This window comes from Moschus berezovskii, chromosome 6, assembly GCF_049115385.1.
Source record: "Moschus berezovskii isolate FMDL1 chromosome 6, NW_MosBer_1.0, whole genome shotgun sequence".
NCBI classification, from domain to species: domain Eukaryota; kingdom Metazoa; phylum Chordata; class Mammalia; order Artiodactyla; family Moschidae; genus Moschus; species Moschus berezovskii.
This window is the reverse complement of record NC_142465.1, coordinates 111,048,153-111,336,510: the sequence shown is the minus strand read 5'-3', so window position 1 is coordinate 111,336,510 and position 288,358 is coordinate 111,048,153. Positions and strand designations below refer to the sequence as shown.

The 288,358-nt window shown below is 48.0% G+C and overlaps 3 protein-coding genes, 2 long non-coding RNA genes and 1 other non-coding gene across 13 annotated transcripts; 3 read left to right on the top strand and 3 right to left on the bottom strand.

Moving 5' to 3' along the window:
- Nucleotides 1–1,842: 1,842 nt before the first annotated feature.
- On the bottom strand, nt 1,843–33,134 carry LOC129536892 (uncharacterized). The gene is made up of 7 exons (XR_008681885.2): nt 29,038–33,134; nt 26,951–27,047; nt 26,327–26,756; nt 22,793–22,880; nt 21,921–22,183; nt 6,928–7,031; nt 1,843–2,098 (listed from the first exon to the last, which is right to left on the bottom strand). It is a non-coding gene; the product is annotated as an uncharacterized LOC129536892 (long non-coding RNA).
- On the top strand, nt 30,439–30,545 carry LOC129537353 (U6 spliceosomal RNA). Its single transcript, XR_008682008.1, has one exon. It is a non-coding gene; the product is annotated as a U6 spliceosomal RNA (small nuclear RNA).
- Nucleotides 33,135–65,408: 32,274 nt separating the features above from the next.
- On the top strand, nt 65,409–140,892 carry NINJ2 (ninjurin 2). The gene is made up of 4 exons (XM_055396162.2): nt 65,409–65,911; nt 139,240–139,471; nt 139,935–140,110; nt 140,526–140,892. The coding sequence occupies exons 1-3, from the start codon at nt 65,735–65,737 to the stop codon at nt 140,090–140,092; spliced, it is 567 nt and encodes a 188-aa protein (XP_055252137.2). The 5' UTR covers nt 65,409–65,734; the 3' UTR covers nt 140,093–140,110; nt 140,526–140,892.
- On the top strand, nt 80,495–84,677 carry LOC129536949 (uncharacterized). 2 transcript variants are annotated; one of them, XR_008681894.2, is made up of 4 exons: nt 80,495–80,635; nt 81,031–81,157; nt 81,331–81,458; nt 82,281–84,677. It is a non-coding gene; the product is annotated as an uncharacterized LOC129536949 (long non-coding RNA). The 2 variants fall into 2 exon arrangements; XR_016037531.1 differs by having other exon boundaries at nt 82,250–84,677.
- A 982-nt stretch (nt 140,893–141,874) lies between the features above and the next one.
- B4GALNT3 (beta-1,4-N-acetyl-galactosaminyltransferase 3) lies at nt 141,875–245,178 on the bottom strand. Of its 2 annotated transcripts, none has more exons than XM_055396001.2 (20): nt 244,917–245,178; nt 166,780–166,883; nt 165,743–165,820; nt 158,431–158,526; nt 157,940–158,030; nt 157,471–157,571; nt 157,063–157,130; nt 155,370–155,448; nt 155,190–155,256; nt 153,289–153,432; nt 152,290–152,399; nt 151,482–151,582; nt 151,220–151,281; nt 149,871–150,675; nt 147,909–148,228; nt 147,071–147,224; nt 146,787–146,859; nt 146,271–146,424; nt 145,549–145,675; nt 141,875–143,891 (listed from the first exon to the last, which is right to left on the bottom strand). In XM_055396001.2, exons 1-20 carry the CDS (start codon nt 245,083–245,085, stop codon nt 143,783–143,785), a joined length of 3,012 nt encoding a protein of 1,003 aa, XP_055251976.2. In that variant the 5' UTR covers nt 245,086–245,178; the 3' UTR covers nt 141,875–143,782. The 2 variants fall into 2 exon arrangements, with proteins under 2 accessions (XP_055251976.2, XP_055251977.2); XM_055396002.2 differs by having other exon boundaries at nt 149,871–150,672.
- Nucleotides 245,179–260,832: 15,654 nt separating this feature from the next.
- On the bottom strand, nt 260,833–287,329 carry CCDC77 (coiled-coil domain containing 77). Of its 6 annotated transcripts, none has more exons than XM_088837422.1 (13): nt 287,238–287,298; nt 285,286–285,404; nt 283,250–283,302; nt 280,986–281,229; nt 276,928–277,070; nt 271,169–271,265; nt 270,196–270,268; nt 268,694–268,785; nt 267,600–267,748; nt 264,144–264,360; nt 262,792–262,917; nt 262,553–262,705; nt 260,833–261,689 (listed from the first exon to the last, which is right to left on the bottom strand). In XM_088837422.1, exons 3-13 carry the CDS (start codon nt 283,285–283,287, stop codon nt 261,543–261,545), a joined length of 1,479 nt encoding a protein of 492 aa, XP_088693548.1. In that variant the 5' UTR covers nt 283,288–283,302; nt 285,286–285,404; nt 287,238–287,298; the 3' UTR covers nt 260,833–261,542. The 6 variants fall into 6 exon arrangements, with proteins under 6 accessions (XP_088693548.1, XP_055251941.1, XP_055251940.1 ...); XM_055395966.2 differs by having other exon boundaries at nt 285,286–285,459; nt 287,238–287,278; XM_055395965.2 differs by lacking the exon at nt 285,286–285,404 and having other exon boundaries at nt 287,238–287,329.
- Between the last annotated feature and the right edge of the window lie 1,029 nt (nt 287,330–288,358).

Below are 288,358 nucleotides of genomic sequence, written 5' to 3'. Positions count from 1 at the left end.
GTCTTGCCTATGGTAATTCTTATTTCACCTTTTTGTCACTTGCAATCCAAGGAAGAAGGGAGAATCAGGCAGTTAAACAATGAAGAACAGATTTTGAAGCCTTTTTTTATTATAAAGGAAATAAAGGGGGGGTGGGACTTGTCCCATATCAGAGCATATTGGAAAACCATAAGATTAAATCTGCTTATTGTGATAAGCACAGATAATGGAGAGAATACAAAAATGTGTGCATGGGAGGTCCATAAATGAGGAAGATGGCAATTCAGGTCAGTGGGAAAAGGTTAATAAACAGTGCTTGAACAATTAGTTATTCCTTTGAAAAAGAAATTAGATGTCTGCCTCACACCATTTACAAATTGATATCCACACAGTTTAAGGAGCTAATTTTTTTTAAAGAACTCTTAAGAATTTTTCAAACATAGGGAAACATGGGATAGGAAAGGACTTCAGAGAACAAGCCAAGAGCCATAAAGAAAAACATTTGACTATGTTAGAATTGACAATGCTGATCGATAAAGCACAAGGATGAGCTAGCAGAAAAACTTGGAATCTGTATACCAGAAGCCTAATAGCCAAAATACATAAATAACACCTTAAATATAAAGAAAAAGATAGCTGTTTAGAAAAGGGGGAGAAATTAGGAAAAGAAAACTGAGGCAGGAAGAAATGCATATGGGAAAAAAAAACACAAATCCAGTAACTAGGGAAGTGCAAGTTAAAATATGTATTTTTCCCTCAAAAAAATTCACAAAATTTTTATGGATTTATAATATCAAGGGTTGACAGAGTTGTGGAGAAACTCATGCGCTGCTAATGATAACATAAATTAGTACAACTTTTTTTGAGGGTCGTTTGTTAGTACTTATTAAAATGTGTAGTGTGCAAAGCCACTGACCCAGTAGTTTCCCTTCTTGGTACCCATCTTAGAGAAATGCTTGCACTTATGCACTAAAAATAACTCTAAGAAGGTCCACTACAGCTTTGTCTATAACCAAGAAGTGAAACAATCTGCATGTATGTTGACAAGAAAATAAAGTATGGTATAAATTTTGATACCATTACAGCCGTAGAAGAGCGCAAAGTAAATAGATATGTAGTCACATAACAATAGTAAGTTAAAAACTCAGGTTGCAGAACAATAGGTATTGGATCATATATTTTAAAATTATGTTTCTGTATGTATTAATATTAAAGTCTGAGCAATACCTGAATAGGAAAGATTCAGCTGACTAATATCAGGACCACGAGAGGCCATCATATTAAATCCTGCAGAAATTAAAAGGATAATTGGAGAACATGCTGAACTACTTTATGTCAATATATTGACAAATAAGATGAACAAGTGTGTTGAAGCACAAGCTATCAAAGTTCACTTAAGGAAAAAAAAAGAAAACTTAGTGACCCTATCTCAAAGAAACTGAATTTATAGTTGATCTTCTCACAAAGAAAACTCCAGACCTGATGACTTAATTGGTGAATTATACCAAGCACATAAGGAAATATAGCCATATAATACAAATTCTACACAAACTTTTCCAAAAACAGAAGAGTAGAAGCAATTCCCAACTCATACAATAAGGCTAGCATTACCTAGTTAGCAAAACCAGACAAAGATATTACACAAAAAGAAAACTACAGTTCAATACCTACCATGAACATGATGCAAAAATCCTAAACAAAATTTTAGTAAATAAAATCTAGAGATATTTTTTTAAAAAGGGTAATATATCATGTCCAAGTTGGGTCTATCTCAAGATTTAACAGTAAACATAAAACAAAAGTAATCAGTGTGATTTGCCATTTTTTGTTTTTTTTTATTGTGGTTGGAAGAAGTTTCACCCATCTTGTAGCATATAACAGGATCTCCTTCTTTAAGGATGAAAATACTTAACTTTTTTGTTTAGTCACTAAGTCATGTCTGACTCATTGGCGACCCCATGGATTGTAGCTTGCCAGGCTCCTCTGTCCATGGGATTCTCCAGGCAAGAATACTGGAATGGACTGCCATTTCCTTCAGGGGATCTTCCCAACCCAGGAATCAAACCGGTGTCTCCTGCATTGCGGGCGTATTCTTTATCACTGAGCCACCAGGGAAGCCCTATCAACAAACAAAAAAAGAGAACAATCATATGGTCACCTCAAGAGATGCATAAAAATCACTTGACAAAATTCAACTACTAGGAGTTCCTGGCGGTGCAGTGGTTACAACTCAGGTTTTCACTGCCATGGCTTGAGGGTTTAAACCCTAATTGGGGAACTAAGAGCCCTGCAAGCCACATGGCTTAGCCGAAACAAAACAAAGAAACAGAAAACTCAACAACTGTTCATTTTATATATCTATATGTATAAAATCCTTCAGCTGACTGTAAATAAAAGGGAACTTTTTCAACATGATAAAGTACATTTACAAAGAAACCTAGAGCTAACATCATGTTTAATAGTGGAAGAACAAATGCTTTCTAGGATGGCAAATAAGGTAAGAACATTCATTCCCACCACTTTATATAACATGGTACTAGCAGTCCTACCCAAGGCACTAGGAGAGGAAAAAAGATGAGGTACATGCAGACTGTAAAGAAACAACCCAAGGAATGCAAAAGACAAAAAGCCCTACTAGAGCTAAGTGATTTAACATGGGTAGTGGATACAAGGTCAATATACAAAAACCAATTGCATTTCTATATACAAGCAATGGACAATTGAAAATTAAAAACATATGGTTTGGCTTTCAGACTTCAGCAAGTTTCCAATGACTGCTCCCTCACAGAAGTATCAATTTGAATGAATATCCACATGCCAAAATACCTTCACAAGAGCTAAGGATTTTAAGTGGCAATTAGAGCACCCAGGTAAAGCAGAGAAATAAGATGCACTGAAGAGGGAAGGAAAGACAGTTTTACCTCATCCCGAGCACCCCTTCCTCAATCCCAGGCAGCCCAATGTGAAGAGAGATACCCTCCCCGTTGAAGAAAGAGAATGAAATGAACACTTGACTTTACTGAAGTCCCAGGACCAGGCCTACCCCAATGCCAGAGAAGGAGCCTTAATCCTTTCCTCATACAATACTGAAAATTAACTCGAGATAGATCAGGCACTTAAATATAAGTTAAAACTATAAAACTTCCAAAAGAAAACATAGGAGAAAATCAATGTGACCTTGGGTTAGGCAAAGAATTCTTAAGACACAAAATGCACATAAAGGATAAATTGTTAACTGGACTTTATAAAAATTTAAACAATTTGTCATTTAAAAGAAGTGTTACAAAAATGAAAAGGCCACAGACTTAGAGTAAATACTGCAAAACAAATATCAGGAAAAATATTTGTAAACAGAATATGTAGGGAACTCTTTAAACTCAGCATTAAGATAAACAGTGAATGCAATAAAAGAATGCAAAAGATTTGACCAGATACTTTACCGAAAAAGATAAATGGATGATCGATAAGCACATGAGAAGATATATATAGCATCATAGTCACTGATGAAGTGAAAATTAAAATCACAATGTAATAGTATCACATACTTACTAGAATAGCTAAAATTAAAAAGACAGAGAATACCAGGTGGAGGCGAGAATGCAAAGCATCTGTTTCTATCACACATACAATGGTACAGCCAGTATGGAAAGTACTGTGACTTTGTAATAAAATTGAACATACATTTAACCATATAATCCAACAAATCCACTGCTAGGTACTCACCCAAGAGAAATGGAAATGTGTGTCTACACAAAGACATTTCAGAGCAATTTTATTCACGATAGCCCAAAACTGGAAATACACCAAGGAAATGGCAACCCACTCCAGTGTTCTTGCCGGGAGAATCCCAGGGACGGGAGAGCCTGGTGGGCTTCTGTCTATGGGGTCACACAGAGTCGGACACGACTGAAGTGACTTAGCAGCAGCAGCAGTAGCAGCAGCAGCCCAAAACTGGAAATACACCAAATATCTATTGACAGGTAATTGAATGGATAAGTAAACTGTGGTATTTCCATGTACTGGAATGCTATATAAACAAACTACTGATGTGTACCGTAATACGGATGAATCTCAAGAGCATGATGCTAGCTGAAGGAAGTCAGATGTGAAAGGCGACTGATTTCACTTACATCTCAATCTAGAAAAGGTAAAATTATAGAAACTGATCTATTCCTGGGTCAGGGGTGAGAAGGGGCAAAGGGGACTGACTGCAAAGGAACACGGGACTTTTAAAGTAAAGGAAATATTTCCTATCTTGATTTTGGTGGTAGGTACGGGCTGTATTCATTCAAAACTCATTACACAGTGCACTTTAAATAGGTGAATTTTAACTGTACATAAATTATACCTCAAAAAGCAGAAAATAAATAACAAAGTGGAAAATTCTTAAAGAGAGGAATACCAGACCACCTTACCTGTCTCCTAAGAAACCTGTATGCAGGTGAAGAAGCAACAGTGAGAACTGGATGTGGAATAACTTACGGGTTCAAAATTGAGAAAGGAACACGTCAAGGCTGTATACTGAAATCCTGCTTATTTAACTTACATGCAGAGTACATCGTGCGAAATGCTAGGCTGGATGAACGAATCACAAGCTGGAATCAAGACTGCTGGGAGAAATATCAACAACCTCAGATATGCAGATGATACCACTCTACTGGCAGAAAGTAAAGAGGAACTAAAGAGCCTCTTTAAGGTGAAAGAGAGTAAAAAAAAATGGCTTAAAACTCAACATTCCAAAAATAAAGATCATGGCATCTGGTCCCATAACTTCATGGCAAAAAGATGGGGAAAAAGTGGAAGCAGTGACAGATTTTGCTTTACTGGGCTCCAAAATCACTTTGAACAGGGACTGTAGCCATGAAATTAAAAGACACTAGCTCTTTGGAAGGAAAGTTATGACACACCTAGAAAGCGTATTAAAAAGCAGAGACACCATTTTGCCACCAAAGTTGTGTATAGTCAAAGCTATGGTTTTTCCTATAGTCATGTATGGATGTAAGAGTTGAACCATAAAGAAGGCTGAGCACTGAAGAATTGATGCCTTCAAATTATGCTGGAGAAGACCTTTGAGTGTCCCTTGGACTGCAAAGAGATCAAACCAGTCACTCCTAAAGGAAATCAATCCTGAATATTCATTGGAAGGACTGATGCTGAAGCTGAAGCTCCAATCCTTTGGCCACCTGATGCAAAGAGCTGACTCACTGGAAAAGACCCTGATGCTGGGAAAGACTGAAGTCAGGAGGAGAAGGGGACGACAGAGGATGAGATGGTTAGATAGTATCACCAACTCAATGGACATGATCCTGAATAAACTCTGGGAGATAGTGAAGGACAGGAAAGCCTAGAGTGCTGCATTCCATGGGGTCACAAAGAATGGGACATGACTTAGTGACTGAACAACAAAAACTACACAAAGAAGTTTTTTCAGTGGCATATAATTCTGTCAAACCAGTCATTTAAGATCAAGGAAAAGTATATGAGCTACTGTAACATTCATAATGTAATAACATTTCTCTTAAGATGATGATTTTACTGAACATAATTTGCTTATTAATCTCCACAGCCAGATTAACTCTGTAACTAGAAAGAATATTTAGCAAGTTCAGTAACAACAGCAATAATAGTTCATCTTCCAAATGTCTGTATGCGTTTAGACCAATTGAAGACATTGTAAATTTGCTCTTAGGATGGCTGAGAATTAGGAAAAGGGCTCCAAGTTCTACACTGAGTAATGATTTACAGTAGACAGAAGTATACATTATTTTGAGACAATATTAGTAGTCCTTAAGTGGTAGTCTCACCTTTCTCCAGTTTAATCACAAAGCTCCTAAAATTATACACAGTACAAGGATCCCCAGGTGGTGCTAGTGGTAGAGAAGATATCTGCCAAAGTAAGAGATGCAGGTTCAACCCCTCGGTCAGGAAGATCCCCTGGAGGAGAGCATGGCAACTCACTCCAATATTACTGCATAGAGAATTCCATGGACAGAAAAGCCTGGTGGGCTATAGTCCATAGGGTCGCACAGAATCAGATGCAACTGAAGTGACTTAGCACATACGCACACACAAGGCAACAATAGGGAAAGATGAAGAGGAACCTGGACCACCTAGGGCTATAGTGAATGAGACTCCAGCAGAGCCGGACTCTTCACTGATCTGAATTCATAACAAGTTGGTTTTCCTTTGTCAGAGTGGTAAGTTACTTCAGCCTATTCCCTTTGGGACTTCAAGTGAAGTTTCTTTACAGTTTCTCTAAGAAAATCCTAAAATGGTTATTTCTTTCCTTCTCCCAAGACTCCCCCTCCATCACACTCCCCTAAAGCACTTCTCAGTTTCTTTTATGTGCATCTCCTGATTAGGTTCCCACTGGAGAGACAGTATGTCTGATTTCATACTTTATATGCAATATGGTTTTAATTCTTGAATAAGGGTGCTAAACAGTAACAAAAATCATGATGCTACTAAGGGCTGGGTTAGGGATGTGCATGTGGTATCTAAATTTGGATGTAGGAGTTTCCTAGAAAAAGACAAGACAGTATTGCTATTGCTTCATATCTTAGCACATGTTGGGAGCAGCTTGTCAAAGCAGACATTTTCAACTGCTAGGCTGATTTTAGCTGTCTATCTGCGCATCTCTGCAGCCCTGATCACCAAGCTTCAACAGAGGTATTAAGTTATGACAGAACAGGATTGGGCAATCTTATCACTTGTCTCTGTCTATAACAAACCAGGACAGATTAAAGTGCTGGATTAGCTACCCAAGAATCAGGACATAAGTGCTAGGCCCTGGTTAGAAAAAAATTGTCACAGGTAGTAATTAGAAGGAGGCCCAAAGGCTGAACCTGGCCTGAAGAGAAATTTAAAACACTTGTAAAGACTTAGCCCCTATCTTATTGCCAAATCAATTTTATTTCAACTTTTTATAAATGGGGGAAAATGTCTTACCTCAGCAGATTCCTGTGACACATGGTTATTACCTAAAGACAGATAACATCCCAAAAAAACACTAAGATGTTTTCAAGTGGACAGGTCCTCTCAAGAAGCATCTTCTAAAAAGAAAAAGAAAGAGTCTTCTGATCATCAAATTACATGAATAGAACATCATGTAACAACTGGCAGAAAAACCCATCAGCTTGCTATGGGGATTGTTACTGACTTTTCCACATATTTAAGCCTTTTTTCCACATCAGATGTAGGCCTTCTATAAACAAGGTGTGTGCTTCATAACAACTATATCCTGTACAATACCTGGGAATGGGCCCTGGTCATAGCAGATGTCAACAATGTAATTAATTTGAAAGGTTAAATTTAACTCTGTGTATCCAAGATCTCCCCCACAACACACACACATTTATACACACTCACACACAACAAACCAGGTTTATAATAAATTCTATTCATCGGAACAGCAAAGGACATATTTTTTTTAATTACATTATTTTATCTCTTCAAAGAATAGAAAACCATTTATCTGTTAACACTCTTTAAAAACAAACCTTCACTGTTTTATTATTCTAGGAGTATACATGTTATTTTTAGAAAATTTACAAAATAGATATAAAGGGGGAAAAGTAAAAACCATTCATAATTCTACCATAGAGAAATAACCACATTAATATTTTGATATATTCCCTTCTTTTATCTGTGCTTTCATTTGTGGGTATATTTCTTACTTTCTTTCTTTTTTTTAAATGTATGTGTTGTTTTATTTTTAACCTAACACTAATCATATTTTCATCAAAATTATCACTAATTTTTAAATATATAATATTATTTTAACTGTCAGAATAATCTTTCATCACATGGTTGAACTTCAGTTTTGGACTTTGAAGTTATTACCAACATTTCACCCCATATACAAGCATATACAAGATGCCTTTGGAGGGTCTGTCACTATCCCCAGGCCCATAGGGGAAGCTATCTGTGGTGGGGAATAGAAAGACGGTAAAATGTAAGCTGACCCCACTGTGACAGAGACCTCCTTCCTCTCTTCAGGACTAGCACATCAACAGACTTCCCTTAAGACAGCTTTTAAAATTATTATTATTTAAGTACTACCTATAGGACATAAAGCTTCAACTTATTTACCTCTCTAACCTCACTTGTCCACTTTGCCCTGCATCTTAATTCATTCCTCCTTCCCCAAAACTGGTTTCTCTCTCCACTACTACTAATGCCAATTTCCTTCATGAAAAGAACACTTCAAACTTAATGCAATCTGATAGTCCTATTGCGTTGTAATTACACATAGAAAATACATAATATTTTCACTGGATATTATCACTAGCACATTCTCTTGAGGAGTTGGGGAGAGAACCAAAGTGAACTTCTTCCTGAGATTATGATTGTCAGTACAACCTTGTGTCAGAGCCTTTGATTCTTACTGTTAGAAGCTCTGTAATGAGTCTGATTAGAAATAGCTCTCTTAAAAGATGTTAGCTAGACTTACTGTCCTGATCATTTTGAAATATATACAGATACCAAATCATTATGTTGGACACCTGAAGCTGATATAATGTTGTATGTCAATTATATCTTAAAAGAAAGAAAGAAAATAGTTCAGTAAAGGAACAGAAAGAACCTGCCAACCTGTGTTGTTTTCATCACTCAAACTAATATATTTCTTTTTCCATGACTACTGAGAATAACAATAGTTGACAATGGGGAAAAAGGGGGGAAGGAAATAAGTAGGAAATTGTGACAAACAGACATGTGGGCCAAGCTCCATTTAAATGTCAATAAATTCATTTAGATATTATGATATCTTGTCAGCTTCTAACACTGTAATCTTTCGGTATTTAGTATTAACTGGAGTTTTTTTTTTTTAAAGAACTTTTTTTTTCAGGTAAAAATACAGGCACCAGGAACAGTCAATGTTGTTTCCAGTAAAGTCTGACCTGCCTAATCCTGACAAGAGTCCACTGCACAGTTAAAATTGACAGTAGTCGCCGAACTTGCAGAGGCAATCCATGTGACTCAACCTGAATACAGTCCTAATCCTCACATTTAATTTAGGATGAGATGGTTTTCCAGCTGGGTTTGCATGTCTGTGTGTTTGAAAGGTGATGCAATGACATACAGTTATTTTACTGTAATTTTAATTCTTAAGTGTGTTCATTGGCCTTTAGTTGTTATTTTTCAGGACAGATCCACACTAATAGCATCCTGTATTTTCCTAGAATCTTCCAAACTCAAAGCTTTTAACACAGTCATACTATTATTTTCATTTTCCTGAGCTCCCTCTGAGGACGGGTGAGAGGTGCAGATGAGAAAATGAATACACAGAAAGGGAAGTGTGATGCCCTGGTCACCCAGCCAGTGACCAGTGCGTTTTCTTAGTCCAAATTATAATATCTAGCTAGACCAAGGCATTGGATCTTAGTGTATCTTATGGATTTTTTTTCCCCCCTGTATTTGCTAGTGAGAAACACACGCACCTATCTGAAAACAAACTTTTCTGGGCAAATAGCAAGTGCCAAGTTTGCTCTTTCATTCTCTTTGACTGATATGCAATCTGGAACCAAAGCTGAAATCCTGAGAGAGGAAACTACATGTGCAGATGATGATCCAAGACTTCCTTAACACTGAATTTGGGATTTTTCTCTTGCATGCCACGTGGTGCAGCCAAATACATAAACAACAACAACAAAAGCCCCACAAGGTTGTTTAAGCACATGCATTCTCCAGGCAAACGAACTGGGTGTCTCCAAAGGCCAGACTGGTAGGCGGTACAAGGAGACATATTTCAGCTTAACATAAGCAAGAATTTGCTAATAGTTAAAACTGCCCTAAATTGGGATCAACTGTCCTGTGAGCCAGTGAACTACCGACTATAGGAAACATTCCGGCAGAAGCTAGATGACAGCAGTACATGATACTGAAGGGAATTCCCACAATGAATGTTAGATTGATTTGGGTGATCATTAAGGACTCTCAACTCTTAACATTTTTTTTCATTCCCTGATCCTTGACAATGTCAGGCAGATTTCCTTAGCACCCCTTTCCACCACCCCCAAATAAGAATGAGAAGTGTTATCTACCTGGTGATTTTTGGTTACAATTAATGGAGCATATAAAGTAGTAGCTTCCAAGAAAGAAAGATGACTTAAATAGAATCATAAAATAGGATCTTAGACGAAAATTGAAAAACCCTTAGAGATAATCTGGTCCTATTCCCCACCGTGTGTGTGTATGGTAAGTCACTTCAGTCGTGTTCGACTCTTCGTGACCCTATGGACTGTAGCCCACCAGGCTCCTCTGTCCATGGGATTCTCCATGGGATCCCCACCCAGGAGTTGAACCCACATCTCTTGTGGCTCCTGCATTGGCAGGCGGGTTCTTTACCACTAGTGCCACTTGGGAAGCCCATCCCCCACCACACCACACCCTACCCTACCCCACCCTACTTTAAAAAATAGATTTAGAAACTATGGCCTAAGGAAACTATCATCCCAAGAATCTTACATTCGTCTACTAGCCAGGTGTGTTGAATCTAGAATATTACTTTTTAAACTGCCAAATATTTGTTGAGTGCCAATAGGGAATTAATTTTCCTGATGATAAGGATTTGTTTTAAGATCACAGAATTGTGTACAAACCCCATTGCATAACTCAGATTCAAACTGGAGTGTCTGTGGATTAATCAGAACTTTCTCCTCTCTTCTCAGAGTGTCTGTTTTCTAGGCTACTTATACATTCGATAAAGGGCACAAAAGGATATAGAAGTTTAGAGGGGAAATTGGAGAGCGATCTTGGGATAAAAATTAGTGGCTAAAATTTGAATGTTGGATTATCTTTGGGTTTTACTTTTCGATGTTATCCCTTCTCCTATGATCAGTTAACTCCCAACAATATATCAATATTTATTAAGAACGTATTGTGCACAGAGCATTGTGATCATCCACAAGGCCATTAAAGGGATTATAAAAATTAACTATTAACTCCATGAAATTAGCATCAGGCTTAAGACAGCCTTGAGGAATGTTAATATAAGGTCAAATATCTTTTTTCTTTGGTTACTGCCAGCACCAAATAGAAACAAATTTGCAGCAGGGCTCATGTGTTTGTAAGTCACATTCAGAAGATAAAACTAGCTCTACTCATTCTCATTAGGTAATTGAGAGATTAGTAAATTTCAAAACTATGTGTAAAATATTGGATGAATTTACCAAAGTGCTTAATTAAAAGTAAACATAATTCGAATCCACAGTGAACACTATACTCAATGGTGAGAGACAATGCTTTCCTCTAAGATCTGGAACAAGACAAAAATGTCTGCTCTTGTCAGTTCTGTTCAACATTGTACTGAAGGTTCAAGCTACGGCAATTAAATTAGAACAGATTAGAAAAGAAGTAAAACTATGCTTATTTGCAAGTGAGATGATATAGATAATCCTAAGGAATCTACTAAAAAATGATAAGAATTAATATCGAATTCAGCAAGTTTATGGGATACACAACATACAAAAATCAATTGTATTTCTTTATCCTAGCAATGAACAAACTGAATTCAGAAAACAACTCCATTTACAATAGCATCAAAAAGTATAAAATAATTAGAATTTAGCAAAAGAAGTGTAAAACTTGTACTCATATTGCAAAAAGAAATTAAGGAAGACCTCAATACCCAGGGGCGGGGGAGCCTGGTGGGCTTCCATCTATGGGGTCACACAGAGTCGGACACGACTGAAGTGACTTAGCAGCAGCAGCAATAAACAGAAAAATGTCTGTGTTCATTGGAAGAATTAATATTGTTAAGCTGGCAATACTCTCCAATTAAGCTACAGATTATCACAGTCCTTATTAAATCCCAACTTGCTTCTTTGCAAACACTGACAAGCTGATCCTAAAACATGTATAGAATTTCAAGGGAATAGCAAACACTATCTTGAAAAACAAGTGTAAAATTAAAACATTTTCTGATTTCAAAAACATACTACCAAACTACAGTAATCAAGATAGGGTGGAACTGACAGACAGATAGACATACAGCTCAATGGAACTGAGAGACTAGAAATAATCCCTCCCATTTGTGATCAGTTGATTTTCAACAAGAATGCCAAGACCACTTAATGGGGAAGAATGGTTTTTCAACAAATGGTGCTGGGACAACAAGCTCGCCACAGGCAAATAAACAAAAAAGAAAGTGAATACCTACTTCATACCGCACACAAAGATTAACTCAGAATGGATCATAGATCCATTCGTAAAAGAAAACAGAAGAAAACCTAGGAGTGAATCTTTATGAGCTGTAGCTTGGCACTGGTTTCTTAGATGTGACACCAAAAGCACAAGCAGCAACAGCAAAAAATAGATTCACTGGACTTCACTGCTGTTAGGAATGTAAAGTGGTGCAGCTGCTCCCTCAAAACGTTAAATACAGGGTTACCGTGTAATTCCAGCAATTCCAGCCGGAATTGGACTATTTATGTACTTGATAAATGGGGGTAAGAGGATAAAGAAGCTTAGGAAAATTCCACTCCAAGGTATATCCCCAAGAGAAATAAAACATGCCTACACAAAAACTTGTACATGAGTTCTCATAGCAGTGTTGTTCATAATAGCCAAGAGGTAGAAACATGTCCATCAACTAATGAATCGATAAATTGTGGTATATCCATACAATGGAATATTATTCGGGCATAAAAATTAATGAAGTACTAATACATGCTACAACATGGACAAACTTTGAAAACATTATGAAGAATCTGCCATTAATCCCACCCAGTATACCCATTATCTCAGACACTATTGTTTGTACTTCTGTAAGTTGAATTTGGGTCTTTTAAAAATATCATCCATGTTTCTACTTAACATATTCATCCTTTCCTCTAGTCTTTTGAACCTATGGAACAGAGTTATAATAACTATTTTAACATCCTTGCCTGCTAATTTTAACATCTGCATCAGTTCTGGGTCAGTTTGATTATTTACTTTTCTTATTACGGGTCATATTCCCCACTTATCTGTGTGTATGCCCAGTAATTTTTCATTAATGCCATTCATCATGAACTTACCTTGTTGAGTACTAGATATTTTTGTAGTTTCAATTTTTGAGTATGTTCTGGAGCACAGTTACTTGGAAACAATTTGATCCTTTCGTCTTATTTTTAAAAATCTGTTAGGCAGGACATGACCTGCATTTAATCGAGAGCCAACTTTGCCCTACAACTGAGGCAAAATCCTTCTGAGTACTTTGCTTAATGATCTGTGAGTTACAAGATTTCCAGCATGGCTGGCGGCAACAGGCACTCTGCAGGCCCTGGGTGAGTTCTTGTTCCTGCAATACCTTCAGGTGGTTCTTTCCCTAGTCTTGAACAGTTCCTTCGCATTCGTGTGTTGGTGACAATTTTGCTGAACAGCTGAGGGGGACCCTCTGCAGATCTCTAGGCTTTGGTTGTTGTCATTTTTCTGTGTGTGTGTGTAGTGCTCTCCTCTCTGATATTCTGCCCTGCAAACTCTGGCTGTCTTGGTCTCCCTGGACTCTGGCTCAGCTTCTCAACTCAGAGAATCTTCCAGGCTCTACCCAGATTCCACCTTTCCGTGTCACCATCTGGAAAATCTCTCAAGGCAGTAGGCTGGGCGTGCACAGGGCTTACCTCATTCTTTTCCCCTTTCATCAGGTCTGATGTCCAATATCTTTTTTTTTTCAAACTTTAAACTTTCTATTTCATATTGGGGTATAGCCAATTAACAATGTTGTGGTAGTTTCAGGTGAACAGTGAAGGGACTCAGCCATACATATACATGTACTCATTCTCCCTTAAACCTGACTCCCATCCAGTCTGCCACATAACATTGAGCAGAGCTCCATGTGTTAAACAACAGGTCCTTGTTGGTTTTCCATTTTGTATATAGTATTGTGTTGATACCCAATATCTTGAAAATGGCTACTTAAAAAAATACTTTCTCTAGATTTTTTTGTTGCTTCTGGTGGGAGGGTAATTTTGATCCCTTTGACTGCCATCTTGATAGGAAGTGGAAGTCCAAACTCATGCTAAATTTAGCAAAAAAAAAGTAGAATTAACTGGTTCACAAAACCACAGAAAGGAAGAAAGTACACTAGCCTTAAAGCTGACTGCATATATCGACTCAAGACTCACCAGAGCACTTTCTCTTTCTCTCTCCCTCTGTCTTTCCATCTCATTTCTACTTCTGTATTTTGGCCACATTCAAGTGGGGGTTACAGCCACTGTTGGCTCGAGAGCTCACCCTGAAGCCAGCATACCAAAGACAAAGATAGACCTCCTTTTCCTTCTCCAACTAGGACAATTCGGTGTGAGAAAGGGCTTGATGTGGATGCATCCCATGTCTATGTATTGCTTCCCAGGTGGCGCTAGTGGGAAAGAACACACTCACCAAGGCAGGAGACCCAGGAGATGTGGGTTCAATGCCTGGGTCAGGAAGATCCCCTAGAGGAGGAAATGGCAACCCACTCCAGTATTTCTTGCATGGAGAATCCCATGGACAGAGGAGCCTGGTGGGCTACAGTCCATGGTGTTACAGAATCGGACACAACTGTGTGACTGAGCATGCATGCACATGTCTAGGTACCAACCACTAAGCCCTGGAGGCTACATTAAAAGACTGACCCAACAAGCAACAACCAATGATATTTAACTGTTATTTTAATTTGCAGTTTTTTATTTTTCCTGTGTTTTTCGTGGACATTCATTCATCCAGTGGGTATTTACTGAGTGTCCACTGTGTGTCACTATCCTAGACACCAAAGGCTTATTAGACTTTTGTATTTATTTTGTGACTTTCCAATCATTTGGTCATTTTTCTACTGAGGTATTTGTCTTCTGCTTATTGATCTATGAGAATTTCTCGTATATAGATGGCATCAACTCTGTCACACATGTAGCAATATTTAACTTAAGTCATTTGTCTTTAATTTTGTTTTTTATAATATTTTGGTGTACACCGTTGACTATGTAAAATCCTTTAGATTCCTGACCTTTATGTTGATATAGTCTTCTCACTTTTAAGTTGGTCACATTGGGCATGTTAGCCAGTTTCTACTTGAGATCCACCGAGTCATATGTAAAAAATCAACTTTTGTCAAGTGTCTCTTCTGAAGTTTAATTGACTCCTGCTCCTTGTAAGACTCCCAGCCCTGCAGGCAGCGATGCAAAACAGGTTTTCTCCCAGAAGGCTAATTAAGGGAGGGAAGACTTCTGCTGTATTTTCCAAGCTCATCTCAGACTTGGGTTATAAACAGATAATCTAGGTGATGATGTCATCTGATTATCAATTTAAGAAAAATCTGTGAGTGAAGAGACTGATAAGTTAAATAACAACACATTCATTTTTCATTTAGGACACTTTAAATTTTGATCTGCTCTGATCTGAGAGCTGACTTAGTTCCTGGTAGTCCCAGGAGAAAAGCAGGATGCCTGCCTCCACAAAAGTCAGTGTGCAGGAACTGCTTCTGTCATAGAGACCCACTTGTTGGGAATAAATAAACACCCTGCATGTTCAGTAAAAGTAACAAATGGAGACTGAGGCTTCTTGGCTATGTTACAAGGGGTCCTCTAAGCTCCAAATACAACTTTTTTTAAGTGTGTGAAAAGAAACCTTTCCTGTGATCTTTAGCTTGGCAGATTACGGTCCAATAAAACCTTCTGCAATGACAGAAATGTCTTATATCTGTGCTGTTCAAGATGGCTACTGAGTTCTTGAAATATAGTGAGCAAGGCTGAGAAAATAAATTTAAAAATTTTTATGCACTTCAATTAATTTAAGTTTAGCTAGCCACGTGTGTAGGGTTACCAGACTCAAGTTCAGTCTCTCAGTCATGTCCGACTCTTTGTGATCCCATGGACTGCAGCATGCCAGGCTTCCCTGTCTATCACCATTTCCCGGAGTTTACTCAAACTCATGTCCATTGAGTCGGTGATGCCATCCAACCCTCTTGTCCTCTGCATCCCCTTCTCCTCCTGCCTTCAATCTTTCCCATCATCAGGGTCTTTTCCAATGAGTCAGTTCTTCACATCAGGTGGCCAAAGAATTGGAGATTAAGCTTCAGCATCAGTCCTTCCAATGAATATTCAGGACTGATTTCCTTTAGGATGGACTGGTTGGATCTCCTTGCTCTGCAAGGGACTCTCAAGAGTCTTCTTCAACACCACAGTTCAATGCCAAAGCATCAATTCTTCTATACTCAGCTTTCTTAATAGTCCAACTCTCACATCCATACATGACTACTGGAAAAACCATAGCTTTGACTAGACGGACCTTTGTTGGCAAAGTAATGTCTCTGCTTTTTAATATGCTGTCTGCTGCTGCTGCTGCTGCTAACTCACTTCAGTCGTGTCCGACTCTGTGTGACCCCATAGATGGAAGCCCACCAGGCTCCCCCGTCCCTGGGATTCTCCAGGCAAGAACACTGAAGTGGGTTGCCATCTCCTTCTCCAATGTGTGAAACTTAAAAGTGAAAGTGAAGTCGTTCAGTAGTGTCCGACCCTTAGCGACCCCACGGACTGCAGCCTACCAGGCTCCTCCATCCATGGGATTTTCTAGGCAAGAGTACTGGAGTGGCTTGCCATTGCCTTCTCTGAATATGCTGTCTAGGTTGCTCATAACTTTTCTTCCAAGGAGCAAGCGTCTTTTAATTTCATGACTGCAGTCACCATCTCCAGTGATTTTGGAGCCTCCCAAAATAGTCTCTCACTGTTTCCATTGTTTCTTATCTATTTGTCATGAAGTGATGGAACCAGATGCCATGATCTTAGTTTTCTGAATGTTGAGTTTTAAGCCAACATTTTCCACTAACCTCTTTCTCTTTCATCAGGAGGTTCTTTAGTTCTTCTTCGCTTTCTGCCATAAGGGTGGTGTCATCTGCATATCTGAGGTTATTGATATTTCTCCCAGCAATCTTGATTCTAGCTTGTGCTTCATCCAGTCCAGCATTTCTCATGACGTATTCTGCATGTAAGTTAAATAAGCAGGGTGGACAATATAGAGCCTTGATGTACTCTTTTCCCTATTTGGAACCAGTCTGCTGTTCCATGTCCAGTTCTCACTGTTGCTTCTTGACCACAGTTCAGTTCAGTTCAGTCGCTCAGTTGTGTCCGACTCTTTGCAACCCCATGAATCACAGCACACCAGGCCTCCCTGTCCATCACCAAATCCCGGAGTTCACTCAAACTCATGTCCATCAAGTCGGTGATGCCATCCAGCCATCTCATTCTCTGTCGTCCCCTTCTCCTCCCACTCCCAATCCCTCCCAGCATCAGAGTCTTTTCCAGTGAGTCAACTCGTCACATGAGGTGGACAAAGTATTGGAGTTTCAGCTTTAGCATCAGTCCTTCCAATGAACACCCAGGATTGATCTCCTTTAGAATGGACTGGTTCGATCTCCGTGCAGTCCTTGGGACTCTCAAGAGTCTTCTCCATCACCACAGTTCAAAAGCATCAATTCTTCAGCGATCAGCTTTCTTCACAGTCCAACTCTCACATCCATACATGACCACTGGAAAAACCATAGCCTTGACTAGACAGACCTTTGTTGGCAAAGTAATGTCTCTGCTTTTTAATATACTATCTAGGTTGGTCATAACTTTCCTTCCAAGGAGTAAGCGTCTTTTAATTTCATGGCTGCAATCAGTATCTGCAGTGATTTTGGAGCCCAAAAAAATAAAGTCTGACACTGTTTCCACTGTTACCCCATCTATTTCCCATGAAGTGATGGGACCAGATGCCATGATCTTTGTTTTCTGAATGTTGAGTTCCAAGCCAACCTTTTCACTCTCCTCTTTCACTTTCATCAAGAGGCTTTTCAGTTCCTCTTCACTTTCTGCCATAAGGGTGGTGTCATCTGCATATCTGAGGTTATTGACATTTCTCCCAGCAATCTTGACCTACATAAAGATTTCTCAGGAGCCAGGTCAGGTGGTCTGGTATTCCCATCTCTTTAAGAATTTTCCACAGTTTGTTGTGATCCACACAGTCAAAGACTTTGGCATAGTCAATAAAGCAGAAACAGATGTTTTTCTGGAACTCTCTCACTTTGTTGAAGATCCAATGGATGTTGGCAATTTGATCTCTGGTTCCTCTGCCTTTTCTAAAACCAGCTTGAACATCTGGAAATTCACAGTTCAGGTATTGCTAAAGCCTGGCTTGGAGAATTTTGAGCATTGCTTTGCTAGCGTGTGAGATGAGGGCAATTGTGCAGTAGTTTGAGCATTCTTTGGCATTACCTTTTTTTGGCATTGGAATGAAAAAGCAAATCAAAATATAGGATGAAGAGTTGATTATTAATTTCAAGTAGGCAACCGATAATTTTGTAGTATAACCCAAGTATAATCCAAATATTGCATGGGGCACATATACACTACAAATTTAGTCTCTAATTATCTGAAATTCAAATGTAACTGGTGTCCTGTTTTTTATCCAGCAACCTTAAATGTGTGGCTAGTGATACTGGACAATGCAGGTAAGAATGGACTTCCCTGAATTTCTTCAAAATTACTCGACAACTCCTACTGGATTATTTTAAGGAGGAAAAATGGTCATGGTCATATTTTGGCAAGAAAAAGTAAACTGACTTCTGAAAGAAAGCCATCAGATGCCAAGGCCAGGACTACCAAAGCAGTGAAATTCAATCCAACAATCATTTACTGGAAGCCTTCCATGTGCAGAAGAGATACTCAGCCATATGCACCAATATAGCTGTACAATTGCCAAGACGTGTGTCCATTGGATTTGGTTGGTGCCTGTTTTGGGGAATGGAAAGGGTCAGCCTCAGAGGGAGCCAGATGGATAATGTTTGTTCAGTTGTGGATAATGTTTTTTGTTTTCCTTTGTCAAGATCTAACAAACTCTCATCATCTTACTTTTTCTTCCTAGGGCTTGACATGTGTTAAATAGGCCTTTTAAACCCCTATACAGTTAAATCAAGGTGAGCATACTGGTGCATGTACACTCTGGGAAAAACCCCCACACTTTCCACAAAGAGCACCAATGGATCCCTCAGACAGAAACTCCAAACCAGTGAAACACTATTCAATTCAAAAAGACATCTGTTGAGTGACTGCTCTGATTCCGGGCTACTGGGTAAGTTCCCCTGTAGCCGTCCATTGATTCTACTTCCTTAATCGACAAGGAACATACAGATTTCCCCATCACACCCTAGACCTCGCTGGCCTGTACTCAGGCCACCTGGGCCAGGCTCTAGCCCGTCAACACTCTGGAAAGCTGCCAATTGCACAATGGCCCTTCCCAAATCTCCGCTCCTAAGTGGGTTTCTCTTCATTTTTCCTTCATGACTACTCTCTAAAATCACGACAGCCTGACAGTTTCCCTAGATTTTGAACTTTGAACATGGCTCACAACCTCGTGGTGGGTTAGAGAAGGTTCCAGCTGCTGAGGTGTTAGCTGCTGGTGGTTCACTAAGGTGCCGAGGACCCAGTGAGAGGCGTAGATGCTAAACACCCCTGACCTAATCCTGTCCTGGCTAACAAACCAGTCACCTGCTACAGGGAAGACATCCCAGGAACCGATTTCACCCTCTGCTGGGAGAAAACTGCCTCCACTTTCCTCCAGCAGACCTCTCCGTCACCCCTCTCCTGACAGACCTTTCTGACAAGAATAAAAGCTGCTCTCTGGGGTCTTGGCAGTGGACCTCACCACCTCTGATTCACATCCACTGATTCCTGTGGAGCTGGACCAGCATCTCTCGTATCCCCAGCTGTCCACATCTGTTTTATCACCGGCACTCATCTCTCCCCTGGCTGTGTGCCTTCCTGCGGCTTAGCTGGGAAATGAGGGTGGAGCGGAGGGCAGGGCTCATGGGTGTGCAGTTCCTCTGTGTACCACACTCTGCTGGGCCCTTCACATGCTCTCATTAAACCTCACTATATGTGTGTGTGTGTGCGCGCATGTGTGTGTATAGTGTGTGCTCAGTCGTGTCTGACTCTTTGCAATCCCATGGACTGTAGCCTTCCAGGCTCCTCTGTCCATGAGACTCTCAAGGCAAGAATATTTTCTACTCCAGTATGTGTATATAACATTGTACAATATATACACCCTTCCCCCACCCCCAACACACTGTCAACACCAAGGTTCAAAGAGCGACATAATTTTGTTCTCTGAGATGTGTAACCTCTCCAATTTAGGAAGTTGCTGGCTTAGCTAGGTTTCCCTGTGATTGTGAAGCAGTGTCCTAGGTTAATGCAACTCATGTCCGCATTGGTCAGACTTGGTCTGATGGTGGTCTAGAGGCCGATCTAGCCCTTTAGTATCCCCTGACCTTACTCTGAAATCCTTTACTGTCTAAATTGTCCTAATGCTGTCCATCAGAGGAGGTGTGGGAAATTGGGAAGGTCTCCCACCAGCTGCCCAGCCTTCTTGTTGTATCACGGATTAATGAACTTATTTGATGAGTATCTACTGCACTGTTGCTGCCTGTGGTGTGCAGGGAGCATGGTTGGGGGATGCTGAGGCCCAGGAAGGAAGGGCACAGACTCAGGTCAGACAACCTATGTGAATCCAGCCTCCATCACTCATCAGAGAACCTACTATGTGCGTGCTGTGTATGCCAGTTGTGTCTAACTCTTGCAATCCCATGGACCACAGCCCACCAGGCTCCCCTGTCATGGGATTCTCCAGGCAAGAATGTGGGAGTGGGTTGCCATGCCCTTTTCCAGGGGCTCTTCCTGACCCAGGGATCAAACTCGTGTCTCTTGTATTTCCTGCATCAGTAGATGGATTCTTTACCACTGTGCCACCTGGGAAGCCCAAAGACCTACTATACTAGATACCAGATACTAATCTACTGTAATAGATGTTGTTAACCTTCTGGGTCCTCATGTTTGTCACTTGTAAAGTGGGGATTACACACCTACCTCATAGGGTGATGTCCTTATAAAGAGAAGGATGGATCCTGATTCAGGAAACCATCATTTGGGAGAGGAGATAAGATGTGTGTGTACACGACTTGACACAAATTTAGAAGGTGATAGATGCTGTGGTGGTAGGAATCACATGTGATGAAACTTAAGAGGAAGGAACGATTACTTCTCGGTGAGGAAATCAGAGAAGACATCTTGCATAAAATAGCATTCAGGTTGATGGATGATATTCACACCAACCAATGTTAAACCTGTGAGTGGCAACCTTCTAATGGACCAGGAAGTACCACCCAAAGTTTAAAACAGCACCAGACTTCCCTGGTAGCTCACTGGTAATGAATCCACCTGTCAATGCAGGGGACACAGGTTTGATCCTTGGTCCAGGAAGATTCCACATGTTGCAGGGAAACTAACCCTGTGCACCACAATTGCTGAGTCCACATGGTGCTACTAAGGCCGTGCTCTAACACCCTCCAGCCACAACTACTGAGCCCACACTCAGCAACAAGAGCAGCCACTGCAATCAGAAGCCCGTGCATCCCAACAAAGAGTAGCCCCCACTTCCGCTTGTCACAACTAGAGAAAGTCCGCGCATAGCAATGAAGACCCAGCACAGACAAAAGTAAATAAAACAAAAAACAACACCAAGTAACGGAGCCCTGGAACACTGCACCGTGAGGCACACTGGGGACAATGACATGCCTCTGAGATCAGATGCAGATGACACACACCCAGTCCCCCGATCCTGCTGCCCAGACGGCCCATGGGTCATTCTGACCCCAAGCAAAGCATCTTCTGCCCAAGTGACTTCAGTCTAGGAAACACTCAAGACTTTACGAGTTTATATGGTCTAGTTAAGGTAAGATTCACATACAAAATGATTTTTATAACATTTATTGTTCTTTCTCGTGTTTAGAAAAGCTATCCAATTTTACCCTAGAAAATACAGAAAATTAAAAAGAAAATAAAAATCATTCCAAGTTTCCCTGCCTGAGATTAACCATAGTTCACAGTGTGAAGTGTGCATTTTTACCCACTCATCCTCCCTGCCCCCCACAGAAAGCACACTGCCCCTCCCCTCACCTGTTTGCTCAGGGGAGGGGGTTCCTGGGGATCACAAATTCTCCTGTTTCCTCTTTCCCTTCTGGAGACTTCTGCTTGGGAGTGTGATTTGGCCGAAAGCACAGAGAAGGGGGTTTTTTAGAGTCTCTTCTGGCTCTTTCTGCAGCCATCCATCAACCACAGCTCCACGAAGGCTGCTTCCCAGGCAGGTGGGCCTCTCGTAGGTGAGAGCAAAGGAAGTGGCTGACTCGGCTCTGCTCCGCGACTTGAGGTCTGCTCCCACCCTGGTCAGTAAGCATCACAGTGCTTATAAGGAAATAGTTTCTTCAGTATAAGGCTGCGCCAAAGAGCACTGTATTGGAGAGTTAATATTCGTGGTGTGTGTGTGGGTGTGCACTCATGTATGTATGATTCTGGGTGTCTGGGAAGAAACCCCAATTCTCCATCTCTCAATGGCACGAGAACTTAAAAGGATGTAGGTCACGGATCTGCTGAAGGTCCACCACCCTGTGGTGGGTGTCTAGACTACAGGTTCTAAACTAGGAGTCCCACACCGTGTCAGGTTGTATGGGGTGCTTACAACTGAAATTAGGATTCAACGGGAAACCATCAGGAAGGAAGGAAAGAAGAAAACGAAAGAAAGGAAGGAAGATGTGGCAATCAAGGGCTCTTTTTTTTAATAAAAGAAACTAGCCCTTGGGGTGTCATATATTTTTTCTGGTGTATTGTCTTTTTAATTTGGGGAGGCTTTTCATTGTTGTCATAGGTTTCATTGTTGTCATTGGTTTTTTATTTCTGTGTGCAGAAAATTTAAATTGTTAAGTAGTCAAATTTATCAAGCATTTCTTCTACAGCTTCTGAATATCATACACTACTTAGAATATTTTAGTCACCTGTATGAGCTTGCAAGGCTGCCGTAACAAAGTACCGTGGACAAGGTGGCTTAAACAACAGAAATTTATCTCCTCGCAGTTCTGGAGGCTGGAGGTCAAAGAACAAGGTATTATCAGGGTTGGTTTCTTCTAAGGCCTCTCTCCTTGGCTGTAAACAGCTAGCTGCCTTCTTCCCGTGTCTTGTCTCTGTGAGTGTCTATGTCCTAATCTCTTCTTATATGGACACCAGTTACATCAGATTGGGCTTCCCTGGTGGCTCAGTGGTAAAGACTCTACCTGCAATGCAGGAGACCAGGGTTAGATCCCTGGGTTGGGAAGATCCCCTGGAGGAGGGCATGGCAACCTACTCCAGTACTCTTGCCTGGGGACTCCCCACGGACAGAGGAGCATGGTGGGCTACAGTCCACAGGGTCGCACACAGTCCGACATTACTAAGCAACTGAGTAGGAGCAGCAGCAACATATCGGATTAGAGCCCACTGCCTCGACCTTATTTTAAATTTAATTACCTTCCCTATCTCCCCAAACAGTCACATTCTGAGATCCTGGGGGTTAGGACTTCAAGATAAGAATACTGAGGAAATACAGTTCAGCCCATGATATCACCCAAGATTATTTTCTTAAATTCTCCCAATGTTTTACTTTTACGGTTTTATTCTTAACATCTAAGTATTTGATACTTTAGCATCTAAGTATTTGAAGGAGGAAATGGCAACCCACTCCAGTATTCTTGCCTGGAGAATCCCATGGATAGAGGAACCTGGCAGGTCCATAGCGTTGCTAAGAGTCGGACACGACTGAAGCAATTTAACACTAACACATTTGATACATCTAGAATTTGTTTTGATATACGAGGAATGAGGTAGGGATCCAGTTTTGTTTTGCTTTTCTAGATAGTATGCTAAATGTTTCAACTCCATCTACTAGTAATCTCCCCACCCCCCAAATCCTGAAATTCTATCTTTAGATATAAATATCTACCTTTATCTTACACATATACAGCCCACATGTATGTTTGGATCTATTTCTGAATAGCTAGTTTATACCACTAATCTGTCTATACCTGTGTCACTGGCAAACTTTTAATAATGGTAATTTTATAATATATTTCAATCTTCTAGGGCTAATTTTATCCTATTATTGTTTTTCAGAATTTTATCACAATTTTTGCACTTTTACCTTTCAGCATTTACTTTGGTATCACCTTGTCTAGCTGTAAAAAGTTCTGAAGGCATTTTCATTGGAATAGCGTTCAGTGGCTCAGCAGTAAAGAATCTACCTATAACACAGGAGACATGGGTTTGATCCCTGGTTCGGGAAGATCCCTGGGAGAAGGAAATGGCAACCCACTCCAGTATTTTTGCCTGGGAAATCCCATGGACAGAGGAGCCTGGTGGGCTATTAAACTAAATAGCCAGACGTGACTTAGCTATTAAACTAAACACCAAATATATAGATGAATGAGCAAGACTGTACATGTTTGTATAATGGAGACTCTCTGTGTCCATATCATTGCTTAGCATTGCTTACCCTTCTGTACTGCTTGAATTTTAAACCTTGTACATCTTATTTTTTTAATGACCAGGAAAATGTGTATTTCCACTCAAATGAAAAAAGTAAAAAATGCAGTGGAGTAAACAATGACTAGCAAAGATAAATTTATCTGGAGGAGCCATTCTGGAACTCCTTAAGTTCTCAACCTCAAAATTACATCTTCTGTTCATGGCTGAGCTGAGCCTTGCTTTCTCAAGGTTGGAGCAACATAGATGCAGCAACACGTTTTGACACAGTCTGCACGTTGCAGCCATGAGAAATGTTGGTTCTCCCCTCTGCTGCAGCTCATTTCTGCAAATTCAAGAGAGACACGCCTCTCTCAAAGGTTGTCCAGGCTGAGGGAGGCCGACTGTGAACTTGGCCGGTTTCCGTGCATCCCCAGCCAAGGCCATCCTCGTGTGACTGCTCCCAAGAGGCTTGGGTTCCCAGCAACAAAGGAGTTGCTCCAGGCCTTGCTCCAGCCTCACCAGCAACCAGCTGTCCTTCTCCCTCGAGCTCCAGTGTCCTGCCCGCCCCTGCCAAAGCCCAGCACGGGCCTGGCACACAGAGCCTCCTGTCTCTAACACAGTGAGAAGGTCAATAAGGAGCCACATTTCTCTTGAGAGGGTGGTTTCCGAGATGGTGGCTTGGTTGCCAAGTAAAGGCCTGCTGGTTCTGCTCGTTTCTTTCCTGCTCCCTCTTCCTTTCATTCATTCACTCCCGTTCCCCTCTCGGGTGGGTGGTGGGACGAGGACTGTGAGTTCCATGGGCTCCTCTGACCAGCCGAGCTCCTGGTCGCTGCCTCGCTTCCCAGGATTTATGTCAAAGACACAGTGAGCAGCAGAGGGAGCTTCTGGGGGGGGGGGGGTGACGTGCTGCCACGGAAAGAATCTTTCTGAGAATAAAGTCAAGACAGAAGAAAACAGAGCCCACAGACTCAGGGGGACAGTGGACATGAGCAATCCGTCCGACGACGGTGGACCCAGCTTCACTAAAGATGGTAACTCTGAGACCTACAGCCAAGAAACTGCTCCTCTGCTTTCTCATGAGGAAGTTGAAGTTGGTTTTTTTGTCACATGGCTCTGAGACTGCGTGAATGGAGGGCTGAGATGAGCTGATGGCACAGGGAAGACACTGCCAAACGTGAGCACAGTAGAGACTGTACACATCACTTTGGTTTTTGCTGTTCGTTTTGTTGCTGGGTTTCTGTTTTTGTTTTTACTGTTCCATGTCCTTTTATTATAATCCTGTCCTTGTGTTTCAAAATGAATGGCTATTTAACACACAACCCAAAGCACTCCTAGAATGGATCTGACCTTCCCATTTCTTTCTCAATATATTGAATCAAAAGAAAAAAAAAAATCTTCCAAAAAAAAAAAAATCGCCAGGTTTGGTCCATCCCAGAAAAAGCACTTTTACTAAACAACAGGAAACAAAAATGTGCCAGGAATCTGACCAAACAGACAAAGCAGCAGGTGAGATTCCTGACAGGAAAGGATGACTCCCGATGGAACATAAATAGATCCCCTCAAAGTACACATATTTCACATGAGTGGACACATCGCTTTGAGTGAGAACTGATCAACATTCTCCGGGCTCTGAACAAGCCCGTGAAATGAAGAAGCCACTCCTTCTAACCCCACTCCCTCTAAAGTAAGTAAGTGTTAGTCTCTCAGTCGTGCCTGATTCTTTGCGACCCCATGCACTGCAGCCCACCAGGCTTCTCTGTCCATGGGACTTTCCAGGCGAGGATACTGGAGTGGGCTGCCATTTACTTTTCCAGGGGATCTTCCCAACCCAGGATCAAACCCGGGTCTCCTGCACTGCAGGCAGATTCTTTACTGACTGAGCTACAAAGGAAGCCCACTCCCTCTTAGCCACCACCCAAATACCATCACCACACTCTGATTGTTTCTATAACACACACACACACCAACCGTTGCCTGCATTCCTCCAGCATGGAGAGCAAGGAAGCAAAGAAGCCGTGTATATGTCCACCAACCTGCTGATAGTAAGACTGGTGTTGTTCCTGAATCTGAGCAAGCTCCGGGAGATGCTGAAGGACAGGCGAGCCTGGCGCGCTGCAGTCCCGGGGGTCGCAAAGAGTCGGACACAACCGAGCGAGCACACAACCACCAAGGCAGAGGGCACACCGTCCTAGTAAAACGGTCACACACAAATACCGAGGCGCGAACACTGCGGTGGCTTCGGGAGAGTGGAAAACACTGGTCCTTCTTTCAAAACGTTTATAAGGTTCATGGGGAGATAAAGCCTGAAGAGTGTGTGCTCAGTCGCTTCAGTCGCGTCAGACTCTTGTGGCTCGTAGCCCATTGGCTCCTCTGTCCATGGGATTTCCCAGACAAGAAAACTGCAGTGGGTTGTTATTTCCTTCTCCAGAAGATCTTCCCGACCCTGGATGGAACCCGCATCTCCTGCATTGCAGACAGATTCTTTACTGCTAAGCCACTAGGAAAAGCCCAAAATAACGTATATAGAGAGTTATTATTAAAAAAAAAATACAAGTGTTTGGGAAACTGCTTGGCAGTTCCTGGAAAAGTTAAACATGGGAGTTACCATTCTATTCCTAGGTATTTACCCAAGAGAAAATAAAAAACATAAAACTTACATATAAATGTTCTGTTCTGCTGCTGCTGCTAAGTTGCTTCAGTCATGTCCGACTCTGTGTGACCCCATAGATGGCAGCCCACGAGGCTCCGCTGTCCCTATTTGCAATAGCCAAAAGGTAGGAATAAACCAAATGTCCCTCAACTGAGCAATGGATAAACAAAGAGAATACTCTTCAGCCATAACAAGGAAGAATGTGTTATGGGACAATAGTAAATATATGTCTAGTCTCTGTCCCTGGTTCCTGGCACGGAGCTCCTAAAGTCCTTGGGATTTCCCAAGTGATAGGAGAATCTTCTGTTATTGATAACCATCCCCTTTCAACCACATCTGAGTCTATGCTAATAAGCTGACTCTCGGCGGCTCTTAGATGGCTTCAGGTTGGGAGCTGGCAGCAAGAAAGACCAACCTATGGTGACAGGTTGGAGCTTTCAGGTCCACGCCCAACATCAGGGAGGGAAGAGGGGCAGGAGATTGAGTTCAGTGACCAACGGCTAATGATTGAATCAATCGCATCATCAACTCCTCCAAACCCTCTAAATAACGGGGATCAGAGAGCTTCTGGGTTGATGGACACATCAAAGTGCTGGCAGAGGGTGTGGCCTGAGAGGCCTCACCACACTTCACTGCCTGTCCCTCTTCCATGTCTGTGCAGAGCTGTGATCTCTACAACAAACTAGTAAGTCAAGCACTCTCCTGATTTGTGAGCTGGAGTCAGCCCAGTGAGGTATCAAACTTAAGTGGGGGAGGGGATCACAGGAACCTCTGAATTTGTAGCTGCCTGGGCAAAAATGTGGGTAAGCTGGGCACCCCATGTGCAGCCGGTTTCTCATGTGGGGGCAGTCTTGTGGGACTGAGAACTTCATCTGTGGTGTCTGAGCTAACTCCAGGAGTTAGTGCGATAACTGAATAAAATTGCTAGGCAACCAGCTGGTGGCAAACAATTGGCTGGTGGCAAAGAATTGGCTGGTGTCAGGAAGTAAGAACTCAGGAGTACTGACCCAGGCTATGACGTAGATGAACCCTGAAGCCATTATGCTCAGTGAAAGAATCCAGACACAAAAGGTCATGTACAATTCCATTAATTTTAGGCATCCAGGATGGGCCAATTTATAATACAGAGTGGACTAGTGGTTGGTGGGGATCTGAGAGTGATGGGTTATGGACACAGGTTTCTGTTCAGAGGGATGAGAAGATTTGGGAGTTAGATGGTAGAGACGATTGTATAACTTTGTGAATATACTGAAAACCACTAAATTGTACATTTTAAAAACAAATCAAGGAATGGGACTGCCTTTTCAGTCCAGTGGTTAGGACTCCAAACTTCCACTGCAGGATCCTTGGTTCGATCCTTGGTCAGGGAACTAAGATCCTGCATGCCATATGGTGCGGCCACCAAGTAAGAAATAAATAAGGAAATAAACCTTTGATTAGAAAACCAAAAGGCTGGCATGTAACCCAGTTACACAGGAGAAGTTATCACACCGGCAACCTCTGCACAGAACGATGCCCTGGGTGGAGGAGCTGTAAGGACAGACCAGGGAAATGACAGCTTCCAGTCAACTGACAGTGACTTCAGAACAGCTGATTCCATAAGAGTGGCTATTTTCAGGCGATTGCCTTTGCTGAGCCTGATACAGAAACCAAGTATTTCTATCTTGATCCAGAGCCATACCCTTCCTTGCTGACTCTTAACATTTGCTTTCCTTTTGTCTTGTATCACTGCTTACAAAAATCATTTGTTTCTGACTGAAAAAAAAAAGCAGAGCTATCAGAAGACGAGGACTACTGTGTTAGCCTGTGTTCTTCCTGGAAAGCAAGGACTGAGACCAAAACTTGAGTAAAAGCGTTGGCAGGAGGGGGTGGGGGCAGGTGGGCAGGAATTAGGGAGGGTGAGACGGGAAAGGAAGAAAACCAATACAAAGGTGTGCTTTTGGGAAGACTGTTGTAGGGAACTGAGGCTGTGTGTCCTTAGCACTTTCTGAGGAGCCATGCTGAAGGGCCTCAGAATCATCCACCCCCTTTGCTCAGGAAGGACTGGTTCCTGATCCCACGGGTCAAGGTTCACCCCACGGGGCACCAACTCACCTGCACTCCCAGGCAGTGTGTGCCTGAGCGCCGAGGGGATTCTGTGGGTATCCCCCAACTCAGTCCCCGAGAACTGGGCCCAAGAAGAGCCAGTGGCTTCTCCACAGGACTCACACCATTGGTCCCCCTGGTTCTTGGGACTTCAGATTTGGATGGAGCTGTTGCACCAGCTGTCCGGGTCCTCCATCTTGCAGACATCAGACGGTGAGACTTCTCGGCCTGATCTCGCATTAGAGGACATTGGATGCATGTAAAGTCGTGCCTTAACGTGGATCCTTAGCCTGGCATTCAGTGAGTCATAATGAGCTGTCCAAGAGATCCTGGGAGCCTCTTCCTTGGTCTCCTAGATCGCTCCTCTGGGGACAGCTGGGTACCACATCATGCGGACATTTGAGAATCCTTACAGAGAAAACTGAAGAGGAGCTAAGGTTTCCTGCCAGCATCAGTCTGCCAGCTACAGAGAAGGTATAGTCTAGGAAGTGAGTCCTCATCAAACACTGTGAAAAATAAACTTTTATACTTTGTGAGAAAAATAACTGGGGCCCTGGAGTAAAAAGTAGCCAATTAATAAGTTTTTAAAAATTAAAACATCTTAACTTTACACAGTGCTAATGTCAAATACATTTCAATTTAAAAATCCACACAAGGGATTTCCCCAGGGGTCCAGTGGCTAAGACTGCACACTCCCAATGCAGGGGGCCCAGGTTCAACCCCTGGTTGGGGAACTAGATACAACATGCTGCAACTAAAAAAAAAAAAAAGATCTCACAAACTGCACTAAAGACCTGGTGCAGCCAAATAAGTAACTAGATAAAACATTAAAATAATAATAATAATGATTACTTTTTAAAAAATAAAAATTCATGCAAAAAAATATAGGCCATGAAAGCTAAGAGTCTGATACAGGACAGAATTGTTTCAGGCTGAAGAAGTAGGGCATCATGGAAGAGGTGAGACTTAGATCTGTAATATTAACACAGATCCACGGAAGAGTTATCTGGTTTCAATATTGTATTTACCTAAATGTAATATATTTTGCTCATTGACTGCTTACAGTTTAAGTAATCCCCACTTTCCTTACCTTAGCAGGGAACTTAAAAATATGTAAACATAAAAGAAAATAAGAAATGGGAAGGTTAATCTTTTCAACAATTGGTGCTGGGAAGTCTAGATATTCACATGCCTGAAGTTGGCTCCTTTCCTTACTCCATACACAAAAACTAACTCAAAACAGATGAAAGACTTAAACATAAGTGCTGAAACTGTAAACCTCTTAGAAGAAAACATAGGGGGAGTTCTCATGACATTGGATCTGACAGTGACTTGGCACCTGACAACAAAAGCACAGGCCACAAAAGAAGTTAATAAATTGGACTTGATCAAAATTAAGAACATTCGTGCGTGCTCGCTTCGGCAGCACATATGCTAAAATTGGAAGGATACAGAGAAGATTAGCATGACCCCTGCGCAAGGATGACGGGCAAATTCGTGAAGCGGTCCGTATTTTTTGCAGAAAAAATGGCTCAGTGTTTCAAAGGAGAGATGTCAATATAACTGTGACTTGAAATAGTGGCAGATGAATATGTAGCTTATCACTGACTCAGAATAAAAGTTATTTTTCAGAAACAAACAACAAAAAGAACATCTGTGCATCCAAGAATACTATCAAGAGAACGAAAAGACAGACTACAGAATGGGGGGAAGGACTTCCCTGGGGGTCCAGTAGCTCAGACTCTGAGCTCCCAGTGCAGGGGCCCCGGCTTTGAACCCTGGTCAGGGAACTATATTCAACATGCTGCAACTAAGAGTCTCATGCCCCTACTAAAGATTTCACTTACCGCAACTAAGACCCAGTGCAGTCAAACAAATAAACATTAAAAAAAAAATAGAATGGGGGGAGATATTTTGACATCATATATCAGGTAAGGAATCAGTATCCAGAAGATATAAAGAAGGCCTACAATTCAATAACCAAAAAAAAAAAAAAACACTCAATATAAAAATGGGCAGAAGGCTTGAATAGATATTTCTTCAAAGCATATACTCAGATGACTAGTAAGCACATAAAAAGATCAGATCACCAGTCATTAGGGAAAAACAAATCAAGACCACAATCAGATATCACTTCACAGCCACTGGAATGGTTATTATACGTAACGTATTCTTTTAAAAAACGAAAGTAACAAATGTTGGTAAGGACGTGGAGAAATTCAAACACTTGCACATTGCTGATGGGAATGTAAAATAGTGCAGCCATCATGGAAAACAGTTTGACAGTTCCTCAAAAGCTAAACATAGTACGACCATATGATCCAGTAAATCCACTTCTGGGTATACACCCAAAGGAATTGAAAGCAGGAACTCAAACAGACATTTTGCACCCATGTTCATGGCAGCATCACTCACCATAGTCAAAAGGAGCTCCACAGATGGATGGATAAGCAAAATGTGGTCCATCCATACACAGGAATATTATTCAGTCTTAAACCGACTCTGTGGACATGAGTTTGGGTGAACTCCGGGAGTTGGTGATGGACAGGGAGGCCTGGTGTGCTGTGATTCATGGGGTCGCAGAGAGTCGGACACGACTGAGCGACTGAACTGAACTGAACTGAACTGAACTGAAATAGGAAGGAGATCCTGGTGCTGGCAACAACAGGGACGAACCTTGAAGAAGTTAACTATGGAAACTAAGCCAGACGCAAAAGAACGAACGTGCTTATATGAGTGACCTGAAGTAGACACAGTCCTAGAGATGGAAAGCAGACCAGAGGTTATACCAAGGTCTGGGGAGGGAGGGAGGTGGTTACTGCTTAGTGGGAACACAGTGTCCATGCTGGGTCACAAAAAAGTTTTGGAAATAGATATTGGCGACGGTTGTAGAACATGCTGAATGTAATTAATGTCACTGAATTACATACTTAAAAATGGTTAAAACAGGGACTTCCCTGGTGGTCCAGTGGCTAAGACTCTGTGCTCCCAATGCAGGGTCCCCAGGTTCAATTCCTGGTCTGGAAATTAGATTCTACATGCTGCAGGTAAGATTCTGCATGGTTTAATTAAGATACAGTGCAACCAAATAAATAAATATTTTTTTAAATGACTAAAATGGCAAATTTTATGTTTTATGTATTTTGTCAAAATCAAAAAAAATAAAAGAAAAAAGTGCCAAAAGAAAGAAAGGAAGGAAGAGAATAATGTTAAAAGCCCTTCAAAGGAACCCCTTCAGTAACATCCAGGGAACCCAGATAACATCTTTAATAAAGCAATTTTTTACAGGCCTCTGGAATAGATGATAAGGCAAAGTGATGAGTAGGACAGGTGTGTGATGAGCACACACCTGTGTGTCAAGTGGGGGCATCTGCAGCTGCCGTCCGTGCCTGGTGGTGACGATGCTTTGAGAAAAGCAGCTTCAGGCTGGGTGGTTGGCTCTGGATACTCTGAAATCCAACTCCTTCAAGGCTGAGTTCCCCTCTTGGCCTCCCTGTTTGGCTGCTCTTTTGTTGTAATGAGCCAAGGCCAAGGCCAGCTTACCACCTGATTCAGGAGACACTCAGAAATACCATCCAGGTGTTTCTTCAGCGTCTACCGCAGGCGGCTAGAATCCTCAATCTGACACTTGACTATCCATCCTGCTCTGTCATCTCTGCTTTTATTTGTATATTTTTGTATTATTTTATTTGTATCGCTTTGTTTGCTTTTACTAATTTTATTGGCATATGGTTGCTTTACAAGGTTATTTTCTGCTGTGCAGCAAAGTGAATCAGCTATACATATTTCCCTTCTTTTTTGGATTTTCCTCCCATTTAGGTCAGGCTTCCCTGGCTCAGATGGTAAATAATCTGCCTGCAATGAAGGAGCCACAGGAGACCTGGTTCAATCCCTGGGTTGGGAAGAGCCCCTGGAGAAGGAACTGGCAACCCACTCCAGTATTCTTGCCTGGAGAACTCCATGGACAGAGGACCCGGAGGGCTACAGTCCACGGGGTCGCCAAGAGTCAGACACGACTGAGCAACTAACACTAAGTCCATTTAGGTCACCACAGAGCGCTGAGCAGGCTCCCTGTGCTGAATAGCAGGTCCTCGCACAGTCGCGCAGTCGCGTCCGACTCTCCGCGACCCCATGAGCCGCAGCACGCCAGGCCTCCCTGCCCATCACCAACTCCCGGAGCCTACCCAAACTCATGCCCATTGAGTCGGTGATGCCATCCAGCCATCTCATCCTCTGTCGTCCCCTTCTCCTCCTGCCCTCAGTCTTTCCCAACATCAAGGTCTTTTCAAATGAATCAGCTCTTTGCATCAGGTGGCCAAAGTACTGGAGTTTCAGCTTCAGCATCAGTCCTTCCAATGAACACCCAGGACTGATCTCCTTTAGGATGGACTGGTTGGATCTCCTTGCAGTCCAAGAGACTCTCAATGTGTCTTCCCCAATACCACAGTTCAAAAGCATCAATTCTTCAGTGCTCAGCTTTCTTTATAGTCCAACTCTCACATCCATACATTACCACTGGAAAAGCCATAGCCTTGACTAGACGGACCTTTGTTGGCAAAGTAATGTCTCTGCTTTTTAATATGCTATCTAGGTTGGTCATAACTTTCCTTCCAAGGAGTAAGTGTCTTTTAATTTCATGGCTGCAATCACCATCTGCAGTGATTTTGGAGCCCCCCAAAATAAAGTCTGACACTGTTTCCCCATCTATTTCTCATGACGTGATGAGACCGGATGCCATGATCTTAGTTTTCTGAATGTTGAGCTTTAAGACAACTTTTTCATTCTCCTCTTTCACTTTCATCAAGAGGCTCTTTAGTTCTTCTTCACTTTCTGCCATAAGGGTGGTGTCATCTGCATATCTGAGGTTATTGATATTCCTCCCAGCAATCTTGACTCCAGCCTGTGCTTCTTCCAGCCCAGAGTTTCTCATGATGTACTCTGAATATAAGTTAAATGAGCAGGGTGCAATGTACAGCCTTGATGTACTCCTTTTCCTATTTGGAATCAGTCTGTTATTCTACGTCCAGTTCTAACTACTGCTTCCTGACCTGCATACAGGTTTCTCAAGAGGCAGGTTGGGTGGTCGGTTATTCCCGTCTCTTTAAGAATTTTCACAGCTTTATTGTGATCCACACAGTCAAAGGCTTTGGCATAGTCAATAAAGCAGAAATAGATGTTTTTCTGGAACTCTCTTGCTTTTTCGATGATCCAGCGGATATTGGCAATTTGATCTCTGGTTCCTCTGCCTTTTCAAAAACCAGTTTGAACATCTGGAAGTTCACGGTTCACATATTGCTGAAGCTTGGCTTGGAGAATTTTGAGTCACTCAGTCAGGTCCAACTCTGTGACCCCATGGACTGCAGCACGCCAGGCTTCCCTGTCCATCACTAACTCCTGTTAATTAATAAGGTTCTTGTTAGTTATCTGTTTTACACATAGTAGTCAATCCCAACCTCTCCATTCATCCCACACCCAACCCCCGTCACCTCTGCCTTTAAAACCTCAGTCTTTGAGCCCTTCTAGGTGCTGAATGGACTTCAAAATCGTTGTTCTGCTTCTTCCTGTTTAGCACCTGCTGTTGTGACTGCCCCCCTCCAAGAGGCACGGAAAATGACTCTTCCTGGCCATTTCCTTTGACCATGGTTCATCCCCTGCTCCAGTGGGAGTGCAGCCAGGAACCCAGACATTCTCCCCGCTCTATTCCTGCCTTCAGATCATCTTTGCTGGACATAAGAACCGCCTGTCCCTGCAGCCACTGCACAGCCAACCCTGTGGCGGGCCCTCCTGCACTTGGCACTGTTTCCCCTGAGAACTTCCTGCTTGTTCTTTTCCATGATTCTTCAGGGCTTTGTCTTTCTCCGGCCATATCCTGTGGGGGGATTCACCTCTCTTCTTCAAAGGCTTACGCCAGGCAGGATCTCAGATTGTGACCATTTTCAGAGAACTGTGTACACAGGAAAAAGTCTGAGACATGCTCTCTAAAATGCTCCCTTGCTGAAATTTAATTTTGACATCTTGCCACATGAAAGTTTTTTTTTTTTAATTGTGGTAAAATAGACCAAACGTAAAATCTGCCATCTTAAGCATTTTTAGGTGTGCAGTTGGGTAGTATCAAGTATATTCACACCATTGTGCAACCAAACCCCAGAACCCTCTGCGTCTTGTAAAACTGAAGCTCTGCCCCCATTAAACAGCAACTCCCCTCCCCCCACCCAGCCCCTGGCACCACCATTCTTTCGGCCTCTGTGAATCTGACTGGCCTGTACCTCATTTGAGGGCAGTCATACAATAGTTGTCTTTCTGTGTCTGGCCTATTTCACTTGACATAATATTTTCACAGTCCATCCATGTCGCGGTTTGTGTCAAACTCTCCTTCCTTTTGATCGCTGAATAATACTCCAGCACGCACATACACCACATTTTGCTTACCTGTTCATCTGCTGATGGATTTGGGGTTGCGTCCACCTTTCAGCTACAGTGAATCATGCTGCTGTGAACACGGGTGTATTCAATATTTTTCACTTCCTTCGGGTACATACCCAGAAGTAGGATTGCTGGATCATACAGTAATTCTATTTTTAATCTTTTTGAGGAGCTGCCATACTGTTATATAAAAGTTTCAGAGGATAACAAAATCACCCAGAAATGATCAATGGAGGAAACTGGATTAAAGTGATACAAGGTGATAAGTCTGGTATCTTTAAAACTCATCATCAATATTTTCTTTGGCCTTGCCTTTTCCTTAGATCTGTCCCCTTCCTTTAATTTAGGCTACAGAGTGAAGACGGTACTCTTCTCCAAGTGCCCGAGGCCCATGGTAACAGTCTCAGTTTATTGGAGAATGCCTTTGGGGTCCATAGTGGAGGAGGAAGCAGGATTGAGCAGAAGGAGTTGAGCTGCCATACAGGCGTTGATGGCAGTCTCGCCCTGCCCGGCAGGGCACTCAGGAACCAAAATGCCTTGTCACATAATTCTGTGTTGGGCCGAAACAGCAGTCTACACACCCTCCTTGGTCACTGGATGTGGGCTATCTTGGAAAGAACATGACCTTGAGCTTGGGGACCCTCTGCAGCTGAGATGGGTTCTGAAGCCAGCAGCTGGGGCCACGTCTCCATCCTTGAAGGGCAGTCTGTGCAGCGGATCACCATGTCCACCATAGTAGTTTCTGAGAAAGACTGCTGACCACAAGCACCAGCAAGAAGGTGACCAGGCTACCATGTGATACCACTTATATGTGGAATCTAAAACATGACACAAATGCACTTGTCTATGGCACAGACTCACAGACACAAAGCGGGTGTGTGACTGCAAAGCCGGGGGAAAGGACTGATGCTGAAGCTGAAGCTCCAATACTTTGGCCACCGCATCCAAAGAGCCACCTCGTTGGAAAAGAACCTGATGCCGGGAAAGATTGAAGGCAAAAGAAGGGGGTAAAAGAGGATGAGATGCTTAGACAGCACCCCTGACTCAGTGGACATGAGTCTGAGCAAACTCCAGGAGACAGTGGAGGACAGAGGAGCCTGGCGTGCTGCAGTCCATGGGGTCACAAAGAGTCAGACGCTACTTAGCGACTGAAAAGCAACAGTGAAACAGACTCACTGACACAGACAGAAAACTTGTGATTGCCAAGCAAGGGGCGGGGTAGGGGTTGGGGGAAGGATGGATTGGGAATTTTGGGATTACCAGGTGCAAACTATTACATATGAAAACAACAAGGTCCTACTGTATAGCACAGGGAATCATATTCAACATCCTGTGATAAACCATAACGGGAAAGAATATGAAAGAGAAAGAATATAGATGTATAACTGAATCATTTTGCTGTACAGAAAAAATTGATACATTGTAAATCAACTATACTTCAGTACAATAGATTTTTTTAAAATGTGGCCATGTTAGTACAAAGCAGGTCATTTGCTGGAAGAGGGTCTGTGTGGGTTGGTGAAGAGCACAGAGCACCTAGGTAGGAACCCTCGGCTTTGTCCTCCTCAGCTGGTGATTTTGGTCAGGTGACTGACCCCCCTGTGCTCCAGTTTCCTCCTATGACAGGGGTCATGTTAGAATCTGCCTCATATAAGCACCGGAGAAGGCAATGGCAAGCCACTCCAGTACTATTGCCTAGAAAATCCCATGGATGGAGGAGCCTGGTAGGCTGCAGTCCGTGGGGTCGCTAAGGGTCGGACACGACTGAGCGACTTCACTTTCACTTTTCACTTTCCACTTTCACACATTGGAGAAGGAAATGGCAACCCACTCCAGTGTTCTTGCCTGGAGAATCCCAGGGACGGGGGAGCCTGGTGGGCTTCCATCTATGGGGTCACACAGAGTCGGACACGACTGAAGTGACTTAGCAGCAGCAGCAGCAGCAGCATATAAGCACTCACTGTCGCATCACACCCATAACCAGCTCCATATGTGCAACTGTCACCACAGATGCTTTGAGTGAAGATGGGGTTCTAGAACCTGTGGAAGCAGCGGGAAACTAGGAGGGTGAGGATTCAGAGAGTGAGGCTAAAATGAACAATGAAAGATGAGCAAGGCAGCACAGAGGTAAGAAATGAGACACTCAGAGAAAATAACACAAATGGCTGAGAAGAGAGTGTCTGATTGAACTTTAAAATTAAAGGGCAACAAACAAAACAATTTGGAAACACGACCTGGGAGCTGGTTCTCTGAGTATTTCTGGGATCTTACTTGCGGCAAATTCGCTTCTTACTCCAGCTCCCTCTCCTATTTCCAGTGACACCACTACTTTTCTCCTTTTTCCTCCTGGCTTTGCAAGCCCCAACCCCTGCGGATCCATAGTGGGGGACCACCTTTGTAGGCACATCTATTACAAGTTGTAGTAGGACTTGCATGATGCCATGCAGCAGGTCAGGGAGAGGCGGGACCGGAAGATCGATGCACAGAAGAAGGGACTAAGACATCATTTCGTCAAGTAGGGGCTCCAGGCAAAACGAACACATGGGAGTGAAACCCGGGAGCGTGAAGTGCAGCCCCTTCCACCCTGGCCATCAGGTGCCCCTAACGGTGGGAGTAAGGGAACAGCCAGGAGCGCAGTCAGCCCTGCTGCTGGGATGGATCAGAGACGGACAATGTGTATAAAAGTTACAAACCCTTCAAGATAGAACACAGACAAAATAAAAGGAAGTGAGAGCGCTCACATACACTGAACTGACAGATGACCTTTCACTGTCCTGACTCAATGGAGTCCTGCTCCATCCCATCCACGTGAGCAGGGCCTCTCCCTGAAGACTCCTCACCGCTGCACAGCGAGCCCACCCAGGCCTGCGAGAGGGGCTTCTCTGGGCTAAGCGTGCTCCGAGTTCTAAACTGTGTCCCTAGCGCCTGTGTGGTTCAGCATTGCACTGGACAGCAGATTTCTCCCCTGACTTCCCAGCATGACAGCACATCTCTGAAAAGCGGCTGAGCTCCTGAGAGAACTCAGGATGGGAGGAGAGGAGGACGCAGAGATCCCCACTCCCAGAGCCCCGCTTTCCACCGCGCCAACAATGGAGCGCTCCTCTCCTCCCTCCACCAGCAGGTCCATTGTCCTCCGGCTACAAACGAGAGTGGGATAAACAGCAGCTGCGAGGCCCCTGCCCTTCCTCCTCAGAGGCCCGGGTATGGAATGTGAGAAGCCTGGCCTTGGTACAACCGGTTCTGACCGCTCTCAAAAGAGAACTGAGGAGGTGGGGACATCAGACCACTCGTTCAACACAGAACATCGTCTGCAGGGAAAGGCTGGGCAGTTACAACAGCCGTCATCACTAATATTTTCCTATATTCTGCACACGCAGTAACTAGAGGAACGACACCGTTTTGCATTTTTTATATATGTGCATTTGCATGTGCCTGGCTCAGATGATAAAGAATCTGCCTGCAATGCAGGAGATCCAGGTTTGATCCCTGGTTCGGGACGATCCCCTGGAGAAGGACACAGCAACCCACTCGTGTTCTTGCCTGTAAAATCCCAAGGACAGAGGAGCCTGGTGAGCTCCACAGGATCTGTAGGGTTGCAAAGAGTCAGACACGGCTGAGCAACTAACACACACACACACACACACACACACACACACACACACACAAAGCCTTATGTAGTCTCTGAGTCAATGGTTAAGTTTTTCTCCTTTTCTAATTAACTTTCGCGGCCCCCTACCCCTCAGATTCCTCCGATACATAGGTAAATCTGCACTTCCTGGGATCAGTGTGCTCTGTGAAGTCGCTCCAGGTGAGGGGACTGCAAGTCTCTTGCCACAGCATTTCTTTCAACTGTGTGTGTTTCTGTTTAAAGACATCTTCTTAGACACGTGCTGTTGGGTCATTAAGACTGAACCTAGGGCCCACAGCACACAACTGTTGTTTACCAGGTACACAGATTTTCTCCGAGAGGCCTGGCCCAACCTTGAGAATACCAGGCAGCACTTTACCATGACGCCCATTCTCAACAGCAGAAACATCAATGACAAGTATACAACTACGAAAACATGGCACCAAGTAGACATGGAATAGGACACCTGTTTCCAGAAGGGGCTGAACCAAGAAGGTGAGCATCGCCCCCCACTGCAACCGGGAACACACATGTGTTCGGGCAATACTTGTGTGCATCTGCATACATCCTCAGAAGCCCTGCCAGCATGCTGTGACTCTGGGGTCACAAGTACATTTTAGCAAGGAGAAAAATTCACAGGTACAGAATCCTGGAACTGCATGAAGTAGAGAATGTCCTGTGGGTGAACCCGTGAGTGAAGTCGCTCAGTTGTGTCTGACTCTTTGTGACCCCATGGACCAGCCTGCCAGGCTCCTCTGTCCATGGGATTTTCCAGGCAAGAATACTGGAGTGGGTTGCCATTTCCTTCTCCAGGGGATCTTCCCAACCCAGGGATTGAACCCAAGTCTCCCGCATTGCAGGCAGATGCTTTAACCTCTATGCCACCAGGGAAGCCTGTGGGCAAACCCGTATGGAACCTGAAATCAAGAAATCCTGGTTCTATCAGCTTTCAGAATGTGAAGAATTCTATTCCAGGGCCACTTTGGATGCACTGGCCACTGTGCACAGAAGTGACACTGCCACATTCCCTGACGCCACCGTCACTAGACCACCTACGGGGAGATGCTTTTCTGTTACTGGCCATGCACTGGTTCAAAGTCAACGATTCTCAAAGTATGGCCCTGGATGCAACTGTTAGAAATTCAGATGCAAACTATTATAAGAAAACACAGTGTCCTACTACGGGTTTTCCTCGTGGCTCAGACAGTAAAGAATCTGCCTGCAATGCAGGTGATCCAGGTTATATCCCTGGGTCAGCAAGATCCCCTGGAGAAGGGAATGACAACCCACTCCAGTATTCTTGCCTAGAGAATCCCATGGGCAGAGGAGCCTGGCAGGCTACAGTCCATACTGTACAGCAAAGAGAACTATATTCAATATGCCGTGATATACCACAATGGAAAAGACTATGAAAAAACAAAAATATGGCTTCCCTGGTGGTCCCGTGTTAAGAATCCACCTGTCAATGCAGGAGACATGGGTTCGATTCCTGGTCCAGGAAGATTCCACCTGCGTCAGAGCAACTAAGCCTGTGTGCCACCACGACTAAGCCTGTGCTCCAGAGCTGGAGAGCTACAACTACTGGAGCCTAGGCAGCCTGGAGCCTGTGTTCCCTAACTAGAGAAAAGCCTGGGGAGCAACAAAGACCCAGCACAGCCAAAAATAACAAGTAAGTAAATTAAATATATATATATGTATATACCAGTCCATTCTAAAGGAGATCGATCCTGGGTGTTCATTGGAAGGACTAATGCTAAAGCTGAAACTCCAATACTTTGGCCACCTCATGCGAAGAGGTGACTCACTGGAAAAGACTCTGATGCTGGGAAGGATTGGGGGCGGGAGGAGAAGGGGACGACAGAGAATGAGATGGCTGGATGGCATCACCGACTCGATGGACATGAGTTTGAGTGAACTCCGGGAGTTGGTGATGGACAGGGAGGCCTGGCGTGCTGTGATTCATGGGGTCGCAAAGAGTCAGTCACGACTGAGTGACTGAACTGAACTGAACACACACATATGTATAACTAAATCACTTTGCTGTACAGGAGAAATAAACACACACTGAAAATCAACTCTACTCCAACTAAAACAGTTTTTAAATAAGAACATGTAGATTACCAGGCCCCACTCAGATCTACAGGATCAGAATCTCTGGAGATGGGCCCAGCAATCTGGGTTTTAAGAAGCCCTCCAGGAGACCCTGCTGTGTGTGCAAGTTTGAGAACACTGCTCTGAGTCTCGCAGCTTCAACTGGTCCCCAGTGGCTCCTGGCCTGCAGTGGGCCTGATTCATTCTCCTTCCGTGTGGGAAGAGTCACAGCTTAAAAGTCAGAACAGAGTTCACATCCCATTTCTGCATTTTACAATGGGGAGACCTTAAAGGACTGAAATACTCTGACCCTGCAGCTTCTTCATCTATGAAAACATGGAGACGAAAAGAAATACAGTAGATGAGAAAAAGTGCTCAGCACACACGAGGCCCTCAGTAAATGTTAGCTTTCTTTTCTTTCCCTCCCTTTCAGTATTCAACCCTGAACAAAACATGAAGGGTGAAGGGAAAAAAGAAAAAAAAAACAACAACAGAGAGACAGTGTTCTTTCTTTAGAATAGAATAGAGCTTGGGGCTTATCTCTGAGAAAACAATTACTATGTTCATCTCTCTCTCTCCCTCCACTCCACTTCTCCCCTATTTCCCCCACTACCCCGTGTGTGTGTGTGTGTGTGTGTGTGTGTGTGTGGAAAGCTGAGACTCTGGTGTCAGTATGGCTTAGAGGGGGGAAACACACTGAGGTCCTTTGAAGAGAACTCAGACTATTTTACTGAGCTCCTTGGCCTTCATAAACAGTGAAAAAGTCAGTCCCTAGACTCCTTACACACTTCCTGTTTCCCTCCTGTCTCCTGCCTCCACCAGGCCATTCCTCATTCTGCTCTCCTTCAGCCTAAGGAACTAGAAACTCCTTTCAGCTGGCTTGCTAGGATCCTCAAAGACTTTATTTGAAAAATGGGTGACTGCAGACTACTGCCAACCACCCCTGTGATCCCCCAGACGGAGCTGAGGGAGAATCCAGGTTTCAGCTTGCCAGTCCTTCCTTCATCCTGAGTTTGAAGTCACTAAAATCAAAGAAGGGGCTTCCCGGGTGGCGCTAGTGGTTAAGAACCCTCCTGCCAGTGCAGGAGACATAGGAGACGCAGGTTCGATCTCTGGGTCGGGAAGATTCCCTGGAGAAGGAAATGATAACCCACTCCAGTGTTCTTGCCTGGAGAGTCCCACGGACAGAGGAGTCTGGGGTCTATAGTCCATGGGGTCGCAAAGAATCGGATACAACTGAAGCAACTTAGCACAAAAAATCAAAGAGCCCAGCAAGGTGTTGTATTCAGAGATTCTAATTCTGCATGTTGGAAAAAAATTTTTTAATTATTTATTTGGCTGTACTGGGTCTTAGTTGCGGCAGATGGGCTCAGGAAGGCTCAGTTGCCCCATGACATGCAGGATCTTAGTTTCCTGACCAGGGATCAGACCAGCATCACCTGCATTGGAAGGCATATTTTTAACCACTAGACCACAAGGGAAGTCCCAGAAGTTGCCTTTTTTTTTTGGTTTCTCCTAGGACTGCAGTCCTTCTTTGACTGCCTTCCCAGACACTATCTTCCTAGAGACCTGCTGCTGCCGCCAGTGTCTAAAATAGTTTATCAGAGTCTTGATTCCTTACCCCTGAGCAGTGGTAAACTAACCAACGTTTACAGTGAGGAAGAGACGGCGGTCTTGGAATTTTATTGGTAAAAACCAACAGGAATTTAGTGGTTAAAAACCAACTGCCCTGTTCTGAGCCAGGGAGATTCCTGAATGCAGGTTTCGAGATGTCTCATCAGCCTTCCTCACCTTAATTGTTTTATATGTCAACTCAGGCTCTGCTTCAGCTAGACAAGCCTATTACTACTTCCTTCCTGATGCAGTTTCCTTCTCAGAAAACAGAGCTGGAGGCAGCTCAGACCCAGCAAAGAGAGACGACTGATCCAGATCATGTTTGGGTCCAGGGCTCCTTCTCCAGTATTATACCTCTCTTCCCAACCCCTAAGCCATTGTCTTAGGCCTTCCCGGTAACCTTCCCTGTGTCTGACTCTTTGTGACCCTATGGATTGTGGCCCACCAGGCTCCATGAGATTTTCCCGGCAAGAATACCGGAGTGGGTTGCCATTTCCTTCTCCACCTTGAAACCCCAAACCTTGCTTTTTCCTTTCTACCAAAACGTGTCCTACACCTTTCAAATCTCTTGAAAATTCGGTTTCTCTGAGCAATCAGACCTTTATGATCCTCATCAGACTCTGATCATCCCATTTACTCCAAGATGCTTTTTCTCTTTCAAACAAAGAATGATACACAGTAGGACCATCAAAATTTCTGACTTGGAAGATTATCCCAGTTTTTAATAGATAAGGACCCCAACTAGCTATGTCATTAATCAGAGGTCCCTATGCTGGTTAAGGAACAAAGTCAAGTCTAAAACTCACGTCTCTGAGTCCACAGTTCAGAATTTTGTTTTCATTACATTAAAGTGTCTATTTGTGTTTCTTTTCTCCATCAATATTCTAACATCTTTTTAAATTTTTTCTTCGTCTACTTATTTACTTGCCTGTGTCAGGTTTTAGTTGCCGCACTTGGGATCTCTGTTGCCCGCTGTGGGATCTTTTTTGTTTGTTTGTGTTTAGTCGCGGCACATGGGATCTTCTAGTTCCTTGAGCAGGGATCGAACCCAGGCCCTCTGCATTGCGAGTGCCGACTCCTAGCCACCGGACCACTAGGGAAGTCCAAACATTCTTTGTTTCTTCAAATTTCCTTTGTCACCATTACTGGTGACATGATAAATCTCAATCAACATCATGACTCAGCATTTCCCCGGAGTACCCTATGTGGGACACACAGTGGCACCCCGGAACCCCTGCTGATGGCCTACTCCCTAAACTCTTTCTCCTTATGTCCCCAAAGACTCTAGCTTTATCCTCCAAAGAGGGTCCATCCCCCTCAAGCCTCAAGGAGGCCAGAGCTGGTACAACAAAAGAAACATTGCTGCTGATGCAGGAAACTCACTCCTGTATCTGAAACATGAAATATCCAAATACAGCTGGCTGGACTGGAAGAGCCTAACAGATGGGGCTCAAAGGGGACATCGTATTGTGGATACTGACCCAAGGCTCCTCTAATAGGACCCACAGGACCCAATACCCACTAGTGTGAAGGCGCCAGACTTCAGAAGAGCCGTTATGACCCAGCTATAAGGCACTGGGAGCAAGGAACTCTGGCCGAAAGCTGGGCCAATCAGATTCTCTTATGGCAATTTAGAATCGAGGCCTCACACACTGGTATGTGTACTTTGGAGGCTAGAATTGTGCAGTGATGCAAAGTTAGGGCCCATGTGGCCTTGCCTGATGATACTGTGAAAGAGGGAGTGAAGCAGAACCTCAGAGAAGCAGAGGTGAGACACTCAAAGAAATAGACAGCCACCTTGGGGTTCCCATTCCTGGTTCCACCTCTTTGTGACTTGTATGCATGCATGCTCAGATATGTCCAACTCTTTGTGACCCCATGGACTACAGCCCACCAGGATCCTACGTCCGTGGGATTCTCCAGGCAAGAATACTGGAGTGTGTTGCCATTTCCTTCTCCAGGGTATCTTCCTGACCCAGAGATCAAACCTGCATCTCCTGGGCCTCCTGCATTGGTAGGTAGATTCTTTACCACTGAGCCACCTGGGAAGCCTGTTTGTGGTTTGCAGGAAACCCAATAAGTCCACCAAAACTGTTTATTCCCCTTTCTTTCTTTTTTTGCTGCTTGGCCTGAACTAGTCGAGTGGGTTTCCTCTGAAACAAAGAAGTCTGGACTGAGACCCTTCCCTTCCAGAGTTGAAAGGTGAACCGGGCAGCCGACCCTGGCTGGAAGGTCAGGGCAATCTGGCCAAGGACTGGAAGGTAGTGACTGTTTCCCTCTCTGTAGGCAGTAGTGCTAGTCAGGCTTGGATTTTCCATGCATCGGGGCTCTCAACCTGAGATATTTTCCTCTGTCCGCCCCGACCCCCATCCAGGTAAACAGAGCGGCGGTTGCCAGTCCTCAGCATTCACAGAACCTAATTTCCCCTCATGCACTTCCTTCTGAAGCACCTAGAAGACACTTTTGCTTGTTTGGGGACAAAAGCAAAACCTTATTAAAGTGAATCCAGGGACTTCCCTGGAGGTCTGGTGGCTGGGAGTCCACACTCCTGATACGGGGGGCCCCGGGTTCAATCCCTGGTTGGGGAACTAGAGCCCACACAGTGCAACTAAAGTTAGCATGCTTTAAGTTAGCATGCTGCAACTTAGAGAGTCCACATGTTGCAACTAAAACAGGAAAAAAAAGAAAAAAGATCCTGCATGCTGCAAGTAAGACCTGACACAGCCAAATAAATAAAGAAAGAAAGAAAGAAAAAAGGGAATCCAACTGGTTTTGGCTTTTTGCCTCTAACTTCTGTCAGGAGCAGAGATTCTTTACCTTCAGTCACTAGCACTGCTTTTATGATCTTTGATATTTCCACATACCACTGGTATTATAATTTCCTTACTATTTAAAATATATATATATATATTTTGTTTATCCTAACCTGTAATATTCATTAATAAAACCATGGGCTTATAATGTATATTATATTTTTTCTAATAAATACCTAAATGCAAAACTATTACCAACAAAAAAACGTATTTTTTTTTAACCACCTAAGATCATCTCGTGTGTACCCCCTTAGGAAACACTAGTTATCATGTGGGTTTTGGATCAGCCAGGCTTGGTTCAGGTGTTAGCTCTGCCATTTAATACCTGCATGACCTTGGACCAGTCACTCAATCTCTGTAAACTTCAATTTTGTCACAATAAGTGTGTCTAGGGACTTCCCCTGTGGTCCATGGCTAAGAGTCCGGACTCCCAATGCAGGGGGACAGGGAACCCCCAGTCGGGGAACCCGATTCCACAGGGCGCAACTAAAGATCTCACATGCTGCAACTAAGACCCAGCGCAGCCAAATAAAAAATAAGTGAATAAACAAAACAAACATTAAAACAACAACAACACAAGCGTAAGTGTGTCCTCGTTGGGGTTTTGGGGGGGATGCAGTGGGGCAGTGGTACACACAGTGTGTTCAGCTGTGCGAGACGGTGCCAGCGCACAGGAAACGCTGGGTGGATGTTGCCTGGTATGGCTGTTGGCCCTGCACCGCCCACTTCTTCACTACGTTCGCTCCTCTTTTTCCCTTTCTTCTCTTCTCAGTCAAGGCACCAGCATGAAGTGAGTTTGTTTATTGAAGTGTAGGGAATCCCTACAGATCCCTCCCAGAGGCCAGGACAGAAAGCTAAGTGTGCAGCCTCCGAGAGGTCCAGATTGGTGGCAGCTAATGACAGGACTTAGTACTCTGCCTGCTGCAGTGGCCAAGATAATGACATTGCCTCCACAGAACCTTGTTCTGAAGGTTTTCAAAGCCTCGTGGACATTATTGAGTGCATCCCCAGTAAACGTGGACAAGCATTAACTTCCTCCTTTAACAGGTGTGGGAATCAAGCCCCTAATGGTCTGGTCTGGCTACTCAGCAGCAGTGGCAGAGCCTCACAGAAGAGTCCAGGACTCCCTTCAAAGGCCACCATACCGCCTCTCCACGTGACGTGAAAGGTCCTGTGAGCCTTCTGGAAGTGAGCAGGGAGGGGGTTCCGTGCACAAATAAACTATGAACACTGGGGACTTCCCTGGTGGTCCAGTCGTTAAGACTTCACATGCCCAATGCAAGGCAGCCTGGGTTCAATCCCTGGTCAGGGAACTAGATCCCAAATGCCTCACTAAGACTTGATGTAGCCAAATTTTTTAAAATATATATGAACACTGAATCAAACACAGTTAAGACAGGTTTCTTTTCTGCAAGGCTTCGACTGTTCATATGCTAATATGCATTACCATTCTCCAGCAGAGAGAACTTACTCTTGTGCATGTGACCACAGCCCTGTTGCTGTTGTTCAGTCGCTAAGTCACGTCCGACTGTTTGTGACCCAGGGACTGCAGCACGCCATGCTCCTCTGAGCTCCACTGTCTCCTGGAACTTGCTCAAATTCATGTCCATTGAGTTGGTGATCTTCTGTCACCCTCTTCTCCTTTTGCCTTCATTATTTCCCAGCATCAGGGTCTTTTCCAATGAGTAGACTCTTCACATTAGGGGGCCAGAGTATTGGAGCTTCAGCTTCAGCATCAGTCCTTCCAATGATCACAACCCTACCTATTAAGCAACTCTTATGATACATATCCTCCGGGGGAGCGTGGTGGGGTCGCACAGAGTCAGACACGACTGACGTGACTTAGCAGCAGCATGATACATATCCTCAGAGCTCTTGTTTGGAAGCAGGGCTTGCGTTGATGATACTGGCATGAATGCTACTCATCTGATTCCCTTCCATAATTAAGCTAGTCCTAGAACGCTGAAACGGAGAAGGCAATGGCAAGCCACTCCAGTACTATTGCCTAGAAAATCCCATGGATGGAGGAGCCTGGTAGGCTGCAGTCCGTGGGGTCGCTAAGGGTCGGACACGACTGAGCAACTTCACTTTCACTTTTCACTTTCCACTTTCACACATTGGAGAAGGAAATGGCAACCCACTCCAGTGTTCTTGCCTGGAGAATCCCAGGGACGGGGGAGCCTGGTGGGCTTCCGTCTATGGGGTCACACAGAGTTGGACACGACTGAAGTGACTTAGCAGCAGCAGCAGAACGCTGAAAAATAGCCTTGTCTGAAGTTATTCCACCCCCACATCCCCCTGGTCCCACCCCAGAGACTATGGTCTCATTCCTGTATCGTAAGCCATTATACACCCCAGGAGCTGAGGCCCTCCACAGCTCACCTCAGTCACACGCTTACTAAATTGCAATATCTCAACTCTTTATTTGGTCCTTTTTAAAATCAAAAAACAACCAACTTTAGGGACTTCCCTGGCAGTCCAGTGGTTAAGACTCCAAGCTTCCACTGCAAGGGGCATGGGTTGTATCTCTGGTGGGAGATCTAAGATCCCACGTGATGTGCAGCATGGCCAAAATAATTAAAAAAGAAAAAGGAATAAAAAGGACCAACTTAAAATTTTTTTTTCATTTTTTAAAAAAATGTTATTTTTTTTAAAATAAATTAGACCAGATCTTATTTAATAAATAAGACCTGGCTGCACCAGGTCTTGCTCGCACCATGTGGAGTCTTTATTGAGGCATGCTAGTTCTTTAATTACAGCACACAGGATCTTTAGTTGTGGTTTGTGGGATCCAGTTCCCTGGCCAGGGATTAAACCTGGGCCCCCGCAATGGGAGCATAGAGTTTTAGCCACTAGACAACCAAAGAAGTCCCCCAGCTTTAAAATTTTGTTAATGTTTTTTAAGAACTTAAATAATATAGAAAATTATTATTTAATAATAACAAATATATTAATTTATAAGCATGATTTTATTATTTTAGTAAAAATTATTTCTAATTTAAAAAAATAAAATACTGATAGAAAGAGATAGGAGATATGCCATTTTACGAAGACATGAAACCAAATCCTAGGGAGACTGAGTCTCACAGCAAGACCACAGCATTCCTAGAAACAGAAGTGAAATATCCTGTCTCCGGGCACAAGGCTGCTTTACACAACTGAAGTGATTCCTCAACTCAAATGTGCAGGTCAGGGGTATGACAGAACCCTCTGAATTACGTGGACTCTGTGTCTCTCATCTGATGTTTCGTTTGAAGTACTGGGGAGGGAAAAAGACAGCTGTGGAAACATCTGCTTTAGAAATACGAATGGACCCCAAAATACAACTCCACAGGGGAACCCCCTTGTTATACTGCTGTGAAAGGTGAGCACCAGTCCCAACAGAGAGTCACCGGGGCTGTGTCAGGCTCTTCCTTAGCTTAGCGGCTGTGCTAGGGGTCAGTGAGCAGTCCTCTACCTCCTGCAGCTGAGGCTCCCTCCCTGTGGGAGAAGAGGAGCACAGTCAACAGACAGCGCCTGAACCGGAGGTGGTGTGACAGAGGATTCATGATCCATGCACTTCTGTCTTCTTAAGAGGTGTGAGACAGTTTTTAAGAAGGACAATGCACACCGTAAAGTTAGTATTGGGATTTCTGAAAGAGGAAGCGAAGCAGGAAGGCCACAATACCTACTGAGGATACATTTGTCTTTGAGCTTCCTAGCAACCACAGCAAAAAGGGGAAAATGTCATAAACAAAGGTGGATAGTTGGATAGTGGGGCTTCCTGGCAGTCCAGTGATTAAGACTTTGCACTCCCAATGAAGCGGGTATGGGTTCAATCCCTGGTTAGAGAATTAGATTCCACATGCCATGCCAGGGGGTGTGGGCTAAAATAAGTGGTTTTAAGATAAAATAATCACAATAATATAAATAAATAAAAAGTAAAGAAAGGTGGATGCCTACTAGTTACCCACAATAGAAAAACATTTTCCTGGAATTAAATTCTTAAAAAATTTTTTTTTTACCTAAGACCTTATTTTAGGGGCTACTATCACTTTCACTTTTCACTTTCATGCATTGGAGAAGGAAATGGCAACCCACTCCAGTGTTCTTGCCTGGAGAATCCCACGGACGGTGGAGCCTGGTAGGCTGCCATCTATGGGGTCACACTGAGTCGGACACGACTGAAGCGACTTAGCAGCAGCAGGAGCAGCATGCAATATAATCAACAATGTCCAGGACAGTAGGTTTACAATAAATGCAGAATATTTTCATGGGACTGTTTCCTATAACAAGTTTGGATTGGAGTTAAGATTGTTATATCTAAGTCAAGTGGCTATGGCATCAGACTGGTCTTTGATGAAGTTGTTTAGTCGCTAAGTCATGTCCACATGCTTCTCAAATCTTCCAACCAGAGGACTTCCCTGGTAGTCCAGTGGCTAAGTCTGTGCTACAAATGCAGGTTGCCCAGGTTTGATCCCTAGTCAGGGAACTAGATCCCATGTGCCACAGCTAAGACCCAATGCAGCCAAAAAGAAAAAAAAAAAAAGCTTCCACCCAGAAGTAGCACCTCTATTCACATTTTTCTAGCTAAGGTAAGTCATAGGATGATGCCTACCTGCTGAGAATGTGAGCAAGTATGGTTCCCCCTGTACCTTGGAGGAAAGCCAGAATATTCATGGACAGACCGATGATGAATATCCCCAGATCAAGCTTCCTCTCCATTCAGAGGCAGTCACTGTCATGAACTAGGGGCATATCTAGACCCTATTTATGTTTTTACTACAAATAAGCATTTATAAATAGTACAGCACCAGTTTACGTATTTTACAAAACATTGGTTGAAGATATCACAGTTTTATGTAACCCTAAAATTTTAAAAATCAACATTTTGCTTTCAGGATTTATTTCTGCTGAGTCATATAGATCTGGTTTATTTATTTAATCTGCTGCATTGAATTCCATATTATCATAGACTGTGATTTATTTATTTACTCCCCTATACACAAACACACCTTTTCTAACTTTCTATAATTACTGGTAGTGTGTATTGCAAACATACTTGGGAGCATCCCCTGGCAGTCTTGCTCAGTTGGGTTTAACAAGACAAATGTCAAAATGCAATCGCTATGTGTAATGAGTTAACTTCTCTCTTAAGCATCCTGAATATTCACTGGAGGAACTGACGCTCAGGCTGAAGCTCCAATACTTTGGCTAACTGATACAAAGAGCCGACTCACTGGAAAAGATCCTGATGCTGGGAAAAGATTGAAGGCAGGAGAAGGGAACGACAGAGGATGAAATGGTTGGATGGCATCACTGATTCAATGGACATGAGTTTGAGCAAGTTCCAGGAGTTGGTGAAGGACAGGGAAACCTGGCGTGCTGCAGTCCATGGTTTCAAAGAGTCCACATGATTCTCACAACTGAACAACAACAGCAAGTATCTAGAATGATATCAGATAAGCATAATCCTTGGGACAGTTGAGAAAAGTCACTTAAATAACTGTGCTCACCATGGCTTACAGGAAGAACCCAGTTTGGATTTCAACAGTTGCTAATAAAGGGAGGAGCAGCCAGGAAACACCTGAGGCAAAGTTTAAGCAACCAGAGAAGCTCATCAGGATTAGGAGACTGAATAAAAAAACAAATGAACAAACAAGGAGACCAACCACCTGAGATTAAGGGGCTGCAAGCCTTGCTCACACCCCGATCTTGTCAGACTCCACATCTGAGGTGTTACAACACCTTCATCAAATCCTCTGGGGTTGAGACACAGAGTACGATAATCTCTATGTTCCATCCATGCTGCTGTAAATGGCATTATTTTATTCTTTTTATGGCTGAGTAATATCCCATTGTATATAAGTACCACATCTTCTTTATCCATTCACCTGTAGATGAACATTTAGGTTGTTTCCGTATCTTGGCTACTGTAACTAGTGCTACTATGAATGCTGGGGTCCAAATTATAGTTGTTGGCTGGATGCATGCCCAGGAGTCAGATTGCTGGATCCTATGCCAGCACTTGCTATTGTCAGACATTCTCCTTTTGGCCAATCTCATGAGTGGGAAACAGCATCTCATTGTTGTTTTTAGTGAGCATTTTTTAACAATTAGCAATTGCATTTCTTGTTTTTGTGCATTACTGTTCAAGTTCTTTGCCCGATTCTCTTTTGGGTGGTTTATGTTTTTCCTGTGGATTTGTAGTATTTGTTATACATTTTGAATCTAATGATTCAACTAAGTGGAATCTTGAGGCAATTCTAGTATATTCTCCGTCTACATATAACCCACCACCACTAAAGTCATTTATTTCATTTTTAAGTCATTTTCGTCTCTAACATTTTATGTATCCATGTCATGACTTGATACAGATATATATATACACACCAAAGCTAAGTTATTTTAAACCAAGTTGCAATCAGTTCTATTAAATATACAGATGCATTTTATATATATTTCTTCTATCCCTAAGCAACCTCTTCCCTCAACAGGGGACACAGTCTGGATTTGCCTAAATTACAAGGAACTTTGGAATGGCCAGATCTGGACATGGCTGTGTTTGTTACAGTTGCTGTTACCTGAAGATCAGCCAGTCCAAATGCTCTCTTCATAGAGGCTTTCTCTGCCCTACTGGACAACAGAACTGCTTACAATGAGCTGACCAGTCCTTTAAATGAAACTGGATTTGTGGTTACTCTCTAACAGACCAACAGAGCAGTCAACAGTGCCCTGTGCTCATGCGCTGGCAATAGTATCTTGCAAAGGGAACATTAGCTTAAAAGACATTCTAAGAGCAAATAATAGTGTGGTAAAACTACAGAGAGTGAAAAAGCTGGCTTGAAACTCAACATTGAAAAAAGATCACGGTCCCATAACTTCACGGCAAATAGATGGGAAACAATGGAAACAGTGACATGTTTTATTTTATTGGGCTCCAAAGTATTGCGGACGGGGACTGCAGCCATGAAATTAAAAGATTATTGCTCCTTGGAAGAAAAGCTATGACAAACCTAGACAGTGTATTAAAAAGCAGAGACATCTCTTTGCCAACAAAGGTCCATATAATCAAAGCTATGAGTTTTCCAGTAGTCAGGTACAGACGTGAGAGTTGGACCATAAAGAAGGCTGAGTGCCAAAGAATTTATGCTTTTTAATCGTGGTGCTGGAAGAGACTCTTGAGAGTCCTTTGGACTGCAAGGAGATTAAACCAGTCAATCCTAAAGGATATCAACCCTGAATATTCATTAGAAGTACTGATGCTGAAACTGAAGCTCCAATACTCTGTCCACCTGATGTCAACAGCCAACTCATTGGAAAAGACCTTGATGCTGGGTAAGATTGAAAGCAAAAGGAGAAGCGGGCTGCAAAAGATGAGATAGTTAGATAACATCACTGACTTAATGGACACGGACTGAGCAAACTCCAGGAGATAGTGGAGGACAGAGGAAGCTGGCATACCGCAGTCCATGGGGTTGCAAAGAGTCGGACATGATTTAGTGACTGAACAACAGCAACAAAATTATAGGAATAAGGAGAGTTTCCAATTTTTCCTAAAACATCATCATTTTTAAAGTTGACTCTGTGCAGTCGTGTGTTAGGATCATGATGTTTTTATGGCATTTTTTTTCTTTTCTCCAGTCTCCAAATATCCTATAATAGACCTGTGTGTGTCAGTCACTCAGTCCTGTCTGACTCTTTGTGACCCCACGGACTGTAGCTCACCAGGCTCCTCTGTCCATGGGATTCTCCAGACAAGAATACTGGAATGGTTTGCCATTCCATTGTCCAGGGGACCTTCCTGACTCAGGGATCAAACCCAGATCTCCTGCATCGCAAGCAGATTCTTTACTGTCTGAGCCTAGAGAGTAGATGCAGTAGACCTATACTATATTAATAATTTTAAAAGTGCTGGAGAAGACTCTTGAGAGTCCCTTGGGCTGCAAGGAGATCCAACCAGTCCCTTCTAAAGGAGATCAGTCCTGGGTGTTCATTGGAAGGACTGATGCTAAAGCTGAAACTCCAATACTTTGGCCACCTCATGCGACGAGTGGACTCACTAGAAAAGACTCTGATGCTGGGAGGGATTGGGGGCAGGAGGAGAAGGGGATGACAGAGGGTGAGATGGCTCGATAGCATCACCGATTCGATGGACATGAGGTTGGGTGAACTCCAGGAGATGGTGATGGACAGGGAGGCCTGGCATGCTATGATTCATGGGGTTGCAAGGAGTCAGACACAACTGAGCGACTGAACTAAACTGAATGAGAAACGAAACCAAAATGTGACCCACTGTGATTACAAGGATTCTTGGTTTCTCAAGTAGGTGTTCACCTCAAGAGGAGGGAGAAATCAAAGGCAGAAAAGTCTAAGGGCCTTTCCCAACTGTAAGTGTTTCAAAGTCAATTAGAAAGTGCTAGAAACCTGCAGGCTCACCCAGGATGGGGGCGGAAGTGGGCACATGCTATAACTGAAAGCGTACAGAAAAAGTGCTGTGATGGAGGAGCGGGGTCAGAATGGAGCGAGGGGCCCAGGTTCAGGGGGTCCTGGAGGAGTTTCTACACCTGCCTGAGCAGGGCAGCAGGTACAGGGAAAGAGGGCCAGGAACCAACCCGTGCCTGCCCCACCTTCTTCACTATGACTGATCCAGGGCCGTCCTCCTGGGGGACACTCTTAGGACATGGCATTTTGGGGTAAGAATACTTTGTTCTTGTGTTGTGTCTAAAGTCTAATGATGCTATTCCTCATTAAGTCTTTTTTTAAGATTTTTCTTTACATGGAGCATTACAGTCTTTATTGAATTTGTTACAATACTGTTTTATGTCTGGTTCTTTGCCCTGAGCATGTGGGAATTTAGCTCTCCAACCAGGGACTGAACCTGCACTCCCTGAATTGAAAGGCAAAGTCTTAATCACTGGACTGCCAGGGAAGTCCCCTCATTAAATTTCTTTGTGCAACACTGGGTTAACAGGGCACCATATCATCTAGAAAGATGCATTCTGACAGGTGGAAACTTAAAACCAAACGAGGAAGGCTTTTTTCCTACCCCAGTGCCCTCGGCTTCTGGAGGGGAGGGGGGACACCACCAGATATTGTTAACAAAGAAACTGGCCTCAGGCTGGTGTCCCTCACTCAGCTGCTCAGCTGCCCAAGACTCCACTGACCCCAGGGACAGACACAATGACCTGTGTTCTCTCTCACACACCCCGAAGCCTGCACTGGTGATCTTTCTTTCCCCTAAAATACACTGTCTGCCTTTAAACCACAGCTCACCAGCACACACACACCAAATTGTAACATGTGAGAGGAAGTGTGTACAGTAACAGGCCTTACTTGCTACCCCACCTCCAGTTCCTAGTCCCAGGGACCACAAATATGGCAGCAGTTTTCAATGAAGAGTTAAGGCCTCCATCAGTTCAGTTCAGTTCAGTTCAGTCGCTCAGTCGTGTCTGACTCTGTGACCCCATGAATCACAGCACGCCAGGCCTCCCTGTCCATCACCAACTCCTGGATTTCACTCAAACTCATGTCCATCAAGTCGGTGATGCCATCCAGCCATCTCATTCTCTGTCGTCCCCTTCTCCTCCCACCCCCAATCCCTCCCAGCATCAGAGTCTTTTCCAGTGAGTCAACTCGTTGCATGAGGTGGCCATTGGAGTTTCAGCTTTAGCATCAGTCCTTCCAATGAACACCCAGGACTGATCTCTTTTAGAATGGACTGGTTGGATCTCCTTGCAGTCCAAGGGACTCTCAAGAGTCTTCTCCAGCACCACAGTTCAAAAGCATCCATTCTTCGGCAATCAGCTTTCTTCACAGTCCAACTCTCATATCCATAGCAATTCTAATTTGCAGTGACTTCTGCTTGGCTCTTAGAAATCCCCTGCTTTGGGAAAAGGCTTATTACACTGGTGGGGTAGCTCTTATGAGCTCCATGTTACATCTGTGGCTACTGAGACTCAGACTGAACTCCCCAGAGTCTGGAATGGTGTATGGTGAGACTTTTAATATGAGCTTCAGAACCGGTTCTTTTTACATGTATCTCCGTGATTGCCAGCGGGGGAAGGGTGAGTGCACACCCCCTACAGGGATATTTGTGTGTGTGTGTGTGTGTGTGTGTAAGGGGAAGGCTGAAATCATATTCAATATAATAATTTAATGAGTGCTTGGAAAACAAGCCCTACTGACTTTCCTTGCAAACTATAGAAAATAAAGTCTGATAGAACTCTTCTTGGCTCTTGGGGACGTGCAAAGACATCTTCCTTACTACAATGGGCATCCAGAGTAGAGACAGTGAGGTGTTCATGGTCTGTTTATCAGATGCGGGGGGGGTAGGTGCCGTCTCCACTGGCCATGTGGTCCTGCTCTGGCTCACTCACACTTTGTATTTAACATCATCTTGCAATGGAATTGTTCTCAGTGTTGTGTCATCCGGAACTATTGCCTACCAATAGCCACTATTTTTCTCCTACATCTAATGCCACCGTCTATGGTCTGAATGTCTGTGTCCCCTACCAGACTCACAGGCTGAAATCATTGTAACCCCCAAAGGTGATACTAGTAGGTGGAGTCTTCGCAGGTGATTAGTGCATGAGGATGGAGGCCTGCTGGGTGGGATCAGTGCTCTTATAAAAGAACACTGAGCCTTCCCTGGCGATCCGGTGGTTCACAATCTGCCTTGCGAGGCAGGGAACAGAGGTTCGATTCCTGGTCTGGGAACTAGATCCCAAATACCTTGGAGCAACTAGAGAGCCCGCACACCAATGAAAGGTCCTGCACGACACAACGAAGATCCCAAGTGTGGCAACTAAGACCCGACACAGCCAGAAATAAACAAAAAAAGCACACAGGCCCCCAGCCCTTCCACCACGTGAGGTTATGAAGCAAGGTCTCTGCACCCTGGAAGTCCACCCTCACCCGACCACTCTGGTGCCCTGACCTCAGACCTGCAGCCACCAGAACAGACAGCAACAAATTTCAGTTGTTCATAAGCAACCCGGTCTGTGGTATTTTCTCATAGCAGCTGGAACGGATTCAGACACATTAGGAAAAAGGTACTGGTGGTATAAAAACAGAAAGAATACAAGGTTTTATGTACAGTATATTCTCAATTTTATGAAAACTTTTCTTACTAATTTGTAAGTTAGTATGAGAAGCAGTGTGCTGTAGTTGGAGAAAGCACAGGCCTGCAGTCAGAACTCAGGCGTGGATATGGGCTCTGCTACTTACTAGCTGCGTAAATGCTCTGCTCCCCTGTTGTCTTATCTGCAACATGGGTGGGGTGGGAAAGAGCTACATTTATTTCAGGAAAGTTGAATCAAGTTAGAACTAATTTAAGTAAAACACTTTGATGATAGAAAGCACTCAGTAACTGATCTTGTTATTATTCTGAGGAGGGACTAGACAGAGCCAGATTCATGGGCATACAACTGGGGCCACACAACGCCTGGTACCTAGCAAGGGCTCTGAACTTGGTTTAAAGCTGGGCTGTGGCCATCTGAAAATGCATAATTTTTTAACAAGGGGCTCCACATTTTCACATTGGGACTTGCGAATTACATCACTGGTTCTGAGAAAATACATACACACACACACAGAAAAGACTGAAAAGCAATACATCAAAGTGTTAACAGTTTATCTTTGGGTTATTTTAAAGGCGACTTCTATTTCATTGCTTATTCTTCTGTAGAGTCTACATTTTCCATTTTGAATACATACTACTTTGTTTTTGAGGAAAAAAAGTGAACACAAGTTCTTTTATAAAACAGTTCTCCCCATTTTGCAGATGAGTGAAAACAAGGTAGCAGATAGATAGGAAATGACTCACACCAGGGCACATTAAGACAAGGATGGGGGAAGCGCACCCCTTCTGGTCCTGCCCTCCTCACAACGGTCCGAGTTACCCAGCGTTTCCAGCATAAATGTCTCTGGGCGTCTGACCTGGTCTGGGGAACCAGCTCCACACTCTGCAGAGGGAGCCCCAGATCCCTGGCCTGGGAACATGCGCACAGGCTGACTGCTTTCAGAGTTTGAAAGCAGATGCCACGGTCCTGCTCCCAGAGGGCTTCCAGCCGAGTTGTGCATGAGGTGGCTGTGCACACTCTAGATGCTGTGAGAAGAGCAGGGAGGACCTGGCTGAGCAACTGAGGGGCTTCCCTGGGGGTCCAGGGGCTAAAACTCTGTGCTCCTGATGCAGGGGCCCCAGGTTCCAGCCCTGGTTGGGGAACTAGATCCCACATGTCACATGCCACAGTGAATATGGAGATCAAAGATCCTGCATGCCACAACTAAGACCAGTGCAGCCAAATAAATAATTTTAAAAAAGAGCAACTGAGAGCACTGAGCACAGTCTTTTCAGTCAGGTTCTTCACAAGGAAAATATAAAGCCTCCTTTGAACCTCCCTCCCCACCCTGAAGGTGTCCAGAGGTGAGCGGTATGAAGGAGCAGGGGACGTGAACGCAAGGGATAATCCCACTGTGTTCCCCACAGTTCACAGTATTAAACATCTCCGACAAAATCCCATCAAGATGGTTTCCTTATTTCACTCTCACAGGAGCCCAGCCTCCCCTGTGCTCTGATTTTCCCTTCTGTACTTTCTCTTCCCCTCCTGTGTCTCTTGGCAAGCATCCAAATCAGAATTTTCAGTGCTCTCCCCCACCCCTGCCCCATGAATGCCCCTTGAAGGTCCTCACAGTTCATTCCTACTTCACCTTCAACCCTTCCTCCTCCAAGAACCAAGCCTGCTCTCAGCAGCCCCCTGAATCTCCATAGGCTAGCAATCTTTAAGGACCATTAGAACTCATCTCTGGTAGAATTTTCTAGGCTCAGACTCGAGGCTCTGGGCTGAGATCAAGGGAATAAGGGAAAGACTCGGGGGAGCTCAACAGCCAGGCTCACGCTGGTGAGAGTCACACGAAAATTAACATTAGCTCCATTATGGAGTCCTTCTCACACCCTCCAGGCAGGTGGTTGGCTTTATATCCATGATCTGACTTAGTTTAATCCTCACCATGATCTTGATAAATTAGGTACTAAGGCTTCCATTCTTACCAGATGAAAAGAGGCAAAGTAATGTGTTCAAAACACAGCTAGTCAAAACCCACAGAACATGCAACACCAAGGCGGAACCCCATTTCACACCTCGGACGTTGGGTGATCATGACACATGACATAGGTTCATCGTTTGTAACAAATGCACCCCAGCTTCAGGGATGTGACAATGGGGGAGCCTGTGCTCTGTGGGGGGGGGGGCGAGGGGCGGGGAGGTCTATGGGGACTCTCCACACTGTGTGCACTCAATTGTGCTGGGAACCTAAAGATCCTCTAAAAAACAAAGTCTGTTAAACACAGACAGACACAACTGGTAAGGACCAGGAGTTAAAACGAGGTCTGTCTCCTGCTGTGTAGCACAGGGAACTCTGCTCAATGGTGTGTGGCAGCCTGGATGGGAGGGGAGTTTAGGGGAGAATGGATATATGTATATGTATGGCTGAGTCCCTTTACTAGTCACCTGAAACTATCATGGCATTGTTTGCTAATCAGTTATATCTCATTACAAAATAAAAAGTTAAAAAAAAAAAAGCAATGAAAGGAAACTAGGTCTGTCTCCTTAGGTGATGGTGAGACATTATCTTCAAAAACTTGTTGAGCTGCATTGCACAGGCAGAGATATGATAGCGTGTGTGTGTGACATCCTATTATAGATCACACTGGTGCGTCTGTGTGCGTGTTAAGTAGTCACCACGGAGAAAAGAGGAAGAACTGGAAAGGAAAAATCTTAAACTGAGTCCTGCCTCCATCACCTGAAAGTAGAGTGATCCTGGGTTGGTCACTCTGATTTTGGCTTCTCCATTTGTAAGTTGCAACTGGGTCGTTGGGAGGCTCAAATGAAATAAAGTGTGTATAGAGTACTCTGAAAGCACAAGCAATTCGCCCCATATTGGTGCCCCCACACACACCCACACGTACCCACGCACACTCACATGTACACATCCGTGGGACTGAGGGGTAACCAGGAGCCTCTGCTTCCACCTTCCCCACTGAGCCGCCGGCCATCTGTGACACGGAGTGGCTGGACTGGCACTTCCATCTCGGTCTGTGAGCTCTGACCTCCACGCTACTCAGAACCTGCAGTGGTGCCGTCTGAGCCCCCGCCCTTCCTGCTGGTCTTGGGCCATGTGCCCAGCCTTTGTACCCTCACCCCTGCTCCCTTGTGGTACTTGCTGGCCTCACCCTCCCCACACCTTCCCCAAGTCCTGGTATGGCAGTGACACACAGATGTCACTGTCTGGGGACACGCTGTCAGCAACGAGGCCCTGTGGACCAGTATCCCACCGGCTGCTGGGGTAAGCAGTCATAATTTTGACTGTGCTTTTACAATTGCCTTCTTCCCCTTCTCTCTCTCTCTTTTTTTTTTCCTAATGTGTCATTTCAAGACTTGAAAAACCCCACGTGATCCTGTGTGACTTGTGATTACACAGCCCCAACATACCCAGAGGTGCTTAGAGGTGTATAAACCACGCTACCTGCCCGGAATTCAAGTGGTTCCCAGGAGGCACCTTAGGGATAACTTGAGAAACAGATGGTAGGTCAGCAGGGACAGGAGTGATGTCATCCTAGGGTCCCACCAGCTTCCCTTTAAGCTGCTTGACAGTAATGTCTCTACAAGGTTTCATTTAAGAAAAGATCCCCTTGCTCTGAAGAGTCTGAAGTCTCTCTCGCCTATGACTAAGAAGAGATGAGCTATTCTCACCCCTGAGCCACCGAAAGAGTGCCAGGAGCCTTTTCATCACAGAGGTGAGAGGTGTTTTGTGCCAGTGCGAGGAGAACCACGTATTAATCATTCACGGAGCTCTGAGTCACAGTTAAAATCCCCATACTCTGAATGCAAAAGAACAAAGGGGAATTTTACTGACCACAAACAAGAGCATCCCCAGGCCTCCTGGGGCATTCCTGCGAGACCTGCAGGCCCTGGGTTCCTATTCATGTCAAATCAGCCTTCACCTAATGAGCATCCATTGTGAGACGCGTGTCCAGGATGGGAATGTTTAATAGTAGTGGCCATTGCTCAGTAATGCTTTGAATATGTGAATTTTGCTTCAGAAGCTCCTGGCTGTCGTGCAATATGGTAGCTACCAGCTACTTAAATGTAAGTGCATTAAAATTAAACAAAATTTAAAATTCAGACTCTCAGTCACACTAGTCATAGTTCATGTATATTTCATATTTCGAGTCATATTTCAGTCCCTTCATGTGGCTAATGGCTGCTTTCACCAAACACTGAAGATGGAAATGCTCTGTTGGATGGTGCCTGAGCGACCCGACCTCATTCTTAATGACCCCTTTGGCCAGCTGGGCTCTTCATCAGTCCCCGCACTGGTGTGTGCCTGCTCAGCTGTTCAGTCGTGTCTGACTCTTTGTGACCCCATGGACTGTAGCCCACCAGGTTTCTCTGTCCGTGGGATTCTCCAGGCAAGAATACTGGAGTGGGTTGCCATTTCCTTCTCCAGGGAGAATCTTCCCAACCCAGGGATCAAACCTAGGTCTCTTATATCTCCAGCAGTGGCAGGCAGATTCTTTACCCCTGAGCCACTGGGAAAGCCCTTCGAGATTCTTCACTTTTACTAAAACTCAAACTTGGATCAGAGATCATACACTGTTACACAGGAAGTGTTCGATATAAGCACACTTTAGAAACAGAATTTAAGAGCTTTGAGGATGTTAGGAATCTTCTTTTGTGACAGCATTACTTTTCAGGAAGGAGAGTGTAAGATCCAGAAAGGTTCAGTGATGTGCCTGAGAACACGCAGTCACTCAGCACACACAATCCCAGGTCACCCAGTTTTCACCCAGGGTTTGTCTCACCAACTCAGCATTAAGGGATCTCCTCACTGCAGGACCCGATAGCTCTCTGTGCCTCCTACATGGCAAGATAGCCCTAGGGTCTCACTGTGGGCCTCCTACTCCATGACCACTTTCTGAGTTGCTCTGAGTGTTTACTTACATGTAAGTTCAAGCACATTAAAAATAAATACATATTTTCCAAAAGACAGTTTCCCTAGAAATGTCCCATGGGCTTCCCACTGCAGAAGTCACCCTGGCAGTAAAGAGAAACAGACTGAACAGCCTCCGTGTAGGTACAGTTTCAGTATTACAAGCAAAGGTCAGACGCACTCTTTACTACAGCTTAACTTGCCATGTGTGTCTCACAAGGGCATGTATTTTTATTTGATATCATATTATCTTTCCAGGGCTTCCCCAGTGGCTCAAACGGTAAAAAAAAATTGCCTGCAAAGCGGGAGATCCAGGTTCAATCCCTGGGTGGGGAAGATCTGGAGAAGGGAACAGTTACCTACTCCAGTATTCTTGCCTGGAGAATTTCATGGACAGAGGAGCCTGGTGAGCTACAGTACATGGGGTCGCAAAGAGTCAGACATGACTGAGGGACTAACACTTTCACATCTTTGCAGTAGGGGCTCAGCTGTCACTTCTCAAGTGGGCCTAAGACTTGAAAGACCTGGTCTAGCATAGAAAACAAACTTACAGTAACAAATGGGGATGGCTGGGGTTGGGGGGGTGGGAAGGAGAGATAAATGAGGAGTTTAGATTTAATATATACACACTACTATATAAAAATAGATAAACAATAAGGACCTACTGTTTAGCACAGGGAACTACATTCAACATCTTGTAATGACCTATGATGGGAAAGAATCTGAAATAGAATATATGCATTCAATATCTTGTGATAACCCATAATGGAAAAGAATCTGAAAAGGAATGGATATACATATAGTATAACTGAATCACTTTCCTGTACCTCTGAAACTAACACAACACTGTAAATTAATTATGTTTCAATATTTTTAAGGTTATAGAAAATAAATAAATTTTTCTTTAAAAATAAAGACATGATCTAGGAACTTGGACCTAGTTGTGATAATGAAGACTCTAGATCCTCTTTCTGTTTAGAAACAGAAGTCAGCAGATTGTACAACCCGAGGGAACCAATCAGGTCCACTCTCTGTTTTTGTAAATAAAGTTTTATTGGAACATGGCAATAGTTCTTCATTTACATATTGTCTATGGCTGCTTTCAGGCAGCAATCGCAGAGCTGAGACAGATGTACTAGATGTAACAGAAACTGGAGGGCCTATAAGGGTAAAAAATATTTGTTCTCTGTTCCTTTTATCACTTTACAGAAAAAGTTTGCTGAGCCCTGGTCCAGTCAGAAGAGACAAACCATCTCCCAAATCCTGCTTGCTATTTACTTCCAAACGATGCTTATGAGGTGGGGAAAGTCCAAATCCAAGAAGATCTTGCCAAACAGAAACCATTATTGTAGCCAATTACGGCTGTTTCCTTTTAAAACCAATGTGCTTTTAATAGGGGTTTGGAGGGAAAATATCTTCAGGTGCTTTTCTCTTTTGCATTTTTTGGTTCTGATTTCCCCTCTATTTAGCCAGATGTATCATATTGTCTAAAGGATGACTGAAGTTGTTACAAACAGAACTGAAAGGAAAAAGGAATAACTGATATTTTGCTTCTTACATTCAAAATAAGGTTTTCCACTGAGACTATATTTTTGATAGCCAGGTTTTGTTGAGAATAAGGATTTTTAAAAAATATTAATTTATTTGGCTGCATTGGGTCTTTCTAGGTGGGGTTAGTAGTAAAGAATTGCCTGCCAATGCAGGAGCCCCAGGAGATGTAGTTTCAGTCCCTGGGTGGGGAAGATCCCCGGGAGGAAGGAGTGGCAACCCACTCTAGTATTCTTGCCTGGAAAATTCCATGGACAGAGGAGCCTGGCGGGCTACATTCCATGGGGTCACAAAGAGTCGGACACGATTGAGTGACTGAGCACACGTACATTAGGTCTCAGTTGTGGCATGCGGGCTCAGTGGTTGCCCCGTGGCATATGGAATTTAGTTCCCTGACCAGGGGTGGAACCCTGGGGATTCTTAACCACTGGACCTCCAGAGAAGTCCCAAGAATGAGGATCTTCTAAATGTCTTTATTTCCTTTTTGAATTATTATCAAGGGTGTTCCACATAAGGCAAGTCCCAATCAAACAGAAAGAAAAAGAAGAGAAAGCCCACCTTTTCTGACTCAAGGTTATGTGGGTTATGGGAAGAAGGGAAGCAGAGAAAGAGAAGGCCGGTGTTCAGAGGTGAGTCCCAGTTTCCCCTCTCTGAGCCGAAATCACGGGTGGGAGCATGACTCTGAATCCAGATCTCCTGGGTTCAAATCTTGGTTCGACCCTGGGCAGCGTAACCTCTTTGTGCTTCTGTTTCCTCGACTGTGAAACAGGGGTCGTGGTATCACCTGCCCTGCAGACCTGTAACGAGAGCCGAGCGACTGAGCGAGTGCTGAAGTGCTTAGAATAGTGTCGGTCACTCAGTGGCACCGTAGTGGAGCTGCGGGGGTGGATGTTGCCGTAGATTGTGGAAGGAAGGCTCAGCAGATGGTGGACTCTGTCTCTCACTCCCATTTTGGGGTCTGGAAGGAAGTCACCCTAAAGGCTGCCCCTGCACCAACCTGGAGCAGTTCTATCAAAGCACATTCTTCACCAGAAGTGGGGCTGGGCCTGGCCTTCATCAGAAACTCAGGACCAAGAGCCAGGTGTCTGGTAGGAGGGTTTCCAGAGGGAACCATCTTGGGGGGTGGGGAGAGGGGCGAGGAGACCGCTGATCTGAGACCACCCAGAGAGGAGCTCATGGGAGTCATAGCAAGTCTCAGGTGGTCCAGTCACCACCAGAGTCCACATGGGGAGAGTCAGCAAGGGAGCCCCTGGGGTCCTTAAGAGCAAAGAGAGAAGGACCAGGAGGTACTCTGGCCACAGACTCCAGTCACCAAGGCTGTTGAGCAGGACCCGGGAGCAGACCCAGTCAGGCTCTGCCTAGCAGCTCCAGAGTAGAAACTAGCAGAGATGGACAGGCTATCACCCCTCTGCCAACAAGCATACAGAAACCACACCCCTCTCCTGTGGGGGACGGGAGTGGAAACTGGAAAGACTGTGCGTTCTCTTTTTAAAAATATTTATTTATTTATGTGGTGGTGCCAGGTCTCAGTTGTGGCATGCAGACACGTAGTTGTAGCAGGTGGGATCTGGGTCCCTGACCAGGGATTGAACCTGAGCCCTTTGCACTGGGAACACAGAGTCAGCTAGTGGACCACGAAGGAAGTCCCAAGACTGTGTGTTCTATCTCGGCTGGACTGTTTGCTATTTAAATTAAATGCAAGTGTGTCTGTTAGATTAGGTGGAAATACAGCCCTCACCCCACAGTCCACCCTCCCTCTCAGCACCTGTTCAGCAAGAAGGGGACTTATAAACACATTACATCACTCCATACAAGCAGAGAAATTGCCCTTTTACTGCTGTGTTTGAGGGTAGTGGGAGTACACTTGTGACTCTGCCCTTCTCCCCCCACCATTAAACTGGGTTGTACATTCCACGGGGCCTCTCACGCCCACACACGCACAAGCTGGTGTCTAAAACCAGCGTTGGGAACAAACCAGAGGCGTTTCTGGCTCTAAGGTAAACAAGAGGAAGAAAATCCTTCCAAAAAAAGACTCATTCCTGGTAGCTTTATTTTAAAAATAGGGGAAATGCAACTCCTTGCATAAACAGAATTTAAGAGTACAACTTCTTCCTCCTCTCTTTCTAGCTAATCAAGGGAGAAAATGACAACCGAACTGTCAATACAAATGTATTGCTCACACACTTAGTAGAGTAAGGCTTATGCTTCGGGCCTATTAGGTAAATGACAATTTTTTTTTAACTTTTAGGGGCAGAGGGAACTAAGGAAAGTGGAAATCCCTGAGCCTTAATCTTGGAAATAAGCTGGAGGCCCCCTGGCCTTTATGACTGGGGACCCTATTTGGCTCCACCAGCAGGAAGCCAGATGGTGTCTTCAGGCTGTTTCTCAATTTCCGGGATAAACCCACAGGATTTCTCTGCCAGGAGTAACGCTCTTGCTAAAAGCAGGATGGGTGACCTCAGATAGCTCCTGGGGGCATTGGAGCCACTGGGTTCAATGGTGCTGTCGCCACCGACTCAAAAGTCCACCTGCCAACGTGCCATATGCCACTGCCAGGAGTATACACACATACACACACGTGTATGCACGTGTATACTCCCCAGGGGCCGAGGCCAGCATGGCAACCCACATCAGACGGGTGGACAGCATGTCTGTCCCGCCACTGGGAGGTCTCTTCCACCCAGAGGAAACGGCAGAGACCAGACGGCAGGGCCTGGAGCCCACGCAGTCTGACCAGCGCCCGGCGGGTGAGAGCAGCAGGATGGAACTAGAAAGAGGGATCGTCGACCCTCAGGTGAGTCCTCCTGAGACAGAGGGGCGAGGCGCCGGGGGCAGAGGGGGAGGCTGGGAAGCACGGATGGACATTCTGGTACTGGATACTCTCCCCTCGCGCCAGTTTATCCCTTTTCTCCCTGGCTCCCTGCCAGATTCTCCGCTTTTTCTGAAATGTGTGAGAAAGGGACTGTTTGAATCCCTCTTGGGCTCTGCTTCCTCGTGTCAGTCAAAGTTAATTATGCTGCTGTTACCAGAAGACGATTGCACATCCCTCCCAGCGCTTTCCCCCAAACCCCACAGCTTCTGTGAGGGCTGCGGGCAGTTCTGCTCTGGAGAAGAGGAAAGAGAGGAGTTTGCGTTTAGGGAGGGGGCAGCTGGCCAGCTCTGCATAGCACAGGTTGGAAGAAGCTGGGGCCGTTCCCCCATCTCCGGATAAAGCTCTCCAGTGCGGGACAGAGAGTCTCTGTCCAGTGGGCGTGGGGGCATCAGCAAGTCCAGTCCAGCGCCACGGGAGGAGGCAGAGGGGATTCCAGTGAGGAGGGTCAGGTCGCTGGGACTTGTACTTTCTGACTCTGTCTACTGAACACAGTCGGACCATAGAGGTTGGATGAGGACTTTTCAGAGTCCAACAACTGAAGGACGGAGGAGTCTGGAGATCAGGAATTTGTGATCAGGGGATCTGTTCTTTGAGCAAAATCTTAAGCAGCACCCCAGTACATGCTTCACATTGAAGCAGAGCTGTAGTGTGTGTCGGGTAGGGTTAGGGGGCCTCCACCTTGGTTCCTCCACTCCTGGGACAAAACCGGGGAGGTCCTAGAATTGCCTGGAAAAACTGTCCAAACAGCTGATGCAGTAGCATCTCATCTCTGTGTCTTCTTCCTTGTCATCCATCCAGATACGGTACCATCTCGGGTGGGCTGCTCCCTCCGCCAGTAAGTCTCTTGCCCTCGACTGGTTCCCTAACACATTCAGGTCTCAGCTCAAATAATCTCCCTCCTCCCTCTCAGGAGGAGCCTCCCCTGATGTGTTCTTGCGTGTGCGTGTTTAGTCAGTCGTATCTGACTCTTTGCGACCCAGTGGACTGCAGCCTGGAAAGTTCCTCTGTCCATGGGATTCTCCAGGCAGAATCCTGGAGTGGTTGCCATTCCCTTCTCCAGGGGATCTTCTAGACACAGGGGTTGAACCCAGGTCTCCTTGCATTGCAGGCAGATTCTTTACCTTTATCTTATTACCTTATTCTTTATCTAAGCCACCAGGGAAGCAGTTACACTGCCTGTTTATTGCTTATTCAACCTAATCACTCTCATTAGGATGTGAAGTCCAGGCCAGCAGGACCTCCTGTTTATTCGCTGCTGGATCCCTAGTGCCCAGGGCTGTACTGAGTACACAGCCTGTGCTCAGAAAATACCTGTTAAATAGTCTACGGCCATACAACTCTGAACACGCCTGATCTCATCTGATCTCAGAAGCTAAGCAGGGTCGGGGCTGGTTAGTACTTGGATAGGAGAAAATACCTGTTAAATGAACCATGAGTTCAGTTCAGTTCAGTTCAGTCACTCAGTCATGTCCGACTCTCCGTGACCCCATGAATCACAGCACACCAGGCCTCCCTGTCCATCACCAACTCCCGGAGTTCACTCAAACTCATGTCCACAGAGTTGGTGATGCCATTCAGCCATCTCATTCTCTGTCGTCCCCTTCTCTTCCCACCCCCAACCTTTCCCAGCATCAGAGTCTTTTCCAGTGAGTCAACTCGTCGCATGAGGTGGCCAAAGTATTGGAGTTTCAGCTTTAGCATCAGTCCTTCCAATGAACACCCAGGATTGATCTCCTTTAGAATGGACTGGTTGGATCTCCTTGTGGTACAAGGGACTCTCAAGAGTCTTCTCCAACACCACAGTTCCCATGAGTTAGAGGGGATCAACTCTAAGGTCATGAAAGACTCAGGGCTCCGACCCAGGTCTCTGACCCAGGGGTGTACCCTCTTTGTACTTCATCTGGTTCTTGCCTCCACTGGATCCTAAGTAGCTGAAGAAGCAGTATTGCTCATTTTCAGTCTCTGAAGAATGAATTTCTTATGTGCGACTGGGGCTAAGCTATCCTAAATTACAGGCTAAGAACTCCGCACTTGGGAGAGAGGTTCAGAAAGAAAGAGGCAGGTAAGGCTACGGGGGAGGCAGGGTCAACCAGACCCTGGCAAATGTCTCCACCTCTTGCAGGTGCCTGACACAAGGGTGCCCTTCTCTCCCTCTCTTAATACACGCTTTTATTCTGGAATCTTAGTCACACTTCCCTTTGGTCATCTTTGTTTATTTGGTTGGTCAGAAGGTTATCCATTAGTTTCCACAAATTCCTGACCGGCTTCTGGGTCACATTAAGTCTTGGATCTTTTAGGAAACTGCAGTCATCTGAGGTGGCAGGCAGTGGTTAAGGACAGGTGGGGCCTCTGTCACCTGGTGGCAGGATTCCACCCTCTCCTCCCGTGTGGCTACTGCATGGGATCTAGAGGAACAATGTGTATAAAGACCACGGCATGTCATGTACTGAGTAAACAGTTCTTGCTCTGTCTGAGGACGGTTTTCCAGGGGTAGTTAAGCTCTGTTGACTGTAGATCAGCACCTTATCCATTCATCCAACTCGTGTCTTCTGATCAATGGCCATATACTGCACTCCGTGCTTTCAGGATATGGAAAATTCCTCTTGTTTCATGAGGTCAGTATAGTGGGTTCAGTTTCTCCATGAGCTAAATGCTGCTCCAAGACTAATTCTTAAATGTGTAGATGTGTTATTTATTCCAAGAAGGACAGATAGAATGTGAATGACTTACTGTTTTCCAGTCTGATCACTCCAGTCCAAATTATGACGACACAGTATTTAAACCAGGGCGACTTTTTTTTTTTTTTACCATTTTATTTACTTTTTATTTTATAAGTATTTACTTGCGTATTTATTTGGCTGCATCGGGGCTTAGTTGTGGCGCATGGGATCTGTCATTGCAGCACGTGGACTTTAGTAGTTGTGGTGTATGGTGTTAGTTGCCCCATGGCATACGGGATCTTAGTTCCCCAACCAGGTATTGAACCTGAATGCCCTGCATTCAGGCGGATTCTTAACCATTGGACCACCAGGGAAGTCCCAGGGAAGCTTTTTTTTCATATTTATTTATTATTTTTTTCTTAACATTTATTTTTGGCTGTGCTGGATATGGGCTGCACATTGCTGCATGTGGGCTTTCTTGCGTTTTGGTGAGCAGAGGCTACTTTCTAGTTGTGGCGCTTGGGTTTCTCATTGTGAGGGCCTCTCTTGTTGAGCACGGACTAGAGTGTGCAGGCTCAGTAGTTGTGGTGCATGGGCTGAGCTGCTCTGAGGCAAGCAGAACCTTTCTGGACCAGGGATCGAATTGGTATCCCTTGCATTGGAAGGTGGATTCTTAACCACTGCACCACGAGGGAAGCCCCAGGGCAACTTCCTTGACCATATAAATGTTGTTCTCCCCTTTATAATCCTGACCTTAGAGGCTTCACTTATGTTAAACACCTAGATTAACTCTTATTGACCAACATCCCATCACCAAAACAAACCAAAGGAAGGAAAATATTTATCAAGCCTCAACACTCAAATAAAGCACCAATGAAATCATGATACCTGACTTTGGAAAGCTTATGATTAAGTGAAGGAAATATACACAGTCAACTATAATATAAAGAAACTGTTTAGTTAAAACAGTTGTTTCCCAAAGATGTGGTCCAATTACCACCAGCTGGTAGTAAAAGTATTAGCAATGGCTGACAATTTTCTCCTGTCACGGTTTTCATTATATTTTTAGTGTGTGTTACAGAATATCTAACTAATCCATCAAACCTGTGATTTCAAAATTTTTACTGCTTAAGATGAGGCTAAAGCAAGTGGCATAATACGCTTTAAGGCAGACCTTGCAACTAACATAGGCACACCCTGAATGTTTCAGTCATCGTCTTAATTGTTGAGAAGTGTGATGGCTCGGGTGATATGAATCAGGTGGTGTGTGACTGTGCGTATTGCTGGTTTCTTTTCACTAACACCCGAAATCTTGAATAAAGTACAGCTGAAGTTTGGGAAATGCTGATCTAAAAATCATGAATTAAAGCGTCTGCAATCAGCAATGCAGGTGCTTTCCCAGGCCAGGACCGTGAGCCTGAGATGGCTGCAGTGGGCCAGCTGCGAGGGAAAAGGTGACTGGGTCCTCAAGGCAGACTGCCGCTACCCAGGCATCACAGGAACTGCCCCCTCCCAGGCTCTGGACTTGACTTGTTTTCCATCTTCCCTGGCTCCCAGAGTCTGGATGCATGAACAGCTGAAGACCAGCCCTTTCTTCCCTTTGAACTAGCGATGCATCCCCACCCAGAGTGTGGAGACCAAGATGCTCTCCCTTCTCCTTCCCAAACTGAGCTCTTCTCCAGCTTGCTGCTGCTGCTGCTGCTAAGTCACTTCAGTCGTGTCTGACGCTGTGTGACCCCATAGATGGTAGCCCACCAGGCTCTCCTGTCCCTGGGATTCTCCAGGCAAGAACACTGGAGTGGGTTGCCATTTCCTTCTCCAATGTGTGAAAGTGAAAAGTGAAGTCGCTCAGTCATGTCTGACTCGTAGCGACCCCATCGACTGCAGCCCACCAGGCTCCTCCGTCCATGGGATTTTCTAGGCAAGAGTACTGGAGTGGCTTGCCATTGCCTTCTCCGTCTGCAGCTTTCACATTCCCCTAAATGGATTCAGTCCTCAACCCCCTTTTTCCTACCTGTGCTGGAGGTGGAAGGAGACAGGAGGATGATAGGAGACAGCCTCCTAATGTGAAAGTTGCTCAGTCATGTCCGACTCTTTGTGACCCCACGGACTATACAGTCCATGGAATTCTCCAGGCCAGAATACTGGAGTGGGTAGCCTTTCTTTTCTCCAGGGGATCTTCCCAACACAGGGATCAAACCCAGGTCTCCCACATTGCAGGCAGATTCTTCACCAACTGAGCCACAAGGAAAGCCCAAGAATACGGGAATGGGTAGCCTATCCCTTCTCCAGTGGATCTTCCCTACCCAGGAATCTAATTGGGGTCTCCTGCATTGCAGGCAGATTCTTTACCAACTTAGCTTTCAGAGAAGCCCTCAAGACTGGTACATATCAAATGCAAACTCAGTACAGAAGGAGTGTAGTACAGCAAGAGACAGAATGTAATGGGAGTGAAGGTAAAAGTGACTCATGAACAGGAGGGCTAGAAAGTGCTTGGCAAGTATCTCACAATAAACATCCAGAAAACAATTTGGTCATACATATAAAGAGGCTTAAAAACGAGCCAGTAACCCCACTTCTAGAATCAGCCTAAGAAAATAACCAGACACATGTTCAGATATGCAAGGATATTCACTGAAATATTATTCATATTAAAAAATGGAATAACCAACAATGAAGGAATGGTTAAATAAATTTTGAAAGTGAAAAGTCAAAGTGAAAGTTGCTCAGTGTCCAACTCTTTGCGACCCCATGGACTATACAGCCTGTGGACTTCTCCAGGCTAGAATACTGGAGTGGGTAGCCTTTCCCTTCTCCAGGGGATCTTTCCAACTCAGGGATCGAACCCAGGTCACCTGCATTGCGGGCAGATTCTTTACCAGCTGAGCCACACGGGAAGCCCCAAATAAATTTTGACACATCTATTAATAGTTATCATGGATGTTGAGGTTTGACAGAAAACAACAAAATTCTGTAAAGCAATTATCCTTCAATTAAAAAATAAATAAAAAGTTAAAAATAGATATCATGTAATTTTTTTTCAGTGTTTGGGAAGAATATTTCAACAAATACCAGCCTAAATGCGGGAAGGGTTTGGAGGGGGATGGATAAGTGTATGTGTATGGCTAAGTCCCTTTTCTGTCCACCTGAAACTATCACAACATTGTTAATCAGCTATACTCCAGAATGGGACTTCTCAGGTGGCACTTAAGTGATAAAGAACCTGCCTGCCAATGCAGGAGATGCAGGAGACATGGGTTCAGTCCCTGGGTTGGGAAGATCCCCTGGAGGAGGGCATGGCCACCCACTCCAGCATTCTTGCCTGGAGAATCCCATGGACGGAGGAGTCTGATGGGCTACAGTCCAAAGAGTTGCAAAGAGTCTGACACAAATAAAGTGACTTAACACGCATGCACTCCAATATAAAATAAAAGTTTAAAGGAAGAATAGCAAAATGCTAACTATATTTTAAGTCAAAAAATTAATTTATAGAGAATGTTTATACAGAACTATATAAACATTTATCCCAATTGCCTTTAAAAAAAATCATATAGGATAAATATGTACAGGAAAACTATTCACAAGAAATATACCAAAATGTTAATATTGGCTACTTCTGGTTTATAAATACTTATTTTCTTCTCTTGCTTTTATTTTTAATTTTTATTTCCTTTACACATTTTCTTCTAACCCATATATTATATTTAGAGTAGGAAAAAAACCCTGCAAGTTAAAAAAGAAAAATAAGAGAAGTAGCTGTGCCTACATGCAAATGAAATTTGTGAACATGAGCCACAGCAGATACATACATACATGTATATTTATTTCCCATCTCTGACTACCATGGAAATAAACAGCTGACTAATCTGTGTTAGTTGGTTTCTCCTTTGAAGTGGTTGTTCCACTTTTTAAAATTTTTATGTAGTATTAATATCTCAACTCTAGCTTTTCACATCTGAGAATGTTCTGAGAACAGACTTCAGAAATGTGAGGTCCAGGGACAGGCCTGCAGGCCACTGAACTCCTTCAGAGGGACACTATCAGACATAAACGGGGGTTGGTGGTGGAGGCTGCGTCCCTGATGGAGTTACATCTCACGCCTGACCCCAGCAACACGTCCTGCTATCATCCACAGAAGAAAGCAAAAATCACTGTATTACATGGAGAGATACAGAGGTGATAGCTAGACAGACAGACAGATGACAGAAAGATCTAGGATGCCTTCTTGGAGGGGGCAGCCACTGGGTGGACTCAGAAGCATGAGGAGGACTGAGCAGCAGAGAACATCCTAGCCGTGAGGACGGTGTAAACAAAGGCAGAACATCATGGAGCATCTTTGGGGAAGGACAAGTAGCCCAGTTTGTCTGGACTACATGGTGAATGGAGAAAAGACAGTGAGAAATAAGATTATAAAGGTAGGCTGGAACCAGACCATGATGGACCTTGAAGGCCATGTCACCCTCCTCTGGGGTAAACTGACCAGTGACTCTGGTGACGGATGATGTTCTGAGCTCTGCAGAAGCACCTGGGCTTTCAGATGGAGGCCCTGGAGAGGGGTTGGCCAGGATGAAAAACGTGGCCATGCCTCCTAAGACCTAACTTCCTCCCAGAGCCGAGTTTGAAATGGCTGCTGCTGCTGCTACGTCGCTTCAGTCGTGTCCGACTCTGTGCAACCCCATAGACGGCAGCCCACCAGGCTCTGACGTCCCTGGGATTCTCCAGGCAAGAACACTGGAGTGGGTTGCCATGATAGCCGAGTTTGAAATGGCTACCTGCATTGAAATAGGGCAGACCTAGCAGACCCAGCAGAATGAAGGCCTGGACCTTAGAAGGTGCAGGGCTTAGAAGGACCTCTAAGGTCCTTCAACTGGACCTTAGAATCCTCACACACACAATCTGTCCACGTCAGCCACCACACTGAGCCAGGTATCCGATGGACAGCAGACAACACTTTGGTAAATATGGTGTCTGCTGACTAACCACATATTCAAATTACAGGCACAGTGAAAGGGTCCTTCAAATACATGAAGCAAATAATCCTGCCACCCACCTCCCACCCACCCATCGACCATGACTCCGCCTTTAACGGGGGACAAGCTGAAGCTCAGCGAGGTCAAACACAGCATCAGGGCAGGAGGGTGGCAGCGCCAGGGCTCAAACCCAGGTTTTCTTTCTGCCCTGCTCTGGCTCGGTGGTTTTCAGATGTGGTCCTGGGGCAGCCACCTCCAGTCACTTGGAAGCTTGTTGGAAATGCAAATTCTCAGTCCCCACTCCAGACCATCTGGTCAAAGCTATGGTTTTTCCAGTGGTCATGTATGGATGTGAGAGCTGGACCATAGAGAAGGCTGAGTTCCTTCGAACTGTGGTGCTGGAGATGACTCTTGAGAGTCCCTTGGACTGCAAGGAGATCAAACCAGTCAATCCTAAAGGAAATCAACCCTGAATATACATTGGAAGGACTGATGCTGAAGCTGAAGCTCCAAAACTTTGGCCACCTGATGTGAAGAATTGACTCTGGAAAAGACCCTGATGCTGGGAAAGAATGAAAGCAGAAGCGGGCAACAGAGGAAAAGATGGTTGGATGGCATCACCGACTTAATGAACATCAGTTTGAGAGAGTGGAGGACAGAAGGAGCCTGGCATGCTGCAGTCCAGAGGGTCACAAAGAGTAGGGACAAGACTTAGTGACTGAACACCTCCATATCTACAAGATCAGAAACCCTGGGCATGAGGCCCAGCAATATGTATCCGAGCACATTCCCTGGTAATTCTGATGGTCATGAAGTTTCAGAGCCACTGCTTATCTACATGGCTGATTGATGTTGGGGGGTGGGGGGTGGGGGTAGGGGGATGTGGGGAGGTGGCATGGAGGCTCCAAGACTGGCCTCTTTTCTCTGAGGCACTCCTAGATCCATGAAGGAGCACTCGCACCAGACCTGCAGGGAGCAGCCCAGCCAGGATCCGGAAGGGATGGGGGCAAGGCCAGGGCCCAGGCTGGAGTGGATGCCAGGAAGGAGGGCTGTCAGTTGCCCTCTGAACCTTCTGAGAGAACAAAGGCCTCAGCCCCCGAGTCCAGCCTTCTTGTTTTGAGGCAGACACCATTGCACTGTGACTGCCGCTGCCTGCCTGCCACACACCTGGGGATTTACACCCGCTCTTATGAGAGACGAATCGGGGTACTGCAGCCGGGAGAGAGGTGTCAGGCAGGCCCCCCACCCCGGGAAGATTAAGCGTGATGAGGACACTGTGAAGGCGGATGTCTCTCTTCTGTCACCCAGTCCTGCCTCTCACACCAAGAGGGCAACTCCGGGCAAGAGTAGGGACTTCCCACAGGGCACTCCACATGGCTGAGTGGGGGGCACTTGCTTTTTCTTGAAGTGGGGAAAAAAAGCCCAGGGTCTTGGGGACAGGAGGAGGAAGGGCAGCTAGATAAGGTCATGCAACGTGGAGTGTCTCTGCAGAAGGGCTGCAGTGTCCCGGACAGCCAGCCTCAGAGCTGGGCACTTGCCAGGCCCCACGCCAGGAAAATGGAAAACCCGTGGGCCTGGCCGAGGTGAACTCCCTGTTTCCACAGCCCCAATCCAGGAACCGGGGGAGTTCCCCGCCCCAGGTGTGGGGTCAGGCTTCGGTCTTTGTTCTGTGTGCTTGCCTGGGCACCAAGTCCAGGGACCCGAAGACTGCCCGGACACAGGTTCTCAGTCCTCCTCTGCATGTAGCTAGCTAGTCTCATTCACACAACTGGGAACTTTCTCCTTCAGCTGCAGTTTCCTAGAAATGTGGCCGCCCCGTGTTATGATTCAGACAGGGCTCAGTCCCTAGGGGTGCCAGGGCAGGGCGGGGCTGGCAGCGCTGGCCCTTTAGGCCACGCCCTGTCTCTGCCTCTCTGGTTTTCACAGAAATCCACACAATTGAATGCTCATCCACACCCCTTGCTGTGAACGGTTTTCAACAGGGTGAGGGCTGGGAGTGGGGAACAGAGATCTTGCTAAACCCATGATCGCTCTGTTGCCACAACAGTCTCTGTGAACCGGATTCTGGCAGCAGCTCCAGGCAATCACTGGCCAGACAGCCAGTGCCCTCCCAGTCCCATGGGCCTCCAGGGGCTATGGGGCTCAAGGAGCAGAAGCTCTGGACTCTGAAAGTTGAGCTTTCTCCTCTCCAGAATCTGGCAGTTAATGGGGGCAGCTTGAAGAGGAGGCAGGGGTGAGGGTGGGGAAGGAGAGCAGAGGGTGGACAAGCTTCAGTTCAATACAGTGTCCACTGGTGTCCCCAGACCCCAGGATTCCAGGATTGCCCGTGCTGTCCCCACAGGCATTTCACTGTAATAGCAGCCTGCAGGAGACCATCCTTGTGAGGGACAGAGGGAAAGAGAGGCCAAGGGATGGAGAGACAGGGCAGAGGGGAGCCCTGTTGCTGACTTTTCCATCCTCCACAGGAGGGACCTGCGGTATTTTTCCACCTCCTGTAAGGAGTCAGCACCCTCCCCCGCCACCCCAATATGACCTACTTATCTACTCCCTTTACAGGGAGGGACCCTGGACAGCATCCCAGTCCAGGGCAGGGCTGTCTGAGTCTCAAAAAGACGAATTCTCTAAATAAGGAAAATCCAGACGCTGTAAGGGGGCTTCCCTGGTGGCTCAGATGGGAACGAATCTGCCTGCAACGTGAGAGACATGGGTTTGATCCCTGGGTTGGGAAGATACCCTGGAGAAGGGAATGGCAATCCACTCCAGTATTCTTGCCTGGGAAATACCGTGGATAGAGGAGCCTGGCGGACTAGTGCATCGGGTTGCAAAAGGGTTGGACATGACTGAGCGATGAATACTAGACCTATAAAGTGGTAGGGAGGCTGGGCAAGGCTGGTAAGAAGGAGGATGGAGGCTGGTGACTCCCAAGGACAGTGTTCATCTGTGGCTGCTGGCCATCAGGCCCGAGTCACAGCCTGACTAAGAGGAAGAGATATGGGGCCTGAAGGAGTGTCTGGAGCAATCGAGGGAGTGCACAGACTCAAGGGAAATCATACAGAACAGCCAACTCCTGCAGGTTCTCCAGCACACTGCCCAGAGAGCATTGACCTGAGGTATCTCACCTCTGAGCCCGTTTCCTTATCTGCAAAATGGGGATAATAATTTCTACTTCGGAAGACGATGAAAAGAGAAATTATGTACCCCACCCTCAGTTCCTTCCTAAAGAAAACTCGACTAGGTCTCAGAACAACGGCACCCACAGGATAACAGAGACCCGGCAAGGAATCTGCGGCTCAAAGAAGCTAAATCATTTATGCAAAGTCACACAGCCAGGAGCAGAGCTGAGGTTCACGTTCCTGACTGTTCGCTCCAGACATGTGCTCTCAAATCCCACCCCAACCCCCACTGGAATATCACTGGCCTTAATGAGAAAGGGTTTGGCAAAACCCATGTCCCCAAATCTTAAGTAAATTTAGAATGCTGAGTCAGATTGGGGCTGGAGGAATCAAAGACTAATTGGCTTGTATAATGCTGTGGCTTTATCCTCTTGCCTTCTGGAGGCTGTAAGCAGCTATCTGCTCTCACGCTGCCAGGCCTCCAGCCTGGCCCCCCTCCAGCCCTTTCTTCTCACTGCAGCCACAGAGAACACTGTCCTGCTTCTAGCTGTGCTTCCCAGCTGCCCTCAGGATCTCATCCAGACCCAGTGTGGCCAGGGCCCAACCTATCCTGAGCAGGTCCTAGGCCAGGGGGCAGCCCTATCCTGTTTTTTATCAAATGTAATAAAATATACCCATCAGTTCAGTTCAGTTCAGTTCAGTCGCTCAGTTGTGTCCGACTCTTTGCGACCCCATGAATCACAGCATGCCAGGCCTCCCTGTCCATCACCAACTCCCGGAGTTCACTCAAACTCATGTCCATCAAGTCGGTGATGCCATCCAGCCATCTCATTCTCTGTCGTCCCCGTCTCCTCCCACCCCCAATTCTTCCTAGCATCAGACTCTTTTCCAGTGAGTCAACTCATCGCATGAGGTGGCCAAAGTATTGGAGTTTCAGCTTTAGCATCAGTCCTTCCAATGAACACCCAGGACTGATCTCTTTTAGAATGGACTGGTTGGATCTCCTTGCAGTCCAAGGGACTCTCAAGAGTCTTCTCCAGCACCACAGTTCAAAAGCATCAATTCTTCGGTGATCAGCTTTCTTCACAGTCCAACTCTCACCATCCATACATGACCACGGGAAAAACCATAGCCTTGACTAGACGGACCTTTGTTGGCAAAGTAATGTCTCTGCTTTTTAATGTGCTATCTAGGTTGGTCATAACTTTCCTTCCAAGGAGTAAGCGTCTTTTAATTTCCTGGCTGCAATCAGCATCCACAGTGATTTTGGAGCCCCCCAAAATAAAGTCCCCATCTATTTCCCATGAAGTGATGGGACCAGATGCCATGATCTTTGTTTTCTGAATGTTGAGCTTCAAGCCAAACTTTTCACTCTCCTCTTTCACTTTCATCAAGAGGCTTTTGAGTTCCTCTTCACTTTCTTCCATAAGGGTGGTGTCATCTGCATATCTGAAGTTATTGATATTTCTCCCAGCAATCTTGATTCCAGCTTGTGCTTCTTCCAGCCCATACCATTCACTAAATACAAATGCTTTCATGTAAAAAAAATAATTTTGAAAGGCTGTTTAATCATTTGAACCTTGAAAAATCAATTTAAATACTCGGTTTTCAAACACAGGTGCTAATACATTTTTTTTCCGGCCTCAAATATTTGGGGTCTTTGGAAAGCACATAAGTACTACGTGTACATGCTGGTCACCTCTGACTTTGCGACCCCAAGGACTGTAACCTGCCAGGCTCTTCTGTCCATGGGCTTCTCCAGGCAAGAATACTGGAGTGGGTTGCCATTCCCTTCTCGAGGGGATCTTCCTGACCCAGAGATCGAACCCTCATCTTGTTTGGCTCCTACATTGGCAGGCTAATATTGTGCACATGGTGCCTAAGAGGCGAAGGAGCCATCTGTGCAGCGCTGGGGCCACCCCCACACACACACACCAGGCCTTTGTAAAGATTGCTTCCTCTGCTTCTGTTTTTCCTTCTATAGCTGTAAATGCTCACACCATTGTCCCCTCCCACACTGCTCTGTAGTTTATTTATTTTGACCCAAGTTCACAGATACTTAACCTCTCAGTTTCCTTGTGTGTAAAACAAGAATTATAGTGATAACCACCTCATGGGGCTTTTAAGAGGACAAGTTCATACATAAAATGAGATTCATGAACCAGAAGCTTGTTAGAAATCTCAGGCCCCCACCCCAATGGACTGAATCAGAACAAGATCCCCCTGAGATTCAAATGCCATTTCAGTTTGTGGAGCCCTGCGCTAAAGCACTGACCACAATGCCTGTTACATGATAAAAACTCAGTGACAACTGTGTTGATCACTATCATCATGACTCCTAAAGGTCAAGCTTTTACAGTTGTCTCCAGTTTCCCTGTTTGACTTACTTTTAACTCCCAAACTCTAGTTCAGTGGTTCTCAGATGGAGTTCCTGGGGAACACTGGCCTCCCTGGCGCATCCCAGCTAAATGCTCAGGCTGCCGTCAAGAGGTGCTTCCTGCTCTCAGGCAGCTTCCCTCCATTTGCAGGAGACACAAGGATAGAGGCAGCTGCAGCAGGGCAGCAGCTGGGGTGCAAAGGGTTGCCAAGGTGCTCCAGGAAGCAGCTGATGCAGGCGTGGGCCGGTGGGGGTTGGGGGGAGAGTCAAGGAAAGTTCTATTTAATCTAAGAGCTGAAAGATGAGCTAGTAACTCAGGATTCTCCCCAAAAGTGGCAGTGTGGTCCCCACTTAAACAGTGGGCTGACTGCTCCCACAGTGTGAGAGGGGTTGTGTGTGTGTGTACGCACACAGACACGCCCACTCGGTCACGTCCAACTCTTTTCCAACCCCATGGACTGTAGCCTGTCAGATTCCTCTGTCCAAAGTGGGTTGTCATTTCCTTCTCCAGGGGATCTTCCCAACCCAGAGATCAAAGATGCATCTCCCACTTGGCAGGTGGATTCTTTACCACTGCTCCACCTCAGAAGCCAGTAAGACATATTACTTGGATCTAGATGCACTGGCTTTGCGGTTTCCTCCCACACGCAAACAAGGGAGCCCTGGGGGTTTGAGTCTGAACCCTATGTAGTGTGCCGGTATGAAACCCAGTCACTTAGAATTAATTCTGGCTTCTTTGCAAACCAACCCTCAGTAGTAGCAGAACTGTTGTTCTGGGCACCTGCGGTTCCTCAAATGCAGGACAAAAACATTGATCCGCACAGGATACCTGTAGGGATAAAGTGAAGGCCCGGAGGTCCCCTCCCGGCTACACAGCAAGACAGAGGCAAGTCTGTCTTGAGTAGCAGAGTTCGGCTCTTGAGTAGCAGCATCTGGGCCCGCGCGGGCTGAACTTCAGGGGTACAAACATTTCTTCCGACGTGTACTTGCAAAGACCACCCCAACCCCAGTCCAGGCTACGGGGCTGAGAGACTGCAACAGCCAGTCAGCGAGCAAGATGCGGGGCAGTCAGCTGGGGCCAGCCAGGGTCTCGGGTAGCTGGCTGGTTCCGGAGAGAGGAGAATGGGCGCTGTCTCCCGTGCCTGACAGTCCCTAGCAGATGCTCTGAGGGCTCCAGAGCAGACTCGGCCCAGCACGGACGCTGGCAGAGGCCCCGTAGAAACCGGAGTATTCGTTACACGGACCGGGCCGCCTGCTTTACAAGCAGTGCACTACAGAGGGCCTTTCCCGCCCCACGCGCCACGAGAGGCCAGCGCGCAGGGCCAGATTGGCTGAGAGGAGTAGAGCCGCCGCCGATTGGCTGAGAGGAGGCCAGGCCGCCGCCGATTGGCTGCAAGGGGCCGGGCCGCCGCCGATTGGCTGAGAGGAGGCCGCTGGACCACTCTGTGGGCCCAGCAGCACGACCGTGAGGTCAGCTGACTCGGTCGAGCTTCGGGAGGAAGCCGCGGTGCGGCGCTGGGCGGGCGGTGGGTTTGGCCTTGAGCTTTTGTTACGTGGCTTTATCGCTTCCTTCCCCCGCTGAAGGCCGAGGCCAATCCTCACCCTTTTCTGGAGCGAAACACCCCCTCCCCACTCGGCGGCTCCAGCCGGATGGTAGAGGGCCTCTTCCCTTGGGGCGGGCGGACGCGCTGACCGTGGAACCGCCGGGGCTATTTCGGTTCCTTTTCGGCCCCGCGGCCTTGGCTTCCTGCTGAGTTTCCCTAGGCTTCCCTTAGCTCACCAGTGACCACAGACGCCACTTTCAGAAAACTTGCTTTATGTCAAACAGACCATTTGCGTCTTGTTTGCGCCTCTTTTTTTTTGGCCTGATTTTTTAGGGCAACGGTGCGGATATCCTTACCCCCCACCCCCCCCATTACAGGTGAGAAAACATGCAGTTCAGAGAACTTAATTTGCTGAATGCTCGGAAGTGGTTCAGCTGGGGTTCACCTCCTTGGCTGGCTGGCTGCAGCACTGTGCACTTTTCCCCTGCACTGCCCTCCCTCTGGGTAAGGCCAAGCCAGGACCCTGCTAAAGAATGGTTGTGGTCTGCCAGATTCTACCCTCTGTCACACTGTCTTCAGAGACATTTGCGGGGGTGGGGTGGGGTGGGCAGGCTAGGAAATAACCTAGCTCTAGGGAATTGTTGGAAAAGATTTCCCCTGGAGCCTGTTTGCTTCAGCGCAGGGATCTAATCAAAGCGGGTGATCTGGAATTCTTTCCTGGCTTCTGTGAGGAGCATCCTGGCTTAAGGCACGTTCCTCCCGGTATCCTCATGCCCCTTCCTGCCCCCTGACACAGCAGAGAAAGGTAAGGCCCCGCATGTGTCCAAGGCCTTTCCCACTGAAGCTCATCTGCAAATCAGGCTTAAAGGTCGGGAACCCAGAGAAGGAGAAAGTGAGGCTGGGGCACAATCGCCCTCCAGTGCTCAGAGTGCCTGAGAAAGACAGCCGGGTCCTAGGTCCTCTCCTACTTGTCTCCTTGTAGTAGACACATCTCACATTCCCCTGGAGAAAACTCTTCCCAGTGGGAGCGCAGAATAGTGTTAGAAAGTGGCAGCTTTAAAAGTCAGACACACTGTACACCTGGAAGACAGGGTTTTTGTGTTTTGATGGGACATCTGTAAGGCCATAGCTGGTCTTTACTATTTAAAATAATACGAGCAAATTGCCAAGTAATTCCACCTTGTAAACGTAACTACCTAAGAGAGAAGCCTGAAAACCACCTGAAGGACCCATACCTTCAGATCCCTAGACAAAGGGGATGCAAACAACTTATGCAGATCCCTTCTTATCTCGCATCCAACCTCCAGCCCTCTATCCAGCAGGAATGGGTGGGGGCATCTGCAACTTCAGAGCTACAGAGAGAGTGGGGCGGGGGGGTGATTCTCCTTCTACATGGAAGTAAAATGATATGAACAGGGTAAACAACAGGTACAAATACGGTTAAAGGGCAAGGAAGAACAAAAAAGTTATCAGGCACTGAGATGAATTGATGGCTTTAGTTGAAGGCCCTGGAGCCAGAGAAGGGAAGGTGTGAGCCCATAGTGCTGGGGCTCCAGGAGCACTGTATAAAAAAATCAACACTTTAACTTTTCTCAGGCAGGAAGCTAATCCCTACCCTTTTGTAAAGCTTCAGCTTCCACGTTTGTAAAAGGACTTCAGATAAGATGGTTCCTGAGCTGCCACACATCTGGAGACTCCTGATTCTGCAGCGCCCAGATATTTTCATTAAATGATGCTTGCCTCCTCCATCTCAATAATGTGTGAGTCATCTGACTTGACTGCTCAGCTTCCCTGCCTTATGAGATCACCCCTGCCTGTTCCAATGCATTTGGCTACCAGAGAGCAAACATTCCATGTGTGAGCTGGGGCTACATGTTGTTGTGATGATAGATCTGGCAAATTTGAGGCATTTGAGTTTAACGTGAAACAGCACAAAATGCAGTCTCCCGGGGGCCTGGGCCTGGGGCAAAGCCCCCTCATTCACTTGCAGGTGATGTTGGTTGTCATGCATCGGGGCTTGGAGGAGCCCAGAACCATCCACCTATCTACCTACCATCCTCAAAAACTTGTCTCGTCTACCTTCCCCTTCCATCAGGTAGGGTTCATTACATCCATAATCATCAGCCTTGTCTGCTAAGCCGAGATACTACTTAATAGAACCCTGGGTCTCTTCATTGCAGGCAGATTCTTTACTGTTTGAGCCACCAGGGAAGCCCCTTTAGAATCCACAGTTGGGGCTAAAGTCGTCCTCAGGAGGCACTTGGTAATCTCTGTGCACCACACACGCAAACACAATCATGCTTCCCAGATAGCACTAGTGATGAAGAATCCGCCTGCCAGTGTTGGAGACGTAAGAGACTCGGGTTTGTTTCCTGGGTCGGGAAGATCCCCTGGAGAAGGAAATAGCAACCCACTCCAGTATTCTTGCCTGGGAAATCCCATGGATAGAGGAGCCTGGTGGGGTCCATGGGGTCACAAAGAGTCGGATGCGACTTAGTAACTGAACAACAAACACAGTCGAGGTAGATGGTCATGTTCTCTCAGTAATCACCCACACACAGTTTCCAGAAGGTACCAGGAGCTCCTTATGGGTACCTCACACCTTCAAATCCACAGATGAAGCCACAGGTTGGGGTGGGAAACAGGATTTTTCTTTTGAGTTAATTGTCACACAGTGTTCTGAGTGCCATCACGGAGCATACGAAGGAGAAGGAAGGAAAAGTGTGAGGAAGGGCACACATTTAACATGTTCAGCACAGTGGTCAGGAAAGCAGGCTCTGCATCTGGATGGCTTGGACTTGATCCTGGGTCTTCCCTTTCCTTGCTGTGCTGTCTAACCTAAGGCAAGTTATTTCAACTCTCTGTGCCTAAGTTTCTTATAGGATTGTTATGGGGGCGAAATAATTCCAGTGAAACACTAAGAAATGCCTGCCCCATGTAAGTGCTCTATGAGTGTGACCATTATCATGACAAGTCCTCTGCTGACTACCTTACACATATTATTTATTTAACATTAGCAACAATTTCTTTTGAAAAGGAAAATCCAGGAAATAACTGCGTTCTACACTAGTTAAAACAATGTCTGTGACTGGGGGTGTACGTGAGAAAGGAAATAAACAGATATTTGGACCAGCCCTTGTTTCTTCTGTTAGTCCTTTCTATAATATATGAAGTGTTTCTTTTTTTTAAATTTATTTTTATTTTTGGCTGCACTGGGTCTTCGTTGTTGTGCAAAGGCTTTTCTCTAGTTGGGGCAAGCCGGGGGCTACTCTAATTGCGGTGCAGGGGCTTCTCCTTACCTACGGTGGCTTCTCCTGTTGCAGAGCACAGGCTCTAGGACACACAGGCGTTAGCAGTTGCCATTGCTTAGGCTCGGTCATGGTGATGCAGAGGGTTAGTTGCCCCTCAGCATGTGGGATCCTCCCGGACCAGGGATGAACCGGTGTCCTCTGTACTGCAAGGCAGATTCTCAACCACTAGACCAACCACCAGGGGAGCCCCCATAAAGGGTTTCATACAATGCCTGATTGCTTTTCTTTTTTCTTCTGACATAATAGTATGAATTGGAAATCTTTCTGTATCAGAATGTGTAGGACCATCTCATTCTTTTTAAGTGCTGCACAGTATTTCACAGTATGGATATACAATAGATTATTTATCCATTCTCATGTATTTATTGGGCACCTAATATTTACTGGAGAAGGAAATGGCAACCCACTCCAGTGTTCTTGCCTGGAGAATCCCAGGGACGGGGGAGCCTGGTGGACTGCCGTCTATGGGGTCACACAGAGTCGGACACGACTGAAGTGACTTAGCAGTAGCAGCAATATTTACTGTGTCCATACAGGATGTGAGAGGAAGCGTAGGTGGCAAAGTCACACAGAGCATATTCCCCAAGAAGCTTGTGATTTTGTAGGGGAACCTGGGACTTGGATGAAATAATCAGACTAATACAAGAAGGCATGTAATAAAATATTCAACTGAATTTAAAATTTAAGTGTCCATAGTGATTTAATAGGAATAACAACAGATTGTAACGCAGCTGAGGGCCTGCCTCCTGGAAGCCTTGGCTGGGAGGGACAGAGAGGAAATTTACCCATTAGTTCTTCCAGCCTCACTGAAAGATTACTCAGGGCAGGAAGGACACGCCTGCACTCCCTTACAAGCTGCAACACAGCAGCACTGGTGTCCCAGCTGGAGGTGGAATGCAGCAGGCCTGGCGGCTCCTGCAACTCGCAGGCGTGGGCAGCCCTTTCCTGCTGATGTGCTGCCGGGGGTTGTCTTCCCCTCCACCTTCTGCTGGGGGGCCCATGCTGCTCTGCCTGAATCCCAGGGGCTGCAGACCCCTCCAGACACAGCAAGTCTGTTCCAGGAGCCAGAATGAGAGGCCCTCCGTCCTCTGTCTGGCCCTGCTTCCTGGGTCGTGAGAATAGCTGGCCCATAGGCCGGGCTGGGGACATTCTGTGCGTAGGTACTCGGAAGCTTTTGCCAAGGTTGTATTTCTTTTACCCCACCCCTGAGCTCAAGTCACTACCTAAATCAGTCACACTTGGCTGCCTCAGAGAATTAGGGGGTGTCAAAGCCTACACTTGACATTCCTTCTGCAAGGCCCTACCCAGCGGCCTTTTAATTCCTTAGTGGCGGTAAATCTTTTAACCTCAGCCTTGACCACTTACGCTTCCACACATGCCTCTGTGTTGACAAAGTCAATAGTCTATGAACAGAGAAATATTTACTAGGCACTTACTATGGATTTAGCTCTGTGCAAAGCCTGGGGTTAGGGGTGCTGGGGGAGGGAGGGTTATAGGAAAAGCGAGAGGTGGTCCTGCCACGAGGGCTTAAAACTTCTATGCGCAGAGGAGCACAACACAATAGATCCACAAGCGACCAAAGTGGCCGCGTGGACGGATTGCTGAGGAGGGCAGAGCAGCCACCCTGGTGGGGCTGGAGGGCCTCTAGCCAGTTGCTTCTGACGGGAGCCTCTATTCTTAGCTCCCAAAGAATCCACGTCATGGGACTTTCCTGGTGGTCCAGTGGCTAAGACTCTGAGCTCCTAATGCAGGCGGCTGGGGTTTGATCCCTGGGCAGGGAACCAGATCTGCATGCGGCAACTAAGACATGGCACAGCCGAATAAATAGGTGAATATTAAAAAGAAAGAGTCCACGGCGGTTCCTCCAGGGAGTGAGGTCAGTAAGACAGGATGGCCCAGTGTGGCCAACAGATCCACATTCTGCTCTCAGGGTCACAGAGAGTCAGCGTTTCCCCCTCATCTGAATGACAATCCCACTTTTTCCTCTAACTTTTAATTTTCCAGTACAGGAAAGTGGAAAGACTTGTACAATAATATCATTAAACTCTTCACCTACATTCATCAACGCTGTCATAAGTACTTTATCTCCTTCTATAGATACACATTTCCTCCCTCAGTTGGAAGTAAGCTGCAGATACCATCCCTAAACACTTCACATAGATCGGCTTTCATAAATATTCTCCTACACAGCCCCAGTGTCACGTTCATTCTAAAGAAATTCAACATTGGTACACAAGCTCATATTCACTTTTCCTAATTGTCCACACAATGACCTCTATTTGTAAATTAAAATGTAATCAAGGAAGGACTTCCCTGCTAGTCCAGTCGCTAGGACTGCGGGCTCCCAATGTAGCTGGCCTGGGTTCAATCCCTGGTCAGGTAACTATTAATAGATCCCACATGCTGCAACAAATACCAGGCGCAGTCACATAAATAAATAAATATTATATATATATAAAAAATCAAGGATTAGTCATTGCATTTGGGTGTCCTGTCTCTTACATCTCCTCCCATCTGTAACAGAACCCAATTCCCCTTTGTTTCCCTTTCATCATCTTGACATTTTTGAAGAGTATAGGTCAGTCACTCTGGTGAATGACTCACAGTTTGAATTTGTCTGATGGTTTCCTCATGGTAGAATTTATATTCTATTTATTTTTCTTAAAATAGTGGTGGTTTAAACATCTGTACCACAAAATTTACCATTTTAACCATGCTGACATGAGTTTGAGTGAAGTCCGGGAGTTGGTGATGGACAGGGAGGCCTGGCGTGCTATGATTCATGGGGTCACGGAGAGTCGGACACGACTGAGCGACTGAACTGAACTGAACTGAACCATGCTGAAGTGTCAATTCAGCAGCATTAAATACATTCATAACAGGGCACAACCATCACCACTCTGTTTCCAGAATGCTTTCATCATCTCAAACAGGAGTTCCATACCCATTCAACGCTAACTCCCAGCTCCTGGCAACTGTCATTCTACTTTCTGTCTCTATGACTTTACCTTTCCTAGGGTCCCTCACATAAGTAGAACCATTCGATATTTGTCCTTTTGTGACTGACATTTCACTTAGCATAATGTTTTCAATGTTGCACCATGAGTCAGAATTCCCTTCCTTTTTAAGGCTGAGTAATATTCCATTGTATGGATGGACCACATTTTGTTTGTCCATTCATCTGTTGACAGACAACTTGGGTAGCCTCCAACTTCCAGCTGTTGTGAACATTGTTGCTATGATCACCAGGACACAAGTATCTGTTGAGTCCCTGCTTTGAATCCTTTGGGGTTAGGATTGAAATTCCACCTGGGAGAAGAATTGCTGAATTGTATGTGACTTTGTTTATCTTCTGGAGGGACTGCCTGGCTGTTATCCACAGCAACTGCATCATTTTATATTCTCACCAGCTTGTGATTCTCCTGAGGCTTGAGATGTCATGATTTCTCCACATCCTTGCCGGAGAAGGCAATGGCAACCCACTCCAGTACTCTTGCCTGGAGAATCCCAGGGACAGGGGAGCCTGGTGGGTTTCCATCTATGGGGTTGCACAGAGTCGGACACGACTGAAGCGACTTAGCAGCAGCCACATCCTTGCTCTTTTTTTGTATTTATTTTTTATAATAGTCATCCTAATGGGTAAGAGGTGGTATCTTTGATCTGCATTTTGATCTGCAGTTCCTTAATGACTAATAATTTTGAATGTCTTTTTATGTGCTTATTAGCCATTTGTGTATCTTTTTTTTGGAGAAATGCCTATGCAAGTCATTTGTCCAGTTTTGAATAGGGTTGTTTGGTTTTGTTTGCCCTTTAGTGCATAAAAGTTCTTTAATTTTAATGGAGTTGAAATTACCTATTTTCTTTATTACCTATTTGCTTGTGTTTTTGGTATCACTTGGAAAGTATTACCACATCCAATGTCACAAAGATTTCTGTCTGTATTTTCTTTCAAGAGTTCTATAGTTTTAGCTCTTAAGTTTAGGTCTTTGATCCACTCAGAGTTAATGTGGTATAGAGTTTTGTGTGTGGTATACGGAAAGTGTCCAGTTTCATTCTTTTACATGTGAGAATATCCACTTTTTCCGGTTTGCTGAAAAGACTGCCCTCTCCCCGTTGAATGGTCTCAGCACCTTTGTCAAAAATCAGTTACTTCTGACTCTCTAATCCATTGGTCTATATGCTTGCTCTCTTCCATTTTAAGACATAGATAGTTTCTTCCAATCTCCTTCTAATACTTGTATCCATTCCCTCAAAGAGAAGGAGAATGAGGAGGAACAGTCTTAACCTCAAAGGAATTTAATGTTAGGGGGCCCTGGATTTGAATGCCAGCGTGAGTACAACATTCTCAAGGTGCCCAATTTTCCGATAAGCATCCAAATTGTCAGTGTTGAGCAAGCTGTTTATTCTATCTGAATCCATCCACTTACTATCTTGGGCACAAACATTCTCTACATTTTTTTCCCCTGTTACCAAACTTAGAGGACCCAAATATGCTTTGAGTTATGTTGTTTTGAAATTCCACACAACACGGACGAGACTGGTGGTGTATGTGTGTTTAGCCTTTAACTCACAGAAGTAGGAGGATGACAACGAACCAACAGTTATTTACTTTGTGTGGAGCACTGTAACATTAAATTCATATTTGTGGTAGCTTACAGTGCAGTTGGAGAGGCACAGTGTGTGTATGTGTGTGTGTGTGTCTTGAAGAGTACTTGGAAATGGGAGAGATTAAAATGGAAATAGTTGGGAAAATCTCCAAAGGTGGGGTCTTCAGGGGATTGGTAAAGGAGAAAAGTAAATTAAGATTTGGAGTTAAGGTCTTCCCTGGTGGCTCAGTGGTAAAGAATCTGCCTGCCAACGCAGGAGACACGGGTTTAGTCCCTGGGTTGGGAGGATGCCACGAAGCAACAGAGCCTCTGTGTCACAGCTATTGAGCCTGTGCTCTAGAGCCCGGGAGCTGCAAGTACTGAAGCCCACGTGCCCTGGAGCCTGTGCTCCTCAACAAGAGAAGCCACGGCAATGAGAAGCCCATGCACTGCAACTAGAGACCAGCCCCTGCTCCCCCCAACTGGAGAAAAGCCCTCACAGCAACAAAGACCTAGCACAGCCAAAAATAAATGAATAGGTAAAATTAAAAAAAAAAATCGGGGGTTGAAAAGTGGTCAGTATAACCAAAGAAGCAGACTCACAGATACAGAGAAAAACCTAGTGGTTACCAGTGTGGAGGAGGGACAACATGGGGTGGGGGAGTGGTCGGTACAAACTACTGGGGTGTACAGTAGGTTCAAGGATGTATTGTACAACGTGGGGAATATAGCCAACATTTTGTAATAAGTGTAAATGGAAAGTAACCTTTAAAATTGTGTAAAAAGAAAAAGTTATTTGAAAAAAAACATTCAAAGTTGAAAGTGAAGGATACTGGGTATTGCAACGCAAAGGCAAGAAGGAGTGAGCCCTCTGGAGACGTGAGAAGGGCCGCTGGACTAGATGGGCAGGTGTGTAGGAGAGAGCTCGAGTGGATGGCTAGGGGGTGCGGTGCGCTAAGTTATGTAGGATTTTAAATAACCAGACAAAGGAATGTGCACTTGATTTATATAGACAGTAGGTCACCCTGAAAAGTTCTTAAAAGGTGTGACTAATTTTTTGAATAGGAGTGTGGGGCACCTTATAGGTAGGTTGGTCCAGAAGGGGTTGTGGGCGAGATTATTGGAGAAGAGGAACTGATTTATTTCTCATAGGGCTTCTTTGGAAAGAAATGCAGTCTGCCCCAATTCTGACTCCAGACTGAGGTGTATACACAGCCCTGCTTATTGAAATCTGTTGTTAGGAAACGCGCTGGACCTAAGATCCGATGACGCCTTGCCCACATTCAACCCAGCCCACTAGTCTTTTGTGTTAATGGCATAAAATTTCCACCGTCGGTTCTGCTGGCACCCTCCCAGATCGCCTCATCGTGGTGCCGTGCTCCCAGCACTTCCAAGCTATGGGGAGGGCTGTAATTTTACAGACTGGAGCAAGGAAGAAACAACAAAGTTTCTTCGTTTCTATAAAAGGTCAAGTTTTCTGAAGCTATTAGTGGGTCAGCTGGAACTTGTCTGTGTTGAGAAGGTGAAAACTGGGGGACCCTACCGCTGACCTTGAGAACATTCTCCCCACTTCCCCTCCCTCCCCCTACCTCCGCCGGCTCCCTTCCCGAGATGCTGAGCCTCAACGGGACCTGGGGCTTCCTCTTCATCCAACGCTTTCCCACAACAGCTGAGAACTAGCTGGGACACACTCAAGGGGTTCAAGCCACTCAGTCCCAGGCAGGGAGGCTGCGTCTTGCCAGTGACATTCTGGGGGATCACAGGAAGAGAGGCTAAGCAGGAAGTGTCCTGTGGGCTAGAATCAGGGAGATACAAGGACACCGGTGACCATTCTAGAGCGCAGAGCCGGATGATGGCATGGGGAGGGCCATTAGGCTGGCATCCCCCGTGGTCAGGGGCTGGCTGCGTTTTTACCCTCCCTTCCCTGCCTGGACACTCCCGGCTCTGGCATCTCTTCACATGGCTACTGTGTTTGGTTTTCAACCAGGACAAACAAAGAAAAGAGATTTGTTTTTCTGGCTGCTTCTGCTGAATGGAATCTCTGACTCTACTTACTGGTCATGCCTCAGACACCCTGGGGCTGGTTAGGACTTTAAACCCTGAGCACACTCAACTCCTAGCTTTACTGAATCCTTTTCCATGTCCTGAGCCTGGTACAAACTTCATCCACCCCCAACCTTCCTTCAATCTGTGGGTGATTCTGCAGCCAATTTCCTGGCTAATATTTCACCCACAAATCGCTATTTCAGCTGAACTCCCCTAACTTGAGCATCCTTACCAAATATTTTGGGCTTCTTCACAATGCAGTTATGTTATCGTCAAACCTGCAAGCCTTTCTGCTATAATTCTGATGTGGTGAAAAATCTCCTCTAATTTTAAAGGGCATAGAGTAAGCTCAGTCCCCTAAGGGGTATTGCAGAAATTTGGGATTCTACCCTATTCATACCTAATTCCAGCCTTCCAGGAGTTTCAGTCAAAATGTCCTAGAAAGCTTTGTGCTTTGGTGTTATTTTTTTCACCACCTTTCCCCCTTAACTGAAGATGAAATCAGAATGATTAAAAAGCATCACACATAACATGAGGAGTCTATATTTCCCACTTCTGCTCCCAGGGGTCAGGAGGCAGAGGCGACTGTCAGGTGAGTAAATTTGCAGATGCCCACGCATGTCCAAAACATTCCCCAGGGGTCATTAGAGACTGACCAGCGGGGGCGTGGGGGCCGGCCTTCCGTTTGGGGTTTCTTCCAGAACTTCTGTCCTGAGAGCATCCTGTTCTGTTATATACATACCTGTGGCCGTCGCCAAATTGCTAGGCTGAGTACAGCAAGCGGTGCTCAAGGGCCTGGCGCTGGGTTAGAAATAGAAACGGAGCTGAAAGCCCCAGGCCCCAAGCCTGAGACTGGAGCTATGGTTCCTCCCCACCAGACTCACATTTGCCTCCCCTCCTCCTCCAGATCCCAGGCTTAACCCCTTCCTTGCTCAACAGTTGAAGGCATCTCTGTTTTCAGATGCACCCTGGATTCCGGCACCTACTTAAGCAGCAGCTCTTACCCCTCCAGAGCCTCAGGCATGAGGCCGACCCCTGCCTCCCGCCCTCATGGAGGTGGGTGGCTCGGCAGCCACCTGCCCAGGAGGGGAGAGGCTGAGCTGGGGTCTCAGGCACACAGCAGCCCCCGCCTCCAAATGAGGGCACCTACAAAAGGGAGGGTCAGCGTCCCACTGTGTTTAGAACCAGCTTTCCTGCAGGCCACTCTGGTTATAATTATGACTGGAGAATCACTTTCCTTCAAAAACTCTTCTTTCAGGTGTTAAAGCCTCACAGGCAGGGAGGCTCCAAGCGCTCCATCTCCAGGAAGGGGCCTGGGAGGATTTCAGTTTCCCTGAGCGGGGGCTGAGGGGCCTGCAGGGCACCAGGGACTGGGGTCTCGTTTCCGTCACCTGGACGGTCAGTGGGTCTCAGTTTGTTGGTGGACAGACCAGGAAGACAGGCTGCTGCCCACAGTGCTGCCTCCATCCGGGGGTCACGGCAGCCAGCAGAGCCGGACGGCCTGGGTTCAAACTCTGTCTTGCTCCTTGTGTGACCTGCTTACTAGCTGTGTGACCTGTTTACCAGTTGTGTAACCTGCTCACTAGTTGTGTGACTTCCTTACCAGCTGTGTGACCGGCTTACTAGCTGTGTGACCTGTTTACCAGTTGTGTAACCTGCTCACTAGTTGTGTGACTTTCTTACCAGCTGTGTGACTGGCTTACTAGCTGTGTGACCTGTTTACCAGTTGTGTAACCTGCTCACTAGTTGTGTGACTTCCTTACCAGCTGTGTGACCGGCTTACTAGCTGTGTGAACTCCTCCCCGGCAGCACTGGCCTCACAGGGTCACAGTGTATACGACGGGCCTGGTCTGCAGCACAGGAGCGTCACCATGACGATGCGTTCTCTTTCCTTGTCAGTAAATTGAGGAACTGCCCTGTGTACAGACCCCTCAGCGAGATGCTCAGAGCATGTGCAGACAGGGAAACCTGCTCCCCACATGCCCTCTGGGGAAAGGGCTATGACACAGAGGCCGGTCAGAGGCTCGGGCCCGAGGTCACTCCTCCACCCTGAGCAGGACACCAGCTCAGCCTGGGGTTCAGAGCGAATTGTGGACAGGTCACGCCCGGCCTTGATGTGGGGTCTGTGCCCCTGCCCTGGTGACAGCTACTTCTCACGCCAGGCAGCCAGCTGTCTGGTGTGAAAAAGGAGCCAGACAGACAGAACCTGGCCTTGCCGACTGACCAGGGCTCTGGCCTATCTCTTGGGCAGCTGATGGGCTCCTGTTGCTGGGCCAGAAATCTGCCCCACAGATTCTGACTCCACCTCTGGGCCTGGCCCCACAGTCAGAGCCCAGGCTGTGGGCTCACCACTGCCACCCTGTGTGTATGTGTGTGGAGGGCCACAGCCGTGTCCCCCAAGTCTGCCCCACCTCTCCTGAATCCCCTTTCTCCTCTGGGCTTTTATAAGTGGAGTCTTCCTTGCTTTGCGTTTCCATCTAAATCCCACCCATGTCTGTCAAGTCCATGTCAGTCTCACCTCCTCCATGAAGCCCTCCCTGCCTACCCAGCTCACACCACCAGTCTCATAGTCCTAAATTCCCTATTACCTGTGCCATTCATTTGAAAATTAGAAACAGGCTTCATTACATTTCCCCCAATGTTCGAGCCCCTATTTGACTGCCAGGCACTGGGGTGTTGGGGGAATCTCTAAGAGGAAAGCAGGCTTCATTACATTTCCCCCAATGTTCGAGCCCCTATTTGACTGCCAGGCCCTGGGTATGTGTTGGGGAAATCTCTGAAAGGAAAGGACAGGGCCATCTTCTATCAGGAAAATTAGACACTGGGGAATTCCCTGGTGGTCCAGTGGTTAGGACTCTGCCCTCTCACTGCCAAGGGCCCAGGTTCAGTCCCTGGTTGGGGAACTGAGATCCACAGGCCATGCAGCGTAGCCAAAACAAAAACAAACAAACAAAAAAACTTATACTCTAAAGGGATGGCCTGGAAAACTCCCTCATGCCCTATGTTTTCAGGTCTGATGTTATTTAACTCGGTAATAATAATAATAAACAACTAAGGGGTTCTCATGTGTGCTGGCCCTGCATGAAGGACTTCACAAGGCCTAGCTGACCTGCAGTAGCCCTCCTATATGGTTAAGTGTGATTATCTTACAGATCAGGAGACGAAGATGCGGAGTACCTTCGTCTCCTGATCTGTAAGACCGTTAGGTGATTGCCCAGTGTTAGCTCATGAGACAGCCATACATGAACCAGGCAGCTGGACTCTGCTGTTAGGCTCGTAACTGCCGTGCCATGATTTCCTTGGGTTTCACCTTCTTTGCTCAACAAGAGTGAAATGCGCAGAGGCAGGTGCCTTGCCGCATCCCTCCACTCAGCACTTAGCCCTGGGTGTACCTCGGCCTCCGTGAGCAGGAGACCTGTACATGTCATGAGTGCTCAGTGTCTGGGAGGCCGTGGCCAACAGGCCGAGCCTGCAGGGGAGAAGGGCTTGTCCACAGGTTCCTAGTCCTGGGGGTGACGGAACTAGGAAAGGAGTCCAGGAGGCCAGGGCCCAGACACGCTCTGTACTGACCCTTAGCTCACACTGCCTTCTTGCACACCCGGTTCTCTCCCCCGGACCAGACCATGGAGACGTCCAACTCGGCCTTAGGAGGACTTTGTGTGATGAAGACCTGCTGGGAACAGGCCCGGAAGCTGTATTGGCTTCAGGTTAATGCTCACCAGGCCCAAGAAACCCTAATGACGCCTGGCACTGGGAACAACGTCCTGTCTTGAGAACAGACTCAGCCACCCCAGGTCTCCAGCCTCCAGTATCCTCGGGGTGTCTCACCAGAGCTGCCAAGTTATAGAGAGATTGTATGTCTGAGAACAGAGAGCACGTCAGGCAAGAAAATACCCATCCTTATTCAAGGGGACAGGTTCTCTGATGTTAAATGAAAATCTTGCTCACACTCTAGCTACTCACTATCAGATTATCTACTTTCATATTCATTGATTGACTACTTGGTATAAGAAGCTATGTAAGCGCCAAGATTCTTGCGTCAATACCAGAGTGGTTTGTCATTTCCTCGTCCAGTCAATCCTAAAGGAAATCAACCCTGAAAACTCACTGGAAGGACTGATACTGAAGCTGAAGCGCCAATATTTTGGCCACCTGATGTGAAGAGCTGACTCATTGGAAAAGACCCTGATGCTGAAAATATTGAAGGCAAAGAAGAAATGGGCGGCAGAGGATGAGATGGTTAGACAGCATCACCAACTTAATGGACATGAATCTGAGCAAACTCTAGGAGAAAGTGAAGGACAGAGGAGCCTGGTGTGCCGTAGTCCATGGGGGTCACGAAGAGTTGGACATGACTTAGTGACTGAAAAACAACAACAGCAGCCTGTATTTATTTAAGCATCTTATTTCCTCCAGCAGACAGTTGGTTCTCTGAAAGCAGAACCCAAATCTCATCTGTTCTTGTATTTGCCCACATCCTAGTATAGCTCTGTGTTCCTCGTATCCTAGCATCCTGACCTGATTAGCACTCCATAAGTATTTATTGGATAAATTAAATTTTCTAAACCAAAGAATAAAATAATCCAGGGAGGTGATTTGTATGTGGATCCCCTGCCAATCTGCCCTCGAGGTGCTCCTGGCTTTACACAACCTGCAAAGATGTCTAGGCAACGATGCAATTAGGGTTCTAGAAGACCCAGCAGGGTGAGACTGTGGAGAATAATATGTCATTTGCACAGCTCACTGCAGAGGAAAAGGATGGGACCAGAGTTCAGGGTGGGGGGAGAGGAAGGGCCGCAATAGAAATGAAGTTCATCCTTTGCAATGTTGTCCGACATCCTGGCATTTGGGGAATGTCCCTCCCCCATGCAGTGTGAACCATGGCACCCTCACCAAGCCCAGCAGCCCAGACCCTCCCTGGTGGACCGGCTGGTTTCCCCCGAGCCCCTCCAGGCCTCCTGCCCCTCCCTCAACCCAGGGAACATGATGGATGGAAACTAAGTCTGACAATGGGTGCTCCTGGGCCAACTGAACTTGGGCCCATGTTGATAAGCGACCACTGGACCTTCAGATTCAGAGCAATGTCTTGTGTGGATGGGAGAAACCCCTCCCTGATTTTGGTTCATTCATTCGGGGTCTCACAGCACTGAGCGGGCTGTCTCAGCAGAACAGTTGTCTTCACCTGGATCTGAAGGCAAAAGGGGAGCTGCCCTGCAGAGTGGAGGTGGGAAGGGGCATGGGAGCTGGGGTCCTTCCCGGAGACAAGACCTTCTTGCTATTCCCGGGATCACAGTGCTGCAGGTCCATAGTTTCAAGCATAGAAATGTATCAAAACAGCACTGTCGGGGGATTCCTGCCTCTGGGGTGGATTCTGCTCCCAAGCTCCTGTCTTGGCTCCATTCACCTCCCACCAGCCGCCCAGAGAGCCCGGCTCCAAGGGAGGCCAGGGCGTGCGATGCTCCATCTTGGAGCACGGGTCTGATGGGTCTCCCAAACCTAAGGAGCCTGTAATAACCAGTTTGGGAAAGGGGACATTTCGAGGTCCCATTAATATCCTCTGAGGGACGGCCCTGGTGGTCCAGTGGCTAAGACTCTGCGCTTCCAAAGCAGGGGGGCCCAGGTTTGATCCCTGGTCAGGGAACTAAATCCTGCATGCCACAATCAAGAGCATTTGTGCCCCAACTAAGAGAGGTCATGTACGACAAGGAAGATCCCACAGGCTGCAAGTAAAGATCCCTCATGCAGCAACTAATCCTGGCCCAGCCAAATAAACAAATACATTTTTTAAATAAATTAAAAAAATAAAAGTCCTCTGGGACTATAGGGCTCGGATCTGTGGAAAACAAGGAGAAGGTAAATGCAAACGTATTGAAAGCAACCTGTGTGAGAGCAGGACCTCTTCACCCCAGGGAGGGGGGGGCCCACGGGGGCTCCCACTGAGATGGTGAGAATGAATCCTGCGCCGGTAGGTGTGGCTGCATACTTTCTGGAACAAGGGTCTGTAACCTTTATCAGATTCTTAATGGGCCTGTGACCTCCTGAAAAGTTAAACAAAACAACACAAGGCATTTTTCTAGAGGATAAAGGTGGGAAACCGGGTGTCGGGGGAATTCGTAGGACATTCCAACCCCTCCCACTTCCCACGTGCTGCGGACATGTGCAGTGGGAAACAATGACAAATGCGGGGAAGTGACAGGTCGCCTTTTTAAAAAGACCTTCACATGCGCAGCATCCTGAGGCTTCCCGGGTTTTCTTACAGAAGCTGTCCTCCTCTCCTCGCCTGTCCGCCTCCTTCCGTCCTGTCCTTACAGCCACACACCACCTGCTCCAGTCTCTGCTCCTGTGCAGGGGTCCGAGGCCGGGGCGGGGAGGGGCTCGGGTGTCAGGCTGGACTAGGAACCAGTCCAGAAGAGGCTGCGCACAACCTTCATCTCATCCTGCAGGAGCCAGACTCTTCCAGCCTGTGCCTCTTGAACACTTCAGAAACTCTTCTGGGGACTTCCCTGGGGGTCCAGTGGCTAAGAGTCTGAGCTCCCAATGCAGGGGAGCCGGGTTCGATCCCTGGTCAAGAGAACTGGATCCTACAGGCCACAGCGGAGGCGCCGACGTGCCAGAACTAAGACCTGGTGCAGCCAAAGAAAAAATATTGTTTTAAAAATGCTCTTTTGGATTCCTCAGGTAGTTGTAATTGTAGCTTCAGTGTCCGTGAACGAAAAGCTGAAAGCTGATAGAAAGCTACAGGGCATTCAATCATCCTTTTAATAAGTCTTAAAATTACAGCAGCAGCTCTGTGTGCTTGGAAAACAGCACAGCAGCTCTGTGTGAAGTGACCTATTTGTTCTAGAGACAATGCTTAGTGGGGATCAGGTTTTAAGGACCCTGTATGGTAACCGAGGACCCTCCCCTCTCACAAAGCAGGAGTCATTGGTCTAATTTCAGCTCTTCACTTCACAGATGAGGAAACTGTGGTTGAGAACCCAGGCTGCTCTCTGTCCTAAGAGGCCCCGTCCCTCACTAACTCACTAACTAAAATGGACGGGCTCCGGTAAGGCCCATCCTGGACTTCCCTGGGGGGTCCAGTGGCTAAGGCTCAGCCCTCCAATGCAGGGGGCCAGGGTCCATCCCTGGTTGGGGAAATAGATCCCACAGGCCACAACTAAAGATCCCCATGCCAGTGCAGCTAAATGAATATTTTAAATAAATAAAAAAAGCCCTCCCTCCCTTTTTTTTCTTTTTGAAAAAAGCCTCTTTCCATGATGATTTTCAGAACCATGTGGTACGTCACTGGTTTTTCACTCCTTCCAAAGCATTTTCTCTTTGGTCTTAAACACAGCACCTGCCTTTTGTCTCTTCTGACTCCCACGTGAGAGTCTTAAACCCCAGCGAGCTCCTCGGAAGTGGGTGCCAAGCCTTAGACATATTCTGTCTCCCTCACCCCCGGCTCCCGGCTCGGAGCCGGACAAACTGTGGCCCCAAAACAAGGACTTGCTGAATTAAATCCAACGGTCCTGAGAACAAATGTCCCCACTCCAGAGAGAAATGCCGTTCAGGCTTCCCCTCCCTCCAAAGACACTACAGGATCCCATTCCCTGTCCCGTCCCCACAGGGCTCATGAGCCTACTGGCGTTTGTTTTTGTCAGAAAGAAACCTGACCTTTTTGAGGACCTCTTGTCTGTGCGACCCTGGCTCTGCCTGGAGGGCATGAGACCTGCTTTTCTGCACCGGGCTGGGTGGCTTAGGAGTCCGGGCAGCGACGGCGGGTCAGGCAGAGCCCAGGGAGATGTGGTCAGTTAGGTTCTTGTCACTTCTCAGGGGCTCTTGTGAACAGAGTGTGTTTGCCTTCTGCTCCTCTGGGAGGCCGAGAGCCTCTTTTCCTCTGCAGACCGAGACGGGATGTCTGGGGTAAGAGGCAGTTCAGCTGCTGAGCCAACAGCCCCGTCTCCCCTGAGCCCACGCTCTGGCACGGCAGCTGGGCTGAGACGGCCCTCAGCTGTGGGGTGCTGCCCCACGGACCTCACTGAGTCCACCCAGTCTGCTAACTGAGGCCTGGCAGAGTCTTGAGCCAGCCATAGGCCTCTCTGAACCTCAGTTTCTCCATCTGTAAAGTGGAGGGGCTGGGCACCACTGCACACGAGACTCCTCCTACAGTGACGTTCTGGAGCCTAAAACTGTGAGGCCTTCTCAACACCATCCCCACTGCTACCCCCACCCTGACACTGACCTCCCCTGGATCTCTGACCACAGTGCAGTCTGGGCAAAACCTTGGCATTCTCTGGCTAGGGGTTCTCACGCGCCGGGACAGGACTGTTGACAGAATAAGGCTGCCACGATCCAGCACCCTAAAGAACTCGGCAGTGGTGGGGCACGTGGGGCCCTCACTCAGTCGGATGTTGAATTAGTAAGTTAGATCCTTAGTTACCTCTGGAAAGTGCTTTATTCCTTTCAGACGACTGCAACGCTGTTATTCACTGAATAATTTTAATAATGATAATAGCTGGAATTTTGACCTCATCTTGACAGTTTATGAAATTATTTTACCTGTACTAATTCAACTTAAAATCCTCCTGACAACCTCATTTAGAGGACAGGGGTTACAGGGGTTCCCATTTTATAGGCCAGATGAATGGTCAGATTAACCCATTACCCAACCAGAGTAACAGAGCTGACAGTGAGTATCCCAGTGGAAACCACAAGTTCCTGGAAGCCAAGCACACACACACACCCCTTTATGGGAGCTTACTCTAGATAGCATATTAAAAAGCAGAGACATTACTTTGCCAACCAAGGTCCGTCTAGTCAAGGCTATGGTTTTTCCCGTGGTCATGTATGGATGTGAGAGTTGGACTGTGAAAAAAGCTGATTGCCGAAGAATGGATGCTTTTGAACTGTGGTGCTGGAGAAGACTCTTGACAGTCCCTTGGACTGCAAGGAGATCCAACCAGTCCATTCTGGAGGAGATCAATCCTGGGTGTTCATTGGAAGGACTGATGCTAAAGCTGAAACTCCAATACTTTGGCCACCTCATGCGACGAGTTGACTCACTGGAAAAGAGTCTGATGCTAGGAGGGATTGGGGGTGGGAGGAGAAGGGGATGACAGAGAATGAGATGGTTGGATGGCATCACCGACTCGATGGACATGAGTTTGAGTGAACTCCGGGAGTTGGTGATGGACAGGGAGGCCTGGCGTGCTGTGATTCATGGGGTCGCAAAGAGTCAGACACGACTGAGCGACTGAACTGAACTGAACTGTGTCAGGGAGAGGTCAGGGGAGCATCTGATGAACCAAGCTCACTAATACTTAAACTCTTTGCAAACAACACTAGGGGTGGCCCTGGAGGCATCACAGAAGGACATGGCGACTCTCATTCTATCCCTTCCCCGGGTGGGAGTCAGAGAAGCAGAAAGAGGGTATTGGGCTATTTCCTGGCTGCCCTGTTCTTCCTCCTGACAGTTCTTGGGGAGAGAGGCCGAGGGGAGGGAGGGAGGGATCTGGGCTGGTGAAGTCCAGGAAAAGAGAAAGGAGCTTTTGTGGCAGCTTTCTTGAAGCCACCCCCACCACAGGAAGTCAGGGAGGGAGGGAGGCTGGGCTGCGGCCCCTCCACGCTCCATCTACGTGCTCTGACTCTCCAGGGCCAGGTGCTGTGACCAAGCCTCCTACCTGCACATGGTAACGTCTAATCCTTCTCTCCAGAAAAAGACTTTGAAGATGGTGACCAAGTTAAACTATGTCATCACCTAAACTGGGCAAAGGAAAACAAGGTGACCCTTAAGAAGGTGCCACAAGGACTTCACTAGAGGTTCAGTGGCTAAGAATCCACCTGCCAATACAGGGAACATGGTTCGATTCCTGGTCCGGGAGGATCCCACATGACTGAGGCAACAGAACCCGTGCACCACCAACTGAAACCCTCCCTGTGCTGCAACTGCTGAAGCTCGTGCACCTAGAGCCCGTGCTCTGCAGCAAGAGGAGCTGCTGCATTGAGAATCCTGTGCACCACAACTAGAGGGTAGCCCCTGCTCGCCGCAACTAGAGTAAGCCCACACAGCAACAAGGACCCAGCACCGCCAAAAAATAAAGAAAGAAATTGTAAAAGGTGATGCAAGACCTCCATACCCACAGCACGTCCAGTCTGGAGCAGGAGGTCAGTGACCCCGGGGCGGCTCTTCTGCATCTGTCTACACTGTCCCCAGGCCCAGGAGGAAGTCAGCTGCTCTGCGGCAGGAAGGGCCCTGGGTCAGGCAGGGAAGGCCACCTGCCTGGGCCATCCAAGGAAGACCTACTGACCAGAGTCCATAAGGTGACCGCAGGGCTAACAGACAACATTTCTCAGAAAAGAAAACCACTGTGCTCGCCCTTTCTGAAGGCTGACACTTTAACATTATCTCACTTAATCCTCTAAATATCTCTGTAAGAAGGAACTCTTCTGGACCTCATTTTACAGTGGGTAAAGGTCAAGGTCACTAGCCCAGGGCAGAGCCAGGATTCATACTTAGAGAGGATGACCCCGGAGACTGAACTACTGCCCAGAGCACAGCGCTGCCTCCATGTGGTGGGGCGTCTTTGACATGCAACGCCAGAGGAGCGCCCAGAGTCGGGGACAGCAGGGCTTGGTGGTGACCGAGGCCACCCGCTGGACAGCGGTGGCTTCAGGTGGACTTGGGAAGCAGAAGCCAGTTCCTAGGAAGAAGGGCCTGGCTCTGCCACCCCATGGTAGTCGCCCACCTTCTGCGGCTCAACAGAGAGAGCTGGTGAGGAAATCAGAACATCCTGCTTGGGGAGCACGTGAAGAGAGAAACTGTCGACACCATGGGGGTGGGGGACACCCTGCAAGCCTCTGCCTGCAGCCACCTACTGGGAGACTCAGGGACCCAGGAGAAAACCCCCAGGGCCAGGTTAGTCCTTTCTTCTTGAGGAGCCTGAGAGCTTTACTAAAAGCCCTTAATGACAGGCCCTGGAAGGCAGGGCACAAGAACTGTGCTTGGGCAGGACTGGGGGCTCTGCAGCTGGTGTGAGAACAGGTCTGGAGGCCAAGGGATGCTGGGCGGTGGGGACGGGGGTCAGGTGGTGGACTGGGCTTCTCTGCTCAGCAGGGCTTTGACTCCAAGGGGACGAGCCAGGAAGCCTGTGCCAGTATACGCTGGTCCCCAGCCTCTTTCTTCTGATGCCATTGAGGCAGGTACCAGCCTTCCCGATAACCCCTCCCTAGGTCAGAGGACCCAGGACAACAGCAGCGGGGACCACACTCTTACCGAAAAACAGGCAGCTTGAAAGCTGCGAGTGCCAGAGACTTGGCACGTTCACTTGGGAAGGTAAATGTCCAGGGATTTTCAATCCTTTATCTGCATAACCAGGGATTCCTGTCTTCAGAAGAGGTCATGGAAGAGGCTGCTGCACGAAAGGGTGTTCCATGTGGACACATCTTAAAGGTATGAGGAAGGAGGGCGCCATGTCGTTTCCCCACAGTGTTCAGAAGTCGTGCTTCTAATTTAGATGCTGGGGGACAGGCTCACCTCATGATCAAAAGGCCCCAATTTATTGGGGGCTGTGGGGGAGTGGGTTTCTTGGTGGAACTGTAACATTATCGCTGTTGTTTGCTCTGGGACAGAATGTACACGTTCACTGTCCTAAAGAGACACACGGATGCCTTTTCGATATTCCATCCCTGGAAACTTTGTGCTGTTATCAACCGAGGATCCTGGCTTCTCAGGCAGTGCTCATGGTAAAGAACCTGCCTGCTAATGCAGGAGATGTAAGAGATCTGGGTTAGATCCCTGGGTCGAGAGGATCCTCTGGAGGAGGGAATGGCAACCCACTCCAGAATTCTTGCCTGGAGAATCCCACGCAAGGAGGAGCCTGGTGGGCTATAGTCCACAAGGTCGCAAAGAGTCAGACACGACTGAAGCTACCGAGCAGGCACACACCCAAGGGTCTAGGGTCAGGCCCTTGAACCCACACACACTCCTCTCGTGTGCAACCCACAGTCAATCAGTAGACTGCGTGACACTGTGAGGCACAAACCAGAGGAGGTTAGTAATCTATAGGTGCGCTACCGAGCTGCTCAACACAGCGTGACACAGTTGGCCCCAACGAGCAGGGCATCATCATGGCCTCTGTGTCCTGCGTCCCTCCTCGGGCCCCCACTCCTGGAGAAGTCCAAGTTTGCTCGTAGAGCTGTTCTGCCTATAGGACTCTGCCCCCATCCCGGCCAGGTAGCCACTCAGGATGGTGGTGTGGTTCTGGGTTTCCACATCCAGAAATCTGCTTGAACCAGTCCCTCACCTTCCTGAGATCTTCCTCTGTTCCTGGAAATTCTCGTTACCTTTTGTAACCAGTTTGCCTCTAGCACATCATGTTAAAAGAGCTCTCTGTAGCCTTTTATCCCAGACAGAGTCTGCTGGGATGGACAACCCGTGTCTGAGACAGTGGTCCTCACTTTTCAGCCCTGTCCTTCCCATGCTTCCTACACCCACACGACCTCTCTGTCAATCAGCAGGGCCTGCTCTTGCATGTCTGTGGATCCGGAATCAGGTACAGGAAGTCCTGTGGGGCATGCTTCCTGTGTTCGAGGAGCATGCAGCACCACAGGCGGCCCTCTGCCCTACCAATAAGACACGCTGTCCTGGGGGCGTGGGGGAGGTGGTGAACCCGATGCTCTGGCAGGATTGAGAAAGAGGGAGAAATTTAGCCCACAGGGCTGAGGAAGGCTTCCCAGCTGAACTGGGCTCTGAGGGGTAAATGGGGTTTCTTCAAGTAGAGCAAAATACAGGAACAGCTTCTGAAAGAGTAGGGTCAGTCCTTTAAAAAAATCATGCTCCTTTCGATAAATATAGGTTTCCACTGGGTTTCCCTGGAGGTGCAGTGGCTGGGAATCCACCTGCCTATGCAGGGGACACGAGTTCAATCCCTGGTCCAGGACGATCCCACATGCTGTAGGGCAACTAAGCCTGTGCTCCACAACTTCTGAGCCTGTGCTCTAGATCCTGTGCTCCACAGCAACAGAAGCCACAGCAGTGAGAAGCCCACTCACTGCAACTAGAGAGCAGCCGGCACAGCAATGAAGACTTAGGGCAACCAAGGGAAAAATATATATATATATGTTCTCATTTATCACTCTGACTCCTGAGATTCCGATGTCCCTTCCTCATGAGACCTGCATCTCTCCTTTGAGAATCATTTGAAGAATGATTGAAGAATCCATTGAAGTCCGTCTAGTCAAAGCTATGGTTTTTCCAGTAGTCATGTATGGATGTGAGAGCTGGACCATAAAGAAGGCTGTACACCGAAAAATTGACACGTTTGAACTGTGGTGCTGGAGAAGACTCTTCAGAGTCCCTTGGACAGCAAGGAGATCAAACCAGTCAATCCTAAAGGAAATCAGTCCTGAATATTCACTGGAAGGACTGATGCTGAAGCTGAAACTCCAGTACTTGGGCCACCTGATGTGAAGAACTGACTCATTGGAAAAGACCCTGATGCTGGGAAAGATTGAGGGCAGGAGGAGAAGGGGGCGACAGAGGATGAGATTGTTGGATGGCATCATCGACTCAATAGACATGAGTCTGAGTGAACTCCCAGGAGATAGTGAAGGACAGGGAAGCCTGGCGTGCTGCAGTCCATGGGGTTGCAAAGAGTTGGACACAACTGAGCGACTGAACAACACTGAAATGGGAGACAACTAGAGACTGTCATTTCTATCATCACAGTGAAACCAGAGAGGGTTCTTCCACACATATCCGCGCGCACACGCACGCACATACACACACTCACACACACACACGCCAGCAATGTCTAAACCTCCTGCTCTCTTAAGCTATAGGGAGGAAATGCCTCTTCCCCTCACCCGGGTGCAGAACAGGAAGTTCTTGAGCAGATTGCAGAAGTTGCTGCGATAACACGATAACACAGAGTTCTGTACAGAGGTGGTTCCAGGGCTGCGGTTCTGGCAGCCCCATGCAGGCTGCTCACCTGGGGGGCTAAAGTCACTTCCTGCAGGCGCGGGGCCCATCCTGCAGCTGTGATGGGAGCAGCGGATCCAGTGAGGCTGTGCTGAGCACCTACTGCATGCAGGGCACATGCCATATGAGGGGAGGCTGTGCCCGCTGACCCTCTCAGCCGCCAGCCCAACCTTCTCTTCAGCCACGCGCTTCCAGCTCACCGGTCGGTCCTTACGTGACGGGTGTGAGGCTTGGCTGGCGTCAGCGGATGGATGTGTCACGAGTGACGGTGCACAAGGTGGCTTTGTGGCTGAGCAGACACCACTTTGGGCAAGAAAGGAGCCGGGGGTGACGCCACTTCCCAGGCAGCACTGATTCAGTGCCTGTCTGGCTGGGATAGGGCAGAGTGGATAAAATGCCTGCAGGAGCAGGACCTGGGGTGGACCCCGTAGCTCTCAGTCACAATGATGTCCAGGGTGGGAGGAGAGCTGGTGACACGGAGCTGGGCCGGAGGTCCACCTGGGGCCTCACCTACATGGCTCCAACTGATCTGAGCAACCATCCACATTCAAACATCATTTTCCCCGTTTTAAAAAATGGGACACTAACGCCTTGCTGAATGCGGCCGGCAAGGTGAGGTCTGTGCTCCCTGGTCCCTGTGTCCTTCCACACCTACTAGTAAACACACCTCCCTGTGTGTAGTGACTCTGCTGTGCACGCTGTGTGGCCTGAATCCACAGGATCGCCTACTGCACTTACAGTGCAAGGAAACTGGAAGTCAGCAAGGGATGGAGACAAGCCGGGTGTTACACGGGCCAGTGGGGACGACAGGCATGGAGAGTCCCGATGCTTCTGCTCCCGGCCTCACCCCACTGCCTCCGGCTCGGCTGGCTAACATCATTCAGGCCAGAATGGCATTCGTGGACAGGAGCTGTCCTGGACCCCTGTCCACCAGGGGCGCTGGAGCCACACTGCCTGGGTTTGAGTCCCAGTTCAGCCACTCACAAGCTGTGTGACCTTGTCACAGCCCTTAATGCCTCAGTTTTCTCATCTGTATAATGGGAACCAAGATTGTATTTCGGCTCACAAGGAAGTCCTGGCACTCAGGGAGCATGCAGCCCGTGTCCACGGCTCCTTGAGGCTGATGTCAGGCCTCTATAGCTGCCGTGTCTATGCAGGTGGTGACCACAACAAGCATGTACAGGGCAGCCATCTGCTGAGGACAGAGTTTGTTGTTTCCGAGGGTGAGATTCCTACGGGTGTTCAAAAGGCCTGGGGCTCTACTATGCAAACACTGGGAGAGTTTGGGTGTTTCTTGGGTAGAGCCGGACAAGGACTGATACAGCTCCGTCTGGTTGGTGGACAGTGGAAAGCCTGCCCGGCAACTCCAGATGAAGCAGGCACCTGGGATGACACCCTCTATGACACTCACACTGAGGGTTCACATGAGACTCCGGCTTCCCATGAGCACATCACCTTCTCCTTTAAAACTCTTTAAAATCCCAGCTGTATGTCACATTTGCTCAGTATTGGAAAATCAACAGAACCCCTAGCACAAAAAAGGTGGCTGAAAGCTAAAAGGACTGGAGCCAGGAAAACCGTGTGAAAGGCTGCCCTGCTCCCGCCAAGATGGGAAGGGATCCCCTGCCGCCATAGGGGGACCCAGCCACCTCTCATTCCTAAACCCCTCTCCTGCCCTGCCGTCACACGGGGCCCCGGGTTTCGGCCTGAGAGGCACGTAGGAGTCGCTCATTCAGGACACGTCCTCCTGACCCGCTTCCTGAGCGCTGGGCCAGGACGCCCGCCCACTCTGCTGAGAAGGTGGCCTAGCCAACATCTCCCCCCACCCCACCCCATCAGACGGCATCCCAGGTGCTGAGCCAGCCTGTCACTCACAGCCAGCTGCCACACCTGAAAGGCGGTTTTCTTCACGGTTTCCCATGCTGACACCTGGTCTGACTAACCCGACAGGTTCCTGGAGTGGAGTTGAAACCCGTTTTCTGGTACAGACGTGCTTTCTGCCTTGTCTCTGTAATTAGGTACTGAGCCGCCATGAGCCATGGTCCCAGAAATGCTTCCCTAGATTGTCATCCCAAGTGTTCTCAGCCCCGCCAACATCCTCACCATCACCACCTACGGAACACCTCACAGAGGACCTGCTATGGGGTTAGGTATTTTACATATTACCTTTAATCCACCCAACCTTGCAAGGTTGATCTGCTAGGACCATGCTGTCATCTGGGAATCTTGTTAAAATGCAGATTGTGTTGAGTGGGTCTTGGGGAGGGTTGTAAGCCTGCATCTCTAGCAAGCTCCCGGGTGATGCTGATCCTGCTGGTTCCAACTCTGAGGAGCAGAGGTATCAAGAGGAACATTTTGGTTTCAAGAGACTAAAATCTTGCATGAACTGGTTAAGCAGGAAGAGGAACTCGATACGAGGAGATCGAGTGTTTCACAAGGCCAACTAAGGATGAACACTGAGCCTTGGGAAGACGAGAAGCCAGGGAGGACTCTCCCAGCCTCTTTTTTTTTTTGGTGGGGGGGGTGTGGGCACACACTGCATTGCATGCAGGATCTTAGTTTCCTGACCAGGGATCGAACCTGTGCCCACTGCAGTGGAAGCGTGGAGTCTTAACCACTGGACCACCGCGGAAGTGCCTCTCCCAGCCTCCAGGCTCTGCTTTCTCCATGCACCCACTTCCTGGCTTCATTCTTCTTCTATCCCTTCCCTCTCTCCCCTCTGCTCTGGTTAGTGCCAAGTAGCTGTCCCCTCTGTGGACTCCACTTCTTCGTCCTTGATCTACTCTTTGATTTGATCATGCATACCTTCCATGGCTCAGACGATAAAGCATCTGCCTACAATGCGGGAGACCTGGGTTCAATCCCTGGGTTAGGAAGATCTCCTGGAGAAGGAAATGGCAACCCACTCCAGTATTCTTGCTGGGAGAATCCCATGGATGGAGCAACCTGGTAGGGTACAGTCCATGGGGTCGCAAAGAGTCGGACGTGACTGAGCAACTTCACTCACTCACCTTCCAGGGACGTCCTAAGAAGATGATCAAAGGAAGTAAAACTTTTGCTACTAACATAACTGAGAATATCTATGCACTTGATTGACAGTCTGCCAGAGTGTAGAAATTTAGCTTCCAGAGTGGCTGCTGAGATGACTCAGGCCATTTCAGTTCTCTGTCCTTTGTTCATCTGGTCTCTCAAACTGTTCAGATTCTTCTCTGGCCTCCTGTGCTCTCAAGGTTTGCAGGGATGTGTCCTGGGATGGGTCTCTCTTGTTTCATTATCCCGGGCACTTGAGGAATTCTTTTGACCTGGAAACTTACATGCTTCTGCTCTTAATAAAACAAGTTGTTAATTGTGTATTTGGTTATTTCTTTCCCTCTCTTCTTTGTTCAGTCTTTCAGGAGCTCCTGTTACTAGGATGCTGCATCTTTTAACGAGATCCTTTAAACTTCTTATTTTCTATATCTAATTTTCCCTCTCACTTTGTTTTACTTCCTGCGTGATTTCATAAACCTTGGTTTCTAACTTTTCAAGTTGAGTTTTAAATATTTATATTTCATATTTTTAATTCCTAAGAGTTCACTCTTTTTTTGTTGTTGTTTGTTTCTGGACTATTACTTCTTTTAATAGGATACTGTTCTTATTTCATTGATGTAATAGCTTCTTTTCTGTCTCCAGAGATATTGCTTTCCTTTTTTGAACTTTTAAAATTTCTATATTCTTAATTCTTTTCTCTGAGTTTCTGATTTCTTTATCATGATCTCTTTCATGTAACTTCTTGTTAAAGGGTAAATGAGCCACATAAACAGTTTACTGGAAGGGGAACTAAGTGGTGACATAGGGAAGCCCTCTTCATTGTACCTTTTTGAATCTTCGAATTCTGAGTTGTATTAGCAGAAAGACTATTCAAAAAACAAAAGTTTTTAGAGTTTAAGCTTCATGTGCATGAGTATGGCTCGTCAACTGAAGAACTTCACTGTAGGTAAATAGAAAGGAAAGTGAAAGTGAAGTCGCTCAGTTGTGTCCGACTCTTTGCGACCCCTTGGACCACCAGGCTCCTCCATCCATGGGATTCTCCAGGCAAGAATACTGGAGTGGGTTGCCATTTCCTTCTCCAGGAGATCTTCCCGACCCAGGGATTGAACCTGGATCTCCTGCATTGTAGGCAGACGCTTTACCATCTGAGCCACCAGGGAAGTCATAAAGGATGAAGTACTGGTGAGTGAAGTCGCTCAGTCATGTCCGACTCTTTGCGACCCCATGGACTGTACCCTACCAGGTTGCTCCATCCATGGGATTCTCCAGGCAAGAATACTGGAGTGGGTTGCCATTTCCTTCTCCAGGAGATCTTCCTAACCCAGGGATTGAACCCAGGTCTCCCACATTGTAGGCAGACGCCTGAGCCACCAATAGAGGGAACTTCTAAATGTCAGTGTTTAAGAATCTTCTCTCTGGATCATCAAGTATTTTCTGATGAGAATTTTCTGGACTCCTGACTGGGGACAGATGTTGGTGGAGGGTATACACCTGGCTGATAGTTTTCTCATATGAGGGTGGAAGGAAGGCTGAATAGCCCACTGTTAAGAACACAGATATTCAGCCAGGTACTTCAAGCCTCTCCCAACTACACACAAAACTTACCTGTCAGCCTCTAGAACATGCTTCTCAACTTATCTGTGCTGGACACTGATGGATAATCTCCCAATCTGGCAGCACCGACAGTGGTCCCACAGTACATGATGGTACATGTGACCCACCACTACATGTGACTCACGGTAGGAGATCAAACATCCAAACCAGCCTGTATTCTGTTCAGCAAGAGGAGGCCACTGAGCAGGCACCTGAATGTGGAGGCAACTTCAAATTTCTCTAAAAATTCTAAACACTCTTATTTTTTTGTACATCTGTACCTTACTTGGGCTAGTAACAAAGTCTGTGGACCTAAACCAGTTCACAACCACACTCTAAGAGCAGTGCCCTGGAAAAGAACAGATCTATTACCTAGGGGAGGAGCTGCCCCCAGGCTGAGAAGGGGAGGGGAGGAAACTGGAAGGCTGAGTCAGTTCAGTTCAGTTCAGTTCAGTTGCTCAGTTCAGTTCAGTTCAGTTCAGTTGCTCAGTCGTGTCCGACTCTTTGTGACCCCATGAATTGCAGCACGCCAGGCCTCCCTGTCCATCACCAACTCCCGGAGTTCACTCAAACTCATGTCCATCGAGTCCGTGATGCCATCCAGCCATCTCATCCTCTGTCGTCCCCTTCTCCTCCTGCCCCCAATCCCTCCCAGCATCAGGGTCTTTTCCAATGAGTCAACTCTTCACATGAGGTGGCCAAAGTATTGGAGTTTCAGCTTTAGCATCAGTCCTTCCAATGAACACCCAGGACTGATCTCCAGGATGTACTGGTTGGACCTTTTTGCAGTTCAAGGGACTCTCAAGAGTCTTCTCCAACACCACAGTTCAAAAGCATCAATTTTTCAGTGATCAGCTTTCTTCACAGTCCAACTCTCACATCCATACATGACCACTGGAAAAACCATAGCCTTGACTAGACAGACCTTTGTTGGCAAAGTAATGTCTCTGGTTTTTAATATGCTATCTAGGTTGGACATAACTTTCCTTCCAAGGAGTAAGCCTCCTTTAATTTCATGGCTGCAGTCACCATCTGCAGTGATTTTGGAGCCCCCTAAAATAAAGTCAGCCGCTGTTTAAACTGTTTCCCCATCTATTTGCCATGAAGTGATGGGACTAGATGCCATGATTTTAGTTTTCTGAATGTTGAGTTTGAAACCAACTTTTCACTCTCCTCTTTCACTTTCATCAAGAGGCTCTTTAGTTCTTCTTCACTTTCTGCCATAAGGGTGGTGTCATCTGCATATCTGAGGTTATTGATATTTCTCCCAGCAGTCTTGATTCCAGCCTGTGCTTCATCCAGCCCAGCGTTCCTCATGATGTACTCTGCATGTAAGTTAAATAAGCAGGGTGACAATATATGGCCTTGACGTACTCCTTTTCCTATTTGGAACCAGTCTGTTGTTCCATATCCAGTTCTAACTGTTGCTTCCTGACCTGCGTACAGATTTCTCAAGAGGCAAGTCAGGTGGTCTGGTATTCCCATCTTGGCTGAATTGCTCTGTAAAACAGACCTGCGGCCCATCCCCCACCTCAACTCTGCATGTCACTACCACTCGCCTTGGTACCCTGTGTTTCCAAATTTAGTGCCTTCCTGATGGCTCATGTCCCTTTATTGGGTCCTTTCTGAAGGCACCAGGACACAGCTTCTACTGCTCGGCCAAATTGTGTACTCCTCCTTTTTCTACTTGTTTCTGCTCCCAGTCTCTTTCTCCTTGTAGTTTAAACATTTAAAAATACCTTTACTGCTGCTAAGAGTGCAATGCTCCCCACATTGGTTTACGGATTTAAGGGACCCCTATCAATATCTCACCCAACTTCTTGGCAGAGTTGATTCTAAAATTCATATGGAATTTCAAGGAACCCGGGCTAGCCAAAATGATCTTGAAAAAAAGGAACAAATTTGGAGAACTCACATCTGCCAATTTCAAAACTTACAAGAAAGCTACAGTAATTGAGTAATCATGTGTGATAGTGGCCTACGGATAGACTTTTGGGTCAGTGGAATAGAATTGAGAGTTCAGAAATAAGCCCTCAGCTCTATGATCAATGGATCTTCAGCAGTGGTGCCAAGATAATTCATTGGGGGGTGGGTGGAGGGAGCTGGGAATACTCTTTTCAGTAAGTGTTGATGGGATGACTAGATACCCACATGCAAAAGAATGAAGTTGAACCCCTACCTCACACCATACACAAAAACTAACTCGAAATGCATCATAGACCTAAATGTAAGAGCTAAAATTTAAAAACTCTTAGGAAAAAATACAAGAGTAAATCTTGGACTGAGAGGATTCCATATATGCAGGCAACCGAGTCCGTGCGCCACAACTACTGAGCCTGCACTCTAGAGGCCAGGAACGCAACTACTGAAGCCCATGAACCTAGAACCCACGCTCCACAACAAGAGAAGCCACCACAGTGAGAAGCCCACACACTGCAGTGAGAGAGTAACCCCTGCTTGCCACAACCACAGAAAAGCCCAAGCGCAGCAGCGAAGACCCAGCACAGCCACCAATATAAATAAATAAATAATTTTAAAATAGATAAATCAGAATTGTAAAAAGAAAGTGAAAAAAGAACTGACACAGTGCAAGAAAATATTTGCAGATCATATACCTGACAAGAAACTGGTATGCAGAATATTTTTTTAAAAACTTTTATCAGTTTAATTCAGTTCAGTTGCTCAGTCGTGTCCAACTCTTTGAGACCCCATGAATCACAGCACGCCAGGCCTCCCTGTCCATCACCAACTCCCGGAGTTCACTCAAACTCATGTCCATCGAGTCGGTGATGCCATCCAGCCATCTCATTCTCTGTCGTCCCCTTCTCCTCCTGCCCGCAATCCCTCCCAGCATCAGAGTCTTTTCCATTGAGTCAAAAAGACAAATAACTTAATATTTAAATGGGCAAAAGATCTAAATAGACCTTTATTTCTCCCCTAAACAAGATACACAACAAGCATACCAAAAGATGCTCAACCACATTAGCCATCAGGGAAACACAAACTGAAACCATAATGAAATACTACTCCATATTCACTGGGAAGTGTCAGTTGCTCAGTCAGGTCTGACTCTTTGCGACCCCAGGGACCATAGCCCACACGCTCCTCTGTCCATTGGGATTCTCCAGGCAAGAATACTGGAGTGGGTTGCCATTTCCTTCTCCAGGACTCACTGGGAGGCTATTATCAGAAAGACATCCTTGTTAAGGATGTGGAGAAACCGGAACCACACATCCTACTGGTGAGACTGTGAAACACTTTCCAAACCAGCCACGTTGGAAAACAGTCTGACAACTCCTCAGAATGCTAAACATAGACCGTACGACCCAGAAATTCTACTCCTAGGTATACACATCCACACTGTGAATGACTGTAAAGCAATGTTGTTCACAACAGCTAAAAAGTGTAGACAACTCAAATGTTCATTATCTGAAGAACAGACAAAATATGGCAATATTGAGTATGATTACTCAACACTGAAAAAGGAATGAAGCATTGGTACATGCCACAACATGATTTTTGAAAACAAGCAAAAGTCACAATGGATCACTTTTGTATGATTCCATTTATATAAAAGGTCCAGAATAGGGAAATCTATACAGACACAAAAGTAGATTACTGGTTGCTTAGGCTGGAGCCTTGTGGGTGGGAGGAAATGGGCATGGGGTTTCTTTTGGGGGTGATAAAAATGTTCGAAAGTTGACTGTGGCGATGGGTGCACAACTCTGTGGATATAAAAGACGCTGTGCCTGCACACTCCAAATAGGTGAATTATATGGCTCGTCAATAAAGCAGTTACAATGGAGTCAGTCTGCCACGTCTAACTGCAGGTCTCCAGCACCATCAGCCTTGACTGTAGGCATCTCCAGCATGTCTCACGCAAGGTTTTCTCAGTTACCACCCTGTTAGGGATAATATCTGAAGTCACATGTTTGTTCCTAATCTAATGGTAATTTACAGGGTTGCTATTAGGTTCATTAAGGGGTGTATGTAAAAATGGTGTTTACAGAGTCAGACAAATCAATAAACTGTGCCTGACTTGTCTATCTTATTATGCAGAAAATGGTTTCTTGTATTTTTAAGGAGGATATCTCTTTTAATGAATAGCAACTAATAGAAAAAGCACCTGCCTACTTGCCAGCATGGGAATGCCTTCTGAATGAGGATACACACCCAGTTCATTCATTTATTTAACAAATATTTATCGAGCGATCACTGTGCACTGGCTGCTCTGCCAGATACCACGAAGGCAATGATGAGCAAATTACAGAGAGGAAAGGGCTAAATAAACAAGCCTTCAGGTCCGTGTGGACACAGCTTTCAAAGGACAGCGGTCTCCCTGCCAAAGGACCTGGTGGTGTTTCTTAACTATCGAGAGGGTCAGAGAAATATCTATACACTGTTTTTCCCTTTGAGAACTCAAGGTTGAGGTTTTCAAATTATATAAGTATTAGAAGAAGACTAACAGAAATGGGAAAATATTTACAATGATTCTGCCATCTGACCCTCCCCACCCCGCCCATCCATCTAATTTCAAACCTTTTCTCTACTCCATCTTATTTTCTTACAGCTTCAGCTCCATTTCCAGTAGAGCTTTGGCCACCTTGGCCGCATGTCTCCCAGAGGACCCCCTTCAAAGTATCTCCTGAGATTCACTGAGAATTTCAGACCTGGGACTTTGAGGCCTGGTGGCAGCCAAGACTCAGGAGGCTCTAAAGTTGAAGCCCAGCACCAGATTGCTACTGGGCGCCTCCCTACCCACTCAGAAACCAGGACGTGGGGGACGAGAGGAGGGGAACAGACAGCTGCCATGCTTCCCCACCATGGTGGTACCCAGGGCTCCCAGCACCCAGCTCTGTGGAGGCAGGTCCTGCCTGGCAGGAGGCTCAAGGGTCAGAGACATGATGTAAATAAAGCCTGGTGCAGCCTCGGTTCTCAGGAATGGCAGCTTGTGCTGTGCTATGAGCCCTACATTGTTCTCAGGGGCTGTGATCCCCCTAAATTTCTAGGAGTCAGCTTTGTTATTCTCAGCACTTTGGGGCTGGAGTTTTTTGGGTTTTATTTTTAATCTTAAAATGCTTATTTTACAATATGACACAAAGTAATACATCCTTTTATAGAATCTTTGAAACTTTCAGAAAAACAACACAAAATCAAAATAATCTATAATATGACCACTCAGGAACAACCAGTTAACACTTTCATGTAGACTGTCCCACTATTCGCTCTGTGTGTACATGATAAATTATGCATCTTTAACATCCTACTTTGTATCCTAATGAAATTATTTGAACACTAACCATGTCATCATAAACTTCGGGGATCTCCCTGGAGGTACAGTGGATAGGAATCCACCTGCCAATGCAGGGGACACAGGTTCAATCCCTGGTCCAGGAAGATTCCACGTGCCTTGGAGCAACTAAAGCCCGTGAGCCACCAGGACTAGCCCCTCCCTGTACCACAACTACTGAAGCCCACACCCTAGAGCCCACGAGCCGCAACTACTGAGCCCGCGTGCTGCAACTACAGAAGCATGTGCCCCTTGGAGCCTGTGCTCTGCAACAAGAGAAGCCAGCGAGAAGCCTGGGTACCACAGCGAAGAGTAGCCCCCGCTCACCGCAGCCAGAGAGAGCCCACATGCAGCAAGGAAGACCCAGCAGAGCCAAAAATAAATAAACAAATATTTTTTAAACCTATATTAAAAATAAATCTTACATAAAAGCATTTTAAATAATTAGCATTTAAAATGCTATTATCCCACAGTATGATTAGAGCATAATGACTTGACCAATCCAATACTATTAGCTATGTCCAATTTTCACTATTATAGATAGCACTGTCATGAACACTCTTAAAGCTAAATCCTTGAGCACATTTCTGATTATTTTCCCAGGATGAATTCCTAAAATGGAACAACTACCCTCAAGCTTTTGAGACCCACTCACAAATGAACTGGGGAGGAAATATTTTTTATGTTTGTGTTTTATCTGTTTAATATTATCTCTTTTTCTACTTATAAAAGAAATATGTTCTCATCCAAAATTTTTCTTAAATGTAGAAATATCTATTAAAAAGGATTTACACTTTCCCTGAATTCTACCATCCAGAGATAATGCTAGTAATCGTTTGGTGTATATTAGGAGTACCTCATAGGATGGGCTTCCCAGGTGGAGCAGTGGTAAAGAATCCATCTGCAATGCGGGAGACACAGGAGATGCGGGTTCAGTTCCTAAGATGGGAAGATCCCCTGGAGAAGGAAATGGCAACCTACTTCAGTATTCTTGCCTGGAGAATCCTATGGACAGAGAAGCCTGGTGGGTTACAGTCCATGAGGTCGCAAAGAATCGGGCACGGCTGAGCACGTACACGCACACGCGCACACACACACACACACATGACATCAAGTGGTTGGACTCAATGGACAGCCAGGTTTTAAACGTCTCCCCACCTTTTCCCTCATTTCTCAGAAGCCCAGGCTGAGTCATGAGTGAACTCCTTCTTTGAAGGTGGCCTGTGGCCAGGGCCGCACCGTTCACATGCCCTGCACAGCCCAGGCCAGGAAGGGGCAGTAGGACAGAGCAGAGGAGACATCCCCCAGTAAACACAGGCTCTGGCACCTGCCCCCTGCTTCCCTAGGGGTGGTGGGGAGTGAGTGAAAGCCCCTGAGATGCAGCCAAGTCTGCAATCCTCCTTGGGCACACCAGAATCAGGTCACTGGGAAGTACCTGTCTGCACGTAACCACACGTACACAGGGTTCACAGCTCCAGGCTCACACACAGCGTCAGTGCCAGGATTCTGTGCACCAAGCTCCCCACCTCCACCCGCCCCCCACCCCAAACATCAACACGCTCGTTTCTATGCGGAAAACTTATCTGCAGATGCTTGTGAAATGTGTTTATATGTGAGAGATTAATTTGTCTCTGGAGGGAACCTCACACCTACACAGAAGAACCCAGAGTCACAAAGAAAACCCGATTGGTGATCAGAAGAGGTCCCTTATGCTGGAAGGGTCATTACACTAGAGGCGTAGCCAGGCAAAGGCCCTGGGGCCCTCTAGCCTGTAACAGTCCAGTCGCCTGGCAGACCAGCCACACCCCAGCCCATCCTCGCCTTCCAGAGGTCCCTCCACATCCTAAGCTATGGGCTCCTATGCTGATTCCTAGTGCTAACTACTCCTGGTGGCACAGTGGTAAAGAATCCACCTGCCAATGCAGAAGACACAAGAGACGTAGGTTCGATCCCTGGGTCAGGAAGGTCCCCTGGAGGAGAAAATGGCAACCCACTCCAGTATTCTTGCCTGGAGAATCCCATGGACAGAGGAATCTGTCAGTCTACGGCCCATGAGGTCTCAAAGAGTCAGACATGGCTGAGTTACTGAGCGCACACGCAGGCACAGTTCCAACTAAGAAACCCCCTTCTTTGTCTTCTAAGATCCTACCTCCTCCATGACATCTTCTTGGCCAATGGCAGGAAGTGGGAATTTCACTTGGCCGTATTTTGCAGACAATTTCAACTTATCACAAGTATAAAACATCTCCTTGACTTCATGTAAAATAATATGCACTGCTGTTATTCCTTGATGTGCCTGACCTATTTCCACTGTTCATTCCTTGTAACTTCTAAGCCTGTCAATGTCAATATTCTCACGTGTTACCAAGATTGCAGTACAACCCTTAGTATCCTGGTCAACCAAAGAGAAGCCCGTATGCAAGAGAACATCAATTCTAGAGTCACTGAGCGCTTACTAGGTGCCAGGTGCTGTTTTTTATGCCCTTGACATGCATTAACCCATTTAGTCCTCTCAACCACACTAGCAGGAGGCACTATTGTTACTTTTGTTTCACCTGCAGGAAATCAGGCACAGAGGTTAACTGCCCCGCCCAAGGTCACACAGGTGGTAGAACCAGACAGTACTTGCGAGCTCACAGCCTCCAACTGCTAACATTTTAGAGTTCAGCGTCCACTTTTTACCTGTGTATGTAAACCACTTTATTTTAGAAAACTGGGATCCTAAATATAATTAAAAGTTTGTTAAGTGTGTTACTTTGCTCAGAATATAAATCTGTAACATTTGCCTTTTAAGAAGTGTTTCATGTGGCAGAAGTGTTAACATTTTGCTATCTATTAGTCTTCTTCTTGGTGATTTCTGCCACTTGGTTTAATGTTTGGAAAATCTTTCCCCCTTACAGAGTCACTATCTTGTCTTCTGTGTTTGTTTGTTTGTTTAATAATTTTAATTAGTTTTGGCTGTGCTGAGTCTTCGTAGCTACACGGGCTTTTCTCTAGTTGTGGCGATCAGGAGCTACCCTTGTGTTGGGGTGCATGGCCTTCTCACTGTGGCTGCTTCTCTTGTTGAAGAGTACAGGCTCAATAGTTGCAGCTCCCGGGTTCCAGAGCACAGGCTCCATGGTCATGGTGAACGGGCTTGGTTGCTCTAAGGCATGTGGGATCTCCCTGGATCAGGGATCGAACCCAGGACTCCTGCATTGGCAGGCAGATTCTTTACCACTGAGCCACCAGGGAAACTCTTGTCTTTTGATTTTATTGTTTCTTTTTTTTTATCTTTAGCAATTTGAGCTATTTGAAATTTATTTGATTAATAGTGTATCTCTTTTCCTGTGGTAAGTTTGTTATACTTCCTTAACACTAATTTGGTTCTTATTTATACTAAGACCTGTTTCAAAGTTGACTAATCTGTTTATTTAATAGATAGTATTTTGTAGGGCAAGTCTTCCCTCTTCAGTCTTTTTTTTTTCTAAGTGTTCTTAGCAATCATGCATTACTATTTTGCCCAGTGAACAATAGGGTTATTATATCAAGTTGCTTTGGCTGGTGGACACGTGGGTGGTTTCTCCATGTACAAGTTTTCACATGGACAAATGTTTTCATTTCTCTTGGGTATATATCTAGGAGTGGAATTGCTGGGTCATATGGTAACTCACTTCCCTCATACCTCAGTTGGTAAAGAATCTTTCTGAAATGCAGGAGACCCGGGTTCGATTCCTGGGTCCGGAAGATCCCCTGGAGAAGGAAATGGCAACCCACTCCAGTATTGTTGCCTGGAGAGTCCCATGGACAGAGGAACCTGGCAGGCTACACAGTCCATGGGGTTGCAAGAATCTGACACGACTTACCAACTAAAGAGAGAGAGAGAATGGTGATTCTCCAGGGGATCTTCCCGCCCCAGGGATCAAACCCATGTCTCCTGTATTGTTCTTGCCTGAAAAATTCCAAGGACAGAGGAGCCTGGGAGGCTACATGTAGTCCATGGGATCGCAAAGAGCCAGATACAACTGAGCAACTGAACACACATGGTAACACTATGTTTAGCTTTTTGAAGAACTGCCAAGCAGCCCAAAGTGGTCCCACCATTTCACATCCCTGCCAGCAATGAGAGTTCCAGTTTCTGCACTTCCTCATCAACAGCTGGTATCTCAATCTTTTTTACTGCGGTCATTCTGGTGGGTGTGACGTGGTTTCTCATTGATTTGCAATGATAACTAATGATGACGATGTTCAGCATCTTTTCAAGTGCTTATCAACTGTTTGTGCAGCTTTTTAAGAACATGGCCATGTTCAGTTGGGTTTTTTGTCTTATCTATTGGGTTGGAAGAGTTCTTTATATATTCTGGATATTAACCCTTTGTCAGATACATGGTTTATATTTTCTCCCATTCTGTTCTCTTTTCATTTTCTTGATGGTGTCATTTGAAACACAGAAGTGTTTTGTTTTGTTTTTTGTTTTTTACTTTTTAATGGTTCGTCTATTTATTTACCTAGGCCATGCAGCAAGGCAAATGGAATCTAAGTTCCCCGACCAGGGATCAAGCCCCTGAAGTAGAATCGTGGAGTCCTAACTCCTGGACTACCAGGGAATTCTCAAAAGTTTTTAATTTCAACAAAGTCCAGTTAATTTTTCTGTTATCATTTATGTTTTTGGTGTCATATCTAAACAAACAAAAAAAACACCGTCTAACCCAAGGTCACAAAGATTTACTCCTATATTTTCTTCTAAGTGTTTTATAGTTTCAGCTCTTTAGTGTAGGTCTATATCCTATTTTGAGTTAATTTTTTATACGATGTGAGACCAGGGCCCAGCTTTAGCCATTTGCATAAAAATATTCCATTGAGATGGTGCTCTAAGCGTAAAGCACGCTCTGAATTCTAGAGACTTAGAACACGCTTGAAGGAATCGAGTAGAAGATTCAAAGGAGAGAGGGAGAACAAAGACCACCAAAATAAACTAGAAAGATTAACAAACTGACAAAGCAGAGCTTCTGGAAATGGTGGGAAAAGCACAAAAAGCTCAACCCTGACTCCCTCCAACAATGATAACAATGATCATTGATATTAGTATCTACAGTGTTGTTCCAAGTGCACTGCAATTGTTTTACATGTATTTTCCCTTTTCATTGGCAGTGAAATGAAAGTGAGGTGAGGACCATCATATGTCTCCATCAGGGAACTCAGCTTGTCCACAGTCACCAAGCCGGCAAGCAGGAAAGCCTGGCTTGGACCCCACTCAGTTCAAGGTCCACATTTTTATCCACGATAGATTTTTGTGGGGCTTCGCTGGTGGCTCAGTGGTAAAGAATCTGCCTGCCAATGCAGGAGACACAGGTTTGGTCCCTGGGTCGGGAAGATCCCCTGGAGCAGGAAAGGGCAACCCACTCCAGTATTCTTGCCTGGGAAATCCCATGAACAGAGGAGTGTGGCAGGCTACAGTCCATGGGGTTGCAATAGAGTCAGACACGACTAAGCAACTTTCACTTCACTTCGTAGATTCTTGCAAGAATGCAACAAGAATGCAAACAAGATAAGCATTTTCCTACAGCCTGACCTAAATTTTAAACAGTTGGAGGGATGAGCAGAGCTGAGAATGGAGGAGGGTTCTCTGCCCAAAACTGACAGCTTATGTCACAGACCACACCTGCGGTTAGCTGGTTTGCTCTGAAAGCTCTCCTGTTACATTGAGGCCCAGACCCCGCCCCCTGCCCCTGGCCTTCAGAAGCAGCTCCCACGAAGCCTGGCAGCGCCCCCAGCCCAGCTGCACGATAAGACACGACAGGAGGAGGGACCTGGGGAGAGAAGCCAGCCTGGTGACGCCCAACAGCTCCCTCAGTGACGTCCGCCTGCCGCAGACACCATCCCCCTAGGGGCTCAGGGCTCAGCCAGGAGGCCTCTGTTTAGGACCAGCTCCTGGGAGCTCCAATAGCACTGCCCTTCCAGAGACTTCTGCAATTGGAAGTGCCTGAGTCTCTGGCGAAGGCAGCAGACCAGCCAGCCTTTGGTCCCGGGCTGGAAGAGAGCAGGGGCCTCACATCAGGAGGCTCAGCACCCTGGCTGGCCGACGTGTACAACATGTATGGGGCAGGCGCTGTGAACGTGCGGGGCTATTTCTGCCCCAGCAGATTGCTGTCAGCAGGCAGGAGGTGAGGGGTGAGGCTGCAGGGAGTTGTGAAATCTAGACGCAGTCCCACTGGGAGCTCACTGAGGGCTGGGGCCCTTCAGCCTGCAGGACCTAAAGCTGGCCCCGCTGTGGGTTCACAGAAGCCGTGGGAAGGAAAGGCGCTCCCATGACCCTGACATCCAGACAGGAGCCAGAGCGCCAGGACCACCACACAACCCCCACAACCCGGATCGCGGTGCATTATTCGCCACCTGCTTGGAAGTGGTACTGCCTGTGGATACCCTGCTAAAGTGTAAGGATGGCACTCTGCCGAGGAAAACCTCCTCACCACTCCCCAGGGCTCTCAGGATGAAATCTAAGTTCCTTACGGGCCCTGCCCCATCTGCCCCACCCCCAACCCACCAGCCTCACCTCCCACCTTCAGGCCACCTCCGAGGACCCTTCAGTACTGGGCGGAGCCCATTGCTGCCTCTCTGAAGGCAGACTGCTTGGTAATCCTGGTTTTTTCTAATGTACCAGCTCAGTGACCACCGGTTCAGTTACTGAACCTCAGATTCATGGGTTTTTATGAGACTGAAATGAGTTAATGTAGACAAAGGGTCTGGCACAGCGCTTGGCATGAAAAAACTGCTGTGAGGGTATATGCTGTTGTTACTATGAACACGTGCGCGCTTAGTCGCTCAGCCATGTCCGACTCTATTACGATCCTGTGGACTGTAGCCCACCAAGGCTATCCATGGGATTCTGTCCAAGGAATTCTCCAGGCAAGAATCCTGAAGTGGGTACCCGTTCTCTGCTCCAGGAGATCTTCCCAACCCAGGGGTCGGATCCCCGTCTCCCTGCAGGCAGGTTCTTTACCAGTTGAGCCACCAGGGAAGCCCTGTTATTACGATTATTTGTATTCAAATAGGTTTACTTTTTACATGATCACATTCACTGATCTGTTATGACCTCTGGATTTCACATTATGTATACATATTATGTATCCCTCAGTCTGGGATTAGAAAACTATCCAGTGGGCTTGCCATTTAAATGAGTCTGTGGGAGAGTGAAAAAGTTGGCTTAAAACTCGACATTCAGAAAACTAAGATCATGGCATCCGGTCCCATCACTTCAAGGAAAATAGATGGGGAAACAATGGAAACAGTGACAGACTTTATTTTCTTGGGCTCCAAAATCACTGCAGATGGTGACTGCAGCCATGAAATTAAAAGATGCTTGCTCCTTCGAAGAAAAGCTATGACCAACATGAAAGTGAAAAGTGTTAGTCACTCAGCTGTGTACGACTCTTTATGACCCCATGGACTGTAGGCCACCAGGCTCCTCTGTCCATGGAATTCTCCAGGCAAGAATATTGGACTGGGTTGCCATTTCCTTCTCCAGGGGAATCTTCCCAAGCCAGGGATCGAACATGGCTTTCCCACACTGCAGGCAGACTCTTTACCCACTGAGCCACCAGGGAAGCCCTGCTGCTGCTGCTGCTAAGTCACTTCAGTCGTGTCCGACTCTGTGTGACCCATAGACGGAAGCCCACCAGGCTCCGCCATCCCTGGGATTCTCCAGGCAAGAACACTGGAGTGGGTTGCCATTTCCTTCTCCAGTGTGTGAAAGTGAAAAGTGAAAGTGAAGTCGCTCAGTCATGTCCGACCGTCAGCGACCCCACGGACTACAGCCCACCAGGCTCCTCCATCCATGGGATTTTCTAGGCAAGAGTACTGGAGTGGCTTGCCATTGCCTTCTCCGAGGGAAGCCCTAGACAGCATATTAAAAAGCAGAGATTACTTTGCCGACAAAGGTCCATCTAGTCAAAACTGTGGTTTTTCTAGTAGTCATGTATGGATGTGAGAGTTGGACTATAAAGAAATCTGAGCACTGAAGAATTGACGCTTCTGAACTGTGGTATAGGAGAAGACTCTTGAGAGTCCTTTGGATTGCAAGGAGATCCAACCAGTCCATCCTAAAGGAAATTAGTTCTGAATATTCATTGGAAGGACTGATGCTGAAGCTGAAACTCCAATACTTCGGCCAGCTGATGCGAAGAACTGACTCATTTGAGAAGACCCTGATGCTGGGAAAGATTGAGGGCAGGAGGAGAAGGGGATGACAGAGGATGAGATGGTTGGATGGGATCACTGACTTGATGGACATGAGTTTGAGTAAACTCTGGGAGTTGGTGATGGACAGGGAGGCCTGGTGTGCTGCAGTTCATGGGGTAGCAGAGTCGGAGACAACTGAACGACTGAACTGAACTGTGGGGAGTCCATTGCCATACAGATCACCCCTCTCCAACCCTCCCTCACCGTGCTCCTTCTAAGTTAATTCAAGATGTTTTTAAAGGGGATCCCTGCCTGTGTCTGAAGTGTGCAAGGGCCAGGGAAGGAAGAACGCATGGCCCTTTGGAAAATGGATGACAAATAGCTGTTGTTTCCTATCTGAAGCCATGGGGCCTAGGCAGGTCACCCCGCTTCACAAACTACAGTGAGTCCCCTACACATGAACCTTCAAGCTGTGAACTTTCAAACATGCGAACGTGCGTTCACATGTCCAATCACCTAAGTTAGTTCACGTGTCTGGCGTACTTTTCAACGTACTGCCCTGTAAGATCAAAAATGTTTATTTTTGTGTTTGTTTTTTATGTAGTCTTTGTGTGAGATGTATTATAAACCTATCATAGGACAGCCAACTGTGTTAGCTGGATATCTAGGCTCACTTTCTTGAACTTAACAAACACGCTCTTGGAGGAGATCAGGCACGTTCAGGGTGGTATGGCTGTGGACACGAACATGCTCTTGGAATGGGACTCGTTCCTATGTCAGGAACTTACTGTAAACAGCTTTGTTTGTCTGTAAGTTGTTGACCCTGAAGGAGTTCATGGTCCAATGAGAGAACAGACCAGTCAGCAGACCAAAGGTATCATCAAAGGCCTCCAGGGGGTGGGGGCCAACATCCTTGCTGGGAGGAGGTTCAGTGGGTGGTGGCGAGTCAGGGTACAGAGGACATTCTCAGCGTAGGGACAGAAAGTGCCATCCTGATTCCACAAACACTTGCCAGTGCCTCCTGCCACCTCTGCCCATGGGCCCAGGGCGCAGAAGGAGGTAGAGAGGTAGAGACCAGCCAGAGGCCAGGGCAGGGAGCTGGACCAAGGCAGCAAACCCAGCTTCTCTCCCAGTTCCAGGACTAAACTAGTCAGATGGTCTCTAGGAAGTGACTTCTCTCCTCTGCGTTCATTGTTCATCCTTACAGCACAGCCTCAGCTTGTGTCTTGAGGCAGCTGTGCAAACTCTGTTCGATCACACGTGTGCAAACATTCTGCCCTGTACAGGTAAATATATGATGCCCTTGGGCACTTTCTGCTGCTAATTGGTGACTGGAGTTGTTTCTGCCTGGGGGCCGTGCATGGGTTCAGCCTGGCTGCTTTCCCTAGGGTTCAGGCCTGCTTCCTGAAGTGGGGCAGCAGCACAGGGACCCAGACCCCGATGTGTACACCCCCTCCTATGTCCTGAGTCTCCGCTCCTGGTTCCCCCGGTCTTGTTGTTGACCCACGTTAGGACTCTCCTCCGGCACCTTTAACCGGACAGAGCTCCTTCCCCCACAGCAAGGGCCCAGGCTCCGCCCCTGAAAGGTTTTAGCAGCAGGACTACCTTTAGCATAGGGCTCTCCTTCCCTGTCTGTTCTACCCTCTGCTCAAATTAAGGGTGAAAGGCATGAGCCTAAAGGTGAAAGGTCATGAGCCTCTTCCACCCAGATCTCAACTCCTCTCCACACCACTAGGGCCCAGTGAGCAGTGTCCTCCGGTGGGCAGCAGTTGTTTCTTCAGACCTGGAGGGTCTGGAGGCCTGAAGACCACTGCCGAGGGCAGCCCCCATCCCCGGCCCCCACAATCCAATGCAGAGGGCTCCTTTAGGGGAAGGGTGCTTAGGGGGCATTTGCAAAACCTGAGTTCTGGTTTCAGTGTTAGCAAGTCGTGTGACCTCGGACAGTTCTCCTGGCCTCTTTGGTCCCCAGTTTCCTCATTAGAAAGACGAGAGGATGGGGCATAGGGCTGAAACAGATGCCCTGTTGGCAGACAGAAGAGTGCATCTTTTGAGGCCTTGAGGCCAGCACTTCCCTCAGAAGCATCTCTTGCCACGTCCACCCTGAAGGCGTGTGTGTTTGTGTTCTTTGCTGCTCCACGGCCTGGGCGCTTGGGAAAGGAGCGTGGGGCCTCCAGCCTTGTGGGCACCATTAGGGAAGAGAAAACACATCCCTAGCCACCAAGGGTTAAGTATAGAACCAGATCTGGTTGGGTTAGCTTGCCTCTGGAGCCCAACCTTAACCCGAGATGCTGTGAAGAGTTGCCTAGCTTCCCAAGGCTGGTGGTCCTCTCAGCGACAGAAATCCCTCAGCCTTTTCCCTGCACTTGCGAGCAGGCTGAGCATGGCAGCCCACTCCAGTATTCTTGCCTGGAGAATCCCATGGACAGAGGAGCCCGGTGGGCTACAGTCCATAGGGTCACAAAGAGCTGGACACGACTAAAGCTACTTAGCAAGCACGCAGGCAAGCAGGCTGGGCTGGCTTCAAGGGACTGCTCAGAAGGGCCAGCACTGAGAAAGGCCCTGTGCTTGGCTGAAGGCCATCACCATCTTGAAATTCTTAATACATTTTGTACCAGGGGTCCCTCGGGGTTATATGAACACCACTTAGACAGTCCACTAGCCTCTCCCCCCTAGGAAGCTGTTTCCCAAGGGAGGGCTCTGTGACCCCCAGACAAAGGACATTCTGGAGGACTCTTCTTGTCCTTCATGATCCAGCCGAGATGGCCTTCAAGCCCATAAGAGCTCCTCCAGGCTCCCCAGAGGGGTGGTCCTCTGCTTTCTCGCTTCGTTCCTCTCTCCCACGCGGCGCCCACCCCTCTCTGTAACCTAGCCCAGGCTCCCCACCTCCAGGCCACGCCCTCTGTACTCTGACTTCCTCAAAACAGAGAGATGCTCGATATACTTGTTGACTGAGGAAAGCAAACAGAGCTATCTTCTCAGGACAGGGCACAGGGCACTGCACACAGTGGGCGCTCAATCAGTGCTGCTGACTCGCACTGAGCAGGCCGGGGCACCCCACTACATGGCCATGCCCGTCCTCAACCAGGGCATTCCACAGATCGGACCGTCATTCTCTCCCCTTCCGACCTGGTGAGGTAAGGGTAACCCTAGGGCAGCAGAGCTGATTTATGGGGTTTCCTTGTGTGGAGCTGGAAGACTTACTCCCTCCCCATACCTGGAGTCCCAGTTCCTAAATGCCCTGCTGGAAGGAGTGTTAAGAACCCCCGACACTGGAACTTCCCCAGTGTCCAGCCAGTGGCTAAGACTCTGCGGTCCCAGTGCCAGAGACCTGGGTTCAATCCCTGGTCAGGGAACTAGATCCCGCATGCCGCAGTGAAGGTCAAAGATCCCGAGTGCTGCAACTAAGACCCAACACAGCCAAATAAATAAATAAAAACAAATATTAAAATAAGAACCCCTGACGCTTGCAAAGCCCTTTAAAGCTTGCAACCTGCTTTCATTAACTTTCTCCTCAAACTGTCTTTTGGTGGTTTAGTCCCTAAACCAAGTTGGACACCAAGTCGTGTCCAACTCTTGTGACCCCACGGACTGTAGCCTGCCAGGCTCCTCTGTCCATGGGATTCTCCAGGCAATACTGGAGTGGGCTACCACTTCTTTCTCCAGGGGATCTTCCCGACCCAGGAATCAAGCCCACCTTTCCTGCACTGCAGGTGTTTCTTTACCAACTGAGCCACCAGGGAAGCCCAAACTGTCTTGTAAGTCAAGACAAATACTTAAATATCAACTGTGGGGTGGTTGTCCTAACATTTTTTTCTTTTGCTGTGTGTGTTCCTTGAGGAATAACTTGGAAATACAGATAGAGCCCAAAGAATAAGGATACCTCCATCTGAGTGTCCAGCGATGATGCTGTTAACATTTCAGTCCAAATCTCATGAGATTCATCTCCACACATGAAATACACCTTTCAAAACAGGATGGCACTGTCACTGCTTTGTCGTCTTATTACTCCCAGTTGCGTAGGAGGCTAACAGAGGTCGTTGGCCCCTCAGGTGCTGGGGGCAATGCTGGAGACGGACTCCGGTGTCCTGACTCTGAGGCCGGTGTCCATATCTCTGAACCCAACTGCTGCTCAGACTCCAAAGGGGCAGGAGGGACCGGTGACCCTGGGAACGGAGCCCCAGCAAAGAAGGGTTTGTTCTAACCAGGCTTTGGGGAAAAGACCCCGAAAACACCCAGGTGTCCCCAGCAGCACAGGCTGCTCAGAGCTGCTACCTCCACACATCTGGACTTTGTCCGGCAGTAAACAGCTCCAAGGATACAGGGTCAGCTGTCAGGTGGGGCCCAGAGGGAGCAGGTGCCCAGTGGCAGGCACTGACCCCAGAGGGCAGCTGGAGATCTGTTTGGTGGCCTCAGAGGGCTCGTCTCTTTGTATTTTTAGAAAAAGTGAGGGCACAGCAGTGACCAGCAACCGCCTCACTGCCTGCGCATCACCTTGGGCAGTGGAGAGGGGCCTGCAGCCTAGGTCCGGGCTGGAGGTTAAGGGCAGGACCAGTCGCCTGCCTGCCTTTCCTCCCGCCTTTCTTCCATTCTGCCTCCCTTCCTCAGCACACACTGCTGGCCAGATACTCAGCTGGGCACTAGAGGCAAGATTTACTCAGGGCTCAGGCCTTCCACTGCAGTCCACAGGGCCACAGAGCTGGACATGACTGAAGTGGCTGAGCACACACATGCACTGGCCTTCCACGAAGGTAGTAAAAGAACAAGAGCTGACCAGAGGCTTACAGAACTTCCCAACGCAGGTTCAATCCCAGGTCAGGGAAACAAGATCCCACATACTGTGGAGCGACTCAGCCTGAGCGCCACAACTAAAGAGCCTGCAAGCTGCAGCTGAGACCAAGGCAATAAACATTAAAAAAAAAAAAAAAGGCATGGCTTTCTCATCGGCAGCCGGAGTCTATGTAAAAATAAATAAATAACGTTAACAGCAGGAACTCTGGCATCAGACAGTTCTTACTGTTGATCAGTCGCTAAGTCGTGTCTGAATCTTTGCAACCCCATGGTCTGCAGCACGCCAGGCCCCTCTATGCTCCACTGTCTCCTGGAATTTGCTCAAACTCATGTCCATTGAGTCGGCAATGCTATCCAACCATCTCATCCCCTGTAACTCTCTTCTCTTCCTGCCCTCAATCTTTCCCAACATCAGGGTCTTTTCCAATGAGTCAGCTCTTTGCATCAGGTGGCCAAAGTACTGGAGTTTCAGCTTCAGCATCAGTCCTTCCAATGAATATTCAGGGTTTATTTCTTCTAGGATTCACTGGTTTGATCTCCTTGCTATCCAAAGGACTCTCAAGAGTCTTCTTCAGCAAGAGTTCTTCAGCGCTCAGGCTTCCTTAGGGTCCAAATCTCACATCCCTACATGACTACTGGAAAAACGGTAGCTTTGACTATACAGACCTTTGTCGGCAAAATGATGTCTTGGCTTTTTAATACGCTGTGTAGGTTTGTCATAGCTTTCCTTCCAAGAAGCAAGCGTCTTTTAATTTCGCGGCTGCAGTCACCAACTGCAGTGATTTGGGAGCCCAAGAAAATAAAATCTGTCACTGCTTCCACTTTTTCCAGACAGACCAGGGTTCAAATCTCAATTCCCCTGTCTCTAACTGTGTGACCTCAGGCGAGTTGCTTAATTTCTCTGGACCTGTATGTCCCCTCTTAGGGTCTATGAGAAGGAACTGAGATAACACATAAACATGCCTAGAAGAGGGCCTGGAATGTGATAAGAGCTGGAGAAATGCAGTTATGGAAAGAGAGGCTGTGCATGTGAACCGTTCTGGAGCTCGGGCTGGTCCACGTGGGCCACAACACCGATGGGTCATTCCCGAGGAGCCCGGGGGCGTTGGGTGAGGATGGGACTGGGGCTTCCACGGCCCTTTAGCCGAGGGTTTGGCTGAGTTCAGCAGCGGCTCACCCTTTTAACCACACACTAGCTCCTCACAACAAAAGAGTTGGAGGGCTGGCATCCTCTCGTTCTGCCAAAGAGGAGGTTGGGAAGCAGAGGGTCTCGTGAGCTGCCTGAGGTCACCGGGGGAAGAGACGGCAGCCCCGGCTCCAAGTGCAGAACCGCCCATCCCCTGACCTTCATCTCTTTTAGACCCTGACCCATGACACCAGAGCCTCTGCTAAGGCTGCAGGAGCTGGGGCCGGGAGCTGTGATCCTAAGGAGGGAAGACGGCTCTACTGGGCCTGGAGGGAGAGTGGGTGACTCCTGGGGATGGGGCAGCAGCAGTCCTGGCAGTTAGGCTCTGGGCCCAAGGGGCATATGACTCAGAGCTGGCTGATTTTTTTTTTTTTTACTTTTTGGCCACACTGTGCAGCCTCTAAGGGATCTTAGTTTCCCTGACCACTGATGGAGCCCTCGCTCCCTGCAGTGGAAGCATAGAATCTTAACGGCTGGACCACCAGAGAAGTCCCAGGGCTGGCTGACCTTGAGGGCCGTGTATACCTGGCTTTGATCCATGGGCACCCAGTGCCCACCCTCTGGGTCTCACCCGCTTGGAGCAGCAGCTGGGGTACAGCAGTGGGAACAATAGCATCTCCTGCCCTGCGCCTGCCTGTCCGGGCCTGGCACCAGGCACGGTCCACCCCAGACAGTGGACACACACACACTCACACACACAGAGGCTGCGAAGCCATACCAGGGCCGTGTCAGGAGTGGACACGCCCGTGGAAGATGGCCACCTCCTGTCCCCGCAGAGAGCCCCCTGTGGGAGGTCCAGGGAGTGGTGCTCGGTGGTCCTGGCTCCCCAGCCCCTTCTGAACGAACACGGGGGTGACAGAGCCATCATTCTCATCCAGTATGCCGGGCTGGGCGCCGGTTTCTGGGACACAGCAGCAAGCAAGACAGATAAGTCCTTGTTCCCGTGAAGCTTATCTACTGGAGCGGGACTAAAAGGCCGTGCTATCTCCCTTTCAGCTTTCTCCTTTAGGCGCTTGATTCTCTGCTAAATCTTGTCATGTTAGGGGATGCGAGGAGCAGGAGTATATGGGAGAGGCAGGGACCTCTGGACATGCCAGGGAGCTGAGGACGTGTTGGATCTTGGCAGGCTCTGCTTATGGCTGGGTGGGGTGGGAAATTCACCACCTTCCCTTTTCCCATCTCCATGTCAGATATGATCTCCCGATGAGGTCTGCTCCCCTGGATGGCGGCCAGGGACTGTCGGCACAGCCCTCGCGGCTTCTAACTGCCTGAGGTTCCAAGGAAATAATTCTCACCTTCTGCAAACGTATCATCCAGTGGGAAGGCACAAAATTAAGGTGCACCATTGTGTGGAATGTTGCTATTTTGCTTTATGACTTTTTAAAATTGGAGGAGAGCAGCTTTACAGTATTGTGCTGGTTTCTGCTGCACAACGTGAATTAGCCATAATTATACATATATGGCAAGCCACTCCAGTACTCTTGCCTAGAAAATCATATGGACAGAGGAGCCTGGTGGGCTGCAGTCCATGGGGTCGCTACTAGTTGGACACGACTGAGTGACTTCACTTTCACTTTTCACTTTCACACATTAGAGAAGGAAATGGCAACCCATTCCAGTGTTCTTGCTTGGAGAATCCCAGGGACGGCAGAGCCAGGTCGGCTGTTGTCTATGGGGTCGCACAGAGTCGGACACGACTGAAGCGACTTAGCAGCAGCATACATATATGGCTTTCCAGGTGGTGGTAGTGGTAAAGAATCCACCTGCCAATGCAGGAGACACAAAAGACGTGAGTTCAATCCCTGGGTTGGGAAGATCCCCTGGAGAAGGAAATGGCAACCCACTCCAGGGTTCTTGCCTGGAGAATCCCATGGACAGAGGGGCCTGGTGCACTACAGTCCATGGGGTCACAAAGAGTCGGACACAACGGAGGGACTGAGCACACACACACACACACACATATGCTCCTGCTAAGTCATGTATGTAAATATAGCTCCCCTCCCTCCGGAGCCTTCATCCCCCTTCCTGTCATTCTAGGTGAAGGAAGTCAGAAAGAGAAAAACAAATACTGTATATTAATGCACATATATGGAATCTACAAAATGGCACTGATGAACCTATTTGCTTCATGATTAATTGTTCTGAGAGTCGTTTTCATTTAGCTGTGTGTTGCCTCCCGTCTGGACTCAGGTCTGCCGCAAAATCTAAGGTTCTACAGAACCAAGAAAGGCTCTGTAAATGCTTGAGTGAAGACATGAAGACAGTCTGAGGGTGAACAGATCAGGCCTTATAAACAGGGTGGACAGCACCTGGCACTGGGGACTGGGGTTGGTGGTCTGTGCTGCCAGCTGGAGTCAAACGCAGGGTTGGATTTACACCCTGTTCAGTGAGAAGAGCTGGAAAGATTCCCTCTGCATCCTTCAGACTAGGGTACACCTCTGAGGGACTAAAGACTATAATGGGCTTCCCAGGTGGCTCAATGGTAAGGAACCTGTCTGCCAATGCAGGAGATGTGGGTTCAAACCCTAAATCCAGAAGATCCTCTGGAGGAGGGCATGACAACCCATTCCAGTATTCATGCCTGGAAAATTCCATGGACAGAGGACCTGGAGGACTACAGTCCATACAGCCGCAAAGAGTCAGACAGGACTGAGCGGCTGAGCATGCATGCAAAGACCGTAGTGGTTAAGGACACAGGCTCCAGAGCCTGTCTGGGTTCGAATCCCAACTCTTAAGATCAACAGCTGGTGGATCCCAGGGCAAAAGTACTGAACTGTTCTGAGCCTCACCCCTCTCATCTGTAAAATGGGTGTTGTTAAAAGAATTCAGTGACAGTCGACAGAAGGAAGGGTCTAGCACACAGCTTGGACGGTGGCAGGCACGTGGAGCACCAGCTTCAGTGTGGTGGCGCGGAGTAGACGGACGGCACTCACACTTCAGCTGCGTCGGAATCCCCTGGAGGCCTGTGGAAACACAGATGGCTGGGTCCCAGCCTGCGTCTCTGACTCAGGTCTAGGGTGGTGTCTGAGAATCTGTTTCCAACAAGTGCCCAGGTGCTGCTGCTTCAGGGACCACAATTTGAGAACCACGGGCGTGTAACAGAAAAGAGGATTCAGGTGTAGCGTTCTGGAGCTAGGGCTGTCCCTTATTATCTGGTGACTTTGGGCAGCTAATCTCTGAGCCTCAATATCTTCACGTGTAAAACGGGACTGTTAATACCCACTTGACAAGAATTCCCTGGCAGTCCAGTGATTAGGACTCCGGGCTTTCATTGCCAAGGGCCCAAATCCAATCCGTGGTCAGGGAACTAAGATCCTGCAAGTCGCTTGGTGTGGCCAAAAAAAGAGAAAAGCCCACTTCATGGGGGTCATGCCCGGTATGCGGTATTCTCGGTATTCAGTTACCATTGTTTCAATTCTGGCCAGCGTGTTGGTCCTGGAAGGATGGGGCGGGGTTGCCATGAGCAGCGGTGGGTCAGGCGGGCTTGGGGAAGGCTGCCAAGAACCCCAAAGCCGGGAGCAAAGTGCCGGGTGGGACTCGAAGCCCCAGAGCAACGTGCTTATTGGGAAAGAACTCCTGATTTATTTCTTTGGAAGTTTCACACAGAACCTTGGTGGGGGTTGGGGTTTGGGAGGTGGGGGAGTAATTTGGCTGCACTGAGATCTAGTCCCCCGGCCAAGGATCGAACCCGGGCTCCCAGCATTGGGAACTCCGAGCCGTACCCACTGAAGGGCTAGGAAAGTCCCTCTAACCCCTTTTTGTCAGAGAGAAAGTCCTCTCGCCTCAGCGGGATTAGCTGCCCTCCGGCCCGGCCGCGCGGTGCGCTGCCGCCCCCTGGCGGACGAGAAGGCGCTGCACACCCTCTCGGGGCGGTCTCCGAGCGGCCCGAGTCTGGAGTGCTGGGGGCAAGGCCCGCGGGCACCTGGGGGAGGTCTGGCGCCTCGCAAGCCTGCGCCCCCGGCCTGAGAGGAGACTTCTGGACCAGTTGGGTGTTATTACGGGAACAGCCCGCGGACACCCCACCCGTGGTGGATTAGAGACTGTTGACTTTTAAGGGCGAGACCCATCGCGCTTGGCACAGCAAGGCTGCAGGCTGAGTGCCGGCACAGGCCTCGGGGCTCCGGGCCTTTGCGGGCTTTGGCCTGAAGACCAGTGGCTGCGGCCAGCCTGAGTCATTGGTTCCGTGAGGCGGGGAGAAAGGGCTACCCCTGGGCCAGGGGCTTCAGTTGATATTCACTGTCCAAGCACCACGCCCCTCACCCAGCAGTTCTTGGGTCTGCAACCCCACCCTCAGAGATCCCTTGATTTTTTTTTTTTTTGCCTTTTCTGGAAAAACTCTTTGAAGTAAATCCTTCATATAAAAAAATTCAATGCTGTCATCATTTATTGTGCATTTAATGTGGCAAGCCACTGAGCCGGGCACCGTAGGGACCCAGGAACGTGGAAGATGCATTCCCCCCAGGAAAGCGGGCACTGGAGGGGCCTCCGAGAGAGAAGGGTCTAAGAAGGGAGGGCTGACCTGGGGGTGGGGTTGGGGGTTGAGGGCCACGGGGAAGAAAGGCCTTCAGTCCTGGAGGGAGTAGAGCTGGCGGAAGGGTGGGGTGTGTCAGGAACGGTGAGTCATGTGGTGTGGCCCAGGAGAGAGGGTGAGTGTCGGCCCCTCCCGGGAGGGAGGGGAAACAGGACACAGGCTGGAGAGGGAGGTGGGAGCCATCCAGGCAGGGGGTTGGGGTGGGGGAGTCGGGTCTGCACAGCAGGGAACCCAGGGTAGGGGGGCTTGTCCGAGAACCTCCCTCCCTGAAAGAGGCTCCCCGGTGGGTGAAGAGAAAGGTTTCCAATGGGATGGGCGTGTGTGAGTGTTCAGTGTTCTGACTCTTGGCGACCCTAGTGAGCTCATGGTCTATAGCCCGCCAGGCTCCTCTGTCCATGGGCTTTGGCAAGGATACTGGAGTGGGTTGCCATGCCCTCCTCCAGGGGATCTTCCTAACTCAGGGATCGAACCCGTGTCTCTTACATCTCCTGCATTGGCAGGTGGGTTCTTTACCCCTGGTGCCACTTGGGTGCAGAACCATTTCAAAGATGGGTGTGAGGGGCTGCTGAGATGACAAAGGGGAATCTTGACGTGTGGGTGGGGCCAGGCCAAGTCAGAATCCAGCAGTCAGATGCCTCTCCGCCCACAGGTGGGAGTGTGGGCCTGTGTGGGAGGGACTTCCCTCTCATCTCCTCCTTGCTCTAAGGCTTCAGTCTTCAAAGCACATTCATCCACATTATCTCATTGATCTTTTCAACAGCCCTCTGAGCTAACCAGGGCCTATTCTCTTTTTACACATGGAGAAGCTGGGTCCCAGGTGAGACAGAATTATAAATTCAGCTTTATATTCATTATTGGCCTCCTGGGGTCCATACTTCTTTTTCTAAAAATATACATTATTTACAATTTGTGTGACTTTGTGTAAATCGTGCTGGGCCTCCAGTTGCATTGAGCAGGGGGCTACTCTGTTGCGGGGCGCGGGCTTCCCATTGCAGTGGCTTCTCTTGTTGCCGAGCACAGGTTCTAGCATGCAGGCTTCAAGAGTTGTGGCCCACGGGCTTCAGTTGCTCCAAAGCAGGTGGAATCTTCCAGATCTGGGATGGAACCCATGTCCCCTGTGTTGGCATGCAGATTCTTATCCACTGTACCACCAGGGAAGTCTTGCATACTGTGTTTTAATTTTTGTTGTTGTTGTTTTGATAGTTCAAACACTCAGAGGGGTCAAAACCCAAAACATCCAGATGAAAGTTTCTTTGTCAACCCTATTCTCCCAGCTGTCCGGGTCACCTCTCAACAGTGTGAACTCTAGCCTTTTGATTATGGGTGTTGGGCCCTTTCTGCAGGGGCTCAGGACACAGCCCTGCTGGGACCAGGGGAGCCCAAGGCAAGTGTTGCCCCAGGAGGGGTGTTATACCTCCCCTGAGCAAGTGTACATTCGGTTTTCTTTCATCTGAAGCCACATGAGTCTATCTTTAGATCCTAAACTCCTTGGAGGCTGGGAGTCTATCTTCTGGGAGGCTGAAGTGTAAGAGTTACAATTACAGGCTCTGGCAAATAGAGAACAGGCATAAAATCTGTGCTGCCAAACCTTGAACAAGTTACCTAGGCTCTCGGAGAGCCTCCATTTTTTTCAACTACAATAATCACAGGTTCAATCTCTGGGTCGGGAAGATACCCTGAAGAAGGAAATGGCAACCCACTCCAGTATTCTTGTCTGGAAAATCCCATGGACAAAGGAGCCTGGCAGCCTACAGTTCATGGGGTCGCAAAGAGTCAGACACGACTGAGCGACTGACCAACCAACCAACCTAAGGGTGCCCTGACCAACTTCATGGGACTGTGTGAGGACTGGATAAGATGATTCATGTCCTGTGTTTAGCCGAGTCAGGCACAAGGTCTGTAATCTCTAAGAGGAAACTGTTGTCATCCCCAGTTCCGGGGCCTACTGTGCAAGCCCATAGTAGGACAGACCCAGGCACCTTTTCACACTTAACCCTGACAGAGGCTGAGAGTTCACAGGTGATAGGGTCTACGTGGGAGCTCATTGTTAAGATGGCTCATTATGTTGATCTTGCAAACAAAGAATAAATCACAGTGATCCTTGAGACTGACCAAATTGCCCAAATGGCATCCAGTTATCTCACTGGCGCCTAGCTTCTCAAAGCTGCGAGACCACCAGATTCCAGCCCTCCGGCTACGTGACCATCCCTTTGGAGAACTTTTCATTGGTGGGGTATAAGAAGGACTCTGTCAGAAAGGGAGGACACTGGTTCTCCTTAAGAGTCAGTCACCCTCTCTTTTCCCTCTAATAATTTTCCCTTTTCTTGCCTGACTGCCCGCTTTGCTCTCTTTTTCTCTGCACTCGCCTTATAGTACCTCATTAAAAGTGAGTTGGCATAGGAGGTCGCCCCAATACACACACTTGAATGAATCGCTCTTCCTGGGCTAGGATCCGCCTTTCCCTTTTCTGAAACCAGCCTGGCTCTTTGCCAGCTCCTGCCAGGTGGCTTTTCTGGGTAGTCGGGCATCTTGAGGCCAACATGGGGCCAACAGCCCACGGCTCCTGTGGGCCTGTTGTGTCTGATGCCCTGTGTTATAGCTGATCCACAGGGAAACTGCCATGTGGCTTTTCTCAGGGCTGACTGACTCAATGGAGGGTCACCTCTGCCCTGAAGCTGCCTAGGGTGAGTGACTCAGGGCCTCTGACCCTGGCCTGGTGCCCAGCCACCTGGACTCTGCCTCTTAGAGGGTATATCCCCGGCCCCTGAGACTCCACTCAGAGGAGGGACTTCCCCTCACCTAGACCACCCTGGCTTGGAAGGGACGCAAGAAATCATCTATCCTGCCTTCCTTATCTCGCAGATGGGAAAGGGAGCTGGGTGATGGGAATACCGAGCTTGTCACAGAAGCGGGATTTGGACCTGGCCTGCCTCCTGTGGTTCCCCACCGGCTGTCATAAATCCCCCTCTCCTGGCCTTCCCACCAGCCCTGCTCCTCCTCTCAGGGCTCCCACTCCTGCCTCCAGTGGGCGGGCTCCAGGTCCTAAACTCTCTGAGCAGGGCATCCCATGGCTTTTTGGTAGGACAGTTACGTACCCCCTTGGGAGAACACCCCTGTGCCCTTTCGTTTCCAAGAAAGGGCAGAACAATCTCTTGAAGCAGGTGGCCCCCACCGACCTTACTATCAGTTCAGTTCAGTTCAGTCCCTCAGTCCTGTCTGACTCTTTGTGACCCCATGGACTACAGCACACCAGGCCTCCCTGTCCATCACCATTACTCAAATTCATGTCCATTAGGTTGGTGATGCCATCCAACCATCTCATCCTCTGTCCTCCCCTTCTCCTCCAACCTTCAATCTTTCCCAGCATCAAGTGGTGGTGGTGGTGGTTTAGTTGCTAAGTCACGTCCAACTCTTGCGACCCCATGGATTGTAGCCTTCCAGGCTCCTCTGTCCATGGGATTCTCTAGGCAAAAACACTGGAGTAGGTTGCCATTTCCTTCTCTAGGGGATCTTCCCAACCCAGGAATCGAACCCAGGTCTCCTGCATTGCAGGCAGTTTACCAACTGAACTATGAGGGAAGCCCACCCAGCATCAGGGTCTTTTCAAATGAGTCAATAAACAACTGCAAAACTGTGTTTACTTTTCTGCTCAAAAAGGCATTCCTTTCCTATCCAACCCAAGTTTCCTCAAGAAACAAAACTACAAGCCAGCAAGGATGAAGGGATAAATAACCGTCTGGAAGAACAATGGAGCAGTCCACGGCTTCAAGGGTTGGAACCCACACCAGCCTGGGGAGCTGGACTTGGCGAGCGGGCTGGGGACAGGGCAGTCTGAAACGGACAGAGGGCAGGGCGAGGAAGAGTGCGCGCCCGGCTGTGCCCGGCGGCGCGGGGCGCCCGCGGCCCGGGGGTCTGCGGGGTCTGCGGGGCCTGCGGGGTCGGCCCGCCGCCGCTCTCCACACCCACGTGCCCTCGCCGCCCAGAACGCCGGGCCCCCACTTCGCGTCAGCAGAGCCGGCCTGGGTGCTCAGCCGGCGCGGTGGGCAGGCTGGGGGCCGCGCACCTCTGAGGAGGACCCCGGGGTCTGCGGGGACCCCCGCTGTCCTGCAGGAACAGTGCGGGCGCGAGGGCGGAGGTGAGGGGTCCCTGTGAGACAGACTCAGATGGGAAAAACGAGGCTCGGAGATCTCTTTCCGTGTCACTCGGACGCCTCCCGAATGGCATTAACCCCCCGTTTGTGGGTGTGGAAACTGAGGCCCAGAGCCGCGGGGAGGAGGGCTGGGGCGCCGAGGCCCCGGGCCCCGCCCCGAGGAGCCAGACAACCACGGGGCCCACGCGCGGCTCCGCAGCCCTCTGGGCGCAGGAGGGGCCGGGCCGGGCCGGGGCGGAGGGCGCAGGCGCAGCACAGGAGCCGGAGTGACTCGGGCCGGAGCGCGCAGGCCGGGCCTTTGTTCCCGGGACGCCCGGCCGTAACGGACCAGCGCCCGAGGCAGGAGCGCGCCCTGCGACCGTCCCCGCCCGCCGGCCGCACTCCCGGCGGGGCGGGGGCCGAGGGCGGGAGGGGGTCGCTCCTGGGCTCCCGGATGTCAACAGAAGCGGGGCATCCATCAGGATCCGGGAGTTCATCCAATCGGATCCTCAGGCCGTAGGGGGGGCCCCCCTCTGGTCATTTCAGCCATCCCTCTGCCTCAGGGCAAGGCTGCATCTAAACCGTCCAGAGGAATTTAAGAAAACCCTTCCCCGGCTCTTGGGGATTCCCCAGTGGCTCAGAGGGTAAAGCATCTGCCCGCAATGCGGGAGACCCGGGTTCAACCCCTGGGTCGGGAAGATCCCCTGGAGAAGGAAATGGCAACCCACTCTCCAGTACTCTTGCCTGGAATCCCACGGGCGGAGAAGGCTGGTACATGGGGTCGCAAAGAGTCAGACACGACTGTCACGGCGACCCCTTGCTAGGCAGCGCCTCTCCGCGTCTCTCGGCCGTCTGTCCTCTAACCACAGTCCCCACCCTGCAGGCTGACTGGCCCACCCAAGTCAGCAATGGGTCATTTCAACCCGTATTTCACACCTTTGGTGGGTTTTAGGTCAGCCGAGGCAGACCTGTGAACAGACTCCCATCCTAGCCTCCGTGGGTCCAGGTTTCACACCAACCCTGCCTTGTCTGGATCCCTCAGGGAGAAACACCAACCTGGACCCCACCCCCGCAACGCCCACACCCCTGCTGCCCAAGCTGCTCCTTCGGACCCCGAGCGCCACCACGTGGACACGGGGCAACGGTGCCCTGCGGGACCAGAACCTTTCAACGTGTCCCCCCCACCCCCACCCCGCTCTGGGCCCTCATCAGGCCATGCATCCATCCCCAGCGCCGTCCTAAATGAATCGCCTCAAAACGCACCCAGTTCTTTTGAGTGACTGCAGGTTGCCTGCAGCATTCAGTTTGCCCCCGCCCCCTCAGCCCTGCTTGTGACCCTCTCTTTCAGAGTAAGTGGCTTCTTGAGAATAAAACTTCATCTTAATATTTCAAAAGCAAATCAAATGTAAATTATGCATCAATAAATTCTAGTTAAAAAGTAGTAACAAATGAAGAGCTTTTGACTGGCCTGTACTGCTGTGTGTATACATGCATGCTCACAGACGTGTATGATGGGCCAGGTGTGACAGCTGGGGTATGTGCCCGAGCAGGCCTGCGGCTCCAGGGGTCCCCACGAGGTTGAGTTGGAGCAGAACCCAAAAGCATGCAGCTCCCGTTCCATCTGTGGCGCTCTGCACCCTGCCTTGGGGCCCACATCGTTCTGGGAGGAGAGATGCCTCCTCGTCCTGTCTTCTGCAATGCTCTCCTTTAGGGAAAACAGGTGGCGCTAGTGGTAAAGAACCCACTTGCCAATGCAGAAGACTCAGGTTCGATCCCTGGGTGGAGAAGATCCCCTAGAGAAGGGATTAGCAACCCACTCCAGTATACTTGCCTGGAGAATCCCATGGACAGAGGATCCTGGGGGGCTTAAGTCCATGGGGTCACAAAGACACAACTGAAGCGACTTAGCACACCCCTTCCCAGTCTCTCAACCACTTCCCTTCTGGAGCCTCCCGAGTAAACCTGTATTTTGTCCCCTACAGCCTGGGAGCCCCAGCCCAGGGAGGAGCCCGCCCGTCAACCTGAACCGTTATGCCACCAAGAAGAGCCTGGCGGAGAGCTTGCTGGACATGGCGCTCTTCATGTCCAACACTGTGCAGCTGAAAGCAGTGCTAGATCGGGGTCCGTCCTCCCGTCACTACTCCGCCCTCATCACCCTCCTCAGCATCTCTCTGCTCCTGCAGGTGGTCATTGGAATCCTCCTCGTGGTCATGGGTGAGGAGCCCGGGCCTGGAGCTGGCCTTGGGGGGGTGGGTGGGAAGAAAAGTCCCAAACGCCTCCCTGTCACTCCGTGCGTTTGCATAGTCATACACTAACTTGCTGTTAGCCCCGTGCACCTTCAAATGCCCAAGTAACAACACATGGCAGGCAGGCACCCTGCCCTATCTCCTGGCATCCCATCTAGTAGCCAGTACAATACCTACTAAATGACTGTGCTCACTACCTCGTAGCAGCGTTCCTTAGAGCCTGCATTCCACACTCTGAGAAGACCCAATGTAAGTTTCCAAAAGCGGCTCTATTGAGTACCACATGGACGCCCCACGTGGTCAGTGAGGGAGAAGGCATTTCAGCACAATGGCCACCAACTCCTGATCTCTGAGGGGCTGTGGTGGGGGAAGCTCCAGGCTGTCATCCCCCCACCCCCAGGTCGTCATTTGCTACTCCCTCTTCTCCACAGCTCGACTGAACCTCAATGAGGTGGAAAAGCAGTGGCGACTCAACCAGCTCAACAACGCGGCCACCGCCTTGATCTTTATCACTGTCATCATCAACATCTTCATCACGGCCTTCAGGCCACATGAGACTGGGCTCCTGGCTGCCGGGACCCCTCTCTGAACCCGGCCTGGAGCCCAGGTGAGGGAAGATGGGAGGTGCCCAGGTGGCCCTTCTCACCTCTGCAGGTTTGGGCTGAGAGGTGCTCACCCGGCAGAAGGGGATGAATGTAGACCTTGGGCAGGGATGAGGTCCTGGAGCACAGCGTGGGCTGGGACTCACCAGAGTCCTCTGTGCTCTCTGCTCCTAGGCTGAGCTGCTCTGCAGCCCAGGATGGTGGAGGCTGCGGTTAGTGGGGGAAGAGGGAGACGCGGGTGTTCTCCTTGACAGAGTCAACAGGACCACGGGGAGCGGGCCGGCAGCACAGAGCCTCAGGCCCTGCTTCAGGTTCGGATCCGAACCTGCTGCACCCTGGGAAGGCACCAGGGCGATTGGGTGACACTTGGGCCTGAGGCGCTGGTCTGGCCTTCTCTTCATCTCTTTGCTTCCCCTACAGGTGCTGGGCCTGGAACTGCTTCCTTCTCTCCCCCTCGATCTGCCAGGCTGAAGGGCACAGTGTACAGCTTTGGGGAAAGCGCCTAGACTCGGAGGGCAGTGTAGACACCCCTGCTTCCTACCCTCGGCACCGGAGCAAAGATGAGCTCTTCTCCAGGCTTAAGCAGAGTCATCTCGGCCTGGAGTCCTGAGCTCGGACTCAAGTACCATCCACCTGTCTCCTGGGCCTTGGGCGTGCCTACAGAAGGCTGGGTCTGCCCAGCTTAAGGACTCTGCTTCAGACCCCACCCTGTTCCTTCCCTCTGCCCCAGCCTGTTTTCTCTTTTCTGTAGGATGGAATAATTTCTCTCCATAAAGCTTTCTGCAGATCCACCATGAGTCAATCTTTGTTTCTTCGATTGTGAAGGCTCAAGCACCCAGGCGGGCGGCTGTCTCCATCTGTGTCCTGGAAATGGCTCAAAGGAGCAACCCCAAGCCTGGAGGGGGAAAAGGCTTTTAAGTCACTCGCTCTCCTCTGGGTTCTGCTCTGAGTCAGGTTTCCCTGACCAAGTGCCTAGGGTAATTACCATCTGCTGCGTTAGCAGCAGACCAGTCCCCTCTGGATGCTTTTTGAGAACCTCCAATTGGCTGCCCCTGGATTTCCCTGGTGGCTCAGACAGTAAAGAATCTGCTTGCAATGCAGGGGACCAGGGTTCTATCCCTGGGTCAGGAAAATTCCCTGGAGAAGGGCATGGCAACCCACTCTAGTATTCTTACCTGGAGAATCCCATGGAAGATGAGCCTGGTGGGCTACAATCCATGGGGTCGCAAAGAGTTGGACATGACTGAGCAACTAACAACAAATTGGCTGCCCCAGCTTTCACAGCAGCACCCTCTCTTGGGCACGTGCTTAAGGAATACAAACTAATTTCAATCTCTGCCTAGATCAGATATGACCAGGATGGGACCTTTGTACTGTAGCGCATCAACAGGGCACACCCAGCTCAAACACAGATGCTTTTCGATTGTCCGCTTTCTTAGAACAAGCCACACCTCAGCGCCTCACCTGACCTTCCTGCGTCCACCAGCCTTTCTCAACTGAAAGCTCCAACCTGCGTGAATCTAGTGCACAGGAACTGTTCCTCAGAGAGGAACCTCGTGGTCCCCATCCTGAGTGAACCACACAGCAGGGAAGGCCGCCCGCCCCCCCCACCACACAGACATACAGGTTATGAAGGGTGATATGGGGAGTCCCCGGCATGTCCACTGGAGACCTCAGAGCTTAGAGACGGCCACGTGAGCCTGGGCCCTCTGCCCAGCCCTCTCCCACCCTGATGGGCAATAGGAAAACACAAGGGCATTTTGTTTTCTGAGAAGATGCTGTATTTAATGCTTTCCCTCCCCGCACCCTGCACATTTCCCTACCGGGCAGGGGCCGTGCCAGGCCCCCTCCATTAAGGCAGACGGCGTGGAGGTAACAAGCACGTTGTGCAAGGCACTGGACGGGCAGAGGGGCTGGCAGGCCGGGAGGGGAGGCTGCGCAGACGCCTGTCCTCAGGAGGCGTGAAGCAGGAGGGCCATCTGGTGGACTCAGGCCTTGCTGGGCAATGCCCAGCGATACAAGGAGCCCCAGAAAGAAACCTGGCCGCCCAGGCAGCCGCAGCTCCCATCAACTCCCTGCAGTCCTTCCCGAAGGCACGGCGTGTGAGCCAGGACCATAAAAGGCCATAGCCTGAGGGCAGATCGAGCATCCACAAGCCACAATCTATTAACCGAAAAGTCCGTGTCCTTCCTGATTTCTTAGGCGGGAGGCAGGGGTTCTCGTCGACCTCCAGAAGGTGCTCGCGGGGCTCCATTCTCCCACAGGCCAAGTTCATGCTCTGGGTGACTGCGGGGCCCACAGGGCAGACCCTGCAATTCCACACACCAAGACCTGGACTCCATCACGACCCCGAGCCTGGGCCCAGTGGACTGGCCTCCCAGGCCCCGCCGCACCCGCTCCGGGCCCTTCCTCGCAGACGCTGGGGTTTGCGAGGCCGCGTCCAGCGCACCTGTGGTGAGTCACAGCCGCGCAGAAGGCAGCAGCAGTAGAAACATCCCCAGTGTAGAGGCGCCTGGGATCATTAGTGCAAGAGAAGTGTGCGATGCGATCTAGGTGACAGAAAGGGTGCCCCAGGCCCCAGAGGCCGAGGGCTGTGCTCCCTGAAACGGCTTCAATTTTCAGTCCTGATCCCGCGCTGTGGACAGAACACCACCCTCGCCTCACCTCCCCAGACCTTCCTCCCCGGGGCACCGTTCCCCAGTTCAGAGGACCTTTCTCCTCTTCCTCCCTGCGGGGCGGCAGGAGGGGGCTGCTGGGCTGTGAAGACTCAGGCTCCCCGCTTCCCTTCTCATCCCTCCCCCGGACCTCGCCCCTCCCCATCCTCTCCCGGCTCTGCTTCATGTGGTCCCCAAGGCCCAGCTCACAGGTGGCTGGGACGCCCTCCCTCGCCTGTGACGCCTGTGACGCACGTCCGCCCTGCACCGGGGGCCAGGAGCCCACCACCCCCGCCAGTTCCCTGGCCCCCAGCTCCCTGAGGCACTGGGAGGAGTTGGTCCCCTCTCTGTGCTTCCAGTCAGTCTGGAGTCAGCTCGGCTGGAGGGTGAGGTTAATGCCCTGGAGGCCAGCTGTCAGTCAGCTACCCGGAGGGTGTGTGTGTGTCCCGGAGGCATGGACCTGCAGGGCAGCTGCGAACGGCTGCACGTGGGGCCAGCTCCTCAGTTGCCCGGTCCAGGGCCCAGGGACGCACCTGTGGGTCTGAGGTATGCAGGGGGAGAGTGCCCTTCCTAAATGGACAACTCCGCACCCCTCACAGTCTATGCTGGGTCTGGACATGTGTGGTTTTGGTTTTCTGTCAAAAAAAAAAAGTAAAACCCCCCAAAATTTGTCTACTAGAAGAGCTTCCAGCCCATGGTCACTGCCCCCCTAGAAGCCCCAGGTGGGCACTTGAAGGCACCTCCCAGTCAGTGTGGCATGGCCAGGCTGGGCTCGCCTCCCTCGACCTGGTCCCCCTGCCCTTCCTGAGAACTCTGCCATCTCTGTCTCGTCTCCTGGCCCCGGAGGCCTAGAGGCGGAAGACGGCTGCTGGGGCAGGGGGTACCGACTTGGAGGCTGCTCGGGCCCACCATGGCCCCTGCTCCCTTCCATTCCCGCTCTGGCAGAGAGCGGGCACTGGCCGGGCCTCTGCGGTCCAGGTGCCGGAAGCCATCAGTCCAGCGGGCGCCCCCTCCAAGCTGGGGTTATGGCGTCTTCATCTGGCGGCGGTTCCACATGCCCCGCTTGGAATGGAAGTGATGGAAGAAGTTTCGGAGGGAGAGACGCTCCACTTCCAGGCCGGCTTGGAGGATCCTAGGTGGGAGGGGGGTGGGATGAGCCACAGAAGCACCGAGGGAAGTGGGGGGAGGGCCAGCCCACCTGGCCGGGGAGAGAGCCAAAGAGAGCCAAACCAGGCCGTGTCTCAGAGCCTCTCTCCCTAGAAAGGGTAAAGGGATACAGTGGTGGATGCGGTGAGGACCCGTGAAGAAGGATGTGGTGACAGCCAGTGTGGACTGTTAAAAGCACTGAATATCCAGGAAACTCTGGGTCCCTGGAACCCGGGGAGAAGGGATTTTTGGGAAGGAGGACAGGCTGGCAGGACACAGGGCGAGGGCATGCGGTGAGGACCAGCCAAGTGCTCAGCACACCTGGAGGTCGCCAGCAGGGGTCCCTGCACCCTGCCTGATGGAGGGAGGGGAAGTTGGGAAGCAGACCTTGTCCCAGCTCTCCCCATCCCCCTTTCCACACGCACAGCCTGTTGGGAGGCCTGTGTTCCCAGCAGGTGGAAGTAACTGGAATTGGGGGCAGTTTCTTACTCCCTGGGCCTCAGAGGGGCCAGAACTGTGGAGCTCTGCCTTCCCCCAGGGGTGGAGGGAATACCAGGCTTCTCTCCGCTTTGGGGTCTGACCGCAGAGCTTTATGGGAGCTGCGTTATCTAACACAAACTCCCTCACCCACCCTTGTTTGCACCTTAAATTCTGTTAGCACTGTCGCCTTCCTGCCTGCCTGCCTGCCCTCTAGGGAAAAATCAAACAGATCCGATTTTCAAGTTTTCAGATCAGGTTTTCAAGACAGTCATAGCTTAGAGATTTGGGGCAAGTCGTTAACCTCTCCTTGAGGCTCGGTTTTCTCATCTGGCAAATGGAGACGACCATACATCCTGCCCAGAGTCTGGGGAGTGGAGGATGTCCACTAAGAAGTGGGCGGAGGATGTCCATCGCCTGCCCAGTGACTGGGCGGTGAGGAGGTGCCTGGTCTCTCAGGGAGAAGAGTGTCTCTTCCTCGTCAGGGTCCCCTCCCCCTGGAGCCCCTGACCTGGCCCGTCTGCCTCCTCTGGACGCAGCTTCAGCAATTACATCCTTTCTGTCTTGATTCTCCTCCTCTCTCTCCTTCACTCTCACTCCTAAAGCTCAAATCTCAAGGTGTCATCCAATTTCCCCCTCCTCCCCTTGGCAGCAAAATTTCCTGAGGAATTTTGAGGAGGAATCTCAGACTAAGCCTCCAGGTCCCTCACCACCCACACACTCTGAAATGCCCTCGCCCTGTGTCCTGCCAGCCTATCCTCCTCCCCAGAACTCCCTTCTCCCAGGGTTCCAGGGACCCAGAGCCTCCTGGATACTCGATGCTTTTAATGGTCCGCACTGGCTCTTATGCTGACCTTGTGCTGACTCTCGCATCAACCCCCCAGAACTTCAGCCTCCTCCCCAGCCGTGTCCTCCCTGGTGGGTAAGGGGGTGCCCGGCGGACATTAGCATTCACACCCTCGCAGCTCAGAGTCTGTGCCCTTCCCTAACAGTCTGCCAAGCACCCTCCACGCCCACCCTGCCACACAGTCAGAGGCAGGATCCCCTCCAATAGCTCTGTCTCAGCGAGGAAAGGAATCCGGTCCAGTGGGGCCAAGGGGGCTGGACCTGGGCGGCTCTAGCCCCGCCCCTGCCCCACGCTCCTCCCCAGGCCCCTCTCCAGTCACCTGTCCAGCAGCTCCCAGTCCTCTCCGCCCCAGCGGTCTCGGAACTCCTTGGTGTTCATGCCGCCAATCCTGTCCAGGTCTGACTTGTAGATGCCTAGCAGCCCGAATCCGTTTACCTCCCAGTAGCCTGCAGACAGACAAGCCCCAGGGGAACTGAACCGGGGCCAGGAGGTGGACCGAGGGGGCTCCAGGGTCGCACCCCTAGAGTATTTTCTGGGAGGCAGAAGATTCTCATCTGAATGAGCCCTTTTCCTGTTTGTAGGGAAAGCCCTCTGAGCTAAGTTTCCAGGTTCAGGGAAGGCAGCAGTCCCCCAGGGAGGGACCAAGCGCTGGTGACAGGCCCCCAGGAGGCTCCGACAACAGCAGCCCCTGAGGGTGCAGCCATGCCCGGCTCCTTCTCTAGGCAGGAAACCTCCTATCTCTGCATCCTGAGCGGGCACACAGTCTGGCACACAGTAAGTGCTTGGTGAATGTCTGATGAACAAATGAAGGGGAAAACACAGGAGGTGTTCAGCCTTGCTGCTGCCGCCACTGCTGTCAGCTCAGCCCTGGGCCACTTCGTGGCCTGCCCGGGTGAGCAGGGCTGCTAGGTGAGTGGAGACAGGGAAGGGGAAGGGATGGAGAGGGGGTGCTGCCACCGTAGACAGGACTGTCTCCAGCTCCGGGTTAAGCACCAAGGCACAGAGGTCTTTCCTACCCTCCCGAGCCCAGGGCAGGCTCACCCTCGGGCCACTGGGGGGTGGCCCCGCAGTGCAGCCTCATGACCATGGGGGCGAAGGCCATCTTGCCCTCCACGCAGTGCTTCCGGATGGTGTCGATGATGCCAGCTGGGAAGTGGATGTGGAGGTCGCAGAGGAAGATGATGCTGTGCGGGTCCTGGGGACAGGTGAGGACGTCAGCATTCCCCCTAGACCAGGGCGAGGAGCCCAGGACACTAGGACCATCCTCTGGCTCTCTCCCATTTCAGTGACCGACAAGCTTGCATGAAACAGAGTGCTGGGTGGATTTCCACGGCCCTGGGCGTTGGGGCACAATTCTTGTGATCAGGGTTCAGAGAGGGAAGCCTGACTGTCTTTGTGGATGCTGGGGACTCCGGACAAATGCTCCTACCCTGGCCCTGGCCCTGCAGAGTAGCAGAGAGGACCGTGTGTCTTGTGCCTTCCTCCCTGAGGAGCTGGCCATCTGAGGGTCTCTTCACCAGCCTTTGTTGTCTCCCAGGCCCCTCTCAGGCCGCTTACCTTCACCAGGTCCACACCAGCCTGGAGTCCAGCCGAGCGTTCGAAATTCCCACTTAGCTTCATGTACTGGTAGCTGCGGGGAGAGCAAAAGAGAGGTTGAGCCTCAGGACCCAGCCGTGACGGTCCCAGGAGGAAGCTGGCGGGCAGCATAGAGGTGATGCAGGCTCCTGGGATGGGACTCTGGGTGGGTGAATCCTCTGGGAAAAGCTAGACTGGGAATCAGGGCACCGATGGGACTTCAGGAAGAGGTGGCTCAGGCTGCACCCCGCCGGGAACACCCTCACCTCCGCAGCTTGGACTGTTTCAGGGCCGCCTCGACATCCATGTCCTCACTGCTATAGTCGGTGATGACGATATTGAAGTGCGGGTCGCTGGTGACCCGGGACAGGGTCTCCATGTCTCTGATAAACTGCTGCACCCAGCGTGCCTGGTTCTTCACTGCCCAGCGGGGTGGGGAGAAAGAAGCGGAGTAATGCAAAGGGCCGCCTCTTTACTCCCAGGTCCCGCGTGGTCAGAAGTCCCACTGGACCTTTGCTTAGGGCAGTGCGGCTACGAGAAAGGTTAGCAGGGCAGTGGGGGTCGGAGGGCAGCGGGAGAGCTCCTGGTTCAGGGACCTCTCCACCCCCTCCCTGCACAGCCTCCCAGGCAGGGCCCCGCGGAAGGCCTAGAGCTGCAGCTTGTCATTCGCTGTCACAGTAACCCTCCTGGGCCCTGACAGTCCAATCCACCAGCTGTCCATCCCATGATCACCCTGCACTTCCTGTCTGACCCCCTCCAACCTGTTCTCCTCCTGTGACCGGCTCCCCTCTCCCTCTCTCGTCGTGAAAACCAGCCAGCCGCTCCCCAAGCCTCTCCCTGTCTCACTGCCCCAGGCCAGCAGCCCCAGCCCATTGTTCACACCCAACCCTGCATGCAGGTTCCATACAAAGAGTTGCCGGTCAGCCCGTCCTTCTCAGGGCCCAGGTCACCTGAGACCAGTTACTTTTCTCTCGTGAGCCCCAGTTTCCCAAAGTGGCCTTTCCCCCAGGTTCTGTGAGATCACGCTGGGGAGCAGAGACCAGGTGCTCACGATCTCACGAGGCCTCTGCTTGATCGAGGGCACCTAGGCAGCGGGAGGCTCACCCGGCACAATGAAGTGAACCACGGCGCGGTGGCTCCAGGAGAAGCCCTGGGGCCAGCACAGCTTGGGCTCCGGGGCCCGGGCACCCGGGATGTGCCTCTGGAAGTCATGCGGGCTCCACACCAGGCCTTGCAGGTTCCGGGCCTCGGCCTCCTTCCCGCCCACGGCATCAGCGCCCTGCCAGCCGCGCGTGGACACGAACTCCGAGAGCCGCACCAGGCGCTGGCCTTGCTCCAGCAGCTCGAGCTCCAGGAGGTAGCGGCCCCCGCGGAGGTGGTCCTGCCGCTTCTCTACATTCACAATGCGCTGAAGCTGGTACCTCCTGGAAGGAAGGGTGCGAGGCTTCTGTCACCACCCTGTGCGTCAGGAGACCCCGGGCTTTGCCCAGCTTCGCGGCTGGTTAACATGCTCACACGATGCTTACCTGCTCCAGTGAGCACTGCCATCATCTTTAAAAAAAGGATCCACAGAGATGGGCGAGCTAGTCTCTTAGAGCTCTAAAACCCTAAGTATTCAGCACGAAAGGTGGAGGCGTGAGTCATAGTGAAGAGATTCCTTCAGAAACTAACCCTCATTACCACACAGCTCTGTTCAGTCAACAGTGTGAAAGACACAATGGGGACTTCCCGGCAGTCCAGCGGTTAAGAATCCGCCTGCCGGGGACGTGGGTTCAACCCCTAGTCCTGAAAGATCTCACACACCGCAGAGCAACTAAGCCCATGCACCACAACTCTTGAGCCCGTGTGCCACAGCGACTGAGCCGGAGAGCCACACCTAGAGAGCAGCCCCTGCTCACTGCAGCTAGAGAAAGCCTGCGTGCAGCAACAAAGACCCAGCAGAGCCAAAAAACAAATGAATTTTAAAAAATACGTATGGCTAATAAAAGAATAATTTTAAAAGAAAAGACACGACAGACGATTGGAAATGCTGACTGGTTGGCCTGAGATCACTAGTTACAAGGGAAATGCAAATCAAAACCACAGTGCAATACCACTCCACATCCACTAGCGTGGCTATTTTTAAAAAAAGGAAGATTAGAATTGGTGAGAGTATGAAGAAACTGGAGCCTTTATACACCGCTGATGGGAACGTAAAATGGTACGGATGATTTGCAAAAGAGTTGGCAGCTCCTCAAAATGTTAAAGCTAGAGTTACTCTATGACCCAGCCATTCAATCCCAAGGAATTTACCCAGGAGAACTGAAAACAGGGTCACGCAAATACCCTGCACATGAATGTTCATAGCAGCACCATTCATAAGAGCAAAAAGTGGAAACAGCCCAAATGTCCATCCACTGATGACCAAACAGACAAAATGTAGTCTGCCCAGACAGTGGAATATTACACAGCTGTACAAAGAAATGAAGCACTGATACAGTCTACAATGTGCAAGAGCCTTGGAAGCAGCTGCTAAGTGGAAGAAGCCGGACACATGAGAAATGTCTGGCACAGGTAAATCTACAGAGACCAAGCAAAGCAGTGGTGGCCAGAGCCTGGGAGGAAGGAGGCAAACTGCTAACCAGATATCTTTTAAAAGTGATGAAAACATTCTAGAATCAGATAGGGGTGGTGGCTGCACAATATTCTAAATATACTTAAAAACCACTCAACTGTACACTCCTAAATGGTGAATTAAATGATATATTCCTTTTATCTCAATTAGAAAAATGTCAGTGGGTTGAAAACAAACAAATGAATGAATGAAAAAAACAAGCGCTCAGTCGCGCCTTCTGCTGCCGCCCTTCCAGCCCACATCTGGGGTCTCAGGCTGTATTTTTAACGCCAGTTTTGCTACTTCCACCTCTTTACCGGCTCCTTGCACGAGTACCTTCTCAGAGTTCAGCCCGTGCCCAGGGCCAGGCCCTGAGGGTTTCAGACCTTGCCCGACGGTGGGACCAAGACCCAAAGGCACACATTCTCCCGGGCGCCCCTCCCCGCCCGGCCCCAGAGAGCCCTTTACCTTACCCCCGGCTCCTCTGGTTGAGCTTCTTCAGGAAGACCCGCGTGACCTCGAGCGCCTCCTGCTCCGGAAGCAGCAAGTTGCCCGACGTGTTACAGCTCAGGTCGATCCAGTCCGTCCGCAGTGCTTGGAAGTCCAGGTCGTGGGCGCTGAAGGTCTGCTCCCAGTTCACCACCGGGTCGAACATGGACAGGTACTCCAACACCTCGCTCACATCCTCCTCGTCCTCCCCATCATCCTCCTCCTCGGCCTCACCCTCCATTTGTCCTTCTTGGCCGGCTACTGCCACCACCACATCCTGCTCCTCGGGCCAGCCCCTCCCGGGGTCGGGAGGCTCCATCCCATCGCCCCTTCTCTGCTCTGCGATGTACGACTCGACCTGGTTCAGCCACTGGGACTGCCCAAGCACCTTCCCAGGACCGGCACCAGGGGGCCTGGGCCTTTTCGCTGGTGGCAAGTGCCCGGTCAGGGGCCCTGGGGGCCACTTGTCAGGATGCTGCGGAGCCTGGTGGGGCTCAAGGCTGGGCTTCCTCGCCTTCTTGTCTGCTGGCTGGGCAGGGGCAGTGCTGGGCCTCACGGGGAGGGAGGCTGTGGAGTTCTGCCAGGGAGGGGGCGCTGCCAGGCCCTCCTGGGCCCGAGCCAGGAGTCTCCGCAGGTTTCGGAGGCGGTGGTCAGGGGCATCCTGCTCGGGGGCTGTAGGGGGGCCTGACTTCCCTGCTGGCATCCTGGCATTCTGGCCATCAGGGACAGGGGTGTCCTCTGCTGCTTCTCCATACTGGGATTCTTCTAGAAGGCCGTCCTCGAAACCTGCTGTTAAAACCATCCCTCACATGGGCTTTTCAACCTCTCCCCAAAAAGATCCAGAGACAGCTGAGGACTAGGTAGGTGAGGTGGGCAGGGTCCCCAGCAAGACCCAGGGTGAGTTACTCAGCTCAACTAACCCAGTGTCTCCATCGGCATAAAGGGTTGTTGTCAAGGGTGGTGATGTGAGGGACAGAAAGTGCTAGCAGGGGCCCAGTGGATGGCCGGGGGCAGGTCAGGCCCCAAGCCCGCAAGGTGAGAGGCCGTGGGAGGACAGTGCTTCTGCAGGGCAGTTTCCTAACTGCAGGGCAGGAAGGTTCTCGGGCCTTCAGGGTGCGTCCGCCAGGGCCCTGAATCTCCCCCTCTGGACCACCTCACTTTTGAAACGTCCCTACTTGTGTCTTGGAAATTAAGAGGGCGAAGGGCTGCTCCCCATCTCTTAGGCTTGGGGGAAGAGGCTGCAGGGTTTGCACTCTAAGCTCCTGGGGGTGGTTCTGACCCAGTCTGGACTGTCGCCCTCCAGCCTGGCCTGGAGGCTCGGCCATCACTCTACCTGGCTGCTCTGGGCCCTGCTTCTGAGGCTGGTCAATCTTGATGTAGTCTTGAAAGCTGAGCCTGCAGTGGGGAGGAGGGGAGCTCTGAGGTCACAGCCGGCCGAGGGTACAGGGGAGGGGGTGTGAGTGCGTGTGCATATAGGTGTGCAGGTGCACGTGCGTGTGTGAAGCACCCAGGAAAAGCCGAGGCCCCCGGTGGAGCGCCCTCGCAGCCCCCTCGGTCCAGGGAGCTCTCCTGGCTGCCCCCACTCAGCGCCTCACCTGTCCTGGTAGTAGGCATTTTCCTGGTAGAAGCACTTATTCTGGGTCTCCATGTGGCTCAGGCGGGTGTAGTCATTAGGGTAAACAAAGGACAGGTGAATCTGGCGGGAGGAGGGAGGCACAGGGCTGCCGTGGACCAAGCATCTGGATTCCGGCCACTCTTTACACCCCCTCCTGGGACCTGGGTGGCACATGCCCCCAAGCCAGGCTCCCCGGTGCCCACTTCCTGTCTTCTGCCCCAGCTCATCCAGCTGCAGCCAAGACCACCCACCTCTCCTGTGGCCTTTCCCACCGCCTCCTGCACCCTGGACCAACCCCCGCTACTCCCTACACTGCTTTCTGCCCCCCTTCAAACACAGCTCTAGGCCACGGCCACCAAAACCCTCTCAACCCTGCCCCATAGCTGCCCCCAGTCCTCTGTCCTGCCTCCAGTCTCCCCTGCTGTCATCTCTGGGCCCAGGAGCCCAGCATCATCCCACCTCTCAGCCTCCACATGGGCTCTGGGTTCTCTAAAGCCGAGCCCCTCCACAGTTCACCTCCCGAGCGCCTCATCTACAGTTTAATAAATACCACTGTCCTCGGGCAAAGGGTAGGAGGCCTTGGCCAGGCCACACACTGCACAGCGCCGGGCTCCGCAGGGCTGCCCATTCAGGCTGGGCACCCGCGGAATACCAGCGGTGTGGCGTGGGGAGGTCAGGCACAGTGGAGTTCTCCAGGCCCCAGGCTGCCGGGGTGTGGCGTGGGGAGGAGGGGGTCGGCCTCAGCCAGCCCCTCCCATTCCAGCCCCTGTCGCCCAGGTGAGACTTACAAACCGGAGTCCCTGGTAGCGCTGCAGAGGAAGCCCGTCCACCAGGTAGCTGGGCTTGTAGGGGCAGTCAGGCAGGACGTGTCGGAGCTGAGCCTTGGGGATCAGAGGCACTGGGGATGGAAGGAGGTGACTGAGGGCTGCGGCTCAGCCTGGAGCCTGCGCGTGTCTGTATTTGCTTGTGAGAGAGTCCACATCCGGTGGCTGAGGCTGCTAAACTGAGCTGGCCCCCCCTCGAGGGTGGGGGTGGCATTCACAGGGCACCTTGGAGACAAGGAGCTTGGACACAGTCCCCAGCTCAAGGCACAGTAGAGCGCTGGGATCGCTGTACACGGCCAGTCTCAAAACAGGTTTCGAAACTTCCAAGAGGCCACAAAGCCTTACCTGAGTGCAGCGTCAGTAACTGAATTTCCTTCCACTTGTCATGGAGGGGCGTGGGGGTGGAGGGAAGGGGACACGTCATCTTTTTTTATTTTAAGGTATTTATTTATTTATTTGGCTGCTCTGGGTCTTAGCTGCAGCATGTGAACTATTTAGCTGTGGTGTGTGGGATCTAGTTCCCCGACCAGGGATGAAACCTGGGCCCCCTGCATTGGGAGCGAGGAGTCTTAGCCACTGGACCCTCAGGGAAGTCCACGTCAACTTTTAAGATGTAAATGCCCCTGACAGTTTAAGTCCCCAACGCCTTAGTGGGGACATACTTCTCTCACAAGAGCTAGAATCCAGTGAGAAACTGATCCCTGCGATTGCAGAGGCATGTCTGGATTCTGGCTCTACTTCTTGTCCTGTCACGTTTGCTCTGTAATGATCGGTATGACTGTGAAGCGGTCCATCTGTATTTCTGCACTGTTCTGTACATGTGTTCTATTTCACATACATGAAAGCAAAAAGCCTCTGGTTTGGGGACACTGTAGGACAGAAGCCTCCTGAGTCTCCTCCCTGACACCATGGGCCTGGCAGTGCATCCCCAGGCCAGAGGTCAAGTACGTGGCGAGGCCTTACCTCTGTAGAGAGTGTCCCGAGGGTCGGGCCGCAGCATGTCAGCGGGTGGTTGTTCATCAGTGGGAAGGGGGTCTGGGGAGCCCATGTGGCTGGCTGCTGTCTGCGGGATGTGGTCCACCTCGTCCATCCTCAGGAGGGTCTCATCTGGGCCCAGGGAGGAAAGAGCAGGACAGCCATGACTCCCAGAGAAGCCAGCCCAGAAGCCAGGCCCCTGCCTTCTCGAGGGGCCAGGTCAAGGCTCTGGTACCAGCCGCCCCACAACCTGGTATAGTATGTATGTGTGTGTGTGTGTGTGTGTGTGTCTGTTTAGTTGTTCAGTTGTGTCTGACGCTACAACCCCATGGACTGTAGCCCTCCAGGTTTCTCTGTCTATGGGATTCTCCAGGCAAGACCGTTGGAGTGGGTTGCCATTTCCTCTGCCTGGGAATCTTCCCGACCCAGGGATTGAAATTGCGTCTCCTGTGTTTCCTGCATTGCAGGTGCATTCTTTACCTGCTGAAGCCATCAGGGAAGCCTGGTACTGAATAGAATGTGCCCAGTCCCTGCGCCCACAAGCCATGCCCCCTAAACTTGTGGTTTCAGCTGTTTATCTCCCCTGGACCCCCTCCACCAGCCCCGTGGCTGGCACACACCACAGTTTTGTGTGAACTGAAAAAAGCCACCTCTTGCTCAAAATGTTTTACTGCCACCTGCTAGAAATCTGTCCTTAGAAGCATGGACAGATTTCATGTCCATGAAGCACAGTTTAACAAATATGTGAAAAGCACTTATTACATAATAAGCCAGACACTGTTGCTAGTGTCTTACAAATATCAACCCGTCACCACTGTGGCTTAAATACATCATGATGCCTACCTTACAGACAAGGAACTTGGGCAAACGGAAGTGAAGTCTTGTGCCTGAGATCACACAGCTGACAGGCTGGCAAAGCTGAGTGTGAATGCAGGGTGTCTGCCTCAGGCTCCCCAGCAGGCTTAGGACAAGCCCATGCCCAGGTGAGCAGGGCACCCTGAAGCTCAGCACCTCCCTCTGGCCTCCGGGGTGTTTGCTCTCTGCCTGAGGGTTCAATTGCCTTGGCCCACAGAGAGGTTTCCTTCTGTGCTAGAGGCTGGCAACCTCTGGCCCATCTTATAGGTTTCCTTCCTGAATTTGCTGCGGGCTTCTTTATTCTTGGTTCACACTGATTCCAACTCTCCCTTCTTCTGGCCCTTCTGCTCTGACCCTGTGGCCTCTTGCTTGGTTGCTGGCAGCCTCCCCTCACCCACCTTATCTCTTCCCCACGACCACCCTCTTCTGTGAGTCAAACATGCCATTTCTTACTCCCTCCTGCCCTCCACACACACTGCCTGCCATCTCCTGGGCTCCTCCAGACCCGCCTTTCCTTCTTGCTAGGGCCTTTGCCGTGCCCGCTTCTCCTACACCTGGGCCCATGTGGGCTACACCAGCCGGTGGAGACTGCTCTGCGGGGCCTCCAGACAGGAAGTCACAAGCCATGATGAGTGCAATCGGAGAGTCCACGGACTGCAGCTGGAAAGCAGGTCAGCATGCTTTCTCTCCCCTGGCCACGGCTGTGCAAGAACCATGGTGGCTCATCTGCAAAGTAGGGCCTGGCCTCCCTCCTGGACTGAGCCTCACAGTTTCTGGAGCCCCTTGGAATCAAGCAGACGATGCTGTGTTGGGGTGGATGGGCATTGTTCTGGGGTAAGGACTCCGAGAGCATGCAGAGGGTCCTCCCAGGTCACTGACCCCTGAGGGCTAAGGACCTCTGACCTTTGGCCTCTGCTCCTCGTCCCGCACCCTTCACATTCACGTCCTGGCCTCCACATGCCAGGCCCCCCAGCAGGCATAGCCTGGCAGGCTGGCCCACCTGGCCTCATCCCCAGGCTGGGCAGGACACTCACTTGTGAAGAGGGACAGGGAAGCAGAGTCGATAATGCTGAACTTGGCCCCGGGGTCATTCCGCCGCCACTGGAAGAGGGGAGGGTGGACGTGAAGGGTCGGAGGTGGCTGATTGGGAAGAAGGCTCAAGGGAGCAGCAGAGGGGCGGCCAGGTGGGTGCCGAGGGGGCAGCGAGCACTCACCGCGACCTCCACGTGGTCGGTGCCCTGGTCGTTCTGCTTGTGCAGCACCTCGAAGTAGTACCGGCGGGCAGCTGCCAGGCTGGCGGGAGAGACGGTTCAGGGGCTGCCTCCCAGCACCGCGCACACCCGGCCCCTCCCTCCCTGCTCCTGGTCCCTCAGACCTGCAGCTGAGCGCCTGGGTCAGAATCCCCATCACCACTGACGGACGGGGCAGCCCGTTTTCCCTCCCGTGAGATGGGATAATGACAGCACAAACACTCAGGGAGTCACATGAAGTAACAGTGCTAATCCTCAGAGAGCTGGTCCTTTGTGTAAGCACCAAGGGTGTGTGTGTGCGTGCACACTTAATTGTGTCTATAGACTGTAGCCCGCCAGGCTCCTCTGTCCACGGGATTTTCCAGGCAAGAATACTGGAGCAGGTTGCCCTTTCCTACTTCAAGGGATCTTCCCAACCCAGGGATCGAACCTGAGTCTTCTGTGTCTCCTGCTTTGGTAGGTGGACTCTTCATCACTGAGCCACCTGGGGAGTCCATACTAAGTGCTTTATACATTTGAACTCACTTAACCCCTGTCTGTAGATGAGAATGCTGAGGTGTAGAAATCGTGGGTAATTCGCCCACAGTCACCAGGTAATAAGTGGCCCCACTGGCGTTTGTACCCAGGCAGTCAGTTGCTCCCCTGAGCCGCATGGGCAGTGGTGACCACGGGGGCTGGCTCAGCAGTGTTCTGTGCAAGCTGGCCTGTTTCACCACCATCAGCACCAGCACCGGCACCATCAAGCCCACACATGTTCTCGTGGGTGGGTGTGTGTGCACGCGTGCGTGAGTGTGTGCCACCAGGTGGCGCTCTGAGGCTGGGCTAGTTCCCGCCCCAGCCACTCCAGGAACCATCAAGCCCACAAGTGTTCTCACCGTGTGAGTGTGTGTGTGTGTGTGTGAACAAGTGTTCTCACCGTGTGTGTGTGTGTGTGTGGCAACAAGTGTTCTCACTGTATGTGTGTGTGTGTGTGTGTGTGCGCACGCATGTGTGCGTGCAGACCACCAGGTGGCGCTCTGAGGCTGGGCTAGTTCCCGCCCCAGCCACTCCAGGAACCATCAAGCCCACAAGTGTTCTTGCCGTGTGTGTGTGTGTGTCAACAAGTGTTCTCACTGTGTGTGTGTGTGTGTCAACAAGTGTTCTCACTGTATGTGTGTGTGTGTGTGTGCGCGCGCGCGCGCGCGCGCATGTGTGCGTGCAGACCACCAGGTGGCGCTCTGAGGCTGGGTTAGTTCCCACCCAGCCACTAGGGCCTTCCCTCCAGTCTGCCCAGGGGTCCCCGCCTTCCAGAATTTTGTGCAGCACAGAAAGTGCAGCGGGACTCTGGGCTGCACAGATGTAGATCTCTCCAGAGATGGAGAAAACAGGCAGAGAGGAAGGAGACCCGTTCTGTTTCCCAGCCCTGAGTGCCACCCAATATCTGTGTGACCCTCATTAAGTCACAGCCCTCTCTGGGCCTCAGGTCTTCATCTGTAAAGTGAAGAAGGATGGGCCAGAAGGTCTCTGTCATTCTCCCGAAATGCAGGGGGCCCTGGCTTGCTGGACCTCTGTGATGGGGGGTGGGTGGCAGAGGGGTCCCCCCGGGGCCCAACTCCCAGCCTGCCCCCGTTCAGGAAGGAGGTTGGGGGATCTGCTGCTCACCATGAGCCATACTCACCTGACTGGCTTTGAAATCTGACTCCGGAACTTCCCGAACTCTCCAGGGGCAGTCCACTCTTTTCCAGTCTGGAGATGCGGGGAGAGAGGGAGGGTGGGAGTGATGAGTGAGGAGACAAGTAGAAAGGAGGGAGGTGGGAGGGAGGGAGGGGAGATGCTGAGGGATGGGAGGGGGCTCGGGACCACTCAAGAAGCAACTCCCTTTCCTCAAAGTGCTCCCCGAAATGCAACCTGAGAAGCCACACAAATCCTCAGCACCAGGACCAGGATGGGTATGGCCTAGACCTGAGTCTTCTCCAGGTGTGTTCCCGCCCACATCCCGTCCATCCCTCTGTAACAGTGTCCTGATGGAGGCAAGTGACCTGGCTCCTGGGGGACAGGAGGGCCTGTGGGGCTGAGCAGACCCTACCTTGCCCACGCTGGCCAGCAGCCGCAGGCCGGAGACCTGGTCGTCCTGGCTCAGCCAGAATTCTGCGTTGTCGTCGGCAGCGATGGCAAACTGGATCTCCCCTGGGCATGGGGGGTGGTTTCCCAGGTGAGGGCAGGATGAGACTTCCCCTAGCAGGCACTCACGTCTCAGAGACTAAATTCTCTGTGGGGCACTGTGCCAGCCTGCCCACTTTGTAAAGCAGGGGTTTCTACACCTGGGAGACTCCATGGATAGGGGGACACTTACAGAGAGGGGTAAGCTAGTTTCAGACCCTGCAAATCAGGGTGTGAAGTGGCCACCTGGGGGCATGCATTGAGGCTTCACCATGTCCAAACCCTGCTCCCCTGAAAGTGGGCTAACGGTCTAGCCAGTCCAGGGCAGGCAACATGCCCAGGCACCCTGGAACTCAGACAGGAAGGGGAAGGGCAGGATGCGGGGCTGGCCTCACCGTCCGTGAAGGGGTGCAGGTAGCCAAAGATGCGGAGGCCGTAGTTGGTCCACTTGGGAGACACGGCCAGCTTCCTTAGGGTTGTGCGGATCTGTGCCGGGAAAGTGGGGGATCATTACCCAGGGAGGGAAGAGGAAAGTGAAGCGCCGGGTCTGCTCAGGCTGGTGGGACAATGGGAGGGAGGCAGGTGGAACCTGGGCACAGGCTCCCACGTGCTTCTTTATTCAGACCTTGAACAGCACACAACCCACGCAACTGGATCTGGTGGCCCCTGGGGAAACCATATTGTGAGCCATGAGGAAGACAGGGAAATGGACAGGATCTCTCAGGAGGGAACAAGGGAGATAGTGTGGGCAGACGAAGGGCATCCACGGGATAAAGGAAAGGACGTGAACCAGAAAAAGCAAGGGAAGGGGAGGAAGGCGGAAGTTGCAGGGGGAGGGGAGTGGTGAGAGCCAGGAGCGGGGCGGGAGCAGGCAGGAGGCACTTACGTGGGGGTACAGGGGGAAGTGGAGGTTTCTCCGCAGCTGCTGGACGGAGCTGCCGCACCAGTCCTCAAACACGTGCAGGTTGACACGGCCGCGGAACTGCGGGGATGGGGAGGAGTGAGTGTGAGACAGAGGCCTGGCCTGCCCAGCCCAGCGTGCCTCACTGTTCAAGGTTATGGTCCACGTCGGCCCCTTTCCCATCCTCAGCCCCATGGCTGCATGGCCTGGTCCCGAGGTCTGGTCTGTTTTTCTGGCCTTGCATGTGTTCACACACAGATGCACACATGCATGTACACACACACACACACATACACAGGAAGGGGGCTGGTCTATACCCCCCAGGCAGGGGGAGTTACAGGCAGGACAGAGTGGCAGGAGGGAGGCGCCAGGCTGGGTTTCAGCTGGTTTGGCCCCCTTCCCTTCGGTCTCATGGAGAAGGGCATGGCAACCCACTCCAGTATTCTTGCCTGGAGTATCCCACGGACAGAGGAGCCTGGTGGGCTACAGTCCATGGGGTTGCAGAGTCAGACACAACTGAAGCAACTTAGCACGCACGCACACCTTTGGTCTCAAAAGAGGAAAGCCACGTGGCTGTCTGGCCTGGGTGAAACCTCACCCCCCTGGTCTTCGAGCTGCCCCCTCAGCTGGCAGAGGGTCCTGAGGCTGGCTCTCTTGAGAGCCTCTCATGGACCACTGCCCAGGTGCCTGGGGCTCAGGGGCAGCCAAGGGAAAGCAGGAGCAAGCAGGTCCCCTCCCTCCTCGGCTGGGGGCTGGTGGGCACAGGACTAAGCTAGGAGGCACAGGGACCCCCGGGGGAGAGGGGACGGGTGGGAAGCCAGGACTCCAGCTGGTGGAAGGGCAGGGAGAGGGGGAGGGGAGGGAGGGGGAACCTCTCCCAAATCATCTGAACACAGTGCTTCAGGTGACCCCATCTTACTCTCCCCTCTCCCCCATCTCTAGATTATGGGAGGTGGACCCCATCAGGCCACATGAACAGGCCCTCCGTTCCCCCCATCAGACACCAAATCCCAGTGGCCTTAGGGAGACAGAGGAGGGGATACCCAAACTGGAAGGCCTTCCCACATAGAAGGCCTTTAGCAAGAGCTCTGGAGGGAGGGATGGTGGTAGGGGGAGAGAAGGGACCAGGCAGAGCCTCCCCCATGGGACTGCCAAGACCTGAGGTGCAGCTGGAGGGGTCTCCCATCCCCACTTGGAGAGCCTGTTACCCCATCCCCTCAGAACTTGGCTCTTCCTGTGCTTGGTGGCCTGGGGACCTCGGGGAGCAGCCATCGCTCCCTGGAATGTGAGTGGGGGGCTGGGGTGGGTGGGAGAGAGAATGCGGGCTGAGTAGGTTGGAGGCAGCCTGGGGCTGCTGGGAAGGAAAGAATGGGGACATTGTGCCACTTCTGGGGAAATTCCTGAGTCCTGTTTACAAGACTCAGTTGTCTCCTCCAAGCCACCCCCCTCCCCAACCCTCCCCGGGAGACTCTTGAGTCCACAGAAAACCGAGGGTAGGGGGGACACCCCCAGAAGTCTGCTTGTTCAGCTAGGGGGCCAGAGGCCACAGGGGCTGGGACAGGGGAAGGACGAGGGAGGAGGGAGCTGGTTGCCCCCACCTGCCCCTCATGGCTTGAGCCGCAGGGGAAACCCAGGCGGGTGGACAGAAGTGTCCATGTCCCGGGGGGTAAAGCCCTGATTCAGTCCTAAGCCCACCCTCCAGCCACCCCTCACCCCTCTTAGGCTCTAGGCGGGGGAGTCCCCTGAGGTACTAGTGAGCACCTTCTTCCTCCCCAGGCCTTGATGGTGACCCGACCTTGGTTTGTGTCCCTCCAAGCTTTGGAGACGTTGTGATGGGCAAGGATGTAGGACTCGGGCTGGTCAGCACTGCCCTTTGCCCCCTTCTCACCATCCAGCAGGGTTAAGGCCCAGGGAGGAGCCCTGGTTACTGCCAAGGCCAGAGCACATCCATGACCAGAGACAGACTTGAAACGTCCAGTCACAAGCAACGGAGAAAATACCTGTTGAAACTTTTCCTTTCAGAGTCAACACTATTAAAGCCCAGAGAGGTAAACTGACTCCCCAAGGACACACAGCAATGAACCCTGTGGAAATGGGAGAGCATCTAGGGGTGCGGATACTGCCTGTGGGCGCTCACCTGGGAATGTCCACTGCCTTCCACCAGGACAGGGCCTCTGCCAGGCCTCGCTGGCCTCCCAGAGCCTCCCAACAGGATGGAGGTGACTCCCACCACTGATTCCCTCACACAGCCTGCAGAGCTGTCTTTCTAAAGACAGATCCGGGGACTTGCCTCACAGTCCAGTGGCCAAGACTCCATCGCAACTAAGAGTTTGCACGCTGTACCTAAAGATCCCGCAGGCTGCAAAGAAGATCTGAGACCCCACGTGCTGCAACTGAGACCTGGCGCAGCCAAATAAATAAATAAAACCTGGGGGTGGGGCAGTTTCTAAAGACAGATCTGACCATGCCACTCCGCCACCTCATACCTCTGAAGGTTCTCAGAGGCTTCTGGACAAAACCTGCCTTCCCAGCCTCTCCCAGTCACACCTGCCCTCCACCCGCACACTCCTCTCCGCCTTTGCAGACAGTTTCCTGGTTGGAAGACCTTTTCCTTTCTTCCCCACCCAGAAAATTCCAGTTCATCCTTTAAGGCTCTTCTCAAATCTCTCTCTAGGCGTCTACAATTTCTCCCAGCAGAGTTACAGCTCCCTCCTCGGGGCTCCTTGCACATCTTAAGTATCCAAGGGAACAAGTGCTCAGAGAAGCTAAACCTGAAGCCATGTTTATGGCTTCATTTATCCTATAAGCACTAGAGATGTTTGTACCAGTGTTGATGCAAAGATGGAAAGGGGTCCCTGGAGGAGAGAGACATGTGGAAGTATGAGACACCTGTGCCAAGGTTACTGCAGAGGCTGAGATGCAGAGGGCGTGAAGGCGGTCCACCCCCCGGGGGCGGTGGGGCAGCCCAGCACCGGTGTGAGCATGGACCAGGCTGCTGCTTGGCCAGGTTCACGCTTACAAGACCAGCACACCTGGCAGAACCATGTGACCTCCACCCAGCAGGACAATGAGGCTCGCATTCCGGACTCCTCTTTAGAGTCTCTATAGCCTCTTGATTCCTGCTCACACCTGCCCCTCAAGTGAGCTCCCCTTTGGAATCAAGGGGCTCCCAACCCCTATCTGTGAGGATAAGAGGTTGCTCTGGATGGAGGAAGGGACCAGAGCCCCATCTGGTGAAATCCTAGTGGGGAACATTACCCCCGTTTGAATAGATGCTCTGTAACTGAACTGTGATGTCATTTTTGTCTCCCATGGTTACCATGTGTGGGACGGTGGTGGTTCAGGGCCCTGAAAAAAGGCAGGTCTGATCCACGCACAAACGTCCACAGCAGCATTATTCCCAGGAGCCGAAAGCAGAAACAGCCCAAACATCCATTTCCGAGGATAAGAAAATGAGGTCCATCCACACAGCGGAAGATTCCTCAACCAGAAAAAGGAATGAAGTTCTGACACAAACGCTGCCACATGGATGGGCCTTGAAAACGTAATGCTCAGTGAGAGAAGCCAGATCAAACGGCCACGTATAGTACGAGTCTCTGTATATGAAGAGTCTTCATATAGAGAGAGTCTATCTGAATGGGCAGATCCAGAGAGATAGGCTAGACTAGCGCTTCCTGGGAGCTGGAGACTGAGGGTAGTGAGGCTCTTAGGTGAGCAGTTTCCCTTAGTGGTGACAAAAACCTGTTGATATTAAATTGATAGTTTTGGATGACAACTCTATGAGTATACTAAACACTATTGACTTGTACACATTAATTGGGTGAATTATAGGGACTTCCCTGGTGGTCCAGAGGTTAAGAATCCTCCTTCCAATGCAGGGGACCCGGGTTCAATCCCTGGTCGGAAAACTAACATCCCACATGCAACTGAAGCACTGGAGTCCTGCAACTAAGACCCATCACTGACAATAAATTCATATTTTAAAAATTACGGTACATGAACTATATCTCAACAAAACTGTTAGAGGAAAAAAAAGGGGCAGGGTGGAGCCTGAGAAGGGAAGTCAGGATCCCAGCCCTCGGGAGACAGACACCAAGTCACGGAGCCCACGCGACATGACCCGTGGACTCCAACTTGCTTTGATCTGACTCTATATCCACCACATTTCTTTCCTGTAATGATGTTGGCTTTGTAGGGGGAGCAGAGTAGCAGACAGTGTTCAGTCAGTGGGCCGAATACTGATGGTAAGTGAATGCACTGCCATTGAGGTCTGTTAATTAGTGGGGTCTGCTAGTCAGTCTCATGATTTGGGCTGACAGGGACGGTTTCTGAGGGCAGTTACCTCACGAAGCCCATCCTGCCCGCCATCCACTCTCCATCTGAACAGCAGAGTGATGACTAAGCCTGCTGCGCTCGAGAGCCACTGCTGGCCCCTGAGACCCTGAGCTGCCAGCTGAAGGCTGGGGCATGGAGCTGGTCAAAGACGAGACCACAGGCAGCCTTCCCGTGTTCTGTCTGTGCTCACCCACAGGGCAGGGTTGCAGGAGCTATGCCACCTTGGGGAGTTACTGCTCAACCCCTTTGGAAGCCATTGCCCAGAAAGCGGTGATAACAGTGCAACCTGACAGCCCCCGACAGCTAGCAGATGCTTGGTAAAGCACTACCTGCTGAAACCGTAAGTCCAAAGGCAGGAGACAGGTAAGGAGAGGGAATAGAGGTCCCCATGGAGGGCTGGAGGAGAGGGATGCAGCTGGATGACTGCATTTGTGAGCTATCTAAACCGTCAGGACCTAAGTGCCCTCGTTGGTGAAATGAAAAGACTGGATTGGGGATTCCCTGAAGATTCCTGAGGGTTGTGATGAGGATTTTATAAGCCACTTTCTTTTCTTCTTTTTTTTTGGCTGGTTTGCATGGCTTGTCGGACCTTAGTTCCCCAATCAGGGACTGATTCCTGGCCATCGGCAGTGAGAGCATGGAGTCCTAACCACTGGACTGCCAGGGAATTCACTGTAAAAAGCCACTTTTAATAATAGAATACCAAAGCCAGTGGAAATCAGGCATTTACCACCAAAAGGCTAAACACACTTACTAAAAGATCAACTATTTCTTTTAAAAGTTAATCACATTTTAATCACTATTTATTATTTGTTACTGTTTTCATTGAGATATATATAGATGTATCTCGGGAGCTTCCCTGATGGCTCCGTGGTAAAGAATCTGCCCACAATGTGAGAGACGGGGATTCGATCACTGGATTAGGAAGATCCCTTAGAGGAGGAAATGGCAATCCACTTCAATATTCTTGCCTAGAAAATCCCATGGACAGATGAGCCTGGTGGGCTATAGACCATGGGGTCACAAAGAATTGGACACAACGGAGCATACAAACAGCTCATATATATATCTCCACCCTTGACTGGCTAAGAAAAGTGGGAAAATTAATGATTAACAAATGCAGACTATGATGTAGTTACAATCTTTCAAAATAATCGGTTCATTAAGGAAAATGATCCAAACTGGCCTCAAAGGAGAGAAGGCTGAATTGCTGGACCAATGGTTTCCACAATACTATCTCCAGGTGGGGTGGGGCCTAATTACCCGATGATGTCACCCGGTACAGGTGTGCCAGTGATGTAATCCACGCTCTTTCAGGATTTAACCAGAGGCAATTTCACGGTAGATAACCTACCATCATATTTCGCATGACACCACCTCCTTCACTCTCGCCCCACAGCAAATGGGTGGACTGGAAATGAAATCATCCAGGCGGGAGAGACCAACCTGTGCTAGGTGTGGATGAAGAAGACTGGCTGGCCGCCACCAACCGGCCAAGAAAGGCCTGGACAAGTTGCATGGTCTAATGCCCACATTTAAAATGTTCACCCCCAAATCACTATGCTGCTCTGGAATGTCTGCACAAGCATTTACTCCAGGTAATCTTGTGTCTGACACAAACCTCCGAGCCTCCGTTTCTCTACCAAGAAAAAAAGAATCTGTCCAGTCCAACATAAACAAAAGGTGTGAGGATGGTTATGACAATTTTTAATCACACATTTGACAGCTTCCTATAAAAATTTTCTAAAGCAAGAGTTTCCTAGTATATAGTCCCTCAGAGCACTGGTTTCACAGCGCACTAAAGTTTAATGGAAAAAGGCAGTTGGGGAGGTGAATAAGTTTGGAGTGTGTTGGGAGAAACCAAGTCAAATAGAGGATGACAGAACTCAGCATCTTTCACGCACTAACATGTATTTTCAGGAAGTGGAGGTCTATAGATTTTAAGCCATATTTCACAATGGATTCCTTTCTGACTGGAATATCTTATGGGACTTAATGGTCCAAGAAAGACAGTTTGGGAAGCCGAATTTTACGACTGGGGACTGGCATAGACATGAAAGTCCCATAGCTTTCTTGAGGTTTACTTTTCTCACCCACAAAATGAGGATGCTATGCTGTCCTGCTGCTGCTGCTGCTGTGTCACTTCAGTCGTGTCCGACTCTGTGTGACCCATAGACGGAAGCCCACCAGGCTCCCCCATCCCTGAGATTCTCCAGGCAAGAACACTGGAGTGGGTTGCCATTTCCTTCTCCAATGTGTGAAAGTGAAGTCGCTCAGTTGTGTCCGACCCTTAGTGACCCCACGGACTGCAGCCTACCAGGCTCCTCCACCCAGGGGATTTTCTAGGCAATAGTACTGGAGTGGCTTGCCATTGCCTTCTCCGATGCTATCCTACTGGGTCATAAAGCTGACAGGTTACATGCAAAGCCTGGCACGTAGTAGTACTTTTCTGCTTAGTTGCTCACTCATGTCCCACTCTGTATGACCCCACGGACTGTAGCCTGCCAGGTTCCTCTGTCCACAGGATTTTCCAGCAAGCGTACTGGAGTGGATCCAGGGGAATCTTCCCAACCCAGGGATTGAACCTCCTGCATTGGCAGGTGGATTCTTTACCACTGAGCCACCTGGGAAGCCCCCCTGCAAATGTTAGCACTTCTCTGTGTCAGTTAAGGAAGAAAATTCAATAAGCCTGGAACTCTAACTTTTTGCTTCAAATTAGATGAAAAAAAATTTTCTTTTTGGTGACACTGAGTGGCATGTGGGATCTTAGTTCCCCAACCAGGGAGCAAACCCAAACCCCCTGCAGTGGAAGTGCAGAGTCTTAACCATTGGATCGCCAGGGAAGCCCCTAGATGAAAAACTTTAATAATAACCACTAGAATAAAATGCTCTGTGGCCTCTGGAGTCACCTACTAATATCAACACTGTTTTTTTAACCCTGTCTTTCAAGGAGCAGCCTCACCTCTGAGAGCCAGGGCACCGGCTTATTCCACTTCAGGTAGCTGCTGTTTCCACTCCCACCACGTGCTGAGCCTGGGTCCTGGCAGAACAGAGAAGAATGAACTTGGTGGGAATATGAAGGGGGCGATAGGACCGGGGCCCCTTGGACATGCCTGAGGGGATGCAGAGGGTCAAGAGACACAGCCCTGCTGTCGGAAGCTTGTCAACTTAAGGACGTTCCTATTTCTGGTCCACACTCTGCCCCTCACCAACACACCTCCAATGTATACTTCTGGGCTGTTTCTGCTTTCCTGACTTTTCTCAGTCTTCCCATACCAAAAGCACTTTTTTCTAATTAGACCAGGCTCTCCTGAGGACAGGGACCCTGCCTTCCTCTTCCTCTACACCCCCTTAGGGTGCAACTCATTTATCCTAACATTTGTCCCCCTGGGGAGACCCCAACCCTTCCCTACCCTGTAGGTCCATGGGGTCAGTTAGGCTCTGGTCCAGCCTTGGGGGCAGTGTTTGTTCTAGGCTCAGAAGCTCAACCTTTGGGCTCCAGGCTGAACTGGCCTCGAGTTCCCGAACCCCCACCCAGAGCTGCTTCTGGGGACCAGCAGCCCAAGAAATACTATACGGAAAATGCTCCATTATTTGCAGCTATTTGCAGGGAGAGGTGTCTGTCTACCACATCATCTGTGACTCTTGGCTGCCAGCATCCGGGATCATGACTGGAGGACCAGCCCAGTCATCCCAGCAGGAGGCGAGACGTGCTGGTCCTTCCTGAAGCCCCTGTTCTTGCAGAGATGGAGGCCACATCCCTGGACAGCTCAGCTTGCGCATCTTGACATGACAAAGGCTTTGAGGAGGGAGGGCAGGATGGATATCTCTACTCAGAAGGTAGGAGAGCCCGGGACGCCAGTCTGCCATCCAGGACGTCCCTCTGCTCTGCCTCTGCTAACACGGGAAAGCGGAGGATGCCCTCAGGGCTATGTGGGTGGGCGGGTGGGGGACCCAAGTTAAGGCAGCAGCAAGGGGACGGCTGACCCTGCCACGTACCTTGGGGCCCAGCCTCTGGGGACGGTAGAACTGCAGATTCGGGTCCACAGCCGGAATGTTTCTGCTGGCCAGAGCCTTGGCCAGCTCCCTCCAGCTGCCGTACCCTGAGGACGGGAAAGAGGAAGAAAGGAACAAGGTCAGTGTGACCCGAAGGCCTCATACATCCCTGAGACTCAGGGCAGGAAAACTGAGGGAATGGCATGCCTTCTGCTGCTCCTCACGGCTGGCTGTGGGGGTGGGGGTGTCGGGAGACAGTTACACCTTGGCCAAGGTCAACATGGCAGACAGCGAGGACATGAGCTCATCTCCTGTTGGGATTTGCTGTCTTTCCTAAGTCAGAGAGGGAGCCAGGCCGGGTGAAAGCAGAGCTTTGTCCCGCCACGGTGACCACCACAGGCCGCCTCTCCAGGCCTAATTCGTCCAAAAACCATCGTGGGGATGGAAGAGTCTCACAGGACGGTGGAGCTAAGCTTTTTCCCTCCACAACTTTCCCTCCTCCAAGCCAGGGAGCCGACGGGGTTGTCTGACTGGGAGGCCCTCCCCCTACCCACCGCGAGTTGCTGGGCGGCTGGATGGACCAGAGCTGGGGGTGGGGGCAGGAAAGGGTGAGCCAGGACCTGGCATCCACCAATCGGATCTAGTAACAGCTGGAGATGTGAGATGCAAGGACCAGCTCCTCCTGGATTGACCTGGAGGCTGTGAGTAGGCTGACGCCTGTGCCCTCATGCACAACCTGATAAGGTAACAGCCACACCACAGTGAGAACGAGGGGACACGCAGGCATTCACCATCATGCAGAGCGGTGGGGTGGGGAGTCAGAATTCAGCCGTCAGCACTGATGGGGCCGCCCCCAGCTGAGGCGGACGCTTGAGCAGGACGGAGACTTTGATATGTGGAAACGTGAGCCAGAACCACAGGCTTCCAGGAGCTGGGAGGGGCTTTCAAGACCACTACTCAGTACTTCCCTGGGGGTCCAATGGCTGGGACCCTGAGCTCCCAGTGCAGGGGGCCCGGGTTTGATCCCTGGTCAGGGAACTAGATCACACATGCTACAATTAAAACTCAGCATAGCCAGGAAAAAGACAAGACTTCCTAGTCCTCATTTCAGGTGAGGAAATGGAACCCCAGTTATCTGGGCAACAAGCACAGTCAACCCCCTGCCATAAGGGGTACATTTAAGACCCCACCAGCAGATATCCTGAAAACACACATAGTATCAAACTACATATATATGCTTTTTATTCCTATGCACCTATGATTAAGTTTAATTAGACACGGTGAGGGATTAATAATATGAAAAGTAAAATAGAACAATAATACAGTGTATTGTAATAAAAGTTATATGAGTCAGTCTGTCTCAAAATATTTTACTGTACAAAGTGAATGCCTCTGCCATCTTAACTGAGCACTTACTTATCACGCACTGAAGCTAACTTTTGCAGTTTCTGGTTTGACAGCAAAACCAGCACAAATTTCTTTTCCCTTCTTCACAATTTCAGGAGTAGATTTGCTCTTGCTGTAGATCTCAGCAACCTTAGTATGTGATTTTTTTTTTCTTTATTAAGTTTCACCTCTTAACTTAAAAGAAGCACTTTAAGTGATTTCCCTGGTGGTCCAGTGGTTAAGACTTTGCACTTCCACTACTGGGAGCACAGGTCCGATCCCTGGTCTGGGGAACTAAGATCCCACACGCCACATGGCGTGGACAAAAAGAAGCAACACGTTAAGGCTTCCCTTCGGCAAATTCACATCCCCAGCATTACTACTGTTGCACTTCAGGGACAGTACTAAGTAGAATAAGAGTCACTTGAACACAAGCAGTGCAATGCCAGGACAGTCTGATAACCGAGATGGCCACTAGGAGAATAATGGCAGGATGTGGGGGAGAAAGAGGGTGACCCACCTCCTGGGCAGGACGGAACTGGACAGTGAGAGATTTCATCACACTGATCAGAACAGTACACAACTGAAGGCTTATGAATTGTTCATTTCTGGAATGTTCAATTTAATATTTTCAGACTGAGGTTGACCCTGGGTAATGGGAACATTAAAAGTGAAATCATGTCATGGATCAGGGCAACCACTATAGTTTGGACGGAAACCACTTCACTGCAGAGGTGCAGGAACTTCTGCAACAGCTTCCTCAAGATGCCCCTAGGACAGCGACTTCACTGGGGGTCCAGTGGCTAAGACTCCACGCTCTCAATGCAGGGGGCCTGGGTTCTATCCCCGGTCACGGAACTTGATCCCACCTACGGCAACTAAGAGTCCCCATGCTGTAACTGAAGATCCCAGGTACCACAGCTAAGACCCAGCACAGCCAAAGAAGCAAATACATAAATGCTTTTAAAATGACCCCCAGGATACCACCGTGGGTACTCCACGGGAGTGAGGCTGGCATCACTGGCCCCTAGGAGCCAAGAGCTGCCCGGAGACTGAAGCATCCTAGGACCCCCACACCAGCACTGGTAGAGACACCGCCAGCCAAGCAGACAGAGGAAAGAGCACAACCCACAAACACAGGCCACAGCAGTTGGACACCAGCATTCTGCCCAGGTGTGTGACTCTGGGAGAGGGAGTTGGAAAGTGGGGTGCAGTGGGGGCTCTTCTTGCCCAATTACATTCTGGGGTGGCCCCTCAGGGTTTCCTTCGCACCTCTCAGGCATGATCTCACCTGAGCCTTGCAGAACCTGGGGAGATGGGCCAGGTCTGATTACCCCCACTGCATGGATGGGAAGAGACGCCGAGAGCTGAAGGCCACAGAGTCCACTGTTGTTGCAAAGCCGGGGTCAGCACAGAGAGCCTGTCTGTCTCACCAGCCAGTGTTTTCTCGTCCAGCCTACATTTTCTCCTGGGGATGCTGTTTGGGGAAGACTGTGGGGAATCTGGCGGGCAGAGGCCTCAGCTGGAGATCGGTGCCCCTGGGTTTCTATGCAGACATTAGCCGCCTGCTGGTGTTGTGTTTATCGAGACTTTCGCAGGTTTATCCCACCGCATCAAGGTCTCTGCTGTTTCCATGGCGGGGCAGCTGGCAGGCAGAAACAGGTCAGACTAGTTCAACATAGAGAATGTTTTAGGGAAGCAGGATTCTGGGGCTGGTGATGTGAGGTGAGGACAGGGGAGGGGGGCAGAAGGAGGAAGAATGTTCCGGACCTGGTCCTGACATTCTGCATGAGCTCACAGGAGAGATGCTTGTCCCCCACTAACCCCGCTCAGACACCACTAATGATGAAGTCCCATCTCTGCCCAGGCCCCGGAGGCTCTAGGTTAGTGGCTGGGGCAGGGGGCCTAGGGGACATGTAATTCATATCGTGGGAGGGGAGGGGTGGACAGGCGCTACCTTGTCTCTAACTGGGGACGATTGGGTCACCTGTTCCTTGACCATGTGCGGTGACTGAAGACCATCTCCTTATAGACACAGGTGTGAGGACACAACACTGAAAACACAACGCACCGCATTCTCACACACAGGGGTTCCTGTGTGTCCCACACCCACATTCTTTCCCACAGACTTGTCTTCAGGTCCAGCCAAATTCTCTGGCTCCTGGAAGTCATGCAGAAGGCAAGGTGACTCGCCCCATGGTCAATGGACTCTCACCGAGGTCTCACCATGCCCTGTCCTCGTGTTTGCTGGGAAGGGACCAAGCTCTGGATAGGCTCCTCTGAGCTCTCTTTTTGACAAGGCCTTGTCCTTGGGCTCCGTCCTTGGCCTGCCCAGCCCAGGTTCTAGGAAGAATCCTGTTAAGTCTGCTTACAGAACTCCCCCTATCCTTGATAGTTGAATCTGGTAGCCAGGGTCCTGTTGGGCTTTGCTGGCAGGAGTGCCCCAGCCTGTGGCTCCCCCTGGTCACTTCCCATCCACTGAGCCCTCACTCTGCCTATGCGCTGTGAATCCCCAGCTGCCTTTGCTGTCTTTGGAACTGAGCTTAGCTCTACACCATGGTCTTTCTCCCATGCTGTGACAGTTCAGAGTTCAATCTGTCCGTCACCTTTAACTTGTGCCTGGCTCTGTCTCTCTTTTTTAAAAAATTATTTATTTTAATTGGAGGATAATTACCTTACAATATTGTGATGGGTTTTGCCATACATCAGTATGAATCATGTATGAAAAGGCATATATGTGTCTCCTCCATCCTGAACCCCCCTCCCACCTCCCTCCCCACCCTATCCCTCTAGGTTGTCCCAGAGCACCGCCTTTGGGTGCCCAGCATCATACACCAAACTCGCATGGGTCATCTATTTTACATATGGTAACGTGCCAGTGGCTCAGACAGTAAAGCATCTGTCTACAATGCGGGAGACCCAGGTTTGAGCCCTGGGTTGGGAAGATCCCCTGGAGAAGGAAATGGCAATCCACTCCAGTACTATTGCCTGGAAAATCTCATGGACAGAGGAGCCTGGTAGGTTACAGTCTATGGGGTTGCAAAGAGTCGGACACGACTGAGCAACTTCACTTCAATGTGCCAGGAGAAATATCAATAACCTCAGATATGCAGATGACACCACCCTTATGGCAGAAAGCAAAGAAGAACAAAAGAGCCTCTTGATGAAAGTGAAAGAGGAGAGTGAAAAAAGTTGGCTTAAAGCTCAACATTCAGAAAACTAAGATCATGGCATCTGGTCCCATCACTTCACGGCAAATAGATGGGGAAAGCAGTGGAAACAGTGGCTGACTTTATATTTTGGGCTCCAAAATTACTGCAGATGGTGATTGCAGCCATGAAATTAAAAGACGCTCCTTGGAAGGAAAGTTATAACCAACCTAGACAGCATATTAAAAATCAGAGACATTACTTTGCCAACAAAGTTCCATCTAGTCAAGGCTATGGTTTTTCCACTGGTCATGTATGGATGTGAGAGTTGGACTATAAAAGAAAGCTGAGCACTGAAGAATTGATGCTTTTGAACTGTGGTGTTGGAGAAGACTCTTGAGAGTCCCTTGTACTGCAAGGAGATCCAACCAGTCCATCCTAAAGGAGATCAGTCTTGGGTGTTCATTGGAAGGACTGATGCTGAAGCTGAAACTCCAATACTTTGGCCACCTGATGGGAAGAGCTGACTCACTGGAAAAGACCCTGATGCTGGGGAAAATTGAGGGCAGGAGGAGAAGGGGAAGACAGAGGATGAGATGGTTGGATGGCATCACCGACTCAATGGACATGAGTTCGGGTAGGCTCTGGGAGTTGGTGATGGGCAGGGAGGCCTGGCATGCTGCAGTTCATGGGGTCGCAAAGAGTCGGACACGACTGAGTGAACTGAACTGAATGTGCATATCTCAGTGTTATTCTCTCAATCATCACACCCTCTCCTCCCACTGAGTCCAAAAGTCTGTTCTTTATGTTGGTGTCTCCTTTGCTTCTCTCTCTTTTTTTTCTTCGGCTGCATGGCGTGGCATGCAGGATCTTAGTTCCCCAACCAGGAATCGAACCTGCATCCTCTGCAGTGGAAGTGTGGAGTCTTAACCACTGGACTGCCAGAGAAGTCCCTTTATTTCTCTTTAAAAGAGGGTAAGAGGCGGGTTTCCCAGTGTACAAGGACAAATCCTCTGAGAGGAGGGGAGGCCAGTGGTTAAACCTAATGGGTCTCTGCCTGGGTCACAGATGCAGGACCCAATTAGGTGTGTGGCTTTGAAATATCTGGACAAGACGGTCAACAGCCCAGGTTAGCAATTCAAGGAGCAGGAAACGCTCTTTGCAGATGTCTCAGTATGGAAAAGACAAGAAGGCTCTGGAGTCAGAAAGGTCTCTCTGGCTTTCTTCCATGAGAAATGGTGGCCAGACCTCATGAGCAACTAGTTGAAGCTCTTTGGCCCGGTCTCCTCCTCCAGCTGGTGGGAGTGATGATGCCTGCCCCACGGGAATGCCACGAGGAGCCAGTGATGTCCATCAGGCCTGGTATGCGGTCAGACACAGTTAGCACTCCTTCATCCAACAACATCTGCTGAAGACGTGAACTCCAGCTGCTTCAGAATGTTGCAAACCACAGACGGCCAGTAGCCACTGTTCTCCTCTCTGTGCCGAGCAGGCAGACCGCAGGCCAGCAGTGACTCCGTGGTAGGGGTACAGACAGTCTCCTCTCTGCTGCCCGGGCTGCTCCTTGCACCCCTTCCATTACCCACCTATTCCCCCCTACCCTCCACCCCTGTTAATATTCACTGGGTCCATAGTAGGCGTCAGGCACTGTGTGGGGCTTTTCCTGTGTTCACCCTGCCAGTGGAGACCCCAGACCTGATCAGCCTCTCTGCAGGGACCGGGAGCTAAAGAATGTGCCAATTCAACTACTCACACTTGTCACCTGCCCTCAGCTAAGTGAACTCCCACTCCCGGCCAGAGTGCCAGCTGCCAGGGCCTGTCTCTCCTGCACCAGGTGTCACATTTGTGCCAGGAGACAGACACCCTGATCTCAGGTGACAGACAAAGCACCAGCAATGGGCCTCACATTCCGCCCTCACAGAGCTGGGCTATCAAGTTCACCATCAGCCCCCATGCTGCCACACCCCTCCTCTGCACAGCATGGACTCTTCAAAGGCCTAGAGATCATCTCTTTAGCTCTTTGGTGAAAATACGGCATATGCACAGCCCATGGTGCTTTATTATCTTTTTTTTGTTTGTTTCAAAAAAACTCTCATGTGTATTATTTCACTGCATCCTCACCACCTCCTTGTGAACGGTCATCTTCCTTAGAGATGAAAGGACACAAAAGTGAAGTCACACAGTGAATAAGATTGTCTGTGTAAAGGACTCGGTGTCTGGAACACAACAAGCAGTTAATACATTGCAGCTCAATATTTCAACATTGGTCATGTGTTGCTCAATTGTGTCCGACTCTTTGCAACCCCGTGGACCGTAGCCCTCCAGGCTCCTCTCGGACACAACTGAGGCGACTTAGCACACATGCACCTGTGGCAGATCTGAAACTTGCATCCATTTCTCCTGGTCTGTGGTCTGAGTTTCTTGCTGGCATTGTCACGTGGTCCACAGAGATGTTCCCATGAGGGAGAAAGGCAGTTCCTGGCTGCTCAGACAGATCTGGGGTGAAGGTTCAGCTGATGGACTGGACATGGGGAGAGGAATCAAGAATGACTCAGAGGGAACCCTCTTTCACCGTTGGTGGGACTGCAAACCACTATGGAGAACAGTATGGAGGTTCCCTTAAAAAAAAAAACCAACCACAGTACTTCCATAAGACCCAGCAATCCCACGACTGGGCATGTACCCTGAGAAAACCATGATTCAGAAGGACACATGTACCTAAATGTCCAATGATAGATAAATGGTTAAAAAAGATGTGGTTCACATACACAATGGAATAGTACCCAGCCACTGAAAGGAACGAAATAGGGTCATTTGCAGAGACGTGGATGGACCTAGAGCCTGTCATACAGAATGAAGTTAAGTCTGAAAGAGAAAAGCAAATATCCTATATTAATACATATACGAGGAATCTAGAGAAATGGCACAGATGAACTTACTTGCAGGGCAGGACTAGAGACACAGATGCAGAGGACGGTCTTGTGGACACAGCAGGGGAAGGGGAGGATGGGACACACTGACAGAGCAGCACTGACACGTACTCTGCCACGCGTAAAACAGAGCTAGAGGGAAGCTGCCGTATGGCACAGGGAGCTCAGCCTGGTGCTCTGTGATGACCTAGAGGGTGGGGAGGGAGGGAGGCTCAGGAGGAGGCGGATTACAGGTATATATATGGCTGATTCACTTCGTTGTACAGCAGAAACTAACACAATATTGTAAAGCAGTTAAATTCCAATTTTAAAAAATGATTCTGGATTTATACCCTGGCAGTTGGAAAACTGGAGTTGCCATCCCTGAGATGGGGAGGATGGGCGTCAAAGGAGAGGGGCGAGCATGGCGGGGGCTGTGCATCTGGTAGGCAGGGCCGATGGACCACCTCCGGCCTGGGCAGGGCTGCACTGTAACGGGCTGGCGTCTGCCCTGAGCTAAGATGCACTTTGCAAGACGGGAAGGCCTGAGCCCTCGAGGGCCGCAGGAAGGCGGGGCTGAAGGACGGCGTTTACCCGAAGACCCAAAGACCCGAGGTGAATGCAGACGATTTGTTCAGCATCTGTACGGAGACAAGGCGATGAACCCCAGAGGAGCCGAGCAGAGAAAGAACCCTCGTCCCACCAGCGAACAGCAGGCTGTCCAGGGAATGGGAGGTCGTGACGCCCGGGCACTGTTCCACCAAGGCTGGGAACCAGCACTGCTTCCCAGGATCAGAAAGCAAGACTGACTTTGACCTTGGCGTGCACCTGAGGGCCAGTCATATGGGCCCCGCAGAGCAAAGCTGCTGTGGCTGGACGCCAGCAGGCCCCGGGCGCCACCAGAAACCCAAGGTGGCACAGACAGCCAGGGATGGAGCCAGGGACTGTCACCTGGGAGAAAGTCTCAGACGGCAAAGACACAGGCTTTCCTTTCCAGTCGTGACACCCTGGGGACCTGATGCAACAGAAACGATTATTACTGCAACCTTAGCATGTACGGGTCATACACATACTTATGTTTATGGTAAAAGAAATATAGATGATTGTATTCAGGACAACAAGCCTACAGGAAAACAAGGCCTAGAGGATAAAAAACCTCATTGAAAGTCACAGGGATAGTAGGTGACAGAGGGTTTGAACCCTGAGTCCTAATTTCCATGCTCTCTATAGGACACACTTGAGAACCTGACCCAACTCTGCCACCACCATCACAGTCACCTCCTACTCACCCCCCACACCTCCCACACTAGCTCCCTGCCCCTCCAGTTTGGCCAATAACACCTCCCCAAATAAGCCTGAGAACAGCTGTGCCTGCTTGCTTAGTCACTCAGTTGTATCTGATTATTTGTGACCCAAGGCTCCTCTGTCCATGGGGATTCTCTAGGCAAGAATACTGTAGTAAGTAGCCATTCCCTTCTCCAGGGGATCGTCCCAACCCAGGGATTGAACCCAGGTCTCCCGCATTGCGGCAGATTCTTTACCATTGAGCCACCAGGGAAGCCTAAGAATAATAGAGTGGGTGGCCTATCCCTTCTCCAGGGGATCCTCCCAACCCAGGGATTGAACTGGGGTCTCCTGCATTGCAGGTGGATTCTTTACCATCTGAGCTACTAGGGAAGCTCAGAAAGACCCAAACACCCCCGAAGAGCTGGAAAACCAGACAGAAAGCATCTGCACACAGGCCTGCCATCCTTGCTCTGGTCTCTGAGCCTCGTCCTTCTCAACACGAGGGCAAAGCATGCAGCAGCCGCAGGTTACATTCCCTCGGACCTCAGGTGCATGGGTGTGAATGGGGTGTGGGATGGGAGACAGGTGGATCTCCAATGTCTCCCCAGAACCTCTGATTTGATAAGCAGAGATACAGGAAGAGCCCCAAAGAGACTCTTTCCCCCTGCCTGCCGCCCCCGCCAGCTGCTGTGCTCAGAGCTGAACAGCAGCTGCCCCCTCCTCCTTGTTGAGCTAGCTGCTCACCCCACCAGCTCCCCACCAAGCCAGCCAGGAGCTTCTGTGGAGCCTGGATGAGCAGGGCAGGTGGGGACTTGCCAGCCAGACACTAGGGACTGTCCCTACCACCCGGCCTGGGCCGCCTGAGGGGACCCAAAGGGGGGCAATGGAGCTGTGCAGGGACGTGCTGGGCACTTCAGCCCTGCTGCCCATGTCCTGCTCACCTGGACTCCCAGATCTGAGTGAAAGACTCTAAGTGGGTGGATGAGCAAGGAGACGGAGGGAGGGGGCAAATGCCCTTTGTCTTCTGTGCTCCGCTTGGGGAACACGGGATCTGCCTGCACACAGACCTGCCCTGTAACTTCCTGCCACCCCCTAGCCATGGACTGATCCACACTGGTCCCCCTGAAGGTCTGGCCAGGCCTCAGGGCACCTCCAGGACATTGTCATCATCACCATCACTGTGACAAAGAACAAAACAGAACTGACAACCTTTCAGGCCCTGGGTACATGTCCAGGTCAATACAGCTACACACACAGTTCTGTCTGGGGGGAGTTTTGACAAAGAAGCTTGATGAAATGAGATGGTTTCTGGAAAATCTAGAGGTAACAGGGTCCAGGGGGGGCCTCCTAGGTGCTGCTAGTGGTAAAGAACCTACCTGCCAATTCAGAAGACGTAAAAGACTCAGATTTGATCCCTGGGTCAGGAAGATCCCCTGGAGGAGGGAAAGGCTACCCACTCCAGTATTCTTGCCTGAGAAATTCCATGGACAGAGGAACCTGGCAGGTTAATATCCATGGGATTGCAAAGAGTCAGACGTGACTGAAGCGACTTAGCACATGGACACACAACAGGGTCCAGGATTTCTAAAACTGGCCCACATCCACTTAACCCTCGGGTGGGTGGACATGGACGAGGGCCCCTCAGGTCAGACTGTCTTGTCCGGTCATCCCTCCAGACTGGGACACAGACAAGCTTCTAAATGTGAAGCAGAGGGACGGCCCTTTTCTGTCTTGGAGAAAAGCGGGAGTTCAGAGGTGGTCAAGGGTAAGCAGTCGGCAGACTGGGAAGAGCATGAATCAATGAACCAACCAATCCCCATCATTTACTGAGCACCTGTTACGTCCTTGGAGCTCAGTTAAGTGTTGTGATGGAGAAAAAGGTAGAAGTGGAGTCTTTCCGCTCCCTCTACTCCTGGTGCACTTGGGGTGGACGTCGTGTGAATGAAGGGACTGACGTGTCTGTGGCCTCCTGTGCCTGCTCTGGACTCAGGCCCCACCCCACGCAGGGTGAGCACAAGCAGACACAGGTACACAAGCAGACAACACACAGGTGCACCTCGGGTAGCTGGGTTCATGGGAGCTAATGGCACGATACTCTATCTCCCAGACTTGCGGGAACCTCAGACAAAGTGGTCTACCAACATTTCTTTGGATCAGAGAATCGGTCTCTAGGATCCCACAGTTCAAGAGAGGCAACACAGACAGAAGAAAACCCTGGAGTCAGCCCAGCAGACAGGAATACCACCCCCGCCCCGAAGACCTGACGTGGCCCACGGAAGCCCTGGTATTTGGAGCCACCATGGGCTCTAGGCACTTGGGCTTCTGTAGTTTTGGTGTGGGGGCTTAACTGTGCCACGGCATGTGGATCTTCCCAGATCAGGGATTGAACCTACATCTCCTGCATTGGCAAGCATACTCTTTACCACTGAACCACCAGGGAAGCCCTGGCTCATTTTTTAAAAATATTCCCTAACAAGTATCCTTTGTTTGTTGAGTGGGAAAACAATGAAATCGAAAGGAAGGAGGAAGAGAGAGGAACCCTGAGGCTAAGACAGTTTCCAAGGTCCACAGAGGGACTCGATTTGATACCTGGAGCCACGGATCCACAGGTCCCTCCCCCCAGGTGTCTCCGCTGAAAACAAGGTACTCTTTCAAGCATCTTGCTTCTCCCTTCTCCATCAGCCTGAGGACAAGGAAGATGCAGGGTCTGATCTGAAGGGCTGCCAGCTGCCAGGTGGGGAGGTCTGACAGAGCTGACTTGCCAAAGTCAAGCTGAGGTTGTTGTAACCTGTCCTGGGAAGGAAGGCAAAGAGTGGGGAAGAAGGGCATGCCCACAGCTGCTCTGGTCTCCAATGGAGAACCTGGGGCCTGCATTCCTCGTGCCCCGGAATATCACTCAAGGGTGAGACCACACTTAGAATGGAGGCCATCGCCAAGTGCTACCCCCAGCCCCAAGTTGGCATCCCATACCATCCAGATCCATCCATGGGATCCATCAGATCAGAGCTCGCTCTCATATATTCATCCTGATCCTATTGAAGAGGAAAAGTTAAAATTTTCCATAACCTCCTGCTTGTTCTGCCTCTGTAACTCAGCTTGCTCCTTACAAAGTCTGGATCACGTAGGTCACCTAGTCTCAGAAAGTGGTGACTTGCAATACTAGGAACTGGAGCTTATCTCGGTCACCCTCGTCCTGCTCTTTGAAACTGTCCAGCCCTGCAAGCCTGCTTAATCACGCCTGTCTGGTTAAAGGTTAGGCATCCCCTTCCCCGTCTTGACTGCTGTTCCCACGCGTGAAACCCCTTACTTTAAGCCAGTCTATTAGCAGCTAGTGTTGCCCACTATTGTAGGTCTATAAAAACTCTATAACCCCTTTGTTCAGGGCTCAGAGCCTGGGGTGTTAACTCCTCTGGGCCCACTGGTGTAATAAACCTGAGTTTTCCAACTCTCTGAATGTGGTGCTTGGTTTCTCGATTACTGGTTTCCACAACACTATGAGTCGTGTCCACCTTGCTGACGGGTCACAGAGACCCACAGCCTAGTTAACGGACTTGCCTAACAATGTCAAAGAGGAGCCTGGGTAAGCCCAGGCTAGAGCCAAGGGCTCAATGCTCACCACATCACAGCACCATACACACCTGTGGCTGTGGGATTCAGTGGGCGACAGGGAGCCTGGGTAGGGGAGGACCTGGCTGTACCCACTCTGGAAGAGGGCTGACCATTAGCACCGTGCTGGCAGGAACTAGGTCTCATTGTTATATTCCCACCATGTAAATCGGTTGGAATTAGAATCACCGTGCTACTTCTTGTCTCTATGAATCTGACCGTTGGACATCTCATCTAAGTAGAATCATACAATATTTGACCTTTGTGTCCAGCTTCTTTCACTTAATGTCTTCAAGGTTCATCCATGTGGTATCATGTGTCAGAATTTCCTTCCTTGTGCAGGCTGGATCACATCCCGTCATATGGATGGAGCACATTTTGGTTTTCTGATCATCCGCTGATGGACATCTGGGTCATATCTACCTTCAGCCACTGTGCTCTGAACACAGGTGGGCTAGTGTCAATCCCTGCCTTCTTTCCGGAAGGCATGGTCTTTTAAACTGCTAAAAACGGACTCTCCTGGCAGTGCAGAGGATAAGAATCCACCTGCCAAGTGGATGCAGGTTCAATCCCTGGCCCAGGAAGATTCCACATGTTGAGGAGCAAATAAGTCCCAATGTCACAACTTCTGAGCCAGAGCTATAGAGCCTGCAAACTGCAACCACTTAAGCCTGCACACTCTAGGGCCCACAAGCCGCAACTAAGAAGCCTATGCGCCTAGAGTCCCACGCTCTGCAATGAGAGAAGACACGGTAATGAGAAACCCACGCACCACACCTAGAGATTAGCCCTCCACTCATTGCAACTAGAGAAAGACCTCGTGCATCAACAAAGACTCAGTGCAGCCAAAAATAAATACTAAAAGAAAACTCACTCTCTTAAACTGCCTAAATGTCTGTCCATTCTTCCAGAGACAGCCCAGAGGGAGGGGATCAGGCTGCACCCTCATGTAGAGACATGGTGGGAACCTCGTGTTCACCTGAGGATACAGATGGTCTGGGGACTGTTGGTGGGAGCAGAGAGCAGCCACCCAGGTAAGGGGTTAGGAGGGAGAACAGAACTTCCAAGTGGACCCTGGATGGGCCCTCCTCAGGGACAGTGACGTCCTAGTCCACCAGCCTGTGTGGAAACAAGCAACTTCAACACAACCCAGCCTTGGAGAGAGGCGACGTTGCCTGGGCCCCTGGAACTGCAGCCCGGTGTCAATACCAGTCCACAAACTGGTCCTCAGGGAGACAGGTACGGAGGCTCAGAGCAAGCATTAGGAACCCGTGAGTGCACGCTGAGGTTTCTGTAACATCAACAAAGTACAGGGGGGTGGAGGCCATCTGGGATGTCGTGAACTCCCCGGAGAGTCGCGTGGGCTGCAGGCCGCATACTGTAACGTGTAACGTGGCCACAACGGTGATGGGTTGGGAGCCAAAATCCGGAACTGGAAAAACCGGCTCTTCCTCAAGACAGTATGTTCAGTTAGCATCAGAGGCGTGCCTGCCTGTCTTTCCTCCTTCTCTCTCCCTTCCTAACTTAGACGAGAGGTGATCTCAGGAAAGACTACAAGTGTGGCCCACAGAATCAGGAGAAGCACACAAGCAGGCCAAACCAGGGCAGCAATGGAGTCCCCACCAGCTAACAATGCTCCAAACCCTGTGCGTCTCCGCTCAGAACACAAATTCCCAGGAAAAAGCCTCAGCTTGGGCCGGGTGTCCTTATGGTGTCAAAGGGGGTAAGACCCCTGCAGGTTTCACTAGAACAACAGGTAGGGGAGTGAGCAGTCTCATCGTGGGGGATTTTCTGAATCTTCCTTGTGAAAATAGCTTAACTCAACAATTGACCATGATTCCTAAAACAAAAGTATCTGAGACTTGTCTGAGAGGCATATTTTTTAAGCGGGGGCACATAAATGCAGATACAGCTGAAAGTATAGACATAGACACACCATGGAGTTAGCTCCATAATGCTTAAGAGACTTTACAGAATATGGGGAAGATGGGAAAGTGGATTATTTAGAATATCCTTGGGAGGGACTTCCCTGGTGGTTCAGCGGCTAAGACACCTCTCCCAATGCAAGAAGCTCAGGTTCAATCCCTGGTCAGGGAACTAGATCCCGCATGCCACAGCTAAGACCCAGTGCAGCCAAATAAATAAATGCTGCTGCTGCTATTCAGTTGCTCAGCCATGTCCAGCTCTTTTGCAACCTCATGGATTTGAGCCTGCCAGGCTCCTCCATCCATGGGATTTTCCCAGGCAAGGATACTGGAGTAGATTGCTATTTCCTACTCCAGGGTATCTTCCCAACCCAGGGATTGAACCCCTGTCTCCTGTATTGGCAGGAGGATTCTTCACCACTGCACCACCTGGGAAGCCCTCAAATAAATCAGTTCAGCTCAGTCGCTCAGTTGTGTCCGACTCTTTGCAACCCCATGGACTGCAGCATGTCAGGCTTCCCTGTCCTTCACCATCTCCTGGAGTTTGATCGAACTCATGTCCATTGAGTTGGTGATGCCATCCAACCATCTCATCCTCTGTCATCCCCTTCTCCTCCTGTCTTCAATCTTTCCCAGCATCAGGGTCTTTTCAAATGAGTCAGTTCTTTGTATCAGGTGGTCAAAGTATTGGAGCTTCAGCTTCAGCATCAGTTCTTCCAATGAATATTCAGGACTGATTTTCTTTAGGATTGACTTGTTGGATCTCCTTGCAGTCCAAGGGACTCTCAAGAGTCTTCTCCAACACCACAGTTCAAAAGCATCAATTTTTTGGTGCTCAGCTTTCTTTGTAGTCCAACTCTCACATCCATACATGACCACTGGAAAAACCACAGCTTTGACTAGATGGACCTTTGTCAGGAAAGTAATTTCTCTGCTTTTTAGTATGCTGTCTAGGTTGGTCATAGCTTTTCTTCCAAGGAGCAAGCACCTTTTAATTAATTATTAATCAAATAAATAAATATAAATATTTTAAGTAAAAAATAAACTTGGCCTGTTATAATGCATAACACTCAAATGTTTATTCAAACTTACTTTTGTATGTTGTTTTCCAGTAGGTGATCTAAAAAGTGGTTGAAGTAAAGTGCAAAAGAAAACAACTTTAAGGAACAAATCCAACTGCACTAGATATGCTTGTAAATAAACTAATGGCATAAAAAATAAAATGAAGATGTTCAGTGAATGACTGATGATTTTACTGAAATAACTTTCATCATTTTTACCATAGCTTGTCCCCTAAACACCTTTATTAAAAAACATTTATCTATATATACAGGGCTTCCCTTGTGGCTTAGCCGGTAAAGAATCTACCTGCAATGTGGGAGACCTGGGTTCGATCCCTAGGTTGGGAAGATCCCTTGGAGAAAGAAAAGGCTACCCGCTCCAGTATTCTGGCCTGGAGAATTCCATGGGCTGTATAGTCTATGGGATCCCAAAGAGTTGGACATGACTGAGTGACTTTCACTTTCATAGAAATGTCCACAAGCACATTAAATATTCCTTTGCCAGGCTATCTATCTACATTCTATTGACAGATGGAAGGAAAAAATATCCTTTTCTCTGGGTTAACAACAACTTCTTAAAATAAATGAACAAACCTGGTGGTCCAGTGGCTAAGACTCTGCACTTTTTACTGCAGGGGGTGCCAGTTCAACCCCTGGTCAGGGAACTAAGGTTCCATACACTACATGGCATGGCCAAAATTTTTTTTAATTTTAAAATTTACAATAAACGAACAAATGTAAGTATACTTGATAATAAGGAGGAACTTAGAATTGGTGGGAAAGGACCCAAGCAGAAACTTGGTTGACCTTGTCTGTTTTCTATCTTCACAAATAAGCCTCTGCTCACTGGACTGCAGTGTAGTCATTAAAATATCTCCATAAGCGCTGACACTACTGAACTAAATACCCCAAGAGAGTCTCTCCCAGGCTACTCTCAGCTTCACAAATGCAATGAAACCCTCTACGATGGCTGATTAAATGGCTGATTCATGTTGATGTTTGAAGAAAACAACAAAATTCTGTAAAGCAATTATCCTTCAATTAAAAAATAAATAAATTTATATAAAAGTAAACTACTAAAATAGGGTTTTTATATCTCAAACAGTGAAAACACCAGCTCCAGGTCTACAGGGGAAAGGGCAATGAGTATAAGACTGAAAATCTGACGAAGTCCACTGATCATTTGATGTGTCAGCGACCAAACTTTCTGAACCCAAAGTCAGGCTCTGTGGTCTGACCAAGGCAACAGCACGTCTGCCGCAGTTCATCTTTCCTGGAAACCCAGGCCAAACAGCCACATTGTTTATCTGACACTAAGTTATCGGTTTCACAGATCGCCATTGTCTTAGCCTCACTAAACTGGCTGAATTTGCTGTTGAAATGACCAGCGGGGCCAATCTATACAACTCTGTCTAGCCTATCTATAGCCAGGATACCAGGAATGCTGGCCAGAGATGCTCAAAGAGCTCCAGAGGATAAAGTTCATTCCAAGATCCTGTACCCAGGCTGTGCCCTCGCCCCACCCCCGCAACTGTTCCCCATGCTCTCCTCCTCTGAGCCACAGACGGCGCTGGACAGAGGGACAGCCAGCCCCAGCGGTACACAGAAGTGGGGGCAGCATGGAATTACTGAGAGGCTGGATGAGTTCTGAAATCCCCCCATGTCAAGCACATGTGGAGCGGGTGGAAAGCCAAGGGTGTCAAGACGGCTCCCCTGGCAGCAAAGATGTCCAGGATAAACGTCCCCAGAATGGCACTATGTGAGGGGGCGGGGGCTTCACTCTGCCCGTTTTTTGCTGAGGACAATGAGCTCTACGGGGTCTCAAAGAATCAGACACGACTTAGCAGCTGAACAACCACTGAGCTGAGACGCACGGCCACCCAGCCTGAGTCCGTGTGCCTGATGTGTCCTAAAGAATCTCAGTGAGCGCGCTCCCTGGCGATCCGGCGGCTACGACTCCGCCTTCCATTGCAGAGGGTGGAGGTTTGATCCCTGGTCAGGGAGCTACTTAAGAGAGGCAGGTTCGATCCCTGGGTTGGGAAGATCCCCTGGAGGAGGGCATGGCAACCCGCTGCAGTACTCTTGCCTGGAGAATCCCATGGACAGAGAAGGCTGGAAGGCTGCAGTCCATAGTGTCACAAAGAATGGGACACAACTGAGCGGCTTAGCTCAGTCCCTCACTCCGGGAGTTAAGATCCCACATTCCTCGGGACCAAAAAACCAAAACATAAAACAGAAGCAATACGATAACAAACTCAATAAAGACTTAAGAAAAAATCTTCACATTAAAAAAAAAATCTTCAAAAGAAAAGAACCTCAGCAAGCCAACACATCAAGGTCCAGCAGGGACCAAAGAGGAACTCAAGGGTTCGTGCTCCAAACTGGACAGAATGTGGATCCTTCCCGGAAAAGGAGAAAGTCAGAGAGAGAGCTTTGGAGAGGAGCCAGGACCACAAGCATACTCCAAAGACTAGGAGAAGGGGGGCTTGCGACCACCAAGCCAAGACCTGCTGTGATCACGACCTCTGAGATCTTAGACTTTTGGTCTGAGCAACTCTTGTTTCACCTGCGTGATACTGAAATGATTTCTGGAACATTCTCCCACTTGGGGTACTTGTGAAGACAAGTGAGGCACAGAGAACTTAGATTATATTTTTGGCCTCCTGAGCTTAAACTTTGATATTTAATGACCCATGATAGCGGTCAGTATCCTAGTAACACAGAAGACCCTTGGGGATCTATTAACTGTTTAGCATTCCCAGGTCTTAAGGGAATATGTTTTCCGTCTTTCAAAGAGCCTGTTGTAGGCAATTTGGAGAGTAAGATGCAAATATTCCCCTGAGCAGGCTGAGCACCGCACTAGGTTTCCTCGGAGCTCACCAGCGCACAAAAACACATGCAGGCTTTACACAAAGAAAGCACAGTCTCATATTTATTTTGAAGTGGCTTCTTGGGTCAGCTTGTTAGAGTTGCAAGGGCTACACTAAATGGCTCACAGTGGGAAGGAAGCTTAAAAAGAGACCTGTGGAAGGAAAGTGGAAGCTGCACGGCGGTCACTTACTGGATTTATTGAGCATCTAGTATGTACACAGGAGCCACTCTGCCCGGCTCTGTGTGAAGTACCAGTGCAGGAGCCAGGAAGATCTGGAATCGAATCGAGCCCCAGCCCCATCACTTCTAGCTATGTGACCTTGGGCAAGTTCCTTAATCTCTCAGGGCCTCAGGCAACTCACCTTGCCACCACCACCCCACTGTTCACTTAGGAAGATTAATAATAATTAGGTCTGTGAATGAATTAAAGCAACATTTCCTCCCTGTAGGCAGGATAAGAGATGGCTCCCTCAGCACCGGGGGCCCCAGCTGTTTACTGATTGTTTACTCCAGCCCCGAATATTTCACTCATTAATATCCAACACACACTAACCCCGTAAGGTAAATGTTTCTCTCCTCATTCTTCCAATAATAAAACCGAGGTTAAAGAGTTTACAAGATTTGCTCAAGATCCCGTAAATGGCCCAACTGGGATTCCAACCAGACTAGTCCTGTTTGGCTTCAAAGTTCACAGTCGTCCTGGTAACCCTGTGAGCCCTGCTTCCTTCCTCTACCCAAGTCTGCCTCACACACTTAGGGTACAGTGAGGCCCCTGGAGTTCCCAGAGAAGGATCCTGGCTGTCCGGGAAGACCTCGTGGTGTAGGAGCATCCAGAGCAGGTGTTCTGGGAAGCAGGTGGAGCTGCTGGGCCTGGGAAGGGAAGGGACTCACTGCTCCCAAGGAGTCATAGCTTTTATGGGGCAACCTGGGTTGTCTCCAGCTCTAAGCCCCACCCAGGCCCCTGCGTTGGTTCCCACCTGGAACACAGAAGCGTTTCACTAAAATGAAAGCAGCCTGTGAGCACCACCCTCTCGCAGTGCCAGAGTGCAGACGTGTACCACGTAGAAGTCGATGACCCCTGCAAGCCCCACTGCCCTGCTTCTGGCCACTGCTCAGTCCTCTGGCTAACAGCACCCCTCATTGCTCCTACTTTCACATCTGCACAACCCACCTTGGGGTTCAGTCTGGAACCCCTTCCATTACCTGTCTACATACCCTTACTCTCCAATCTCATCCGGTCCTTGGGAATCCCGTCTGAATGAGGATGGCTTCCCTAGCTGTCCCCTGCACACCCCTTGAAGTCCACCTTTGTGTCTCTGAGTGACGAATCCACTCCCCCGCCTGGAGACCCAAGAGACCTCCAACTCAACAGGCCTGAAACCAAACTCTTGATTTTTCCTGAGAAGCCTGCTCTTCTCCATCCTCCCCATTTCAGTAAGTGCAGTTCCAACCTTCCAACTGCCCAGATCATGAATCTTGGAATCATTCTGGATTCCTCTCTCCACATTTAATGCATCAGCAGGTCCCTTCATCTCAACCTTCAAAAACTACCCAAACCCAGCTTCTTCTGACACCTCTACGGCCTCTGCCTCACCCTGGCCACCACTCCTCTGTCTGGCCTACGTGACTCCACCCTCAGGGCCTACAGTCCAGCAGCTGAGTGACCCCACTAAAAGGCTTGCCACGTCAGCTTCCTGCTCAGAACACACCAGGTCCTTCCCAGCTCACTCAGAGTACGATCCAAGGTCCTTTAGGTCCTATAGGTAAGGCTTGCCGGGGGCAGGCCCAGGCTACATTGTTTGTTCTGGCAGAGTTATTATCAGCATCCAGTTTCACTGTCGAAAGTGTGTCAAAGAATATAAGTTGGTGCAGCTACTATGGAAAATAGTACAGAGGTTCCTCAAAAGACAAAAATAGGGACTTCCCTTGGATCCCCGGTCAGGGAACAAAGCTCCCACACACCAAGGAGCAACTAAGTCCATGAACTGCTTCTAGAGAGTCCATATGCCTTGATGAAAAATATTGCATGATCCAGCGAAGATCCCTCAAGCCGCAACTAAGACTCAATGAAACTAAATAAATACATAAATATTTTTTAAAAGACTAAATATTTTTTAAAAGATTAAATATGGAGTTGACATATGATCCTGCAATCCTACTCTGGGGCATATATGCAGACAAAACTATTATAATTTGAAAAGAAGTAAACACCCCCATGTTCAAAACAGCAATAGCCAAGATTGGAAGCAACCTAAATGTCCATTGACAAATGAATGGATAAAGAAGATGTGGTGGAGTACTTATCTAACTTCTATGCAGAGTAATCATGAGACGTGCTGGGCTGGATGAAGCACAAGCTGGAATCAAGATCACCAGGAGAAATAGCAATAAACTCAGATATGCAGCTGTCACCACCCTTATGGCAGAAAGCAAAGAACTAAAGAGCATCTTGATGAAAGTGAAAGAGGAGAGTAAAAAAGTTGGCTTAAAACTCAGCTTCAAAAAACTAAGATCATGACAGCCGGTCCCATTACTTCAAGGCATATAGATTGGGAAACAATGGAAACAGTGACAGACTTTATGTTTTGGGGCTCCAAAATCACTGCAGATGGTGACTGCTGCCATGAAATTAAAAGATGTTTGCTCCTTGGAAGAAAAGCTATGACCAACCTGCTGCTGCTGCTGCTGCGTCACTTCAGTCGTGTCCGACTCTGTGTGACCCCATAGACGGAAGCCCACCAGGCTCCCCCGTCCCTGGGATTCTCCAGGCAATGACCAACCTAGACAGCACATTAAAAAGCAGACGTTACTTTGCCAACAAAGGTCCATCTAGTCAAAGCTGTGTTTTTTCCAGTAGTCATGTATGGATGTGAGAGTCGGACTATAAAGAAAGCTGAGAACTGAAGAATTGATGTTTTTGAACTGTGGTGTTGGAGAAGACTCTTGAGAGTCCCTTGGACTGCAAGGAGATCAAACCAGTCAATCCTAAAGGAAATCAACTCTGAACATTCATTGGAAGGACTGATGCTGAAGCTGAAGCTCCAATACTTTGGCCACCTGATACAAAGAACTGACTCCTTGGAAAAGACCTTGATGTTGGGAAAGATTGAAGGCAGGAGGAGAAGGGGATGACAGAGGATGAGATGGTTGGATGGCATCACCGACTCGATGGACATGAATTTGAGCAAGCTCCGGGATTCAGTGATGGACAGGGAAGCCTGGCCTGCTGCTGTCCATGGGGTCTCAAAGAGTCGGACACGACTGAGCAACTGAACTGAGCTACTTGGACACAAAAAAGGAATGAAATAATGCCATTTGCAGCAACGCAGATTGAGCTAGAGATTATCATAAAAAGTGAAGGAAGTCAGCCAGAGAAAGACAAATATCATATATCACTTACATGTGGAATCTAAAATATGACCCAAACGAACTTATCTATGAAACAGAGAACAGACTTGTGGTTGCCAAGAGGAAAAGGGAAGGAGTGGGAGTCTGGGGCTTAGCAGATGCAAACTATTACACATAGAATGGGAAAACAACAAGGGCCTACTGTATACAACAGGGAATGTGTTCAATATCCTGTGATAAACCACAGTGGAAAAGAATCTGAAAAAGAATATAAATATATATATACACACACACATATGTATAACTGAGTCACTTTGCTGTACAGTAGAAACCGACACAACACTGTAAATTATACTCCAGTAAAATAAAATTTTTAAAAAAGTGTCCTACAGGGGACTTCCCTGGTGGTCCAGTGGTTAAGACTCTGAGCTCTCATGCAGGAGGTGTGGGTTTGATCTCTGGTCAGAGAACTAGATCCCACATGTCGCGAATAGATTGAAGATCCCACATGCCACAACTAACACCAGTGAAACCAAATCAATTTTTTAAAGAAAAGGTCCAGAGTCAGATGTCATGGTATCTGGCTATGCAACCTCAGTGTTTAAGCCTTGGTTTCCTTCTCTACAGTAACAACACTAGTAGGATTTACCTTATGGGGTTGCTGGTTATGAGGATCAAATGAGAAGAGAACATAAGTGCCCCGCAATACTGGAGATAATAATAGAGAAAATAAGAGTCAATACATTTAGCATTTACTATGTACCAGGAAGTGTACTAAACATTTTATAAATATTATCTCATTTAATTCTCACAGAAACCCTTTGAGGCAGGCACTATCATTAGCTCCATTTTATAGATAAGGAAACTGAAAAGCAGGGGGGTTAAGTAACTTGGCCAGAGCCACACAACTGATAAGTGGCAGAGCTGGGATTTGAACCCAAGGTGGGTTCAATGATCCTCCAATTAAAAATAAATAATTAAAAATATACAATCCATTTAAAAAATAATTGTAACAATATTTCACGTGTACAACAATAGCACAAGTTAGCAGACTGTTTTCCTCCTGACAGACAACTGGTTTTCAACTGATGCTGTAGCTTGTGTGGCTGTTATGATTTTTACAGATCAAGTTTCAAAGTTAGATGTCGAGGTAAAGCATATTTAAAAAATTTTAGTAATGGACATATCACTTTTTCCCAAATGGTTTGAAAACAGTCCATGCTGTCAGCTGTGTTATTTACGGGTGTCTGTTTCCAGGCAACTGCATTAGCACCACGTATTCATCTTCAAAATTTCTGCCAATCTGATGGAAATATGTTTTTGAAAACACAGATACACATTATCCTGCAACTTGCCTTATTCCCCTCAACGATAATAGCAAGGCCGTCTTTTCCATTGTTTCTAAACGCTGTTGTTTATGTCACAGATTCACCTCTGTGACTTGGAACGCATTTCCTTCCCACCTGGGACAGCTGATCTATGCATGAAATGGGGATGATGATGCTTCTCCTTAACTGGCAGGAGAAGGTAGAAATTATTTCAAAACAAGTACAGAAGCACTTCACACTCACTGGGACAGCAGTCAGCAAAAAGATGGACAACAACAAGTGCTGGGGAAGAGGTGGAAGAAATCAAAACCCTTATACACTGCTGGGGAGAATGCAAAATGGTGCAGACATTAGGGAAGACAATCTGGCAGTTCCTCAAATAGTTAAACATATATGCCATAACTTTACTCCTTGATGTATCCCCAGGAGAAACAGAAACAACACAGCAGCATTACTCAGAAGGCCAAGTGGAAACCACCCAAATGTCCATCAGTGATTAATGACAAGCAGAATGCAGTAGTGTATCTGCTATGGAATATTATGTAGCCATAAAAAAAACAATGAGATGCAGGTCCAGCCTGTAACATGGATGGGTCTCCAATGATGCTAAGTAAAAGCCAGCATGAAAGGTCATGTAACATGTGACCCCATTTATCTGAAATGTCCACAAGAGACAGAGAGTAGATGAGAGGTCTCCAGTGCTGGGGTGGGGAGGAGGGGAGTAAGGAGTGACCACTGACCGGTGCTGCACTTCTTCTGAAAATGATGAAAATGTTCTGGGATTAGATAGTGGTGATGGTTGCACAACCTTGAGAATATACTAAAACCATGGAATTGTACACTTTAATGAGCAAATACGCCCTCAAGGCCTCCACTTCTCTTTCTACCCAACATCTGGGGCTCCCCGCTGCCCTCCCTCCTTCCCTTCCACAGCATCTCTGCCACCACCCCTCCCCCACACCCAGCATCTCCACCCCCAGCTCCGGATACTCATCCCTAGAGAGCTAGCAACAGGTTTCTTTTCAAAGCTGTGCGGTAGGGTTTGTAGATAACGCTGCCCCCCTCTCAGACGCACCCCCTCCTCTCTGTGCCCAGATCATTTACTTATTAAACCAATTAGATTAAATGACTCACGCCGCACCCTTGGGCAGGAGGCAGGTAAACAGCTCACAAAGAGTCTGACTTGCACTGCTTGAAAGGGCCTGTTTCAGTCTCAGCCTAGATTCTCCTTACCAGCGCCCCCTCCCACTCCCAGCAGCCCCCACAAAGAGCTTCTCAGATGGCGGGAGGAAACCTGAGATGCTGCCCCCACCTACAGTGCTTTCTCACCCCCTAGGAAGCCCACACCAACCCCTCAAAGAGCTGACACAATAGTCTTATCTCCACTGCTCACAAAGCCAGCAGGCCACCAGCTCAGCTTCTGGGCAAATGCAAGTAGGATTCCCGGTTCTCCAAAACACTTGTCCTGGTGCAATGCGGCCAGGAGGGCACCTTTGTCCTGCCAGCCCTCTGCCACCACAGCTCAGCCCCCGCAGAGGGTACCCACTGCCCTGTCCACGGCTGCTCCATGCCTGTCAAAATGTGCTTGGGCTGGATGGCACACAGAGGTCCTGCAGCTGGCTGGCTAAGAAGGTGGAGGGGGACCCTCACTCATCTTACCTGAAAAACAAGGGTCAGGGCTGGATTATTTCTCCGGGTTCTAAGACTCAGTCCTGTAAACACAGACTATATTCACCAGGTCTTGGACGGGACCATTGTTATAAGGTCTCCATCCTTGGGGAAGACAAGAAGGCTGACCCCTAAGGAGACTCTCTCAGGACAAGGCACAGGCTCTCTGAGAGTGAGGACAAGAGGGTCTGGGGTTCCTTCTGCTCCCTGCTTCCACCATCTCAGCCCACAGCACCCTTCTCTGCCCTGTAGTCCAGGGCTCTAGTTGGGGACAGGCACCATGGAGACCACAATTAGAACCACCCAGTCCTCAGCATCTCCTTCCAAACACTACCTCCTTCCTTCCAAACACCACCTCGGAGGCAGCCCCTCCCCCGCCCCCCCCCCCCCGACTCCCAGCCTGGAATCCGGGAGGGAGGTGTGATTTGAGTCAGATCCTGTCCTAGAGTGAACCACATCCTCTTGCCCCCCCACCCCGCCCCCCTGCCCTGATCCAGACATTTCCGCCTTTGTATATTTATAAGACTCTCTTAAAATAGGTCCCAGCAAACAGGAGCAGAGACCTGATTAGGGTCGATGACGTGAGCATTGGGGACAGTAAAGACTCCTGGGCTGGGGGCGGGGGAGGGGGGCAACAGGAGAAGCCGCCCTGGATAGGGAGGGGAGCTCTCCTGGAGATGTCCACATCCGGGTTTCAGGATCAGCCCAGTACTCCAGGAGAGCTCCCCTCCCTATCCAGGGCGGCTTCTCCTGTTGCCCCCCTCCCCCGCCCCCAGTCCTCTCAATGCTGAGTTTTCCAAAACACAGTGGCCCCAGAAAGTGAAAGTGCAAGTCGCTCAGTTGTGGCCTACTCTTTGCGACCCCATGGAATGGTAGCTTGCCAGGCTCCTCTGCCCATGGAATTCTCCAAGCCAGAATACTGGAGTGGGTAACCGTTCCCTTCTCCAGGTGATCTTCCCAACCCAGGGATCAAACTCAGGTCTCCCCCATTGCAGGTGGATTCTTTACCACCTGAGCCACCAGGGAAGCCCTTTAATGCTCATTTATTATTAAGTAAATGGACTCTGCAAAGTACTTCTAGCCTGTCAGCCCTTTGCTAAAGGAGCCCATCCCCCCACCTAAATGGGGTCCTGGTTCCAGAAGGAGGCGTAGAGGACCAAGGGGATCAGTAGGTACAGATATCCTTGGGACAAAGTGTCCTTCACTGGTGAAGGACTGCAGAGCAGCATCCTGGGAGTGTGTCTGCCTCAGACATCTGCTTAGACCTGGCAGAGACTCCCGGTCAGGTGAGAAAAACCAGTAGGGTCTCCACCTTTCTCAGTGGAGCCTGGCGCTTCTGCCCAGCACAGATCACGCAATGTCCGGTCAGCCTTCCTGGGCTGCGTGGGAGAAAGGACGTCGGCTCCCTCACTCCCTCCTGAGAAAGGACTTGTTCTATTTTGTAGTGTGGGAAGACTCCTTGGGGGATATTTGTGGAAGGAGACAGAGGGTTGTCTCTTTCTTCCCTTATGCTGGCTTGCCTAAGTCCCCAGCAGGAGAAGGTCAGGCCTAAATGGAGTTTGTGTGTAATCCCTGGCCAGGGGAGCAAGGACTGTGGAGCTCTGCTCTAGGGGACTATGTAGAGGAGAGGTCAGAGGTCAGAGGGAAAAGGCCAGGGCTGAGGAGGTGGGAAAGACTGAAGGCAGGAGAAGGGGATGATGGAGGATGAGATGGTTGGATGGCATCATCGACTCGATGGACATGAGTTTGAGCAAGCTCTGGGAGTTGGTGATGGACAGGGAAGCCTGGCGGGTCACAAAGAGTCAGACACGACTGAGCAACTGAACTGAGAACTAAGAACTGAGGAGGTAGGTGTGGGGCATGGGATGGTGGAGAGGGTTTGAGGCAGATCAGAGTGACTCAGTGGTAGAGAACCCACCTGCCAATGCAGAAGACTCAGGTTCGATCCCTGGGTAGGGAAGATCCCCTGGAGGAGGGCACAGCAACCCACTCCAGTACTCTTGGCTGGAGAATCCCATGGGCAGAGGAGCCTGGGGTGGCCATGGTCCAAGGAGTTACAAAGAGTCAGACATGACTGAGCACACACACAGAGGCTCTGATGCTCCAGGGGATGTCTGCAGAGAACCCAGGCTGGGTTCAACAGGTGAAACAGAAAATTTGTTTCTGTCTAAAGGCTTAAGTTTGGGTCCTTCTGAGGAGCCAGAGACAAGGTGAAAGATCTGGAAGCTTTCCGTTTATTAACTAAGACTACTTGGACGCCCACCCTTGGACCAACCTGGGGCTGCAGAGAAAGTGAGAAGCGACAGCAAGAGGAGACATTCTGGTCCCGCTGCCTGGGTCTTGGGCGACGCAATTCTTCAGCTCTTTTCCACTTCATTTCAGAATCAGCGGGGACTTCCCTGGAAACCCGGCAGCTAGGCCTTTGTGAATCCACTGCAGGGGCTCAGGTTTGAGTCCCTGGTTGGGAGATAGAATCCTGCATGCCATGTGGCACAATGAAAAATACAAACACCACACCAAAAATGAAGACATTTGGGCAGATTCTTTACTGTCTGAGCCACCAGGGAGGCCCACGCTCCCCCTCCCAAAAAGAAAACTGACAATCATCAGAAATTCCTTTCACAATCAATACCAAGCCTTTACTCAAGTGCTCCTGACAGGTGGCCCCTGCTGGAAAGGCCCAGGGCCAGTCAGGGGTGTTCTGCATGCGAGGTCGGGTGGTGGTGGCCTCACTGATGGGTGGTTCCATTTGTAAGCATCCCTTCCTTTTGAAGGACTTCCCAGAACAAACCCAACCCTCTTACGGGGAAGCACTTCAACCACCGGTGTAGACCGTCAAACCAGTGGAGCTAGTATGGGCAGGGGGTGCAGGTGGCTGCCCGGCAGCACTGCAGGCCTCTAGCCCCTTTCCTCCAAGCTCCATCAGTCCATCTACACCCTGGGTCTTTGCCTCCTGTCATGTCAAAACTCCGAGGCAGCAGGAAGCGTCTAGTTTACTACCCAGGAGAAGGCCCCAGGACACTGCCAGACGGGCTGTCTGCCAAGGGCAGATAAAGGGATAGGGAGGAGCCTTTCAGTAGAACACTGGTGACTTAGAAAGGCGTGGAAGGCCTCACTCACTCACCTGGAAAGATGCTCACATCTGAGTCATGTGGGAAAAAGTCATCATATATATTACAGAAGTGAAGCTAGCCAAGCAACATTTACAACTGTCATAGCCCAAGGAGACATGGTGGGTAGATGCCGTGTGGTGACGTGGATGGGACCTTGGAACAGAAAAGGGCCCTCTGAAAGGAAACAGGAATGAAGTGTGCACTTCAGTTAGAAACGATGTACTCAGGACTTCCCTGGTGGGCCAGTGGCTAAGACTCTGCGTTCTAATGCAGGGGGCCTGGGTTCAATCCCTGGTCAGCTAATTAGATCTCACAGGCTGCAGCTAAGACCCAGTGCAGCCAAATAAAGTATTAAAAAGAAATGATGTACCCAAATTGTTTTATTGTAAAAAAATGTACCGTAATAACTAACTTAAGATGTGAATAATAAAGGAAACTAGCTGTGAGGTGGGTTTCCCTGGTGGCTCAGTGGTAAAGAACTTTTCTGCTGATGCGGGAGACACAGGTTGGGTCCTTGGATTGGAAAGATCCCCTGGAGAAGGAAACGGCAACCCATTCCAGTATTCTTGCCTGGGAAATCCCATGCACAGAGAAGGCTGGTGGGCTACAGTCCATGGGGCTGCAAAGAGTTGGATATGACTGAAGTGCCTTAGCCCGGAGATGTGAGGTAAATTACAACTCCCTGTACTATGTATATTTTTTGCAAATATAAAACTATTCTGAAATAAAAACTTTATTTAAAAATGCACTTTTGTCTTTAGATATAGGGGTTTGTATAGGCATAAACAAAACCGAGCAGAAAGCATGCCAGACCTCTGTGCTGGTTACTTCTCAGAAGACACTGTTTGCATTTTATGCCTTTGAGTTTTTAAAAAATACAGTTTTTAAACAGATGGAAGGAGGTAGAAATGAAATAGAGGAGAATCAAAATTAGAAACCTGTGCTGTATTCCATCGTCCTGTGATAGGATGGGCACTGGGGCAGGAGTCCTTGTTCTCTTAAGAGCTTTGTGACCTCTCTGACCCCCAGTTTTCTCCTCTATCCAATGATGGCTTTTAAGGATAGTCCAGGGACTTCTCTGGTGATCCAGTGGTCAAGAATCCACCTTCTAATGCAGGGGACTGGGATTTGATCCCCGGTTGGGAACTAAGATCCCACATGCTGTGGGGCAACTATACCCAAACGATGCAACTACTCAAGGCTTGTGCTGCAATGAAAGATCCCACATGATGACCTGACGCAGTCAAATAAATGATAAATAAGCATTTTTAAAAATGATAATAATATTTAATCTAGTATATATACAACAGATAACTAAAGAAAAGACAGTCAACAAGAACCTACTGTACATACGGCTCAGGGAACTCTACTCAACATAATGACCTACAGGGGAGCAGAATCTGAAAGCTGGATACGTGTATATGGATAACTGATTCGCATTGCTATACGGCTGAAACTAATACAACATTGTAAATCCACCATACTCCAACCAAAATCAGTTTTTCAGATGGGGAGGGAGATGGGAGGGAGGTTCAAAAGGGAGGGATATGTGTATACCTGTGGCTGATTCATGCTGAGGTTTGACAGAAAATAACAAAATTCTGTAAAGCAATCATCCTTCAATAAAAAAATAAATTAATAAAAAAAATTTTTTTTTTAAAAAAGGGATATTCCAAACGTTACCTTCTGAGATTCGGTGGTAAACACACATAAATGAAAACTGCATTTTGTTGGCAGATCTATCATGGGTTCCATTAAATATTACAGATTACAGTCCCCCAATACATTTAATGGGCTTCCCTGGTGACTCAGACAGTAAAGAATCTGCATGCAACGCAGGAGACATGGGTTCGATCCCTGGGGGGGGACATTCCCTGGAGAAGGGAATGACTACCCATCCCAGTATTCTTGCCTGGAGAATCCCATGGATACAGGAGCCTGGCAGGTTACAGCCCATGGGGTCGTAAAAGAAGTGGACATGACTTAGAGACTAAACAACAACAACAACATGATACGTTTAAAATAGTTTGGTCCCTAAAAAAGCATTCTGAACTACACAGAATTTTTCAGGGACAAGTCTATAGGCACACTGTACCAGTGTAGTTTTAGAGGTTAAAAAAATGTGAGAGAAATTGACTTACAGTCTGATTTATAAGAAGAGTATTGGCCAAGGCTTAACTGGCTCAAATCTATGCAAACAGAAGATGACAAAAAACCATGGATGGAGTTGCAGGTGGCAGTCCTCCCGCTTGTCACCGATCTAGGGCTCTTCATGGGAGAGGGGTGAAAATGCTGGGCGGGCTCCACACAGCTTTGTTTCCAGCTCCCCACCCACCGCCCCCAACTCCTATCAGCTCCGGATGCCGGCGATTTGAGAGGCAGACTCATTCAGAGAGCTATCTCCTGGCAGACAGCAATCCTGGGTCAGGTGAAACGAGGGTCTTGGGGATCCTCCCCCAAAGACAAAGGAGGGTGGCGGGGAGACAGAATCTCACCCAGTGGGACATTCCGAAAATGGAGCGAGAAAGCGTGAGAAAGGCTAGAAATCGCCCAAGATCACCCCAGGAAGGAGATAAATGCCTCCCCTTGGCAAATTTCAGCAAGAGTCAATTCTTAATCGATCTGGGGTTTATCCAAAGAAACTCTGCGATCAAAGAAGGATGGGGTTGGGGAGACAGTGTAGACAGGCTTTCCTTTCCCTCACTGGGCTCTCGGGGTCCCAGGTGGGAAAGGACACTGGGGCCAACGCTGGTTCCTGGGGACGGTCAGCATGGTGCTCATTCGGCCCCCACTTTACCCTTTCACTTGGTTTCTATTTATCCCAGACAAAGAGTCAAAGCAGAGCTACCAGAAAACCAGCTAACTCACTGCTTAGGAGTGAGTTAGTGCTTAACTAGTGTAGAAGTCTGCTTAACCTTGTGAACACAAAGGGGAAAGATGAGTCTTTTATAAAAGCATCAGTAGAGAGAAATTAACATAGTACAATACAGTGTACATACCCGGGAAGAACTGGGACTTCCCTGGTGGTCGAGTGGCTAAGACTCCACGCTCCCAATGCAGGGAGCCCAAGTTCCATCCTCAGTCAGGGAACCAGATCTTGCATGCCGCCAACTATAGACCCTGAATGCTGAAACTAAGACCCTCATGGCCAAATAAATAAATAAGTAGAAGACTTGGTGCAGCCAGATAAATAAATAAACATATTTTTAAAATATGTTATCCTTGGTCTAGGAAGATTCCACGTGCCTTAGGGCAACTAAGCCAGTGTGCCACAGCTAGAGCCCGTGCTCTGCAACAAGAGGGGCCCTCACAATGAGAAGCCCCTGTTCTCCGCAACTAGAGAAAGTCCAACTGCAGCAATAAAGACCCAGCGCAGCCAAAAATGAATTAATTTAACTTTAAAAAGTATATCTATATATACACAAAGGCAAACCAAATGTAACAGTGGTCTCTGTTACGAGGTCTACACTCCCTTCCAGCCCGTGCCAGTCAGCATGCATGATAATCTGATCAATGACCCGTGCTGTCTGGCACAAAGAAGAGGACAGACCAGCGTGGTAGGACACCAGTCCTGCTCACAGTCTCACGCGCTTTGCCCTTATCTCAACAGGACACTCAGACCCCTCTCCCTCTGCCCACCCGTGATTTTACAACTGTGACAGGACATCCCTTTAATCCCCTGTACTCCGGGTTTCCTCAGCTCTTCCTCCCAACTCATCTGTTCTTCTCTCCCTGTCTTTCCCCAACTTTCCTTCTTTCCTTGGGGTAGCACAGGAGACCACCCTCTAATTTCTGAGTTCGGGGCTCCAAAGGCAGGGGAGAGAGTTATGAGGCCAGTGCTGTGGGCAGAGTGTTAGTCACTCAGTCGTGGCCGACTCTGCGACGCCATGGACTGTAGCCCACGAGGCTCCTCTATTCTTGGGATTCTCGAAACAAGAATACTAGAGTAGGTTCCCATTTCCTTCTCCAGGGGATCTTCCTAACCCAGGGATCAAACCCAGTTCTCCTGCATTGCAGGCAGATTCTTTACAGTCTGAGCCACCAGGGAAGCCCCAGTGGGCAGTGAAGATATGGTTTGATCCTACTATATTTGGCTGTTGGGCAGTAGATTCACCTTACTGCACCTTTTCTCAGTAACCAAGTCTTACATGTTGGCGGGGGTGGGGTAGGTATTAAGACTTTGTTTTCTGAGGGCTGTTTGTTCAGCTTTAGGCTGAGTGGCACTTGATAATATAAGGCAGGCTTAACTGTCACCTTGGCCAAACTTCTCGGGGCACAAAGAAATGGGCCACGTTGAATGTTCCTTGATCTGTGGTCCAGTGCAGGGCTGGCAGAACCCCCATGCAAAGTGTCAGAGAAAGGGACATATCCCGGTGGTGGGATTTGGAGTCATATATCCCTGCGTGTGATGCCTGGTTCTGCCACCTAGCTGGTGTACATCCCAGATAAATTCTGACCCTCTGTGAGCTGTGGGCTTCTCAGCTGAACACTGGAGCTCCAGAGCTCTGGCAGAAAGGGACTGGAAGACAACCTCACATAGAACTGCTGAGCCGGGTAGTATGTTCCAAGTTGAGGACCACCCCTCATAAGTGGTCCATGAAGTCAGTTTAGTGGGACACAAACAGTATCTGTACAGAAAGGAAAATATCACCATCACCCCTCACCTTGTAGTTGGAGGAAGTATTGTGCTGTTAGCTTGCTCCTGTCATATCTAGAACGCAGGTGTGTGTGTGTTTGTACTGGTAACGAAAAGTGCACTTTTTTGTGGGCCATGGCAAAGAAGTTTGAGACCCTGACACAGAAGGATCAGCTAAGATCTGGGGAAGACGCAGCAGGTGATGTCACACTTGGCTCCTACAAGGAATATCCTGTCTGAATCTATAAATGACGGCCTGACACTCATGTGTCCATTCTTCTCAAACTCCCTGGCCCATCACCCCAAGGCTCCCCTGTGCTCCCTTGTCCTCCCCCGTGCTCCCTTGTCCTCCCCCATCCTTGGGCTCAGGTTCAGCATCTGTATACCACTCCCCTAATTGGGGCTTGCTTACCTCTCCCAAGCCCAACCATGAGCTCCCTGAGGGCAGCTGGCAGCTTCTTATCCCTTTTTCTCAATAGCTGGCCGCACAGGCCCTGCACTGGAAGGGGAGTGGCTGGCAGGATAGGGGACAGTCGGTAGCAGGGGGGCAGCCCAGGTCTGGGGAGGGAGGGCATCTGGGTCCCTTTAGAATCTAATTCAACAGCACTTCCTGAAGGCTCATGCTTTGCCAGGCATCGTGTTGGCACCATCACTGGCATGGTATTTTACTTCAAAAGAACATGAATTATTATCCCAATTTTGAGGGTGAAGAAACAGGTTCACTCAGTGAGGAGGCAGCGGAGATCTGAACGCTAGATCTTCTTATTCACTCGTTCCTTCCTTCACTTATTCTTTCAAAGGATACTTAACAAATGCCCACAATACACTGGGCACCGTGCCCAGCACTGAAGACAGAGAGAGACGAGTCCCTGACCTCAAAGGAGAGCTAAAGACACTGAATGTGAGAATCTGGTAAGTGCTTAGAGAAGGGGCTGGAGAGAAGGGGCTGGATTTGAGGCACAGTTCATGATTCTACAGGAGAGGCGGGAGAAGTAGTGCTTCTTACATTTTACTTAAATGCAAGTCAACAAAGTTGGATTTTTCTCTTTCTTTTTCTTTCTTTCAACAGTGAGCATGCATTATTTGCATAATTTTAGCAAGAAGGACACAGGTGGTAAGTGGTATTTGGATGCTCCAGAGGTGAGCAGAGTGAGACCTGGAGAAGGGGAGACTGCTGAGGCTTGAGGCCCCTGGGGGCCCTGCCCTAGGGTCAGCGCTTGTCTGCATGGTAGACGGTCAGGAAGGGAGGCAGGGCTGCTGGGGGACAGAAGCTGACTTTGGCCAACCTCTCGTCTGACAAGCTCCAAGCTCCTTAGAGACAGGAATTCACAGCTCCACACAGCAAGGAGGAGTGAGCAGCGAGCCCGAGGCTCATCTTACAGGTCAGAAATCTGAGACACAGACAGGAAAAGACGCTTTGTGCCAGAGCCGGGAGGATCTGAACCCGATGGCAGCGATGTCGGGGCTCCCAGGAAAGGCGGGCTTGTGGGGGGTTGGGGGTGAGCCAAAGTCACAGCCCTGGTGGGGGAGGCAGAGCTGGGATGCAGGGTTACGAGATTTGGCCCCCTGGGTAGGTGGAGGACCGGTGTGTAGTTGAAAGAAAGGTGGGCCAGGTGTGGCCGTCCAACAGGGAGGCCCTGGGGCATGAGTCACGCGCACTCCCCACAGCACCCAGATCTCACGGGTGATGCCAGGGAGCAGTGGGTGAACCCCACAGGCCGACTGCTGGCCTCTGTTGAGTCACCCCATTCATTTAGGAGTTGTTACTCAGGAAGTTATTTAAACAAAAGGAAAGATGTCACCCATCCTGAAATCAGGTGAAGGGGTGGTCACACCCTCCATCCACGTCAGCACTGAGAACTCCCCCAGCTCCTTCCCAGGCCTGGTGTGGCCTCTCTTCCTGAGGGTCTTCTGTCCCTCTTGTCCTTCCTCCCACTGGCCCCTCCTCCCTCCTCTGATGCCTCTGCAGAAGGGTCTCCACCCCACGACGCCTGTGCCACCTTCCGTGTCCTGATCGTTGGGAACTAACAAGCTGTCCCCGTAGGCTGTGACAATATCCTCCATCTGGGAGGCCAGCCACAGGCAGGCGAGGGGCCTGGCAACAGCTGCTTCTCAGAACTCCAAGGGGGCAGGGGCACCAGGGCTCAGGAAGCCCTGTCGACAGGTGGCTCGCACAGGCCAGCCAACTGGGTCCATGCCCCAAGGAAAGCAATGGCGAAACCGCCCACAAACGAGTTCCTCTGCTTGGACCGGATCTCCCCTTCAGGAAGAACACCCAATCCTCACCCTGAGTGTCTGGTTTATCCTGAAGCCCGAGATGCCCAGACTCCTCTCCCCAGGCCTTTGCTGTCAGCATTTAGGGGGCCTAGATCCCTTCCGGGGCTGGGACAAATGTGTATGACAGGGGCGGCAGCAGAGTGCAAGAAGGCCCTACCCTAGCTGGCTGAGACACCACCCATGCCCACCTAGTGTGTGCCTGCATCCCACAGGGCCAGCCTCCTTACTTAAGTCACCTGCTTGGACCTTAACTTTTTGACCATCCCAACCCCAGACCTAAACAAAGGTCAGAAGGACCACAGCTAGACAGGAGACTCCCATGATGCCAGCTAGCCCATCCTGCCGCTAGTTCAAGCTTCCAGAGGGGGAAGACCAGCCCCTAGAAACCTCCCCAGACCCCTCAGAGTGTTGTCCTCAGATTTTATTAACACACTGTTGCGGTCTCTGGGCTCTGACCCAGAGCACCCCACCCCCCAAGATTTTGTATCTTCTCGTCAAAGCTCCACTGCTGGGTTCCTAGACTCACCAACTCACCATTTAACTGGTTTTCCCAATTTTACTGTCCAGGGCAGGGCGGTGCCCCCACGGCCATCCAGATGCTGGAGGAGCCTCTTTAAGGATGGATTTGGGAACATCCAGGAAGACAAAGTTATAAATACGATCTTATCAACATCCATTCCTCAGCTCTGGTGTCCTAGGTCTTCTAACTCAGCCCCACACATCTGCTTTCCCTCAGTTTGTTGTTTCAATCAGAAAACTTTGTTTTCTCATAGGTTCCATTCCAGCCATACCTGCCCTTCCCCCTACCCCAACCCATGATCCCACACATGCAGGAATCCTTCCTTCCTGAGTGTGTGTGTGCTCAGTCGTGTCCGACTCTTTGTGACCCCATGGTCTGTAGCCTGCCAGGCTCCTCTGTCCATGGAATTCTCCAGGCAAGAATACTGGAGTGAGTAGCCATTTCCTCCTCCGGGGTATCTTCCCAACCCAGGGATCAAACCTGCGTCTCTTTTGTCTCCTGCATTGGCAGGCAGATGTTTTTACCAACTGTGCCACCTGGGAAGCTCTTTGCTTCCTGAGAGCTCATTGAAAACCAACATGGGAGGGGACCAAAACAAACAAAACCCCCCAAATAAAAAAACGGATCAAGAACAAACAGGAATCAGGAAATCAGCATCACACGGGTCCACATATGTAACTACTAAACTTTATCCCGGGTCCAAGAGCATCCCTCGAGTGCACGGTCCAGGATACTGGTTTGAAGCATCCAAAACCAGCAGTGTGTGACTGTATAGTGCCCTGTAGGCTGGAGTGTCTAGTTTTAGGGAGGCAAGTGGACTTTGGTGGAAAGGGGGGTGTGGGAGCTGAGGGTGGGGACACAGGATCTCATTCAAAACCACCTCTCAGGGACTTCCCGGGCGGTCCAGTGGTTAAGACGTCGCCTTCCAGTGCAGAGGGTGTGGGTTCGATACCTGTTTGGGGAGCTAAGATCCCAGGTGCCTCGTGGCCAAAGAACCAAAACATAAGAAAGACAGAAGCGATATTGTAGCAAATTCAATAAAGACTGTAAAAGTGGTCCATATCAAAACACAACAAAACATCTTTCAGAGGCATAAAGGTATAAAGGCAGGTCTCATGATATCCATCAGAGGCAGCATCAAGTGGGAAGAGGGAAAACAGTCTCTCTTCGGGTCAACTGTGGGGCACTGCTAAGGTATTAATAAGCCCAGCAGAAAGCACAGAGGACCCGGCAATGGCCAGGGAAGGGCGGGGCATTAAACTAGAGGAGCAGAGGGAGGTCTGTTTAGTGTTCAGCCGCTGCTCTGAAAATCTGGGGTGGGCATCCCAGTTAGGGCATAGGGGAGGGCAGGGACTAAGAAATCCGGGAGTCGGTGGTCAGGACTCCATGCTTCCAATGCAGATGGCACAAGTTTGATCCCTGGTAGGGGAACTGAGATCCCACACGCTGCACAGAACGGCCAGAAAAAGAAAAGGAAAAAGAAAGCCAGAGGACACTGTACCCAGAAGGTGACTCAAGGATCATAAAGGCAAGGAGGTGCTTAGGGCAGGAAACCCAGACTCCCTGGAGGATGGCCGTCCTACTGCACAAGAGAGGAGCAATGAGGAGATGACAGGTAGACCTCACCAAGAACAGGATGTCTTCCTCCCAGCATGGAGACAGGTGGAGGTGAAAGGACAGGGACGGGAAGGCGAAGCACGGCAAGAAGGAACCCCTACCTGGTTCAGTGCTCAGAGAGAATGAACAAAGGCGGTTCCTCCGGAAGAAAATGCAGAGTCACCACTGACCCAGAAATTCCACTTCTAGAGTGTACGCCCAAGAGACCTGAAAACTGGTGTCAAAACAAATATTTATGCACCAGAGTTCAGCACTATTCACAACAGACAAAGGTGGAAGCCACTCAAACGTCCCATCAGCGGATGAGTGGAGACACAAACTGTGGTTTGTCTTGTACAGTGGAGTATGAGTCAACCATAGAAAGAAACCAGGTACTAATTACATGTTACAGTATGGATGAACCTTGAAACCATGATGCTAAGCAAACGATGCCAGTCATAAAAGGTCACATACTGTATGAATCAGTTTATACAAAATATGCAGAATAGGTAAATCCACAGACAGGAAGCAGATTAGAAGGGGGCAGGGTTGGGGGAAAGAGGAGAGTGTCTGTCTGAGGCGTCCAGAGTCTCCTTGCAGGGTGATGAAAACGTTTCAGAACCAGGCACAGGTGATGGTTACACAATACGGAGAGTGTACTGAATGCCACTGAACTGTACATTTTAAAAGGTCAGTGTTATATGAATTTCACTTCAGCTAAAGACAGAAAAATGAATGAATGAATAGAGGCAGTAAGGGAGCCCAGGGAACAAGGCTGAGAGATGACAGAAGAGAAAACAGGAACTAGAGGTGGACCAGAGACTGAACATGACTTGCTCTCTGAGTCCACAGCACTCAGCCTTCTCTTTGCACCAGTCCTTGACAGGGTACCTGGCAAGGCACATCTGTGGGCATAGCTGGGGCTCTCCTTGGTTCTCAAGCACCTAACAAATGCCAACCTTTTCTCCAGGCCTCAAGAAAAGGTATTGGAATCCAAGTGAGGGAAAAGGACACAAAATAGCTTTTATCAATAATTTACAGATACATAGATAAATATGTAAACACTCACTGGAAAAGACCCTGATGCCGGGAAAGATTGAAGGCAGGAGGAGAAGGGGACGACAGAGGATGAGATGGTTGGATGGCATCACCAACTTGATGGACATGAGTTTGAGCAAGCTCCGGGAGTTGATGATGGACAGGGAAGCCTGATGTGCTGCAGTCCATGGGGTCGCAAAGAGTCGGACACAACTGAGAGACTGAACTGAACTGATGCAAACACAAAATGTACACTACCAGCAAAGTATGGACCAATGCATACATATTTTTATGATATAAACCATTCACGGGGACTTCCCTGGTGGTCCAGTGGTTAAGATTTCATCCTGCAATGCAGGGGGCGCCAGTTTGATCCCCGATGAGGGAACTAAGATCCCACAGGCTGCGGAGCAACTAACCCTGCGTGCCACAACTTGAGAGTCTATGCGCTGCCACAAAGATCCTGAGTGCACCAACTAAGACCTGATGCAATCTAATCAGCTAATTAATTAAAATAAATCATTCAAGAGCATTGATATCCTTGTCATTCTTAGTAACCATGAGTCCCCTGCTTCCATCATTTCCTTGGGACACAACTTTAAGAAAAAAAATGCTACCTGAAGGCAAGACTTAACCCTGAATGCTCCAACACAGTCAGGACCACCATTAGCCTGAGATCAAAGGGTGGGTCTCAGCCTCTGCTGCTACTCACAGGATCTCGGAGGCAAGGAAAGCCACATTCCTCGGGAAGCTGTCCCAGGTCAAACTAGTTTTACCTGAATGTGGGCCTCCCTGCCTTAAGCCAATCCTTCAAGGCTGCTGTGGAATGAGGAGGAGGGAGAAGAGACGTTGGAGGACTCACCTCCTGACCTCCTGGCTCCTAAATTCAGGATCAGGGTTGGGTAAGCACCTAGCCAGCATACTAAAATTAGCAGAGACATCGCTTTGCCAACAAAAGTTCATATAGTCAAAGGTATGATTTTTCCAGTAGGCATGTACGGATGTGAGAGTTGGACCATAAAGATGGCTGAGAGCCAAAGAATTGATGCTTTCAAACTATGGTGCTGCAGAAGACCCTTAAGAGTCCTTTGGACGGCAAAGGGATCAAATCAGTCAACCCTAAAGGAAATCAAACCTGAATATTCATCGGAAGGACTGATGCTGAAGCTGAAGCTCCAAAACTTTGGCCACCTGATGCAAACAGCTGACTCATTAGAAAACATCCTGATGCTGGGAAAGACTGAAGGCAAAAGGAGAAGTGGGTGACAGAGGATGAAATGCTTGGATGGCATCACCAACACAATAGACATGAGTTTGAGCAAACTCTGGGAGATAGTGAAGGACAGGGAAGCCTGGCGTGCTGCAGTCCATGGGGAAACAAAGAGTCGGACATGGCTGTGACTGAACAACAAGCAGAGTTCAGTTTAATGTAAAGTCCTGGCTGTCTGAAAAGCCAGAGCCTGCCTGCAATGCGGACTCTCTGACTGCTGGTGCATTTTGGAGAATGGGCATTAAGACCCTTTTCTAAAGTTGACCTATGCCCATGAAGATGAGAACTGCATTAAGAAGACTTTAGGCTAAGTGACCAGTGAGAAGCACTGTCAGCCTTTCCAGCAAGAACACCATGGCCACTGGGCCATCAGTCCTAGAAGATGTAGACCCACCACCTACCTCGATGGCTGCTGTTATTTTTATTAATTTTTTAAAACCATCTCTAAATCTTGATGATTTATGTTTAAGTGAGATAGAAAACGTACCTGAAGTGATGTTAAAGCTCATAGATAAAGGCAGGAACTGCTGAGGAAATTGGTTGAGATACTGACAGTTTTTAAACTCTAGATAAATACAATGGTGAATTATTGAAAGTGTTCCCTCTAGGATCAAGACAATATTCATTGTTAAAAAAAAAAAAGACAACATTCATTGTATTTCAACATTGAAGGTCTTAGTCACCACAGCAAGGTGAGAAAAATAAATAAAAGGCATAATGACAGGAAAGGAATGAATAAAACTGCATTTATTCTTAATTGAAAGATTATATACTTAGAAAACCTAAAGTAATTGACAAACTATTAGAATTAATGAATTAATGTAGCAGGATCGCAAGATACAGGGTCAATATACAAAAGTCAATTGTATTTTCTATATACTACCAATAAATGATTGAAAATGAAATTTAAAATACCATGTTTATGAGAGTATCATAAAGCATTTAATACATTGGAATACATTTAGTGAAAGATGGGCATGAGCTTGACATTGAAAACCACAAACCATTGTTGAGAGAAATTAAAAAAAACCTGACAGGGAAATCCCTGACAGCCTAATGGTTAGGACTTGGTCCTTTCACCACCAGAACCCAAGTTCAATCTCTGACCAGGGAACTAAGACTGCAAGTCATGGGGTGCAGCCAAAACAAGCAAAAAAAAAAAAAAGAAAGAAAGAAAGAAAAAAGGGAAAGGAAGAAAAGTGTCATTAAGAAAAGAGAAAGCCTACATAATTAGAAAAATACTCCATTTTTGTGAGCTGGAAGGCTCAATATTACTAAGATGTCCATTCTCTCCCAATTCTATTCCATTCAACATCCCAGCAGACATTTTCTAGAACTTCATGAGCTGATTCTAAAAATTTTTGGAAAGCTAAAGGACCACAGATAGCTAGGACTATCATAAAGGAAAAGAAAAAAGTTGGAAGACTTATACTGTAAGATTTCAAAACTTACAATAAACAGGCAGCAATTAAGGCAGCGTTACATGGGTATCAAATTTGGATAGTCCACAGACTTCCCTGGTCATCCAGTGGTTAAGACTTGGGCTTCCACTGAAGGGGGAATGGGTTCAATCTCTGGTCAGGAACTAAGATCCCACAGGCCACATGACATGACCAGAAAAAAAATTTTTTTGGATAGTCCAATAGGGAGTCTAGAAGACACATACATACACACAATTGATGTTTTTTTTTTTTTTACAGTTGGTTTTCAATAAGGATTCTGATGCAATTCAATGGGGAAAGGAAAATATGAAAATACTTTAACAGTTAGAACATATAGATATTTGTATGGAAAAAATTAACCTTAATTCATATCTCACACCATATAGAAAAATTAATTCATAACGGGTCACAGAACTAAAGTCAAAAGCTAAGTTTCTGGAAGAAAATATATCTAGAAAATCATATCTTCATAGCTTTGGGGCAGGAAAGGATTTATTATACAAGACATAAATGGCACTAATGATAAAAGACAAAAAAATTAACTGGACCCCATCAAAACTAAAAACTGCTCATTAAAAGACAAAGAAAAAGGCTGAAAGTGAGCAGGAAATGCATAAAACATGACTGACAAAGGACTCATATCCAGAATATAAAAAGAACTACAAGTCAATGAGAAGACAATTCAATTCAAAAATGACCTAAGATTTAAATACTTCATGAAAGATACAGAAAAAACCAACAGGTAATGGCAAAGTCCTCAGCCTCACTGATCATCTTAGAAATGAAAAGTAAAACCATAATGAGATACTACCTCATACCCACCTGAATTACTAAAATTAAAAGATTGATATTGCCAAACATTGCAAGGATGTGGACCAACTGTATTGCTTATACCTTAGTGGTGAGAGTATAAAATGATACAGATACTATAAAGAGTTCAGCAATTTCTTACAAAAACTAAACATATGGCTACCCTATGATCCAGCAATTCTATTCTTATATACCCAAGAGAAATAAATGTGTCTACACAAAGTCTTGTACAAGGAAGTTTATAGTAGTTTTATTTATAATAGCCCAAAATGGAAAGAACTAAAATTCCCATCAAGAGAAGAGTTGATAAACAAATTGTGGTTTAGCCAAAATTAGGAATGCTACTCATCAAAAAAAAAAAAAAAAATGACGCAAGCAACAACATGGACAAATCTTAAAACCATTTCTAGTGAGAGTACAAGACACGAGAGTCCATTACTGTATGACTCCATTCATAGACAGACCTTCCTCGACTTGTGATGGGGTCATATCCCAAAAGAACCCATCATAAGTTGAAAACATCATAAATCAGAAATGCATTTAATATACCTAACTTAACAAATATCACAGCTTGGCCAAGTGCAGAACACTTACATCAGCCAACAGTTGGGCAAAATCATTTAACACAAAGCCTGTTTTATAACAAGTGCTGAATGTCTCATGTAATTTATTGGCTACTGCACTGAAGGTGAAAAACAGGGCTGCTGGGTCCCGAACAGGCTGAGTGTCTCAGCGGTTCATCCTGAGACAGGGGGACCGCCGCCGGCAGCATCGCAAGAGTGTAGTGGACCATATATCGCTACCGCTGAAAAGATCAAAACTCAAAATGCAGCGTACAATCTACTGAACGCCTATTGCTTTCACCCATCATGAAGCCAAAAAGTTGTCAAGCCATCGTAAGCTGGGGAATGTCTAAACGAAGTTCAGGAACAGACAAAGTGGATCTACTGGAGAAATCAGAACAGCGGTAGCTTGGGAGGAATTGAGGGAAAAGAGGCTTTATTCACTGTTCCAAGACTCCTCTGGGGACTTCCTTGGTGGTCGAGTGGCTAAGAATTCACCCACCAATACAGGGGACACCGGTTCGATCCCTGGTCCAGGAAAAGTCCACATGCCAGTGAGCAACGGAGACTGTACAACTACTGAAGCTTGTGAGCCTAGAGCCCATGCTTCGCAACAAAAGAAACCAGAGCACCCCAGCTGGAGAGTAGCTCCCACTCTCTGCAGCTAGAGAAAAAGCCTGTGCAGGAGCAAAGACCCAGCACAGCCAAAAATAAATAAACAAACATTTTTTTCTTTTTTAAAGAGGCAACCAAAGGATAGGCTAAAAGAAAAAGAGAAATGCTCCTCTCACTCTCCTTACTCATACCTCCCTTTGACTAATTCCAGACAATCAGTGACATTTTCAGTCTCCACAATTTCACCTTTTCCAGAATATCAAATATTTGGAATCATTCAGCACATGGCCTTTTCAGACTGGCTTCTTTCACTTCATAATTCACATTTAAGTTTCCTCCATGTCTTTCCATAGCTTGACAGCTCATTTCTTCCTAGTTCACTGCCTGGATGTTCCAGTTTATTTGAACCATTCACCTACTGAAGGACATCTTGGTTGCTTCCACGTTTTGGTAATTATGACTAAAGCTGCTATAAACATCTGTGACTAGGTTTTGGTGTGGACACAATCCTTTGGGTAAAAATCAAGGAATATGATTGTTGGAGCAGATGGTAAAAGTGTATTTCGTTTTATAAGAAACAACCAAATTGTCTTCCAAAGTGCTATACCATGATGCATCCCCCCCAGCAATGACTGAGAGTTTCTGCTGTTCTACATAATCACCAGCATTTGTGTTCTCAGTGTTCTCTTATTTTGGCTACTCTTACAGGTGTGTAGTGATATTTCACTGTCATTTTAACATGCAATTCCCTAATAAAAGATGTTGAACATATTGTTCATCTGCTTACTTGTCATCTGGATATCTTCTTTGATGAGGTAACTATCTGGGTCTTTGGCCCATTTTTTAAAAATTGAGCTATTCTTTTTCTTATTGTTGATTTTAAGAGTTCTTTGCATATTCTGGATAACTGTCCACTATCAGATATGTCTTTTGCAAATGTTTGCCCTAGTCTGTGGCTTGTGTTCCCATTCTTTTGACACTGATTTTTGCAAAGCAGAAGATTTTAATTGCAATGAAGTCTGAAAAGTGAAATTGAAAGTCACTCAGTAGTGTCCAACTCTTTGCAACCCCATGGACTATACAGTCCATGGAATTCTCCAGGCCAGAAGACTGGAGTGGGTAGCCATTTTCTTCTCCAGGGGATCTTCCCAACCCAGGGATGGAATCCAGGTCTCCCACATTGTGGGTGAATTCTTTATCAGCTGAGCCACCAGGGAAGCCCTAGAATACTGGAGTGGGTAGCCATCCCCTTCTCCAGCGGATCTTCCCAACCCAGTGATGGAACCCAGGTCTCCCACATTGTGGGTGAATTCTTTATCAGCTGAGCCACCAGGGAAGCCCTAGAATACTGGAGTGGGTAGCCATTCCCTTCTCCAGCGGATCTTCCCAACCCAGGAATCGAACCGGGGTCTCCTGCGTTGCAGGCAGAATCTTTACCAGCTGAGGAAGTCTAGTTTATCATTTATTTCTTCCAGGGATTGTGCCTTTGGGGTCATACTGAAAATCATTGTTATATCCAAGGTGAGATTCATCAAGCTTCTCACCATAAAGTACAATATTAGATGCATGTATTTTGTCGATGTTCTTTATCGAGCTCACAAAGTTCATCTCTACTGCTGAGACTTTTTATCATGAATAGATGTTGGATTTTGTCAAATGCTTTTTCTGTGTGTATTCATATGATCATGTGATTCTTCTTCTTCAGCCTGTTGATGTGGTGGATAACATTGATTTTTTAAAATTTTATTTTATTTGGCTATGTTGGTTCTTAATTGCAGCACACAGGATCTTTGCTGGGTCACGTGGGATCTTTCGTTGTGGCTCATGGGCTCAGCTGTTGTGGCTATTTGCAGCTTGTGGGTTCAGCAACCCCACAGTATGTGGGATCTTAGTTCCCCAACCAGAGATTAAACTCATGTCCCCTGCATTGCAAGTTGGATTCTTAACCCCTGGACCACCAGGGAAGTCTCCCATTAATGGATTTTTGAATACTCAACCAGCTTTGCATATCTAGGATAAATTCCACTTGACTACAGGTGTATAATTATTTTCATACGTTGTAGATTTGTTTGCTAATATTTTGTTAAAGATTTTTGCACTTGATCATGAGAGATAATGGTCAGCAGTTTCCTTTTCTTATACTCTGCCCCTCTGCCCTGTTTTAGTAGTCGGGGAATGCTGGCCTCATAGAATGAATTTTAAGTAAAGTTGACCCTTGAACAATACTAGCTTGAGCTGTGTGGGTCCACTTATACATGGATATTTTTCAGTAGTAAATGCTACAGTACCACATGATCTGTGATTGGTTGGATCCATGCATCCATGGATACACAGGAACCACAGATACAAGGGCCAACTGTAAATTATATACCAATTAACTCCTGCATTGTTCAACGGTCAACTGTGTTTCCCTCTGCTTCTATCCTCTGAAAGAGACTGTTGAGAACTTGTATACTTTCTTCATTTAATGTCTAGTTAGAATTCACCAGTAAGCCCATCTGAGTATTGTGCTTTCTGTTTTGGAAGGTTGTTAATTATTGACTGAATTCCTTTAATAGATATATACCTATTCAGATTATCTGTTTCTTCCTAGTTTTAGCAGACTGGATCTCTCAAGGGATTGGTCTAGTTCCCCCATGTTATCAAATTTGTAGGCAGAGTGTTGTTCAAAATATTCCTTTATTATCCTCTTAATGTCGCACGGAATCTACAGTAATGCCCCCTCTTTCATTTCTGATACTAGTAATTTGTGTCTTCTCTCTGTTTTTCTTAGTGACTTGGCTAGAGGCGTGTCAATTTTATTGTTCTTTCCAAAAAACCACCAGCTTTTGTTTTTGTCAATTTTCTCTACTGATTTCCTATTTTCAATTTCACTTATAATTCTGATGTAATTTTTAAAATTTCTTTTCTTGCTTGCTTTGGATTTAATTTGCTCTTCTTTTTCTAGTATCCTAAGGTGGAAGCTTCTATGCAGAGTACATCATGAGGAACGCTGGGCTGGAAGAAGCACAAGCTGGAATCAAGATTGCCAGGAGAAATATCAATAACCTCAGATATGCAGATGACACCACCCTTATGGCAGAAAGTGAAGACGAACTCAAAAGCCTCTTAATGAAAGTGAAAGAGGAGAGTGAAAAGTTTGGCTTGAAGCTCAACATTCAGAAAATGAAGATCATGGCATCTGGTCCCATCACTTCATGGGAAATAGATGGGGAAACAGTGGAAACAGCGTCAGACTTTATTTTGGGGGGCTCCAAAATCACTGCAGATGCTGATTGCAGCCAGGAAATTAAAAGACACTTACTCCTTGGAAGGAAAGTTATGACCAACCTAGATAGCATATTAAAAAGCAGAGACATTTTTTGCCAACAAAGGTCCATCTAGTCAAGGCTATGGTTTTTCCTGTGGTCATGTACGGATGTGAGAGTTGGACTGTGAAGAAAGCCGATCGCCGAAGAATTGACGCTTTTGAACTGTGGTGTTGGAGAAGACTCTTGAGAGTCCCTTGGACTGCAAGGAGATCCAACCAGTCCATTCTAAAGGAGATCAATCCTGGGTGTTCATTGGAAGGACTGATGCTAAAGCTGAAACTCCAATACTTTGGCCACCTCATGTGACGAGTTGACTCACTGGAAAAGAATCTGATGCTGGGAAAGGTTGGGGAAGGGAGGAGACGGGGACAACAGAGAATGAGATGGCTGGATGGCATCACCGACTCAATGGACATGAGTTTGAGTGAACTCCGGGAGTTGGTGATGGACAGGGAGGCCTGGCATGCTGTGATTCATGGGGTTGCGGAGAGTCGGACACGACTGAGCGACTGAACTGACTGACTGAACTGAAGGTAAAAGCTTAGATTATTGATTTTAGATCTTTTTTCTTTTCTAATATGTGTGTGTGTGTGTGTGTGTATGTGCTAAGTTGTGTCTGACTTTTTAAGACCCCATGTACAGTAGCTTGCCAGGCTCCTCTGTCCATGGGATTTCCTAGACAAGAATACTGGAGTGGGTTGCCAGTTCCTTCTCCAAGTGATCTGCCTAACCCAGGGATCAAACCCAAGCCTCCTGCACTGGCAGGCAGCTTCTTTACCACTGAGCCACCTGGGAAGCCCTTTTTAATACATACATTTCAACAATGTTATAAATTCTCTAAGCACTGCTTTCAATGTATCCCACAAATTGTAATAAGCTGTATATTCACTTTCATTAGTGCAAAATACTTTTGAAATTTCTTCTTTGACTCTTTATAAGTATGTTGTTTAATCTCGAAGTATTTGAGGTTTTCCAGCCATCTCTTTGTTATTAATTTCTAGTTTAATTCTATTGTGGTCCAAAAGAAGATACTGTATGGTTTCTATTCTTCTAAATTTGTTAAAGTGTGCTTTATGACCCAGAAAGTGATTTTGGTGGATGTTTGCTGTAAGCTTAAGAAGAATGTGTAATATGCTGTTGTTAACATTAAGGATTGTTATGTCTTCCTGTTGTATTAATATAATGCCCCTCTTTATCCCCGATAACTTTCTTTGCTCTGAAATTTCTTCTCTGTCTGAAGTTAATACAGTACTTCTGCTTCCTTTTGAGTAATGTTAGCATAGTACATCTTTCTCCATTCTTTTACTTTTAATCTATATATCTTTATATTCAAAGTTGGTTTCCTATAGTTGGGTCTTGTTTTTGAATCCATGTGACAATCTCCATCTTTTAATTGGTGTATTTAGACCATTGATGTTTAAAGCATACATAAACATGAAATTAAAATACGCTTACTCCTTGGAAGGACAGTCATGACCAACCTAGATAGCATATTAAAAAGCAGAGATATTACTTTGCCAACAAAGTCCATCTAGTCAAGGCTATGGTTTTTCCCGTGGTCATGCATGGATGTGAGAGTTGGACTGTGAAGAAAGCTGAGTGCTGAAGAATCAATGCTTTTGAACTGTGGTGCTGGACAAGACTCTTGAGAGTCCCTTGGACTGCAAGGAGGTCCAACCAGTCCATCCTAAAGGAACTCAGTCCTGGGTGTTCATTGGAAGGACTGATGCTAAAGCTGAAACTCCAATACTTTGGCCACCTTATGCGAAGAGTTGACTCACTAGAAAAGACCCTGATGCTGGGAGGGATTGGGGGCAGGAGGAGAAGGGGACGACAGAGGATGAGATGGCTGGATGGCATCAACGACTCGATGGACATGAGTTTGAGTGAATTACAGGAGTTGGTGATGGACAGGGAGGCCTGGCGTGCTGTGATTCATGGGGTCGCAAAGAGTCAGACACGACTGAGCGACTGAACTGAACTGAAAACATACATAGTCAAATACATCCTGCTATTATAATTTTGAACCACTTATCTGTGAAACATAAAAGCTTTTATTTTACTCTACTTTTATGTATTTGTTCTCCAATGCTCTTCCTTTATATAGATTTGAGTTTCTCACCTATATAGTTTTCCTTCTGTCTGAAGAACTTTTTAACATTTCTTGCAAGGTAGGTATACTGGCAATAAATTCCTTCAGTTTTTGTCTGAGAAAGTATTTCTCTTTCACTCGTGAAGGATAATTTCACAGGGTACAGAATTCTAAGTTTGTGCTTTTCTTTTGTTTTTTCCTTTTAACACTTTAGACACTTCACTGAACTCTCTTCTTGCTTGCTTGCATGGTTTCTGAGACGTCAGATGCAATTCTTACCTCTGCTCCTTTATAAGTGAGGCGTCCCCCCTCCCATCTTCTTTCAGAATGTTTCTCTTTATCTTTGACTTTCTGAAGTTTGAATATGATTGTGTGGAGGGGATTTATCCTGCTCGGTATTCTCTGAGCTTCCTGGATCTGCACTCTGATGTCTGACATTAATCGGGGAAAATTCTCAGTCATTATTGCTGCAAATATTTCTTCTGTCCCTTTCTATCTTCTCCTTTGGTATTCCCATTACACCTGTCATACCTTTGTAGTTGTCCCACAGTTCTTGGATAGTCCGTCCTGTTCTGTTTTGGGATTATTTTCCTCAGTCTTTTTTCTCTTTATTTTTCAGTTTTGGAAGTTTCTAGCATCATATCCTCAAGCTCAAAGCTCTTTCCTCAGCATGTCCAGTCTACTAATGAGCCCATCAAAGGCATCCTTCATCTCTGTTACAGTGGCTTTGATCTCCAGGATTTCTTTTTCATCCTGAGAATTTCCATCTTTCTCTTTACATCATCTGGTTTTGCATGTTGTCTACTTTTCCCATTAAAGCTCTTAACATATTAATCGTAGGTTTCTATATTCATGATCTGATAATTCCAACATCTCCACCATATCTGATTCTGGTTCTGATGCTTAGTTTCCTCAAACTGTGTTTCTGCCTTTCAGAGTGCCTTGTAAACTATTACTGAAAGGTAGAGAAGATTTACTATGTAGAAAGGATACATTGCAGTCAACAGACCTTTAGTGATGTGAGAGTAAGGTTTAGGGCAGGGAAGGGTTGCATAATCCTGCTATCAGGTCTCAATTTTTTGGTGAGCTAGTGGCCCTGGACCATGCCCTTCATTGGTGCTTCTCTGCTCTCACTCCTCACCCATAGGTGTGACAGCATAGCTAGGGTGGCCTGGAGTCGGTACTTCCCTTCCCCCAGGTAGGTCAGGCTCTGGGAAAAAGTTTCTCCTCAGAGCAGACCTTGTTGAGAAGAACAGAACTCTCTGGCACATTTCAAAGTGGTCCTTTCCCTTCTTCCTGCCAGAAGCATTTTCCTTCAGTATTCACTGGAGCGGCTTCCCTGATAGTTCAGTTGGTAAAGAATCCACCTGCAATGCAGAAGACCCCGGTTTGATTCCTGGATGGGAAAGATCTGCTGGAGAAGGGATAGGCTACCCTTTCCAATATTCTTGGGCTTCCCTTGTGGCTCAGCTGGTAAAGAATCCATCTGCAATGCGGGATACCTGGGTTCAATCTCTGGGTTGGGAAGATTCCCTGGAGAAGGGAAAGGCTACCCACTCCAGTATTCTGGCCTGGAGAATTCTAAGGACTATATAGCCCATGGGGTCGCAAAGAATCGGACACAACTGAGAGACTTTCACTTTCACTATTCACTGTAGATGAGTGAGGACCTGGTGGAGCTCCAGGAAGTAAAAAACTCACAGAAGTGTAAGTTCCACCTCCAGTGACTGGGCACCCCTGAAGTTTAGGATGTGTTTTTGTTTTCTCTTACTGAGATTCAATTGTCATAATTAAGTGTACTACATGTTCATTTCATGGCTGCAATCAGCATCTGCAGTGATTTTGGAGCCCAAAAAAATAAAGTCTGACACTGTTTCCACTGTTTCCCCATCTATTTCCCATGAAGTGATGGGACCAGATGCCATGATCTTCGTTTTCTGAATGTTGAGCTTCAAGCCAACCTTTTCACTCTCCTCTTTCACTTTCATCAAGAGGCTTTTTAGTTCCTCTTCACTTTCTGCCATAAGGGTGGTGTCATCTGCATATCTGAGGTTATTGATATTTCTCCCAGCAATCTTGATTACAGCTTGTGCTTTTTCCAGCCCAGCGTTCCTCATGATGTACTCTGCATATAAGTTAAATAAGCAGGGTGACAATATACCTTGGAAGGAAAGTTATGACCAACCTAGATAGCATATTAAAAAGCAGAGACATTACTTTGCCAACCAAGGTCCGTCTAGTCAAGTTTATGGTTTTTCCCATGGTCATGTATGAATGTGAGAGTTGGACTGTGAAGAAAGCTGATTGCCAAAGAATTGATGTTTTTGAACTGTGGTGCTGGAGAAGACTCTTGAGAGTCCCTTGGACTGCAAGGAGGTCCAACCAGTCCATTCTAAAGGAGATCAATCCTGGGTGTTCATTGGAAGGACTGATGCTAAAGCTGAAACTCCAATACTTTGGCCACCTCATGTGACGAGTTGACTCACTGAAAAAGACTCTGCTGCTGGGAGGGATTGGGGGCAGGAGGAGACGGGGACGACAGAGAATGAGATGGCTGGATGGCATCACTGACTCAATGGACATGAGTTTGAGTGAACTCCGGGAGTTGGTGATGGACAGGGAGGCCTGGCGTGCTGTGATTCATGGGGTCACAAAGAGTTGGACATGACTGAGCGACTGAACTGAACTGATATGTTGATTTGATACATTTATATGTTGCAATGCGATTATCACCATGGCGTTCACTAACAGCTGTATCACGTCACATAATTATCGTTCCTTTTTTTGTGTGTGGCGGGAACAATTATGATCTAGTCTCTTAGCAACTCTGAAGTTTATGACTCGGTATTGTTGACCATAATCACTATGTGATGCATCACCTCTCCCACCTGAAGTTTTCAGCTCTCAGACTTGTCCACACTGAACCTCCAGCAATTTGTCGATTACAGGTTAGGTTTCCCTACACTGGCACAGGCTCCCATGGAGGTTTTTGCTCCGCTATGTTTTGTTTTTAAATTAACTATATTTATGTATAATTTATATACAATAAAATGTACCCATTTTAAGTATACAGTTGCATAAGTGCAGACAAACGTACATATGCCTGTGTAACCTCTACCCCTTTGCCTGGATTATTCAGCTTCCTGGATGGTTTAGTATGCAGCTACGCCTGAGAACCACACTCTGTTACTCTCTGTCATCCGTTGCCAACTGAGGGCTTGGGACTACCACTTCTGAGGTTATTCACTTATTTCTGGAGCTTAGTTTCTTCATATCCTCTGTTCTTGGATGGAACATCTGTGAGCACAACTCTACCACGAGAGTACCAATTTGCTGATCCCTAATGTTATAGAATCAGGCTAAAAGTGAACACAGAAAATTTACTTACATGGTCAGTTCATCAACCCTGGCAATTCCCTGGCGGTCCAGTGGCTGAAACTCTGCATTCTCAATGCAGGTGGGGCCTGGGTTTGATCTCTGGTCAGGAAACTAGATCCTACATGCTTGAATTAAAAAATCCTGCCTGTCTCAATGATGATCAATGATTCTGCATGCTACAACTAAGACCCAGTGAAGCCGAATAATAAATATTGAAAAAGAGACAGACCAAAAAAAAAAATTCAACAGGGACTTCCCTGGTGGTCCAGTGGTTAAGACTCCCCACTTCAAATGCAGGAGTGGTTGATCCCTGGTTAGGGAACTAAGATCCCACATAACATACGGTGTGGTCAAAAAAGAAAAAACAAAACAAAACAGTTCATCAGTCCTTCACATATGTATTGAGCTTGTACCAATTTCCTACAGCTGACTCCTGCCTCCCCACCTCTCGACTTTAGCTGCCTTTGGACTGTAAGAACTTCTTTCCTTTTCCTGCTCACCTTCCCTGGGGAATGCAGTCACCTCCTCTCCCGTCAGGGTACAATGAACAGCCTGGGCTGACCCTCTGTCTTCATCTTCCCTCACCTCCCTTAATCTAAGTTCTCTGTCTCATGTAAGTCCTGTTTCAAATCCCACCTCCATGAAGCCTTCCTCTCTCAGCTAGAATTACTAGTACCAGGCACCTGAGTGCATAATCACGCTCCAGATGCCCTTGGCCCTCACCTTGCTGTAGTTGTTTTAAACAATCAAATTCAATTAAACACACATGGAATCAGTTGAGGGCTTTCTTTGGACAAGGCATAATGCTGGGTTGTGGACAATAACAGAATGGTGACTAAGACACAAAATATACAGGGTTCCTGCCCTCACGTGACAGAAAACAAGAGTCATAAGCTTTGCCCAAAGTGAGGGGTTTCTGGGTGCTGGGGAGAACAAGTCAAGGGCATGCACTATTTCTGATGTACACATCTGTCTGTGCAAAAACAGGTCCTGGGACACCAGCAGGGCGGGGTTCACCCTTCTCTGTGCCTCCTGCAGCTCTCACACGCTGCATCATCAAAAGTTCACTGGCTGGACCTCAACTCACAGAACAGCCAGTGTTGCACAAGTACAAGGCCATTACAGGAGGCAACCTAGCATCCTCAGTCACCAAGTTTTTATTTTATTTTTTTTCATTTTCTCTTTTCTTTCCTGCTCATCAGCTCCTTCCTTCCTTCCCTGTTCCTTGTCCCATTTCCAGTCCTCCCTGGTCTAATCCTGGACCAGTCTGGGACCCAGGGGTAGCCTGGTCATTGCTCAGCTGTGTTCTCCCTTCCTTCATCACTGCCCTTATTTCTTAGCTCTTTGCATCTGGAGAGGAAGTGCAGACCTTAAGTGGTCTACCTTGGCTGCTCATTAGACTCACCTGGAAAGCTGATGCTCAGGCCTCACCCCTCCCCAAGCTGACTGACTTGAGGTGAGGTTTTCCTCAGAATAGTGCTTCAGGCTCTCAGGTGATTCAAACGTGCAGCCAGATTGAGAACCACTGGGACAGATTAAAGACTTCGAAAGCTCCGCCTTCTCAGCTGTGGGTGATGGTCCCTCCCCACAGATAACCATGGAAATTGGCATAGGTCAAAAAGACAGCAGCGCTAGCTGAGGGGGTGGGCTAATGACAGAGCTTCAAATCCCCAGCAACTCAGCTCTAGAATGGATGTCACGGCAAAATTGAAGCCACTCCCCCTAGAGAAGGCAGGGAGAAGAGAGATTTAACAGAGGAATGATGAGGAGGAGGCAGAAAAAAAGTGAAAGTGTAATCGCTTAGTCCTGTCTGACTCTTTGGGACCCTATAAACTGTAGCCTGCCAGGCTCCTCTGTTGGGATTCTCCAGGCAAGAATACTGGAGCGGGTTGCCATGCCCTTTTCCAGGGGATCTTCCTGACCCAGGGATCAAACCCACATCTCCCTCATTGCAGGAAGATTCTTTACCATCTGAGCCGCCAGGCAGACTGCTTGGTAAAATAGGAATCATGTGTTGCTCTGAGTGGGGGAAGGGAGAGGGGAGCCGGAAGATCAGAGGAGGTACCACTAGAGAAGCAGCTAGCACAGCTTTAGTTCTCAATAAATGTCAGCTTTACCCTGATACAATGCTTTTATAGTCAAATTATTTGCAGAAGAAGGAGCACCCAGTAAAATGAGTTCCATATCCTACACTGGGAGCATGAGCTTAGAGAGATTGAGATTATCCATCTTTCCAACCTCCACCCAACCGCACAGGCCAACTAACTAAGAAATCAACCCAAGGAATGGCTAGGATATCTGCACTCAAACTTGACTGCGAAGAGGATTGGCCATGAAGCCCTGAACAAGGTAAGTAACCTCTGTGAACTTCAGTTTTCTCACCCATAAAGTGGAATCTATATAAAGGCTCCCATCCCCTACAGAGCAATTGTGAACACTGAATGAGCTTGATGCAACATACACACAGTGGGCTCTTATTACAACAGCTCCACACAAGCACTTCTCACCTGCTGCTACTGCTGCTAAGTCGCTTCAGTTGTGTCCGACTCTGTGTAACCCCATAGATGGCAGCCCACCAGGCTCCCCCGTCCCTGGGATTCTCCAGGCAAGAACATTGGAGTGGGTTGCCATTTCCTTCTCCAATGCATGAAAGGAAAAGTGAAAGTAAGTCATTCAGTCGTGTCTGACTCTTAGCGATCCCATGGACTGCAGCCTACCAGGCTCCTCCATCCATGGGATTTTCCAGGCGAGAGTACTGGAGTGGGTTGCCATTGCCTTCTCTGTCTCACCTGCTAGGTGATAACATTTACCTGTCTCTCTCCTCCTTACCTAACTCTCTAAACATTTATCTAAACTCCCTGTATTTTTTCAATTTTTTATAAGAATCATATCATACATATAAAGGGATAGAGATCAGGGGCTTCCCTGATAGTTCAGTTGGTAAAGAATCCACCTGCAATGCAGAAGATCTCTGTTGGATTCCTGGCTTGGGAAGAACTGCTGGAGAAGGGAAAGGCTACCCACTCCAGGATTCAGGCCTGGAGAATTCCATGGACTGTATAGTTCCTAGGGTTGCAAAGAGTTAGACACGACTGAGCAACTTTCACTTTCAGAAATGGTTTAAAGAGTTAACACCTGTGTGTCCATCATTCTACCAAAGAAATAGACATAATCAATTCCTGTGAAGCCTTTGGTGACTCTGTTCATCTCCCCCTACAAAATAACCACCTTCCTGCAGGTTTCCTAGATTTTTACTTTGAAGGTCAAAATCTTTAATTTTTGCCAAGATGATGGTGGAAAAAACAGTATCTTTTTGTTGCTGTTGTTTTTTCCTTGATTTTCTGTAAAGCAAAATAGATTGTGTCCCAGCAACTATTTTTTTCATCTTTGTATCCCCAGAATGTTGAACCTTACCGTATTCTATAGATATTGGATAAATGAAGGAATGTCCTAGCAGAACTAGAACCAAAACTGGCTTTTTAAATTCTCATCTAGGTACTTCCCTGGTGGTCCAGTGGTTAAGACAATGGGCTCCCACTACCAGGGGCCTGGGTTTGATCCCTGGTTGGGGAACTAAGATCCTGCATGCCACACGGCATGGCCAAAAGTAAGTAAACAAATTTTCATCTGTTTAACCTCGGGCAAGCTTCTCTAGTCCATGGTTTCCTTGCTCCTTGGCCTCCCTTCCACCCTAAGTCATCGGTGAACCCAGCAGCTGTCTCGCAGGGCTGGGACTGAACAAGCTGGAGATGACCTTACAGCTTCCAACCCCTGTGTCCTGGCTGCTAGTGGACTTCGTGTGGGTGACACAGGTGCCTGCTGAGTGTCAACCCCTTGGGTTCCTGGGGCAGCGAATATGCTGCAAATATGCTTTTCTCTTTATACTACGTGTGATGCAACTACATTTTCCCATCATTTTTGATGTAAGTCCATAGGGGAAGAAAAAAAAAAGGAGAATAGAATGGCAATGCACTCCAGTATTCTTGCCTGGAGAATTCCATGGACAGAGGAGCCTGGTACGCTACAGTCCATGGGGTCACAAAGAGTCAGACATGACTGAGTGACTAACACTTTCATAGGAAAAAGATTGAGAAGCACAATAGTAGACTATTAGGTTGGTGGCGAGCGGGAGGCTAGATTTAGCCCAAGATCAGGACAATTTGGGGGTTCTCTCTCTTCTCCATACTGCCCCATATGCCCCACTCAGAGGCCCACTGGCCTACAATGAAGGTGCCCATCAGTAGGTTCCAGAGTACAGAGCAACCTAGAAAGAAATGGAGGACTGAATTATCCTCCATTTCTTCACACACAAAAAAGTATTCGGCTGCACTGAGTCTTACTTGCAGCACGAGGGGTCTTCAATCTTCCTCCAGGCCTATGAGATCTTTAGTTGCAGCGTGTGGGATCTAGCTCCCCAACCAGGAATCGAACCCCAGCCCCCGACAGTGGAAGCACTGAGTCTCAGCCACTGGACCACCAGGGACGTCCCAAGGACTGAGCTATCTAAAGGCAAGGGGGAGAAGGGAAGACTTGGAGAAGGCCATGGTTTCAGATCCTACCCCTTGCAGAGGAACTCTTGTCCCTGCCCCCGTGGTCCCTGCTGCTGGGAGAGCAGACCTGGAGGGCCGTGTCCAGGGTTCCCCGTGGGCCGGAGGCCGCAGCTGTTGGCAAGGAGTCTCCAGGTCTAAAATTAGCCTCCTGCTCTCCACCCAGGCGGCTCTGAGCTCGCTCTGGCAGGCGGATCCTGCGGTGAGGTAATCACGGGGACAGTGAGGGGGGTGGGGCAACAGCACAAGGCAGGGTCCTCATCCCCAGTGGGCGCCCCCAGCCCCCACCGGGCTGAGCATCTGTGTGCAACCTCGGCCTCTCCTCGTGGGCACCTCTGCGTCCACCCTGACCTGCACTGAAGGCCCACGAGGAGAGGAACACACACTTTCCTGGTAAACATGCCATGGCCTCAACTGACCAGTACAGTCCTGTGGGGTCGGGGACACTGTTCCCATCACACAGAACCCTCAGGGATGGGATGTTTACTGTGTCCGCTGATCTGAGCCTGGGACCCTGGGAGGGGGAGTCCAGCAGTACCCGCCCCCTTTTTGGGAAGGGGTACCTCTCAAGGCAGAGCCCAAGCCGGAGACCCCGAGACCCCCACTGCCAGGTCCCCGGCTTCTGACGGTCTGGTCAGGGAGCCTGTGGCTGGATTGGCCAAAACAAGCGGCAGATACCAGGCAGCAGGCCTGCCTTCCTGGGCGGAGCACACAGAGGCACTTAGTGAGGGCTGGGCCAAGGCAGAGAGAGGCAGGGTGAGGCTCTGAGGTGGGGCCTGGCCAGCAGTGCAGAGGAGGAGGCGGGCCACAAGAGAGATGCCCGTGGTCACCAGGGCCTGTGAAAGGCCCTCAGGGTTACCGAACCTCTCCAGCCAGAGGCTTCCAAGACCACCTCCTAAAGCATCATTGCCCAGGGCTCACCCAGCCTCAACCCTCCCTCATCACCCCCACCCGGGGAAGTGGGAGAGAATGCACGAGGGAAAGCGGGGTACAGCCACTGTCTCCAGAGTGGAAGCAGGACCCAGCACCCTCCCAGCCTTGCCTGCCTAGGAAGGCAAGATCACAGGGCCCTGAAGGGAGTGGAGATGGATCTGAGTCTAGGCACCTTCCAGCTCCCCAGTCTTTCTCCAGCCACTTCCAGTGCAGAACCCCCAGTGCTGGTGCAAACAATGTCAGAGCAAGAGGGGATCTTGTGGACCAAGGAGCCGAGTCTGCCCTACTTGCAAAAAAGGAAACTGAGGGCCCAGGAGGTGAAACCGACTCAAAAGACATCACAGAGCCACTTAACCTCAGAACTGAGGCTGGAACCCAGGTCCCCTGACTCCAGCCCAGGGTCCTTCCCCCAAGTCCTTGTCCAGCCCAGATACTCTGGTTCTATAACGCAGCTTCTCCTTTCCTTCTTCTGCTAGGACACACCCAATCAATCATCCCACTCAGCAGTGACCTTCCACTCCTTGGCCAAGCATGTGAGGCCTCCCTTCTGCACCTGACACTCCTGCTCACCTTCTCTTTAGCAGTATGCCGCCGCCCCCCACCCCCAGTTCATTCTGTCTCCCTCACTGGCTGGCTGTGGACAGCAAGAGCCCTGTTCCCTGCCCTGCCCCAGGTGTAGCCCTTTTTCCAGAAGAACAGATTCCATGTCCTGCTCCCTTCCCCCCCAGCTCTAGCAGTTCAGGAAGCATCCATCAGCTGGTGGAGGGAACGGGTCTGGGCAGGAAAGGATGGTGACACCCTTAAGGCACAGTCAAAGGTCCTGAGCAGGAGCTGAGCTGCCCCCGGAGAAAGTCTGAGCCACAGACTCCTGACCCATCCACACCTCTCACCTGTTCTGAGAGTCAGAACCCTTCAGAGGCCTCGTGGGTCTCTGTGCCAGGCACCTCCTCCTCCCTTCTTCTCTAATAAAGGAGATGCCGTCTTCCCCGTTAACTCCAGGGCCCAGCAAGCAAATGTCCCCCAACCTGGTCCCCACCCCAGGCTGCAGTCAAGGACACCTTCCCCGACAGGTGGGAAGGACCAACCTTCATTCAGGAGAAGGGACAGCCTCTGGTCCTAAAGTTAGCCTGCGGCCGGAGCAGCTCCAAGCTCCTGGAGGAAGGTACCCAGTGAAACAAGGGCCATTGTTCTGCGGGGCGGGCACTGCATCCCCCACGTGACCTGTTCACGAGTGCCCTGCCAGTTAGGGAAAATGTTCACTACTCTAGAACTTTCCAGACCTTCTCAGAGACATAAAGGAGAAGAAAAGTATAAAAAAATAACTCTTTCTGGGAGATATTTTTTTTTCTTGGTTTTAGAAGAAACAACTTTAGCGTTTTTTTTCTGCCTTTCAAGCTTTCCAGTGTCTAAATATACCAAGCATAATCACTGAAGCAAACCAAGTTATGTACAATATATATTTATCTTGTTAAACTAACAGAAAATGACTTTGGGTCTGTAAGGGGTGCCAAAAGTATTTCATGGTTGCTTCCCTAAAAATATGACACTATATTTTCATTTCCCAGAAATCAAACCCCCCACTAACTTTTATATCAACAAGCACTGTGGGCAGTGTATGCCCATTTCTTTTCCTCAAACTGGTAAATATCAACTTCCAATTGAATAGCGCTCTCTTCCATCAAAGTTGCCCCAAAACAGACAGGTAGCATTTCCTAAGTATATAATTAAAGCTTCACTATTGTAAAATGTTCCCTTTGTAAATATTTTCCCAATTTTCACGCATCAGAATAAAGTTGAATTCTTATTCAATATAATAAATCAAGCTTGAGTATTATTTTTTCCACCTCCTCTCTGAACTCTTTCAAAGGTGTTTGACCCCACTTATTGCTACCTATCTGCAATGTTTTCTTCAATTTGTCATCCATTTCATCTTTTAATGCCACAAAGAATTGCCAGTTCCATAATCCTAAAATTAGGATTATGAAAATATCAGCCTGCATCATCTAGGATCTTCCTACAGAAAAGAAGTATGGACACGACTGAGCGACTGAACTGAACTGAACATCTTTTTTAAAACTTGATACATACTTTCCTACCAAAGACTTTCATGATTCAAGGGCTCCACTTTCTTCTGATTTGGGCTTCCCTAGTACCTTATTGGTAAGGAATCCACCTGCAAATGCAGGAGACATGGGTTCAATCCCTGATCCAGGAAGATCCCACATGCTGTAGAGCAGCTAAGGCCTTTTGCCACAATACTGAGTCTGTGCTCCAGAACCCAGGAGCTGCAACTACTGAAGCCCAACTGCCTTGGGCCTGCACTTTGCAGCAAGAGAAGCCACTGCAACAGCAAACCTGTGAACCACAATTAGAGAGGAGAGAAAAGCCTGCACAGCAATGAAGACCCAGCACAGCCAAAAATAAACAACTAAACACAACTTTTAAAACAAGCAAAATCAGCTTCGTCTATGTATTCCTATTCCCGTCCCTCCTCAATTCAAGGAGGTGAGATAGGAAATCATAATTCCACTTCTTTTTGTTTTTAAAAGTCTATGCTTCTTTAGCCGAATGGGCTCTGTTCTGAGAACAGGAGGGTGCAGGGGACAAAGGGACCTGCTGGATGAGGAATGTCACATCATGTCTTGACCGTCCTTTGCAATATGAGAAATCAACATCAACAGGAACTTCCTGGCAGCTGACTTTCAGGTAACAGTAGAATATCAATATAGAGCGTCACTGGAGAAAGTTCAGAAAAGCCACAGATCACCCACGAAAGCCTCTGAGTCGGGCACATGACCACACCCAGCCAAGTGGCAATAACTTCAAAGCAAGTTGACTGGCACGGAAAGATAAACAGATCTGAGAACAAATTATATATATATACTTAGTGCACATCGGGGGGAAAAAGGACCGCATGAACCCCAGATATTAAAAGGAAGTTTCTTGACTTCCCTGGTGGCCCAGTGGTTAAGAATCTGTCTGCCAACACAGGGGATGATCCCACGTATGGTGGAGCAATGAAGCCCCTGTGCCACAACTACTGAGCCCACAATTGCCACAGCTAGAGAAAGCACATGCAAAGCAACGAAGACCCAACCCAGCCAAAACTAAGAAGTAAATAAATAAAGTATTTTTAAAATAAAAGGAAGCTTCTCAGCAAACAAACAGGGATGGTGAGAGCACTGGGTGAGCACCAGGAGTTCTAGACCCAGCACTGCTCCTTGGGCTGTAAACACTCTCAGTCTTAAATCCTTCACTGGTAAAATCAGCTGTTCAGTTGCTCAGTCACGTCCTACTCTCTGTGACCCCATGGACTGTAGCCATCCGGGCTCTTCTGTCTATGAGATTTCCCAGCAAGAACACTGGCGTGGGTTGTTATTTCCTTCTCCAAGGGATCTTCCCAACCCAGGGATCGAGCCCACATCACCTGCATTGGCAGGCAGGTTCTTTACCACTGAGCCACTTGGGAAACCCTGGTAAAATCAGGAAGGCTGGGCAAACATTACACTTTAAGAAGCAACTCTAATCAGCTTGCAGTGACAGCCTGGCGAGCTGTGTTGAGAAAGATTCTGAGTCTGCATCTGGGCTCAGGAAAAGAATTTCACGTTCTACTGGAGATGTGTGCCACTGACCCTGAACATTTTCCATCTCAGAACTGAAAAATCTCTGAGGTCCATTCCTGTCCTAGGACTCTTTATGATATGTGATAGAACGTACCCAAAACTAATCAAGAGAGACAAAGGGGCTTTACAAGCTGATCAAGTGACAAAAACAATAGCACCTAACATTTAATAAGTGTTATGTATCAGGAACTGTTCTTAGTACTTTATTATACAGTACTACTGTGGGCAGGAATCCCTTAGAAGAAATGGAGTAGCCATCATGGTCAACAAAAGAGTCCGAAATGCAGTACTTGGATGCAATCTTAAAAATGACAGGATGATTTCTGTTCGTTTCCAAGGCAAACCATTCAATATTACAGTAATCCAGGCCTATGCCCCAACCAGTAATGCTGAAGAAGCCGAAGTTAATCGGTTCTATGAAGACCTACAAGACCTTTTAGAACTAACACCCAAAAAAGATGTCCTTTTCATTCTAGGGGACTGGAATGCAAAAGTAGGAAGTCAAGAAACACCTGGAGTAACTGGAAAATTTGGCCTTGGAGCACGGAATGAAGCAGGGCAAAGGCTAATAGAGTTTTGTCAAGAGAATGCACTGGTCATAGCAAACACCCTCTTCCAACAACACAAGAGAAGACTCTACACATGGACATCACCAGATGGTCAACACCGAAATCAGATTGATTATATTCTTTGCAACCAAAGATGGAGAAGCTGTATACAGTTAGCAAAAACAAGACCAGGAGCTGACTGTGGCTCAGATCATGAACTCCTTATTGCGAAGTTCAGACTTAAATTGAAGAAAGTAGGGAAAACCACTAGACCATTCAGATATGACCTCAATCAAATCCCTTATGATTATGCAGTGGAAGTGAGAAATAGATTTAAGGGACTAGATCTGATTGATAGAGTGCCTGATGAACTCTGGACGGAGGTTCGTGACATTGTACAGGAGACAGGGACCAAGACCATCCCCATGGAAAAGAAATGCAAAAGAGCGAAATGGCTGTCTGAGGAGGCCTTACAAATAGCTGTAAAAAGAAGAGAGGCGAAAAGCAAAGGAGAAAAGGAAAGATATAAGCATCTGAATGCAGAGTTCCAAAGAATAGCAAGGAGAGATAAGAAAGCCTTCCTCAGTGATCAATGCAAAGAAATAGAGGAAAACAACAGAATAGGAAAAACAAGAGACCTCTTCAAGAAAATTAGAGATTCCAAGGGAACTTTTCATGCAAAGATGGGCTCGATAAAGGACAGAAATGGTATGGACCTAACAGAAGCAGAAGATATTAAGAAGAGGTGGCAGGAATACACAGAAGAACTGTACAAAAAAGATCTTCCCGACCAAGATAGTCACGATAATGTGATCACTGACCTAGAGCCAGACATCTTGGAATGTGAAGTCAAGTGGGCCTTAGAAAGCATCACTACGAACAAAGCTAGTGGAGGTGATGGAATTCCAGTTGAGCTATTTCAAGTCTTGAAAGATGATGCTGTGAAAGTGCTGCACTCAATATGCCAGCAGATTTGGAAAACTCAGCAGTGGCCACAGGACTGGAAGAGGTCAGTCTTCATTCCAATCCCAAAGAAAGGCAATGCCAAAGAATGCTCAAACTACCGCACAATTGCACTCATCTCACACGCTAGTAAAGTCATGCTCAAAATTCTCCAAGCCAGGCTTCAGCAGTATGTAAACCGTGAACTCCCAGATGTTCAAGCAGGTTTTAGAAAAGGCAGAGGCACCAGAGATCAAATTGCCAACATCCGCTGGATCATGGAGAAAGCAAGAGAGTTCCAGAAAAACATCTATTTCTGCTTCATTGACTATGCCAAAGCCTTTGACTGTGTGGATCACAATAAACTGTGGAACATTCTGAAAGAGATGGGAATCCCAGACCACCTGACCTGCCTCTTGAGAAACCTGTATGCAGGTCAGGAAGCAACAGTTAGAACCGGTCATGGAACAACAGACTGGTTCCAAATAGGAAAAGGTGTACGTCAAGGTTGTATATTGTCACCTTGCTTATTTAACTTATATGCAGAGTACATCATGAGGAACGCTGGGCTGGAAGAAGCACAAGCTGGAATCAAGATTGCTGGGAGAAATATCAATAACCTTAGATATGCAGATGACACTACCCTTATGGCAGAAAGTGAAGAGGAACTCAAAAGCCTCTTGATGAAAGTGAAAGAGGAGAGTGAAAAGGTTGGCTTGAAGCTCAACATTCAGAAAACAAAGATCATGGCATCTGGTCCCATCACTTCATGGGAAATAGATGGAAAAACAATGGAAACAGTGTCAGACTTTGTTTTTTTGGGCTCCAAAATCACTGCAGATGCTGATTGCAGCCATGAAATTAAAAGACGCTTGCTCCTTGGCAGGAAAGTTATGACCAACCTTGATAGTATATTAAAAAGCAGAGACATTACTTTGCCGACCAAGGTCCGTCTAGTCAAGGCAATGGTTTTTCCCGTGGTCATGTATGGATGTGAGAGTTGGACTGTGAAGAAAGCTGATCGCCGAAGAATCGATGCTTTTGAACTGTGGTGTTGGAGAAGACTCTTGAGAGTCCCTTATACTGCAAGGAGATCCAACCAGTCCATTCTAAAGGAGATCAATCCTGGATGTTCATTGGAGGGACTGATGCTAAAGCTGAAACTCCAATACTTTGGCCACCTCATGCGACGAGTTGACTCACTGGAAAAGACTCTGATGCTGGGAAAGGTTGGGGGCGGGAGGAGAAGGGGACGACGGAGAATGAGATGGCTGGATGGCATCACCGACTCTGTGGACATGAGTTTGAGTGTACTCCGGGAGTTGGTGATGGACAGGGAGGCCTGGCGTGCTGTGATTCATGGGGTCACGGAGAGTCGGACACGACTGAGCGACTGAACTGAACTGAACTGAACTGAAGTATACAGTATACTTAGTACTGTTATTTCTCTTAACTGTCACAACAAAACCCAATGACGTGGGTACTACTCTTAATATTCCCATTTTATAGATTAGGAATTGGGCACATTGAGGCTCAGTCATCTGCTCATGGATTTAAACTCAGGTAGTCTGATATCACGGAGAAGGCAATGGCAAGCCACTCCAGTACTCTTGCCTAGAAAATCCCATGGACGGAGGAGCCTGGTAGGCTGCAGTCCACGGGGTCGCTAAGAGTCAGACACGACTTCGCGACTTCGCTTTCACTTTTCACTTTCACACACTGGAGAAGGAAATGGCAACCCACTCCAGTGTTCTTGCCTGGAGAATCCCAGGGATGGCGGAGCCTGGTGGGCTTCCGTCTATGGGGTCACACAGAGTCGGACACGACTGAAGTGACTTAGCAGCAGCAGCAGCAGTCTGATATCAGAGACTTGCTCTCAATCAGAAGGAAGGAAGGACGGGAAGGAGGAAAGGAGGAAGGGAAGGAGGAGAAGTAAAGACAGTGGCAGGCGGCATGCAGGACACCACAGCAACTTCAGAAGGCAGAGGGATAGCAGTGTCCACAGGGAGGAGAGTTGGGCCTGATGAAGGCTGTGTGGGCTGAATTCTAGCCTGACCACCTGCCTTGTCCCAGGAGCCATCCATGTTCGTGGGGAGTGTGAAGCCACTGCAGTACCCAGACACTTCAGAGCCACCTCTGACTTCTCTGACAACCTAAGCCAGCATTCACAAGACCAACCCAGACGAAGGAAAGGAATCAAAGAAAAGCATCAGCTGTGAGTTTCAGATAGTTCAACGGACATTCCAGAAAGGGTGAGGTCAGCTGGTACTGAAACAACAAAACAACAAGGAAGGCTTCAGGGAAGGGATGCGGCTGAAAGACTGGCAGGCAGAAGGGGAGCATGAGCCTAGAGAGCAGCAGTCAAGTGTCTAAGGGAAAGGACTTCTCTGTGGTCCAGTGGTTAGGCATCGGCCTTCCAGTGCAGGGGATGCGGGTTTGATCCCTGGTCGGGGAACTAATATCCCACACACTTTGGGGCAACTAAGCTTGGGCGCCACAGCTAGAGAGCCCAGGTGCTCTGGAGTCTGTGCTCCACAACCAGAGAAGCCCACACACCGCAACCAAGACCCAGCACATCCAAAGAAGAGTCCAAGGGAAGACCAACCGGGGGAGAGGAGGCCCAGCTCCATTCTGCACTCCGTGAAGCTACCGCTCGCAGCGGCTCGGCCCCAGAGCTCACACACACTCCCTCAAACCTCCCAGCAGCGGGGCTGCATCCCGGCTCTCTTTCTACCACTGACATGTGTCTCTGCAACTAGGGTTATTGTTGTTCAGGGACTAACTCATGTCCGACTCTTTGAGGTCCATGGACTGCAGCACGCCAGGCCTCCCTGTCCTTCACTATCTCCAGAAGTTTGCTCAAACTGATGGCCATTGAGTCAGTGATGCCATCCAGACATCTCATCCTCTGTCACCCTCTTCTCCTCCTGCCCTCAATCTTTCCCAGCATCAGGGTCTTTTCCAATGAGTCAGCTCTTCTCATCAGGTGGCTGAAGTATTGGAGCTTCAGCTTCAGCATCAGTTCTTCCAATGAATATTCAGGGTTGATTTCCTCCGTGTGGTCCAAGGGACTCTCAAGAGTCCACACCACAGTCTGAAAGCGTCAGTTCTTCAGCGCTCAGCCTTCTTTATGGTCCAACTCTTTCATCAGTTCAGTTCAGTTCAGTTGCTCTGTCGTGTCTGGCTCTTTGCGACCCCATGAATCACAGCACGCCAGGCCTCCCTATCCGTCACCAACTCCCGGAGTCCACTCATTATGATAACATAATGTATGTATCAAATTGTGAAAATTAGGAGTGATGTTAAAAAAAAATGACTAACTCTTCATTGATAATACCTGCTACTGCTAAGTCACTTCAGTCGTGTCCGACTCTGTGCGACCCCATAGACGGAAGCCCATCAGGCTCCCCCATCTCTGGGATTCTCCAGGCAAGAACACTGGAGTGGGTTGCCATTTCCTTCTCCAATGTGTGAAAGTGAAAAGTGAAAGTGAAGTCACTTAGTCGTGTCCGACCCTTAGCGACTCACAGACTACAGCCAACCAGCTCCTCCATCCATGGGATTTTCTAGGCAATAGTACTGGAGTGGCTTGCCATTGCCTTCTCCATGATAATATCTATAATTGTTCAAAATAACAGGAAGAGAAGGGACTCATTAAGCAGTGAAGCTGATTCCTGAGTCAAAAATGGGACTACAAGAGAAAATAGAGATGGATTTAAACTATGTAAAAGAAAGCAAGATCTTCACGGTAGACTTCCTCTAAAAAACTTACTCTAGTGAATAAGTATTATGTTTCTCAACTGGGAGGATGTCTCCAAGCCAACCAGAGTCTGAGAACTTGACACGTGCAGGGATCGGGCAAGGCACTCAGGCAGAGTTCTCAACTAGGGATCTATAGAGAGGGGCCAGGGGCCTGTGCACCTCCCATAAATAGCACTCAAAATATGAGGGGCAGACACATTTCTGGGGAGAGGGTCTCCAGGTCCTTTCCCAGATTCTTGCAAGGTTAAAAGTCTCTGCACAAAGGGGACCAGGAGTGCCCAGGTTCAGCACTCGAGAAATTCAATCTCATGGAGGAAGACAGACGGACAGAAATAACTCAGAGGCAAGGCAGCCTCTGAGAAGTATGCTAACGGAGCACAAAACGTGCAGTGGGGGAGGGGCAGAGGTGCATTCCCGTGGGGCTGTCTGTAGGATGTCCTCCCCTCACCCTGGTTTCAGGATCCAAGTTTGCGATGAGGGAAAAACAGCCATCACAGTAAGTCCCCACATATGAGCCTTCAAGTTGTGAACTTTCAAAGACATGTGTGTGCATTCCATCAGTGTCGGGCAGCTTGCCCTCCGTCTCCTGTCTCTGACGGTCCTTCAGCTCCACCATCTCCCGCCTCCTCTCTCTTCTCCAGTTAGTAACTCTTTGCGCCCTGGTTATTTGATGCTGGCCTCTGTATGCCAGCTGTTGTACTGAACTACTGTACTTTGCAAGGGACTGTACTGTAAGATTAAAAATTTTTAAAAAAATTTTTTGTGCTTGCTTTTCATGTATTATTTGTGTGAAAAATATTGTAAACCTATTACAGAGCAGTACTATATAGCTCCCCAGCTGGCTCAGTGGGTAAAAAATTCACCTGCGATGTAGGAGACGTGAGTTTGATCCCTGGGTCAAGGAAGATTCCCTGGAGGAGGAAATGGCAACCCACTCCAGTATTTTGAAGTCTTTATTGAATTTGTTTCAATATTGTTTCTGTTTTATGTTTTTTCTTTTTTCTTTTTTGATCACACATGAGGTATGTGGGATCTTAGCTTCCCGACCAGGGATCAAACCTGTACCCCCTGCATTGGAAGGCAAAGTCTCAACCACTGGACCACCAGAGAAGTCCTGAGAAGAACAATTTTACAAAAGAAACCAAATCAGAAATAGAACCAAATAAAACTCACACATATGAAAAGCGCAGTCACTGAATCAAATTTAAAATATGGGGTAGATGCATCTGCCTCCACTTCCCACTCTAATTTTCTAGCCCTGCTTTGTGTCTGTCCAACTTCCCTCCTTCTGCTGTTGGAAGTCCTTCACCTGAGATGTACTCCCAGCGCTCTGCTCGCTGATATAACAAAAGAGGACCCAGGACTGAGCGTTCGCCCTGCCTCCCCAGGACTCCCTCCATGTCCTCGCTCCCCCTGCCAACCTTTGGCTCAGGGGTGGTGATGAGGGATCTGGTCACCAGCTGGCAGGTGGCGGGGGGCATGCGTGTGTACAGGCCTGCACACATCCATTTGGATCCTGGTTGGCAGGAAGGGTGGAAAGGAGAGGATCAGAGGATTTGTAAGGAGATCTCAGCAGAGAGGCCTTTAATCTCTGGAGCAACTGCCTGTGTGGAGGCCACGTTATCACGGGTGACCTTGGAGGCCAAATGGCCAGAAGCACTGGGACAGCGACCACCCCTCCACCAGGCAACTGAGTCTTGAAGGCCCGAAGGCCAAGGATGGACTGGTCCCCTGGCCAGTGACTCAAGAGAGGTTCCAAACCTGCCCCTGAAACAAGCACCTCACTGAATCCAAGATTACCCAGCTGAAGCCCTCAAGAGACACAGGACCTGTGAAAGCACCCGTGATAAGTCAGCTTCAAAGCTGGGATTAGAACAGAGATTAAGTCCAGTGTTGCTGCCTCCGAGTCCCGGACATCCTCTGAGCATGCTCGGGGGCGGGCAGCTGAGCCATGGGCCATATTGCCCAACTGCTCAGCTTTGGTGCCCCGGTCCAGCCCCCAGATGGCTCTCCTTCTCAGCAAAATCCTTAACTCCTAACCCACCCCACCCCATCAGTGCAGATGGAAGGAGGGAGGCAGCACCAACCATCAAAAAAAGAAGACTGGTGGAAGGTGGTGATGGCAGGTGCAGACATGCATGGTCTGGCGATGGCAAAGGGTTCTTGGCATGGCTGTGTCGTGGGCTGACAAGCTGGAGGGGTGGCAGCAAGGGGGCTGGCTGAGGACCATGTCCACACACTCCCACCCAGCCTTTCCCTAACTCCCATCAGACTGTGAACTCCAAAGGGGAAGAGGTGGGAACCCACACTCTCTGGGCTCCTGACACGTGCTAGGCATATGTTGAGTCTCACTGGGCACTTAACATGTGTGAGGGTCACTGAGTCTTACTTAATCATAACAGCTCTGCAGGGAGGTCACAGAAGCCCATTATCCAGAGGAAGCATCTGAGGCTTGAGAAGGAATAAACACTTTATACAAAGTCCTGCACCAGGTGAGGGATAAAGCTTGGATACAAACTCTGCCCTGTCTTCAAATTCCATATGTTTTTCCAAGAATTATCCATGCTTTTTTGCCTAGTCAGCAGCACCCCAGAAAAGTAAATACTCCAGAAATATTTTTACTTAAGTTTTAAAATAAATCACCTTTTCAGCCATTCAAGATTTGCAAAAGAAAAGAATTGAAAACTATACCTCACTCAATTTCCTGAGCATTTATACAGGCATAACTTGCTCTAGTGTAGTTTGCAGATATTGCATTTTTTACAAATTGAAGGTTTAGGGCAACCTTTGTTGGGTGTTGAGCCAGTCTGTCGGCACCATTTTTCCAACAGCATTTGCTCCCTTTCTGTCTCTATGTCACACTTTGGTAATTCCCGAAGTATTTCAAGCTTTTTCATTATGATTTTATTTGTTATGGTGATCTGTGATCAGTGAGCTTTGATGTTACTTTTTTAAAAAATGATGTTACTATTGCAAAAAAAAATTCTGATTATCACTAGAGACTCAGATGATGGTTAGCATGTTTTTTTTTTTTTTTTGTTATGTCACATGGCATGTAGGATTTTAGTTCTCAGACCAGGGATCTGGCCCCCTGCAGGAAAAGCATGGCGTCTCAACTACTGGACTGCCAGAGAAGTCCCAGCACTTTTTAACCAGTAAAATTTCTTTTTTTTTCCCCTCCTGAATTCAACCAATAAAGTATTTTTAATTAAGCTATATAGGCAGGGGTTTTTAGACATAATGCTACTGTGCACTTCAGTTCAGGTCAGTCGTCAGTCATGTCCGTCTCTCTGCAACCCCATGAACTGCAGCATGCCATTACCATGTTCCTGTCCATCACCAACTTCTAGAGCTTGCTCAAACTCATGTCCATCAAGTTGGTGATGCCATCCAACCAACTCATTCTCTGTCGACCCCTTCTCCTCCTAACTTCAATTTTTCCCAACATAAGGGTCTTTTCCAAGGAGTCAGTTCTTCACATTCAGGTGGACAAAGTATTGGAGTTTCAGCTTCAGTGTCAGTCCTTCCAATGAATATTCAGGGTTGATTTCCTTTAGGATGGACTGGTTGGATCTCCTTGCAGTCCAAGGGACTCTCAAGAGTCTTCTCCAACACCACAGTTCAAAAGCATCAGTTCTTCAGCACTCAGCTTCCTTTATGGTCCAACCCTCACATCCATACATGACTACTGGGAAAACCATACCTTTGACTAGATGGACCTTTGTCAGTAAAGTAGTGTCTCTGCTTTTTAATACACTGTCTAGGTTGGTCATAGCTTTTCTTCCAAGGAGCAAGTGTCTTTTAATTTCATGGCTTCAGTCACCATCTGCAGTGATTTTGGAGCCCAAGAAAATAAAGTCCGTCACTGTTTCCATTGTTTCCCTATCTATTTGCCATGAAGTGATGGGACCAGATCCCATGATCTTCATTTTTTGAATGTTGAGTTTTAAGCCAGCTTCTTCACTCTCCTCTTTCACTTTCATCAAGAGGCTTTTTAGTTCCTCTTCACTTTCTGCCATAAGGGTGGTATCATCTGCATATCTGAGGTTATGGATATTTCTCTTGGCAATCTTGATTCCAGCTTGCGCTTCATCCAGCCCAGCATTTCACATGATGTACTCTGCATATACATTAAATAAGCAGGGTGACAATACATAGCCTTGAGGTATTCCTTTCACAATTTGGAACCAGTCCATTGTTCCATGTCTGGTTCTAACTGTTGCTTCTTGACCTGCATACAGATTTCTCAGGATAGACTACAGTTTAGTGTAAACATAACTATTCCATTGGAGTAGAAAATGGCAAGCCACTCCAGTATTCTTGCCTGGAGAACTCCATGGACAGAGGAGCCTGGCGGGCTACAGTCCAAGGGGTCTCAAAGAGTCAGGTGCAACTGAGCATACATTCAACTGTTACATGTCCTGGGAACCAAAACCTTTGTGTGAGTTACTTTCTCGCAATATTTGCTTTATTTCAGGGGTCTGGATCTAAACTCGCAGTATCTCTGAGGTCTGCCTATATAAAACCCTTGGTCTGTCTGGAATGCCATTTCTCTATTCCCTCATCCTCCCTTCTCCTTTTCCCACCCTAGGCCTTATTCCCCAGTCTTGGTGCCATAAAGCACAATTCCACCTTTGATCATTTGAAGGATCTCAGTTCCCTCACTAGGGATCAAACCTGGATCCTGGCAATAAAAGGAATGAGTCCTAACTCACCACTGGACCGCCAGGGAACTCCCAAGAATGGTTTAAAAGAAGAGAAGAAATGGGTAGGAGGCAGATACCACCTCCTCCCCAGGCCTGTTTTCTCATGTTAGTAAAGGCGCTGGACCGCTGATGTCTGTGATATCCAGAAGCCACAGTTCTTCCTGCTCTTCCCTGGACTGGCCTCAGCGGGTAGGGCTGGACCCACAGGACTGACTTGAGATTCTTGGCCTTCCTGTCCAATCCCCTGCGTTGTTTTATTAGTATTGTCAGTGGTCCCAAGCTTTATTAAATTCCTTACATTTATGTCATTATTCCCAAAGACAGTCACTCAGGTCCCAGCATTTGCTAGTAAATTTCAAGCTTCTGATATCTTCTTCATATATAAGGAGGTGAGAATTTATTTTTTTTTAATTATTTTTTGTTCATCGGGAGTTTCTTTTTTTGCATCAATTTCTATTTATTTTTTGACCACTCCACATGGCATGTGCCCCAAACAGAAGTCAAACCTGTGACCCCTGCATTGGCAACACAGAGTCTTAACCACTGGACTGCCTGGGAAGTCCCAAGAACTTATTTTTAATTGTCATTCAATTTTTCAATACCTTAATACACTAAAAAAGAAAAGAAAAGAAATTTTCAGGTTCTGGGGGGTTTTAATCTAGAATTCTTTCCAGAATTAGGCATCTGGTTATCACAGCTATTATACTTTATTTTTTCTTTTCAACAATCTATATGTCAGAGTAGTGGGGTTACAGGTAATGGTTAGTTTCTTCTTCGTATTTTTATATATCCCATTGATTTACTGATTTCCTTATGCCCTGATTTAGTCTAGAAAAATACTGAAGTTTTTTGTGGTTTTCAAGTACCATAGAAGATAAGATGACATGAATTAGAGTAGTTGCAGGGGAAAAAAATGAAAAGAAATAGGCACAAAACTGATGCCAAAATGCAGTCCATAAAATCTTTTACATGTTTTTCCAAATGATTCAAAAACTGAAGCTTTCCAGTAACCAGCACAAAGGGAGAAACCTGAGTGGCGGTACAACTTACATGGCCAATGAGAAGGGGAGCGAATGGACTGCTCAAGAGAGCATGGCTAGTTCAATTATCAAGACCAGAAGAAAAGATCTCATCACAAGGAAAAAACTGTAATTGTGTGAGGATGGACGTCAACTGAACTTAAGGGAGTGGCCATTGTGCAACACATACATATATCAAATCGTTATGTTGTGTTGTTGTTGTTTAGCCGCTGAGTCATGTCCTGCTCTTCTGCGATCCCGTGGACTACAGCCTGCCAGGCTCCTCTGTCCATGGGATTTCCCAGACAAGAATACTGGAGTGCGTTGCCATTTCCTACTCCAAGGGATCTTCCCAACCCAGGTCACCTGCACGGCAGGAGGATTCTTTATTACTGAGCCACCAGGGAAGCCCATCAGATGTACACTTTAACATTTCAATTATATCTCTGAAATGGGAAGAAAAAAATAAAGACCAGAAGAAACATTTCTGGATGTCTCTCGATCCCATCCTTGGAGAGTCTCACAGGGCTACATGCATAGCACTGAGGTGCTGGTCTTCGTTGGCCCCTCCTTAAGTTACTGGATCAGTTGTGTGGAGAGCTCAGTGCACAAAAAGATAATTTTATTGGGGTTAACATGGTCCAGGCACATAGCCATTATCTGGTATAATGAACATATATTATTTTTATAATCATAAGGAAATACTATTTAAAAAATAAATCACATACTGTGTGATTCATTTCCATAAAGTATAAAAATTACTCTATGCTTATGGTAGTGACAAAAAGCGCTGGTCAGGTTGTTTCTTCCTCGGAGTGTTCCTTACACGGGTATGTTCAATCTGTGGAGATTCATCAAGTTGCTTCCTTACATGTGCATTTTTCTGTACATGTAATATACTTCCATGACACATGGACAATTCACATGCTTATTTTCTTAAAAAAGTTGGTCAGTAGTTAAGAAATTTAAAAGTTTAGCATAAAAAGTTAATCACATACTAAAATATTACAGAGATTAAAAAAAAAAAAATTCATGACTTCCCTCATGGCCCAGTGGCTAAGACTCCAGGCCAATGCAGAGGACCCGGGTTCAATCCCTGGTTCAGAACTAGATCCTGCAACTGAGATCAAAGATCCCACATGCCTAACTAAGACCCTGTGCAGCCAAATAAATAAATATTTTTTTAAAAAATTCATTTTTGCTCATCTCATGGGTACTTCTAACACAGTGCAGCACTTGTAGGAATCTAAGAGTCTGTAGAAATGTAAAGATGTATCCATCATGCTGTGCTCAGATGCGCTGACAGGTTCAGCCCAACGGCCTTTACATACCCTGTCCAAACTGCTCTTGGCTCTTCCAGTGGTCCTTTTCACATCAGGTAACATTTAAACCCATACGCAAGGTCCGAGGAGGATTGTCTGAAAGCTCAGAATGCTTGGCCTAGCTGATGCCTCGTCATCCTCGGATAGAAGGAAATGTGCTCGTGGAAGTTTAAATGGAAGGCCCTGAGCCTGGTGGAACTCAGTGGAGAAGCAGGCGGTGAGAGGCCAAGTCCAAGAGCAGCCTCCAGGCCCTGTTCCAAAGCAAGCCCTGTCCTGGCGGCTGCTCTGCTCCGCTCCATAAAGCCCAGGCTGGAGGGCAAGGCCAGCCTCTGGGGCCTGGAAAACTACTGCAGGCAGCCCAGCCCCTCTGCAAGCCAGCACAGGAGTGGCCACTGCAAAGATCTCATGCTGCTTGGACACATGACTCCCAGGACACAGTCAGCATCCGCAGCACCACTGATCAGGGCCTCAGCCCACCCAAGGGTCTCAGGTTGGCAGGAGGAGAGCGGGGCCTGCCAGGCTGCCAGGACTCTGCGCCCATGTCAAAGAGGACTACAAAACCCAGGGAAAGGAGTGGTCACAGCTGAGTGCCTGTCCTTGCATCCCCCAGTCCTGCTGCAGACCGTGCTGGTCCAAAGGAAACACTTCTAATAAAAAAGCACTGAAGGCGTCCTTCTTATCCTTTCATTTGCATTTAAAGGTTATTGTTGTTTGTATGTATTATGGAATGAGGAGCAAGAATTCCTAGGTTCTATTCTTGGATCCATCACTGATAAACAAAGTATCTGCCAGTGGAAAATATCAGGTGCTTGGAAATTCAGAGCTTACCATCCATACCCAGGAGGTATCTGAGTGCCCAGTATTTTCCCTGAACAGGATACTGATCTGAAGTTGCACGTGGCAGCCGGATGGCCAGAATGGCAGCATAAAGAGACAGAGGACTTGTGTCCTACAACAAAAGGAGGACAGAGGAACAGGAGCCAGAGGCTCCAGAAGACAGAGGGACAGCCCAGCCCGGGCGGTGTGGACAGGTTCCAGGGGCGACAAGGAGCCACAGAGCAGCTGGGCTTCCCTGCCCACTTGCGTCTGCTGCTCCGAGTCTCAGCATCCCAGTTCAGCCCACACATCTGTCTCTCCTGCTTCTCTCTTTCTCCCAGTCTGCGTCTCAGATTACTCTTCTACCCTGAGTTACCTCCATGACTGGAGGGTTTGCATCCCTTCCAAGTTGGAATGGCTGTGGTGACCCCAGGAGCTGCGGGGCCAGCCTGACCTCTATGACTGTGCCTCCCCAGTCCGCTCAGAGTCCATTAGGAGTTGCTAGGCCAGCCAGAGAGAGGTGTTTTAGGTTTCGGGTGGTGGAAGCCAGTGAATTCCTGAGCTTGTGGACACTGGGTGGTTCGGCAGGTAAACTGGGCCTTTACATGGGGACATGGCGGACCCAGCCTTGCGAGATCTGGAAAGAGGCTGGTACGCACGATTGCTCAGCCCTGGCTCTGTGCCCAGAGATGACTGCTTGGTTCCAGCATCAAGTTGGTCACAGCAGCAGGTCAGTTACAGATCAGAGAACCTAGACACCATTCTAGTCCAGACCTCTGCCCTAGGGCAGGACGAAGCTAAACCAATCTGAACAAATGGGTCTGGCTCGTTAAAACCTGCCAGAACGGACTCCTTAACTTCCAGTAATAGCCTGTGTCCAGCGTTGCTTTCAGCCAGTACACACCAGTACAGCTGTGCCAGTTCTCAAAACACTGGAATATTTATGAACATGTTGGTATATAGTGACTGCCCCAGACCCTCTGAATGTCCCACTAGAGCCCTGACCTGTCCCCAGTGGCAATCCATGACCCAGCAGCTAAAAGCCAATGCAGCCACAGCATGGAAACTTCCACCCCGACCCAGCACCACCATCCATACCAAAATACAGTCTTGTTAAACAGTTACACTATTTCCTTACCTGCTCCTATTCAGTTATAAAACTTTGAACTGTTTTCTCTTATCTACTGAATAAACACCACCCTTTAAGGTTATTAAAAGTCTTACCTAATCTGGCACCATTCTCCTTCACCAAACCCAGACGCCCAACACTCCGAAACACGAACTTCTTGACTCTTGGTCTGGGCTTCTGCTGACCTCTCTGCCTGGAACATCTCTTTCCACATCTGCTAAAGTCTTACCAACTCCTCAAGTTCTCCTGAAATGTCACCACTTCCAAGAATTATTAGTTCAAAGAGCCATGTCTCATTTTCACAGGTGTCACAGCAACGGGTAGGTTCTACCCATGTAAAACATGGCTGTCTCATACTGTGATCATTTTCATACATGCACCCGAACCGCCCTCCAAGAGGGAAAGCTGTGAGAGACAGAAACTGTAACGGAGTCATCACCACATCTAAGTGACAGCACAATGCCCCGCTCGAGCTATGTGCTGAACAAATATTTGTTTAAACGAGCAAGTGAACAGCTCTCTGTCTTTTGTTCAAGGGACCCATTTTTCTATCTGTGAACGATTTTGGATACTCCCCATGTGGCTGTATCTTTTTCTGATATGGAGCTCAAATTGCACATCGCCCATATCAAACCATGGGGTTACTCCGGGAAGCAGCAGGAAGCATGCTCCCTGTCATTACCTTACCACCCTGGAGTCTGTTAACTGCCATCTCTCCCCACACTTCTCCCAGCGCCAGATCAGGGCGGCAGCCACACGGGGACAGGCAAATGAAAGGTTCCTGGTAATGGAGGCGGGCCTTACAGATGACAGGAAGGCTGGTGGTGGGGTGAGTTGGCAGGACTGCAAGAGGGAGGCAGGGTGGTCAAGATGGGGTTCGGGTTGCTGCTGTGTGCCAGGGTATACGGCGAGGAAGGCCTGAAGCCCTCTTCCCACCCTTCTGCTTCCCAAGTCCTCCTCCCCCACTCTCCCTCCAGAGGCACAGCTGGGAGCAAGACCTAGAAGACAGGAGAAGACTTTAATGCCTGGTGTCTCGGCTTCTTAAAGACAGGGAGCCAGAAATCACAGCCACTGTCTAAAAATCTCATTCCAACAGGAAATCAGAAAAGAGAAGAGGGCTTCCCTGGTGGTATAGTTGATAAGAATCTGCCTGCCAATGCAGGGGACACAGGTTCAATCCCTGCTCCGGGAAGATCCCACATGCCCCGGAGCAACTAAGCCCGGGAGCCACAACTATTGAGCCTGCGCTGGTGCTCTGGAGCCTGAGAGCCACAACTACTGAGCCCCGTAGCCCTAGAGCCCATGCTCTGCAGCCAGAGAAGCCACCACAAGGAGAAGCCTATGCAACACAACTACAGGGTAGCCCCTGCTCATCACAAATAGAGAATGTCCTCACGCAGCAATGAAAATGCAGCACAGCCAAAAATAAATAAATCAATAACTTTTAAAAGAAGAAGAAAAGAGTATGATGGGACAGCCCGGCATGAAAAGCCACCCTAACAGCAGGTGGCCTTGAGGAGTTCCAAGAGGCTGAGAAGAGGCTAGATGTTCAGTGGCTAAGTTGTGTCCAACTCTTTGTGACCCCATGGACTGCAGCACGCCAGGCTTCCCTGTCCTTCACCATCTCCTGGAGTTTGCTCAAACTCATGTCCATTGAGTCGGTGAGGGGAGGTTTGGACCCCTGAGGACCCTTAAAGACGAGGGTTAGAGAAACAGAAACCTGACTATGGAGTAGGAAGCTGGGGACATTCCTCGGGAGAAGGGTCAGTTTGGAAAAGGAAACAAAGAATAAGGAGACCTAAGCAGAGAGTGATGGTGCATCAAGAAGGGAAAACAGACCCAGGAACTAACGGATGGCGAAGGATGAGGCAGTCAACAGGAGACAGAGGTTGGGAGCAGGTGTGAGAGAGTATGACTATGGCACCCCAGCTCTCTGAGGAGAAAGCGCTCTTGAGGAAAACAGGGTGGAGGAGGAGAAAGGGAGGCCATTCACTTCAGGTCACCTAGCAACTGCTTTCCCCTCTGGTTTTAATCTGTGCAGAGGACGCCACAGGCTCCCAAGTTTGACAAGATGGTGGTCACACTGAGAAGGCAGATCTCACCCGGACCTCCCACCCACCCACACTTCACCCGGACTCACCCACGTGGGTCGCTCTGAGTGGCCATGGGTCTGGGACTGTCCATCCACTCTGTCCTTCAGAGGGAAGAGCAAAGCTTGGGGAGGGAAGACCAGCTGCAGGACAACAGACCGGTCTTCAGAGGGAAGCACCCTCCTCCTTAGAGCCACGGACCTGGCTGGGAAGACCCTTCCTCACACTGTGCGGAGCTCCTGGACCCCAGCAATGCTCAGGAGGGGAGATCACCCAGTCCAAGTGGAAAGGGACCAACTTCCCCCTTTGGCCTGAGCAGCAGCCACCTGCCCCTGGATTCTCCAACTCGTTAGCAGCAGAATTAGGGATGGAACCCCAGTCTCCTCACCACAGCCAGAAATATTTCCATGGCCACAGAGGCAGAGGTTCTGCCACAAGTATCTATCCCGATCCTGAAGCGGCTCAATTACTGACCCAAGTAATTCCCTGTCTTTGGCCACAAGAGGAGGCAAAGCACCACGCCCAACCCCGGGGAGAGCAGCTGACACAAGAACTCGGAGCATCTTCTCAGCAGAGCTTCACCAGCCGCTCCTCCGGTTTCCTGAATAGGGGGGATGTTTATCTAGAATTCCAGACAACATTCTGGGATTATAAACCTCCACCCTTCAGACCCGGGAAGGACACCTGGTAGTTCTGGGAGATTCTCTTTAACTCAACTATCACAGTGACCTTTCACACAGTCCTGACACTTAGGATTTTTTACTTCACTCCATCAGTAGTAAACTGAAAATCGCCTCGGCTAGCCATGCCTGTGGAAGCAAAGCTCTCTCTCAAGACAATCCTCTCCGGTTTTCCTAGGAAGAAGCCGAGGCACAGAAAAATTAAGTGGCTCTGGCTCCCTTAGAAGAGTAGGAATCCACCCACCGTCCGGTCCACGGAGCTGCCCACTGCGCCCTGACCGGGGTCCGGGGTTCAGCCCATTCTGCAGGGTGGTCTGGGGGCTGCAGACAAGCCCTTGTCGGGGGACAGTGCGCGGTCAGGACCCCGAGAGGGGGCCACTTAGGGGGAGGTGGGCGACTGGAGGAAGAGGAAGGGGCTAGGAGGGGAGTGGCCTGTGGGAAGTTGGGGGGGTTGCGGCGGGTGGCTCTCTGCCATATCCTTAAAGTAAAGAACGCCCTCCACCCGCCCCGAAAACGCGGCTGGGGAGCGAACCCAGCGAGCCGTGGAGACACGGCGGGGAGCAAAGTCTGGGCCCCGCAGACAGGAGCGCGCGGCCTGGCGGAGGCGGCCGAGGGACCCAGAGGGACATGGACCCAGCCCGCGAAGACGCGTGTCTCCGGCAGCGGGTCTGAAAGCCCAGCGGCGCCGGGGTGGCCCGGGTCCCGCCGGCGCCCGGCACCTGGGGTCCCCGCGAGTGGACACCCGGTCCGCGATGGGGGGCACGACCCCCAGGCGGGGGCCGCCGGCCCTGCCCCTCCCCACCCCGCGCCCCGGCGCTACTCACTGCGGTTCAGGGGGTTCCCGCCGACCTGGGCCGACGCCGCCAGTTCCAGATAAAGCGTCCAGAGCCCCACGGACACCACCGCAAGCAGCAGCAGCAGCCGGAAGCGCCTCCGCAGCAGCTTGACCGGGCGCAGGAGTAGCCGGAGCCGCGCGGCCCGGGGGCCCCCCATGGCCCCGCGCCCCCGGCCCGCCCGCTCAGCGCCGCGCGCCGGCCGCCCGCCCCGGCCCCCGGCTCCTGCCCACGCCGGCTGCGGGCTTGCAGCCGCCAGCCCTCGCTCTGCCCACGAGGAGGTTCCCCAGGTGCGCCGCCCCGCCCCGCGCCCCCGCCCGCGGCCCACCTGCCCCGCCCCCGGCCCGGCCCCGCCCCCGGGCACAGGTGGGCCCCGCCCCCGAGAAGCGGCGGGAGGGGGACTTCTGCTCCCGCCTTGCTGGTCACTCCCCGGCGCCTCCGCAGATCGGGGTCGTAGAGGGTAGTTGTGATCCAAACTCTGCGCGGGACGGAGACCCGGCAGGTTTGCTCCCAAAGCACAAGTGGTGTCGAATTGGGCACACGCGGGGCGCTGGGGCGCGCGGGGAGGCTTCGTCTGGGGGCGTTTCGTGGCCTGCAGCGACCCTGCTCCTGCCTTAGAGTGGACGTCCGAGTCCGGGAGCCAGGGCCCCTTCGTTCAGCCGCAGTCCCCTCTCCCAGCACACCTCCAAGAGGCCCTAGGGGAGTTACACGACCCCCAGGGTGACCCCAAGCAGTTGTTCTCAGACTAGGATGACAGAGCTTGGTGGGAGAGTGTATTTTGGAGGGTTCCAAGGAAAAAATTACAAGTTAAAAAACAAAAAAAGCCTAAGGAAACTCACTCCTTGAATTAAAAAACTTCATAAAGATATTCCTCCAGGCAGGTAAAATTTTATCGTCTTATTTAAATGAGAGTTAAGAGTTCAGAGGGGCAGAGTGGACTACTTAAAGGAACAGTGTAGTTTTCTTTTTCCATTTTTCTCCTGGGGAGGACACTCAGGAGACTATAAAGAAAGTGGAGGATCACAAGCCTTCCTGGACATTTTAAAGCCAAATGAACTGCATGCAAAATACTGTTCAAAGACAGAAGCTCACACAATTGAGTGCCTATCCCCTTCTCTCAGCTACTACTGAGCGTAGCTGGGTGTCACACTGTCCCACAGGCCCCACTGGACTATTGTAACTTTTCTAACTAGCCGCTCAACTCCAGACCCAACCTGCACCCCCCACCCATCTTCTCCATTACCACCAGATCGTCCTTGTAAAATTCCTTTACACCTGCTCAGAAATGTCTAATGGTTCCCCAGTGCCTACGGATTCAAGTGCAAACTGTAAATCCAGAATTCAAGGCCTTCCAAAATCTTGTCCAACTTCATAAGACCATATGAAAGCTGCTCCAGCTAAAATTAGAGCTTATTTACTGCCTCCGAGACATTTTCCTTTCCAGTTGGTCAGGTCTGACTCCTCCTCCAAGGTCCATTTCAGGTCTATGAAGCTTTCTTGGACCAGCCCAGTCCTGAGTAACCCCACCCTCCTTGGAGCTTTAACACAACTGCCTGCCTGGTATGTACCCATACACGGATAGGTACACACTTATTTTGAGTTTGAGTCTTGTCTTCCAAGATTGAGTCCTTGCATCACCGACTCAATGGACATGAGTTTGAGCAAACTCTGGAAGATAGTGAAGGGCAGGGAAGCCTGGCGTGCTACAGTTCAAGGGATTGCAAAGAGTTGGACATGACTTAACGACTGATCAACAACAATTTGTCTTCCAACTTCTCTGTAAGCCTTCAAAAGTGGGAACTGTGCACGCTTAAGATACAGCACGGCATCCATTTACCACTCAGTACCATAGGTACCATCTGAGGACCAAGGCAGCACCAGGAGCGAACATCCCCGGAACTCTGTGTAGTTCTTTAGCCAAAGGTGAGTCTGGAGGCCAATTCTGAACCAGTAGCCTCAGGGGAATGTGTCTGTGAAGGTCCAGACCACAGATACGGACACTTGCCGCCCCTTCTTTCTCTCCAGAAGACCAAGAGAGGAGCACCCAGAGTGTAGAATCTTGGCCGAGGCAGGAGGGAGGTGACCAGGGTCCCTGCACGTGAAGTCTCTCTCTCATTGGGGCGACCACCCTGGATATTAGGCTGAATCACTTTCAGGACTTTGTCATGAAAACTGGTGGCAGCCCCATGATTCTCTCCTTAAAGTCTGGCCCTCCTGAGAGACGGATGCAACTGCTTCAATGAACCAGAGCCTTGAAGTGTTTATTATGTGGGAACAAGGAGAGAAATAAAACACGGAGCATGCCATTTAGGAGAAAAAAACATTCCACCAAAAAAGAAAGCTAACACTTTAAAGGTCAAATTTCTAGTCCAAATAGTGAATAGTGAATTCCAGAGAAATCTGGAAAGCGAAAAAGGAAAAGGAAAAAGACTGATCTTTTCTGCACCTCTCAATATCGTGCGCTCCTCTTGTCACTCCGCCTCTGTTATTACACCTTGAATGGTGTCCTTGAGGAGGACACAAGGGTGGGGAGGGTGAGGTGGCCAGGAAAACCCTGGGACTCTGCTTCCCTCTTCAGACTCTACTTTCATTTTTATTTACTTTTTAGATTTTGACTGTGCTGGGTCTTCGCTGCAGTGCATGGGCTTCTCTAGTTGCTGCACAGTTGTTCTGCAGTTTTGTGGGATTTTAGTTCCACAACTGGGGGCTGAAACTCTGTCCCCTGCTTTGGAAGGTGGATTCTTAATCACTGGACCACCAGGGAAGTCCCAGAGCAGTTCTTATTGTAGACTACAGGGATGTCAGAATATACTAACTCCTGTAACCGCAGCACTAACCTGCCTTCCAAGTTCCTGAAACCTGATGTCTATGTTATAATACAGCACCTGGGGTGGTTCAGTGTTTAGGACTCTGTGCTTTCACTGCTCTGGACCTGGGTTTGATCCCTGTTTGGGGAACTGAGATCCCACAGGCTATGTGGCTTGGCCAAAGAATAATAATAATAATGCAGCCTGTTTGAGCTTATAGTATACCATACTTACTGCTATTTCAACCAATAAGTGATGAAATCAGGACTAAAGCCAGATCTTGGCCTCTGGCTTCTTTCCGTTGCACCCAGATAGTCTCTCTCAGCCCGACCTTCCATTCCTTTATGCCTATACAGACCTCCTTCTCCTCCTCACTTTTATTTTAGGAGCTTCCCTGCTATTCACATGTTATTTCTTGGAGATACCTTGGTTGGAAATTCCAACGCTAAATCCATGGGGAGCTCTGGGCCACCACTAAGCCAGTGGCTTAGACTGAGACTTAGAGGCCTGAGTTCCTTTGAGAGAATTCCCGAGAGAGAGAGCTGAACAGTGCGATCCCCAAGGGCCATAATCAACTCACATAAATCATCTGTACTCAAAGCTGTAGGTTTCTCTGATTCCATTTTGCACGTGGGAAATGGGCTCAGAAATGGTAAATAACTTACTCAAGGCAATAAAGGTAATTCTGTCTCAGATGGGACTCAAACTCAGGTTTGCTAACTTCAGACCCAATGCTTTTCTTTTTTTTCCCCTTTGCACATATTGCTACCTTGGAAGTTCCTCTGGAGAAATGTATTCACCCTGGAAACTGTGAGCTCATCCTCAGCACATCCGTAACTCACTCAGCCACGTGATTCTTCTTCTCATCCTCTCCTCCCCACCCTCATCCAGGCCTCCTGGGCCACTCTTTGCTAAAGACATCTTTTTTCTTGTCCCTTCCTTCCAGGAGTCCATCTTTCACAAATCTCTTTTTTCCTTAAAAAAAATTTTTTTTTAAATGTGGACCATTTTAAAGTCTATTTTTTTTAATTTGTTACAATATTACTTCTGTTTTATGTTTTGTTTTTTTGGCCTCGAGGCATGTGGGATCTTAGCTACCTAACCTGCACCCCTGCAAGGACGGATGCTAAAGCTGAAACTCCAATACTTTGGCCACCTCATGCGAAGAGTTGAGTCATTGGAAAAGACCCTGATGCTGGGAGGGATTGGGGACAGGAGGAGAAGGGGACGACAGAGGATGAGATGGCTGGATGGCATCACCGACTCGATGGACATGAATTTGAGTGAACTCCGGGAGTTGGTGATGGACAGGGAGGACTGGCGTGCTGCGATTCATGGGGTCGCAAAGAGTCGGACACAACTGAGCGACTGAACTGAACTGAACCTGCACCCCTTGCATCAGAAGGCAAAGTCTTAACCACTGGATCACCAGGGAAGTCCCCATCTTTCACACATATTTCTGCAGAGTTTGCTACTGCAGAGGCCACTCCCAGGAGAAGGTGGAGACCCTCACTGAATGCTTCCTCCTGTCCACTTCTGATTTCTAATGCTGTTGAGCCCTCTGTCTGGCTGGTAGAAAGAATCGTATAAGCCCAGTTCAAGCTCCAAGCCTTAGCTCCACCGTCTGTGGTCCTAAGTCATTCTGCACACTGGAATAGGAAACAGATAAATATTGACCATCCCTGTAGAAGGATGTATGCAAGACTGCATCATGAGCCGAGGGAACCTGCAGAGGACACAGACGTGGTGGTAAAGAGCCAGAACGAAGCTCACTGGCTGGGAAAGATTCCGGGCAGCTCACACACTGAGAGCTTGTGACTCCAACTGGAGTCGTGAACGCAGCCCTCAAAAGCAAGGCGTGACCCAGACCAGAGCTACTCGCTTTCAGGCTTGTTTGGCATCGATGGCTGGGCCTGGCTCCCCTTTCTGGCACTGTGACTGCCTCCAAATGATTACAGGCGCTCCTCCAGCAGTCTGCGCCCCGGGGAAGAGGATTCCCCAGCAAGTCAACAGACAATTATCCAAGTTGAAAAACGGACTTTGACTCATGGGGTTTTCACCTGAGTGATGCCAGTTATTTCCCTCCACTTGGGTCTGCGTGGTTGCTGGGAAACTGAAGAGGAGAGAAAGGGTGAACAGTGGTCTTGGTTGCTGGTCAGCTGGTGCTGAAACAGAAGCTAAATTAGCGCTTGCTGAAGCTCCACCCCCTGTCTCTCTGACGCTAAATGCAGTGGAAAGATACTGTTTCACCTTCTCTGCGGAGATGGTCTCTCCTGTCTGTGGCCTCCTATTTGCTGACAGACAACAGCCAGGCTTTGCACTGAACGTGAGGGTGACAGCCCACAGCTCAGAGTACACGTGTGGTGTCTAGAAGGCACATGGCTAGCCATGGCTCCAGACACACGCAGGCTCACTCAGTCGTGTCCGACTCTTTGCGACCCCGTGGACTCTAGCCCACCAGGATTCTCTGTCCATGGGATTTTCCAGGCAAGAATATTGGAGTGGGTTGCCATTTCCTCCTCCGGGGATCTTTCCCACCCAGAGACTGAACCTGTATCTCCTCCATTGGCAGGCAGATTCTTTACCACTAGGGCCATCTCGGAAGTCCCCACGTGCCTCTGAGCAAGCTCTCAGTCCCCCTTTCCTCCCCTCGGGACACATCCCACAGACTTGGTCCCCATGTGCACAAACACACAGGTGAATGCACAATCCTTGAAGGGCTACACAGATGTCCGCTTGCTCTCACGCCTGAGCTCTCTGGCACCACCTCCTGCAGTGCTGAGGGTGTTCTCAGCATTTGCTGAATGAGTTGTAGGTCTCCAGGCCTCTGAGCAAAGTTGGATTTCCTGCTCGTATTCTTTCATCCTGGAAAGATAAACTCTTCCATGTGTGTCTCCCACTCCAGACCTCACACTTCTCCCTAACAGGGTTTGTCGCTGACCACGTCTGTCTTGCAGTCTGTCATCTGGACTGCTTCTGAAGCATCCCGCCTTGAAGTCTTTCAGTAAACACTATAATCACAGAAAATATTCTTACTCCCTGTTCATGGAGGCTGCTGTCATTCAGTCGCTAAGTAGTTTTCAAACTTTTTGACCCCATGGACTGCAACACGCAAGGCTTCACAGTCCTTCTCTATCTCCCTGAGTTTGCTCAAACTCATGTCCATTGAGTCAATGATGCCATCCAACCATCTCATCCTCTGTCTCCCTTTTCTCCTCTGGCCCTCAGTCTTTCACAGCATCAGGGTCTTTTCCAGTGAGTCAGTTCTTCGCATCAGGGGACCAAAGTCTTAGAGCTTCAGCTTCAGCATCAGCCCTTCCAAAGAATATTCAGGGTTGATTTCCTTTAGGATTGACTGGTTTGATCACCTTGCTGTCCAAGGGACTCTCAGCACCAAGGAGACCAAAGTTCTTCCCCAGCACCACAATTTGAAAGCATCAGTTCTTCAGTGCTCAGCCTTCTTTATGGGCCAACTCACGTCCATACCTACCTACCAGAAAAACTGTAGCTTTGATTGTACAGACCTTTGTGCCTCTTCCAAAGTCCATTTGTAGAAGGACGCCTTCCTCTCATGAAGCAAAAACGGGAGTGTGGATGTTCCTCCTCTTGCCTCAAGCACCACTAAATCTGCTCCTCTGCTGGGGATGCTGCGGGCTGCCCAGGCAAGTGCTCAGCTTGGCTCTGTTAACCTACCTTATGGCTTTGCTGGGGAAGAACAATGATGCCAAAGCCTGGGACATGTGCAGGGTGCCACCAAACAGCTCAAGTGCTCAAGCCCCAGACAGACCTTCTGAAAACCTTCTTTGTGTAAGTTCACAGGTCCGGGCTATGAACCCTGGAGCAAGAACCCCAGCCCTGCCGCTTAGCGCTCAATCACAGCCGCATCTCAGAGGCCCGGCTCCGGTTCCAGACAGCGATGCTGGCCTCTGATGGAAGGCAGGCGAGCTGTGGGTTTCAGGTTTCTCAGCTGTGTTATCTAAGGACCGGCTGCTCAGGGTTTGATCAGGTCTGGCTTGGGAGAGAGGCAGACGCCGCCTTTTCCCCAGAACAGACTGCTCTTTGAGCTCTGCCGCCGCCCAGACTGGGGATGGAAGAAAGAAAACACAAATCCCCACTGTATGTGGTTCTCCGGAATTTAGCTTGGCCCTGGAGAGGGAAAGCTAAGAGCAACACTGCTCCCCTCTCCGCGCCCTCTGCAGGCGGCAAACTCCGTTAGCTGAGACTTGTTGGGACTGGGAAGGGTTAGGGTGGGGTGGAGAACCACGTCTGACCCTCAGTAGTGGCAGAGCCTCCCATCTCCTTCCAGAGACTGGTTTAAAGTCCATTTTCGAGGACTGACTGACACAGGACATTCTCCTCTGGCCAAGCTCTGGAGAAAGGAGACCAGCCCAGTTTAGGAACCTGGAACAAGACAGCGAAACAAGTCTGGGGGTGTGGTTTGGGTTTTGTTTTCCTGGCCTCTCATGATCTCCCTACATTCATCCCGTAGGTGAAGGTGATGGAGGGCCGTCAGGGAGGGTGTTCAGTGTACGGACCCATCTTTGGAGAAAGTTACAGCCTTTAGAGCTAATGAAAAATTCTTCTGCCTTGACAAAGATTCTGTCCTTTACCCAGGCATCTTACCCTCTAAGGGCTTCCCTTGTGGCTCTGTGGTAAAGAATCTGCCTGCCAATGTAGGAGACACAGGTTTGATCTCTGGGTTGGAAAGATCCCCTGGAGAAGGAAATGGAAACCCACTCCAGTATTCTTGCCTGGGAAATCCCATGGACAGAGAAGCCTGGTGGGCTATAATCCATGGGGTTGGACATGACTGATTGACTGAGCACACTGGCAAGGAATATATAGGGAAAGAAGAGTTTTATAAGGTTATTTCTAGGGGGATAGAGTTTGTTGTTTTGACATGAAGCAAGAAAGAGAACAGAGCTCTTTGCCCAAGGGAGTAGAGCTATTTTCTGCAGAAGCTTATCAGGTGCTAGCTGGGGCTGGGGAGTGACAGGAGAGGCAGGGCTGTGGTGGGGAATCGCTCGAAATAAAAGAACCCTGAACAGACCAGTTCAACCTTGACTTACCACTGAGCTTGGTGCCAAAGGAAATCTTTTAACAATCTGCAAGACAACGCTATTACAGCACCCAGATTCTGGATCCCTCTAATATTTTGTTTTTATTGGAGTATAGTTGATTAACAACGTTGTGCTTGTTTTTGCTGTACTGCAAAGCTATACATATGCATATAGCCACTCTTTAAAAAAATTCTTTCCACATATAGGTCATTTAATATTTAATTATCACTTTACACATGTCAAGACGAGGTGGTCAATTAAGAGACTCTGGAGCAGTCAACATGGCAGTATCGAAATTGTGCTCATTTAAAATGAGCATGAACATTGCTAGATACTAAGGTGCTCAGTGGATATGAGACAATTGGGAGCTGAAAGGAGAGGGAAATGTCACAAAACCAATGCAATGCTCAACACTGTGGTCTAATTTGGAGTTATTGGGATGCAAAAACTGCAGGCTAACCATGTCCAAATGGAGTGGCTGACTAGGGGGAGACCAAGAAAAATGTACACAGGATCACTCTGCTCTTTCTTACAATCACATGTGAATCCAGAATTATCTAAAATGTTTAGATAGATAATTCAAAATATTTTAAAAAATGGATAGATGGGTAAGTAGGTAGGTAGGTAGAGGTAAGCTGACAGTATCAAGCATATTATTTTGCAATAAATATTTGTCCAAAATAAAAATAATACTTATTTCAGACAAATATTTAGCTTGTCAACTTGAAATGCCTCTGTAACTCAAATTCCAGGGTTAACTGGCTGTTTCTCATTCTCATATTCTTCACCACTGACTGGTCAGTTTCTAGGTCAATACAACACACAGTTAATTTTTTTAAAAAAATGAGTGGCTGCTTTAATAAAGAGGCCACGCAGCCCAGGAAGCAAAGACATGCCAAGATGTGCAAACAGAAGCACCGACAGCCACCCTTGAGGTCACTTGCCCAGAGGGTTGTAAGGGCCTTGGGTACCTCAGGGACCATCTTACTCCACACAGTACACACCACTTCAGACATGAGTTTTATTGTCTGGTAGCTCCAAAACAAAGGTGTGTCAAGTCCTAAATGAGGGACCATCTCTACACTATGACGGTAAACCGCACAGTTACCTTGGAGGTGAGTAATTCTCCAGAAGTCCAGGCAGGGTCCACACCAGTCTTTTATAGGGCTGACTAGGCCACCAGCCAGTGCAGGAGGGGGAGACTCCACAGCTCAGAACCATGAAACCATGTTTTCATAGAGAGACTTAAAATTTTTTTTTTCTCTTAGAGGAAAACATAGGCAGAACACTCGATGACATAAATCAAAGCAAGATCCTCTATGACCCACCTCCTAGAGTAACAGAAATAAAAACAAAAGCAAACAAGTGGGACCTAATTAAACTTAAAAGCTTTTCCACAGCAAAGGAAACTATAGGCAAGGTGAAAAGACAACCCTCAGAATGGGAGAAAATAATAACAAATGAAACAACTGACAAAGGATTAATTTCCAAAATATTCAAGCAGCTCATACAACTCAATGCCAGAAAAACGAACAACCCAATCAAAAAGTGGGAAAAAGGCCTAAACAGACAGTTCTCCAAAGACGACATACAGATGACTAAAACACATGAAAAGATGCTCAACATTGCTCATTATCAGAGAAATGCAAATCAAAACTACAAAGAGATATCACCACACACCAGTCAGAATGGCCCTCATCAAAAAGTCTACAAACAATAAATGCTGGAGAAGGTGTGGAGTGAAGGGAATGCTCTTGCACTGTTGGTGGGAATGTAAATTGATAAAGCCACTCTGGAAGATGGTATAGAGAGTCCTCAAAAAACTAGGAATAAAACCATCATATGACCCAGCAATCCCACTCCTAGGCATATACACTGAGGAAACCAAAATTGAGAAAGACACATGTATCCCATTGTTCATAGCAGCACTATTTACAATAGCTAGAACATGGAAGCAACCTAGATGTCCATCGACAGATGAATGGATAAAGACATTGTGGTACATAGTCACATTGGAATATCACTCATCCATAAAAAGGACCACATTTGAGTCAGTTCTGATGAGGTGGATGAACCTACAACCTATTGTACAGAGTGAAGTAAGTCAGAAAGAGAAAGATAAATATCGTATTCTAATGCATATATACAGAATCTAGAAAAATGGTTCTGAAGAATTTATTTACAGGTTAGCAATGGAGAAACAGACATAGCGAATAGACTTATGGATGTGGGAAGAGGGGAGGAGAGGGTGAGATGTATGGAAACTTACATTACCATATGTAAAATAGCCAACAGGAATTTGCTGTATGGCTCAGGAAACTCAAACAGGGGCTCTGTATCAACCTAGAGGGGTGGGATGGGGAGGAAGAAAGGAGGGAGGTTCAAAAGGGAGGGGATATATGTGTACCTATGGCTGATTCATGTTGAGGTTTGACAGAAAACAACAAAATTCTGTAAAGCCATTATCCTTCAATTAAAAAAATAAATAATTTTTTTAAAAAAGAGGTTAAAAAAAAACCAAACCATTTTCCAAACACTTTCTTCACCGTGCCTCTCCCTTTGCTTGGCAGCCAAGCCCTCCCTGTAGCTCCATCTCCTCACCTGCCTTCTGTTCTGCTGGTCTGCCTAGTCTGATCCTCTGGGGGCTCTGTGCCCTTATCCTTGGGAAGCTGGACAAGGGTGAGGGTGGGGCGGCATGAAAGGGAGAGGGAAGCTGACTGACTAGCTGTCATCTGAGGCATTTTCCTATTGACTGTCAACTCAGCTCAACAGCCTTCAAAAAGACCTAGGGACTTTCCCGGTGGTCCAATGGCTAAGGCTTCTCCTTCCAATGCAGGGGATGTGAGTTCGATCCCTGGTCTGGGAGCTAAGACCCCACATGCCTTGCAGACAAAAACCAAAGCATAAAACAGCAGCAATACTGCCACAAATTCAGTGAAGACTTTTAAAATGGTCCACATCAAGAAAAGAAAAACCTTTAAAAGAAAAAAGACCTACCGCTAAGAATTCTATCGCTCGCCTCTCCTCCCTCCTTCTTGTCTCCCCAAGTAGTTTCCCACTTCTCAAGCTCCCGGTCACATGCATGCCCCTTCTCACTCTCGGTGGAGGGCTTTGATTTTATTTCCTATATGGGAATTAGGCAGCCACGCTCTAACAGTCCACCCACTTCTCTGCTCTGATTGCCTCCGTCAGCACCAGCTCCTACCCTGCAGCAGTGCCTTCCTCCACAAACACCCTCTTGCCCTCCACCCCTCTACCTTCAACACCGTCCTCCAGCTTGTTCCTTTCAGCCTCTACACGTGGGCACATTGTCCCCAACCTGAAACCGTCACACTCCATTCCTTGGTTTTCTCATCTCTAAAGCTGTTTCACAGCTTCCTTGTCTCACTCCTGAGCTGAATATGGGTTGACTCCTGTCTCCACTTCATCGGGATGGCTTAATCTAATTTGGCTGTGCTAGGTCTTAGTCACAGCATGCAGGATCTTTAGTTGTGGCATGTGGGATCTATTCCCTGACTAGGGATTGAACCCATGTCCCCTGCATTGGCAGCTCGGAGTCTTAGCCATTGGACCACCACAGAAGTGCCCTGGAATTGCTTTAAATCCACCTGCTACTAACTTGCCAAATCCAATATCTCAATTCTAATTCACCTTATTTTTCTGCAGCCTTTGACAATCCTGCCAACCTCTCACTTCTAGAAGTTCTCATTTCCCTAGGTTTCCAGAACACTGTTTTCTTGTTATTCGGACCATTCCTTTCCTCAGCTATCTCCTCTAACTAACCGTTAAGGTTTCCCGTCTTTGGCCTCCTTCTCTTATTCTCTATGCTTCCCACCTCTGATTTCATCTGCATCCATGGTTTAGATATAAGACTTCAGTAATTTCCTTATATGCTAATAATTCTCCATCTCTGTCTTTAATCCTAACTTCTCTTTGAACCTCCATATCCCTTTTCTCAAGTCTCCTGGAAAACTCCTACTTCTCATATATGCTAAATCTCACTTAATAGTGTCACATATGCATGGTGCCCCAAGCCGTAAACTTTGGAGTTAGAGAACTACTCTCTGGACTCCCTGGCGGTCCAGTGGTTAGGACTCTGTGCTTCCACTGCAGGGTGCCTGGGTTTGATCCCTGGTCAGGGAACTAAGATCTCGCATGCAGCTAGACAAACAAAAAAAGAACTACCCTTAACTCTTTTCTAACACTTACACCTTCTCCATCACAAAGAAATGATGTCCTTTCTACTCCTGAATGGTCCTCAGACCTGCCCCTTCCTCTCCAGTCCTAATGTTTCCCTTGAAACCTGGCCTTGAATTCCTCTCCTGGATCAGGGCTATAGCCATTGATTTCCTTCTGTTCTTGTGTGCAGTGAGTGGTGACAGGACCGTCTGCTATGTTGCGAATATTAAGGGTGAATCTTGGTAGCCAACCTAGTGTGGTGTGGGTGGAGAGCAGTGGGAATCATGAGACTGAACCAAAAATAACATAGCCAGAGCTATTTTCTGTTGGGCAAAATCACATAAATTTCACGGGTAAAAAGTGATTTATCGAGAGGGAAATGGCAACCCACTCCAGTGTTCATGCCAGGAGAACTCCATGGTATGAATCGCTGTAGCCGAGTAGGCTACAGTCCATGGGGTCACAAAGAGATGGATGTGACTTAGCAACTAAACAACTGTATATATAGCACAGGGAACTATATTCAATATTCTGATAAACCACAAAGAATATTTAAAAAATAATATATGTATATATGTGAATCATTTTGCTGTATGGTAGAAGTTAACACATTATAAATCAACTGTATTTCAATAAATTTTTTAAAGTGATTTATTCCTAAGTTAAGAGCTAAAAGAGAAACTTTAAAAGACAAAGCAGATAAGTTTTTTCTGAAGATCTAAAGACAATCGTTTGCTTGGTTGCTGTAGATACTGCAGTAAAGCCTGATACTGACTGTACCTTGCTTGCTTATTAAGGCGCTTCAGTCGTGTCCGACTCTGTGTGACCCCATGGACAGCAGCCCACCAGGCTCCTCTGTCCATGGGATTCTCTAGGCGAGAACACTGGACTGTACCTTACCCTCAAAGAAATGAATGTTTCATATATTTATTATTGCATCATCCTTACTTCTCACTTCTAATTTTTAAGAAAGTGAGTTTGCTTTTCAAATTCTTTCTTCAAGCATGAATTGGTATCACTATTTCTGATTTTGGTTATTGGGTCTCCCCCCGCCATTTTTAAGCAAAACCAAATGTTTCCAATTATTGCAGAAGATTTTAAAATATGTAACAGATTTATATTATTGTATCAAATGAAATTTCATACCATGTCTTATGCCCTATGTTCTATGCCTGTCTCCCATATCACACTTCCCCAAACTTTCCATTCTTCCTGCCTTTGCTCTTGTTGTTTTTCCATCTGAAATATCCAGTTCTCTGCCTCCAAAATCACCGCTGATTCGGCTCAAACATTACCTCATTTGAGCCACTTTCTCTGCCTCCTGTCCTCTGCACCCACAGTGCTCACCTTCCCACCAACCTTTGGAGCACACTGTTTTTGTGTTCTCTACAAACTTAAGATCCAGCAGAATTTCTAGGACAAAGCACCTAAAAATGAAATGCCGAATGAAGGAATGAATGGTATTAAATACATCCTGCAGTCTGAAAGACAATGGCGAGAAATTCATAGGAAGTCAACTGAAGCCAAAAAACAGAACAGTTGATTACAATTGACATGGGTTGCTTTTACTTTTTAGCTACTATGAATAATGCTGCTTTGAACATTTTTGTACAATTTTTGTGGATGGATACTTTATCTTGGGTGTATACCTAAGGAGTCAAAGTGCAGGATCACATGATAACTGTGTTTAACTTTCTTTTATTGAAGACAGTTGATTCACAATGTTAGTATCAGGTGGACAGCACAGACTCAGTTATATATATATACGTATATATATTCTTTTTCAAATTATTTTCCCATATAGGTTATTACAAGATATTGATTAGAGTTCTCTGTGCTCTACAGTAGGTCCTTGTTGGCTATCTATTTTACATTTAGTACTGTGCATAAGTTAATCCCAAACTCCTAATTTATCCCTCCTCTCCTGTTCCCTCCACTTTTGAGGAACTGTTAGACGGCCTTCCTAAGTGACAGCACCGTTCTAGAATCCCACCAGCAATGCATGAAACCTGCAGTTCCTCCACACCCTTGCCAGAACCTATCTCGCTGTTTGATTAACTGGAGTATCATTTACAATGTTAAGTTTCTGCTGTATAGCAAAGTGAATCAGCTGTATGTATACATATATCCACCCTTTTAAAGATTCTTTTCCCATAAAGGCCATCACAGAGTACTGAGTTCCCTGTGCTATACAGTAGGTCCTCATTAGTTATCTATTTCATCTTACTATCTTGTTTATTATAGCCATTCTATGGGTGTGCTATCTCCTTTATGACTCTGCCTCTCAGTAACTAACGTCAAGCATCTTTCCATGTTCTTATTGGCCATCTGTATATTTTCTTGGAGAAATGCCGTTTCAGACCCTTTGGCCACTTTTTGTCTTTGTATTGATGAGTCGTACTAGATTTCCTCTTTCTTAAGACTTGTGGTCACCCAGCTAAAGCAGGTAGCTTCACCTTGGCTCTGCAGATGAAGAGACTAGAGCCTGGAGTTCCAGAGAGAGACGTGGCAGAATCCACGACCGTGACTCTATAGCCTGTGCTCTTTCCACCACACTATACGGCTTTTTGGTGATGATGAGATTTAGAGTGGCAACACTAGTGTGTGGTTAATGTGAAGATGAACGTCACTGGAATTGAGGCTAGGGTGTTAGAAACATTACTGACTGATTGCTCAAGTCAGTGGTGGCAGGCCTGATTTGCACATAAAATAAAAATGCTGGATCTCGACATGATCTCGACATGTGATTCAATAAGTAAGCCTTTTTGTTTCGCCAGCATCAAAACAGCAACAATCACGGACAGCCAAGGCCTTGAGTGTCAGGACAGAAGGAAGTAGCACCCACTGACCAACATCCCTTGAAAGCCCAGGACTGGTCCCTCTGGGAACTTGTCTCAGTTTATTAGTGAAAGACACTTGATGTGCCACCATCAGCTTTGGAAAAAAAAATAAAACGCAGTATCTCCTACTGACAGTTTTCCTTAACACAAATATGAAAACCTGAGTTCTTTCCTCTGCTGTGGGTACACTAGAATGATGCTATTCTAAGCCATTGTTTGTTGTCAGCCACTAAATTGTGTCTGACTCTTTGTGACCCCATGAACTGTAGCACGCCAGATTTCCCTGTCCTTCACTATCTCCCTGTTCGCTCAAAGTCATGTCCATTGAGTCAGTGATGCCATCTAACCATCCCATCCTTTGCTGCCCCCCTTCTTCCTCCTGCTCTCAATATTTCCCAGCATCAGGGTCTTTTCCAATGAGTTGGCTTTTCGTATCAGGTACAGATACCTTTTCATACCAAGGCTTTTCGTATCAAGTACTGGAGCTCCAGCTTCAGTCCTTTCAATGAATATTCTGGGCTGATTTCCTTTAGGATTGACTGGTTTGATCTCCGTGCTGTCCAAGGGACTCTTCAAGAGTATTTTCCAGCACCACAATTCAAAAGCATCAATTCTTTGGCACTCAGCCTTCTTTATGGTCCAACGCTCACATCTGTACATGACTACTGGAAAAACCATAGCTAAACCCTACTAAGTCAAGACCAACTGAATTCTCAGAGGCTGTCTAGGTATGTTCACAATTACTTTGCCCCAGATGCATAGTTATTTGCTGAAAAAAGGACAGAGATTGAAAAACCGGATATGGTTTTAGTGCCATCATCTTGTACTCTCTTTCCTGCTTACCTCCAAGACAATCTCATGGGATGCATTTAGGAAAACTTTCATAAATGTATAGCACTGCAGAAACAATGGAAAGGTGAGTAAACAGAGTCATCAACAAAGTATAAATGTGGTTTCAACAAGAAACTATAGAAAGCTCAAATAGAATATTTTCAACTATGTTTTATTGAAAAATAGCTAATTTAAAATATATACATTATTTAAAAACAAAACCAAAAACACATAGTACTGGTAAAATACTTTTTCACTCACTCTTACCAAAGTGGCATCTTTATGTTCCCAGATGATTATTTTGCTTAAGAGGAGGGTCTCTGGTGCCCTCTGGTGACACTTCCTGAGACTGCTGTCCAGAAAGGAACAAGGGCCCCTCAGCTCAGGGCTGAGAGAATTAAGGCCGGTTCATGTCTGACTGGCCGGTGTTCTGTGGCCTTTGCCCCCTGCCCAGGAGAAAGGCAATCTTAGTGGGAGTCTTGACTTCCTGGGGGAAGTGTCCCTCCCTTAACACTCAGCCAAGCCGACAGCAAAAATAAACACTTTCCTTTTTGTCACTGTCTTCTTAAAAACACAAAAACAAACAAACAAAAACCCCCTATCATTATAAACTCCCAAATAATGTGGGAAAGTTTCTAAGTAATTCAGGTTGTAATCCAGAGCAAAAAAAAAAAAAATTAATTAATCAAAAAACCCCAGAATCAGTTAACAGGACAGCAAAACCCATAAATCTTAGGATGCAAAAAAAAAAAAAAGTTGATTCTTCCCCCTGTCTTCCTAACAACGGACACCACGACTCTGGACAACTCTGTGCCTATGGTTTCTGGGAATGGATAACCTTCTCCTTGAATTTCAGGAAGCAGACCTACTCCAGACCTGTGCCATTCCTAAAACGTAACATCAGCAGAGCCTAAGTTCGTTCTCTAGACCAAACACTTTGGACTTGAGGTTCCTCAGTTCTCCCTGTATCTTGCGTGCCAGTCGATTGCTATCACGAACCTCACACAGAATGGCAAGATCCTGGTTTGCCTGGGCGTTGAGTGTGGCCTAGAGATTAAAAAAAAAAGAAGTGATTATGGCAGGTGCCAGAGGAGAGAAACCTGGCATGAAGCCCCAGCTAAGCCAGCTCCTTTCTCTGATACTCTTAGTTCACAGGGTAGATTCAATGCTTGGTCTAGAGACTCGCTGAGAGAAGGAAATCGTAGAGTTAGGGCAGAAAAGGCTCAAGACCATTGTTTCCCCACATGACAGGAGAGGAGCCTGAGTCAGAGCACAATCAACAATTAACAGTGAGCAGAAAGAGACCAGTATAGACATTATTAGTAAATTTGCCAAAGCATGAAAGGCAGCATCTCTTTGTTTCTGTGTGAACCTACTTGGCACAGAGTGACCACTCAGGGCATGTGGATGGACAGTTACATCTCTTTAAGATGACATTGGAGGCACCTCAGATTCTATGTGAAGCTGTATCTCATAGGGAAGAAGTACTTTCTAACCCAGTTACTCACTTTCCCCATTTGTAAAATAGGTATTTTTTTTCTTCTTTTGGCCAGGCCATGCGGCTTGTGGGATCTTAGTTCCCTGACTAGGGACTGAACCCGGATTCTGGCAGTGAGAACGCAGAGTCCTAACCACGGGACCACCAGGAACTCCCCACAGACACAGCTCTTTGAACCCACTCCTTAAGTTGGGAGGGATGAATACTTGTGCTGAGCTGAGCTCAGGTGGAAATATGGGGACATCATCCTTCAGTTGCTTCAGTCTTCCCTGTCTTCCTCTAGCACGCCCTGTTCACACTGATTTCAGCGAGACCAGGATGGTGATGCGGCCCAGCCACCCTCAGAGGGGCCCTCATGCCCTGTCTGCTCACCCACACCTCTTCTTCCTCCTGGTAATTCAGAATCAATTACCTTATAGAGTATCTGCTCCACATCTTTTAGTTTTTGCCGGAGAATCTTAATGTCTGTCTTAAAGCCTTCTACCTCCAAGACACGCCGGGTCTCCAAGGCCTCGTAGCGCTTAGTCATGGCCTGCAGGCGTCTCCCCATCTTGCTGGTGCGGTCCTAAAGCCGGGGTACAGGAAGGCCTCTGTGAGCAGAAGGGGCATCCATAGTCAGCTGCTCCCCCATGAGAGGCAGAGACCCCACACCTTAAAGATATCTCTCCTCACTCCTTCCTCCTCACGAACCCGGGCCAGCTCTTCTTCCAGGGAAATGCACTGCTCTTGGTACATGCTGGACAGCCTTCTCTCTTGTATGAGCTTATCCTTTAGGGACTGTGGGTCAGGAGAGAAAAATTCATCTTTGTTCTTTAATTTAGGTAATTCAAATAGCACTGAGGAAAAGAAAGAATTTCTAAAAGTGCTAAATCAGTGAAGGAACAAGACATCAAGGAGAACATCTGAAAACCTACTTCTGGAGGACACTTAGCTTTTTTCTTAATGTGTACAGAGTAGAAAATTCTTATTTTTTTCCTTTGCTTTTGTATTTTTTAGAAATTTTAAAAAATAAAACAAGTATTTTTGGCTCTTGGAAGAGTCAGATAATGGAGTTTGGAATTGTACCAAGTAAGACATTACAACCTATTTGGGGACACACTTCTTAAGTTTTTCTTTAAAAAGAAACATCAACAGCACTTAAAACACATGTTCCATTGAGCAGCCAGGATGATCTTGAAAAAGCCCAACTTGGATGTCACTTCCTTACACAGAATCCTTCAAAGACACGACGACGCTCAGAGCTACGCATCCTCGGCAGGAGTGTGACGGCTGCCCTCCCTCTACCCTGCATGCCCACTGCTCACGGCCACAAGCTTCCTCACACCTGCTCTCCCCTGCCTGATGCTCTTCCCCGAGGTCTGCCTGGCAAGCTCCATTCTCCAGGTCTCAGCAAAAATGCCAGACTCTAGACGGTGTCCCAGTGCTTCTCAACAAAAGTAGACCTCCAATAGCAACATACAATCTTCACGGAACCCTTCTAATTCCATAACACCACTTTTTTTCCTCCCTAAATTTAATGTATTTTGGCTGCACCACCTGGCTTGTGGATCTCAGCTCCCTGACCAGGGAATGAACCTGGGCCACGCAGTGAGAGCCCAAAATCTTAACCACTAGGCCGCCAGGGAACTCCCAGGACCACTTTTCTATAACCCATACTTGGTTATTTATTCATGTTTCTGGTCTTTCTCACCTGTGAGAATGTAAATGCCATGAAGACAGACCTGGTCTAGCCTGTCTGATGCCGTACACTGAGAGCCCCGCCTACTACAGGACTTCAACAAATACCTGTTGAACGAATCTGTCGATCAGTCAACACTTTAAAGTTCTAAACCCCCAAACACAGGAACAAAGTGCTACTCTTTGAGGCCTGTTTCTTGAGATCGTTGCTGCAACAGCTTCCTGGACTGGATCTTATATGACAATGATTAGGTTCTTTGAAATTCTCCGAGTTCTTTCAACAATTCCAGAATAAAAAAAAAATTGTGTAAGACAGAGGAAACTACCTTAATATATTCATTTTGGTTGTGATGACTCTCATGAACTAGCCACATTTTCCCCATTTTCTCTTCTTTCTTCTTACACTGCACCCTGTATTCCTTAATCTTTGACATCAAGTGATCCTTTTCAAGCATCCAGGACTTCTCCTTATTTTGGTTTTCAAATTTGAGTTGCAGAAAGTCTTTGGTGCTCTCGTAGAGCAGCTCCTGGGTGTGGTGGAGACTAGGGAAGAAAGTACAGATGTGGACATGAAGATGCTTCCCTGGTACATGTGACAGTTACTCCAAACACAACCAAGACACAGGTCCTTTAAAAACTGTGTAATACGTAGATTCTGTAAATACCATCAGCGTTTTAAAAACACACTTCACCTGATCACCGGCAGTCTTACATGTTTTATTGAACAAACTATAATGTATCTACATTGGTTCATAGACCGGCCTTTACAGATATTTTTCTGGGTGCTAATTTCAGGTTACATAATTAGAAGGACTACAGAAATATTTACACACAGCCTAAGTACGGACTTTTCCAAGGCATCAGACTTTACAATAAGCTAAGTCATGGGGTTCTGACTAAAGGTTAACACAAGTTCTAAAGCATCAACACAGCTTTGCTTCTGTCTGGGCCAAGATCCCCTGTGAGCTTGGGTCGAGCTGCCCAACAGCAAATCCTGTCCTTTTTCTGAGATGGGCTTCCTTGGTGGAGGCACCTCAGTGGCCTCAGCCCGTGTGGCCCCTCCATTCTCCGAAACCCCTCAGTGCCTTCACTCTAAGCCCTGCGCTGCAGTGCGACACTTCTTAACCTTATTTATTGTTTATTTTTGCCAGATGCCACAAGGACCATCAAGGACAGTACCAGCTACTAGACGTACACAGGTACTAAACAGATTCCTGCTGAGACTTGGGAAAAGACAAATGACGTTTCTGTCTTCAAAAAAAAAAATTTCCTTAAGAGTTAGCAACTCATCAGTTTAACATCAGCAGCTAGAAATATACTGTATCAAATGATCACACTGCTTGCAAAGGGTTTTAAATACCATACTCCAGTTTTCCACTAACACATACGGTGAGATCCACTTAGTTCTTCTCATGAGTAAGAGTACACGGAGGAGGGGACAATGATTACATAATGTCAGAGGAGTAACCGTCACCTGATGAATACATTCAGCGTGTGTGTCTATACAAACAGGGAGAGACTGAGTCAGTTCCCACAAGGACCGCTCTTGCTTCCAACAGGTTATTTTATTCTATTTGGTGTTATGGTCTCAGTTACAAACAGGGAAAGTGTGCTCCTGCAAATGTACAAATGGTCTCAAAGTGACACCTAACAGGCAGCCATTAACGGCCTTGAATTTCCGGCCATTCAACACCCTCAGGATGCCGATCTACTGGAAGGAGCTGATCAAGTGCTCAGATCCGCAGAAGACGTTGAACTAGGAAGGTTATTAATAATCTGACATGTAAAATCATACTTTACTCTGACAATTTAAAAATATTGTTCCCGTAAAAACAATTCAAATCCAACAGAAACTAGAGATGCTATGCTTAAGCACAAAACACCAAAAATAGAGATGGAGATGTACCAGCCAAATGCAAACACAACATGATGTTGGAAGCAGCAGGGCCTGCCAAGGGCCAGGGGCGTCTTCTACCTGCACTGGTCAGCGAGTTCAACTTGAGTGTCATGTCTAGTTTAGTGACCATGCTTTTGAATGGAGGAAGAGACACTAAAAAAGTTTGTGAAGCAATAAAAAAACCAACAGGATGAAGACTGCAAGGTGAAAAAGAATATATACACACACACTCCAGGGGATCTTCCCAACCCAGGGATTGAAACTGAACGCAGGTCTCCCACATTAGAGGCAGATTCTTTACCATCTGAGACACCAGGGAAGCCCATATAGACACAGACACATGTGTGGTACATATATATACACATTTCTTTTTTTGGCCACACCACATGGCTTATGGAATCCTAGTTCCCCAACTAGGGATTGAAGCTGGGCCCCTGGCAGTGAAAGTTCTGAGTCCTAACCACCAGACCACCAGGGAATTTCTGTGAAAAAATATTTTAAAATGTAGGATGTTTAATGCAGGATAGAGAAGATAAGATAAAGGTCATCAAGTATTCAAGAATTATTTATTATGCACCTTGGGAAAAGACCTTGGGAAAGAGACATTATTAAAATAGAAGGTGAAAAGGCCTATCACTGAGTCACGCTGGTCATCACGGGCGATGAGGGGGGCACCCCTCCCTGGGAAGGTCAGTGAAGGGGTGACTGCACAGTGAGGGGCTGCCTCATGTGAGTGCTGCATGAACCACAGCCTCAGGAGTCCGGCTGAAGAAGGAGGTGAGCTATAGCCAGAGGAGCAGAGACTGAGGGCCAAGACTCCCAAGGGCCAAGGCAGCAGGAGACACTCACAGGGAGGAAGCCTGCAGGGCACAAGGGGACCGGCGACAGGAAACACAGCTTGGTGACAGCAATGATTTAAACCAGAACAAAGCTCCAGCCAGGAACCAGAGGGCAGAGAACGGACAGGAGAGGCTTCCAGGTTCACAGACGACCACGTTTGAAATCAGAAACTGGAGAGTGGGGAGCTGAAAACGACCCTGAGTGTCCAAACTTGAGAAACTACATGGACGGGACGGCACTGGGCTAAATGGGAAAGAATGGAGCAGCAGGTCTGAGATGGGGAGGAGAACTTGTCGGGAAAGAGAAAGTTGAATTTCAGTCGTGGCGAATTTGAGTTTTTCAAACATACTTTATTGAAGATGTCTCTACAGCCCAGCTCTGGTCACTGGAAGTAGACAAACAGCTGAGGAGGGTGAAACGGGGAGAACCAAGAAAGACAGGTGCTGTGGGAACCAAGGGAGATGGATTTCAAAGAGGGGGTGGTCAGAGGCCCAGACACACAGAAAGACATGAATGAACTCAGTGATGACTTTAGACAGGGCATGCTAAGCAAAACAGGGAACGAGAGCAGACTGCAGAAAGCGGGGGACAGCCAGGCAGGAATGCGGTAAAAACAGCAGTACAGATAGTTTCCATTTTCTGCTGCAGGTATGGAAAGTCAAACAAGAGAAAAGGATGGTTATGCTGACTTAGATAACCCATCAGTGGAGAAAAGGACATTCCAGGATGGTAAGATCAGACTACAACCTTCAGAGGGGTTGAGGGAAGAGTGCAGAGCCCCCAGTCCTGTAGGAAAAGCATCAGATGAGCACACCAGAGAACTGGGAGAGAGGCGGGGGGTGGGGGGAGGTCTGCTGAGACAGTTCCTTCAGCACCAGGACCCTTGCTGCTACTGGACAGGACTGCCAGCATGCGGGATCTTAGCTCCCCCACCAGGGATCGAACCTGCAACCTTGGCAGTGAGTGTGAGAGTCCTGACCCCTGGACCTTCTAAACCACATGGGAGACATCTGAAACCTGTCCAGTGTGGCTCGGGAGTACTCACCTTCTGGTGAGCTCTGTGATTTTGTCCCGGCTTCTCTGCTGATGAACCTGCACTTCCTCGACGTGGATCCGCCTCTCCTCCATGAGCCCTGCCACTTGCTCCCGCGAGAGCCGGGTCTGCTCCTCCAGCTGCGCCTGCAGCGCTTCCACCTGGACAGGCCGGAGGGGCGAGGTGTCCACTCCCACTCTACTCCTGCTCGCTTCTCACCTCTAACAGCGAGCCTCTCTCCAGAAAAACAAAACCCCACAAACAAAAAAACAGGCGTGCAGCAGCAAAACAAACAGGAGAAAAATTTCGACCGGACTCCTCTTTATGTCTTACATGTGGTCTCAGGCCACACGGGAGCAGACTCCGTCCATGCCAAGCAGAGCACCCACGTCACACCAGAAAGGCTGGACAAGCCCGTCTCCCCTCTCCAGGACGCTCACCTTCTCACCATCTCTCTTTCTGGGCTTTTAACACTGTCTCCCTCTGGGGCCTTCCTAGTTGCGTAGAGAAAGACTCGTTTCTTCATTTTTAAATTTAGAAAGTGCAGCAAAATGAGTATAATGTGATTTCCTTGTCTGAGTCAGGCTGTCTTGACCCCACATGACTACAATGGCCAAAGGTAGGAACTATCCATTTACATCAATATGCCCTCTGATAAGGACCGAAACTTGAGTGCAGTTAGATGAAAAATCAGGGCTGTAGGTGACATATGATGACCAGATGGTGAGAGGGTGACTCATTACTTTTTAGACTTTGGAATACATGCACCAGACCAATGATGTACCCACAAAGGTCACCGTTTTGGGACAGACAGCTGCAGCTCTGCGTGTCCCGGGCCAGCTGCACAGGGAGTTCTGACTGTGACAATTCTGGTGGGAGGGTTCGGCCTATGAGCTGAACGAACTGGAGGTTCACACCAGCACTTCTAGAATGGCACAGTACAGAGTAATGGTTGTAAAGACAGAGCTCTGGGAAATTAGGAACAACCTCAAATTTCCAATCCCAAGATGCCCAGAGGAAACATGTGTGCCAGGAGGCATGCGGCACATGCTAATGAGGGCACAGGACCCGTTCCAGGCCTGTGTGCGGAGCAGCCAGGTTCGTACCTGGAGGGTGAGGGTCTGGATGTCTCTCTGGTGCAGCCCAGAGCTCACCTCCTTTTCTCTCCCTGCTGATTTCCTCCTGCTGCCTTTAGAATCTAAAACAGAAAACAGTGGAGACCTTCACTTAGCTTTTCTTTCTGCTTTTCAAGCATCAACATTATCTTTGCAGAGAAGTTTGGTTTTCTTTATATGGAAGAGAAGGAATGGAAGAAAAGGACAGTGTACAGAAACTACAACGCTCAACTGTGCAAACAGGGATCTTTTAACGGAACTCTGTTAGGATGTCACCTGGATCTTTCTGAAGAATAAACTACTAAATTTCCCTTTGGAGTTGTATCTAATTTCTTTGTAAAAACTTATTTAACGAAAAAGGGTAATGAATTAAAAAAACTAAATCTAAACATTTTAGTTATGATGTATAACCCAATTAGCAATGGAGAAAATAATTCTAAAAACAAGCAACGCTAAAACTGAACTAAACATAATTTGATGAGGTATAGTAATTTATAATATTTATTTCATGTGTACAACATAGCAATTCAAAAATTTTATATATTATACTCAGACTATACTTATTATAAAGTACTGGCTACAATCCCTGTCCTGTACAATATGTCTTTGTAGCTTATTTATTTTATACATAGTAGTTTGTTTCTCTTAACCCTTTACCCTTATTCCGCCCCTTCTCTTCCTTCACCCTGCAGGTAACCACTAGTATGTTCTCTACATCTGTGAGTCTGTTTGGTTCTATACTCACTAGTTTATTTTTAAAATTCTACATATAAGAGATACCATACAATATTTTTCTGACTTATTTCACTTAGCATCATGCCCTCTAAATTCATCCATGTTGCTGCAAATGGCAAGACTTCATTTTTTTTTTATGCCTGAGTAGTATTCAGTTCATCTTTAACCATTCACCTGTTGATGAACACTTGGGCTGCTTCCATAACTTGACTATTATAAATAATATTGCTGTGAATACTGGGGTGCATCTTATTTCGAGTTCGAATTTTTGTTTCCTTTGTAAGAGCAGACCTCAAAAGTGCTTATCTCCACATGTGTAGTGACACATTAGTTAGACTTATTGTGGTGAATATTTTGTAGTATATACAAATATCAATTTACTATTTTGCACACTTAAAACTAATGTTATATGTCAATTATTCCTCAATTTTTAAAAATTGGGATTTCTATTAGTAAAAGAGAAAAGGATAAGGAGACTGAGGGTTAGAGAATAATTAATAGGCTATGATTCCACATGTTATCCAAATACATTTTATGACTTATCACCATAAGCATATTAATTAGATATATTTTTTATTCTACTTTATTAAAACATCATAGAAAGGTTTTTAAAAAAAAAGCTCAGTAAGATCTGAGACCACCAGCAGCATGATTATGAATATTTATTATCACTGTATAGTAGGGAAAAATGTCTAATTACTTGCACTGTGCTTTTCAAATTCTGCATCAATAAGAATTTCTAAAAATACAGTTGGTACCTGCTCTGAGAGCTGAAGACTCATTCTTTTCACATATTTCTACAGGCTGGACAGTCTTTTGGAGAATGCTGACCTGAAGAAGCAAAAAAAAAAAAAAAAAAAGTACAGAAATAGTCTTCCTATAAATATAGTATTTCATTTTTTAGCTTTAGTTCTGCAGATCAAACACCATTCATAAAACTGGTCCAAACCTATACAATCATATAAGGATGCCATGCATATGGGAGACCAGAGAAGACAAACTGTATAAAACCCACTAACAAATTGAATACACACTGACTAAAACCAGTGCTGGTGATATAAATGGAAAAATAAAATTTCAGGGTCATTTGGCAATATCTACCAAAAAAAAAAAAAGAAAGTGGTTTTTGACAAGGTCCTTTAGGAAAGTAACAGAAACACTGAAGCATGCATATATAGATATGTATATAAAGGTGTTCACTGAAGTACTGTTTATAAAGTGAAAAAGTGGAAATCTCAATTACACACATAAATATTTCTATATGAGTAGGAAAAAAGCTTTATCTCTAGGGTACAGAATTATGGGACACTGTCACTTTTCTATTAGATTCCTGAACTCTGTGTTTGTTTTTAACAAAGACCATGCGTTACTTTTGTAATCTGTGTAAGAGAAGACCTAAAAAGAACCTAGTACTGAAACTTGCTCCCACACTAAATCTGTTCCTGCTGCTCTCTCTAATCTCATCCAAGACACCTTCTCCTCTAAGCTTAAGGTTTCCAAATGGTAGAATGGGGTAAACAATGCTACTTTCCAAGGCTTTTGAAGAAAAAGAATAAAATCACAAACCTGTTTGTAATTGCAGAAAATGCTCTGAAAACTTAAGCAAACGGAGACCATGGTAGCTAATTCTCCTTTGAGCTTCTTTAGCAAGGACCAAAGTTGTCTGATTATGGACCCCAGACTGCATTTTGTAAAAGCCTTGTCTACCCTGCTATACAAAGGAGGACTTACTTTGTTGGGAGGCTCCTTATAAAAATAGGTCACTTCTCCAGTGTCTGTTCCCACAAGAGCCAAGAGATTCTGAATCTTCTTCTTGTCTTCTACCTCCCTGCAATTCTCATAGAGAATAAGCATACATTGTGTCCAGAGTAAGTAAATGTTTGTTTAAAGGATCTCCCTTCTGACTAATTTATTTTTAAAGCAATGATAACCTCAAATTAAAATTAAATCGGATTAATCTCCTATACTGTTGGTGGGAATGTAAATTGGTGAAGCCACTTCATTATGAAAGTTCCTTAAAGAAACTAAAAATAGAGCTACCATATGACCCTGAAATCCCACTCCTGTGCATATATTCAGAAAAGATGAAAACTATCTAATTCAAGATGATACATGCACCCCAATGTTCACAGAAGCACTATTTACAATAGTCAAGACATGGAAGCAACCTAAGTGTTCACCAACGGTGAATGGATAAAGAAGATGTACTAAACACACAGGGCTTCCCTGGTAGCTCAGTTGGTAAAGAATCCACCTGCAATGCAGAAGACCCTGGTTCAGTTCTTGGGTCGGGAAGATCTGCTGGAGAAGGAATAGACTAATAGACTACCCACTCCAGAACCTTGGGCTTCCCTTGTAGCTCAGCTGGCAAAGAATCTGCCTGCAATGCAGAAGACCTGGGTTTGATCCCTGGGTTGGGAAGATCCCCTGGAGAAGGGAATACTCCAGTAATATACTCCAGAATACTCCAGCATTCTGGCCTGGAGAATTCCATGGACTGTAGGCCATGTGGTCACAAAGAGTCAGACCTGACTGAGTGACTTTCACTTCACTTTACTTCACTACACACACACAATGGGATGTTACTCAGTCATAAAAAAGAATGAATGATGCTATTTGTGGCAACATGGATCAACCCAGAGATTATTACACGAAATGAAGTCACACAAAGACAGACATCATGTTATCACTCATACGTACAATCTAAAAAAATGATATAAATAAATTTATTCACAAAACAGAAACAGACTAACAGATGTAGAAAATAAACTTATGGTTACCGAAGGGGAGGGGGGAGGGATAAACTGGGAGTTTCGATTAATATATACACACCACTAGATATAAAGTAGATGGTCCTATTGTATGTACAGGGAACTCTCCTCAATATCCTGTAATAACTTATCTGGGAAAAAAATCTGAAAAGTGAATATATTTGTATACATATATGTCTATTTATAGGTATATACACATACCTATGCATAACTGAATCACTTTGCTGTATGCCTGAAACATTGAAAACCAAAAATGTCAACAGAGAGGAGAGAGCATCAGCAGCAGGCTCCAAAAAATTAACTAATCTAAATTAAATAGGATTTATCTAGACTTCAGCTCTAATTTTAAGAGCATCAGGCATTTAGATTTAGGAATTCCGAGAACCCAGCAGGTAATAACCTCAATCAGTTGGTAGAAGAGCGTGAAGGCAGACACCAGGGCGTACTGTTCAAATCTTCCTCTTCAGCTACGTGGGAGCTGACAGTTCACAGCTGGATCTCTCTCCAGGCCTGCCCTGAGTCCAGGCAGCCTCTTTCACCAACTGTATGCTCAAGGAGCAGCCTGCACCCGGGGCCTGGCTACCAAGGGGTATGAAGCCCAGTCCTCTCACCTCGTTTCAGGATCTGAGGACCATCCTAGAAGGGCACCCTGTGGCAGGCACTGAGGGCTGCTGTCACTGAATCGCCACTTAGCCTCTGCCCACTCAGACTTTCCCGAGAACCCCGTGGTGGTTTACTCCTGAGCACACTCCCCACAAATCTCCTGCAAGCGAATCTCCATTGTGGAGTTCATTTTCCAGGAAACTGACCCCAGACAGTTGATACCACAAATGGACCAAGGAAGCAAACTTTAAGAGAGATGTCAGGGACTTCCCTGGTGGTCCAGTGGTTAAGACTTCGTCTTCCAATGCAAGGGGAGCAGGTTTGATCCCTGGTCAGGGAGCTAAATCCCACATACTTTGCAGCCAAAAAACTAAAACATAAAACAGAAGTAATATTGTAACATGTTATACGTTCAATAAAGACTTTATTAAAAAATCTTTAAAAAACACAATGAGATTTCAGAGCCTGGGATGTGCAGACCTGTCACAGTGTTCTCAGGAGCAAGACAGGCGAGTGGTCAACAGGGGAGAGCCTAAACAATCAAATAAAAGTAAAGGTAGGAGGCACGCTGGGCTGCATTCTATACAAACTCACAGTCTCTGACCCATTTCCCACACCCCAGCCAGCTGTCAAGACTACTACCTAAAGAAGCAGCTGACTCTCTGAGAGGTAAGACCTGGTGAGACCACAGCCAGAGTCATGATCCCTCAGCCCTTCCTCCAAGGGCCTGTGGCCGTTTATTCAAGTAACTGTGTACTGTGGGGAAGGACACCCAGACATTTCAAGAACTGTTGGACAGTCCAAGCTGACTCTGATGCCTAGTGAAATGAAGCATTTTCTGGGGCATAGAGGATAATAAACAGAATTTTGGTTCCAGTCCAGCTCAAAGTGGGTCCACTGGATCCAAACCCAGTCAGGGGTCATTTCCCCATCTCCAAATGTATAACTGAAATAAACATAATTGGCAGTTGGCAAAATCTCCAAAGTGTTTTCTTGATTTCTGTGTTAAAGCAAGTGGAAGCCTCTGAAAATGCCTCTCCGCACCCCAGCCACAATGGTAAACAAAGACTAAAGGACGTAAGGGTGAGGGTCCCCATCAAATCCCCATTAATTCACAAGTATGATCCTGCAAAACCATACAGGCAACAGCGCACTGCTATCAAGTAGGTACAACTCCGTGACTGTGCCAGTTGCAGTAGCATTTTTGCTAGAGCAGAGAACCTGGTCTTAGGTACACAGCATGTGGCTATGGTTAAGCACACGTACTCCCTTCCACGAGTAACAGGACCAGAGCAGTTCTCGTTCAGGTGAAGTGAACAAGAGTATACTTCTACAGGCTTTCTGAGGACCTTGTTAGCTCTTCTGTTCAATATCAAATTTGTCCAAAGGGACCTGGATCTGTTCACTACTGAGCTATCAAACTAAATCAGATGGACAAACAAGAAGTGCAAGTGGATTAGAACCCTCCTGTGTAGTCCAAGGGTTGGAGGTGAACCCTACATAGCACGTCATCGAAGTTTCAGGGGTCTGATCTAGGCATGCCAGGCCACTCCCTTCACAATGAAGGACAGATCATTGTACCTCATGCTTACCACCACCACGAAGGACTCATAATGCCAGAGGAACTGCTCAGTGTCTGAAGACAACATGTCCTTTCTCTGGGACACTGCGCTGACCCATGTAACAGGTGACATGAAAGGTGACACGGGACACTGTACTAATGCTTGTAACAGGTGACGTGGAAGGTTACACGGGACACTGAGCTGGATGTGTGAAGTGACATGGGACACTGTGCTAATGCTTGTAACAGGTGACGTGCAAAGTGACACGGGACACTGTGCTAATGCTTATAACAGGTGACGTGGAAGGTGACCCGGGACACTGAGCTGACCCGTGTAGCAGGTGACGTGGAAGGTGACACGGGACACTGCGCTGACCCGTGTAGCAGGTGACATGGAAGGTGACATGGGACACTGCTCTGACCCGTATAACAGGTGTCGTGGAAGGTGACCTTTCCTCGTGGCCCAGAGCAGAAAGGAAGTGCTGCATTAGGTCAAGGGTGAAACTATTAAGGAGATTGAGCCAGGAATCAAAAACCTTCCAACAAAGAAACACCTTGGACCTGATGGCTTCTGTGATGAATTTCACTGAACATTAATCCTGGGTGTTCACTGGAAGGACTGATGCTGAAGCTGAAGCTCCAATACTTTGGCCATCTCATGCGACGAGTTGACTCACTGGAAAAGACTCTGATGCTGGGAGGGATTGGGGGCGGGAGGAGAAGGGGACGACAGAGAATGAGATGGCTGGATGGCATCACCGACTCGATGGACATGAGTTTGAGTGAACTCCGGGAGTTGGTGATGGACAGGGAGGCCTGGCGTGCTGTGATTCATAGGGTCGCAAAGAGTCAGACAAGACTGAGCGACTGAACTGAACAGCAAATACCCTCAAACTTTTCCAAAAACTGAAGAGGAGGCAACAGTTACTTTTACTTTCTATGAGGCCAGCACTCCCCTGATACGAAAGCTGGACAGACACTACAGGATACACCATGATTAAGTGCAATTTATTTCTGGAATACAAGCAAGGTTCAACATATGAAAGTTGATCAAAGTAATACATCACAGTGACACAACAAATGAGGAAAACACACGATCATCATCTAATACAGAAAAAGCATCTGACAACATTCAACACCCTTTTTAGATAAAAACACTCAACAAATTAAGAAGAGCAGGAAACAACCTCTGCACAAAATAAAAGCCACAAATGAAAAACCCATGGCTAAAGTCACACTCAATGGTGAAAAACTGCAAAATCTCTAAGATGAAGAACAAGACAAAGCTGCCCATTGTGCAACTTCTATTTAACTTAGTACTGCAGTCCCAGACAGACCAAGTAGGCAAGAAAAAGGAAGAAAAGACACTCAAGTTGGAAAGCAAGAAATAAAACAATCCTTATTCACAGATGACATGATCTTATACTCAGAAAATCCTAAGGGTTCCACAAAAAAAATTTTTTTAATTTAAAAAATTGTTAGAACTAGTAAAGGAATTCAGCAAAGGAGCATAACACAAATCCAACATGCATTTCTATACATTGACAATGAAAAATCTGAAAAGAAAATCAGGAAAAGAATTTGATGCACAACAGCATCAAAAAGAATATTCAGGAATTAACCAAGGAAAGGAAAGACCTGTATACTGAAAACACTCCTGAAAGAAATTAAAGATGAAATAAACAAATGAAAAGATATCCTGTGTCCATGGATTGGAAGACATAATATTAAGACGTCAACATTGCTCAGAGCAATCTACAGATTTCATGCAAGTCCTATAAAAATCCTCTGTGTGGGATGATGAGAAAGTTCTGGAGAGGGACAGTGGTGTGGTTGCATGATGACATGAATGCACTTAACGATACTGAACTATACACTTAAAAATGATTAAAATAGTAAATTTTAGGTTAAGTATATTTTACCAGAATTAAAAAAGAATTGCACTGTAGTGGGTGTCCTGGCACACTGCTCAGATGCCCATCACCCAGGGGCTCGGTCTTTCTCCAGCAACTGCCCTGGGCTGAAGGGGGCTGCCTCTCCCAAGTTTATATCGCTCCCTAGTGGGAGCTGCGTCCAATGACAGATCACTCCCTGTGGGGCTGACTAAGACCTCTGTCCCTTGGTGGACTCTGGTGGTGGTGGTTTAGTCACTAAGTTGTGTCAACTCTTGCAAACCCATGGACTGTAGCCCACCAGGCTCCACTGTCCATGGCATTTCCCAGGCAAGAATATTGAAGTGGGTTGCCGTTTTCCTCTCCAGGAGATCTTTCCAACCCAGGGATTGAAACTGTGTCTCCTGCACTAGGTGGATGCTTTACCACTGAACCACCAGGAAGTCCTTGGTGGACTCTATCGTAATTAAAATTCTCCCTCAACCCAAATCTGCTCAGAGCTGCTCCCCTTAAGAGTCTCCCTACTGACCATCATGCAGGCAAACCCGTATCTCAGAGCCTGCTCCATGGTAACGCAGCCAAGGGGAGGACCATGCAAGAAATGCACCTCGTTCCATGCGGTTTAGAAACATGCCCCCAGCATCTCCTTCCTCCCATTAGTACCTGATTCTTAGGCGGTCGTTTTCTGAGTAGAGGCGTAGGACGTGTTCTCGCTCCTGGAAGAGGCAAACCTGCATGTCACTCAGAGCTTTTTGCAGTTCGACAATCTCTTCCTCCCTCTGCTGCAAATCCCATTCCAGTTTATGCTGGTGGGAGAAAAAAAAAGGCAGCTGACAAGATATTGGGCTTCAGAAGAGTAGCTCTTATTGCATGCAGTCACGTCAGTTCATGTAGAAGTACAACAAAGTGGACAGTTTCAGCATTGCAGGCTCCAAACAACAGGCTGTGTACAGACGACTTTAAACCCACAAGGTGAATGACATCAGAGCTCTCACATCACCTCCTCTTACAGACGACAGAACCCAGGACGCCACGTGATCCACCTGTTCTAGTCACTCCTTTTTCTGGCTACAATGTACAGCTTGCAGGATCTCAGTTCCCTGACCAGGGATCGAACCAGTGCCCCCTGCAGTAGAAGCTCGAAGTTCTAACCACTGGAACACCAGGGAATTCCCAAGTCACACTTTAATGCTTTTTATGTAATACACATTATAAAACTCTGGAAAACAGAGAGGAAAGGTGTGAATCCTGCTTACAGAGCAGGAGGAACTGTGTGGGGAGACAGACATGCCAACAATTAAAATGAAAGAATGGCTGAATGGAGGAGCACACATGGGGGAAGGGCAAGCATGGCACAGGAAGAGTCTCTGACAGCTACTAGGGATCAGAGACCACCAGAGAGCTGAAGTTTGAGAGGAAGACAGAGATGGAGGAAGGCCCTGCTCTCAGGAAAGAGCTGGAAATGCAAGGACCTCAGTACCACTGATGGCTCAGACAGTAAAGAACCTGCCTGCAATACAGGAGACCCGGGTATGATCTCTAGGTTGGGAAAATCCCCTGGAGAAGGAAACAGCTACCCACTCCAGTATTCTTAAAAATAGGCTTCCCTGGTTGCTCATATGGTAAAGAATCTGCCTCCAGTGCGGAAGACCTAGGTTTGATCCCTGGGTCTGGAAGATCCCCTGGAGAAGAGAATGGCAACCCACTCCAGTATTCTTGCCTGGAGAAATCCCATGGACAGAGGAGCCTGGTGGGCTACAGTCCATGGAGTCACAAAGAGTTGGACACAACTGAGAGACTAACACACAGCATCACTGGAGTAGAAAGTGAGCTGTTGATGGAGCAGTGTGACCCTAGGGGCTGGATCCTGGCGCTGTTCAGGGTGAACAGGAGTTTGGGAGTGCGGCATCAGAGTCTGAGGTGGAACAGGAGTTTGGACAGCGTGGCAGCAACGAGGATGAGGTGGCTGGAAGGGACTGAGCAGTGTCTGGCAGGCGGGATCAGCAGGTCTCAGCAAGTGGCCAGGGGAGGCTGGGCTGAACCACAGGCACTGGCGCCACCGCGCAGAAGAGAGAAGCATTCAGAGACACGGGAGCGGGGATGGCAGAGGTCTACGCGCATGCACGGGTGGGGGGAAGGGGGCTCCTGAGTTCAGATACAGACACAGCACCGTGAGCTCAGCAGGAGGAGTCAGCCCACCTCAGTGTCATCGTCCCATTGAAAGAGGGGACAGACACAATGGGCTCCATCTCGAAAGCAGGACTCCATCTCGGGCCAGACTGTGGACTTTGAGCTATACGCCCAGTATCTATGGAAACGCCATACCAACTGGAAAACCAGACCCCCCAGATGGAAGAGCCCCAGGGCTTTTATGGCGAGTACCTAGACTCTTCACTCTCTGTGGCCTAAAAGAATACCCTGATTATCTGTGTAACTGAATGGAATGATAAATTCTATGATGCTTATTGGGGTGTGACCCCAGGCCTATGGATAATTGTCCACTGTTAACTACCTAGGCTTAAGGCATACGAATCACGGGTTAACTTTGTATCTTTCTTTTCTTTTGTTCTAGTTTCAGAGAATTTGGGGAGCGGGGTTTGAGCACGTACACTTAGGGTATATAAGGTTTTCACAAAAACTGGTTGGGGTCCTTGGCTAAGAGAAGACTGCCTTGAGCCCGCCGCTGTAATAAACTGCACTCCACTATCTGCACTGTCCTTCTGAGTGAGTCTGTTTCCCAGAACGTGGGGCTACAACACCATAGGCAGGAGGACAACGCATGGACAAAATGAAATCACTTACGGTAGAATCACAAAGAACTTTGACACTTAAGGCTAAGGAAGGAGAGGCCACTCTCACCTTCTGAGTGGCCCATACTCATCTGTGGAGTTTCCCTCTAAATAAATCTACTTCTTGAGTCTCATTTATCTCTCACTGAATTTTTCTGCAATGAGACATCAAGAACCTGTGTTTTACTAAGCCCTGAGACCAGAGACCAAAACCCCCGCTAGGTGGGAGAAGTTAGCAGTTAATGTATTGTATGCTAACAATATGCTGTCCACAAGTACACAGACCCCAGACAGGTTGGAACTAGCAGGGAGATGATGCTGACTCCTGATGACCTCACCGCCAGCCAATCAGAAGAATGTCCATGAACCATTACAATATAACTTCTCACTTCCTTCTCCAAAGGGACACAGTTTTGAGGGCAGCAACTTAAGTCTTTTTCACTCCACTGTCCGCCCCCACCCCCACCAAAAAAAAAAGAATTAGGAAGAAAGTTGTTAATGAAGACTGAGAACTGGTCAGAGAGGCGAGCCAGACACTGGGAAAGAAAAACGACTCTGGAATCAAGACAGAAACAGACCTCTCAGAGGAGAGGTCAATAGGGAACATATTGCAGAGGTCACAAAGAGGTCACTGAGGCAACAGGTCCTGGAGCCATGGGAGGAGCAGCGGAGGACTGGACCCAGCTGCAGTCAAGGAGTCGCCGAGCAGGTGACCAAGTCAAACTATTCTGGAAGGCTGGCTGGGAAAGAAAGCCACCCCTGCCCTGAGAGAAGAGTTAGGGAAGCTTGGCTAGAGGGGGGCCTTTCTCTTTCGTTGGTAAAAACTTGAGTCTACCTGTATACTGAGGAGGAAAAGCCAATGTCAAGAAGAGGTTAAAGACAGAAGATAAAGGGGAGTTCCCTGGTGGCCTAGTGGTTAGGATTTGGGGCTCTCACAGCCACAGCCCGGGTTTAATTCCTGGTTAGAAAATTGAGATCCTTCAAGCTGCGTGGCATGGCCAAAAAATAAACAGAAACTGCTGGATCTGTTCAGCCTCACTGTGCTCCCTGGAGCAGTGAGGAGGAGGGGACGGATATGGGTGCAGGTGACTGAGAGTGGTCAGGTGGAAAGTGAGGCTGCCAGAGGAGAGAGGGGCCTGTGGGCCAAAGGTGAGCAGGGAAGGCAGGGCCTGGGCCTGGAGGGGTGGGGACCTGGACCGGCAGTCTACCACCGAAGGGTAAAACTTCCATGTGGTGTCTGAGAACACCATGATTTGTTTCCTGTGAATTTATCTTGCAATGACCTTTCTAGGACAGCGGTTCTCAGTGTGGGGGTGGGGGGTGGGGTGGGGGGGTTGCCTAAGCCCCTAGGAGAACTCTGGTGATGTCTGGGGGCACTGCTGACTGTCACCACTTGGGGGTGGGGTTGGGGGCTACTGGTATCCAGCAAGCAGAGGCCAGGGATGCTGGTACATGTGTTTTGTGCACAGGACAGTCTGTACGACAAAGAACTGGCCAGCCCTCACCAAGGATAAGGCTATGGTCGAGAGGCCCTGATCCAGGACAAAGGTGGTGGACAGGGGTAAGCCACAGGGCGGGCTGCTGCCAGCAAGGGGCACAGACCAGCAGGGCCACATGCAGGCAGTGCAGCGACTTCTAGAGTGAAGCCAAGGGGGTGCTGTTTAGAGAGGGACAGGGTGGCCAGAAGCTGACACATGGCACTTCCAGAGGCACAAGAAGGCTGAGAGGAAGAGTCACGACTTTATAGAGACAGAGCGGTCTAGGGCATCGTGATCCAGCGAGGCACTCGGGAGGAGAGCAGCTTGGCAAGGTGGGAGGGATCTACAGAGAACATGGATGCATGTGCTCTGATGCCAGCTGGCACTCGCGGGTGTTCTCAGCACTGGACGGGCTCGCTCAGAGTCCAGGATGGCTGTGCCGGGTCCTCCTTACCTGCCCCTCGCACGCTTCCCTGTACAGTTCCAGCTTCTTCAACAAGTCCTCATTCTCTGCTTCACACTCAGACATCTTCTTCTGATAATATTCCAGAAGCTCCTGAGAGGGGCAGAGGACGGCCAGACGATCCTCCACCGAAGGCAGGGGAGTCGACTGTACAGAATCGGAGAAGGACACGCCCTTCCACCTGGTAGGGCTGCTGAAGCTGCTGGCAGCCTCATGCTTGCGGATAGCTGCAGGCCTGAGTGAGACGGGGAAGGACACATTCATAAAACGGTCTGAACCTCTATCAGATGTTACAATTCCTCAAATTAAAAATAAGGCTTATGTTCTTAAAGTGCTCATAATGAAGGTGCTCACAAACCTGAGAGTTTGATGTTACAGGTTCGTGAATAATCAATCTTATGAACTGCTCTCCCGGTATTAAAGGCTTAAAGCTGGATTCAAATTACAAGTTAGACAGTAAAAAGAGATCATTTAAAAGAAAAAAAGGAATATCAACTAAGTAAGGCCAGAGTGAGTCAGAAAATTTGATTCTGTTAAGAATACAGCATCAGGAACACTTATATGCTGTTGGTGGAGTATAATTTGGTTAAACTACAGAAAGTAAATTGGTTAAATCTAGTAAAATGCAATTCTCTTGTCTACACATACATATAATGTGACATACACAAAAATATTCATAGAATCATTGTTTGTGATAACAAAAACAGTAAACTTTCCAAATTTCTATTCAATACGATAATGGATAAACTGTGGTGTATTCAAACAATGGAGCATTTTCAAAGTTACAGAGAACATGAGTTAGAGACACCTGTATGACTGAATCATCTGAACAATATTCAACGGGAAAACGCATGTAGATGCGTATACAGAAGATATTGCCATTCATGTATAATCAGAACTTGAAAAGTGAAAGTTTACTTCAAGGGATAGATGCATAAGTGGAACAAGTGTTAAGGATTAGATAAGTTATTAAGTGGATCAAGATTCAGGATTAGAAAACAGAGACCTGGGACTTCCCTAGTGATCCAGTGGCTAAGAGTCCAAGCTCCAAATCAGGGGGGATGAGTTTGATCCCCAGTCAGGGGACTAGATCCCACATACAGCGACTAAGAGAGAGTTTGCATGCCCAACTAAGACCCAGTGCAGCCAAATGAATAAATATTTTTTAAAAACTAAAAAAAATAAAGCCTCATCAATAATCACACAACCGATCAGGCCCCAGCGTCTAGCATCAGAGACCTGAATTACACAGACCAAAACCAGCCAAGAGCAAAGGCTAGATCAGAGGGTTTTTTTGGTTTGTTTGCTTTCAGCAAACAAGACACAATGAAAGTTATAGAAAACAAATGATGCAGAAGCAGAGAAATTCTCATGTGAGAATTAATTCACTTTAGCTAACTGCCTGCAGTTTACAACAAAATAGACCACAGTGCAGAGAAATTTTATACCAGCGTTTAAACAAGCCTAGAGTTGTAGTTAATGAAGGTTATGGGCAGCACTTTTAATAGATGAGCATGACGAAAAAAATACTACTTTATAAATCATTAAAAGCTCATGACAGAAATACTCCTCAGTTTCATGTTTTAAAAAGGTGTTGCCTTCTGACACCTCTGGGAAACAGGTTAATGGATAAACTAACTAAAGGGTATTTCTGAAGTTCTACAAACAGGAGTGTATTGATGACGAGGAGGGTGACGAAGAGGCGGTGTCATGCAGGCTGACATAGAGCCAGAATCCAGTCTCCCATTTTTGTCTGCTGGTTGTTTCCCCTGTAATCAAGGCCCACTCAAACTGCCTGGTTTCTGGTATTAACATTTACTATGTCCTAGTTTTTAATCTAAATTCCACATAACAAGAATACAGAAGTGAGGTCTGCTGCTGCTGCTAAGTCACTTCAGTCGTGTCCGACTCTGTGTGACCCCATAGACGGAAGCCCAGCAGGCTCCCACCTCCCTAGGATTCTCCAGGCAAGAACACTGGAGTGGGTTGCCATTTCCTTCTCCAATGTGTGAAAGTGAAAAGTGAAAGTGAAGTCGCTCAGTCGTGTCCGACCCTTAGCGACCCCACGGACTGCAGCCTACCAGGCTCCTCCATCCATGGGATTTTTTAGGCAAGAGTACTGGAGGTGAGGTCTAACATAGTTTAAATCCAGAGTTGGGAAGTTCTCTTCCAAAACCCTTCTAGTCCCTCTGCTCTGAGGTGCCAGAAGTCTAGGTTCTTTATTTCAACAACTCAAAAATAAGCAAATGTCTTACTTTCTGCAGACAGGGGACTGCGTCGGGGTAAAGTTCATGCTGTCCTTTCACACCTGTCAAATACACAAAAGATCCAGAACGAGGGGTCAGGAACAGAAAAAACAGTACAGGATGTGCAGACTGGTCCACCCAATATCATCAGAATGTGATGTTTTAGAATGCAATATTATTTAAAGCAGTTCCAAATCATGGGATTTTATTCAGGCATTCTTCCTCATCAATGTTTTTAAATATAATCAGACTGACATTTAACATTTCAATGGCAAGCACACAAAAGAAAAGTCCTAGTATGAAAGTTTTCTGCAATGAATTTACATGTAAAACAAATTGACAATTCTTTCCGTGAAATAATAGCAGAGGAAGACACAGAAAATTTTCTAATAACCAAGAGAAATTAAGTGGAAATTCAGGTAGAGGACTCAACATGCTAAATTTAAGTTAAATACAAAGGCACTGATGTTGTCTTTATTTGGTGTGCCACATCTATTGTTTTATCTTTAAAAAGTTCATGCACAATTTCCATTTCAATTGGATAATTACAATATTGGGATGGTTTCTGCCATACATCAACATGAATTGGCCATAGGTATACATGTGTCCCCCCAATTCTGAACCCCCCTCTCAGCTCCCTCCCCACCCCATCCCTCTAGGTTGTCCTCGAGCACTGGCTTTGGATGCCCTGCTTCACGCAGGGAACTCGCACAGGTCATCTATTTTACATACGGTAATATATATGTCTTAATTATTCTCTCAAATCATCCCATCCTCTCCTCCCACGGAGCCCAAAAGTCTGTTCTTTATGTCTGTGTCTCCTTTGCTGTCCTGCATGTAGGACTGTTGGTACCATCTTTCTACACAGATCAATCTTGTCACAGAAAATTTCAGGAAGATAAACTTCACTGTCAAAGAGGGAATACTATGTTATGTGAAGGAGAGAGACGGGGAGAGGGGAAGATGGGGCATGGGAGGGGTTCTTCGTAAACTTGGCTTTGGGGAAAGCTTTCTCGTCAAGCTTGCTGTCACTCCACGGTGACTGTGAGCAGGCGAGAGGTGACATAACGGTCTATCACAGTGCTCTTCTGCTTGGTAAATGTCTGCCTACAATCTTCAGTCCCTTGGGAGGAATTCTGTGAAATGGAGTGAAAGCACGCACCACTTTGGTTAATTCCAGGTGCCATTTTCCTGCTCACAACCCCGTGCTCTCCCCCCACCTCCTTGGGCGTTCCTGCACTTGGCCTCCAGGGCACCATGTGCTCCTCATTTCCCTCCATCCTCACTGGCCACTGACCTTCAGTCACTTCTAGTTCTCTTCTCATCCTTACTGCCTTGGCGACCTCATGAAGCTTTGTGGCTTTAAATACCAGGAACACACCAGCGGCTCTCAAATGCAGCCTACAGTCCTAAGCGCCCTCAAGAGACTCATGAACCTGCCTGAGCAGGTCTCTCAAGCTTAACATGCCCCAAACTGAGCCCCAAAACACAGACCTCCCACCACCAAACCTGCCCTCTCAGGAGGTATGATCCAGATTCCAAACAATTCACTCATTTCAACGTACAGCTCAATGAGTTTAGTCGAGTCACAGACACGTGCAACCATCACCATCAGCAGCTTTAGAACATCTTCAGTGCTTCAAGAAGAAACCCAGGTAACCTTCAGCTCTCCCCTACGTTCCACTCCACTGCAGCCCTAAGCAAGCACCAATCTACTTCCTGTCTCCACAGCGCTTCCTTTCTGGACTTGCATGCCCGTGGAATCATATGGTATGTATTCTTTCTGACTGACTTCTTTTATTTCGCCTAATGTTTTTAAGGCTCCCCTACGTTGCAGCACTCCATTCCTGTCTATGTATCTGGATGGCATCTGAAATGCCACTGTCCTCAAATCACTGAAGAGCAAGCGGAGCTTTCTAAGAACTTCTAACAACCTGCAACCTCTCACCTCCCTCTCTTCCTTCCTCCTTTCTGACCTAGTGTACATCGACAGAAAGTTGTCTGCACTCATGTCTTATTTAGCTTTATAATCTCTAAGACCTCACCTCTGCTACTACATCTGAACCGAAGTTGCCCTTCTTCAGCAGCAGACATCCACATTCACAAGTCCAGTTGTTCTTTTGCTTCCGTCCTTCTCCATTCAACAAGTGCCTTGATTGCGTGCCTGACAATGTTAACCTCCTTTTAAATATGCTGCTTTGTGGTTGAGAGCACAGGCTCTGAAATCAAGCAGACGTGGGTTTGAGCCAAAGTTCTGTCCCCTATTAGCTGTGTGGCCTTGAGGAAGTTTTTACTTAACCTCTTTAAACTTCAGTTACTCATTAGAAAATGGGGATGATGATAGCATATATCTCACAGGCTGGTGTAAGGATTAAATGAATAAAAGAGCAGAGCACATGTCCAACACATTTAAGCACTCAATAAGTGCAATCACTGTTTTCACTGAAAATTTTACTCCCTTAGTTCAAAAGGCTTTGTCTTCAACTTTCTTTACTACTTACTCTCTCCATTTCTTTGGGAACACCATTCCCACTTCTTTTTGATGATTACCTATATCATCTAAAACATGACCTGGAAAAGAATAACTTACAATGACTTCTAGAATGAATAAATGAGATCTTTCAATCTCCTGACTTGAATTTCCAATTATGTAACATATTTTCATCTATATATGTCCCACTGGAGCTTGAAATGTTTAACTTAAAAAAAGAAAAAATCAGAATGAAGCAGTTCACTCCTGGGTGATGAACCCAGAAGTGTGGTCATAACTGACCAATGAAACTCCTTAATATTAAAAAAAAAAAATCATTCAAGCCACATATTTTTTAGCATCTTAAAGCTAATGCTTCCCAAACCATCCTCCTTTGTCACCCAAACATGCTCCTTCTGACTTTCCTATTTCAGTTACCAATTCAACGTCTTTCAAGTAACCTGGATTTGAAAATTTAATCATTTAATTACTCCTTCTTTTGACCCTCTTCTGACAACGACAGGTGTTATTTAGGGATCCTCCACGTCTTCTTACCTAACCTACTACAATTGACTTAACTGCTCTACCCAACCTCCCACCCGACTAAAAAGTCGTTAAGATTCATCGGTGTTTCTCATAGTCTAATGTTCTAAATCAAACTCTGCCTAACCCTCAAGGTTTTTTAAATGCATGGCCAAACCTAACTCTCCTGCCTTGTTTTCCTCCACTCCCCTAATGTACTCCGGCGTCCATGTCTTTGTTCAAAAGCTTCCCTTCAGCTGGTCCACAGTCCCCTCCACTCATAATTTCACTTAATGAAATCCAATCTGCACAGGATAAACTCAAGTACCACCTCCTCCAGCTCTTCCCTGAGTCACTCCATCCAAAAGGAACTAGCTGCAGAGGAAGCGTATTTGTCATTCTCTAAGAGGGGATGGAATAGAGTTCCCTGGGGCTCCCACCTCTCCCACGACTGTGTGTACTACCTGCAGATGGGAGCATCGTCCTATCTCCTTAAAGAACTTGGCCCTTCCCTTGTTCATAACACCAATTACAGTGTTTCAGCCAGCTTCTACGCATTCCTATGATATCTTTATTTGGGTTTACATCTTCTATAGTTTGTCTACTTACAACTAAAATCTGTTTAGCACTTGGACATTTATTACTTTAACAGCACAACTCAGTGAAGGATCTCATCCCTCAACTTCACAAACGAGGAACGTGAGGCTGAGCCCGGCCGGGACGATAAGGGAATCCCAGGAGCTTACATTCTGTACTCCTTTCTCCATGTCGTCCTGTTTTGACACCCCAGAGACCAGAGTCCCCATCCTCCCGTGCCGCCTATCCTCCCCCTAAAGATGCTAACTGTCTGTTACGGCCCGGGCCTCCCGACGAGCCCTCTCAGGCTCCCATCCCACCCTCCGCACTGCTCGCACAGTTAGTACCCCCGCCCCGGGCACAGTCCCTCTTTTCTTCCCCAGACCCCTTCTCTGACCTCCCACTCCTGGAACCCGGAACTCTACTCACCCTGCCTGGAGCTGCAGACGCCAAAAGCCCAACAGAAAAACACTCAAACCGGGGGGCGGCGCGGCGGGCACGAGCCCGCCCAATCGCCCACTGGCTTACACAGCCCTCTGGATTGCGCACCATTAGGAAAGCTGTTCATACAAAAGCCCGCCCCCTTCCCGCCCTCCCTCGCGCTCCTTGCCCCGCAGAGGTTACTGGGAAATATAGTTTCACCTCTGCACACAGCATTCCTGGGGAAGGAGGTACCGGAGGAGTAATGTTTGGGGTCAGTCGTGCTAGACCTGGCGCAGTTTAGGTCTCCCAATTTAGGCTTGTTTTCATGAATGCAGTAAATAATCACAGGATTATTATGAGCTGTGATATACGCATTTATCTCTAAAGAGGTTAAGAGTCTAAGATATTATAATTTCTCTTTCAATGGGTGGCCTAGAGCCAAGACAGGATTTGTTGAATCAGTTTGTACAGTCAGAAGACTATGTATATGAATGCGCTTTTTATCAGGTAGTAGACACTACCTCCTTTTCCTAAGAGGTGTGAGAAACTTCCTTAAATCATATAGTTAGTTCAAAGGCCAATTGTGGTTTCATCTTTACAGAAGAGCAAGAAGTAGGGGGAAAGGCACTTTAGTCTCAGGGCTACAGCTTTGGGGATTGGCTGGGATGGAGGACCCTTTACTGCAATGCTTGCACCTTGATAAATGACTCCTCCAGCAACAGAATACAAAGAAACTATAAGGGAATAAAAATAACTGTGCATGCGGGGTTGTGGAAAGTCATGAACAGTAAGAAACAAAAAGGCCAAAACCCAACTGCTGCTTGCACACAGAACCATTAAGGTGGCAGAGAGACCACATTAAACACCTCTTTGGCCCAGAGGCAAGCCAGGGCACCTATTACTTGTTTTCACTCCCTCCTGCTGCAGAATGAGTCCCAATAAAGCCTTGCCTGAATTTCTTACCTGGCCTCAATTTTTATTGATTAGAGTCCAAGGACCCTGGTTGGTAACACTGCTGCTAAGGAAAAGCTGGGACTCTTCACTGGTCTGACACATAAGCATGTCTAAAAGGAATTTGCCATCTTCTAAGTCTGCTTTCCACCTCTTTTTTAATTTTCTGTTAGTTA

Excerpts from the sequence above, each read along its gene's own strand:
- NINJ2 (XM_055396162.2), top strand. The coding sequence starts at position 65,735 with ATGGCAACCCACATCAGACGGGTGGACAGCATGTCTGTCCCGCCACTG. Across the intron at positions 65,912-139,239 it reads GAGGGATCGTCGACCCTCAG|CCTGGGAGCCCCAGCCCAGG; the intron begins GTGAGTCCTCCT and ends TGTCCCCTACAG. Across the intron at positions 139,472-139,934 it reads AATCCTCCTCGTGGTCATGG|CTCGACTGAACCTCAATGAG; the intron begins GTGAGGAGCCCG and ends TCTTCTCCACAG.
- CCDC77 (XM_055395965.2), bottom strand. The coding sequence starts at position 283,287 with ATGAACTTTACCCCGACGCAGTCCCCTGTCTGCAGAAA. Across the intron at positions 267,749-268,693 it reads TCCAGACCCTCACCCTCCAG|GTGGAAGCGCTGCAGGCGCA; the intron begins GTACGAACCTGG and ends CGGCCTGTCCAG. Across the intron at positions 264,361-267,599 it reads ATCACAGAGCTCACCAGAAG|TCTCCACCACACCCAGGAGC; the intron begins GTGAGTACTCCC and ends TTTCTTCCCTAG.
- B4GALNT3 (XM_055396001.2), bottom strand. The coding sequence starts at position 245,085 with ATGGGGGGCCCCCGGGCCGCGCGGCTCCGGCTACTCCTGCGCCCGGTC. Across the intron at positions 158,031-158,430 it reads ACTTCCCCCTGTACCCCCAC|ATCCGCACAACCCTAAGGAA; the intron begins GTAAGTGCCTCC and ends TTCCCGGCACAG. Across the intron at positions 151,282-151,481 it reads AATGCCTACTACCAGGACAG|GCTCAGCTTTCAAGACTACA; the intron begins GTGAGGCGCTGA and ends TCCCCACTGCAG.